At 44.0% G+C, this 288,358-nt stretch overlaps 4 protein-coding genes and 2 pseudogenes across 4 annotated transcripts in view; 3 read left to right on the top strand and 3 right to left on the bottom strand.

The window, feature by feature from the left end:
- Positions 1–78,492, top strand: part of MARCHF4 (membrane associated ring-CH-type finger 4) — a 109,241-nt gene extending 30,749 nt beyond the window's left edge. Inside the window, exons 2-4 of the mRNA XM_041737579.1 lie at positions 51,725–51,880; positions 57,283–57,475; positions 78,085–78,492. Coding sequence (XP_041593513.1) covers positions 51,725–51,880; positions 57,283–57,475; positions 78,085–78,452 — 717 coding nt within the window. The 3' untranslated portion in view covers positions 78,453–78,492. The remainder of the gene's footprint in view (positions 1–51,724; positions 51,881–57,282; positions 57,476–78,084) is intronic.
- A 35,638-nt stretch (positions 78,493–114,130) lies between these two features.
- Positions 114,131–202,633, bottom strand: XRCC5 (X-ray repair cross complementing 5). The gene is made up of 21 exons (XM_041737474.1): positions 202,544–202,633; positions 198,897–199,010; positions 195,239–195,422; positions 194,294–194,342; positions 193,157–193,279; positions 189,487–189,678; positions 186,413–186,527; positions 185,036–185,174; positions 182,984–183,096; positions 178,430–178,492; positions 173,058–173,195; positions 172,149–172,239; positions 169,494–169,627; positions 163,212–163,408; positions 155,333–155,426; positions 153,319–153,388; positions 127,789–127,898; positions 125,779–125,875; positions 124,001–124,068; positions 115,120–115,194; positions 114,131–114,361 (listed from the first exon to the last, which is right to left on the bottom strand). The coding sequence occupies exons 1-21, from the start codon at positions 202,562–202,564 to the stop codon at positions 114,347–114,349; spliced, it is 2,202 nt and encodes a 733-aa protein (XP_041593408.1). The 5' UTR covers positions 202,565–202,633; the 3' UTR covers positions 114,131–114,346.
- Positions 202,634–210,439: 7,806 nt separating this feature from the next.
- TMEM169 (transmembrane protein 169) lies at positions 210,440–240,237 on the bottom strand. The gene is given in 5 exon segments (XM_041737625.1): positions 210,440–212,822; positions 214,954–214,998; positions 215,001–215,317; positions 239,513–239,572; positions 240,206–240,237. Coding segments are annotated over 3 exon segments (891 nt in total). The 5' UTR covers positions 215,224–215,317; positions 239,513–239,572; positions 240,206–240,237; the 3' UTR covers positions 210,440–212,199.
- LOC121480563 lies at positions 216,416–219,825 on the bottom strand (annotated as a pseudogene).
- LOC121480751 lies at positions 224,755–226,142 on the top strand (annotated as a pseudogene).
- Positions 240,238–240,492: 255 nt separating the features above from the next.
- Positions 240,493–272,261, top strand: PECR (peroxisomal trans-2-enoyl-CoA reductase). Its single transcript, XM_041737340.1, has 8 exons — positions 240,493–240,682; positions 245,357–245,490; positions 246,401–246,566; positions 252,847–252,928; positions 257,988–258,084; positions 260,845–260,955; positions 268,233–268,344; positions 271,431–272,261. Exons 1-8 carry the CDS (start codon positions 240,559–240,561, stop codon positions 271,514–271,516), a joined length of 912 nt encoding a protein of 303 aa, XP_041593274.1. The 5' UTR covers positions 240,493–240,558; the 3' UTR covers positions 271,517–272,261.
- Positions 272,262–288,358: the final 16,097 nt, after the last annotated feature.

Below are 288,358 nucleotides of genomic sequence, written 5' to 3'. Positions count from 1 at the left end.
TTTCCTTTATAAACAAATAACACATGTTAATGGTAGAAAATTTGGAGAAGTCAGGTAAGCAAAACAAAGAAAATAAAAATTATGTGTAATGCCAAGCCCCAAAATAACCACAGTAAATAGTTTGGAGTTTATCCACTCAGTCATACACATATGGCTTTTTTTTTTTTCTTACTGAGAGTAATATCAATCTGTTTTGCAACCTATTTTTTTTTAAAGATTTTATTTATTTATTTGAGAGAGAGAGAGAGTATGCATGCAGAAGGACGGGCAGAGGGACAGGGAGAGAGACTCCTGAAGCAGACTTCCTGATGAGCATGGACCCTGACACAGGGGGTGGGGTGGGGGGTGGGGGTTCCATCCCAGGACCCCGAGATCGTGGCCTGGGCCAAAATCCAGAATTAGAGGCTTAACTGACTGAGCCCTGAGGTGCCTCTGTTTTGCAACCTGTTTTTTTTTTTTTTTTTTAGAACTTAACAATAATGTTTGAACCACTTCCCAAGACTTTAAAGAGCATTATACCAGTCTGCTGTAGATATTCACTTGGTTTATTTAACCCACCCCCTCTTATTGAAATTTTTCCTTGTCTTTAATGTCTTACTGTACTGGAAAATCATATGAGTAAATCCAGATAGCCTAATCCTTTTGCACATTGTCATTTCTTTAGGATAATTTCCTAGAAGTGGAATTACTGGTCAAAGCACATGCACATTTTTACAGCTTTTAAGAAGGATCACCAAATTGCTTTCTAGAAAGGTTTTTCCCCCCTTTTAATTATTTGCATTCCCATTTGCTGTAGAGGAAATGGTTCTGGGTAAACTTACCAACACTGAATTGATCTGATGTTATTTTGCCAAAAATCAATTAATCAAATGACCCATTCATAAAATGGCCAGTTAGGTAGATGATAGGTAGGTAGATAAATGGATAGGGCAAGCCAAAGCCAACTCATTAAATGACCTATTAACAGAATAAATAATTTAACAAATATACTGATTAACATTGTCATAAAGCAATTTATATTGCATGAGAATATTTTCCTTTGCCTGTGGAGTTGGGCATCATGTGTGAGTGGACTGGTCCCAATTTGTCCTCACAGCAGCAGTTTAAGAACTTCTCAGTTTGTTGAAATGATGGAGTTTTGTGTTTGAGAGTGTTTTTAACTTTTTGTTTATTTCTTTTTAAGTAAACTCTACACCTCACAAGGGGCTAGAGCTCACGACCAAGGGACATCAAGGGTCACAGGCTCTACCGACTGAGCCAGCCAGGCACCCTTGAGAGTATCTAATAATCAAAAAAGCGTATTTCCTCATTAGACACTAGCTTGTTGGCATCGTGACTAGGAATCCTCCTGTTTTTACTGGTTTCTGCTGAGATCCCTTTTACATCACTTTCTGTTGCTACACTTTTAACATTTTTATGAGACTTCAGCTCATTTCTCAATTGATCCTTTGGTTGATTTCAGCAACCAGTAAACAAAATTTCATAAGTAATAGGGGTATGACTGTCCCTTTTTGTTCCCCTGTTAGCTTAAAATTACCTATATAATTTATAGGACTGGTCACTTCTTATCCATCCTCAATAATTGTATATTGATGGCTAATGTCCATCATATTCGAGGCATTCATCACACTGTTCATTCTCTTCTGAATTCTTGTTCTCTTTCCGCTGCTTGCCCTTTCATGTCTAGCCTTCCACAAACTTCTAACCAAGCCATCACATTCCAGTCACTCCATGTTAGAAACCCACATCCCAAGATTTCTTGCTAGGTGAGACTGTGTCCTCTGATTTCTTTGGGATGCTGGGGACTCTCTTTCAAACTTTTTCAATGGTATCCACTTTCAGCACTCATTTGCCAATCCCCCAAACTGCATATCAGCCTTAATACATTCCTAGCAGTTAAACTTTTACATTTTAGCTCTTCCCCTGTGATGAGTTTGTTTTGGACCCTTGCGCATGTCATGTTCTATTTTTCCAACCTTTCATCATTTGGGGGCCTTCTTTCATCAGCCCCTCAAATGGCACATCAGCTTTGATTTTGAATTTCTGGAATTAATGGTTGCAGTTGTTTCTGCCTTTTTCTTGCTTAGCCCATCTTCTGGTGTTCATAAGACTTGGGGCCGATGACCGTTTGTTTTTTGTTTTTTTTTTGTTTTGTTTTGTTTTGTTTTGTTTTTTGTTTTTTGTTTTTTTTTCCGATGACCGTTTGGCTCTGTTGTCAGCAATTCCAGATTTATGGCATATGTATAGCAGATTTTGTGGTTCTGCTCTATCACTGATATCTTCTTTTATGTGTTTTGACCAATTTTGTCTTGAATTGTGAACAATATAGATTTTCTGCAAATTGCTACCAAGCCGATAGATATTCCTGTTTATTTTTTCCGATATAAATCATACATCATTACTAGGAATAACACATAGCCATTCGAACGGTGGGAGCAGCTCCGAAGCTTCCATCCCCAAGCCAATCCTCACAATACTCCAGGATCCACAGGTTACTTTATGGTGAATCTGGTCAATTTGTTGATTTATTGGGCTCACTGGCTATCTAGAAAGTCCATGTTTTAGCGAATTCTTTTCTGACAAAACAGCCTGTTTCCTTGCGAAAGGCCTATTTCCTTGCATCCTTGCCAACTATATTAGTTTTCTATTGCTGCTGTAACAAATTGCTACAAACGTCTTAGCTATAAATAGCACACATTTATTTTCTTACAGTTCTGTGGTTTCCAGGTCCAGTATGGGTCTGTCTCATCAGACTAAAATGAAGATGTTGGCACATTGCGTTCCCTCCTGGAGGCCTGAGGAGGCAATTTGTTTCTGTTCATTTGGGTTGTTGGCAGAAGTCAATTCCTTGTGATTATAGGACTGAGGGCCCAGTTCTCTTGCTGGCTGTAAACTGAGGGTCCTCTCAGGAACTAGAAGCCACTACCTTCCTGAGCTCATGGGCCACCTTCCTCATCTTCAGCAGCGGTAGTTAGTGCTCCTGTTGACCCTCTATGACCCTGGTTGGGCCCTCCTCTTCCGCTTTGAGGGCGGGTAGGATTAGACCCAGCCCAGCAGAGTGATCTAGGATAATCTCTTTAATTTTATGTCGGCTGACTAGGAACCCCGCCTCCATTCCGTCATGTGATATAACAAATTCTCAGGTGCCTTAGTTTAGTATATGGATATCTTTGGGGGGCTGTAATCTGCCTGCCATGCCAACATTAGCTATTATTGTTAACAAAGAAAATCACCTCAGCTTGGCTTATTCCAAGCCTAGATTTAGGGGAATGGGACAGAGGACCAAGGGTTGCTCTGGCGCTGTGTCACAAAAACATTTCCCCCCAAGTCCTGGGTGGAAGTGATTTCAGGTGTGGTCTGTTCCTAAGCCCAACGAGGGCTCTGCTTGCAGTATGCAGGAGGGATGGCCTAGGGACCATCTAGGTGTCTCCAGAGGCCAGGCAAGCTAAATATAGCAGAATATGGAGGGAGGAGAACAGGTGAGAAGAAAGCTGGAGCATTTTAAAGAAAATGGGGTCAAAAGAAATCATCTTAGAGCTCAGAGAAATGTGTAAGGTAGGAGGAACTGAGGAACTGAATTTATGATTCATGTCCCTGGCAACTGCTGGGACAAATGGTATGCACGCTCCTCTGGGTAGAGACGACCAGGCAGTGTCCATAGTTGTTGTACCGATTCACACTCCCTCCCCGGTGAGGAAGATGCAGCACACCTCCAGCGCTCGGACTTGTATGTTGTCTTAAATTTGGCTAATCCAGTGGGATCACACGGTATGTCATGTGGCCTTAAACTATTTTTTCCATGATCATTGAAGCTGAGCACTTTTTCATAAATTTATTGGCCCTTAGGCCGTCTTCTTTTGCAAAATACCCATTCAAGCCTTTCCACCCCCTCCCCTTGTTCTACTGAGTTATCAGTGTCTCCCTCCCTCTCTCTCTCTTTCTCTCTCTCTCTTGATTTGTCAGATTTCTTTACAGGTTCTGGATTTAAGCCCTTTGTCATATATGTATTTTGTGTTTGTCATATATGTGTTTGGAAATATCATCACCTGTTCTGAGAGTTGCTTTTTTACTCTCTAAATTAAGTCTTTGGATAAACTGATTTATCCAAAGTTCTTAATTTTACCATATCCTACCCCCACCATGGTTAATGCTATTGACGTGCTGTATAAGAAAACTTCACCCATCCCCCAAATCATGAAAATATTCTTCCTTGTTTTCTTCTAGAAGGTTTATAGATTTTATTTCCACACTTAGAACTGCAATCCATCTAGACCTAATGTCTGTGTGTGAGATGAGTTCAAGATTCCCTTTGTTTTTTCAAGTGGATATGCAACTGGTGTCACACCATTTATTGAGTAGAACCATCTGCCCCCCGCCCTCCTGCCCTATGGCCCTACAATTTTAAATTTGTCATAAATCAAGCAATCATGGATTTGTCCTGTTTGTGGACACCTTTCCACTAGTCTCTTTGAATCAGTTCAATACCACATTGAATTAATTCCAGTGGCTCCATCATTAGTCTTGATGCCTGCTGTTGCAAACAACTTTGTTCTTCAAGATCGTATTGGTTATTCTTGGCCCTTTGCATCTCCGCATACATTTTAGAACCCACATATCAATTTCCACAGAAAAGACAGAATTTTGATTGGTATTGTGTTGAATACGTAGATGTTCTTAGGAGGATGAACATCCTTATATTTTATTAAGTTTTTCTTGGCAAAATTTCATAGTTATCAGTATAAAGTTCTTGCATGTCTTTCACAAGATTTCTTTTTAAATATCCAATATCCTCGATGCTGTGTTAAATAAGATCATTCTAAATGTTTTACTTTCTGTTTACCACTGATGTACGAATTGATTTCTATTAGCCCTAAAAACCAAGAAATTTTGCCAGATCATTTTAAAATATAATAACTTATAGATTACTTTTTCTTATGAGTGTGATCATACTGACTACAAATAATGGCAACTTGTTTTTTTTCTAATTCTTATGCAAATTTATATCTTTTCTTCATTTATTGAAGTGGTTAAGACTTCCAGGAGAGAAGAAATAGAAATAAAGGTAGCGAGCATTTTTGTCTCATTTCTGACTTCAGAAGAAAATCTTTTAATAGTTCTCCATTAAGTACTATTTTTGCATTTGAGTTTTTGTAGATATTCTCTAAAAGATGTGGAAATTCTCTTCTCATTCTAGTTCTCTAGGAACTCTAATCATTAATGGATGTTAAGGCCTATTAAATCTTTTCTTCTTTATCTAGTGAGATGACCAGATGATTTTTCTTCTTTATGAATAAAAAAACATGCTTATTATGTTTATGAAATGAGTTACATTGCCTGGCTTTCATTTGTTGAACAGTTTCTGAATAAATCTACTTGGTCCTAGTGTGTTGTTCTTTTTAGCAATCACTGGATGCCTGGATGTATTTTGTTGGGATTTTTGTGTCATGTTCATGAAAGAGATTGGCCAGAAATTTTTTTTTCTTTTAATGTCAGATTTTAGTATCAAACCTACTTCATGAATGTAGTACTTTTTTTTCTTCTTTGTTTCTTTGTTTATGTATTATTGGTATTATTTCTTTCTTAAATATTTGAGCTAATTCCAATAAAACCATTTAGGCCTAGAGTTTTCTTTGTATGAAGATTTTTAGCCATTTATTTAGTAGATATAGAGATACTAGATTTTTTCTTTTATGTTAGTTTTATAAGTTGTACTTTTCTGAAAAGTTGTGTATTCCACCTGAATTTTCTAAAACTTTTAGTCCTGGGATTTTTAATATTCTGTTACTAACTTTTTAATGTTTTAAAGGTCTGTGGTGAACTTAACCTATTAGGGATAGTTTGTGCTTTGCCTCTTTTTGTCTTGATGGGTCTTGCCAGAGGTCTATCCATTTTATTATTCTTTTCAAAGACCCAATTTTTGGCTTTGTTGGTCTTCTATAATGTGCATTTGTTTTCTGCTTCATTAACCTCTGATCTTATTTTTATGATTCTCTTCCTTTTACTTACTTTGGGTTTAATTTGCTGTTCTATTTCTAAATTATTCAGTTGAATGCTTAGATTACTGATTTTTTTTTTAGCCTTTCTGTTTTCCAATATAAATGTATAAGGCTCTAAGTAAAGCTGTGATTATATCACATCTTTTTGATATGTCACACTTCTATCAATAAGAATGGAAATTTCCATGTGATTTCTTCTTTGACCCATGGGTTAGTTAGAAGTTATTACTTAATCTTTAAACATTTGGTGATATTCTAGTCATTTTTTTGTTCTTGATTTCTGGTTTAATTGGACATGCTCAGAGAAAATGGAATGATTTTAGTTCTTCGAATCTTCTTAGAATTTGTCTTTTAGCACAATATTTGTTCAAACTTGGAAAATTTCATGTGCATTTGATAAGAATGTACATGTTGTCATAAGTATGGGCAGTGTTTTACCTCGATCTGTAGTTCAAATTTGTCATTTTGTTTTTCCAGATCTTTCATATTCTTTTTTTTTTTTTTTTTTTTTTTTAAATTTTTATTTATTTATGATAGTCACACAGAGAGAGAGAGAGAGAGAGAGGCAGAGACATAGGCAGAGGGAGAAGCAGGCTCCATGCACCAGGAGCCCGACATGGGATTCGATCCCAGGTCTCCAGGATCGCGCCCTGGGCCAAAGGTAGGCACCAAACCACTGCGCCACCCAGGGATCCCGATCTTTCATATTCTTATTGATTTTTTTGGTCTGCTTATTCTATCTGTTATTAAGAGAGGTGTGTTATGGTTTCCCCTTGTGACTTTATTTCTCCTTTTAGTTCTGTCCATTTTTGCTTTATACATTTTAAGTTACACATAAGTCATACATAAATTAAGAATTGTTATATATTCCTGATTGGTTGGTCTTTTTATCATTATAAAATGTCTCTAGTAGTGCTTCATGCTGTAAAATCTACTGTGGCTGGTATCGGCATAGCTACCTACCGTTTTCTTTTGGCTAGTGTTGACATCCTATTACTTTTCATCCTTTGCTTTCAATCTTTTATGTCATTATATTTAAGGAACATATAATTAGGTTTTTATTTTTAAGTCCACTCTGATAATGTTTGTATACATTTCAAAAGATTTTCTTTTTAAGCAATCTCTATACCCCACACGGGACTCAGACTTACAACCTCGAGATCAAGAGTTGCATACTCTACGACTGAGCCAGCCAGATGCCCCTGATAACATTTATATTTTAACTAAAGTATGTCTTCTAGTTATATTTAATATAATTACTTATATAAGCTGGATTTCTATCTACTATATTCCCATTGTTTTCTGTTTGTCCTACCTGATTTATGTTTTTTCCCCCTCTCCTTTCTTGTCTTCATTTGTATTAATCCAGTATTTCCCCCGTCTTTCAGCCTTTTAGTTCTATACCCTATTATTTTCCTAGTGGTCAACTTTACTTACTGTAGTCTTATATGAACTGGTACTTTTCCTGTTTTTGAGACAATGCCAATAAGACTTGTCAGATCTTAGAACATTTAAACCTCTTAACCACTATCTTAGTCAGTTTGGGCTGCTAGAACAAGATATTACAGACAAGATATCATAGACTGGGTAGCTTACATGCAACAGAAACTTATTTCTCAAATTTTTGGAGGCTGAGAGTCTGAGATAGGGCGCCAGTGTGGATGGCTTCTGGTGAGAACCCTCTTGCAGGTTGCAGATGGCTGTGTTCTTGTTGTACCCTACATGGCAGATAGAGGGCAAGAGGACCCCCCCGGGACGGGGGTCCCTTTCCTAAAGCACTAAATCCAGTCATAAGGGCTGCACACTCATCACCTGATTATCATCTTCTAACACCATCGCATTGGGGGTTAGAATTTCAATATATGAGTTTGGGTGGGGGATAAACATCCATTGGAAGTATTTGGGGCCATTTTTATTTTTATCACGGATTTAAATCCTACAAATATTTTAAACCCCATAAAATATCATTGTTACTGTTTTGTGCAGTCAATATTCAGTTTTCTTTATCCGCATATTTACTCTTTGAATGGTCCCTCATCTCTTCCTGCATTTTTCCATCAACGACTGAGAAACTGTGGGTGGCCACCTAGCCACTGAGACGTGGCCAAGGGCTCTTGCTGCCCCTGGAATCAAAGCTGGGACATAGGAGGGGACCAGTGAAACAGGACCATCTCCCTACTGCGTAGACTGAACTACTCATTTAATATTTCTGAGCCTCAGTTTCTTCATCTCATAAAACCCAAATATGTCAGGGCATCAGGGTGGCTCAGTGGTTAAGCGTTTGCCTTTGGGTCAGGTCATGATCCTGGGGTCCTGGGATCGAGTGCCATATTGGGCTTCCTGCGGGGAGCCTGCTTCTCCCTCTGCCTATGTCTCTGCCTCTCTCTCTCTGTCTCTCATGAATAAATAAATAAAATCTTAAAAAAAAACAACCAAATATGTCTTACAGGTATATTCAAGGTTAAATGAAATAGTAAACGTAGAAACACTGTATAAATTCTAAAGCAGAGACTGTAAACTGACCCATGACCTGCGGGCTGGAGCTGAGCAGTACTCCTCTGTGTACCTACCTTCCGCCCCCAATTCTCAAGACATACCCATGTGCCCTCATGTTGCTGAGTTTACACATCTCTGCCCATGTCTCGCTCTACAGCCCTTGCTAAGGCATTATCAATATTAGTTATTACTACTTATTTAAAAGTCAGAGATGCACAAGGACAGTATTTTCTGGTGTTAAGTGTTGCCAAATGCTGCAACAGGTGACTGAGGGCGGTTGTAGAAACACTTTCCTTTGAGACCTAAAAATAAGACAGATTTATGCACAGCCTCTCCTGGCTGCAGGGGAAGGGGCAAAATGACTGCACTAAGTTCCTTCCAGGTTTTAAATTGGTCTGGGGGTGGGGAGGAGCTATTTTAGAAACAGTATGTTGGAGGGAGAGAGGGTGGAGATTTTTTATAGATGAATTATATATTGTAATATAAGTCAACGTTTGGGAAGCAAAACGTTTCACTAAATAGACAACAGAAAGAGCACGTCCACTTTGTCAAAAAGATGCATGGGTTTGTCAAGACTCATTGAACTGTCTACTTAAAATCTGTGATTTCCAGTGTATGTGAATTATATTCAATTTTAAAAGGCACACAGTAAAAAGAGAATTTTAAAGGGGAGGCATGGGGTATATTATAATTCTAACTTGTATGAGGCCCTTACACCATAGTAAGTACATTATGTGGATTAATTGGATTATTTTATCCTCAGGAAAACTATTTATTTATTTATTTATTTATTTATTTATTTATTCTCAGAAAACCTCCTAAGGTAGGTCTTGTCAATGTCCCCATTTGGCCAGGTTTTGACACTGACGTTTAGGGTGAGGAAACAACCTACCAACTTCTCCAGCTGGTAACTGGAAGAGTCAAGTCTTGGACTCCACATCGAAGGACTAGAGTGACCAGATTCCCGTCTGCTTGATTCTATGTTCTAATCATTTGGATGATTGCAAAGAAGGAGAAAATTAATTACTGTAAGCTTGAGGAGACAGAAACGATGTGATTGTAACTTACTGAAGTACCAATTTCAACATCTGTTGATGAACACACTTTACTTGTTCAATTTTAGGTACAATCATTTAGAAAACCCAGGCTGCTCAAGAGTTACCATTGGGAAAGGGCACCCTGAAGCATTGGTAGCTGTTTGCCAAGGAAAATTATGACTTCTTTGGCTCTAATAGTAAATAGCTTTGTTTTCTGACAGGACATCTCATGACAAGACGTTTTACCCTTACAGAAAATACTCTGACCTACCCAGGAAGGTCATCTGCATATCCCAGGACCAGGGGTTCTTCATTTGAGCATCTGTCGCTAAGAACCCTCCTTGTAGAAAACGTGTTCATGTACACCTATGTGTAAAATAATTCTGCAGTTTCAGGAAGCTCAGAGATCCCTGACGCTCATTCACGGACCCCCCCCCCCCAAATTAAAAACCTTTGCTCTAAACCAGAATGGAGCCAGGTTCCTGGGACCAAACCCCGACCTTCAACTTCTCTGATTATTCCAGGCACCTCATTGCCAATCACCTGGTGTTCATTTTCTTCTTTCCTAATGGTTTGAGGCCCACCTCTTGGTTTCTCCTTGTCTACTATAAACACATTTCTCCTTGTTACTAGTTCTGGTAAACACATTCCAAGGACAAGCTGGTTTTGCTGGTTCTCATTCTTGTTACTCCCTTTAGACTTCTCTAGTCATCTTTGGTGATTTATTTACCTTTATTCACCAAGACACACACACACACACACACACACACACACACACACAACCTCTGAGTATGCATCATTGTGCACAACACTTTTATCCTCCAGTCCCTCCTTGTTTCACAGCTGTCTCAGTTTCAGAGACTTATAGAGCAGAGGTCTGGCCACAGGTCTACTGTGTACAGATGTGACAGTTGTTCACTGGTCAAGGGTGTCTGGTTTGAGTTCAGGGGAGCTGATCCTCAAATAGAAATTTAGCCAATGCTGTACTCCTCAAGTCAGGTGTCTTGGCCTGAGTTGGCTCTTCCTGGAGGAATGGGTGTCTTTTTCTGGATCAAACAAATGCAGTATATAAGATAACGGCAGTCCTGCCTGATTAGCAGTGTCCCCAAGGAGTCCAGAAGCCTGATATACCAGAGAATAAAATACCAACGTCTCCATTCTGGTTTTGTATCACCAAGTCACCTTGTCTCTTCTTTCTCCTCAATGAATAAAACTCTCAGTGTTCCCAGGGCTCCATTCGCTTGGAAAAATGAGACCTGAAGGATCCATTTCCTGTATTGTCCCATCTCCATTTCATGGGATTCAGGTTTCTGTCATGGCAAGCTAAGAGGGAGAGAGGATAGGAATGGCTGGATAATTCTATTAACATTTTCCCTCTTTTTCTGCCTACTTGCTCCCTAGTCATCATTCATATCTTGGCTCAAGTATCACTTTTTCAAGGACAGACCAGACCTCTCTTTTAGGCTTTTCTAGCACCACATAGCTCTCTTGCATTGGACTTGCCACGCTTGCAATGTCATATTATTTTGGATATTATTGTAGATAGACATAAGCGTCATGAGAATGGGGATCGTTCTGTTTGTGTTTACTATTTGTTGCCTGGCACGTGGTAGGTATTTAATTAAATATTTGTTCGAAGGGCTGAATGAATGGGAAGTACTTGGTCCAGGTTGTGAGAAGACTTGGGGTTTTGATTGGGGAGTTAAGGCCCTCATACCAACACCAGGAAGGCCATTTCCTATATTAAATGACCCTCTTGTCTCACCCCAGCTTTCTATTTGGAACTTCTAGTGTATTACAGCTCTAACATCTTAACATCTTTGTTTCTCTGCACTCTTAGCCAACTTCAGAGAAATTTTCAAAATCTTACTTAAAGGAAAGGAGGCTATACTATACACCCTTAGCTGCTCAAAAAGTCTATTTAGTGCGGTGGCTAAAATCACGGGCTTTGGAATCTGATAGAGGTAGGTTTTCAACCTGGGTTCTCCACTTGCTGGCTGTGTGATTTTGAACAAAAATGGTTTAATGTCTCTTAGCCTAAGTTACTTCGATCTGCAATATGAGATAACGCTGTCTTCCTTGTAGGATTAAATCAGTTATGGAATATGTGTATCAGAGAACTTGACCCATAGTAGATGTTCAATCAGTAGATACTTTTATTACTAAGTAAATTGGATGCTTATAAGAGAAGTAGAGAATTAAGCAATTAAGCTCCCATAGGAACTGGCCATAAAAAGCTAAAATGTGATATGTGCCTTTCTTATTTTTTTCCCAGAAAACATCACAGGAACAATACCATAAGTTGATATAATTTATGGATTTGTTTAATGTTGAGTCCTTTGTGTTCTCAGAATCTACTTTTATGTTTTACAATGGTCTGAGGTTCTAAGCAGATTTTTCATTCTCTCCCTAATATAGCCCAGCCTACTAGGGAGATGAAGAAGAACTTAAGGAAGACATTGACAACTTGTGCATTCAAAGGGGCTTCCAGATTGGATGAGCATGTTGGTGGTACCAGGCAGCCAACTTGTGTTTCCCAAAAGGCCAGTAGAAGGTCTTTAGGCCTCATAGTACTTCTCTAGCTGTTGAGTTCTCTACAGGCATGGCTAATTTGAAACCCTGAGGATGGAGTATAGAAACTAGGATTATACTGACCTGGATTCAGCAAGGGCCTGGGGAGTTTCTTATTCTCCTGCTCCAGGAGAAACGTGTAACCCATCTCAAGAGGTCCACTGAGTCCATGAGCATCTATGAGAGTCCAACATGCATTTGTGTGCAACTCCAAGTACTAGAGATGCAGGAGCACCATCCTGCCCCTGAGGTGGTGGATTCATTTCAAGGAAAACTCATAATATACTCTGTAGGCATTGCAGCAATCACAAATTCGTTGTTTGAAAAGAAAATAAGTTCCATCGTTCCATCTCTCTAATGTGATTACTTGTATTTTTGTATGTTCCTTTTCTAATGCCTTTGTTTTTAACAATCACTAAAGAAGAATCACTGTTTTAATACTTTTTCTTAGTCACATCAAGAAAGTTTTGGGAAGAAAAATCCCTTAAGTTGAAGTGCTTCCTACTAGCTAATTCAAAGTTCCACCCATGACCAACAGGGCCCTGAGGGATGAAGCCCCTGACCCACTCTCTGATGTCATTTTCTGCCATTCTCCTATTCACGGAGGCCTTCATAAGGCTTTTTGCTCACCCCAGACTGCTCCTACCTCAGCACTTGTGAACTTGCACCCCTCTGTTCCTCCCGATATTCACACAGTTCATTCCCTTACTTCATTCTGTCACTGCTCACATTTCATCTCCTTAGAGAGGCCTTCCTTGATTTCCCACTATTAGCTTCTATTACTCTCTGTCCCTTTATCCAGACGTAATTATCTTCACAGCACTTATGACCACTGACATACGTATCTTAAAGTACCTGTTTATGGTCTATCTCTTCCCATTGGATTGAATCACCTGAGAGCAATGGTACTGCCTGGCTTTTTCACTGCTGTGTCTCCAGCACCTAGAGCCATGCGTGGCCTGACAGGCACACATCTGACTCCTGATTGAAGCATCTGGATTTTGCTCAATGCAGGTGGTGGGGAACTACCTGTCTCCCTTGGTATAACATTCTTCTAGGGATGAGCTGCTCAGATGTAAGCACTAACTTGCAGAGTCTGGAGATTAAAAACATAGAGACTACTCTGCTTTCTCTGGGTAGTTGTAGTGACTTTCCTGCTGTGAGGAGGGAAGACGTTCTGATGAACAACACCTTACCATTTCTGCAGCTTGCATCCCAAGTCAGCTGGCAAGGGCTGGTTGCTTTTGCTTAGCAAAATCTTTTCTTTCGCCTGGTAATATCTATTACTGCTACTGCTACTACTACTACTACTAGTGTTCTAGTAAGAACACTAGACATGAGAGCATCCCTTTAAAATTTGAAGTGCACCATACAGTATTTTAACCATACGTGCTGTGTTGTACAACAGATCTCTAGGACGTACAGTCTTGCATTCCTGAAACTATACCCATTGAATAGTAACTTTCCATTTCCCCCTTCTCTCAGCCCCTGACCACCTCCATTCTACTCTCTGTCCCTATGAGTTTGACTATTTTAGATACCTCATATAAGTGGAATCATGTCGTATTTGTCTTTCTGTGAGTGGCTTATTTCACCTAGCTTAATGTCCTCTAGGTTCACCCAGTTGTCATATATGTCAGGATGTTCTTTTTTTTTTAAGGTTGAATAGTATTTCACCATATGTATATACCACATTTTCTTAATAGGGTTAACTATTGATAGGCATTTATGTTGTTTCCATGTCTCAACTATTGTGAATAATGCTGCAGTGAACATGCAAATATAGATATCTCTTTGAGTTCCTGATATTAATTCTTTTGGATATACACCCCAAAGTGGGATTGCTGGATCTATGGTAGTTCTATTTTTAATTTCTTGAGGAACCCCCAAACTGGTTTCCATAAGAGCCGCACCATTTTACATTCCCACCAACAGCATACAAAGATTACAATTTTTCTAAAATTGCTTTGATTTGCATTTCCCTAATGATTAGAGATTTTGGGCATCTTCTTATATTCCAGTTGGCCATTTGTATGTCTTCTTTGGAAAAATGTCTATTCAAGTCCTTTGCCCATTTTTCAGTCAGATTATTAGGGGTTTTTTTTCTCTACTGCACTACAAGAGTTTTCACATGCTTTGGATATTAACCCCTTCTAAGACATTTGGTTTGCAAGTATTTTTTCCCATACTGTAGGTGGCCTTTCCACTCTGTCGATTATTTGCTGTGCAGAGCTTTTCAGTTTGATGTAATCCCACTTGTCTAATTTTGCTTCTCTTGCCTGTGCTTTTAGTGTCATACCCAAGAAATCATTGCCAAGCCCAATATCATGTTTTCTCTCTATGTTTTCTTCTAGATGTTTTATAGTTTCTGGTCTTACATTTAAATCTTCAATCCATTTTGAACAGATTTTTGTCTGTGGTATAAGATGAGGTTCAGTCATTCTTTTACATTGTGGCCAACCAGTTTTCCCAGTATACTACTTGTCAAAACACTATCCTTCCCTCATTGTGTGTTCTTGTTATCTCTTTTGAAGATGACCATATATACATGAGTTTATTTCTGGACTCTATTCTGATCCATTGGTCTGTATATCTGATTTTATGCTGGTGCCATATTGTTTTAATTACTGTAGCTTTGCAATATATTTTGAGATCAGGAAGTTGATGGCTCCATCAGAAGGAGTTGTTCTTTTTTCTCAAGATTGTTTTGGATTTGCAGGATCTTTTGTGGTTCTCTATGAATTTTAAGATTGTCTTTTCTATTTCTGTAAAAACATGCCATCAGGATTTTGATAGAGATTGCAGTGAATCTGTAGATTGCTTTGAGTACTATGGACATTGAAACACTATCAAGTCTTCTCATCTATTAGCAGTAATCTTTCCACTTGTTTGCATCTTCTTTAATTTCTTTCACAGTAGTTTTTAGGTTTTTCTGGAGTTTGTTTGTTTGTTTGTTTGTTTGTTTTGGCAATTTTAACACGTGCTTCCTTTACCTACTCAGTGTCACTGCTGGAGCGATGGCTGAGATTTTTCCTGTGTCTTCCATCATCACCAACTGCCCCGCAATTGCAGAATTCGCTGGAGAGTCAACGTATCCATTGTTCCCTCTTCCATTCGTATCCTTCAGCCATCACCACACGACCTGGTCATATCCTTTCTCTCCTTTCTTTGCCTGTGGAGAATCGTAAAAAGAATTTGCTTTAAAAGGAACAGAAAGCTGATATACATCAGAGCCCAAACTGGCTCCTCATTGGAGGGGGAAAGGTGTTTGGTGACCACAGGAAATGGATTTGATGTTTTAGGGCCCAACATCCCTGCTGCACTTCCTTGACAAGACATGATGAAAGCTAACTACACACAAAACATTCCCATTACCCTAGAAACTCCTATGGAGATGAGAAAATAACACTGCCCACCAATGGGGCAAAGATAGAGATTCTAAAACCCATAGATAATCTCTAAAACTTCATCCTGGCTGATGTTCTCACGTTTTTACTCTATCCAACCCCTCTTTCATCTTTCTGCAGAGCCATGAGCAAAGTGTGGCATGGTCCCCTCTGCCCTGTCCATGCTCTGGGAGCGACTACAATAAGGAAGGAGTAGCCAGTAGGGGGAAACCGGAAAATATCCGCCATACATCATACCTACACCCCCAGGCCATTATTAACATGGATAATTTAGATCTAATCACATAGTAAAAATGTCCACTCCCTAAAATAACGGTTTAGTACTGGTGATACATTTCTCCTGTACTTCTAGGGTAGTAGTTCTCAGCTGAAGTATAAAAACCATCAGGGAGTGGGATGGGAGAGCAGTCAATGAAAATGCAGGTTCCTGATTCTACCCCTTGAATACCCGATTCAGGAGGTCTGGGGGTGGGGTCAGGTGATTTCAATGGAGGTGGCTTTCTACAGGCCACATTTTGCGAAAAACTGAGCTAAATGCTCTGAAACAGGGGCACCTGGGTGGCTCAGTTGGTTAAGTGTCTGCCTTCAGCTCAGGCCATGATCCCAGAGTCCTGGGATGGAACTCCACATCGGACTCCCTGCTCTGCTCAGTGGGGAGCCTGCTTCTCCCTCTCCCTCTCTCTGACACCCCCACCCCCGCTTGTGCTCTCTCTCTCTCTCTGTCAAGCAAATAAATAAAATCTTTAAAAAAATGCTCTCAAACATTATCTCCTAATTCAGACATCATTCTGAGGCTCTCTAAGGATAATTAGACAATATTAACAAAAGCTAAGACTGCATTAAAAAAAAAAGACCTTCAGGAGACCTAAGAGCATTTGCTTTAACCCTTCAGGAGCCAGCCAGAGATTGGAGGCAGGTATTGGGCAGTGTTTGTCCAATGCTAAGATGCTAATGTGCACATGAATCACCTTGTTCAAGGATCTTTGTTAAATGCAGATTCTGATTCAGTGGGCTTGAGGTGGAACCTGTACCTAATTCTCAGTGTTCTAGTTAACCTCAGTTTTATCTCCTATGAAATGTGTATAATATATCTCACCTCACAGAGGAGTTATGATGGGAAAGAACTCTGCAAGTTGTAAAGTGTTATTTGCAACAATGATCATGATAGTTGTTCAAATTTAAAATATAGGTGAAGCCATATCTAAGCCCAGGGATCTGAGTTTACTTCCCGATGTTCATCAAATCTCCATATTCATCTGCCTAATTAGTACTTCTTGAAGAAGAGGGAATATGGCCTGACAGCCCCTTAGTCCTCTCTCTAACCCTCCTTGGGATGCCCTGAGCACTGAGTGGATGCCAGCCTTAGTGGAGAGCTCTAAATGTCCCCATGCCTCAGACCATCCAAATCTCTGGCGGCGAGACTCAGACATTGCATTTCCCGAAGCTCCTCAGGTGATTGCATTAGGCAGCCTGAATTGAGAACCGCTGTCTGGGAACTTGCTGGAAATCAGAATCTCAGGCCCCGCTCCAGACCTACGGAGCCAAATCTGCATTCGAATGGGATCCCCCTGCAAGTTGTCCACACATTGGAGACTCTGCTACAGGGCAAGTGTCCAGCCAGTGCTTTACCAGAGTGCAGGTCCTATATAAAGACACCAATTACAGATTATGGCTTGGTGGGGAACACTCACATCCGGCATGTATTGAACAGAGTCAGAAGCCACTCCTGCCTGGGTTAGCTGGGGCTCCAGTAGCTAGAGTGAGACAGCTCTCATCCCCATCCTTCCTTCCAGGCAGGCGTCCTCCCCACCCCACCCCATCCCATCCCTCACTCTCTACCCCTCTTGGATGCTTCCCATGTGCTCAGCAACTAGTCTCTCAAACATGTCCATCCTATCGTCTGCACTGGGATCCTCAAAGTGGTGCACAGAACACTGGCTCTGAACCACCCTTGGTGCTTTTCTAAAATGCAGATTTCTGAGCGGCACCCATGACCTGCAAGGGGTGGGACCAGCAGCACGGAGCTCTAGGAGAGCTTCCGCCTCAGTTTTCAGAGCTTGTGTCACGTGCTTTTCTTCCTTGCTCTAAGGATATGCCTTTGGGGTGTGTCTCTCCTCTGTTCCTCCGACCGTTGCCCCCTAGCTCCCCAACATTCTCCAGGGCTGCATATTTCTTTCCTCCAAGAATGCGGTTTCCTTCTTCCACCATGCAACACTTTTTCTGAGAAAAAGTATCTTGAGTCAGAGAACCGCTCTGTTGTGCAAGGTTTTGCAATCCTTGGCATTTTTGTTTTTCATGTTTGAGAAGGATTTGGGGGAGACTAGGGCCTCCTTTACAAGGGAGTGAGCAGACAGGGAGCCCACAACGGGAAGCACAATTAAGAGTGTTCCCAGCAGGAAGGCTGCTCTCCGGGAAGCACAGAGAGCTGTCAGGACAAGTGACCTTTCTAATCACGCCTGACATTTCACAGCCTCGAAGGCGGAAGGGCTGCCCTTATTCCGGAGGCGTTGTTTCGCACTGTGTCACCCCAGACACCTGCGTCTGAGGCTCTGGTGACTTAGCTTCCAACCGGGCAATGAATCAGAGCACGCAAAGGGCTTTGTTTCCCAGGAAAAGAGAAAACATTGAGCAGGGGGCTTAGCGGATGGGGTGACTGTGTCTAAACTGGGGATACAACGGGATTGGAGAAGGATATTGCCTCCCCGAGGGCTTAGCCCTGCTCAGGTGATGCTGATCAAACAGACCCGAAGAAGCGAAACAGACAGGATCATCTTCCAGCCCTTTCTGGCCCAAGGGGACCGCAGTGACTCACTTCTCACCCACCCCAAATCAAAGCTTTATTTCTTTCTTATGAAAAAGAGTAACGCATGCTGGTTCTAAAATGACCATACGACATATCACATCACAAAGAAAGTCAAAATTACATGGAGTCCCGTCAGTCAGAGATAACAGTAGTTAATGCTTTAAAGACATTTCTATGCACATATAATTTTTAAAACAAAATACAATGCTGTCATAAGTATTGTTTTGTAACCTAGATCTTTCACTGAGCATCTTGAACACAATTCCATGACAACCAAACATACATTCTGAAATCATGACCAAGATCATTCTTAATGATTTCCCTGTATTCCATTGTATCAACGAATCTCTGCAGGTTGCCTCTGGCTTTTAAGCATGAAGAATACACTATAATGAAGAGCCTCATTGTTAACCCTTCCGAAGGAACTGAGGATATTTCCTTATGACAAATTTCTAGGCCAAGAATTGCTGATTGGAAACCTATGCAAATCTTTAGAACTTTTGCTCCCTCTCCTCTAGAAGGGTTAGAGCAACGTACATCTCCCCCAGCAGGAGACTAAATGCTTCTCTTTATTCCTCTCAATTGTGCTCACCCATCTTTCCCAATTTCATAAGTGAAAACTGGTATCCAGATCATTGTTTTTATGTGCATTTCTCTATGTAATAGAGGGGTTTTTAACAGTTTTTCCTCTGCCTATCAACCATTTGTGTTTCTCTGTTTTGTGAATTCCCTTGACCTTCCCTGCCCCCCCTCTTTGGGAGCATTAAGCTTTCTGATACTTGGTTTTGAGGACTTTCTAGACAGTAAAGATAGTAACCGTCATATAGGTTATAATCATTTTCCTTCATTGATCATCGGTCGTTAGGTGCTTTCTGCCCTAAAGAAGTTAAACATTCTGATGCTGAACTCCTGTGTTTCTAGCTTTTCTGAAAAGGGTGTCTGTATTCCACGGTTATAAAAATATTTATCTGCATTTTCTTCTTGTGTGTTTTAGCTCTCTCAACTCTCATGGTCTTTTGACAGCTGTCTCCTGCCCGGAGTGACCTTCCCTAGCTCTGCAACTGGGTGGCGCCTTCCCATTCCTCAAGAGTAGACATCTCAGAGAAAAGCTTTTCCTTGTTTGGTTATGGAACCTGAAGAAGGTTCTCCTAGGGCCTGCTTTTCTTTCTCTTAGCACCCCCTTGTTCTCTTTCATGAGCTTTATCAAGAGTCGCCGTTACATTTTTGACTTGTCTACTTACTCAATATTTGCAACTAGAGTGTAGACTCTGTGGAGGACAGAAACGTCTGTTTTGTATTCCCAGCACCTGACCTGATGTCTAACCTAGATACACGGGGAGACATTCGTTAGAAGTTATTGAATGTTAAATTCATCTAGATTTGGCCGTGCATTGCTTTTAAACTGCTTTACTAGGATAGGATATTGTCAGAAATGAGAACTAATGTGGTGGTCAGGTGACTTGTCTTTTTTCATGCACATGTTTCCAAACTTTGGTGTATAAAAACAGAAGGTGCTCCAAAAACTTTTTTTTTTAAAATTTTAGTACAAAGTTTTGAATGCTGAATCATGTCTCAGACCTAAAGGAATAAAACACGTTTGTATATTGATATTCATCATCAGAAAGTATTATGATGGAGGGCTGCACTGCCAATGTGTATGTGTTTATTAAAATAAAATTTTGGCCAAAAAAGAAAAAAAAATTCATCTAGAATTTATTTTGGCATAAGGTTTGAACTAGAGCTCTAATTTAAGTGTTCCTAAATAGTATTTTGTGTGATTACAACACACAACTATAATGCAGATTGGTTTTCTTATAATACCCATTTCGCATGGAAACCAGAAGTAAAACCTAGGAAGCAGGAGGGGGGAAGGATCCGTGGCTCTCATTATCGTGCCTCTCCAGCCCCACCGGCTCCTCTCTCTGCAATGACTTCCATTTCTCCGTTATTGCGTCGGCCCTAAGTGCTTCCCATCATGCTTATTTCAGGGCTCAGCCCAGAGTGGGTCCTTAATTAATGGTATTTACTGACTGACTCAAATCATCTAAAATGGCAGGGGCATCATTTGATGTGTTTCATACAATATTCACATCAGCCTCTGGGAGCCCAGAACAATCTCCGCCCCCTCCACGCCCTCAGGAACTGGATTTCTCGACACCCTTTCCACATCTAGGGATCACATCGAACAGTTGTGAATGAAGACGAAAGAGATGGGTAGATAGTCAGAGACAGCCAGTGAGAGGGAAATGAAAACCACCACCCTCCTCCCTGCTTACATGTGCTTTTAGTTTTTCAGTGTTATCTCATGCCACATGTCATTCATTGCTCCTTCAAAACTGACCTGTGCACTTTTCAAGGAGCAAATGGCATGCAATAAGAAGAAAGAAAGAAAGAAAGAAAGAAAGAAAGAAAGAAAGAAAGAAAGAAAGAAAGAAAGAAAGAAAGAAATCAGGCCTAAGGAGGCCATAGCTTTTAGTATTTAAAGTCTGGTATCAGGAAAGTTTTCCGAATTTATGAAAGTAATACACCGGGTGTAAAACAATGAAAGCAGTCACCAAAGAATTGGTTTTACTTTAAAACTGTTGTAATGAACCTAAGAGTGTTCAACATTACCGATAATCATGGAAAAGCAACCTAAAGGAGCAATTAGATACCATTTACCTCTGAAAAAAAATAGAAGTCACAAGACAGGAACTAATTTTACTCCATTTAAAAATTGTTTTATTAAACCTAAGAAATTTTCTACTTTACAAATAATCAAAGGATACAGCTTGGAACCACAGTTAGATATCATTTGTTCCTAATAAATTGATTGCCATATAAGAAATTTTAGGTAATGCTGAGCAGATTGTGGTAAGAGGAGTGTTCATAAACTGTGGATGGAGAATAAATGGATACAAGGTTTCTGAAGTGCAATTTGCCAAAAAGAAGCAAGAGCCTTACAAATAAATGTCTCTATTGCTTTCTAATCTTACTTCTACAATGGCATCTTCTAGTAAAATGCTCATATCGTGGTTATTTATTGAAGTAAAAGTGTGAGAAAACCAATGTTTGACAATAAGGACATGACTCAGGCACAGTATGGACTATTCCGGAATCATTACCAATAATGTTGATTAATGACACTGGATATGTTCCTAAATCTAATAAGTACCCCAACTTTGATTCCAGAGTTCATTTTTAAATTATATTTATATTTTTATAGGAGGATGATTAGAAGAGAAATAATAAAGTAGTAAGAGTGTTCATCTCTAGGAGGTAGGATTAAAGGAAAGCTTTTGTTTTCTTCTTACTATTTCCCCAATTCTTTATAATCCATTATATTACCTTTTCTATTTAAAAGTAGTCTTCCCACCTCTTCCCCCTTCCCCTTCCTTGGTGATGATAATGTGGCCTTTTTTTTGTTTTTGTTTTTTTTAATTGGAATTCAATTTGCCAACAAATTGCCAACATGTAGCATATCACCCAGTGCTCATCCCGTCAAGTGCCCCCCTCAGTGCCCATCACCCAGTCACCCCATCCCCCTCACCTCCCTTTCCACCCTCCCTTGTTCATTTCCCAGAGTTAGGAGTCTCTCGTGTTCTGTCTCCCTCACTGATATTTTCACTCATTTTCTCTCCTTTCCCCTTTATTCCCTTTCACTATTTTTTATATTCCCCAAATGAATGAGACCATACAATGTCCTTCTCCAATTGACTTATTTCACTCAGCATAATACCCTCCAGTTCCATCCACATTGAAGAAAATGGTGGGGTATTTGTCGTTTCTAATGGCTGAGGAATATTGCAGATAACGTGGCCTTTGACTACATTCATCGAAGTATGGAATCCAGAAAAGAGAAGTAAGAGCTCTCCTATGTGCCTTTCTTGTCACTCTTAAGAGCATATACCTACAGAAGTGGGTTAATAAAAGGGCGACATGATGAAGGGACTTGAAACCACGTGACATGAAAGAGGGCTGGGTACAGGGGCAGTGTCAGGAAGCCAGCCTGGGTGTCTATATGTACCTGAAGGTTATGATGAAGCAAAGAGAATAAATGCCTCTGTGTCTCGCCAGAAAGCAAGACCAATGCCTGGAAATGACAACCAGCTGTGGGTTCACTATAAGACAGAACTTTGTAATGATTGGAACTGTCTCAAAGTCAAAGAGGAGTCTTGGTGAGGAGGGATATTCACTGCAAGGTCAAGGCTGGGTGACCACCTGATGGTAAAGTTGAGAGGGGTTTGGAATCACTTGAGTGCTTGAATGGTGGTACTGGTTAGGTACCCTGCAAGGTCCTATCTAGGCCAATGATTCTGGGCTTTGCCCATCATAAAATGGGGAGAAGAGTCCTGGAGATGTGTCATTCCCCTTTCTCTCTGCTGGTTCCTCAACTCAATTCCAAGCAGGGAGGCACCAAAGCCATTTGAGATGCATGGGGATTGGATGGAGAGGGGCTTGAGGATCTGGGAAATGGAGCTATAGCAGCACTCTCGGGTGTAAGTGACAGAAGACCAACTAAAACTGTATTAAGCAAAATAGAAAATACATTAACCGAAAAACCAGGGAAGCCGACGTGAATGGAACAGGGTACAGCATGCTTGGAACCAAGGGGTTTTATCTAGCAATTTTGATTTCAATTAGTTTTTAAAATTTAATACCAGTAAAGTTTTTTTTTCTAATTTCCATAGTACTTACAGGCTAACTCAAATTATATAAATGGCAGGAGAATTAGATTTCAATTTCTATACTTTGGTCCATGTAGTGGAATCTGTCTGCATCATGACATCAGCCTCTTCATGGGGTCGGGGCTGGGGAGGGCAGGATGGTCTCTGACATCTTGGAGTTTGTGTTGTACTCAGAACTCATGATCTCTAAGATCCTTCTTCAAAACTTAAGTAAAATCCTTAGGAAGGCCTCCTTAGATGGTTTGGGTCATGTGACTCATTCCCAAAACAATCACTGTGTCCCAGACTAGATGTCCCCTGATTGGCTGGCCTGGGTTACATGCACATGCCTGGAACCTGGGTGTGGTGGAGGCAAGTTAGCCTTACGTGGACCATGTGGGTTGAGCAGGAAATGGAAAGGAGAGTGTCCTGTGTCCACCATAGGGAGTTCTCTCTTATTTTAAAAATATTTTGGAAAAGGAGACCTACCAGCTGCCACAGAAATCTATTTCCTGTCCAAACCATCTGGTAATTCTTACCTCTCTTCTAGCTTGAATTCCTTCTGCTATAATTTCCACCCATCTTGCTCTGTTCCATCTTCAGGGTAGATTTAGATCAAAACCTCTTTCCTCACAGACACACCGTGAGGATTAATTAGGTTTTCCAGAAACCATCTGTAAAGTGCCATGGGATCTTCAGAACCAGATGCTTTGTAAAGATATGTTGCCATTAGAATCAACTCTTCATTTTTTGTGCTTATGGGGGATGGAGGTGAGGATGGATCAAAAGGCAAGGAAACTGGAAGTTTACAAATAGTGTTGAGACTTCACTTTGCCATGATAACTATCCTTTTCCTTCTCCAAATACTATGCCTCTGGCATTCATCGGGAGTAAACACAAGGAACAGCCATGAGAGATTTGAATGCCCATACCCTTCTCTGAAAGGAATAGGAGAAGGTGAGAACAGGGGGGCAGAAGTGGCTGAGCAGGTTGTATAATCCAAACCCAACAGGATCAGCGCCCCGAGGATTAGCACCTGGCTATGTTGAGTGGTTTTCCTTTTTTTGGCTCGGCTTAATGAGCTATGAATGATATATCACTGTCTGGGCAGCATGCAGACATCATAGTCTGGGCTCCACCATCAACCTGCAAAGTCCCTTTCTGAGGACTGTTAGGGACAAATGCTGGGAAGCACAGTGCTTAGTGGGGGTCATAACACAAAGTTCAGGGAGCAAAGTGCAGGCTTGGCTCACAAGTCACACTTCAGATAGGCCTGGGCACACGGTAGGGCTCTCCCATCCAGTCTGCTTATGGGGTTACACGGCCCATCATCACCCCGCAGGATGGCTGACACTGTTCCCACAGTGTCCAAGGCTGTTGAGGGTAGCAAGGTCTGGAGTCCAGGACAGGAGGTCCATGTGCCTGGCTTTATTTCTTTAAAAAAAAAATACCCACCCCAACTTTTAATCTTAAAAGCATTGAAACACATAGAAAATTTGAAAGAATGGTACAATGAACACTCATATATCCTTTATCCAAATTCATCATTTTGACACATTGTACTCTCTCTACGTGGATAGATGGATAGATATCTAGATAAGGAGATGGACATTGAGACACTGAGGTGATAGATAACCTACAGAGAGCTTTAGCTAGATAAGCCATATATATGTAGGAGATACATAATGTACATAGAGGGTGTGTGTTTGTGTACATGTGTGTGCATTTTACACACACATATATATGTATGTATGTCTATCAAAAACTTTCCCCTAAACCGCTTGAGAGTAAGTTGCAGACTCCAAAGTACTTTACCCCTAAATATGTCTTCATGAATCTCCTAAGAGCATACTCTCCTATAAAAGCAGTTATTACACCCGAGAATTTAGAATCAATACAATGCCAAGAGCTAATATACAATCTCTATTCAAATACCCCCAACAGTCCCCATAATGTCGTTTAAGCTGACATTTTTTTCTATCTAGCTCCCTACCTTTGTCTATTGTCACCACACTGACACTTTTGGAGAGTGAGGGGTCCAGACCCATTGTTTTGCAGACTGTTTCTGAATTTGGATCTGTGTGATCATTTCCATATGATTAGAGTCGAGTTAAATGCGTGAATTCTGCAGTGTGACCTTTAGCAAGTTACTCAGTGACGCAGAGCCTCAATTTACTGATAACGTTACATACTTTGTAGGGTCGTTATGAGAACCAAGAGAGATAATATCTAAAGTTCTTAGCACAGGAACTGACAAAAATAAGCACCTAAAAATTGTTTGCTCTATGATTAGCATCATCATTGACATCACCATCCCGAGCTTGATAGACCTTGTTCCCAAACAGGTTTTCATCTCCCTGGGAAACTTCTGGAGCCCCTAGCCCCCTTCTTCTCATCTGCAAATGAGGAAGATGCTCTGAATAACTGACTGAGCCATTGTGAGAGTCAAATAAGAAATATGATCGCACAGTGCAAGCTGGACTATGATATAAGAATGTAAGGAAGCAGTATTATTATTTTCTTCATTTGCTTACTTGAAAATCACCCTCTTTTGTAGCAGAAAAACCCAAAGTGTGGGCTAAGATGAAATAAGCATCTTTTAAAAACCTAGCTCCTGTGTTTAGCTAGTGCAATAGTTCTTAAGGTTTTTTATCAGCAGAACTTTTATAAATTAATTAAATTTTTAAATTAAATTCATGAAAACCCAGTATGTAAAGTAGATGAAGATAAAGCTACCCTGAGTGAAGTTGGGTTGGAGATGGAGTACTCAGGAGCCTTGGTCACCTCTGCAGAGACCCCAGGCTCCGGACCCCAGCCACCATGATAGTAGGGCCTTCTCAGGTGGACTTGCTCATAGTCATTTCATCCTTTGTCACCTCCTTCTTCATCCTGGCCCATATCTGCCCAGGAATGGTATTAACTATCCACCCCAATGGCAATTTACTCAGTTCAGTATTAGTCATTATTAATTGCTTATAAATATCTTTCCTTGGAAATAGTACTCAAGGCCTTGCTCTCAGGAGACAAACAGGGACAGGTCACATGATGAGGCGCCCGAGATGTCTGTGGGCAGAGTGGCTCCCAGCCTAAGTGTCACTGGCATCTGCATGCTTCCCATCTGAGCCCAAGGCTGAATGTTCCTCTAGTCCTGTTTTGTCTGCAAACCAACAAACCTCATTCCTAGTGAGCAGGACTCCTCCATCAGATAACATGCTCATGCACTTGCTGCTCATGTCAGAGCAGCGTCATATGGTGGGACAGAAAACTGACTTCAACTCAGCTCCTACCGCATGCTGGCCAGGCCACCTATTTCTCTACTAATTTTCTTTTTTTTTTTTTTAAGGTTTTTTTTTTTTTAAGATTTTATTTATTCATGATAGTCACACAGAGAGACAGAGAGAGAGGCAGAGACACAGGCAGAGGGAGAAGCAGGCTCCATGCAGGGAGCCTGACGTGGGAGTCGATCCCGGGTCTCCAGGATCGGGCCCCAGGCCAAAGGCAAGCGCGAAACTGCTGCGCCACCCAGGGACCCCTCTCTACTAATTTTCACAAGGAACTTGTTCAGGGGCTCCCAGCCATGGCAGAGTAGAATTCAAACCAAGGTCCTTTAGACCCCAAAGACTATGCATTTCCATCCTGAGGGTCATGGGCCAATGTATTTTCTCAGGACTTGTAGAAATAGTCTGTGCCACGTGGTTTGGATGGATTACGGCAACAGGCCTCTCCTTCCCGCCTTTTAACATCGCGTGAGACAAAGTATTAATGATATTAGCTAATGCTTATTTGCAGCCTATGTACCAAGGGCTGTTAGTGCTTTCTGTGTATTAACTCATGTAATTCTCCCCACAACTACATGAGGTAAGTACTATTCATTTGGCAGCTAAGGACACTGAGAGTTTCAGCGACTTGTACAGAGCAATGTCACACTGCTAGTGCAATCAAGTGAATGGTTGTGTTCCCCCCGCAAATCCATATGTTGGAAGTCCTAACCCCAAGGTGATGGTATGAGAAGGGGGGGCCTTGGGAGGTAATTAGGTCATGAGGGTAGAGTCCTCATGAATGGGATTAGAGCTCTTAAAAGAGAGTATAGGAGTTTGCTCATCTCTTCCATCATGTGAGGACCACTGAGAAGATAGCCAGCTATAAACCAGGGACAAGACTCTCACCAGACACTGAATCTGCTTGGTGCCTTAATCTTAGGCTTCTCAGCTTTCCAGAACTATGAGAAATAGGTTTTTGCTGTAGGCAAGCCACCCAATCTAGGACATTCTGTTATAGCAGCCTGAAAGGACTAAGACAGCTAGCAAGTGGCAGAGCTGAGATTTGCACCCTGGGTAGCCTACCTCTAAGAGCTAGGCTTTTAACAATTACGTGAAAGCCGAACAAGGGTTAATTGCTAGCTCCAATTTACTGACAAGGAAGCTGGGAGGTTTACAGGGGTTGGATGACCGGCCCAGGATCACATGGCATTCACTACAGGACAATGTGCTGGGTTCCCAGGACAATGTGGAAAAGAGGCCAAAACTTGGCCTATGAAATAAAAGTAGACTTCCACTGGTTGGAGTCAGGGCAAGACTAGCAAAACATGAGCTGCAAAAATAGACTGGGTATACCCAAGGGTAGAAGTCTGGAGACAAATTTAAAGTCAAGACCAAAAATAAAATAAAATAAAGTCAAGACCAGGAATAGTCGACAAGAAGACAAAGCATGGTATCTAGGGCCAGCATATTTATTCCTGGTAAATTCCTAGGGTAGTGAGGGTGAAATCCTGGTGGGGACTCTTTTAAGGGCCTGTGATCATCCCACCTTTTGGTTAGTCTAAAATTTCCAAGACTTGCAAGGTGCAGAATTACAGTTAACCATTAACAGTTGGGGCCATATTTGGAAGTCAGTCCTCTGACTCCGATCAAGCCTGAAGCCACATTGGGAAGACTGCATGTGGGACACTGTGGGGTGGGGATGCTCCTGGAGCAGGATGGTCAGCTGGGCTGACAGTATGGCTGCTGGGGAGTCTGGAACTTTCATCGGGCCAATGAGGGAGACCTTGCTTCCTTTGCTGCCCCTTCCTCACGTGACCGTCTTTCTTACCGAGATGTATATAAGAATGTTCATAGTAATTCCAAACGAGAAATAATCCCAAATTGTGTCACTGTTGTGATGTGTTCATACAGTGCAACATTCCACTGCAATGAAATGCTCGAATTACTGCTTTGGGAGGTAAGGCTATATTAACAGCCATAACCCACTGATAACCATGTTCTGCTAAGTCCCCATCCAGCCCTGGCTCGGGTAGGAGTGCACCGGGTCAAGCTGAGCCTCGCTGGACTTGGGCAAGAACACAGGGTGTCAGGAATGCAATTGCTGAGCCAGCAAGGGAAGGCTGGCCAGGCAGGGCCTAGTTAGGGCCAGAGAGCTGGTGTGAAAGGGCCTGTCCATTGGACAAATTGAGACAGACAAGGAAGGACTGGGTGCCTGGAGGGCACAGTGAATTAGGCAGAGCAGGATGCCCTTGCCATTGGCCAGAAAGGGTGGTTTGGAAAAGACAAGCCCTTTGCCCACAGTGCGTGAGGTGAGCTCAGAGTGAGGGGGAGCAGGGGGCGGGCATGGCTGCTTTTAAAAGGGAACTGCTGTGACCATTAACAGTAAATCTAGGTAAGACTTCTGTCTTAGTCATGCTGCTATAGGAGAATGCTCTCGACTGGGTATCCTATAAACAATAAATATTTATTTTTCATGGTTCTGGAGCCTGGCAAGTCGGTGATCAAGGGGCCAGCAGATGCAGTGTCTAGTGAGGAACTGCCTTCTGGTGCATAGATATATCCTCAAATGGTGGAAGGGGTTAAAGACCTCTCTGTGGTCTTTTCTAAAATGGCATCAGTCCCATTCATGAGGAATCCCACTCTCATGACCAATGGCACCACCAGCTAAACACCATCACATTGAGGGTTAGGCTGCAACATACGAATTTGGAGGTGGGACCCAAACATTCCGTCTATAGCAGCCTCCGCGTTGCAAAGACCCAAATTCTAAATTTTAAACCAACTATTGTTTAAGTTGCAGGCTGCCTGGGTACTGTCTCTGTGAGTCAAGAAGAGCTCTGAGAGCCAATCGGCAAAATCTTTCAGTAGTGTCACATGGTCCCCGGAGTCAGCGCGGCCACGTAGATTGTGCACTGCATGACCCCGAGAGCCCCACTCACATAGTCTAGGAGGGGAGTAGTGCCTTCTGGAATTGCGCTGTGTCTCTGACCTACACAACGATGTGCTGCAGCCCTGCCCGTAAGGTCTGGTCCCTCCCTCCCTCTCCCCTGCCCTACATGGTTCTCCTTCACTCTGTGTTCTGGCTAACCTGACTCTTTTAATCCCTTCTGTTTGCTGTGGTGGATTAAAGATGGCCACAAACTCTTTGACACTCTCATTGAGGGACAGGGCCCAGGTTCCCACTCCTTGAAGTGGCTTTACAACTGCTTTGTCTAATAGAATACAATAGAAGTGATATGACGCTGGTTTCCAGTGGAGGCCTTAAGGAACTAGGAGCTTCCACTTTTGGCCAGTTGGAGCACTCTCTTTGGGAGCATGGGGCTGCCATAGACGAAGTCCAACTACTCTGAGGCTGGCATGTTGGAATGGCCACATGTGGGCCAATGGTCTCCACCATGGCCAGCTTCCGGTCATCCTCGCCAAAGCTCCAGATGTGTGAGGGAAGCTATCGTGGGCCTTCCAGATCAGCTCATTTGCCAACTCAGCACCACGAGTGGCCTCCATCAATGCCACATGGAGCAGAAGAAGTGCCCAGCCAAGCAAGCATGGACCACATTTCTGACCCACACAATTGTGAGATTGGTTAAAAAAAAAAAATGGTGGTTATTTTAAGCCACTGTGTTTTGGGATGGGTTGCTAGGTAGGAATTAATAACAGGAACCCTTGCTGTGTTCTCTCCTGCCACCAGACCCCAGAACTTGCTGTCCCTTTCCTCTCATCTTCATATAGTTAGTGCCTGTCTTTCATCCCTCAGCCTGCATATGGCTCCGTTGGGGTGGCCTCCCGTTGGGGGACACCAAGTCCCCTTCTTCACAGTGCTCGTCAGAGCGGCAGCTTTATTTATTTTAATAATCATGCTTGCATGATTATTTCATGAGTGTTTGTCTCTCGTGCTAGGCCATAGGCAGGGGCCGGGTCTGTTTCACCCGCTTACCATATCCCCTAGAACTTCGCATGGCACTTGGCACATAATGGGCACCAACAAGTATTTCATGAATGGATGGGGGAGCGGATACATGAAAAGGTGATCCTCTTCCTCCATCATGTTGAGTGAAGCCTGTTTTCAGTCGAGCTACCACAGACCACGTGTGCTCAGGAGAAAGACCAGGTGGGTGGGGATCTGGAATCTCCTCCTATTGTGTCACCGAAGACAGTCCAGTCCCCCTTTTACTTATTTTACATACTGGCCCTCCTCACAGGATACATTCGAAGAAAAGTTTCTGGCTACTTAGAAAATAAAAAAGTATGTTTGGGAAAAAAATTATGTTTGGAAACCACTATCCTAGACCCGTCCCTTCCATTCAGCTCTTCCTTGCTCCTTTCCATCTCTTCTTCTCTTCTTTTTTCCTCACAGGAAACTTCCACAGAGCTAATGCCTGGCAAGGGTATAAAAATAGAAACTCCCCTCCCTCCATTTCCTTTCCTTCCCATCCCCCTGTAATTTGTTATAAAAAAGGAAACTGTCTGGATGTGCTCCGCTGAAAAGACATGCTCTTCCTCACTAAGTAAAACAACATGCAGATGTACTCCCCCAGCCCAGGGGTCAGGGCCCTGGGTGTCACTGCGAGTGGCAGGCTGACGGGCCCGGGCTCCTGTGCAGGTGGGACCCGTTCACTCACACACACACACTCACCACCACCATCACCACCAGTACCACCACCAGTACCACCAGTACCACCTGGCCACCTCATCCAGGTTTCCGGCTGGAATCGGGTGGCTCTCTTGGATGTGACCGTGTCGGGGCCCACCTAAGGTGCTGCCAACCGGAGCTCCTCCCAGGTGCTTCCCAGGATGGCTGTGGGATGCACCTGCGGGAGAGGGAGGAAAGGATGAGTGATGTTGCTCCTGGGGGGTGAGGCCTGCAGTCCAACACAGTCTGGTGTGCTTCATTAGAAGCGCGAAGGGTACGTGTAAGCGTGTGAGAGACAGACAGACATGTATACACTCAGAGATGTATGTGCAACCAGGAGACTCAATATAATTATAAATGAAGGGACAGCTACTGTGATACAATAGAAACAACGAAGACTTTTAATACCCAAAAGCTGAGTTTTCAATTTCCAGGTTCATCATAGAGCTGCGGTACAACGGTGGGCCGAGGACCTCACTCCTTTAGCTTCAGTTCACTGATGTATAAACGAGGATCATAATACTCACCGCTCAGCCGCTGTTGTAACTTCAATGAGGTCATATTTATTCGATGCCTGTATGCACTCGGCAGTTAGCAAAGTACCCTTGCTCTTGTGTGGGAGGGCATCTTCCCTCTGATAATGTCTACGAACGCTCAGTACAAGAAGACTGATAGCGGCCGAAACTGCCCTCAGTAAAAATGATAATTTATTAAAATCTGGCGGAAGATCACAGCTTGAGAAAATTCAGATTGGCAAATTTTGATCCAGGAAAAATTAAATTTGGAAGGAATTTAAAGGCCACAAAATAAAACTTTCAATGACGGAAGCTATAATTAGCGAATTCTAACATGGACCCAAAACCAACTAATCGAATGGTTACCACACATTTTACTTATAAAATGAATTATCCCAGTGAGAAGTTTCGAAAACATTAAATGACAGATAGAAAAAAACGGGTAACAGTTTAACTGCTGCGTATTAAAAAAGATCGATTGAAAAGTAAATTGGTTCAATGGAATGTTCTTTGGAAAATACATTCTCAAGGAGTGTGTATCAATGCATATATAATTCCCATGAAAACTTTGCACGTGTAAACACGGAATCAAAATGTGTTTGGGGCCCAAATGGTGAAACTGAAATAATCTCGACCCCAATCATGATGATGATGACCATCACGAAAAATGTTCAGGTGAGGGGCACCTGGGTGGCTCAGTGGTTGAGCGTCTGCCTTTGGCTCAGGGTGTAATCCTGGGTCCTGGGATCGAGTCCCACATCGGGCTCCCCATAGGCAGCCTGGTTCTCCCTCTGCCTGTGTCTCTGCCTCTCTCTGTGTCCCTCATGAATAAATACATAAAATCTTTAAAAAATAATGTTTAGATGAGGGTGGGTGTGGTGTGGTTAGGTAGATGTGTTAGGATGTCCTGATAAGAAGGAAGTGCTTACATAGAGGACATGCTAGGATACGGTTTGCATGGCCCCTTGCCTCTTTCTTCTTTAGGGTTATGCTGTGGCATTACTCTGAGGGGCTCGGACTAAATGGAAAGGATGGGTACAGGAGACGGCTGGCAACAACCAGCCCTTAATTCCCTTCTATGTGACCAAACCACCCAGAACAGCCCCCAGCAGAAGTTCCTCAATCCCCACATGGGCTCATGATAACTGGGCTGAGAGGTGGGAAGCCAAAATTCACAGAATTGGAGCTCTTTGCCATAGAGTCTGAACGTTTATACGTGGATGCCTGTCAGCTTGGCTGGGGCCATGAGGGGCCTGCCCATCCATTCCACTACTTTTCACTATTTTTCTTGGTGAGTCTTTTGGTAGCTCCTAGGCACCCTATGTTGGCTTTTTTGGGGGGATACAGAGAGGAGGTGGGGGGGTGCAGGGGCAGAGGGAGAGAGAGAGAATCGTAAGTAGGTTGCACATCCAGCATGGAGACCGATGCGGGGCTCTAGCACACAACCCCGAGATCACGACCTAAGCCAAAATCAAGAGTCGGATGTTTGACTGACTGAGCCACCCAGGCTCCTCCCACGTTGGCTTTTTAAACTCATGTTCCCCTCCTGTTCTCTGCCCCTGTTTATTGTTCTTGCCTCTGGTGCTGTTGTCTGAGGGTTAGAGTCAGGACAAGAAAAGTGATGCTGATGGTGAGTTGAGATAGATATTTATCCCCGAAGGGGCAGGCGGGACCTGGGATGAGGGAAATTGCAGAGGTGGTAGGCAAGGGCACGCAGGCCAGGTACCATCACCACGTGAACATTCAGATACAGAGTACACAGCCTTGAGCTTACATCTGCCTTGCTCCTTTCCCTCTCTGCACACTGATACAGATGCACGTGTCGTACAATATCATCGTCCAATCCCTTGCAATGCCTCTTCACCATGCCTTGCACAAAGCCCTGTTCTCCTGCAGCTTGCAATCTATTATTTATCATTTCTCTAGCAAGCAAACACTGGTTGAAACTATTACAAAATACAATGGGTAGCCTTTAAGGTAGTGAGCTCCCTGTCACTGAGAGGCTGGTGAATCATAAGGAATAACACAGGGGATGCTTGCATGCCGAGTTGAATGGCTCCCATGGAGTTTGTGAGTGTTTTCCACTCATTGAGGGGCAAAGACGGACTCGATCGGTGGGTATTTAAAGAGCAAAGACAAAACAACAGAACAAAAACATAAATAGGTGGTATTGACCTTCCATCATGTACCTGTCCGGAGTAATCCATGCCCTTTGTCGGATGGGGGTGCAGGGAGCAGTAGGAGTGGGAGGGAAAGGGCAACCACCTTAGGAGGAATTTTGCCCCGACTTCCCTGCAAGGTTGTGCTGAGGGAAGTCCGGAACCTTGATTTAATGACCTTTTTTAGTCTGGGTGGCCCTCTTTTGAAAAGGTAAAACTTTTGGGCCAAGAAAACTTGTGAGAAACCAAGATAGAGACCAGAAAGCTGATCTATGTTTACAGTGGAAGACCCTGCACCTAGAGCGCTTATGTGCCCACGTCCAAGGAGCTCGTTCTAGGATCTCACGTAGCTGAGCAGCCAAACCAAAGATAAGCTTGTTACGTGGTAATGCAGGCATGAGGAAGGAATCGGATGCTCTGTAAAAATAATTTGGGGCAAGCAGTAGGAATCTATCCTTCTCCACTCTAGGGATGAGCCCTTCTCATTACTCTGAGGACTCCCATGGGTACATGCTTCTCCCTCTGCTGTACAGCCCTAAACTCTCTCTGGATCCTCTGCTCCAAGGTTCTGGGATGGGCAGGGAGGCGGTTGCCAGCAGTTGGTGGCACCACTCCAGGGGGCCTCCTCATCTGCCCATGCAGTGTGCTTACCTCAGTCACAAAGAGCTCCAGCTACCCTACCTTTGGCCTAGTTCACCTTCAAGCAACTCCTGGAGCCTCACACTGTTTTGCATCTCTAGAGCCTCTGTATAAATTGTAGAATCTTAAAAAAATCAGAAACTATCAGAGACTGGTAGAGATTATTTAACCCGACATCCCCATTTAAATAATGAGAGAACAGAGGCCTAGGGAAAAAAAGAAAAAAAAAAAAGGAAACAGACATGTCCAAGGAGCAAAAGGAGTGGCCAGGACTCAAAGCCAGACTTTCCTCTAACTTACCCCCAGAGCTCCGTCATCTCTTACCCCATCAGGGATGCACCCCCGTGGGCATCTGCATGCTCTGAGGCACTAGCTTTGCCACCTGTAGCCTTCCCCCCAGTCATGTGGCCCAGCCATGTTGTTCAATCCCTTGGGCAGCAGAGAAAGCCCTCCACTGGCTTGGTCAGTCTCTTACAGACGCAGGAAATGCGAGAACGATCTTCCTTTGAAAGGGTGATCTGATTTGTGCAACCAATTACTTCTCTAAAAGGCTGTCCTGATCATTTCCCCAACGTTCATGGTCCAATTGGGAGAAGTTAGGTTCAGGAGCTTACGTACCCAGCTGTGATCTAGGGACCAGGTTTGGAGCGGGGAAGGACCATTTCCAACAACGGGAGGCCTATTTTGTCTTCTAAAGGCAGGAATTCATGCGACCTTACTTGGGCCCTTTTCCCCAAAGGTCCAGGACTTCTGTCTGCTGTTTTTAGGAAATGAAGTTCTCACCATTTCAAAGAAGATGCTGTGTATTGGCCATTTCTTTTATCCTGGCTATTTTCATTTCTATGTTCTGAGCTTCCACCATAAAGATGTCGTATTCCCCGGTAAGGAGATGGGAAGCAGGAATGAGAGGAGCACAGTGAGGACAGAAGTGGAATTGAGGTTTTGGGCTTGCTTTGGTTTTAGGAGCTTGTCTTCACATCTCTGTAAAATTATAAAATTCCAGTTTTAATGGTCTCCTTCAATGCATCTCTCCTATCCTAACTGAATTTTTGATAAACTTCTAATAAAAAATTGATAATAAAAATCAAAATACACAATGAAAATAAAACTGTTCAGTAGTTATAAATGATGTCTAATTGCTTTAAGTTTTAAAGATTCATGAAGTAGCCTCCTTGAGAATTCGGGATTTTTATCAAGCTCTCATCTCACAAAACACTTTTCTGAAAACATTAACTCTGCTTGTAATATTTTTTTGGTTTTCTGCTTTACTTTTTGCCTGCAGGTTCATTATGCCACTAGGTTAACAGAGCACGATGGTGGGTCACTGACCCTCCCTTTTACTAGAAGTCATCACGAAACCACATTTATTGAGTCTCTGCATTATTTTAAGCGCTTTAAGTTTTATTATTCTTTTCAACAGTCCTATTAAATAATCCCTGCTATGTCCTCATTTTATTGGCAAGGAAACTAAGCTATGAGGAGGTTAAATAACTCGCCCGAGAGTCTCCGAAAGCCACAACATGCATCACTGTATGTTTATGCTAACAAGTTGACATTGTCTTGTTTTCATAGACACATCCGCTGACCTACACATCATCCTGTCATCCCACGATCCATGTGTATCCCAGCTAGCACCATGGCAGAAAATGCACACGTTGCCACGAGGACATATTTTTCTCAAACATTATCACATTAATTTATTTGAGTGCAAAAAAAATGTTAACATCGCTCTGAAACAACAGCACAGGAATGCTGTGCCATTGGTTCAAACTACACGAATGGACCAATGGACACACACACGAATGGACCAATGGACCCATGTGCGCACACACACACCCACACACACACACACACACTGGGGGATTGAGCTTATAGGGACAGCTCTCTGAGGGAGAGGGTCCTGGTTTTCTTGGCCATGCAAGTGACACTAACCATGTAGTACATGAAAGTCAGTGGGAGGGCACAGGGATGGACAGGTTTACAGGCCTGATGCTCCTGTGCTGACCACACCAAGTATAGTGTGTGCGAGAGTCCTTGACCCTGGCGGGAGTCCAGCCCTGGAACTGGACCAGTGGTGTGGCTGCTGGGTTGAGCCCTGAATGTGGCTGGTCTTTCCTGCCATGTACCTCTTCAGGGCTTTTCCCCCCGAAGCTTCTCTCACCTGCTGCAGGGGAGAGGACCAACTCTTTCATGCACCTCCTGCCATGATGCTTTCACAGCCAATTAAAATTCTATTCCATTCCCAGCAAGGGAGCTGGCAGCCTTGGGTCTCCCCAGCAGGATGGACTGGCTGCAATTAATGTCTCTTCTGGAGCCTGATTAGCTAAGGAGAGGCCAGGATACTTATGCTACCCCCAAGGCCACCTATAAATTAGGAAATGGTGGTTCCCCATCTTGTTGCCTCTCTCCTGAGTCGTCAGTTAATGTAAATATGTTAACCCTTTCTTTTCCACGTTTGATTTTGGAGCCTGGTGAGGAAGCCAAGAGGTCATCTCTCCATTGGGCAGTCCCACGAACAAAGGAGGAGATACCCCCTGACTCCTCAACTATCCAGGTTCCAGATGATTGGAATGAATTGAGGGCCTATGTATTGTGTTAGCCACAGGCTGGGAGCTGGGGATTCAACAGAAAACACCGGCATAATATTTAGTGTTATTATGTTGAAGCTTTGGACGTAGAAGCTAATGCATAGAAATAATGCATTTAAGGGAAAAAAGAGAAAGTCCAAGTGATGGAAAAGGAGAAGAGAAGGAAATGAACACATATGGAGGGTTTATAGTGTGCCAGACATTATACATATATTACAGCAAGGAATCCTACAAAAGCTCTACATTTTTACAGATGACGGAAGTAAGGCCCAGCGAAGTTAAGGAAATTGTCCAAGGCCATAGGGCTAATGGGATAGATTGATTCTACTAATGGCTCTAGATCCTTATGCTTCCCTATGGTCACTTCCTGTTGGTAATGCCCGCTCACATCGAGTCTGGAGCAGGCTACGTGACGTGGCCAACGGGACAGTAGCAAACTCGATATGTGCAAAGGCTTGAAAAGTGCCTGCACATCTGGGCCTACCCTCTCTTGCTTCCGGCATTATGTGACAAGCCCAGGCAGTCCTACTGGATGATAAAAGACATGTAAGCAGAGGGGCACCTGTCCTAGATCACCCAGCCTCTGGCCAACTCATATATGTAGGAGCAAGCCCAGCCAAGCTCGGCCAAACCAGATCAGCAGACCTACTCTACCAACCTGTAGACTTGCGATAAATAATAAAAGGTTGTTATTTTATGCCACTGATTTCGGGGTACGTAGTCAGGAGCATAGATAGCAGCTGGGACTAACTGACCCAGCTAGTAAACGGCAGAGCTAGAAGTGGTTTGATCTTAAAGCAAGCCTGTGCATTGTCCATTCATTGTGAATAGGTAGGAAAAGGCTGCAACTGTAGCAGGGAAAATAAGGGCAGATGACACCTTAAACAGCAAAGCCACCAGTCACACAAGTATCACTATATCCGGTGAGTGTATGTGCTCATACTTAGCTACCTAAAGGGGCAATCATCCGGGTGAGGGGTCTTAACTGTGGGACCCGTTAGCCCCAGCTATCTTAGCCTTGTAGCTCGCCATCCCAGAGACGAAGCTATAACTGAGACTCTTGACAAGAATACTCAGAGTCATCCCTGTCATTATCCATCAGGTCCTTGGAGAAGGAAAAGCACCCCCTACCCAGCACCCAGGCTAAGATTCTGTATCCTCCAGCAGGCTAGTGCCCACTGTTCTCCTTCATGGCTGATACTCTCCTCCGAGATTGCCTCAGTTATCTTGCTGCAAATTCTGGACTTGACTCTACCCCAGTCCTGCAGTCACCACCTGCTCGCCCTCCATAGAGGAAATAAGGGACCAGGCCACATGTGTTTTCTGAGCCTCTTTTCTCAGGGTCACAGCCATGTTGACCATACTGACCATTGCCCATGAGAATGTCTTGACCTTGAATATGAGGCAGTGACAGGAGGTCCTGACACGCTATAATGATACGGGTGGAAAATAGGTCATCTTGTGGAAGACCAGTTTGGCGACAGGACCAATAGCCTTAAAAATACCCATGCCCTTTGAGTTAGAAATCCATTCCAGAACTGTCTTTTTTTTTTTTTTAAGTTTAAGAGTTATTTATTTATTTATTTGAGAGAGAGAGAGAGAGAGAGAGAGAGAGCATGAGTTGGGGGAGAGGCTGAGGGAGAGAATATCCAACAGACTCCCCACCAAGTGCAAAGCCCAACACGGGGCTTGATCTCACAACCCTGAGATCACAATCTGAGCCAAAATCAAAATCTGGATGCTTAACCCACTGAGCCACCTAGGAGCCCCTCCAGGACTATCTTTTAAGGAAATAATCATGAATGTGAACCATGAAATCATGGATCACTGTAAGAAATTTTTCATGACATAGTGTAAATAGAAAGATTTAAGTTAGGTAATAGGTGTATGTTACGTTCCTAATTTGGAGGAAACTATGTCTATGTGTGTGGGGGGCATAGTTATGAGGAAAATTTTAGAAGACATATAATAAATCTTTTTTTTTTTCTACATATTTTTTTCTACATATACATATTTTTTTTCTACATATTTTTATGTGACCTTTTCTCCCCCAGCTTCTGGACATGAGGATCCTTGGCTGTCTGGGACATAGCAGGAAAACTTACCTTAAGAACTTCAGCAATTGATGAAGGTCTAGCAAAAAGTGGCCGAAATGATTCCCGACATGAGAATAGGATTAAAAATAGGATGTTTCACTGATGGACGACTGCTGAGGGGAAGATGAATATGGTTTTAAACAATCACTAAATCTAAGGGGAGGAGCAACATGGATTTGGATCACCAAATCCCAGAAAATGACTGAAATCCCAGAAGAGCCTTGACTGTTTGCCTAACCACCTTGTCATCTGAAAAAGGTTAAAGGCAAATAAGAGGAAGTGGTATTTTACATACCAGGCACTAATTAAATGAAATGCAGGCAAAAAAATTAAAGAATAACCCCATGGCAAAAGCTGAGAGTCTAGATGGGTTTGAGGAAGCATGTCCTGGTGCGTGTGTATCACGGGCAGGTGGTATCTTGGGGTCTCAGCACCAGAGCCCAGAGCCGCTGCTCTCAACCAGGGCCACTGAACGGCTCCTAAATGAAGGAGACTATGGGCTCTAGAGCCTCAATCTTTTGGAGGGAAACACCGCTGGTGTCTAAATATGCCCCCAATCCTGAGTGCAGAAGTCTGGGCTGTCCTATGAACTTTGGACTTGTTCTTTACTGGTTTTCTTGTTCTTTCTTTCTTTCTTTCTTTCTTTCTTTCTTTCTTTCTTTCTTTCTTCTTTCTTTCTTTCTTTCTTTTTCTTTTTTCTGTGATTTCTTTCTATTTATTTGAGAGAAACAGAGAGAAAGAGAGAGCACAAGTTGGGGGGGGAGCAGAGGAAGAGGGAGAAAGGGGCTCCCTGCTGAACATGGAGCCAGACCCCAGGACCCTGGGATCATGACCTGAGCCAAAGGCAGATGCTTAACCAACTAAGTCACCCAAGTGCCCCTATACTGGTTGTCATACATGGATCTGAAAGGGCCCTGGTAAGCTTTGGGGTCCCCTTTCCTGGCATTATCTCTGTACAGAAGCACCCTCATATGTCAGGGTGGGGAACAGGCCCTCTGACCGGAGGCTGGGGGACAAAGCGAAGGGCCATTGAAGACCACCCCCTTCCCCAGCCCCAGAAATAAGGAATATAGAATTCTTTCAAACAAAAAGTAAAATTGCCAAGATGACAGAAGCTACAACTACTTGGAGCAGCTTAGCAGAAGCTTGGAGTCAACAGACCGGAGTCTATTCACACGCCATAGTAATTCAAATTCTACTTAGCGTGCTTATTCCTGACGGGGAAGCGGAGCCAAGACTTCAGGAATAGTATGCTTCCTTGAGAGGTGTGAAGAGAACTGGGCTGAGCTTTCAGCAGACTCTGGAATGGGTATCGCCCTGTGAGAGGCATCGGTCCGGCAGGGGTAGAGGCCCTGAACCTTTCCCAGTGAGAGGGTGCCCCACCGCACCCTCCTAGGGAAGTCCACTGCCCTCCCTGGGCTTTAGGCTTTTCAGTCTGCAGGGAGGATAATCGGAATGAAGCTTGTCACAAAGAAAGAGTGCAAGTCCCATACAGAGAAAGAGCTGAAAAGGATGTCAGTGTTTACTCTTTATAAAGCCAGCAGAGGAAATTATAGGGCAGGAATCTCTTTTCCCTGTCTTACTTCCCTTCTCTTGCTAAGCTCTTCGTGACACAGATCATTCTAGCCTCTCTGCTTCCACTTCCCCTCGTTTCTGTGCCTCCAAGGGCATCACAAAGCCCTCGGTTGGCCCTGTGAACACACCTTCGCGGCCTTGCCTGAAAGGGGTGGGTGGTGGAGAGGAGGGATGGCTGCAAACCCCCGGTGACTCAATGCCTTGCCATTTACCCCATCACAGGAGGTAGGAGCACAGACAAGTGACAAAGAAGGCGTGAGAGGGCTCCTAAGAGATGCTGAGGCCAGCAGGTGGAGGTGAGCCGGGGTATCTATGTCTCTCTTCCCTCCTCCGAAATAGTAGGGCAGTTAGCAGCACCTGGGGGCTCCTGGCCTTCATCACTCTGGTATCACCTTGCAGCCATTATCCAGGCTCCCAGGCAGCCAGAGTACCCACAAGTTGCAGACTGATGAGCTTCATTCACAAGGTGGTAAAGAGGTGCTCAGTAAGGTAGCCAACCGCAGGGTCCCCACAATCGTCCGCAGTGGGCAAGAGGGGCATCCGCCCCCTGCCACCTTTGCTTAGGATGTGGAGGCCCTGCAAGGCTGGGTGGATTCAGGAGCGACAATAAGTAGTGACCTACAGAGGGCACCCACTGTGTGTCGGGGTTCTAGATACTTCTTGTTGTGCGCTATTTCACTGAATCTTGAGGAGACCCTGGGGAGGCAGGAAGGGTCTTTTGGTCTGCTTTACCTCCCAGCAAGGATTCAAACCAGCCCGTCTGTGCCCCTGGCCCTGGGAGCACGCTAGCCCGCCTCGTGCGTGGTAAGTGGATGCTGACGACGGGACTGGGGCTCAGAGTGGGTAGTAACTAGCACAATGTCCTTCACCCACTGAGTGGAAGACCTGGGATTCGGACCCAGCAGTCAAAGCCAGCAGATGGGGCTCAGCACACTGTAAGAGTTCGATATGCGTTAGCTATTGGTATTTGTTTTTATCTCTGTATACATAAGAGTCTCAGACTGATGCAGAAGACAGAAGGCTTGCTAAAAAGTATCTGGTCCAGGGCTTTGCAACACGAGTCTTAGCCAACCTTGCTTCAAGAGAGGAAGAGAGGGTCCACATGGAATCAGAATGTCTGGAGCAAAGCCTGGGTATCCTCATAAAGAGCTTCTAGATGGTTCTGATGTATGCTGAAATTCTGAGAACCAAGGAATCAAGGCCTGGATGGCTTATAGCCAAGGTCACCACCCAGAGGGTGGCAGAGCTGGGTTTGGCACCCAGGAAAGACTCAGCTTTTTTGCTTTGTAGGAGCCAGCCCCACAGAAGGTTCTAAGAGCCTAGAGTTGTGATTCCAAACGTCCGTGAAGTACAACACATCGTCATAGTTCATTTGCACTTGTGACATCTGCTGTATCCGCTCAACGCAGAGTGATATATTAATTACTGTGATGGAAGATTAATTTCTGTAGAATTTCACCACAACCCCTTCCAGGAACTCAAAGGTTTTGCACAACTGGAGCTGGAGGCGTCTGTCTGCCTGCATGCAGGGAGTTAGGAGGGCTGACCCCAGGGGACAACTGGTACTTGCCCTTTAACTTGCCATTGACTTGTCCCCTTGGCTTGGCCTGACTTGCGGGGAAGAAAGAGGACACGGTGACCTGGAATCTACACTTTCAACCTGGCGGCCTGGAACCCTGGAACCGGGCCCAGCAGGCTGCCGTATGCAAATTGCCCAGGTCTGGCCATCGAAATTACATTTTTCTATTGAGTCAGGCAGAGGACTGAGGGCAGATGAGCCTTTCATTTTAGCTCTTTGGTAACGATGGTGATGGCCATGATGAGTTACACAGAAAGACAAACGGACAGTATATTGCGCATTTAGGTCATTAGACACACAGATATGATTATGAATATACACATAAGATATGACCTTCTTTCTCTCCGCCAGCCCTCGTGTAGCACGGCTTGTTTATTATGCAGACCATGTTTGACTTTATGGAATTGGATGTTATTTAAATTCAATTATTGTGAGGTTAAGTTCTTCTTTCTAGTACCAGTTGAGTAAATTTAGAGGCAGTTAGAGGAAATAGGTACATTTGTCTTGTACCAGTTAAATTATAAAGGGAAAAAGCATTGCAGGAATAAAATAATTGTTATGAAAATGAAAAACCATGGTTTGAAGGGTTGGGTTTGGGTTTGGTGTTTGTTTTCCTTGTCTCTGTGTATCCCTTTGATTGAACTGATGAATAGGCAGGCTGGAGATTTTTTCATGAAGAGGGAGGCAGATATGTGTGTGTGTGTGTGTGTGTGTGTGTGTGTGTGTGTGTGTGTTAAGTAAGCTGCTGGTATGAGAGCAGAACTAGAAATAATTATGTGGTTAATTAGATTTAGTGTAGATAACTATAGCTCATTAAGGCCTTAAATCTTTATTCTTTTCTTCTACTTAGTAATAGAGTTCTTTCTTTTTAAAATCAGATTATCCTGCAACAATTCCTTATTTCCTTGCGCAAGTGGTGACAAGGTTTAGCCCTGGTGCCCCTGAGAGGGGAAGTGAGAAGCTGGCCCAGCATGGCTGGGAAGGGGACATGGCAAATTCCCTGGATGAGGGACAGAGCGAAAAGACTGGCCTCAAAGGGCTCCAAGCAGAAAACAAAGAACTGCCCATACACCTGATGCAATATGCAGAGAATTCAGAATTGCCTGTATTCTGGGGCTGTGGGCTCTCTGAAGTCATCTTGCCCATCAGCCTGCCTCCATAGATAAGGGGAAACTTGCTTTATCACCCTCCAGGGCAGCGGGAGTCACACCCTCTCCTATTTATCTCTCTACCACAACCTTTGCAGGTAAGAAGGTCTTCATGATAGGTCATTTCTCTTGATCTAATACCAGGATACGTTGGGTCTCTGGAAACAAGAAATCATTGCCTGGCCTCCTGCAGGAAGAAGACGCCTGGAATCTTCTAGGTTTTCCTTCAAGGCACTGGCCCCATCCGTGCTCCTGCTTTGTCTCCTTCCTCCTCAGCCCTCCCCCCACCAATCCAGATCACAGCTACACAAATAGTTGGTCCGTATCATGGACCAGGTTGGTTCAGTCTATAAGTCTATAGAGTTGGAAGGATGTGTTACTGATGAGCCTTACTGTTAGTTGATCCCCCAAATCTGTGAAGTGCAGGGAGTGGTACAAAAAAGTTCTTTACTTTCTCTGTCAAGTCAACTATCCATTCTCAGACTACCCAGGATGGATACTGGGGAGTCCCCACTTTCTTTGGTACCCCTCCCTTTTCCTACCCACGCTCACTTCTTATTCTTCGCCACAGTCCAACGAACTATTTCTACTCCTATGTCCATTCTTTCCCACCCGAGGACACACGGGGTCTGGGTCTACCCTGGAGGGGAAATTCTGATTTTAAGGCTTTAGGTCCTCTGTGTCTTCATGTAGAACATCTGTAAGGCAACTGTAGGGACGCCTGGGTGGCTCAGCGGTTGAGCATCTGCTTTCGGCCCAGGGCGTGATCCCAGGGTCCAGGGATGAGTCCCACATCGGGCTCCCCGCAGGGAGCCTGCTTCTCCCTCTGCCCGTGTCTCTGCCTCTCTCTGTGTGTGTCTTTCATGAATAAATAAAGTCTTTAAAAAAATAATAAGGCAACTGTAACTTTCCTTATTAATCCAGACTGCATTTCGGAGAAAACTTTAATGCGTTACCTAGCTTACAAAAATCTCTGTCTCTTAATTTTGACTTAACAAATAGCAGATGGGAGGGATCTGCCAAAGGTTGGAGTGTGAGGAGGAGGTGAGGGGGAAGTTAGCCTGTCCTCCAGCAAGACCACAGCAGTGAATTCCCAATGAACCCTGCCTGCAATTGGCTTCAAAGGAGAGGGGCAAAGGGAGAGAAAATAATGTTTCTGCCTTTGTGTTTGTGTGTTCCTACGGGAGCCAGCAAGGTCAGCTCTCTACTGGGAGCTGGAAAGGTCAAGGTCTGCTGAACAGGCTGCCGGGGCAGGAGAAGAGGGGAAGGGCCGGTGACACTAGAGCACCCAGAGATGCTGTGGGGATAGCCTGATGGACAGAACTGGCTTCAGAGCCTTGCTTGGCCTTTCTCTTGAGGAAGTAACAGCCTCTTTGAGTGGGTTTCTGTATATGTAAAACAGGAGAAGTAATTATTAGCCTCATTTGGTTATTGAGGCAGTAGGTGGGAGAATGTCAATGAAAGCATTTTGTTAGAATTGTGAAATGTTTGTAACATTAGGATTATTAACAGGAGAGTGTTATATAAAGGGTGAAGGGAGGAGGGAAACCAATCAACGTTTGAAGTAGATGAGAAGGTGAGCTCTGCTAACACCCCTCTTATCACCCCTTACCTGTGAGCCAGCATTTGCCAAGCGCCTACTGTGTGCCGGGCATGGTGCTAAATATATTCCCTGACTACCCTCCTCCCCTCGTCTCACAGATGAGCTCTTTCGTTTAAGAGAAAGGACCCTCAGTGCTCCCAGCAACCATACCTTATTTCTCTAGTCTAATCACTCATGAACTCTCCCACAGGACTATTTCACACCGGTTCTCAGAACTCCACCACCCCTTCCCTCACCTCCATTCTCAGCCCGTGACTTTGCTTCTTATTTCACGTAGAAAATGAAGAAATGAAGAACAACTCCTCAAATCCAAGGTTAGTTCTCACCCAACCTGACCCATCACCAGCATTTGACAAGGCTGATGGCTCCTCCCTTGTGAAACCCTTTGTCTTCATGTTTGGCCATTGGAGCATCGTGTTCCTTTCTTATCTCACTGACCATCCCTCTCGGCCTCTTCACCGGGTGCTTTCCCATCTCCCACGCTCCAACATGCCGGTGTCCTCCAGGGAGCAGCCCTCGTGTCCCTCCCTTTTCCTACCCACACTTGCTCCTTTGGTGATTTCACCAAGCTCATAGCTTTAAACACCATCTGTGTATCAGTGACTCTCAAATATATGTCTTGAACTGGGACCTCTCCCCGGAACTCCAGACTAGTACCTATTGCAGTCTATTTAGTAGGCATCTCGAAGTTGACATGTCCAAAACTGGACCCCCAGTCTGCTGTCCAAAACTTGCTCTTCCCTCGGACTTTCCCATCTCAGGTGAGAGCAAGTCTCCATCCTTCTTATGGCTCAGGACAGAATCAGCAGCATCCTTGATTTTTTTTTTTCTCACTCTCATCCACCCATCTAATCCATCAGCAAATCTTATTATCTGTATTATCTTATTATCTGCTTTCTTTTTAAAAGATTTTATTTATTTATTCATGAGAGACACACAGGCAGAGGGAGAAGCAGGCTCCCTGTGGGGAGCCCGATGTGGGACTTGATCCTGGGACTCCAGGGTCATGCCCTGGGCCGAAGGGAGGTGCTCAACCGTTGAGCCACCCAGGCGTCCCATGTCTAGTCTGTTTTCAAGACAGCAGGTGAAGTGATTCTGTCAAACATGGTCTGATCATGCCACTCTCCTCTCAAAACTCTCATGACTCCCCATCTCATTCACAGTAAGTGCCAATTCCTTAAAATGGCCCATGGGCAAGCCTCTCTTGATTTGTCCCTCATCCTTCATCCTTATTCTATCTTTGACCTCATCTCCTAATCCCCTTTCCCTCACTCACTAGAACCCCAGACCCACCAGCCTCTTTGGTGTCCCTACACCATGCCAGGCATGCTTCTGTCTCTGGGCCTTTGCATGGAAACGTCCAGCGCCCAGAGAGATATCTGCATGGTTTGCTCCTTGACCTTCGTCAAGTTTTCGCTCAACTGTCCCCATTGGGTGAAGCCATTCATAGCCATCCTGTTTAGAATCTCACCCTGCCCTTTCCTGGTATTCTATTTTCCTTTTTCCTGCTCATGTTTTCTCCATAGCACATGATAGTACCTTAGGTACTTCTAGTTTGTTTATATTCTTTATTGTCTGTGTCTCTCTACTAGCGAATTTGGTCAGTTCCATTCACTGCTGTATATCCTTATCGCCTAGAACAGAACCTGGAACATACTAGATGAATACTTGATGAACAAAGGAATGACTGAATGAGGCGCAGAGAAGTTAAGCCACTTTTCCCAAGGTCACACAGATTATAAGAGCCTGGATACACCCCACACTTCCTAAGGTTAGAGTCCAAGCCCTTAACCACCACATTGGTGTCAATAAAGGAAGATGCCCCCAAAGTGCTCCCCAAGGCGAGGGTTTCTATCATTTCCTTTGTTCTGATCTTCTGGAACTGCAAACCGCAGCACGGCTGGAGTCTTTGCGTCACTAGACTGTATTTGTTTCTCTCTGCTCAGTGGCAGGGATGCCTGGGGCCGGTGTGGGTGGAAGGGGAAGTCTTGGCTTACCTGCCACTGCCATGGCAACCAGGTAACCTAAGGACTCCAGAAGCGAGTCCTTTCAGATTGAGAGGGGGAAGAATTGAAGCAAGTTGGAAATAAACAGAAAGAAATCTGTGAATGGAGACATCACTGGAGTCTTGCACCTGCAGCTTGCTGTGTCATTGGCAGTGAGGAGAATCCATCCTGTTCTCTTCCCCACCCACCCGCTCAGCCACCGCCAAGGACTACAGATCAACTTGTCCTGCCTCCTGCCTCTAGAACGACCCCACTTGACCCCTCCGAGAGACCTGTGCTCTTCTGCTCAGCATCCCCAGGGGAGAAGAGCCCCTAGTGCTCTCAGCATCCCCCTGGTAACACAGAGGACAGTCCTGGGCCACAAGTCAGCAGATCTATAGTTCTGAGCCCTTATCCACTTCACAAGGGCAGACTCACCTCTCTCAGAGGCTCAGTTTACCTTTTACCTAAGACATGGCTTCTTCCTTCCTTATTTGCTACTAGGAGAATAAAACAGAGCTGTAGTAGGAAAAAACTATGAAATTAAAGTCCTCATGGAAACGTGAGTTAGGATTATAATACTTACGCAAGAGGATTTACTTGTGCTGGGCACTGTATCCAGCACTTGTGTGTGGGCATGATATCACTCAATCCTCACAGACACCCTTGGAGGAGGCAAGACTTGCCTAAAACAGAGAGATAAAGAAGCCTCAGAGAGGTTGAGAGATTTGCCCAAGTTTGCACAACTGATTAGTGTGAAGAGACACGCAAACCTCAGGAGTCCTGAAAACCACTCTCTTCATCCCTCCCCCTCACCATGCCCCTTGGAGGCCAGGGGATTAGAGAAGACCCGAGTTTTCTTGCCTTAGCCATTCCCTGGGCCCCAAAGCTCCAAGCAGATCATTGAGGAGTGTCTGGTGCCTTTTGCATTTAATGAGCCCCTTTGATCTGTGGGGTTTGCTGAGCTCTGCAGACAAGATGGTAATAATCCCCCTGCCCAAGGGCTGGAGCTTCAGGAGCTGGGCTGGAGGGGCTCATCCTCTGCCACCCCTGGGTGCCCCTCCAGTTGGCAGCCTCACCTTACTGCACACCTGTGATGTGCTGAGCTCCACGGGACACGCCGGAGCAGCTCAAACCCCGGAAGACACGGAGAACCAGTGCCCAACTCTAGGTGGTGGTGCAAGGGGAAGAGACAGCCCTGCAGCTGGCAGGCGCGAGAGACTCAGCGGAGGGGCCAGGAGGGTGGCGGGCACAGGCATGGGTGTGGGAGGGACAGCTGGGACTGAGTTCATAGGAGGGATGAACAGAGAGGGGGTGGGGGTGAGAAGCTTGGGGTCTGCTGTCAGAAAGACCAGGCTTTCCATTCGGGCCATGCCACCCCCTGGCTGAGTGACTTTGAGCTGGTCATTGAACCTTTCTTTCTTTCTGCTTTCTTTCTTTCTTTCTTTCTTTCTTTCTTTCTTTCTTTCTTTCTTTCTTTCTAAATAGAATTTATTTATTTGACACAGAGAGAGAGACAGCACATGCGAGCATGGGAAGGGGCAGAGGGAGAAGCAGACTCCCTGTTGAGCAGGGGGCCCGATGTGGGGCTCGATCCCAGGACCCCAGGATCATGACCTGAGCTGAAGGCAGACGCTCAACCACTGAGCCACCCGGGGGCCTGAGCCTTTCTCTTCTTACACTCAGAGATGTTCACCACTTCAGTTTCCCTGCTCCGACACTTCAGCCTTTAACAGAGTTGACTGCAAAGCTCATCTTCATTAAGTCTAACCCACCCGCCTGGCCGCTGGCTCTTTTCCACTTCTGCTCTTGAAGAAGCATAGGTCTGACCAAAGATGGTAAAACGTCCACAGTGAGGCCTCCTAGAAGCCTTAAACATAAAGAAGATTATAGCCCTTCTCCCAAATGTACATAAAAATATACCAAATCATAAAATACAAAACTTATGTAAATGCCAAGGTTAAAATAACATCTTTCCAGATTTACTTTTTTTTTTTTTTTTTTTTGCTAAAATCCTGGATTGCTTCCTTCATCAACGTTAAACTTTTCCAACGCTTTTGGTGTCCTTGCTTTCTAATCTTTGTAGCACCTGCAGTGAGTTCCTATTCTGCTTTTTGGGGTGTCTGGTTCCGGGGGAAAGTGGGGGACGAGGAGCCCCCGGGGAGACAGCACATCTTAGGCACGGGGACCAGGCCAGGTCATGCTCTCCCCTTCCCCAGGTAAGTATGGGGAGATCTGGGGCTCCTGTGAGTGCTGGTGGTCACACATCCAGAGCCACTCTGGAGAGCCTGGGTCTTATCAACTGTGCCCAGCCTACAGCTCTTGCTACCCTGTCTCCTGGCTGCTGCTTGGAAGCAAGGGGTGCAGCCTTCTCTGTCACTTGGCAGCGTTGCCAGGGACCGGAAGTAATGTCTCTTACTTCATTGGCAATTTGACATGGCTGCTTAACAACCCGATTAATCAAACCCAGCTCATCCTGTTAGAATTAATGAGCCTAGGAAATGCTGCCATGAATAATGAGGACTTGTGCCCCTCCCCCAGCACCTCTCCCTGCCTCACCCCCTCCTATTTCTTTCTCTGAGCCACATAGCAACTACTCACTACCAAGGGCCCTTAGACCTGGAAGGGTGTGGCGAGTGCCCAGCAACGTGGGCATCTCCTGCCTCTTCTACTCTCCCAGGCATCACAGCTGCTCACCCGGAGCCATGTCCTCGGGGGGCAAAACTTCTTGTTCATCAAACAGATATGAGTGCATTTTGCCGTCTATGTTGCAAGCAGGGTCTGTTTCAGGCACTGTACTAGGTGCTAAGGATGCAAAGATGGATAAGATACTGCCCCTGTGAAGGGTCATGATGCAATAACCCAGAGACAAATGGGGGAAGTGCTACAACAGTGGGTATGGAAGGGAGGGAGCTACAGTGAAGGGGACCTGTCAATACTGGAAGAGCGGAGCGGGGAACTGGGAAGGGTTATATGGGGATGAGGCACTCTCAGCATTTCTGCCACCAAGTTCCTTCATGACACGTATATACATGGGACGGGCACTGAGCAGGGTGCTGGGGTCTGGAGGCTCACAAATGGACATGGTTCCCATTCTCATGCAGTGGGCATCTCACCCCTGTTCCTCAAGACAGTGCAGGGAACCTCAGCAGACACTTGATTAATTTTTTCATTTATTTATTCAAACACAGATGTTGTGGAGGGCCTTCAGGGAGTAGGGCTAGGTACTGAGGGGGACAGGGTCCAATGATCAGCAGCCCCTCATCCCTGCCTTTCAGGGATTTTCTGACCGGTAGACAGATCCTTATATGGATGCACTCAGTACTCTAACAGGAGTATGACCAAGGTGCTCAGCACAAGGCGCTTGCAGGCGTGCTTATCAAAGCACGGAGCTCAAACTGGAGAAGTCTGGGGTGACTCCCTGTAGGAGGTGGCACTGGAACTATGATGGAGATGAAAAGCAGTTTGACAGGCAGACCAGGTACCAAAGAGTATTCTAGACCTCATTCAGGCCAAGGTGTGGTCTTTGAGTGATAGGGGTTAAATTGGAAGGGAAAGAGGATTCTGTGCATCTTTGGAGGAAACAGCTGGTTCTACGGTCTACGGTGAAGAGCATGATTAAGTATGTGTTGTATATGTCAGGTGCTCCTGCGCTTGCTTACCCAAAATTGGAAGCAAGATGTGGTTTCCTGAATGGTGGAGTCTCCAGATTAGCAGAGTCCCGGTATAAGTGGCCAAATCGCAAACACACCAGCCTGGGGCTCAGGGACATCTTCTGGGTCCTTTGACAGGAGAGAGATGGAAGGGCCAGATCCACAAGAAATGAGTTGGGGGTGGGGAGTGAAGGCATAGGGAGTAAGGAGAATGGGAACCCTGGGGTGGTCAGAAGAGAGCACAGGTCGGGGAGGTGGGTCGGTGGGATTCAGCAAGCAGAAACCCTGGACTCTGAGCTGGGAGAGAGAAGACAACACAGAGGGAGAAGGAGGAGAAAGGGAGGGAGAGAAAGGAAAGGGGTTGTGGAGGCTCACAGAGGCCCATGTCAGGCCTGGTGGGAAGCTGAAGCAGACCGGCCTCAGTCATGGTCACTGACATGTGGTCACAGAGTGTTCTGGAAGCTAAGCCCATTTCTGCAGTCCACTCACTCACAAGGAGCTTCAGATCCCACCATCTAGCTGGGCCAGGTCCTCTGCCTCCCTGCTTCCAGACCTGCCCCAGACTAGGCTTCATAGCCTCTCCCAGCCAGGCCCAAAGGACATGCCTGGAGGGATACGTGTCCCACCTCCTAGGTGCCCAGGATTCAGGCCTGCCCCTACCTGCCAAGCTCTTGTCACTCAGGGACCCGGGGCAGGAGGCTTCACAGAGGGACGTAGGACCCCATCCGTGTGCTGGCCTGCAGGTGTGTACAAAGTCTCTAGAGCAGAGCTCCAAACTCAGGCAGAACGACCTCACAACATATTTAAAAGACCTGCCTTTGTTATTGATATTTCACTATTGGGACATTTTACATAAAAACTGCCACCTAGATTCCCACATGTACAGTGGGATGGAGCCAGTGGTGGCTGTGCCTTTAACTTGGGGTCTGGGCCTTAGATTGGCCCCAGGCCCTACTAGCTGCTTTGTGTCACTCGCATCGTCTGCCTGGCTCTGAGAGCATCTGAAGTTGAGACGCCTTCACAGAGAAGTCCGTCAGGCTGACAGAGGGCTTTGGATGGCAGAGGACTTCCATGAAAATCAACACACTCATTTTCACTGGCACCCTAGGACGTGGGCAGCACCCAGTGGGAGCAGAGGCTCTGAAATGTTAGTTGAGTCCACTGAAGCTGCCTGGCTCCCCTGTCCCCTGTGGATTCTGGTGCTTCCCAACAAAGACAGTGACTGGTTTAAGTGGTGTGGTCTGTCCTACCTGGGTGGCCCAAACCATCACTCCAGTGGCCACCTATCCACGAGACTCCAGACCAGGAACTCATCACCCTCTGTCTCTCTCGCTGTAGGGGGAGCTGCTGAGCCCGTGCCGCTGTGATGGCTCGGTCAAGTGCACGCACCAGCCTTGCCTCATCAAGTGGATCAGCGAGCGGGGCTGCTGGAGCTGCGAGCTGTGCTACTACAAGTACCACGTTATCGCCATAAGCACAAAAAACCCTCTGCAGGTATGACCGGCACAGGAGAATGGTTGCCCCTTAGAGTCTGGGGCAATCTGGAGAAAAGGAGCAAGATGGCTAGGGGGCACGATCACAGTGGCAGGAGGGCAGACGGGATGAGAGGACTCTTGTGTGTTCTCCTCAGCAAGAAGAGAAAGGGATGGGGACAAAGAGGAAAGATTTAGAAGGAAATCTCTGTGGAAAATTAGATGGTAGACAGGATCAGTGAGCTAAGGGATGGATGGATGGATGGATGGATGGATGGATGGATGGATGGATTGATGTGTGGATGGATGTGTGGATGGATGGACGGATGGATGGATGGATGCATTGATGTGTGGATGGATGTGTGGATGGGTGGATGGATGGATGGATGGATGGATGGATGTGTGAATGGATGGATGTGTGGATGGATGTGTGGATGGATGGATGGATGGATGGATGGATGGATGGATGGATGGATGGATGTGTGGATGGATGTGTGGATGGATGGATGGATGGATGGATGGATGGATGTGTGGATGGATGGATGTGTTGATGGTTGGATGGGTGAGTGGGTGGGTGGGTAGAGGGATGGATGGGTGGATGGAAGCAGAAAGGAAAGAAAGAAAGGAGGAAGAGGAGGAAGGAAGGAAAAGAAAAGAAAGAGGGACAGGCCAAAGGGCAGATGAAAGCAGGATGAAAAAACCTCCGAGGGTAGGAGGTGTGGGGGAAGACCTGAGGGAAAGTTAAGGGTGGGAAAAGAAGAACTAAGGAGGAGGAAAGTCAGCGGCCCATCCCATACTTTAAGGTGCATTCAGTTCACCTGGATCTTGCTAAAATGAAGACTGAGACTCAGGAGTCTGGGGCAAGGCCTGAGATGCTGCATTTCCAACAACCTGCGGTGCTACTGATGCTGCTGGTCCATGGACCACACTCCTCGTGATAAGGGACCAGAGCAAAATGGAGACGAGACAGGAGAGGGAGGCTGTGAGAAACAGAGCGGAAGGAAGAAGGAAAGGGAGGGACAAGAAGGCCGAGGGCAGAGCGGCCAGGCTGAGGTGGGGCCCGCTGCGTGGACTCCCCGGACTCGGATGGGGCTGCACCCCGTCCTGCCCTGGCCACCAGCCCTGCCCTGACGCATCCCGCACCCACAGCCCTGCCCCACCTCGTAAATCCTCCAAGCCCAGCAGCTCTCCCTGCGAGGCGCACCCACACGCGGAGAGCACTAAGCTTCTCAAAATACCTCCACACACGCACGGCCAGCCAGTGAAGCTGCGCATAACCAGTGAGCCAGCAGGCCAGTGGCCTGGCACAGTTGCCTCGCGCCTCCCTGCCCGGGGTGGGGGAGAGGGGGGCCCCAGGAGGGGCGGTGGTGTGTGTGTGACTGTGGGGATGGGGTTGGGGCCTTCGCACCGAGGGGCAGCTGGAATCCCGGAGCTGCAGGGTCCAGGGCATCTTATGTTAAACACTGTGGAGGTTTACATGAGGCGCTGCCAGGAGTGAGTGTGCGTGTGCACGTGTGTGTGTGAGTGTGTGTGTGGTGCATGTGTGAGTGTGCACGTGTGTGCGTGTGTGAGGGCCGGCACATGCATGTGGGCCAGCAGGGGGCAGCATTTCTGGAAGGAGGCACCAGAACTCGCAGGCACCCCAGCCACCCCGATGTCCATGAAGGGCTCAGAGTACGAGGCGCCTCTCCCTGTGCTGGTTCCATGTTTAGTCATTCATTGCAAATCTTAAAATAGTGGTGTCACGAGACTGCTGACTCCACGCCCTTTGGGGTGCATTAACTCTCTTCTCAGCTCATTCAAGCCTTGGAAACAGTCAGAGTCCAGATGCGCAGGCCCATCCTGAAATACCCCCTTGGCTCATAAACAGGCGCCGGACCTCGAGCTCATAAGATGAAAAACCATTTAGGGACAATTCTTTTCCTGGGAGAGAGAGAGAGGAGAAAGAGAGAAAGCAAGAAAGCAAGAAAGAAAGCAAGAAAGAAAGAAAGAAAGAAAGAAAGAAAGAAAAAGAAAGAGAGAAGAAAGAAAAGAAAAGAAGAGAGAAAGAAAGAGAGAGAAAGAGAAACAGCAAAAGAGAAAGAAAGGAAAGGAAAGGAAAGGAAAGGAAAGGAAAGGAAAGGAAAGGAAAGGAAAGGAAAGGAAAGGAAGGGAAGGGAAGGGAAGGGAAGGGAAGGAAAGGGAAAGGGAAAGAGAGAAAGAAAAAGAAAGAAAAAGAAAAAGAAAAAAAGAAAAAGAAAAAGAAAAAGAAAAAGAAAAAGAAAGAAAAAGAAAAAGAAAAAAAGAAAAAGAAAAAAAAAGAGAAAAAGAAAAAGAAAAAGAAAAAGAAAAAGAAAAAGAAAAAGAAAAAGAAAAAGAAAAAGAAAAAGAAGGTCATTCTGGTCTCTTAAGGACACCGAGCAACTGGCCGCGTGGACAATATTGGTCTATTGGCGTCGCCACTAACCAGTGTTCCGCGCGGGGTCCTAGGCCCGGCCCTCCCGTGGCCCCCAGTGCCCGCAGCCTCTGGTAGGTGGCGGCCGCCTGTCCCCGCCGCTCCCGGGCCTCGAGGCCACAGCCCAGGGCGGCCGCCTGCAGTGTCCCCCGCACCCCGCAAGCAGGTGGGCGGCGGCTGAGCGCGGGCTCCCTCCGCTGTCAGGGCCAGGAGGTGCGGCCCAGGCCTGGGGTCCCCCCACCCCGGGGCCAAGCCGCACACACAGCGAGCGGGCCGGTCTGTTGCTAGAAGAGCCGTCCAGGAAGGGATGTCGGGGTGGCGGCTGCAGGCTGCTCCTCACCTCCTCTGCCACCGCCGAGTCGCAGTCCTAGGTGTTTCCTAGGGGACCGTCGCTCTGCATGTCACTGAACCCTGAAGGCAGCGCCATGCGGCGGGCATGGTCCTGATGCCCAGGCTACAGACGAAACAGGGGGCACAGGCTGCCCATGGGCACCCTGGCGGGTGGCCTGGCACACCGGGCCTGGGTGCTCCCACCTATGGGCATGGGCGCCGCTGGGACACCCCACCCAGTGCTCAGACACCCTGAAGAGTGGACGTGAGGGCAGCTGGTCCCCTGCAGAGTTCTTTCATCCCACCGCTGCAGTCCTCTAGGGAGGGGAGAAGGACCAGCCGCTTCCAGTTTAGGAGAGGCAGCAGTGACAGTCCTCGTGGCCCACGGACGTCTCCCAGGTGATACTGCACCAGCAGGAGCAGCACCGCCCGGTCGGGATGCTGGCGCCGTCCTGGCTCAGTGGCCCTTCCTGACGTCAGAGGAAACACCCAGGGCTGGTGCTGCAGTGCAGGAGGCCAGGACATGGGGTGCGGGCCGGGGTCCTCACTGTGCTGCAGCCAGGACCTCATCTGGAATGAAGCCTGGCTGGAGGTGAACGCTTCCCCTCCTGGCCCCCCTTTGAGATTTGAGGGCTCCCTGGTTCTCCGCAGCTCTGTCCCCCGCACCTTTCCCAGAGGCTCGGGGGGGACAGGCAGGACGGGAGTCGCCTACAGCAGCCCAGCCTGCTTCATTGCATCATGCTTCACACTGTAGTCCGGCCCGCTCTCGTCCTGCAGCTGGCTTGGGGGCCTCGGGACTAGGGTGGCTTTAGGGATTGCGGACGCGGGCCTTCCTGGGCCTTCGGATTTGAGGGTTTTGAAGCCTGGAGCAGGAGAAAGGGAAGGTTACTGATGACCCAGGGGTGAAAACAAAAAGCGCAGGGGGGTCTAGGTGGCTCAGTGGTGGAGCTTCTGCCTTTGGCTCAGGTGCCGGGATCGAGTCCCACGTCGGGCTCCCTGCAGGGAGCCTGCTTCTCCCTCTGCCTGTGTCTCTGTCTCTCTCAAGAATAAATAAATAAAATCTTTAAAAACCAAAAATCAAGAAGCTCAGCCAGGAACCCTCTTCGCAGACTGAGGGGCAGGCTCTGGAGAAAGCACGTGTGGTACAGTATTGGGTGGGAGTCTGTCGAGCCAGGCCACCTTCTAGAAAATTCCTTCGTGTGCAACCCCAGGCTGGGGGAGGCAGTGCCAATTGCCTGCAATGGGACACTCTGTGTACAGGGAAAGGTAAAGGCTTGTGTCTCACATCTGGACCAGCGAGTGAGACGGTGCCAGTTCCTTCGGAGCCGCTGGCCAGTCCTCCAGGACCCGGAATCACTGCTCCCCTCCACGCCGTTTCGTGCAGAATAAGGACTCGCTATTGGCAGATGGAAAGTTGTCTGCTTTTCCCGGGGAGTTCAGGCTGAAACACCCGCCGGGGCTTTCCTCTGCAGGGTTTTACATGGAGTCCTTAGAATCACAAGAATGTCCTGCCCTCCACCTTCCCAGATCAGATCCTGTCACTTCCCTGCTACAAACTATTCCAGAGCATCACGGTTACTCTTAGGACACAGCCAAAATTCTTCAAGTTTGCACATGTTCTTCTTATTTTCCCAGCTGCCTCACCCACGCTCCCATGTGCTCTCTTTGCTCCACCCATTCTGGTCTTCTCCCAGGTTTTTATACTCCCTACACTCTTCTTCTGCCACAGGACCTTTGCACATGCTTTCTCCTATGCCTCGAGCACTCTTCCCTCCTCTCTTGGCCTAAACTCTTACTCAACTCAAGCATTGCTTCTGACCAGTTGAATCCTCCCGTCAAAGGCTCTCATAGTTCCATGTACCTCCCTCACCAACACCTGATGAACTGCAGTTGTAAATAATTATTTGATCACCTGTGTTCCCTAGATTATAAATTCCGTGAGGACAGAAATCTTCTGTTTTTGTTTACTAGCAGAGGACATATTTGTTGAGTGAGGACATAAATAAATCCCAAACTAAAAATCCAACTCCTGGCTCTTTTTGGCCTGTGCTTCTGAGAATCATAGAATTGCAGAATTGAAACCTACCCACACCCCAGCCTTTAATCCATCCATTGATACTGCTGTGAGCATGATGCTTTTTCTGTTAAAAAAAAAAAAGAAATCTCAGTGTCCGTATATAATCAGTAAATTATACTGTGTTTCTTATCTCTCCCCCACATCCCGTGTCCTCTCCTTGTCTGTTGAATTCATAATCTCTAGCATTTATATTAAGTAACATGCCAGGTGTTGTAGAAAATAAGCAAAAGAGGGACCCCTGGGTGGTGCAGCGGTTTGGCACCTGCCTTTGGCCCAGGGTGCGATCCTGGAGACCCGGGATCGAATCCCGCGTCGGGCTCCCGGTGCATGGAGCCTGCTTCTCCCTCTGCCTGTGTCTCTGCCTCTCTCTCTCTCTTTCTGTGACTATCATAAATAAATAAAAAATTAAAAAAAAAAAAAGAAAGTACAAAATAAAATTCGGAAACTTGTGAGGATAGCCACGTAATGCAAGTTAAAAAGCCTTGTATTAAATCCCGAGCCCGAAGGAAGAGGAATGGGGATGGGGTGGAAATGGGGTCAGGGCACCCGAGCCACCGCTAACCTGTCCTTCTCTTCTTTGCAGTGGCAGGCCATCTCTCTGACAGTCATTGAGAAGGTTCAGATTGCAGCTGCCATCTTGGGTTCCCTCTTCCTCATCGCCAGTATCTCTTGGCTTATCTGGTCAACCTTCAGCCCCTCAGCAAAATGGCAGCGCCAAGACCTCCTCTTCCAGATCTGCTATGGGATGTATGGATTCATGGATGTGGTGTGCATAGGTGGGTCTGGGGGCTTGTTTCTGTGGGAAGTGGGGAGCCACGAGCTGGCGAGTTAGACAAACCTACAGGGTCCCTCCTTCTGGAAGGGCAGGTCCCAGGCTTGGACTTGTAGGCTCGAGAGGAGCCAGCGCCTTCGACACAAGGGGAGAGCGGAGCGGGGGAGGAGACAGGCCAAGGAAGGAAGACCCCCATCTTTCCCAAGCAAATCTAGTCTTGCCCAGTTGAGGCTGAGGCTGAGGAGGCTTGCCTCCCAGAAGACTTGAGGAAGGTCAGTCCGTCTGCCTCGAGTGGGGGGTGGAGGCCCTCTCCTCTGCTGTGTTGCCAACTCCAGGGTTGCCAAGCCATGACAAGGGGTGGCTACGCCTCTGGCTCCATTGTCTTCCCTGCAGAAAGCCCAGAAACAGCCATGACGACAGCTGCCCCCCCCACGCCCCCACCTCTTTCGGCTTCCACGAGCCTATTACAATGCCCCAGATCTCCCTAGTCTAGTGGTTTGCCGACCGTGTGTAGTCCTGGAGTTCCATACGCAGCTTCGGGAACCGATTTTGGGAGCGGGCCCTGGGATGCAGCACAGACAGGCTCCGGATCCTCGCCCTTGCTTCACCTTGACTTTCTGTACTTTTGCCCATTTACCTATGTTTCTGCTCTAGGTAAGATTTTGGTTTAAAGTCTTTGGTGTCTTAGAGAAAAAAAAAAATTGGAAACCCGCCCCTTTCAATGCCTGCCTGTTCCCTTACACCATTCCCAAATCTGTGTTCTTTCCTCTTCTTTTATGTTAAGTCGATTGGGGAAGGGCCGGGTCTTCTCGTTTTTTTTTTTTTTTTTCCAACCAATGCTTATGGTTTTCAAGTCTGGAGTTGTCACTGGGGGGACCGAGGTCGTGGTTTTCTCGCAATGACATGAAGCCTGTCTAAGCGCTGGTCAGACATCCTCACCTGGAACTCTCGGGTTATCCCCTGGGCCATGACGCTGACCGCACCGAAGCGCCACAGTTGTCATCTCTGGGCTTTCGTTTGTATGTCATATCAACTACGTGCACTGCTCCTTTTGGCAGGAAAACATCTCTTAGCTAGAGTTTGGCTGGGAGGATGCTACATGAATTTCCTTGGGACTCTTTAATATTAGGAGTCAGAGAGGCCTGGGGACTTGCATGCTGATCACAGCAGCCAGAGAGCAGAGATGCTGGCACTTGGATACTTGTGTAAGCCTCTTGCAGCCTCTCCCTGTAGCTAAACCGACACATCAACCCGGAGTTCCAGAGCCTTTTTTTAAATTTATTAATTTATGTATTTATTTATGTATTTATTTATGTATTTATTTATTTTTTCAGAGCCTTTTTAAAGGCAGCCTTTTGTGGCACCTAGACAAGACTGCCCAGGTTTGGAGAACTGTGAATGGGGAGGAATTTGACTTTGAGCATTCTAATTTAGTTCTCCCTCCACCAGTATTCCTTCCTACCCCGCTGAGGCCGGGGTTCTTGCTGCCAGGACCCAGGTGTGTCTCCATATGGAGGTGTGCGGCTCTGGCATGGAGGGGGGCAGCAGCGGACGGCCTGTAGGAACCTCTCCAGCTGCCCTTCATTCTCCTTCAGGCAGGCTTTGGCTTGGTCTCTGATGTGTGCTTCTGTGAGACTTGCTTTCCCGTCACGTGGTGTATTAGTCAGCTTTGGCTGCGGTAACAGGCACCTCCAGAACTGCAGTGCCTCACAACAACAAGCATTTATTTCCCACTGATGGGTCTGCATGACAGCTGTGGCTCAGCGGGGCTTGGCTCGGCTTAGCTTCTGAGTGTGCAGTTGGGTTCCAGCCTGCTCTGAGTGTCTCCTCGTGCTGGGGCCCAGGCCAAAAGGGCAGGGGCTGCTGGGGTATACTCTTCTAGCCAGTTACAGAGGCACAAGAGAACTGGGGGAAACTTGCAGAGCCTCTGGAAGCTTCTGCTCAGTACTGACACACTGTCCCTTCTGCCCCCAGCCCGTGGGCCAATGCAAGTCATCAATGAGCCCAACATCAACGTGGGGGTGGGCCAGGAAAGCGTACTCCTCCTCCTCTGGATGGAGCATGGGAGGGAAAGAGGAGCGTAAATACCACCTACCATTCAGGGCCCCATAGATTTGAAGACTGAGGGAAGTGAACATAAAAGAGACCATGTGATCAACCTGTTGATCAACCTACAACTCCTGTTCTGAAAGTTGAGAAAATTGGTGCCCCGAGAAGGGGAGTAAGTGATCTGCTCGAGATTGCTTAGCTGGGATTAGAAGCAAGGTTTCCTGATGGCAGCCCAGTGCTCTTTCCAATGTCCTCTTGCATCAGACAACAGGCGTCTTCAGTGTCACTTATGGGATATCTGCAGATGCCACCTGCAACTTTGAGTGCTCCTGGGCCCACTTGGAGGAAAAGCCCTTAAATAGGCCTGCTCCCCGCGGCTCTGAGCCACCCAGCACCCCTGCTTGGGCCTTCCTGGTGCCCTGGTCTTTCCTGCTTATAGAGTCTCCCTCGGAGTCGGGCTCCACAGAACCATCCCATCCTCTCTGTCTCTTTCTTGGCTCCTCTCCATCTGCCTCCCTCCAACCCACTTCTATCTCTTGAATTCTTTCTCTGCTTACTCTTCAAATATATATGGCACTCGGTCACCCAAGTTCTGGGAAGAAGCACAGTGAGCCAAATATTAAGTTTCCGAATTGCTTTCTTTCCTTCCAAGTTTTTAGGAAAACATAATTTCCCAGGATGCAAAGCCACACCATGATCTATCCAATCTGCTCGACAAGCCAGTGACGGCCTGGAGACTGCCACTGGACAGGAGGGGGATGTACAGGGACCATAAGTGCTTTTGGTGCTGCCCAAAAGTACTCAGATATATTTATATTTAGACTAGCTCACCCTTAAAGAATTTAGACTGCTCTATCATTTTGTTGATTATAACTGGAGCTAATTCAGTGTCTGAGTATTTCTCAGGGGCAATGATTTTCTTCCCATTTTTCAGATGGTGAAACTGATACTGAAAGATTTGTCTTAGGCCGCCTCAGGCAGCAGAGCAGGACTCTCGGTCCAGGGTTTCCTAGGAGAGGTTGCCCCTAGGAGAAAATTCTGGGAGACAAAATTAAAAAAAAAAAAAAGAGTAATATGTGATCTAAAGAAGAGAACGGAAGATGGTGGACAATAGTTGAAATGCATAAAAAAGTTCGTGTGATGGTTGGTTGCATTGATGGTGATTTTGATATTGGTGATAATAATCAGTAGTGATGATGGTGGCTTTAAGGGTGAAGTTCAGGTATTAGTCACTTCTCTTCTGCAGTGTCCTGGACAGTTGAGGGGAAGATACCCAGGACTGCAGACGTGGTTATAAAGTATCAGCCTTTGAGGGGCTCTCTGGTAGGGACAATAAGGTGGAGCCTGGAATGTCTACCCGCAGTGTGTTTACTTTTAGGCTCAACTGGACATTTAGAGTCACAGAACTACCAGAGAGTACACTTGTCACTAGATTCACTTTGAGGAATTTAGAACAGGAACCACACACGGCCTCCGCAAGGCAGGTCCAGGTGAGTCCTTGCTGCACTCCATATCCTAGTTCAGGGATAGTCCCTCAGCCCCCAGATGAGACAGGATCTTTGTGGGTACAGGATCCACCTTGACGTAGTTTCCCCACAGAAGTCATGCACAGTTAGAAGTGTCACTGCACTCAGGGAAGCTCAAAGCTACTGCCTCCCATCAGGCATTCACAGTAAAGCACCCGCCAATCAGGGTTACCTCCAACCGAGGGGATGTTGTAACACAGCTGACACTCCACCTTTGTCAGAATTCCAGGGAAACAAGTCGGGATGCCAGCCCAGGGTCTAGTTTGTTTTGAGAGAAGGAGCAAGCAAGTCATGTAAGTGTACCATCACCTCTATCCTACTACCTCCTGTCCATGAATCTCAATTTCTGGCCACACAACTCTGTTTCACTGAACCAATGAGAGGCAGAGGAGCTGGAACAGGGAAAGAGACCTCGCTGGGTGGGCCAGAAGGAAACATATGTGATCTTCTTCCTGCAAGAAAATGAATAACGTAGACAAGAGAGTCACAGGGTGGCACCTATATTGCTGTTGAGGTGGTCATCAGTTTTAAAACTCAGTCAGTTAGCTTATTCCTATAGGAAAAGGGAAGTTTCCCTTCCAGAAGTGCTAAGAGAGTGGAAGAACATGCTGTGAAAGAGTGGGCAGGGGAAGGTAGAAAGTAGGTAGAGCTGATAATGGGAGAGGTGAGTATTCTTAAGAAATGTTGATTGAAAAAAAAAATGTTAAATGAAAGAAATCCATATCCATAGTCCCAAGCTCCTTGGGTGGTTGGAGCAATTCAGTACCTGGGTAGAAATTTGTCACCAGAAGAAGGAAAATGAGTCTAGCCCTGTGTTAGCTCAAAAGGCTGAAGAAGAAAGGAATAAGACCATCTGTTAAAATGAATCTTTGGACTTACTCTGTTTTTCAGACACCAGGAACAATCTGTCTACTCCCTAAGACTATTAAATAGCCTCAGATAGTAAAGACTCTGAGTAAATGTGAAATATATATCTTCAAAGGGCACCTAAGTGGCTCAGTGGTTGAGCGTTTGCCTTTGGCCCGGGTTGTCATCCTGGGGTCCTGGGATCAAGTCCCGCATTGGGCTCCCTGCAGGGAGCTTACTTCTCCCTCTGCCTGTGTCTCTGCCTCTCTCTCTCTCTCTCTCTCTCTCTCTGTGTGTGTGTGTCTCTCATGAATGAATGAGTGAATGAATGAATGAATGAATGAATAAAGCTTTAAGTAATCCTTAAAACTAGACTTGGCTTTTATCAGAATAGTGTTCTAAGGGAAAACTCATGACGGTGAGAAGGATACAAAGGGACACTCCACTGGGTGCCAGCATCAGCCCAGCAGATATTCTCTTCCATGAAGCCAAGACAATACAGAGTCTGGGACATGGTCACCTTGCTGCCCATGCAGCCACATCACCTCCATCCACGGCTATGTCTGCCTGGCTGACGTCCAGGAAAAGGCCTTTGGTTCTCACCAAAGAATTTTGCCTGAAGTGGGTCCCAGGAGGGTCTGGGTTCTCTGTTGGATGCAGCATGGGTCCAGGGTTGTGGACAACGGCTCTAGACTTTGCTACATCAGAAGGTTGTACATTTTGGGATACCAGCTGCCCCTATAGATTAAACATCTTTTGGGTAGAGTCCTAACTTCCTAGGTCAATCCGTGCCACTGTGAAAACCAAAACTAGGTTGCTGTGGGCAGAACAAACCACCAAACTCCTGCAAGGGCAGAGAAGAATTGAGAAAGGGTGCAATAATCCTAAAAGATGAGCAGGGTAAGTATTATGATCCATATTTAACAGGTGAGGAAAGGCCTAAAGTAACTGTGCTCCAGGTCATGTAGCTAAGCAAATGGCAGAGCTGAGAATTAGACCAAAAACCTTGGACTTCAATTCCAGGGCACGTTCTACTGCTTATTTTATCTCTGATTGCTCTGTGAAATTGCAAAAGCAGAGCCTGGATGGGGAGGCTGGTTGAAGGGAAATTGGTCCCCTAATACCTTGACCCATAGGGTAATGGCTGAGCAATAAGAAATTTAGCAAGGCTTAGCTGCTCCTGTCCTGTATTCAGGGTCTTGGAGGTTAGCCATGGTTGTACCCCCCCTTTTGATCAGTGCTATTCTGACACCAGCTGAGAGGGAGGCTCAAGAAATTGGGGTGCAAACTTGGGTGTTTTGTCTCCCTGTGAGACACTCTGGTGGGAGGAACTTAGGGTAGGGGACGCTACATCTCCTGGTTAACATGAACTCAGGGAATTCATTCAGTCACTAAAAAATGTTTGTTGAAAGGCCACTCCCAATAAGAGTCACTTGCTCTTAAGGATCTCATATTTTACCTAGGAGGCAGACAAATTGATCATTTATCTCAGTGATAAGAGCTGGACACAGAGATGAGTGAGCACAGGAAAAGACTGAGGGGGAAGGGGCTCAGGATGGTCTTATCCATTCCTTCAGTAGCATTTCCTGGCTGTCTGGTTTTGTTCTTGAAACTAGAGAACTTTAATAAAGTAATGAATGAAACGAAGTCCTTGCCCTCAAGGAGCTCCCAGACCACAAATAAATCACAGCACAGTGGGGGCCAGTATAAGATTCAGAGAAAGGTGGAACAGAACAGAGAGCAGTCAACTCCCTCTTGGAGGAGTCCAGGAGGGCTTTTTGAAGGAAGGAGCTCTATCCTTCAGCTATTTTCAAAAGACAGGTCAAAGTTTGTCCAGAAAAAAAAGGAAAAGAACATTTCAGGCAGAGAGACTAGCATATGTAGAGGCACAGAAATTTGAGAGAACCAGGTACACTTGGGAACCTTGGAGCGGGTTTGTGTGGCTCAGTGTCAAGAGCCAGAGGGAAGGTGGGTGATGGGCCACAGGGAAGTGGCAGTTGGCAGGAGCCAAATCCCACAGTATCATGAATCATGTGCTGGGCAGTTCAGACTTCGTCCTGTTGGTGATGGGGAGGCATTGATAAGATTTTATATCGGAAAGAAGTGTGGTCAGATGTATGTGTGCTTTATTTTTTTTTAAGATTTTATTTATTTAGTCATGAGAGACACAGAAAGAGAGGCAGAGACACAGGTAGAGGGAGAAGCAGGCCCCACACAGGGAGCCTGATAATAGGACTCAATCCCGGGACCCCGGGATGATGCCCTGGGCCGAAGGCAGACACTCAACCGCTGAGTCACCCAGGGATCCCTGTATGTGTGCTTTAAACAGGTAACTCTGGGGACACCTGGGTGGCCCAGTGGTTGAGCATTTGCCTTCAGCTCAAGGCATGGTCCCGGAGTCCTGGGATTGAGTCTGACATCGGGTTCCCCGCATGGAGCCTGCTTCTCCTCCCTCTTGCCTGTGTCTCTGCGTCTCTCTGTCTGTGTCTCTTGTGAATAAATAAATTAAAATCTTTAAGAAAATAATAAAATAAAGAGATAACTCTGGCACCTGTGGGGAGGATGGACCAGAGCTGGAAAGACTAGAGGCGGGGGGTGTGGGGCAGTTGGGAAATGCTCACAATAGTCTGAACCAAAGGAAAAGAAATGCAAAACAGTGCAGTGGGGAAGAAGTATATCGGATGACCTTGAGAAGCGCTTAGGATGTGCATGGGATAGGACTGGATGAACTTCTTTGAAGCAAGTAGGAACACCAGGGTCTGGCTTGAGTGGGGATACCAGAGCCAAGCATGAGACTAGGGTTGGCCATAGGAGAAGCAAAGGGGAACCAATGGTAAGTCTTTGGCAAAAGCACCAAACAAAAGGACCATCCCAAGCCTAAAATCCGGGCAGTGAGGTAAGAGTTCCCACGCAAAGAGTTTGCAGTAGAAGAGAAGTAAGAGACAAGGAGTACATTATGGGCTGCAAAGACGAGAAGGCGCTGCCAGGAAAGAATCTCTTTGTGGGGGTAGAAGGAAGGAAAGGACCTTTTATGGCCTCCCATTCAGACAGGAAGATTTTGAGGGCACTGGACCAGTTCTGATGAGGATCGGTGACTAATGAGAAGGAGGGGAGGTAAGGAAAGGTTTCTGTAGGCAGCTGGATAATGAAACTTGAACACAGGTTTGGAGGTCAACAACAAGAGGTGGGTAAAGCCGTGGGTTTTGACAAGGGAACTTAGGAGGAGCATTCAAAGAGTAGGTGGCTAAGGATGGAAACCTGGGAAACATACATTTGAAAGATGGATGAAGACAGAGAATGAGAAAAACAGGAGGGAATGAGTCACAAAATCCAGGATTTGGGATTTTGTGGATTTATGGGGTGGCAGGAGTGTGCTACGTAAGGGTCTGGACCACATATTGCTCAGTTTCTTACTAACGTTGGGACCTCGAGTGATTTGCACAGCCGCTCTCTGCTTCCCTTTTCTCATCCAGGAAATGGGATAATAATACCATCTCCAGAGTGTTGTTGAGAGGCTTGAATGAGGTGGCATGTGTAAAGGAGCGGGCCATTCATAATTACCAGGGACCGGGCTGGGAGGCGCTTGATGGGGGAAGATTCCCCTTATTCCCCAATAAAGGTTTGCTGACACTGTTAAAACCAGAAGCCAGTCACGGCCTAGAGAGCCTGACCCCAGGTCCTCACATAACTGAGACTCTGCCCCTATATGGAGCAGTGCCTCTTCTTGAAGGCTTTTAGTTCCCTCACCCGTGTCCCCTCCATGAGAAGATTTGATTACATAGAATGTCCTCACGCCACCTCTTCCGTCATCTCTAATGACGCTGTCTGCCCCAGCTCAGAAGCTGACAGAGCTTCCCAGCAAACAAATGGGACAGTCTCTGCTCCAGTGGGTCAAGTTATTAGGATTTAACAAGAGCAAATTAATTAAGGTCTTTGGCACCAAAAACATTTTTTTTTCCACTCCGCAGACCAGAGAGACTGGCCACCAAAAAGTCAAATCTGCAAAAATGAGGACCTCATCCTTATCATGTTTGGTTTTTTACTTACGAGTGGGATGTGGTCAGGGAAAGGAAGGAGAGTGTTTCCGAGATTGTTCCAAATCTCTAAAACAGTGGAGTATGGTAATTCACGGAGTTATAGAAAATCTTGTGTGAAAGCTTCCTCTGTGTGCTGTTCATTGAGGTTCTTTCCTATAATTTAGAGATACCTGGTGCCTGCCCTCGGAGATAAAGGAATTCAAATTCTAATTTATAGTAAGTGGGCAAAGGGGGGGGAGAGCAGCAGCAGGACTACAAAAACATCATTTTTCAAACTTCATTTTAATTCACGTTAACTAAAAAACACTTAGATGGCACAAAGATGCCATGAAAGAAAGATCCTTCCTTTCTTCCTCCCCTTGGGCTAGAAATGACCTCATCTGTCAAATCTTTTAATTCCCTGACTAATAAACTGAAAATATGGAGGAGGAGCCTGGTACCGTAGAAGAGACTAGGGAGTAGAAAATGTAGGTCTGAAGACTGGATTAGCCACTTCTTCTCTGACCTTGGGCAAGATACTTCTTCTTTGTATAGTTCAGTTAAGTCATCTATAGAGTGAGACAGTTGAACCTGATAACTTGCAAGGTACTTCTAGGTCTGACATTCTAGGATTTTGAAGTCATTTCTATTGTGAGAAGATGTCATAATTCTCAGGGGTTGGTCACTGCGGCCATGCGGGGGATTCTCAAGAAGGTTCGGCTAGACCGAACAGCTGATGAGGGTCAGCCACGTAGATGGACAAGGTGATGCTCAGGCTGTGTTCCATTAAGTGCATATGGATTATCCAACTTTCCAGATTAACTGTTAACTCATGCTCCACCTACCCCCTGCCTCCGCCAACAGGGGCTTCCTATGCAAGGCCACCTCTGTCCACCGCTGAGCTGCTAGGTGCTCGGTAAGTGCAGATGACTGATTTGGAAGCGGACACACCAAGTGAGCACTGTCCCCCTCAATGGAGACCCTTTGGGAGGCAATTCACTTACTCCGGTGTGTGACAGGCCTCAAAATAGTTTAGGAGCACCTCTTGGGAACTGTCTTTAGTGCCTACAGCATGGTCTTTGGGACACTAGTAGTGGCAAATCACGGTCTTCAGGAGTGGCATGTCTGTCTGTTGACAGTGGGTCTAGGGCTAGAAAAAGCCCCAATCTGGTAAATAAGGTGGATACTTGAGCCAAGTAAAATATTTTGGTGAGGACATGAGACATTTCATTGAACCCAAAGCTGCTTTTGTCTTGTGGCCTCTACCCTAGCACTGCAGGTATTTAGTTAGGGTAACTTTAGCAGATATATATATATATATAATATCTCACTGATTTAATGAAGCAGAGGCTGCTGGTCATTGGGTGGTTCTCCTCCATGCAGAGATTCAGGGATCTAGGCTCCCGTTTTGTGGCCACAGTTCTCTGGGCTTTTGAATCTTTTATCTCCAGCTAATAGAAAATAAAAGCAAGCGTGGACAAAGCACGTGCACGCGAGCACACACACACACACACACACACACACACACACACACACACTTTCCCCCTCAATACCTGTTCTTAAACTTTGGCCCGACTCATCTCACATGCAGCGCTGGTCACCTGGCTCCCCGTGGGTGCAAAGAGCTGGAACGTCATTCCTTCTCTGGCAACTCTGTAATAAGGAAGAAAAGAATGGGGTTTTGGTGGACAGTTAGTCGTATCTGTCACTGGCTATGTCATTGAGAAATTTCCACAAGTGCTCTGCACTAGAATACTCTAAGAAAGAATACCCTAGTTCCCAAGGGCACTCTTTAAAAAAAAATTATTTATTTATTTATTTATTTATTTATTTATTTATTTATTTGACACAGAGAGAGGAGAGAGCGCAAGCAGGGGAACAGGAGAGGGAGAAGCAGGGTCCCTGAGGAGCAGGGAGCCCGATGCCAGGCTCGATCCCTGGGATCATGACCTGAGCCAATCACAGATGCTTAACCAACTGAGCCACCCAGGCGTCCCCAAGGGTAGTTTTTTAAAATCCTGGGATTTTAAACTCTTTTAGATATAGAATTTTGGCACATTTATTTAAATAAGCTAATTTGTAATTTTAACGTAACTCCTTTAAGATGAAGTCATGTGAAACTTATTTCGTAATAATGATAATAAAATAATAACAAAAATTTATTATTTGTTACGTACCAAACGCTGTAAAAAGTGCTTTATGTGCAGTATCTTATTTACTCCCTACAACCTTAGGATGTGGAAACTATTAAATGCCCATTTTCCTGATTAAAAAAAAAATTGAGGCTAAAAGGTAAATCACCCAGTCACACAGCTAGAACCCAGTTTCATCTGATTTCAAAGCCACTCTGTTGTAACACCGTAACACATATGTTAAAATGCATAACACAAAAGACATCTTATTTGCGAATTGAAATAGAAATTGTAGGGATGCCTGGATGGCTCAGTGGTTTAGCTCTGCTTGCAGCTCAGGGCATGATCCTGGAGTTCAGGGATCCAGTCCTGCATCGGGTTCCCTGAGGTGAGCCTGCTTCTTCCTTTGCTTGTGTCTCTACCTCTCTCTGTGTGTCTCTCATGAATAAATAAATACTACCTTTTAAAAAAAAAAAAAAAGAAATTGTATACTCATACATACAGACTATAAAAAAATTATCTCCTCCATAGCTTTTCTCTCTGGGGGAGCACACGACCTGGAGCACGAATGAGGAAAGAGCTCAGGCACATGGCACATGTTCTGTTTCAGATGAACCTAAATTTATGTCCCACTACATGTGCAAGTTGTGTGTCTTTGGGTAAGACAGTAAGTCTCTCTGAGCTCAGTTTTCTCTTGTCAAGTGGAGATCGATAATACGACCTACCTCATGGGATTTCTGTGAGATGTAGACTACATTTGCAAAGGCCTTTTAGAGTGACCGAAACATAGCAAGCATTCAGCAGGTCCTGGCTACCATCAACATGACCATCATCACCATGACCTTCATCGCCATCAGCCAGAGTGGCTGAGAGATGCAATTCTGTCTTTGTCTGTCCAGATGGTGAGAGCTCTGAGCTTTGTAGAGAACCCGTACAGAAAACATCCACAGCATCTTGGGGCATAGCTTCACCCACACACGTCCAGGAACGGACCCCTCACTTAGACCAATGCAGGGATATTTGGGGCTCCAGGAATACTTCTCTTCTCTACTTCTCTGTCCTACTGAGTTAAGCTCGTTCATTCCAAGGAGTCTTCATGCTCTTAATGATTTTCTAGCCCAGGTCTTTTCACGGGTCCCCGAGATGCCTTGAGTGAGCAGAGTGACTGGGATGGCTCTGATGGGCTTGACCAAGGTCAACCAGTCCAGCAAGGACCCTGCTGGGAAGGGAATTCTAATTGAAGTCACCTCCAAGGGGACAGACATCAACGGGACCAAAACACAAAGGGGAGGTGGCCTTGCCTCACCTACATTGAAAGCTTTCTGTGTCCCCTGCTCTTGGGTCTTTATTGCTGAAAGAGTAACCCAAACCAAGACCCAAAGCAATTGAGTCAAGGTGAGCCTGCTCAAAGGAGGTGATGGATCCACATCTCACCACTCCTCAGCAGGTGCCCCCAGAAGTGTGGCCTGGCTCTACTTGCAAGGGGCAGGAGGCTGTAACCGTGGAGAACACTGGGTAGCTGGGTGGCACTGCCAATGCCATCTCACGACAGCACCTCTAACCGACCTCCCCACCTCAAAGTAGCTGGGTAGATTGATTTCTTTCCAACACTTGCCTGCTAAGTTCTTTAGTGCAGGTTCTGAGAGGGCCGGGCCTTAGCACCTGGAAGATGAGCTTGGCAGTGGTGGGGCTTCAGGGTTAAGTCTGACCTCGGGGGATGCTGCAAGCGGGGAGCATCCCTCCACGGGCACTTGCTGAAGGCCCTTGGTGATGGGAGAGGAGGCGGGATTGGGGGCTTGTCACCACATCTGCAGAATCAGCTGGCCCCTAGAGCTCCTTTCAGCCCCAGCATCTTATTCATCTATAAACAATGACTCAGATTGAGGACTGGGAAGGACAGTGAGGAGTCAGAAGAACAGGTGCTTGCACTGGGAATGGGGTTGGCCCTAAAGAAGGAGGAAAAGATGTGCGTGGGCTTTTTCTGTCCTGTAATTTCCACCCTAGCCCCCACAATAATCAATATCATGTGGCTTTGAGTGTTAAAATGTGTCCCAGGCATAGCACAGGGAGCAGCATGCAGGACTCGTTACCTCCTTCAATCTCATAACAACCCTATAAGGAAGGAGGTATGAGTCCCAATTTCCTGAAGAAAATACTGAGGCTCAGGACGAGGAAGTGACTTGCCTGACTCCACGGGCCTATAAGGGGCAGACACTCGGAATGGTCAGTGAGTGCTCATTGGTGAGGTGCCTCTGAACTGTGGGACCCAAAGTCCTCTGGGTCTAGCAGAAGAAGTATCCATTTCTTTAGTTGCCTTACATATTCACGCCTGTCACATCTGGAACTAGAGTATCTTTTTAAATTACCTCATAGCTCTTGGGGCACCTGGGGGGCTCAGTCGGTTGAGTGTCTGACTCTTGGTTTTAGCTCAGGTCATGAGCTCAGGGTGGTGAGATGGAGCCCCATGTTGGGCTCTGTGCTTAGTGGGGAGTCTGCTTGTTCTATCTCTCTCTCCTTCTCTAAAAAAATAAATAAACACATCTTTTAAAAATTACCTTTCTTTCTTTGACCAAAATTTAGAGCCTTCCATGAGGCAGTAGGCCAGGATAAGGACCATGTTCTAGGCAGTGCTACTCAGGTGTGGTCCCCACACAGGCAGCATCAGCATCATCCCAGAGCGGCTTAGAAATGCAAACCCATAGGCCTCATCCAAGACCTACTGATTCAGACTCTTTGGAGGTAGAGCCCGGGGATGATCTGCATTAACCAGCTCCTTGGCTGGTTGTGACGTGTGCTAAACTGCTGTAGAGTTGTCTGTAACTTTTTTTTGCCACTTAAATCAGGATGCCAGCAGGTGATGAGGGGTGGAAAGGAGGATTTGGGCATTCCTGAGGGGGCCAGAGGCCTCTCTGCAGACTTCTCAGTTAGCCTTGGCCTCTTAAGAACCAGCTTTTTTTGGTCTCACAGGTACTCAGAGAAGCACATAGTAGGTACTCAGGAAATACGACCTACGTAGAATTAAGTCATATCTCATTGCTTTGGACACAGCAAGAGCCAATGGCCAAAATGGGACAGGTGAAAATAGGCAAGTTGAAGAGGTGGGCAGGATTGGGATGCTAATCCCAACCCAGGACTGAGGCCTCCCTGACAGCGCTGGGTCAGTGGTGAGTTAGGGGAGGCAGAGCCAAGCAGGCAGGACCACCCACTCCCAGTGGCCACCTTCCCCCCTCCTCCTGGGCTGACCAAAGGGCCACTCCAACTGGAGGCCAGTGGGGAGAGACACGATGACAAGCAAAGTGTTCTGACCCTTACAGAACCTCCAGCGATGTGGGGAAGAGTTGCCCCCAGAGCTGGAGAGACGTCAGGGAGCTGAAGGTGGCAAATCTTCTGGAACTGGATTTCCCACAAATACAGCCCAGGCTTGGGCTTTTTGTAAGTGGTTATGAGGTCACTGTGAAATGAAACAGGAAACCCCAGACAAGAACTCAATCAAAACGTACCGGGTTTCCCATATTGCCATGCGTCCCAGTGGCCAATCTTCTATTGCTTCTCTGCCTCCCTTTGCCAAGAGCTTTTTTCCCTCCTAACTTCAGCCTCTCATTCCATCTCCTGCCATGTCCAACCCTCTTCCTTCTCTCCCATCTCTTCAACTTGCCTATTTTCACCTGTCCCATTTGGAAGAGCCCCGTGCATCTTCCTCCACTTTTGTTTTTTTGTTTTGTTTTGTTTTTATGCTGCCACCCGAGGAGTCAATAAGTCATTTGTCGAGCGGGAAGCAGTGGGGCAGCTAAGGGGAGTGGATGCGAATGAGGCAGTTTGTGCTTTTCCCATTTTTGCTAAACAAGCATTATCTACACACACAGGTGCACCTTTCCCCCTTCAGCCATCTATCCATTAAAGTGGTTTAATTACTTCCTGAACACTAGACAGATAATTAGAAGGCGGTGTTCAGACCAAAAATTTAAGCCACCCTCTTCAATCAGGGTAAAATTGCCTGATCAAGAAGCTAATTAAGAATCAAGTGTAGTGGCTCTTATTGGAAAGAGTTAGTTTGGGGCTTCAAAAGATCCTACTTCTCTCTCCCTGAGGCCCCCCGATCTCCTCCAGCATCACCAAGGCCTCGTTAAATTCCTGCTACTGTGTCGGCTGCCCAACCCTCAACCATACCTGGGCCTCTGTCCCCGAGGGGCTTACGGTCCAGGGAAAGAGCAGTGCGGTGTTCAAATAGGCTTGTGGAAGTAATGGACCCAGGACACGTATTCACAAGGTGGACGGAAGTGACTGGGGGAGGGTGACAAGACAGGGGGCAGAGAGAGGAGGTCTCCTTGTCCAGGATGAGGCAAGTCATACAAGGGGTCCAGGGGTGGGCTCCTGGAGATTTATGAGCCTCTAAATTCATCCGTGTGGTCTTTGTTCTGGGTAGATGGTCCTTAGCCCTCATCAAGTCCTCAAAGGGGCACATGACCCAGAAGATTAGGAACACATGGGCCACAGGGAGACTGTCTCTCGACCAAATCCTTGCAAACTTGTTGCCAGAGCACCGTCTCAGGAGCTGTTGTCACACTAGAGCAAGAGTGGCAGTGGGTGGCTATCTTGTCTCCTACAGTCACAGTGTGTTCAAGGTTGGAGAAGCTTTGAGATGTTTCCATCCCGTGTCTTTTGCTTGACATTGAGGAGGCTGGAGTGACTCATCGCTGTTTGCTCCTGTGAGTCAGCTCGTCCCCCGCCCCACCCCCCAGAGGCCAGGCCAGCAGCCACCCCTCTCCACTGGCAGTTGCTGCAGGGTGAATGCCCAGTCTTCGCACCCCCCATCACAGGGCCCAGCCTCCCAGACCACCCTCACGACATGGACAGTCACCACTTTCCTATTTCGCGTTTCCCTTCACTGGCCCCATCTTCCCAGCCCTTCGTCTGGACCTCATGGTCCATCACTAGCAACTTCTTCTGTGAGTGTTCCTTTCGCTGTCTTCCGAGGACACTGTTTCTTGCTGACTCAAGTGGCAGCTGCTCTTTCTCCTGGATTCTACGAGGCCTGGCGTTGAGGTCTACATCTTCCTTGTCCCCATTACCACTTCCAAACCGCCTCTCTTCCTTCATCCTTCAGAAGCCCCAGCCCCTTTGAAGTGCATGCCATCATATGTGACCGCACCCCCTTTCCTCTTCTTGATGCTCTTGGCTGCTGGCTGCCCACTCCCTCCTCTCATTCCGGGGGGCACCTGGTTCATGCACTGGCTCCCACATTCCTGTCTTCAGCGTCTCTATGATCAGTGGCTCTCAGTAGGGGTGTTACCATCCCCTACACTCCTCTATGCACTTTGGAAATCTTTGAGGGTTTTGTTTTGTTTTCTAATGTACTTGTGCCCCAGAATTTGTATTGAAATTTATATTGTCTGGTCATCAATGACTTCCCCTGTGTTTTGCTTTACATTATCTGTTTAGGGCATTATATTCATTTAGTTTTTTTTAAAAAAGAAACCACAGTAGCTTATATTATCTTAGGAATTTCACTTCAGGATATGAAAGGGGATATTAAAGTATATTTATGATACAAGGAGTCTGATGGCATTGAGGATGGTTGATGCAGATAATCTGTCCAACTCCTTGGCTACCACCTCATCACTCCACAGGTCTTTTCCTTAACCCACCCCCGCCTCTTCTCAAGGGGACGTTCCCTAGACCTCATCATCACCAAGAACCACACCACTTCCAGAGTCTGGATTTAAACATCTTACTCTCTGAGCATCACCCCCCAGCTCCATCCTTGTAGTTCACAGACTCCAGCAATTCTGTAACTTCTAAGAGACCCACTGGCATTGACCCTATCACTTTCCATTTTTCCTTATCCCTTTTGTGTATTGCTTGCCTCCTCCCCAGCCGAGTCTCCGTGGGCCAGTGTGATAACCACTCCCTTGGAAGCATCCGTAATTCTCATGCCCTCTCTTGCCCATCTCACTTGCCTGGAATAAGTCTATACTGATTAAACTCAACTTTCTCACTCCATAGGTGCATCTGGCAAGCAGGTGAAGGTATGGATTGAAACCACACAACTCATGTCAAATTTGTGGCCACAAATCCCAAATGGACGCTGAACACTGTCAGACAATTTTTTTAAAAGATTTTATTTATTTATTCATGACAGACACACAGAGAGAGCCAGAGACCCAGGCAGAGGGAGAAGCAGGTTCCATGCAGGGAAACTGATGTGGGACTCGATCCCGAGACTCCGGGACCCCACCCTGAGCCAAAGGCAGATGTTCAACCGCTGAGCCACCCAAGAGTCCCACTGTCAGACAATTCTTCGCTGATTTGTAAATTCAGTCTCCCACTTTCCAAGATAATCACTTCCCACTTTTTCTTCTCTCCACAAATCTTTAACACTTCCTCCCATATCCCTTCCATCTTAGCTGATGACATCATGGAGGAGAAAGAGGCTCTTGGAGGAGAACTAGTTGATTTTCACATCATCCTCCCTCCGCCTGTGCCTATTAAGCCAATGGCCACTCCTCATTCCACCTGACCCACCTTAGCACACCTTGTTTCTTGAAACGCTTTCTTCTCCAGACTTCTGGGTCTACACACGTGGCTGGTCTTGCTCCTATACTACTCACTGCTCCTTCAGAGCCTCATTTACTGGCTCTACCTCCACCAAACCTCTATATATGAGAAGGCCCAGAAATCTGTCATTGGCCTTCTTCTCCTGTCTACCTTCTCTTCCCAGGAGACCTGGAACATTCTTAAGGCTTCAGATTCTACCTCTACACTGATGGCTCCTACCTCCAGGCCAGACTCCTCCTTAACCTCAGACTCATATGTCCAGCTGCCTAACTGGACCTTCCAGTGAGATCTCTATCAGATACCTTAAATCACCATAACCAAAATATAACTATTAACCACTGTGATAGGCTGAATAATGGCACCCAAAGACATCTAGGTCCTAATCCCTAGAGATTTTTAATATTATCTTGTGTGGCAAAAGGGACTTGCAGATGTGACTAATTTAAGAATGTTGAAATAGGAAGAGAATCCTGGATTATTTGGGTGGGCTCAATGCAACCACAAAAGCAAAGCGTTCTTTTTTTTTTTTTTTAAAATTTTATTTATTTATTTTTTATTTATTTTCATTTATTTATTTATTTTTTATTTATTTTTTAATTTTAATTTTTATTTATTTATGATAGGCACACAGTGAGAGAGAGAGAAAGAGAGGCAGAGACACAGGCAGAGGGAGAAGCAGGCTCCATGCACCGGGAGCCCGACGTGGGATTCGATCCCGGGTCTCCAGGATCGCGCCCTGGGCCAAAGGCAGGCGCTAAACCGCTGCGCCACCCAGGGATCCCCACAAGCGTTCTTATAAGAAAGAGGCAGAGAGAGACACTGACAGAAGAGTAGGGGATGTGACATTGGAACAAAGAGGTTGGAGTGATGTAGGCAAGAGACAGGGACCGCAGGTGACTTCTAGAAGCTTAAAGGCAAGGAGATGGATTCTCCTCTCAAAGCCACCAGAAAGAACCAGCCCTCTGACACCTTCAATTTAGACTCCTGTCTCCAAAACTGTAATTCAGGTGTGTTGTTGTTTTAAGCCACCAAATGTGTGGTCATTTGTTGTAGCAGCAATAGGAAGCTAATGCAGTCATGACCACTGCCACACAAGTCCATACCATTAGTAAATGGCAGCAGCACCCAAAGCTCATAAGTTGTCCAGATTTTTCTCTTGACTCATGCCTTACCTGTCAGCAAGCCTGTGAGCTACCTCTACATATGTCCCGACCACACGATTTCTCATGTAACCCGCTACAACCCTAGTCTAGGCCACCAGGCCTTCCTGCTCGAATCACTACATCACTTCCTGCTTAGTCGCCTGCTCCTATTTTTTTCCCTCATCGGTTTAGTGTTCCACAGGAGCCAGAAGGAACGTTCTGAAGGGTGAAGCAGATCACAACACCCCCCACCCAACTAAAACCCTTCAGTGGCTTCCCATTACAATCAGGATAAAATAAATATCCGTTGCCATGGCCTATAAGGCCTCATCATATTGGCCTCCCCCCGCCCCATCTCTCTTTGTACTTGCCACTCATCACCACACCCTGGCCGCACTGACACGCTTTCTGACCCGTGTGCATTCTGTGCCCACCCCCTGGCCTTCGCACTTGCAGCTCCTATCACTGACATGCTCTCTCTCTAGATCTTTGCAGGGTCCCCTCCTTCTCATCATCTGTATATCAATGTAAATATCTCCCCCAAAGGGCCTTTCCCGCCACCCTCAGTGTCTGCCGCCAGTGCCTATTTAACCCTACTTTCTCTTCCTCGTAGCATGTGTCAGCACCTGAGATAGTCTATGGGTTTGGTTATGTGTCTACTGTGTTATGTTATTTATTATGCCCTACAATGCCCTACAATGGGTAAATAGCTGCACAAACTGTGGTACATAAATACCATGGAATGTGACACAGTAATAAAAAGGAATTCCTAGGGGATCCCTGGATGGCGCAGCGGTTTGGCGCCTGCCTTTGGCCCAGGGCGCGATCCTGGAGACCGGGATCGAATCCCACATCGGGCTCCCGGTGCATGGAGCCTGCTTCTCCCTCTGCCTGTGTCTCTGCCTCTCTCTCTCTCTCTCTCTCTTTGACTATCATAAATAAATAAAAATAAAAAAAAAAAGGAATTCCTACATGCAAAAACATGAATGCATCTCAAGGAAGTTATAAGGGGGTGGTGGGAAAGGGGGGATAAATCCCCCAAAGTCATAACCTGTATGATTCCATTAAAAAATGATAAAATTATAGAGATGGAGAAAAGATTAGTGATTGCCAAGGTTTAGGGATTGGAGGGGAGGTGGGGGGGTCAGTGTCCATAGAAGGCTAAGCGTTAATTTTAAAAGGACAGCACGATGGAGAACTTAGTGGTGATGAAATAGTTCTGTTATCTTGACTATAGTTGTGATTACACAAATCTATACGTGATAAAATTACACCCACACTCTGCTAATATCAAATTCCTGGTTTTGGGTATTATAACTATTTAAGATGTAACCATCGGGGAATAAAAATAACTATCAGATACGAAATAAACTTCTAAAGGATTCCTTAGGGGAAATGAAACAGCCGTCTATTAAACTTACTTAAAATAAGTCCGTTTGCTCTGTTATGTTTTTAACATAACACATTATGTTAATTAACATATTTAACAATATTACTAACATATTTACCAATGCCTAGTTCTCCACTAGAACCTAAGCTGTCGGCGGGCAGGACTCAGGCCGTCCTGCTCCCTGCACGTGCCCTGGCGCCAGGCGCACCCACAGCAGGTGCACGGTTAACCTTTATCTCCCTGGTTGTCTGCCTTCTTTCTGACTCGACCCTGCTTCTGGGGAGTATAACCCCGTCGAAATTCTCTCTCCCAGGGGTGTATTTCAGTAGCCCTGGGCTATTTGTAGGGTAGCAAAGGGTTAACCAGTCAAATTCCAGACATTGTTTGGCAAGTATAGGGTGCCCACGGGTATCGCTCGTGGAGCCTTGAAAGCACACGCTTCATTCACCCTCTGCTAAGGGCCAGGCACCCTGGCTGCATGGTAGAGGGAGGAGAGTCTATTATGCCTCAGTGGATGAGGATTTGGGGTTTTGTCAAGAAATGGGAGGGGCGGAGGAGAGGTAGGCACTCAACCATTTCATGGACTAGGTATGGAGGCCTTCCACCTCCTACTTCTTTTTTTTTTTTTTTTTTTAAGATTTTGTTTATTTATTCATGAGAGAGAGAGAGACAGAGACATGGGCAGAGGGAGAAGCAGGCTCCATGCAGGGAGCCCAATGCGGGACTCGATCCTGGGCCCTGGGATCAGGCCTTGAGTCAAAGGCAGACGCTCAAGGAATACAGGGCTGGGGACCTGGGGCTCGGGGCTCAAAGGGAGGCTTGCAAGGAGCAAAGCAACCACCACACGTCCACGGTGCCCCAGCGGCGACCTCAGCGTGTCGGGACAGGGAGACTGGTTTCCGGCAGTGGCTTCCTGCTCTCACTGGGCCTCTGCTTTTCTGTCTCCCTGCTGCCCAGGCCTCATCGTGCACGAGGGACCCTCCGTGTACCGCATCTTTAAGCGGTGGCAGGCCGTCAACCAGCAGTGGAAAGTGCTGAACTATGACAAGACGAAAGACCTGGAGGATCAAAAGTCGGGAGGCAGGACAAACCCCCGGACGTCCTCGTCCACCCAGGCCAACGCCCCGGCGTCAGGAGAGGAGGCCGTGGGCACCCCCGGCGCCGAGGAAGGCCCTGCCCGGGCGGCCAGCCACCCCCCAGGCCCCCTGTCCGACCACCACTGTGCTTACACCATCCTGCACATCTTGAGTCACCTACGGCCTCATGAACAGCGGAGCCCCCAGGGCGGGAGCCGGGAGCTCGTCATGAGGGTCACGACGGTGTGAGACGAGCCACCGGCAGCGAGGCCGTGACCGTGCACGGGGGGAGGCCGGGCCGGGAAGGGGCGCCGCCTGGGGCGCAGGTGTGGGGAGGCCAGCGGCCCCCGGGGGGGCCCCGGAGTGGAGGGCAGGCGGGGGGGTGGTGGGCCTGGAGGGGGCCTGGAGGGGGCCTGGAGGGGGCCTGGAGGCAGGGTCAGAGCTGGAGCCAGCGAGGCGGGTGTCCAGAGCGGTTTCAGGATTCCCATCGGCGACCCCAGTCCTCGACGAGAGCGACCAACCCCGGTGCAAACTCGACAAGGAAGCGCAGCGCAGCCGGAACCTAACGAATCGGCGGGGACAAACATCCCAGAGGGGCCCAGCACCCAACACCCCCCGGGAGACGTGGGGGACAAACATCCCAGAGGGGCCCAGCACCCAACACCCCCCGGGAGATGTGGGGGCACAAGCATCCCAGAAAGACCCAGCACCCAGCACCCCCCAGGGAGATGTGGGGGCACAAACATCCTAGAGGGTCCCAGCACCCAGCACCCCCCGGGGAGACGTGGGGGACAAACATCCCAGAGGGACCCAGCACCCAACACCCCCCGGGGAGACGTGGGGGGCTCGGGGGCGGGCGAAGCCAGCCAGCTGGTGGTGGTGGTGCCGGCGTGTGCACGGGAGCTGGGAGGAAAAGTGCAAAGGGTGTGCGAAGGGAAAGCCCCGTGGCCTGCCTGGTTTCCCCTCCAGTTTGGGTTCCTTTCTCCTTGGGCTGTGTTGGGCAGTGGTGGGGAGGGAAGGGATGGGTGGGGGCCCGGCGAGGATGACCGGCGGCACCTGCGTGGGCCCCCGGGCTCATCCGGGTGGGCAGGCTTCCTGGCTCTGGTGGCCTTAGGGACTCCGGGCCGCGTGCGGGGGGCAGGGGCGGTGTTGGGGCGAGCCCCCCGGACGCAGGGTGACTTCGGCTTCTTTTCAGAACTCCCAATTTTGGAGGGGCTCCGAGGGGGCTTAGGTTTGGAGATGGGTGTCTTTGTGTGCCCTTGTTACTTTATTTTATGGTGGTTTGGCTGGAAGATGTTTACAAGAAACACAAACGCAACTGGAGAAAAGTACGGATTTCGGGGGGTGGGTGTGTATCCCAAGCAGGGCCGCGGGCTGCGGGGGGTGCAGCCTTCAGAGCTGTCCATCCACAAGTGACCTCCCAGCGCCCCAACCCTCCCCGAGGCCAGGGCGCGCTCAGTGTCAGGCCTTCTCCCGCTTTGGTGCAAGCAGAGACCCAAGGACCCCCCTCCCACCCAAGGGTCTCCCGGGAGAGCTGCCGCAGTGGACAGACAGACAGACGGAGGCAGTGGGCGGGGTGTCCCCCAGGGAGTGGAGCGAGACCAATCTAAGTATTGGGCAGTCATCCCTCCGTGCTACACGCCCCGGTCCCTCCCGTGCAGCGAGGCAGGGCGCGGGGACCCTGGGGACCCTGGCAGGGAGGCCACGGCGGGTGGGCACCTGCAGAGTTTCTCATTGTCAATGCACAACGGCCGCGCCATCCATGGGTGTGAAAGGGACACTGTCAAGTACTTTTTTAAACTAGTTTTTAGGGTTTTTTAAAACTCTCTGTTGTTTGTATTATTCTCTTAAAAGCTTGAAAATAAAATTTCTTTCCCTATCATTCGTGTCCTCTTCCATATGTGAGTTTGCCCTTCCGGTGTCCAGCTCGGCCTCCGCAGCATACCCTGGACTTGCCCCTCTTCTTCATGTGCTCCGCCCCTAGTGTCTTCTGTGCAAGAAATCCTTTCTCCCTGAGGGTACAGATGGGGCAGGTGTGTGTGTGTGTGTGTGTGTGTGTGTGTGTGTGTGTGAACTGGTGGCAAAGCATGGGCCCTCCTGGCCTCTCCCCGGCTCCCTAGCAGATAGATTCCTTCAAGTCAAAGAAAGGGGAACAACCCCCAAACCCTAAGTTTCTGCCCAGGACTCCCAGAAGCAGAGACCATTAGTGCTTGAGTTGAAATTGGGAGAGATTTTTACCCCATCGGGTCATTTCAGAGAAGCTGAGAGAACCACAGGCGAGAGCTGTGTTAGGACGTCGTCCTCCTGACAGTTTTCTGTTGAATATCAGAAAAACAAACCCAGGTGGGGGTGGGGGGCCCTGAGAGAGGGCTCGCACGTATCACCAGGCACCAGACCCTTCCTCCCTTGAACCTGCCCTGGCCCTCGGCCTCAGGCCAGCAGTCGGTCAGGCAATGTCCTCAGTGGGATGTGCGTGTGCTTAGGAAGGTTCCTCCCCTAATGAAGGTCCCAACGCAGCAGGTCAGGAAAGAAATAATTGGTGAGAGACCAAAAAACACATGCAAGGAAAACCTACAAGCAAGGTAAAACCATCAGAAAGTGCAAGTAACCTATGTAGGGTAAAGGTGTCTATTTCTCCAGGCCTTCTAGGAACGGGCCATTCGGTTTAATTCAATATTTATGGAAAATACACATGTGTTAGTTAGACTACGTATTTCCGAGAAAAAAAAATCAGAATACAACAAAATATGCATGTCACCAAAACTACAGGGGCCAGCCATCATGCCATCTTTTTCAGTGATTCACAGGACACTTCAGAATCTTATGGTCATTTAGGGTCATTCAGAATGTGCTTTACTGGGATCCCTGGGTGGCGCAGCGGTTTGGCGCCTGCCTTTGGCCCAGGGCGCGATCCTGGAAACCTGGGATCGAATCCCACGTCGGGCTCCCGGTGCATGGAGCCTGCTTCTCCCTCTGCCTATGTCTCTGCCTCTCTCTCTCTCTCTCTCTCTCTCTCTGTGACTATCATAAATAATAAAATAAAAATTTAAAAAAAAAGAAAAAAGAATGTGCTTTACTGAATGAGAGGTGATTGTGAGAACTTCTGACGGCAACTGGAGTTTACTGGGGCTCGTTTACTGCCAGGACCCTCAGCAGTCCCTGGCACACAGTTGGTGCTTAATAAATATTCTGAATGAGGGGCACCTGGGTGGCTCAGTCAGTTGAGCATCTGATTCTTGGTTTCAACTCAGGACATGATCTCAGGGTCATGAGATTGAGCCCCACACTGGGCTCCACGCTCAGCAAGGCGTCTACTTGAGACTCTTCTTCTTCCTCTGCCCCTCCCCCCTTCAAATAAATAAATAAATCTTAAAAAAAAACATCTGAATGAGTAAAACACTCCCAGAAGAGCACGGGAGTACCTTCGGCATGCTGGGAAATGCCTCCTCCTCTGTCAACTCACACTCTAGCTCCCAAGAGCAATCACAGAGTAGAAAAGAAATGTCAACTTTCAGTTTCTCTACCCAATAGGATGGTCAGTTCCCTGTGTCTTGGGAAATGGAACTTATGGGTACAAAAATGAATGAATTGGGTTTTTATATTTTATAGGCATCTCTCGGGAGCGAGAAGAAGGGCACCCTGACAACCAGAGGCCATTGCCCCTTCTGAATGTGCAAATCGCCCTTCAAACCAGCAGACAAATGTCTAGATTTCAGAGAATTCGCTGCATATCATCTGTAAGTATGGCCCCAGGCCTGGGACAAAGGACTAGCTAAGACCCGGTGCTCTCAGTGTGTGCCAGGCTCCGAATTAACTACTGTACATGTATCGACACACTTGGTACTCCGACAACTGATGAAGCAGATATCATTATTATTATCTTCGTTTTACAGATGTGGACACTGAGGCAAAAGGGTGAAGTAACCAGGCCATAAACATATGGAATTCAATCCCAGGCAATCCACCGCAGGACAACTGACACCAATTTAAGGGAAATCTGGGTCAGCCCAATGTGGGGAGGTCATCACGGTGGAGGTCTACAGAAAAATTTTGGAAGTTGGGGAAATAGGGAGTAAATAATTATAAACTATTTCCCTACCAAAAAAAACCCCAAACCAACCAACCAACCAACCAACCAACCAAAAACCCATAAACCTAAGTGTAGCTAACAATTTTTGATGCTGTCCAGATAATATGCTGGCTGAATGGATGTCTGTATAATAGAAAGTTGGCTATATCTGAGTCCTGGGGAATTCTGAGAGGACAATGGGCACAGTTTAACCACATTTTTATGGACAAAGGCCCATAAAACATTACAGAGTATTCTCTTTCTACGGGAAAAAAAAAGTAAAAAAAAAATCCTATTTGGAAATTAGGCTTTTGGTCCTGGATCCAAGGGAATGGTGCAGAGTGATGGACTGGGGGCTCTGGTCATAGCCATGAAATTTTGAGCCTTGTTCCTATCTGTCAAATATCAAATCTGTCACCATCTTACAGCATAGAAAATCATAGAATTTTTTTAGTCTCTATGAAATAATCTGCTGCTTTGTTATTTTGCACACTGGATCCAAGGGCTCATAGCGGAGGGTAGGGGCATGGCTTGCATACAACAATAACCGATTCCTCCACATGTACTTTATAAACAGAATTCATGATGTTGGGGAGGTAAGAAAGCCAGGGGGCAGGGGAAAAACACATTTTGCATTATTCTTCCTCACCTTGTCTCAATTACCCTGTTCCCTAGTAACAAGCAATTGAGTGATTTTCACCTGCAAGGGTCTGAGGCTATAGCAGTGATGCAATGGCCCTAAGACCATCCCCCGCTACACACCTCCACCCACCCTATTGGCAGAAGGACAGGTGGGAACTGGGAGGGGCTTGGGGAGCCAAGGACAATTAGATGACTCTCCAGGATGACTCTTAGTGATCTGAGTCCAGGGTCTGGGCTGCGTTGGGTTGGTGGCCAGCTGGTTAGCTAAGAACCCACTTGTGGCACCAGAGGGAACCCCAAGTCCTTCTTCATGCTGCCTCTTGCCCTAGGCATCTCCTATCTACTCCTCAGCCAGCCCAATGTGGGAACAGGAATCCAGAGCAAAGGCTTTCTTCCTGCCCAGGCCCCAGCCCGATGCGAACAGCTGTCCTCAGTACCCTCTTGACCTCTGGCTGCCAGGGAGAGCGCCTCCTCTTTATATAGGCCACCCATAACCAGGTGCTAACCACCTCACAATCACACTCAATTTTGACCCAAAGCCTCAGTAGATAATCAGGGAAGAAGAGGAGCCATGATCAGGGGTGATTTGGGGAAGAAAGGAGACTCAGGCTTACCCCGTGCCTGTGCCCTCTTAATTTGAGAGGGAAAAGTCCTGGAAGCAGAGTGACCTCAATGCCCCTGGTGCTGGTCCAGGTCTCATGCTCTGTATGCCCCAGAGGTCTTGCCGGTGAGGAAAGGCGAGGTACACAGCACCGCCAGGGCATTCTCATTCCGGGGGGGAGGGGGTCCCCTCTGATGGAGGGGCAGTCATCTGCTTCTGAATCTGTTAGATAAAGAAGCAGATACTCAGGTTCTGCTTCTGACAATACAGCCCTTTCCCCCAATCACTTTTGGGGGGAATAATAAAAAGAGCTAAGTGCATAGCATGTTCCATATGTCAAGACTCACCTCAAGCTTTTTATGTATAACTCGTTTAATTCCCTCAAAACCACCCTACAGGTTGAGAACTACTACAATATCTATTTTTCAGGTGAGAAAACTGAGGCCCAGAGAAGTTCGGTGCATGGCCCGAGGTCATGCAGCCATACACGGCCCTGCTGGAATTTATACCTCAGCAGCCTGGTGCCACATGTTGGGCTATAAATGGGTACATCATACGGCCTCTCAGGAAAGTGGGACTGTGTGTAAAAGGTTTGCCTCGAATTGAGGGGCATTGGAGGGAAATGAATGAGCCCTGTGCCATCTGGGCCACCTGCCCCTCAAAGTCAGCTAATGTCTGCTCGAACGTCCCCAACCCCCACCCTACAGGAAGCCTGATGCCCTCAGCAGGACTCATCAATTTGGATCTTAAAATTTGTTCCAGTTGCTTCCTATTCCAATTTTCAGTCTCCTGAATTCAGGGTTTCTGTTCTGTCTTACGGTGATTCCTCCACTGTAACCGTAGGTTAAACTCAGCCCAAATGTCGGACAGGGTTCCCCCTCCTAGGTTCTTCCTCCCACCCAATGCATTATCACTGACACTTGTGTGTATTATAGCTTTACTGGGAATTTGATGGTAATTTGAAGATTATTCATATAAAAAACCAGTAGTGAGAAACTGCTACATGGAAGGTTCTAACCAGGTGGACGTGTCCAATGCCAACCAGATACAACTGTCTTCAAGGATCTCACCGTCTGGTTACGGGACTCTGGTAAGAGGCTCCGCATTTCTCATCAAAAGCTTTGCTCATGAAAGAGCCTGACAAGCTTACTCTTACTAACTATGAAAAGGTAAATTAGCAATATTCCCTCTCCTGGGGAACTGGCATTTTTAAGAGGAGATCATTTTTAAGCCAGAGGAATAACTCCGTAAGTAGTGGAAGGAGGCCTATTGACTGAGCTGCTCTTTGGATTTCCTCAGGAAGACTGACGCTCTGATAATAGGTGGAGACGAGCAGAAGAGGAGGGTCTGTCTCAGGCCCTCTGAGCTCTGTAATGTCGCTTGGTTTGAGCAGCCCTTTTTATGTAGAAGCTGGATTTGGGGTATCACGACTCTGTCCCAGCCAGTGGCCATTCCAAGGGGTGACTTGTTCAGAGGGGGACCCTCTACCCCTCCAACACAGGCTGCTGTGTCTTTTCAAAAAAAGAGATGTCTCAGGGCACCTGGGTGGCTCAGTCAGTTAAGTGTCCGACTCTTGATTTCGACTCGGGTCAGGATCTCAGGGTCATGGGCTTGAACCCTGAATTGGGCTTCGCGCTCAGCATGGAGTCTGCTTGGGATTCTGTCTCTACCTCTCCCTTTGCCCCTCCCCCAGGTCCCTGTCATGCACAATAAATAAATAGATAGATAGATAGATAAATAAATAAATAAATAAATAAATAAATAAATAAATAAATATTCTTAAAAAGAGAGAGAGAGATGTGGACGTTCTGGAGTTGCTGCTTTGCCGAGCAGTGGAGAGCCCACACCTGCCTAGTGAATCATGGTGACATTATTGTAAGAACCAGTCCCCCTCTTCAAAACCTCAAGGTTGAGGCATTATTAGCTCATGTTGTCCATTATTCCTCAAGTCATTTTGGTGGACACATGTTGCTTTTTCAGCCAGTGCACCCAAACCCCCTTTCCCCAATACCTATAGTTTTGGTAGGGCTGAACCCCTAAACCCACTCTAACCATAGCAGTGGGACTGTGACTCGGGGCTTGGTAACCAATGTATCTTATGTGTCAGTCCACAGGGGTTAGGTCAGAAATGGGCATGTGCCCAAAGCCAAGCCAAGTCTTCCAAGGGATTTTTCCATCAGAGCCAGTGGGAGACGCTGTTTCTCTCCACGATGGTTGTTAAGAACTTGGGAGTCTGGGAAAATGAAAGACCCCACTTTCTGCAGGGGAAGCCCCTGTCTTCAGAGCAAGGTCAAACAAAGATACGCAGCACAAAGAGCAGGAGAGAACCACCCTGACTCCTGGATCCATGACTGAGCCCATTCCTTCACTAGATTTCCCAGGACATTTACTGATAAATTGGATTTTTGTTTACATTAATCTAAGCTACATTTATGTCATTTGCAACTAAAAAAAATAGATGAATACAAAGATTTCCATGCATCCCATGACAAAGCTTAGGCTTAAATCTATGGCACGTTGGTTGAGGGGCCAAAGGAATTAGAAAGAGCTGCTTCCCTCTCCTATTGCTTAGGGTCCCAAGTTTGCATTACGACAGCGTTTACAACCATTATTCTCCCTTAATTATCTGTATGAATCTGTTCAGGAGCATCCAATGATTAAGTAAGAAGATAATATGCACAGACATGCATGCAGAGTGTCCTTTTAAATAGTATCATTTGAAAAATTTGTTAAGATTGCTTTGGTGGACAGGCACCTGGAAGGCTCAGTGGTTGAGCATCTGCCTTGGGCTCAGGGCTTAATCCCGGGGTCCTGGGATCGAGTCCTACATCTGGCTTCCCTCAGGGAGCCTGCTTCTCCCTCTGTCTGTGTCTCTGCCCCTCGCTGTGTGTCTCTCATGAATAAATAAATAAAATCTTTAAAAAAAAAACAAACAAAGATTGCTTTGGGGGAGACAATGAAAGGACCTAAAGAGAAAAGCAAGCGGCCTTTAATTAAGCTCTGACTTCAGGCCTTAGGAATGGGAAGGACCCAGTTATGAGGCTACAGAACAGAGCCAGGGTACCAGGATTCATGGCAGAAGGTGGGAGGCAAAGCTGGGAGCAAGATCTCGACCCAGTGGCCAAAGCCAAAGGGGCTCCCATTATCCTTGGCATTGACCATGCAGATGGTATGGATGCCCACATGTGCCTCCTCATTGCTGGCACTATTGCTCTTACTGGATTAAGAACACCCTAATTCTGGACTTTATGGGGACCTACAGAAGCAGCCAGAACCAAGTCAGAATCTCTTCCCTCATGCACAAATAACTTAGCTTTTCTGGGCTCTGGTTTCTTCACTTTTAAAATAGAGAGAGAGAGATAATTTGTCTCTCAGGATCTTTATAATATCAAAGATAATGCATGTAAAATTGGCAGTGAATGAATTACTGCATCCTCATTTTATTGTTTAACAGAATAATAGGAAAGTTGGAGCATTACCATAATGTATAAAAAGCAAGGTTAGATCAAAGCAAATATGGGTACCTGTCACCAATACTGTGTCTCATTTCGGTTTTCACTCAACTCCGTGTAAGAGATAGATACCCGACTAGCAGGAGCTTAAAGAATTAAAGGTTGATTTATTTATTTTCTGTAATGAGATGTCCGGAGTAGGTGGCTGCTGCTCAGTGATGCCACAAGTGGCCCGGGCTCGCTCTTTCTGCTCTGGCATCCTTAGCATGTTTGTCGCTCGTGGCTGTACCCTCACAATCTCAAGTGGCCAACTGTAGCTCAAAGCAAGAGAGAAAGGAGAAGGGGCGGCCCTGGTCACATCCGTCCTTCATATCGGGAAAGCAAAAGCTCTCCCAGAACCATGTATCTACTCCTGGAGGCTTCCGTGTGCGTGTGTGCATGTGTGTGTGTGTGGCCAGAAATGTGTCACTAGTTAGTCTTGGCTGCAGGAGGAGCTGGGAAAGTGGTCACTTGTCCTTTTCAGCTCCTGCTGTGGACGGCACCAAGGGAAAAGTAGAGGAGGATGGATGGTGTGTAGGGTGACCAGGTCGTCGGCCCTACCCTGTGCGTAAGCAGATAAATTAGCTTGCTGCTTTGGCGGGCCATTGGTAGTATTCTGTTGAATTCAACATGCACATACCCTTCAAACCCAGGGATTCTATTTCTTTGGAATTCTCCGACAGAGAGAGAGAGAGAGAGAAGCAGATGTTGCCTTCTCAAGGAGCTTGGGAAAGGAGGATCAGGGTGGTATCGTTGTAATAATGAAACAAATTGGAAAAAAACTAAGTGTCTGTCAACACGGGAGTGATGAAGTGTGAGATGCTGAAACCGTGGGCTATCATCCAAGCGGAGAGAATGTCATAGGCCCTGAAGGACTGACAAGGACGGAGCTCAAAGTCATGCTGTCGACCAGAAAACATAAGCTGCAAAGCGACAGGCGCGGTGACGACAAAAGTGTAGGAGAACCAAAAAAGGAACCCCACCCTCACTTCAGTTTAAAAATGCCATGTCCCAAAAGAATGTGGAAGGGACACCACCCGGCTGATGGGGCTTGTTTCTGGGAGAAGACGAGGTTGGGAATGTGAAGAATAAACCTTCCCTCTGCATTGGTTGCATTTTAACGGTAAGGATGAATTCTTGTAATATTTGTGTAGTTTTTAAAATTATTGAATATTATATAGAATTGAATTTCAAATAACCTTCAAAAACAAAGATTAGAAGCTTTCTAGAGGGACCCCTGGGTGGCTCAGTGGTTGAGTGTCTGCCTTCAGCTCAGGCCCTGACCCTGGGGTCCTGGGATCGAGTCCTGCATCAGGCTCCCTGCATGGAGCCTGCTTCTCCCTCTGCCTCTCTCTCTCTCTGTCTCTCTCATGAATAAATAAATAAAATCTTAAAAAAAAAAAAAAAAAGAAGAAGCTTTCTAGAAAACAGCTGCCTTGTGGTTGGAGGAAATCCTTGTTCCTCTCTTTTGAGAACTTTGCTTTGGAGGAGCTGTGCCCCCCAGGGGCGTGGGGAGAGGATCCCAAGGGCCTTCCAAGCTTCTGTGTCTCGGTGGTTCCATAAGGGAAGTCGGAGAGTGAGGAGATTTGTAATTCCAAGTTTATCTGCTGACCCGGTGGAGGGCGAAGGCAGGGAGGAGGACCTCAAGTTGGATTCGGGAGTAGCCTCCCCCACTCTCACTTTGGCCAGGGGCCTCCAGACCAGAGGTTTCCTGGAGAAGCCTCTGCAGCAGCCAGAGACCTTGGCTTTTTGGTGCCACACACACAGGACAGAAGAGCCTGGCTGGCTGAGAGGCGGAGCAGCCGGGCATCGGCGAGAGCGGCCTCCTGCCTTGGCCCAGCGCTGCCCAGACGAAGCTGCAGCAGCACCAGCAGCATCCAGGCTGCTGGCAGTTGGTTCTTGCCCCTTCTCTCTGCCGCTTCTCTTCTCCCCTCTCCCAGATCTCCCCCGGCCAGAGTTTTCCAGAAGCAGCCAGACTCTGCCTTCTACTAACAGATGATGGTGGACCGAGTGTCTGAAGCCAGCGCCCCCCACCCCCAGCCCCAGTGCCCATGCCAGGCCGCAGCCCTCGGAGCCCATGGGCTCTGCTCCCCCAGCCAGTCCCCCCCACCCCACCCCGGGGACGGTGAGCTGGCCACAGTCGCTGAAGGCACCGCGCCCGGCCACGTGCTGCGAGCCTCCCAGGCGTCGGGCCTGCCACATGTGACTTGGGAAAGTCACTCAAGGAGACTTACGTGGAGCGAAGCTGGCAGTGAAGCAGGGAGGGCTGCCCCGGCCCGGCCCGAGAGGATGGAGAGCAGAGAGCAGCAGGCACACGCGACACCCGCAGCGCCGCCCCCGGGGGAAGGCACCTGTCCGGCCTGTTCTTTCCGGGCGGGTTTGGACATTGTCACTGCAAAATCGTGAACCGCTCATAATCGAGTTAGCAAACGAGCCCCCATCACAGCCCACCCTCGGCGGCCTCGGTGCCCCTCGGTGCCCCTGGGTGCGCCGCCTCGCTGGCTGGAAGGAAGGCGCTCCTGGTGCGCTGGGGCCTGAACCGTCTGGAGGGCGCGTGGCCGGCTCGGAGCGCGGCTTTCCCCGGGAAGCCTCCCCCGCTGCCTCTCCGTCCTCCCCCAGCCTTGGGGACCAATCGTGGGTTTCCCCGGGTCCTCACCTCCTTTTGCTCCTACCATCCTGAGAGCGGTGATTCCACCCATTTATAAAACAGCGATCCGATCCGCAGGCTGATCCCATGGGCCGCCCTGAGGGCGCCTTTAAGGGCAGAGACCCCGATCCGCTCAGCTCTACCTTCCGCTGGGAAGTGCTCACTGAAGACACGGAGCAATCACTTATTCGCTGCATAACTTTGTCGGGGCCTGAATGTAACGGGCGTTGTACTGGGCGGTGATGTCAACAAGGTAAAGACCCTGAGCTCACTGGCCTCCCGGAGTCTCATGGCCCGGGAGGGGAAGTCGGCCTTACAGACAGATCACCCTAGTGAAGAGTTACAGGTGCAACTATGCCAGGTATGTGCAAGGTAGCAGGGAGCGTGTGAAGGAGAGGAGGCTCATATCTACGTGAGCAGGTTAGGGACGTCTCCAAAAAAAGAGGTGATGCTAACCTGGTGCATTAGTTCGGGCCCACGCAAGGAGAGGGTTAGACAGTCGCAGATTGGCTGGTGCAGGGAGCAGAAGGTCTGAGGCAAGGGCCCTCAGACCACAGTGTGCAGGCCCCACACCAGTGAAGAAAGGAGGATGGGGAGGAAGGGTCTCAGGTGTGGGTAGTTCCCAGAAAGGTTTGGCCAGACCAGTGAGGAGTCCTTAAGCCCAAACTGCCTGCTGGAGGAATCTCAGACCTCGTCGGACTGGGCTGCCTCGGCCACCCACTGTGCCCAGCTGCCGGCTTGGAGCAGCTTGTGGGAGTCGCTGCCTGGGCAGGGACGTCGTGGCACACCTAGTGGGGCAGCTTCTGGGGGCCCCGTCAGTTATGCTCTGTGCCGCAGGGGATGTGACTGGCACATTTTCTTTGCATTTGAGTATCAACGGGCATATAGGCAAAGCTGTGTGGGAGGGGACGCAAGGGAAAATGCTCCAGGGTGATGCACCTGCATAAGCAAAGACCCCAAAGCACGGAACCCTGTGGCTCACTCGTGGCCCGTAGGAGTTGGGCACAAAGGCCCTGTCGGCCAGGGGTGGGGAGGGATGATGAAGCAAGAGATGGGGTGGGCTGGGTGGCAGCAGATGCAGCATGGGGGGGTCACTAAATGTGGGTGGTGGGGAGTCACTGAAGATCAGGGGGTATCAGAGCAGATGGGGGGCTTGCCAAGAGGCTCTGGTAGCCACGTGGAGGAGAGCTCAGGGGAGGCAGGCGGGTAGGAGGCCCAGGCAAACATTTGGGAGCCCTGGACTAAGCGGGGTGGGGAAGGAGAGGGAGAGGGGGTGAAGTCCCTGCCTTCTGCTCTGTGGGGAGATGGAAATGAAGCAGCTACTATAACTCCTTGCAACTCAACAGTTTCCATTAGGTGAAAAGATGCCCTGGGGGCACCTGGGCAGCTCAGTGGCTGAGCATCTGCCACCAGCTCAGGGCGTGATCCTGGGGTCCTGGGATCGAGTCCGCATCGGGCTCCCTAAGGGGAGCCTGCTTCTCCCTCTGCCTGTGTCTCTGCCTCTCTCTGTGCATCTCTCAGGAATAAATAAATAAAATATTTTTTAAAAAAGATTTCTTGATATATTATTACCAAGGAGAAAAAGTCTCTCCCCAGCATCCCGGTCTGTGCAAACACGGGAACACTTGCCCCAACACCGGCTGGTGTAAGCAGGCGTGAATGCAACTCGGCTCCCAGTGGGAGCGCGAATCCCCAGGGGGCGAGGCCATCCCTTCTCGCTCCACTCATTTTCAGGGCCAGATGGTGTTTGCCTCGTTGACTTTCACCACCGATGTCATCTTGTGTGCTGGGTTTTCACAGGTCGCTACATTTCGTTTATTGCAATCCATTCCGCCACTTGCCCCACTTTTGCTCTCCGTGTCACGCTCATCATGATGGCAGGGAGAGGCCTGGAGCTCTCCGCTGGTAGACATTTTCAGGGAACAGAGCAAATCGAGTTTCCATAGCTCAGCACCCCAGCCTCCACTGCACCTGAGCCCACCGCCTGGCTCTGGGGAAACGTGGTGGTGGCAGCCCTGACACCAGTAAGCTCAGGTTTGTTTTATTTTTGTTTGTTCTTTTAAAAACACAGCAAATATAATTCTCAATGGGGAAGCACTGGGAGCCTTTCCCCTAAGATCAGGAACAAGACAGGGATGTCCACTCTCACCACTGCTATTCAACATAGTATTAGAAGTCCTTGCCTCAGCAATCAGACAACAAAAAGACATTAAAGGCATTCAAATTGGCAGAGAAGAAGTCAAACTCTCCCTCTTCACCGATAACATGATGCTGTACATAGAAAACCCAAAAGCCTCCACCCCAAGATTGCTAGAACTCATACAGCAATTCAGCAATGCGGCAGGATACAAAATCAATGCCCAGAAATCAGTGGCATTTCTATACACTAACAATGAGACTGAAGAAAGAGAAATTAAGGAGTCAATCCCATTTACAATTGCACCCAAAAGCATAAGATACCTAGGAATAAACCTAACCAAAGAGGTAAAGGATCTATACCCTAAAAACTATAGAACACTTCTGAAAGAAATTGAGGAAGACACAAAGAGATGGAAAAATATTCCATGCTCATGGATTGGCAGAATTAATATTGTGAAAATGTCAATGTTACCCAGGGCAATGTACACGTTTAATGCAATCCCTATCAAAATACCATGGACTTTCTTCAGAGAGTTAGAACCAATTATTTTAAGATTTGTGTGGAATCAGAAAAGACCCCGAATAGCCAGGGGAATTTTAACAAAGAAAACCATAGCTGGGGGCATCACAATGCCAGATTTCAGGTTGTACTACAAAGCTGTGGTCATCAAGACAGTGTGGTACTGGCACAAAAACAGACACAGAGATCAATGGAACAGAACAGAGAACCCAGAAGTGGACCCTGAACTTTATGGTCAACAAATATTTGATAAAGCAGGAAAGACTATCCACTGGAAGAAAGACAGTCTCTTCAATAAATGGTGCTGGGAAAATTGGACATCCACATGCAGAAGAATGAAACTGGACCACTCTCTTTCACCAGACACAAAGATAATCTCAAAATGGATGAAAGATCTAAATGTGAGACAAGAGTCCATAAAAATCCTAGAGGAGAACACAGGCAACACCCTTTTGAACTCGGCCACAGCAACTTCTTGCAAGATACATCCACGAAGGCAAGGGAAGCAAAAACAAAAATGAACTATTGGGGCGTCATCAAGAGAAGAAACTTTTGCACAGCAAAGGATACAGTCAACAAAACTAAAAGACAACCTACAGAATGGGAGAGGATATTTGCAAATGACGTATCAGATAAAGGTCTAGTTTCCCAGATCTGTAAAGAACTGATTAAACTCAACACCAAAGAAACAAACAATCCAATCATGAAATGGGCAAAAGACATGAAGAGAAATCTCACAGAGGAAGACATAGACATGGCCAACACGCACATGAGACAATGCTCCGCATCACTGGCCATCAGGGAAATACAAATCAAAACCACAATGAGATCCCACCTCACACCAGTGAGAATGGGGAAAATTAACAAGGCAGGAAGCCACAAATGTTGGAGAGGATGCGGAGAAAGGGAACCCTCTTACACTGTTGGTGGGAATGTGACCTGGTGCAGCCACTCTGGGAAACTGTGTGGAGGTTCCTCAGAGAGTTAAAAATAGACCTGCCCTACGACCCAGCAATTGCACTGTTGGGATTTGCCCCAAAGATTCAGATGCAATGAAACGCCGGGACACCTGCACCCCGATGTTTCTAGCAGCAATGGCCACAATAGCCAAACTGTGGAAGGAGCCTCAGTGCCCATCGAAAGATGATGGATAAAGAAGATGTGGTCTATGTATACAGTGGAATATTCTTCAGCCATTAGAAATGATGAATACCCACCATTTGCTTCGATGTGGATGGAACTGGAGGGTATTATGCTGAGTGCAGTAAGTCAATCGGAGAAGGACAAACATTATACGGTCTCATTCATTTGGGGAATATAAATAATAGTGAAAGGGAGTAGAAGGGAAGGGAGAAGAAATGTGTGGGAAATATCAGAAAGGAAGACAGAACAAAGACTCCTAACCCTGGGAAACGAAGTAGGGGTGGTGGAAGGGGAGGAGGGCGGGGCATGGGGGTGACTGGGTGACGGGCACTGAGGGGGGCACTTGACAGGATGAGCACTGGGTGTTATTCTGTATGTTGGCAAAATGAACACCGATAAAAAATAAATTTATTATAAAAAAATAAATAAAATAAAAATAAAAACACTGCTGCTGAAGCAAGAGGGCCAGGCTGCCAAGAACAGCCACGACCCCAAGGATGCCCTTGGGCCCAACCTACTTCCTCTGTCCAAGCTCTCTGTTACCATCTTGTATAAAGCTAAGTCTTAAAAGCAACTTCAAGGACGTGCCCCATCCAGGTGCTCTGTTTGGTCCCCAGCAAAGACAATCAGCATATCCACCTGCTTTCCACGGGGCCCCCAGGCCTCAAGTGCCTACCCCCAAATCAAAAGGCTCCATCCTCTTTCTAGTCAACCAACATCCTCTCCCACTCTTCAAATTCAGTTCTACTTTCTGCTAGAAGCCACGTTTCCAGCAGTCCCTGTTACCTGCACCTACTCTCTGTGGCTGGTTATTAACTTGATTTGGTCTGAGTTCCCTTGAATAGTAGGTGCTTCTGTTGTGTCATTTTCACCATTCTCAGACCCTCAAGAGTGGGAATGAAGCTTCCTTGCTCCTTTGTGTCTCCAAACGTCTGGCGAGTGGTGGGTTGTCAGCACGTGGCTGCACGGACTTGCAAGGCCTGGCTTCTAGGTCTCCTCTAGCTCTGGTCTGAGTTCTCAGGCCAGCGCTTGGCCCTGTCCACTCAAGGGAAGGACCAGCTTCTGCTCGCCCATGTGCCTTCTCAGGGCTGGGGTACAATACGCGTGACCAGTGAAGTGCTCTGAGAGCTTAAGAAGAAATAGGACAGAGACTCATGGCCATTTTCAGAAAGTGATCTACACTAGGGAAAAAAAAAAAAATCCTGTCTTACATGTTTCTTATATTTTCATCATTTTTTAAAAAAAGATTTTATTTATTCATGAGAGACACAGAGAGAGAGGCAGAGACACAGGCAGAGGGAGAAGCAGGCTTCTTGCAGGGAGCCTGACGTGGGACTCGATCCTAGGACTCTGGGATCACACCCTGAGCCGAAGGCAGATGCTCAACCGCTGAGCCACCCAGCCGTCCCATTTTCATCATTTTTGTATACATTGGTCCTTCTTATTTGGCTCCGCCGCTTGCCTTTGTCAGCCCTCCTCCCTATGAGTATTTATGACATTATGTAACTATCTCACATTTGAATTTAATTGACTCTAAGCGTGTTGTTCAAAATATTTTACTGACTAGCACATGGTTCCCTGGGCTTTGACTCTACACTTGAGTAGCGGTGGTGGTGGCGGTGATTACGTGTGCGTATGTTAGTGGAACTGAAAGAAACAATCCAGCAAATGCCAACTGGCAGCCTCTCTGGATCAATAATATTAACGATTTCAGAGACTTCCAAAGAGCTATTGCCAACTCTTTTGGCTTTTTTCAATACCATTATCACTATTACAAGGACACCCCAAGGCCCTTTTACTTAAAGACATGACAAAATGCCCTGAGTGAGAGTACAGATGATTTTTGTCTTCAAGGGCTTCAACTTCAATGCTTCTTTGAGGGGTGAGTGGCTGAGGCCAGGCTTGACCTTAACGTGAGGTCAAGGTTTCAGAGAGAGCGATGGCAGCGTCTTCTGAGAGCTCATTTTTTTGATAGTTGCCATGTGACCACTCACTCTGCCTCACCCTGAGAATTTCCACTTGTCTGTACAAACACGTGCTTTAAAAAAAAACCTAGGGGTTCACTGGCAAAATGAGGTAGGGTTTAAATGCCCAGGCTGGCACAGACATTCTGGTTCAACACTCCGCTCTGCCATTTATTGGGTGTGTGTTCTCCTGGGCCCTCCATTCCTTGGGGCCTTGTCCCCTGTTCCATGGGGTGTGGGAGTGGGAGGGCCTAATGATGAATGACAGCTGAGAATCTGTGCGGGTCATTCACTGTAGGGGCAGGGGAGCCACAGGGAGGGCATATGGCCCAAGTGAGAAGATAAAGGGCCGAGAAATCTATGGAAATCATTTATTCATTCGTCCATGTGACCCACATTTCTTGAGGGCCTACTCTGGGTCAGGCATTACTCTAGATTCCAGACCAAGGCTATGCAACAGAAATTTAATGTGAGCCACATATGTAATTCCAAATTTTCCGGTAGCCACATGAAAAAAGTAAGGGGCAACACGTGAAATTAATTTTAATATGTTTTCATTGACCCGCTATATCCCAGGTATTATCATTTCAACATGTAATCAATAATATAGAGTATGAATGCAATATTTTTTTTAAAAAAATTTTTATTTATTTATTTGATAGAGAGAGAGACAGAGAACACAAACAAGGGGAGCATGAGAAGGAGAAGTAGGCTCCCTGGGAGCCCAACACGGGGCTCAATCCCAGGACCCTGAGACCAGGACCTGAGCTGAAGGCAGATGCTTAACCGACTGAGCCACCCAGGCGCCCCTGAATGAGATACCCTACGTGCTCACTTTCATCCTGACGCTTGGAAATCTAGGGCATGTCTTACTCTTACGGCACGTCTCAGGGGATGGCTACACAGACTTTGACAGCTGAGGACCTGCCCTTGGACACAGGGAGGACTAACATTCATGGAGTTCCCACTGGGAGAGACATCGGGCTAAGCACTTTCCAAACATTAAATAACGCGTCCTCCGAAGCACCTAGTAGGTATGGCTTCCCCCAGAATGACCAAATGGAGGCCCAGCAACTAGAAGTTGCTACAGACCACGTGGCTCCTGAGTGCTGAGCCGAGGAACCTGGTGTGTCTGACTCCAGGTACTTGGGCTGCACTTACCACCCCATTTACCCCGTCCCTCTGGGCCACTTAGCCCACGTGAATCCGTGAACAGCACGCGGTGGCTTCTAGCTCTCGGGGCTGTTGGAGGGATAAAAGAGAACTGTTGAAGGTGGCAGGGATCACTTGCTCTCCCTCACCCAGGACACGAGAACAGTCAGAGCCCTTTCATTCCCCCAATTTAGATTAAAGCCTCCCATAAGCTAATAGGCAGAAATCCGGCATCAGCCTTTTGGGGTCCTCTTGGGCCCTGGGACTTACGGAGTTCTAAAAGGACATCTTCCCGGCCCCACGGCCACCTGCTGCCGTCCTGTGTGCCATGCAGGGCCGCGGGGAGCTCCGGGCCCCCCCCAGCAGTTGGCTCACGCTGAAGTTGACCTGAGCCAACACCACGGGACACCAGCCTCCACGGTGGGGCGTTCAAGCCCCAGCTCAGGGGCAGCCTCTGAACTTAAAATTTCCAGCTTTTGAGCCCACATTAAAAAAAAAAAAAAAGACATTACAAATCTTTTGACATAAAAATCTAGATTTATGGCTTCTCTCTCTGTCAAAAAAAAAATATGATGACACTCAGCCCCTGCTCCCCCATGACCACCACTGAGCAGCTGCTGCCCCTTTTGGGGGGGCGTGCGCCGCACGGGCCACCAAGCTCTCCACTCCCTGTTGATTCCCAGCACCGAAGAGGATTAGAGTTTCCCTCGATCATCACACCTGTGCCGTCCCTTTGTGGAGACCCAGCCGTCCGTGTCCGCGTCGGGCAAGCCGGCCCACGCGGGCCAAGCTGCGGTCCCGAAAGCCCGGCCCTCCAGCGCGCCCACAGCCACCCTCCTCCCCAGAGGCCCGCGCCGGGGTCGACTCAGGTGCAAGCTGCCAAATCGAAGCTTCCTTCTGGTTCTGAAGGGCCTGTGAAGGGCAGCCCGGGGGGCCCAGCAGTTTAGCGCCACCTTCAGCCCAGGTCTTGACCCCAAGGTCCTGGGATCGAGTCCCACGTCGGGCTCCCTGCATGGGGCCTGCTTCTTCCTCTGCCTGTGTGTGTGTGTGTGTGTGTCTCACGAATAAATAAATTTTAAAAATCTTTTTTTTTTTTAAAAATGAAGGGCCTGTGAGGCCAGGCCAGCCCCCGACTCGAGTGAGCTCGGCCAGTGACTCGGCCTCCCTGAGCCTCGCCCGTGGGTTCCACCTGTGGGGGGGGGCAGGGCAGGCCCGTTTCCGGGGTCACCCCGCCACCACTTATTCCGCCGGGCACCTCGGAGGCCTAGGAGAACGGCTACGGGCTCCTCAGCACCCTCGCCGCAGGGTGCCAGCCCGGGAGGGACGTTGCATGGGCGGCCGAGGGCACTGCCTCGCGTTTCCACACCAGTAAATGTTCATGACGATGAGCAAGGAAGTGCGGGGCTCGGCAGAGGGCGGGGTGCACCCCAGGGTGCGGACGCTCAGACCCTTTCCGCCAGCAAAGAGGCCCGTGCCCACGTGTGGACGCACATAAGGAGGCGGCCTGGCTGGGCGCGGGGCTCCCCTCGGAGTCCAGGCGGCAGCGGGGAAGGGGGCGCTGGGCAGCCGTGAGTCTCCCACCCACGAACTCTGGAAGGACAGAGGGATGCCGCCTGCAGACTACACACAGATGCCAAGACCAAGGGCAGGATGAGCCCAGGAAGGGACCAAGGTCAAGGGGAGGCGGGCGAGCCGGGCGCAGAGGGGGGTCAGGAAGCGGAGGCCCGGGGCCTAGGCACACCAGTGCCACCGACTAGAGGAGGGGGCCTGACGTGGGCAAACCCTCCACTCCGCTCAGCCCCTCAGCCACGTTGGGGACGGACCAGGTGTCCTCTCCTGTCCCTTCCAGCTGTGGCACTCTGTGTCCCTTCCCTGGCCTCTCATACTTGAGGGGCCAAGCTTGTCGTGTGTTCTGACCACCTCAGTCCTGTCATCCCCAAAGCGCGAATTACGTCTATAAGGGTCAGGCTCCAGGGTTGCCTGGGCGGCTCAGGTCATGATCCTGGGAGTCCCAGGGTGGGCCCCACGTCGGGCTCCCTGCTCAGCGGGGAGCCTGCTTCTCTCCCTCTGCCGCTGCCCCTGCTCCTGCTCTCGCTCAAATAAATAAAATTCTTAAAAAAAAAAAAAAAAAAAAGATTCAGATTCTCTATCAGACGCTTCTTCAAATCTCAGGCCTAAAATGGGCTCCGGAGAAGCTTTTGTCCATCGCGGCGGCTCCCACCTGGGCCTGCACACTCAGGAATTCACGAATCCACCCCCCCCCTTGACTCACCAACATTAAACCCTTGTCACGCGTGACAAATGTGGTCCCGGCTCTAGGGAGAGCGAGTGGAACAACCCCGAACATTGACCTGGCAGCTCGCCTGTAGGCCCCGGGCCCGGATCTCTGGGACCGGGTGTGTCAAGCAGCCTGTCCCGCTGCCGCCCAAGAACACCTGTCGTGGCTACCCGGGCCACGCTGACCTCATGGGTCGGGTGGGGGCCCGAGGGCCGGGTGGCCTAGCGCCACCTAAAGCACCGTGGTCTCCAGGGCTCTTCCTCCCGCCTGAGCCGCCATCCCCGTCCATGCTCCCTTTTTAAGGGCCAGTGGATGGCCTGTCACCAAAGCATTTCCAGAGGTTTCCTCTCAACTGCACGTGTTGGGCTCCGGCGTCGGGGGCCTCTCTTCCGCTCCCAGGAGCCGGGACGGCCTCCCGCTGACGGAGCCGCTAATAGATGAGCTCATTACCCCGGCTGCTGGGGCCCACGACAGCCCATCTGCTGGCGACATTAATTAAAACTTGGACCGGCGAAGGAGGTGCCATCTCAGGGCAGAAGGCAATTAATGGGAGCATCCTCCGGCCCGTCGTTTCTGACCGATGCCTGCAAGAGAGCGGGGTCTTCGTGGGTCAGTCCCATTGCGTTCCTGTCCTTTATGTGCCCTGCGGGGTCTCCTTCTCCAGAAGCCTCCTCTAATTAAGAGGAGGCAGGGCCTCCAATCCCCCAAGTGGGGCAGGAAGTCCATTTGCTGAGAAGTGGATTTTTCCACTCCTCCCAGGAGGGAAAGTGTTGGGGTTTGAAAGAGGGTTTCGCCCTCTCTCCTCTTGACCCCTGTGCTCAGGGACAGGGAGCCCCCCCTTCTCCATCTGCATGCAGAGACGTTCTCCTCACTCTCTCTGTCGGGCCAGCTAGGTGTGAAGCCAGGCTGCGAGCGAAGACCTCAGGCCCCAGCAGAGCTCTTCAGCCCGGGGCCCCAGAAGCCCTGCATTCGGGGGGTGTTGGTGCTTTCCTGGTCACAAACGACGCTGCTACTTTGGTCTCCAATGACCTGTGATAACGGTCTGCCGACCTTTGTGTCAGAGCCCAGAGGAGAAGGCAAGTCTCAGACTGGGATCCAACTTGGGCGTCTCACTTGAATGAAGCCACAGTAGGTGCCAATTTGCACCCTCGCAATCTAGAGCGACGTGTTGCCTTCGGTCTGCCAAGCCCCATATCACTTCTTGCCCCCACATCTGAGCCTCTCCCACTACCCCTGAGACAGAATTGACCTGGGATCTACCATTCACACCCAGGTAGAAATAGCTGATAATAGTTCAAACTATCATTTTTATTAGCAGCATCTCCATCTTCACAAGGACCAAAGCTTCGAGCCGTGGGGATGGAAGGGGTGCGCTTTCAGAAGAGGAACCAGAGGATGGAGGAGGGAGGCACCTTGGAGTCTTTTGAACCTCCTAGGAATGAACTTGCATTCTCGAAAACAATGAGAAGGGCGAAAACCCGCCCCCTTGCTTTTCTATACCCTCAACACTGGCCTCCTGGGAGTGAGCATCCTTTCACCAGGTATTACCAGGAGCGAGCGGGGTTGCTGGGTCGCTCCTCTGGACGGCCTCCGTGTGACTCACCTGCTCTCAGGGAAGATGGAGATATCCTAGAAATGACCTTGAATTATATACTCAGGGGCTTCCAGTAGGTGTCTGTGCTTTTTTGCTCCTACAGAGTGAAGAGGACACGGCTGAGAGACGGGGGTGGGTGCGGGCTGAGGACTCCACTGTGGGTATAGTTAGGAGAGGGTGGGCAGGAAGGCGGGGTGGTCCTAGGACTCGCCCGGGGAATGGCTTCAGAGCCCCAGTTCTGCTTTCCCTGCAGGCTCACTGTGGGATTGTAAGGAAAAGTCTCCATCTCTCTGCATCTGCATCTTTACGTGTTCGTTTGCCTCTTTGTTGTACAGAAATGGGGTGACCATCAGGAAAGTGGCATGCGGTCCAAATGCTGTTTTAACGGGGGGGGCTTGTTCCTTTGTTCCTTTGCCCCCTGAGAATGGCGGATGTGCTCAGTCTTGGGTATTTGCCAGTTTTATTGATTGATATGTCTACAGCAGTGCCTGGCACACAGTAAGGACGCCATCAATATTTGGGGAAGAAATTAGTAAAAATCAACTAGGGAGTGCCTCTCAAGCCTTCAGGTGGTCCAAGGTTTTTTTTTTTTTTAATTTTAAATATTTTTATTTATTTAGTCATGAGAGACACACAGAGAGAGAGGCAGAGACACAGGCAGAGGGAGAAGCAGGCTCCATGCAGGGAGCTCGACGTGGGACTCGATCCTGGGACTCCAGGATCATGCCCTGAGTTGGAGGCAGGCGCTCAACCTCTGAGCCACCAGGGATCCCCGGTCCAAGGGTTTTGAACTTCTTCTTCTTCTTCTTCTTCTTCTTTCTTCTTCTTCTTCTTCTTTCTTCTTCTTCTTCTTCTTCTTTCTTCTTCTTCTTCTTCTTCTTTCTTCTTCTTCTTTCTTCTTCTTTCTTCTTCTTCTTCTTCTTTCTTCTTCTTCTTCTTCTTCTTCTTCTTCTTCTTCTTCTTCTTGCTTCTTCTTCTTCTTTCTTCTTCTTCTTTCTTCTTCTTCTTCTTCTTCTTTCTTCTTCTTCTTCTTTCTTCTTCTTCTTCTTTCTTCTTCTTCTTCTTTCTTCTTCTTCTTCTTCTTCTTCTTTCTTCTTCTTCTTCTTCTTCTTCTTCTTCTTCTTCTTCTTTCTTCTTCTTTCTTCTTCTTCTTCTTCTTCTTCTTCTTCTTCTTTCTTCTTCTTCTTCTTCTTTCTTCTTCTTCTTCTTCTTCTTCTTCTTTCTTCTTCTTCTTCTTCTTCTTCTTCTTCTTCTTTCTTCTTCTTCTTCTTCTTCTTTCTTCTTCTTCTTCTTCTTTCTTCTTCTTCTTCTTTCTTCTTCTTCTTCTTTCTTCTTCTTCTTCTTTCTTCTTCTTCTTCTTCTTTCTTCTTCTTCTTCTTTCTTCTTCTTCTTCTTCTTTCTTCTTCTTCTTCTTCTTTCTTCTTCTTCTTCTTCTTTTTTTAGAGATTTCATTTATTTGTATGAAAGAGAGAGAGAGAAAGCATGAGCAGGGGGAGGGAGGCAGAGGGAGAAGCAGGCGCACTGCTGAGCAGGGAGCCTGATGTGGGGCTTGATCCCAGGACCCTGAGATCATGACCTGAGCCAAAGGCAGATGCTTAACTCGCTGAGCCACCCAGGGGCCCCGGGTTTTGAACTTCTTAAAAATCATGGTGCCCTATGATCAATAAGTGCTTTACACGTCCTCCCAGTAAAGGAAACAGAGAAGGAGCTGCTCTGGTCCAAGTGCGTGTGGGTGGACGAGTTCCCTGTCTCGCCTCCCATTCTGGGTTTGCAGATAAGGAACCTGGGGCCAACAGACTGTGTGACCCTGCCTGGCCACCACCCCCTTGACTCTGCTCAGCTGGAACAGCTCCACTGCCATCTGTCATATATGTTAAATTTCTGCATAGGCTCTCATTTGGGGGGAAGGGTTATAATGCTTCAAAAAGAAAACCGTTCCTGGGGAGGGGGAAGAGAGTATCAATTTCCCTTTATGATTTGCCCTAAAGAAGTCAGAACAGACACACATGAGGCAGGGACTAGACATACTTCCTCCCTCCCTCCCCACCCCCCACTTTCTTTAGGGGGTTGTTGTTATAATCTGTGTGGGGAGGAGAACACACTTACGTCCCACACCAGGGTTTAATTTGGTAGGAGAAGGGGAAGAGAAAAGGATACGTGAGGAGGGAGGGAGACAAAGGAAGGACCCCTACCTTGTGCCCTCCAGCTCTGAGATACACAAGACCAAAGGCCTCCAAGCTGCCCAGACAGCCTTGCTGCCAGTGTCCTTTCCAAACATCTAGAACAAATACTGCCAAGAGGGGGAGGGAGATGCCCGGGGTGGGGCCCAGACGCGGCCACATGTGCAGCCAGTTGGCGATCTTTACACACTATGAGGCCTGGCTCCTGGGTTCTGAGCCGGTCAGCAGGCCATGATCTGGCCATGGGAGGTCTAAAAGCCCCTCGGGTGGGGATGCCTGGGAGGCTCAGTGGTTGGGCATCTGCCCAGGTGGTGATCCTGGGATCCGGGATCGAGTCCCACATCAGGCTCCCCGCAGGGAGCCTGCTTTTCCCTCTGCCCATGTCTCTGCCTCTCTCTCTCTGTGTGTCTTGTAAATAAATAAATAAATAGTCTTTTAAAAAAAAAAGCCATTAGGGTGTGGTCCTAATGTAGAGCAAAGTTTGGGGACCACTGCAGGGGGAGCGGGGATGCGGCGTCCTGCCTGAGGCTTCCCCCTGAGCAGCCTCTATGCCTCCTACCCCTGCAGCGGGCCCCAGGCTGGCAGCCCTGTGCTTACTGTGCTCCGTAGGCCTCCGGTAAAGGTGGGCAAAGGGGACACGCAGACGAGAGCTTTGCAGGAGGCTGCGGAGAACAGGAGGCGGCAGATGGGGGGCACTTCCCTGAAAGGGGAGCAAAGGTGGGAGAAGGTTGTGGCTGAGGCAGGAGGGAGAGGACAGGTGCATCAAGGTGGAATAGTGAGCAGCCAGGTGGCTCCCTGAGAGGAGGAGAGGAGGAGAGGGAAGAGGCTGGCGGACAAGCCAACGGCCTGGCGAGTGCACAGAGCCGGGCAGATAGTTGCCATGTGACCAACTTGACACCGGCCTTGGTTTCCCCAGAATGTCAGGACCCAAGGCGGGGAGACACCAGCTCCTCCACCAGATGGCTGTTGGTGGCGGCTGGTGGGATGGTCTCTTGGCCACAGGCTCCCCCTCAGGGGCAGGTTAGGACCCTCCCGCTCTCTCCCCAGGTTTCAGTGGCTTCCCAACAGCTCTCCGTGCAGCATCTCCATCCTTGCCAGCACATCCTTGCTGAAGAGCCCATCTGACGGCGCTTCTCTCTCCAAACACAGGATTGTCCCACAACTGCCCATCATCATCCATCATGCACCTCACCCTCCAGCCAAACCAAACCTTCCGGAACCTGGTCTGAACCCTGCCCCGCTCCCTGCCTCTTTACTATTCTGTTCTACATCGTCTCCCTGAAACGCCACCAACTCCAGAAGGTGTCCCCGCTCACCGAGACTGAAATTCATGTCGATGTCGATGCCCTTAGAGCTCTTCTTGGGTCCCCTTTGCGGCCGTTCTCACCCTGCAGCTTCCGGCTATTTGTGAACTTCTTCAGGACCAGCAACGTGCTGTCCCAGTCGAACCTTCTGCAGTGCCCCGTGGTGTTCTGGATACAGTGGGTGCTCAGTGCATGTTCACTAAACTGAATTTCAGGCATTAGGAGCCCAGGACACAGGTCTGGGAGTGGGTGTGCATGTGGACCCGCTTGTAGGGTCGCTGGAATACCAAGCCAAGCACCCCCTCCTGCCAGACATGGTCCTGGATAAGATCCCTGTGTCCCACACAACACTCGGAAGAGCAAACGTGCAAGGACAGGGCCACGGGGCTGGGACTAGATGCGGGCCACGGGGTCTCCCTCATGTGAGACTTCCTGGATAAAAGGACACAGAGACACACAGCAGCAACCGCCACCGTTTGTAGACTACTTTACACTTTGCTTCACGTTCACATTCTCAACAGACACGTCACAACCGCAGACACTTCACAATTCAGCAGTCTGACCCCTTCTGCTCACACAAGAGGCACACAGTTCCTCCCCGTTGAGTGAGAACATCTAACACGCAAGTGTGTGCACACTTTTTTTTTTAATGTACAGAGACAAATTATTGAGTCCCTTCTGTATCTCAGGTGCTGTCTAGATACCTGATGGACACAAAAACACACTCCCCAAAGGCCCGCTCACACATGCCTGTGTGTGTCTGACTCAACCCACCTCCTCTCGCCACACCACCCTGGCTTGTAACTCCACACTGGTTCCCTACAGACCTCATACCCGATCTTGGTGGCTGTTTCAGGCTGAATTGTGTCCCCCCCTAAAGCTGGGTTAGAGTCTAACTCCTGGTACTTCACGACGTGACCTCATTTGGGAATCGGGTTGTTGCTGGAGCAGTTAGGTCCTCCTGAAGGACGGGAGGCTCCTAATCCAGTGGCTGGCTCCTTATAAAGAGATGCTCTCGGGATCCCTGGGTGGCGCAACGGTTTGGCGCCTGCCTTTGGCCCAGGGCGCGATCCTGGAGACCCAGGATCGAATCCCACATCAGGCTCCCGGTGCATGGAGCCTGCTTCTTCCTCAGCCTGTGTCTCTGCCTCTCTCTCTCTCTGTGACTATCATAAAAAAAAAAAAAAAAAAAAGAGATGCTCTCAGAAATGCATACAGCGGCCCGGCATGGGAAGGTGTGCAAGACGTGTGCCTGCTGGGCACAGGGACAGACTTGCGTGCGTAGTGAGTGTGCGTGTGTGTGGGTGTGTGCACGCATGTGCTGCGCCTGTAACGTCAAGGAACCGTTTTGCCCTTCTTCCTACACACACACACACTCTATACCTTTCAGTTCTGAAACTTCCAAGCGTCTTCTTGGCCTAAACGATAAATACAAGTCCTGTCCTCTCTTGCCTCCCCTTGCCTGTGGGCCCGTAGCCATTTAAGGGTGGTGATTAAATCCCTGTGAGGACACTAACCAAAATAAAAGGCACCTAACCCTGAAGGTGTTGAAGGATCCAGGGCCCACAGAGCTGGAAACGGGAGGAACGTATTTAAACCAAGGAGCCAAGTGACACATTGTGATGTGGCCAACCTGCTGAGGTTCCAAGACTTGAGACACGTAACGCGCACACGTCTCTCTGCCCATCTAGAACTCAGCTGCCTTTCACTAAGGGAGCTTCCTATTCCTTGTCTTCCCCAACACTCCTCAAGAGGCGGCTGTGCCTTCTGGGGGAGGAAGCAGATGGCGTGCTGGGTGACCCCCCCGGGTCACAGAGCAAGGTAAGGACAGAGATGGAGGTGTTCCTCCGAATGTCATCACTGATCCATGTAGGGCTGGGGTGTGCATTTGTAGGACAGGGTATTTTAAAACCAGAAAGATGCTGGTGTAAAGGAAGAAGAGAAAATTGGGGAGGCTGGTAATAGGGACTATTTACTGTGCACTTATGTGCCAAGCATTTGTGCGGGTCGCCCTCCTTCATCCTGGCAGTGCTGGAAGCTGCACGCTATTAACACGAACCCCCGCTGGCACTTGCAGAAACCAGGGCTAAGAAGGGGTGAGGAACTTGGACGTGGTTGTAAGATCAGGAAATGGAAGTGGCAAGACCTGAAACATAGGCTGATTCTGGGCTCAGCTCTTATTCGTGATGTTCAGTGGAAATTAAATTCTAGGGGGTACAAAGGATTGCGGAAAGGAAGGTGGGTGCGGGACGGGGTAACTGGGTGACAGGCAGAGGAGGCACCTGATGGGATGAGCACTGGGTGTGATACTATATGTTGACACATTGAATTTAAATTTAGGGGCGGCCCTGGTGGCTCAGTAGTTTAGCGCCACCTTCAGCCCAGGGTGTGATCCTGGAGACCCGGATCAAGTCCCATGTCGGGCTTCCTGCAGGGAGCCTACTTCTCCCTCTGCCTGTGTCTCTGCCTCTCTCTGTGTCGCTCATGAATAAATAAAATCTTTAAGTAAAAAAAAAAGAATTTAAATTTTTAAAAATGTAAAAAAAAAATTCTAGGGGGAAGAGGGATGGAAAAGGAGTTGTGAAATCACCAAATGCCCGGACTCTGCAGACGTGTGAAGCCCTTGATTACACAACTGAAGTCCCAGGCCTGTACGTTTTCCTCCCCGCCTCTCCAGCTCCCACGAGCGCCCACCTGGGGCCAGTGGTTGACACAGGCAGGACAGCAGCACCCTTTGCCGGGACTCACCCACGTCCTGGTGCAGGGACAGCGTGGGGTGGCGAGGGGCATGGGGCGCACCTCCCCAGTAGGCCCTGGGGATGGGGATCCAGGAGAGGCCCGGGCGTACGGTGGATGGTAGGAGTGGCTGCAGCTCTGGGCAGAGACGTGTGCACAATCTGTCTCTGATCATGACACAGGATGGGGGCAGTGGTGAGTGACCTGGAGGAAGACCTGGGGGACCGGAAGTGACTGTCACCCGCTTACCCCGTAGGAAGTGTTACTTCAATGCATGCACTTTAAATCTCAAAGCCACCAATTGCCATGCACCCAGCAAAATGGAAGTCTAGAAGGTGCGGCAACTTCCCTGAGTTTGAAGGGCTAGTAAGTGAAGGAGCCGGGGGACAGAAACTTCTGGCTGGCTAACCCTGCCCTTCCGGGTCTCCAATAGGACGGCTTGAAACAATGGAAGATGGGCAACCCGAGCGGCGAGCGAGGTCACTGCTGGAGTTGCACATGCAACAAATTTCTAGAACCACCCGTTTTCCTTGAGAAAGAGGAAGCCAGGGCCGGGGCTGCACCTGCAACCTTCTTCCCTGCTTTGAATGAGCAGAAGAGGAGGGAAGGGCATCAAGACCCGTGGTCCTCCCGAGATGTTCCTGAGCCACAGAACCACCGGCCGCTGCCGGTGCCCGACTTCTCTTTGGCAGAGAAAATAAAGCCTGATCTTAAGCCACTGTTTGCTGCTCTGCCCGTTATTTACAGCCCGAAGTTCTCCGGACTGTTCTATGAAGCTCACATCGGTGCTTCGACATCAGCGAGGAGAGCGAGGGACAGGTACTTTATTCACCCCGCCCAGGAAAAGATCCTGTAACATTTTAATTGTAAAAATTGGGAGATATAGACTGAAAAGTCCACTGGGTTTTTTTCCCCCTCCTTTTCTTAACACAATTAATGGTATTTTGGATTTGAAGAAATACTGTAGTTGAAAAGATTCTATGAAATGGACTGCTGGACCCATCAGATTTCTGGGTCCTCCGAAGATCTTGTCGCTCCCATTGCTTCTTATTTGTCCAAACTGAATGGAGAGGAGGATGGGGGGGTGTCTTTAGTTCCAGGGCAAGAGTCCACACATCCCGCTAAACAATCACAGGCCATAGTAACTCTCCGGCTACTCTGAGAACAAGGTTCCTTTGAAATGAAAACTTAAGCCATTTATGCCAAATATTTATGCTGCTGGTGATAAAACTTTTTCTCAAATTGTCCTTGAACCTATGATACATCCTTCTGGATACCTGCAGGGGTCTCCAACTCTTGAGAGAATAATTGATGTTTGAAGACAGTGGAAGGTCACCTCAGCCAAACCCTGGGACTAATGATCAAAACAACGCAGATGGTTTGCAAGGACTATGCCAAGCCTGTTGACTCCCCAGATTACTTTGAAGAACACCAGGACTCTAGCCCTTTCCTTCCTTTTTAAGCTCCACACCCACCACCATTGGCTGTGGGCAACCTGCAAGCGGAGTGTTCCGAGTGATCTCCTGTCTCCTGCTGCCCATGACCCACAGCCCCCGGGCAGAGGCAGACAATTTCTCCCAAGTGTCTCAGCTCTGTCCACTGGTGACATCTGGGAGCCACAGATAGCTTGGTTTGGAATTATTTTTTAATGATTTAAATTCAACTTAGCTAACATACAGCGTATTGTTAGTTTCAGGGGTAGAATTTAGTGGCTCAATCACATAACACCCAGTGCTCATTACATCACGTGCCTCCTTCATGCCCGTCACCCAGGTACCCCATCCTCCTACCTACCTCCTCTCTAGCAACCCTCAGCTTGAGTCTGTTTATGGTTTGCTTCCTTGTTTTTATCTTCATTTTCCTTCCCTTCCCCTATGCTCATCTTTTGTTTCTTGAATTCCACGAGTGAGATCATACAGTAGTTGTCTGACTTATTCCACTTAGCATAATACCCTCTAGTTCCCTCCACCTCATTGCAAATGGCAAGATTTTCCCTTTCCAATGGCTGAGAAATATTCCATTGTGGGTATTTACCACATCTTCTTTATCCATTCATCTGTTGATGAACATCTGGGCTCTTTCCATGGTTTGGCTACTGTGGACGCTGCTGCTGTAAACATTGGGGAGCAGGTGGCCCTTTGAATCGCTGTTTCTATCCTTTGGGTAAATACCCAGTAGTGCAATTGTTGGGTCATAGGGTAGCTCTGTTTGTAACCTTCTGAGGAATCTCCATATGGTTCTCCAGAGTGGCTGCACCAGCCTGCATTCCCACCAACAGTGTAAGAGGGTTCCCCTTTCTCCGCATCCTCGCCAACATCTGTCCTTTCCTGACTTGTTAATGTTTGGTATTATTCTTCCACTTTTAGTTAAAAAAAAAAAAAAAAAAGCCAGAAGTAGACTGGGATTTTCTTTACTTCTCACAGGTCTCATCTCATCTCATCTCACCTTCTGTTCCATTCATCCCATCCAGCAAACTCCGTGACACAGGGACAGGGTTGACAAAGATGGTTCTTGGGTGTTGCTAAAGCTGCAGAAATGATGGGTCACGTTCAGGGCAACTTCTGCTGGCTTTTTCCAACCCTTAGCAGACATTCCCAGGTGGGGCTGGGGCTTTATCCACCTGGAAGCAGAAATGCCCTACGACTCCCTACGTCTGCCAACCGCTGTCAATGCAAACTGGTAAGAAATGGAACATACTTTCCAACCTTTTATTTTTACTAGGATTGAGATAGAGAACAGTCAAAAAGGTGAATGTTTATGTTCCATAAAATTGTCTAGATTTGCCAGGAATTTACCACGCCTTTCCCTCTGCTTCTGCGCAAGACTGTTTCTAATCCCAGCAGGCTGACCAGCAGGGAAGGGAAAGCGATGTCTTTCCTGCCCTCAGAATCCCTGGAGACCCCCCTCCCACCCCACACACACAGGGCGCAGTCTTCACACGAGAACAGACACAGCATCCTGCGAAGTACACAAAAGCCACGTGATCACATGGAATGTGTATGCATCTTTGATGAGGTGTAGGATCTTGCCCCCACTTCCCCCAGTTTAGTAAATTCAAACCCAACAGCTTGGCACACAACTTTAAGATTATGAACAACAACAAATGTGTCACACATGCTACCCTTTTGTGCTTTCCTTGCCAAGCTGTTCTGCACAGAGTTCATTTTTGTTCTTACTTCTGAACGGGGAGGTACAGATGTTTGATTTTGGCCCTAAAAATCAAGGCATGGAGGCACGGGGCCGTATTGTTACCTACGGAAGAGCCGGGTCCACAGTCACCTACATGCGATTGATGTCAGGTCTGAACCTTAAGGAATTCATGTCATCCAGAGATGACTGGACACCCCTTGGTCAGCCCGTTTCACCCTGCCTCCCCTGAAGCAGGCCAGAGTTCATGGCACATGTGCAACCCCTAAAATAACCAACTCCAAACACATTAGTGATGAGTGGGTATTTCGCTGACCGGAGTGGGGAGACACAAGACTCACACCCCCACCCAGGACAGAACTGAGAATATCATGGCCTACAGGCGTCTGTGCTTTCTAATCCCTGAAGTCCCCCTTCCCTGCTTCCCTTCCAACCTCTCTTCCTTCCCTTCCCCTACTTCTGCCTCTCGGACTCCCCCCAAGACATAATGTTCATCAAAAAAAAGGGTGGCAATTAGCCAGAACGCTATGCTACCCTACCAGGTCTGTGGTTCCGCAAGCTTCCCCAGCAGGGTCGTCGTCCTCCTACAGGCCTCTCCCCACCCCACCATCCCGCAGTGTACTCACGGATCTTCACACTAGCCCTGCATGGGCTACCACCATTCAGAGAAAACCAGAGGCTCGCCCAAACTGAGACCGGATACCTTTACCCACCTGTGACGCTGCAGAGCAGATGGGTGGACCTGGAAATGTAAACTATAAGGCTGGGAACAAGGCATGCGTCTCGTTGCCTCCTCTCTACCCTGGGCAGCGTCTGTTCCCATTGTTCAAGCAGCCCCTGCAAAGCCACAGACATGAACCCCCTGACTGGAAAGGTCCTGTCTTCTCCCAGGCCATCCTGCCCACAGATGAAACCCAAGTGACTTCGCTATTCCGTTGCTTACAGAGGTGAAGGGACTTGTCAGGCCACAGAGCTGTCAAGCGTTACTGACATTAGGAGTATTGAACATCCAGCACTATCGAAGCACGACAGCATTGTGTGTCTCTAAAGAACAGAAGGCCACTCCGAGCCGAGAGTTAGGTTCAGATGGAGAAAAGGAGTGTTCCCTTCCCTTCCCGGGTGACCACAGGAAGCCAACACTACCTAAGCAGGATTATAACTGATTAGGTGGACTGACCTATCCATATAGGGTCAGTGTAAGCTGGAGGAAGCCCCTGTCCCCAGCACCCTCCCCGTGCCCTCCTGTTAGAGGGAGGAGGACTTACAAACGTGACTGGCGACTGGGCCGTGTTTATTAGGGTCACTGAACCCCAAAGAGGTTATATGTACACTAACCTCCACAGGCATTTCTACTTCTGCTCCACGCTGCCAGCCAGGTAAGAGAGCCGAGGCCTACCCTTTGTGAGTGGGCCCCACACGATGTTCTTGCTCTGTCCCAAGCTGGGCAGCCAGCTGGTGGCAAGATCTGGATGTAGGAAGCAGACTTTAAACCGAAGCCCTGTTTCTCCTGTGCTGGTTTCCACTTTGCTGTTTGCTCCTGGTATTGAATTCCAGCAGGGCGCTAACCAAAAAGGGCTGTTTGCAAGGCAGGAGGCATATGACCATTCCTTGGGCCCTGGTTGGATACTTACTATGGTCAAAATCTAGGGGGACAATATAAAATCTATAATTCCTACTAGGAAGCCACTTTTGAGAGTCAAAGAGGATTAATCATACGAGGACAGTTAACACCCAAGTAAACTGGGATGCATGGTCACCTTATCAAAACCATCAGCACTTAACCTGGGTCCTAACCCCCTCGCTTGATCACATAGAAACCTTCATTTTCATGTAATAACTAGAAAGAAAGCCTAAGTCCAATAGCAATAGATAATTATGAAAGTTAGCACTGGTATATTCAAGGTTCTGAAAGCAGACAGAAATAAAGACAGGAAGGTGGGCCTATTCAAAGTTCTGCCCGTGCCCTCTATTTTGGGTTTCCGTAATACCATAACACTTTATTTGCAGAAGGCATTTTGCAGCTTACGAAGTACGCTCACAGGCATGCTCCTCCTTAACAAGCCTGGAAGGCAGGTAATAGGTTGGGCACATTGACAAGGCCACACAATTTCAGGATCTGGGCTAGCAGTGTCCCTCCCACTCTGGGCAGTGACTCCAAATGAGCAACTGGCTTATGCTCTGGACCTAGGATACTGCAAGGAAGGGGGTCAACGGGAGACAGTGGACCCAAGAGATCACCTGTTGCTTGAATCAAATCACCTGCAAAGACAGGCATTACCACTGCACATTTTCAAAACAGAAACATGTATGTGTGCATTTATTTTTAAAGCCATCAGGGACTAGGTAAAAAAAAAAAACAAACCCAAAACTGGCTATTCTCAACATGGTTTTCTAAACAATTTTCCAAGATTCTAATGTTACATGTAAATTAATTGGCAAAGCCTCAAACTCATTTAAAAGTGGTTCTTAACGGGGCCAGCATGTACCCAAGGGGGCAGCATTTGGGCTGTGACGGAGGGGCAGAGGGGAGTCCCCTCCTTGATCTCCACCTCCTAAGGCAATACCCACCTTAGTGGCACAGAAGACCGAAGGTGACGGATGTCAGTCTGTGACTTCTGATTCACTCACAAACCTATCATTTGTGGGACTAACAGGCTTCTGAGGCCTGGCTGTGGCCGGCGGATGATCACGTATTGCTTGCTCCTCTCCCAAGTCACAGCTGGTGGAACACCTGGGCGTTATTTACAGATCCACAAAACTCATTTCAGGGAAATGGGACTTTGGTGTGTTCACCCAAAACATCACGCAGGTCTTTACTCAAAAGAGTATGCTGTGCGCATGTCTATACAGCATGTACACTGTGCCTACAGGAAATGGATTTAGAAACTGCATGGCTAATTTAGTCCTTTCTCTCCTTAGCCTGTTAAACCTATTTCTTTCTTCAGGTGTTCAGATAAATTTAGGTACAAATGGGGTTAGAGAAGCACAAATAATCCCACAATGCAACACACATCAGAAAGTATCAGGAGATCTAAAGGACTAAGCCGATTCCACCTTTTCCCGGTGTGACAGAAGGATGGTTGCCGAGAGGGAACTCTGCAAACTGCTGAAGATGAGGAATGCTTCTCAGGCCACCGAACTCATTCATCTGCCAGGAGGAGCTGATGAGCATAAGGAAGAAGAGTCCAAAGCTTTCCCACTTGATAGGAAATGTCTGTCATCCCTTGGCTTCGACATCCAACAAGACAGTGAGATACAGGTGGCAGCCCTCATGGCGGTTGCTTCAAACAGGCACCTGGATGTCAGGACTGGCTACAGCGTGCACAGCACTGAGCGGATGTCCTAGGGGCCCCAGGGAGCCACTCCTCTTCTCCACTCAGCTGACTGAATGATGTACTCACGGAAGGCCGTTTTCAAGCAATGCACAGAGTGTCTCTCATTCTCAGCACAGCAACGAAGATTTCTTTTGCAGAGAATTCATGAGTGGCAATCCACAGGAAGGGCAAGGCAGTCACGCCTTTAATATTACCTTTGCAAAATGAAGTGAAGCGGTGGCTGTTTACGGGGGTGCTGAGGACATACAGGAGACTGGGCACCACGGAGTCTGGGACACCAAGGAAGGAGGAGTTAGAACTCGGGGAAAGAATGAGGTCTAGAACAAAATAAGGGTTTTGCTATTTTCTTATTTTAAGAAAGGGAACATCACCCAGAGAGAAAAGGAGAGACTCTGGTAGAAATGGAAAAGAATGTGAAATTAAGGAAGAAGTGTTTGAACACAACCCACACCTTCTCTTGGTGAGACCTCTAAGTTGGCAGTAATGAAATTATAAAATCTGAACTGAGGGGTGAATCTCTCCATTTGGTTTTCTTTTTTTTTAGGTTTGCAGATCAGTCAGAGGCTGGGCGTCTTTTCTTCATGACAGCACCACATAGCTCAGTACACACCCTCCCACCCTGCTTAAGGAAAACCCCCTCTACACACAGCTGACCTAATGTAGGGACTAAAAGGCTTCCATAAAGAGGAAGAGTCAGCCCTTAGCCATGATTTCCCAAACCCATCTTTTTGCTGGTAAGAAACTAATGCTGCTGTTTGATCGACAGAAGCTGTGATTGCTGCTCAAGGATCTGACCGTGGACTCTATCTCACAGGGAGGACTGAGAAACTCGCCTACAACATGTCGTAGTTCTGGACGAGCCTACTTCACAAGGCCCATGATCTCACCAACATATCAGGTCACAAAACCCATTTTCCAGAAACTTCAAAGTACATGCATAATATACTGAGATTGATAAAGACCACAGAAAAAATAACACATCGGATCAGAAAATAACAAGGATTCTTTATAAACGTGTATGGGACCTAAATTATCCCTTACATATGTATATATTCATTCCAGAGAATTAGGAGCTTCACTTCCACATAACCGACAGGGACCATCTCCAGAGCTTCCAGTTTCCCCCAAATGGCTTCCTCTGGATAGAACTCCCAGCACAACAGCGATGGCAACTCTCGTAGATTCCCCACACAGCCACGACCTATATCAAGTCCAGCTGTGAACAAGAAGAACATTTTTAGAAAAGAACCAGACCGACCCCAGACCACTTCTCTGGGAGGAAGGAGGCAGTTTAATGACAGTGGCTCTCTTCACTGGTGGCATGCCTGGACTTCACACGTACTGCTATCTTAGGAGTTAAATACCAAGGATCTCACTACAACACTACGAACTCCACAAGAAAAGTTTTTCCTGGAATTAGCTGTCATGTGAGGCTTAAGGCAGGAAGTCTCTACACACGACAGGTGGATACAAAGCCAACACTTCCACAGCCTGCCAGGCACCCCAACGTGGTGTGAGGAGGTCCTGAACCCCCCATATGCCCCCATCGATTTTGTTGATATTAAGTTAATTGGGAACGTTCAAGAATTAGACCTCTGAAAGGCTGTTTTTATTTGTGAACCCACACAAATTGCACCTTGTATTGCTTATTTTGGTTGAGAGCAATTTCAGTAAATGAGGACGTTGTGCTGCTAGGGAGAAATGGCCTTGCCAGTTCTTCTCAGTCCTTTACGGGAGAGGATTAAACTGAAAGAACAATGTAAGTGAAACCAGAGAGCACAGGAATTTCCATTATGAAATTACCTATCTGATTAAATTTATAATGGCAATAAATAATAGTGGAGGGAGCTTCTGGTGTGTCAGCAGTTAAAACTCACGTAAGAAACAAGTCTACGATAAGCAGCGTTGTGGCTGTATTTACAGCTCGGGTGATTTCCATCTGGAGAACACCTGATATATATTAAAAGCACTTACTAAATCATCCACATCACCACCTTCTGCAAATACGGCTGCTGTATCTTCATTTGGATGTTCTTTAGGGGCCAGAAACTGTGAACAAAAGTCGGGGACACCAAAATGACATACATGTTAGCCTCTCTGGATGGAGAGCAGAGTCTGTAGCAGTGCCACAGGCAGACCTAAGAAGGCTTGCTTAGCAAAGTCTCATTGCAATGGCCTCAAAGAAACACCACCTTGACTCATACTCCTCCGTATGGCCCCAGATGAGAGGACTGATTTTGAAGTTAAATAGCCCACATTAACTAGTCACCAAGAGAACGTTCTTGTGAAGATGGAGGAAATGACATGGCTCGCCAAGGCAGTGACTCCATGGAGGGTCCCATGTCAGGTGCAGAGGACACCTGATGCTACCATTTGTGCTTCTGCAGGATATATGTGCTCATTAGGGTTAAGAAAAGAACCAAACTCCCCAAGCCAGAATGTCTTGGTCTCTTCTGAAAGGAGCACAAGAATCAAGTGTTTGAACTCAACAATTAGAATCGCATTCCTCAACAATATGGAGGACACAAGGAAAGACTTCCTGTAAATGATGTGAAACACAAAAATTGGTGAGCTTGGGAGACTGGGCAATTCCTTTTCTGGAAATCCTCCAACAGTGTTAGAAAGCATTGAAAAAGGACGTGGATGAGAAAAGCTTCTAGTGCATGCTTCTGATCAGCATTAGTATTCTAGACCTGGAGCTTAAAAAAGGCAGATGTGCAGAAAAGCCCTTGAATTGAAGTCTGCAAGGATCTAGGGATGAAATTCAGATTTTAAAAGGGTACTGGGTGCCCTTGAAAATCATCTGAAAACTCTTGCTCTCCATCCTGTCACTCCAGGAAATAGCAGGGGGACTTCTTTCCTCAAGGCCATGTGGTAACTGCACCTAGGAGCTAGGTTTTATCAACCACTTATCTAACCATCAGAGGTGATCCATCTTCTGGTATCATAAGTACTTGAAATGGCAGCAAACCTAGAGAAGTCAATGTTTTTAAAGGGGGAAGCGGAAGGCTGGGTATTCCTCAGGGTCAATGTGCGTGGAGCATGCACGCACTGAGTGAGCCTTCCGGCCCCCGTCTGCTCTCCCGTGGCAGCCTCCATCCAGGATGGAAAGGTGTAGTTCCACCTTCCTCACCATCTCAACATGAAAACATGGCAAGAATTGCTTTCCTTATACATTACCGTTTTGGGATAATGGACACCATTGAGGCCTCTGAAACCTAAGATTTACAAATAGGCTAAAATATATCACTTTAGCAAACCACAAACTAAAGTCACCTTTAAACATTAGGCTGCCAGGTTCTTTCACCGCTCGTGTCCAGAAACTCACGCACACAGGTAACAGGACGGCAACACTGGAGGCTGTATCTGCAGAACTGGTACCCTCGACGTGCCCATGACCGTTTGCTCTTGACTCAACCTCCCTCCTGGACTTTGTTTTCTCTCAGTCAAAACCACCTCATCATTCATTAACTTCAGTTTTGACTGAGAGAGTAAGGAATTTATCTTCTTCTCAGGACATTTATGAATCTTTCCATAGCCCCTTGTTGACCTTAAGCTGGACCACATTCAACGCTGGAATCAATGGTATGAGAGACAGGAAACGCTAGCAAGGGGTGGGGGTGGGGTAATAGTCCGCAACAGAACTGTAACAGAGCTTCCATATCATTAAGTCTATTTACTTACTCTGGTTGATTATTAAAAAAGATATCTGAGGGCCTAGTACAGATAAATTATTCACACACCTATTTGCATATGGTGTATGTCTAAAAGATTAAACTCTGCTCTATCCTGGATTCCAAGATATCTAGGATACCCTAGATTATGATTCTAATTATCATTATTAAAAGTGGTTTCCACTTTGTTCTGCTCTCCTACTCATTACCATTAACCCACATGATTTTTCCTACACTTAGAAATGCACGGCAAAAAGAAAAGATTTATCCAGTTTGAGTGGAGAGAATTAAAAGTAGAGCTGTGTCTTGCCACATACCTCAGTGAGGCCACAAATGATGAGCACCTTCCAAGTACAAACCTCCTGGGCTCAGCAGGTCGGACTATAGAGTCCGACCACATCCTTGATCACCCCTAGTAAGCAGGTGCGGGGTAAGCACTTATGAATCTAGAAAACCCCTAAGGTTTTCTGGCACACGGCCTCTATAAGCTCCAAACTCCATCCTCTCCTCACCTGCACAGCCCCTTTCACAGTGCGATTACCAGATAAATGAGGGCAGGACTGTCTGCACAGTGTGACCATGCTACATACAATTAAACACGAATGGCACATCTTGGAGACTAGGCCAAGTTCCTAGGAAGAGAGGAGCAGCAGCAAGCAAACTCTCACTTCTATCAAGTGCTAAACATCTGCAAGTGATTTTCCTGACAGATCTGCTTCATACTTCTGCGTAAGCAAATGATAGCTATGAGCTGGGCTGCCATCCATTATCTCCCCAAAGCCCCAGGCAAGGCTGATCCCTTACACATATCACTCTTCTTCATCAGAGTTTTAACAGCAAGTAATTTGCAGGCTGTGCGGTGTGACGGGAAGCTAGAGATACAGCAGAGAATTCAATGATTGGCCTGCTTTCTCAATAAAAGCAACGGACTCTGAACGCAGCAGGAAGGGGCAGGAGCCAACTCTCATCTTTTCTTGTGTTCTTTCCATCTGCAATGCTCAGAAGTCGAGAACAAACAGAAAGCACAGTTGTGTGACACATTCCTCCTTCCTCAAACCACCAGGATTTACTTGGGGTTACCAAGAAAGAGTGTCCTTGCTTGGAGAGCCTTATGAAATGGATAAACTATTACTTTGCAAGCACACTGAGGTGCAACCCTGGCCATAAGCAGAGAAATGGAGTCAATAACGCCTGCATAGAAACTTCCACTCTAATTCCTCCATAAGACTAAAAACTAATAATCGGCTTGTGCTCAGACCCTTACCAATCCCCAAAATAAAATCACATGGCTTCCACTGGGCTGACTCCAACATTATCAGGTGATTCCAAAGACTCACCCATAATCCAGATGTATAAAAGCATCAGGAAGAACAGGTCTGTTTGCATGTATCTTGTCTAAAAGGGCGTAGATCTGAGCTTTATATGCCCCTGTATCTTCTATTGTGCTACAGAGGCAATACCGCAGAGCAGAGAAATCCTGCAACCTAATGTGGGAGAGCAGAACCCCACCCTTAGCTCTGTTAGTTCCTCAGTAACCCTGGGCAAGCCGCTTGATCTTTCTATATTTAACAAAATGAGAATACTGCTACTACTCACTCTATCTCATGAGGCTGTGGTGGGTCTCAGATAAAGTATGCAAACTTGCTTTGTCATATTGTAGGTTTTATGTTCCAATATATGTTCACCAAATGATATGTACAAGAATATCCATAGCATTTTTAGGGGGGCCTGGGTGGCTCAGTCGGTTAAGTGTCTGTCTCTTGATTATGGCTCAGGTCATGATCTCAGTGTCATGGATCAAGCCCCGTATCAGGCTCCATGCTCAGTGGGGAGTGCTTGAGATTCTCTATCCCTTTTCCTCTGCCCCTATCCCTGCTCTATTTCTCCCCCTCTCTAAAATAAGTGTATTTTTAAAAAAAGAGAGAAAGAGAGCATCCATAGCATTTTTATTCACAATTGCCAAAGTTTGGAAACAATCAAACGCCCATCATCAGGAGAATGGATAAATACATTGTGGTATAATAAAAGGGAGTACTATATAGCTATAATAAAGAACAGCTCTAACATCACAGATGAATCAAAAGGTCAAGGACAGGCAAAACTACTCTCAAGTGCCAGATGTCAGAATTAGCAATAAGCTCGGGGGCCAGGGATTTCTACTGGGAAAGGTACATGGAGACTTCTGGAGTGATGTACATGTTCTGTATTTTGATCTGCATGGTGGGTGCCCAGATATGTGAACATGTAAGAATTTATCGGGTCGCACATTTAAGATCTGTGCATTTATTGTATGTATGTTCCACCTCAATATAAATTTTAAAACTGTATATTAAAAGTATCAACCTCTAAAGAAATATGAGGTAAAATTGTAGTGCTTTTCTTTGAATTAGCACAGAGAACACCTCCACCAGAGATTTAAGGCAGAGGAGGAAAGTGGAAAAGAGCAAAGGAAAATATCATGGGGTCAAGAGTGGACAGTCGTTAAAGAAAACGGTTCTCAAGAAATGAGTTTTAAACTTTATCTTATAACCCTTCACAAGGCTTTGGAGATCTCTTACAAACTCACACACAGAAGACTGACTGGGTGCACTCTTGCCAACAGGGAAATTGAGCATCTTTCTTGTATATGATGTGGCTGGTGGAGAGGTGGCGCCATGGTGTGGCAGGAAGAGGACCATACCAGGACCGCAGGGGTCTTGATTCTAGTCAGTTCTGCTAACCATGAACTTGCCAGGAGACAATGAGCAAAACCATGTCACCTCTGTAGACTGAGTCTATAAAATGACCAGATTGTTAACTTGTATCTATGAGGCTAAGGTGGAAAATCAATGTTTTTTTTATTTTAATTTTTTTTGAAAATCAATGTTATCAACAATAAAGGAGGCTAGATTATGCAGCTACCAGGAAAACAAGTGCTAAAAAGATGATGATATCCACTTCCAACCCTGAGTTGGTATCAAATGAGTATTTAAATAATCTTTTTTCCCCTCTGTGTTCCTACTATGGAGTAAAATGAAAGGAGGAACAGGGATCAGTCCTAGACTGGACTCCTGGTCAGGGACTTACTAAGAGATCTCAGCCATTTTATTTTACTTCTCTGGGCCCTAAATTTCTTCATCTATAAAATAAGAAGTTTAGACCAGATCAGTATTTTTCAGCGTCTGTTCCTGGAGGTCATCCTGAGGGCTCTTCCAAGTCCCCTGTGCAGGTAATCCCAACCTGCCGCACCCACTGCCCACCAACTGAGGAACACTACCTCTCTCTGGGTTATAGATGAGGCTTCCCCTGGAAGCTTTAGTTTTAAAAATAAAAACTGTTAGATCATTAGAATTCTTTTCAGCTGGATAAAATTATATACAACTTAAGCCAACTGTCTCTGCCATAGTTAAGGATCTGGCTTGTTTTAACTCTTCTAACCCAGGGCTTCCCAATGTCATTATCAACATTTTGGGTCAGAAAATTCTTAATGTGGGAGCTGTCCTGTGCACCAGAGGATGTTTCCCAACATCCTTGGTCTCTAGACACTAGGAGTCAGTAGTAGCAGCAGCCCCCTCCTCCATTATAACCACCAAAATGACTCCAGACAATGCCAATAATCTACTGGGGAGCAGAATCACTCCTTGTTGAGAATCCCTGTTCTAACCCTAATATGGGTGAGAAAGAAGAAACTTACTTAAAAAAGAGAGAAAGTCTTTGATAAAGAAGATAAACTTTATATGAAGAATCAGCCTATTCTAACCTTCTACAAGTCCAGGTGTTTTACTGATGGTGGCCTGGAGCAAACAACTTCCCAGCTGCTTCTGGAATATGTCATGATAAGCAGCATGCCACCCAACCACCACAGAACCATGCCCTGAGAAGAGAACGCAATTACCCCAAAACTCAAGCAAACACCAAGGGCAAATGGTCTATCAGTAACAAACAGAAAAAGTTAAGTGAAAGAACTGACAGGTTATAGGGACAATACAAATAAATGTGAAAGAGGGATACTTATGTTTCGGCTTCAAAATGAAATGAGAGCTGTCAGTGAATTTAAAGGAAAGTAGCTATTTAAACATACGTCATGGAAGAACTTTCTATTTCTGTAGCAGAACTGACTTAGATTTCTCAAAGAGTCATAAAATCTACACTTTTTGAGAATACACCAAAGAGAAATGGCTCTCCTTAAAATGTCCAAGTGTAAAGTTAAGATTTAATATTCATTTAAAATGGACATCCCTGGATAATTATTTCCTTTCAAATTGTCAACACTTAATAGCAATAATTTGACAGTTTGCTAACTTTAAATGACTTATATAAGTATCTTAGAAGACTTGAAATGGACTGTGAGTACTGCTCTTCAACTTCTGATTATAGTCAGGTTTCTTTAATTGATTATTTGGGGAGTGACCAAAGTCAACACTTTTTTTGAAGGTAATATAAATACTGTGGTGTAGTCAGAAGAGACTATCCTCCCTGGCCTGGCTGCAGCGTGTCTCTCTCCTGGAAACCACAAGGGGCCAGCTTCCCCAAGCCAGACTCACACTCTTGTGATTCTCCCCATTATCCTATGTGTGTGTGCTCTCCTTCCTCTATACTTTTCTCTCCAAAAAGCTACAGTTGCCATTTAAAAACACTTTTAACACAAAGGATTACATTTTCCCCCTGAAAAACAAAATGAATGTTTCAGGAACCAAAAAAAAAAAAAAAAAAAAAAAAGGCCAAGTTCTCAGAGCGGGCTTCAATTACAACCAACTAGAATCAGTTCTGCTGACCCTGGAACCACACGAGGACACTGCCCATACCTAGTCGTTAGCTCAAAGCCCTCCCTGCAGCTTAACAAACAGATGTTAAGATTCCCCACAGCTGGGCTCTGTGCTCCTAAGTTCCAGACACTGCATTTATAGCACAGAACAAGCCTCAGTTAGTTTGCAAGAAGCACGTCATCCCTTCTCAGATTTCTTTCCTCTCTACTATTCTGGACTCAGCTATGGGACACCTTTGGTTAAGATGCACGGCTGAGAAGAAAAATACTACCTTTATAGATCAGTGCCCTCCTCTTTCCTCAGTAACACATACTCAACTCTCACTTGGGTGACAGATTTCTTTAAAATGCAATAATGACTGGGGCACCCGGGAGGCTCAGTCAGTTGAGTGTCTGCCTTCAGCTCAGGTCCTGATCCTGATGGAGCCCCACATGGGGCTCTGCATTCAGAGGGGAGTCGGCTTGTCCCTCTGCCCCTCTTCCCTGCTCAAACTCTCTCTCTCTTCCTCAAATAAATAAAATCTTAAAAAAAAAAAAAAAGCAATAATGGACTAAAGTTAAATTATTTGCCTTATTATACTTGTTTAGCAAAAGCTGATAAACCTTCAGGCAAAGTGATGGTTAATTTTATGTGTCAACCCGGCCAGGCCAAGTGCCCAGCTGTGGTGCTAAACACTGGTCTGGATATTGCTGTGAAGGTATTCTGCAGATGTGACTAACATTTACAATCAGCTGACTTGAAGTAAGGATCACCCTTGGTCATATTTGTAGACCTCGTCCAATCAGATGAAGGAATCTTGCCTCAGCACTGTGATACAGAAATCTTGCCTGAGTTTCCAGCCTGCTGGCCTGCCTTGCAAATTCCAGGTATGCCGGTCCCCACAATTTCATGAGCCAATTCTTTAAAAGAAATAAATTTTTCCCCAACTCTCATACACACACATCCATATATATATTCTATTGGTTCTCTCTGGAGAGCACTGAATGATATATTTAGTTCAAGGGGGAAATATTATCATGCCACTATATAAAGTAACAAACAAAATCAAGCAGTTAAATGACATCCTCTAGAGGACTGACATATTCACAGTATTGACTGTGGTGGAAGAGGGTACAGACACAGTGGAGCCCCTTCTGAGACAATAATCAGCATGTCAGAGTACTTCTAAAATGTCAGGATTTTACTTCCTGCAAGCCGGGACCATACACGTTCTTTAGCAAAATGTTTTTGCCAGGCAAAGCATATTTAATACAAATTCTTGTATATTCTAACTTCTTTCCCAAAAAACACTATGGTTTTTGCCAAATGCCTTTACTGAGTTGAAACTGTAAGGCATTTTAAAATCTGGCCTGAATTTAGCCATAAGATGAATACTTCCAGCCTTGTTCCTGCCACTTCCTTAACAGATTCCTGTCTGCCAGCCCAGACCAAGCTCTCCATGAGGGTGTGTAGTTATGTTTCTGAATCTCCACTACCTTCTTCTGCAAGCCTGTAGCTGATTAAGTTTCTAGAGGGCAGGGATGCTGTCTTTGTTATATGAATCACATTATTTTTTTTTTTTTTTAAGGTTTTGTTTATTTATTTGAGAGAGAGAGAGAGCATGAACAGGGTGAGGAACAGAGGGAGAAGCAGGCTCCCCACTGAGCAGAGAGCCTGACTTGGGGCTTGATCCTGGGACTCCAGGATTATGACTGAAGCTGAAGGCAGACACTTTAACCAACTGAGGCACCCAGGTGCCCCTGAACCATATACTTCTGAGGTACTCTATTTAATTTTATTAAGCTTTCATCACAAACCTGAGGTCTGATGAAAGATCACCGCACTCAATAGCCACACATACTTGACTCATAGCTGAATCAGATTAAAACAGGGACCTCGGTCTGCTTGTGTCAATACATGAGGTCTTTTACTAAAAACACCTCTGGATGGTGCCTCACTCTGGAACACTAGGTTTCTCTACTTTGCTACCTACCACAATCACCTGAAGGGCTTTAAGAACTCAAACCCTGTCTGGGACCCCATTTCAGATTACCAGAATCTTTGAAGGTGGAGCTTGATCATCATATTTCTTAAATAATAGCTCCCCAGGTGACTGAAGTGTGACCATGGTGGGAATCACTGGGCTGCCTGGATTTTACAGCCTTTACCAGGGTCTTGGATAAACTTGGAAGGCGCTATGGACTTCAAGAGCTCTAGAGCTAATGACAGTTCCAGGTGAGTTCTAGAAACGGGACTAGAGTCTATGGAAGACTGAAGGAGTTTACAATTTCTCCTATAAAAATGCTGCAGTGGAAGGAATTAGCCAATTGGTCAAAAAAAGAATGGGTACACTAATTTAGTTACCTTTAAAAGTTAAATTTTTCAAGGAAGAATGGGCATCAAGAAAATAATATCCATTACAATAATTTATCTAAAGATGGCATTATTCCTTAGTACCTGTTTGGCTTCCTCAGCTGTGACGGAACTTCCAGGAGCTTCATCTTTGGTGATCAGAGTAATTCCATCTAAAAAGTAATTCAGAGTGAAACCCAAGTTCAAAGAAACAATCCCAATCGTACCTTCCTCTCTACCACACCCCCTCTTACCTTTGCACTGGAGATTTTTTAAGACTCTACAGGGGCTTTCTCTATAAGAAATGGAAGACTGTAAAGGCACTTAACTCACACTGTTCTTCCCTCTTATCCTGTTTCCCACTTAGCTTGAGTAAAATAAAGGCCACATCTCAAATGATATTTGCTGCATGAAGTCTTCCCTGATTAAATCTCTCCTTCAGTTTTCAGATGCCTTTGTTGATGCCTTTGAAAAGGCTATCATCATATCTTGCCTTGTATAACTATGTGTACGAATTTTCTCTCTTCTAATGGACCATACTTTTCTCCAGGGCAGGGAATGGGTTTTATTCATCTTTCTATTCCCCTCAATGTAGTGCATGGCACGAGCTCAGTAAATAAATAACTGAATGACTATATAGTTTGGCCCAGACCCATTAGATACCCAATATAGGAATGTGCAGGCATTCTGACTTCTAGTAATGTTACTGGCTACTGATGGAATGGTCAGAAGCCCAAGGCTGGGAGGAAACATGCTCTCACAATGGTTGTATCTATCATTTAGCACATACATCAATTTTAGCTTAGTGAGTGAGAGCAAATGAAGGATAGGAAATCCACCCGTCAGTTTTCACTTCTTCCTAAGATTTTCTTTTGCCTCAAATGGCCGATGCACGATACACTTTCAGAAAAGCACATATATTTAACATCCATTTGCACCTAGAAATGGCACAGGTCATGTGTATTCTCTAAATAGGATATAAGCTTTCAGAAAATATGTACCTGTGTATGTCCTGTAAGTTTCTTTTCAGCAAACAATATGCTGGAGGCAATCAATAAATACCAAAACCAATCTCCTTCATCTACTAGGTCGACAGCAGAGACACCAAAGTGATTTGAGTAAGCCCCATTCACCACCTATTCTAATTGCTTTTGCTCCCCAGTGTAGAAGTTAAAGGGCTGAAAAATTAACTGTCAGGAAAATAGTTGCCTGAGTGATGAAAAGCTGCCCTTAGAAGCTGGATAGCTAGATATGCAACTCCTTTTTTACAGAATTTGCACAGAAAGATAGGTCGAAACTAATCTGAGGGCCCCACTTCAAGTGAAAAGTTTCATAATTTTCAACATCACTGTTTTCATAAGAGGTATTTTTAATAGGTAATATCTTATACCTGGTTCTGAAGGAAAATCAAGTCAGGTGAAAAAAAAAAATGGAGGCGATCCAACGTCAAGCCTAACACTGAAAGACTGTGTGTCGCTTTCTTTCTAGGCTGAGTTTGCACTGGTCACTGTGAATACATGATGTAGTAGCTTTGGTGATGAAAATGCTGGTCTGCTGCTATGGAAAGCCTAAGAACATGCTAATGAGAAGTAGCAGGAGGGCAAAATGTGGGTGAGGTCAGGGACAGTACTGTGGGTCCAGGAGAATGGAAGAGTCCAAGAATCTGAGAAAGGGGGCAATGTTTGCCCATACAGGTTCTTCCAACAGATTGAGAGGTACCATCTTGGAACTGGGTCATGCTACCCAGAATTTCAAGATGGGACTTTTATGTTTACTTATTTATTACTTATTTTTTTGCACTTACTAATAAGCAAGATTTTCACTCACTGGATTTCGAAAAAATGGCATAAGATATTTGGAGAAAATGATAAAAGACACCTTACCCTGAATGACAATTTCCCAGAAATGATTTAACTGTTTCATTTCCACTTTCTCTCGAAGAGCTCTCAGGAAATCATTAAAGCGTTGCTCTTCTGAAAACTGTGGTGGCATGCAGGGACAGAGAGGCTTCAGGTCAGAGCAAATACTGAAACAAGTCATTCCTAGGAAAAAGGGCTATATACACTGAATCCACTGTTATTTATAAGAAAAGTATATAGGGGCACCTGGGTGGCTCAGTAGTTGAGCGTCTGCTTTTGGCTCAGGTCATGATCCTGGGGTCCTGGGATCGAGTCTCACATCACACTGCCCTCAGGGAGCCAGCTTCTCTCTCTATGTCTGTGCCTCTTTCTATATATCTCCCATGAATAAATAAAGTCTTAAATATATACATATTTTAATATTTAATACATATACATATTTTCATTACATAATATATGTAATATATATTTTTTTATTACATACATACATATATATATTATATGTAATATCCTTCTCTGGTAAACGAAGAGATTTGGTCTGGCATTCCAATTTCAGCTTTGTTTGCTGGGAACCTCCCATCTGTGAAAGGTACATGACTGCTCAGAGCCACACCAGTTTTTCAGTGGCCTGGTGCTGTGCTTTTTAACCTTCTTCCATATAGACAAAGTCAAACAAAAATAGAAGAGTTTCATGAATGCTCATATACCCATCACCCAGCTTCAGTAACTGTCACCTCAGCTAGTCTTGCCCTACCTATTCCCCTACCATCTCCCACAGCCCTCGGATTGTTTGGAAGCAAACGTCAAGCACATTATGTCATTTATAAATATTTTGGTATGCAGTATCTAAAATATAGAGAGGGACTCTTTTTTTAAAAAATACCAAAAAGTTAGTAATAACTCCTTAACAGTAGTAAATAACCAGTCAGTATTCACATTTTCCCAATTATAAAGCCCTTTTCCTTTCTCGTGTGTATTACAGATTTTGCAGTTAGAAAAGGTCTCCATGTTAAGAGTGTCTGAAATGTCTCTAGAGTCTCCTGATGCTCTTCCATCTCTCCCTGGCTTTTTAAAAATTTTTATTTTTTTAAGAAATCGAGTGACCGGGTAATTTCAAGGACACGTGGTGACAACAGTGCAGAGAGGTGTTACTGGGTGCTCTATCTAGCTCGGGGTAGTGCTAAAAAAGCAAGACATTTTCACTACCTTTTCCCACTTACACCAGATCATTCTCCACTCGGGACATCCTTGTCTTACACTGACTCTCTTTGCCCATATCTATAGGGCATTTGGATCATCTACTCCTGAATCTTCTAATTTTAACAATTTTCTCATTTTCTTTTCATTCTTTGTAAGAACCTAAACAATGCAAGAATAAACTCACACAGCCAATACTTAATAAGCACCCACACGAGAACATACACTACAACTGCACCTGCTTTAAAAATATACTTTCTAATTTAAATTTGCTCACTCTTGCCTAGAGTTTACATATAAAAGCCTAGAATAATTTGGAAGATTTTCACAGTTTTTTCAAAATTCCTAATAAAACAAACAGAAAACCCACACAAAAAGTGAGGTGTGGCTCTGAGTAATTAATTTTCAGCGTTCTTAATATTTCCTGGCATTCCAGATCCCCACACCCCTCTTCATAAAATCCTTCTCAAAAATCACACCAATATATATTTTTATCAATTTCTTTAAAATAGCCAGTCCTTTAATGAATGGGTCACCAGAGGTTACAATGGAAATTTCCCTGGTTCCATAAATAGAAGTCATGCAGTCATGGCTATGATGTAATAAGCAGCTAACTCCCAGGGATGAAGCATCCCATTTACCCCACCCAGCTTTATGCCCCCTCAGAAACGACAGTGATAGTAAAAAGATAGTCATTTCGGCATTTCTTGGCAAACACTGCTATTCACCATAAGAACAATTATTTCCAAAGCCCGTGCTTACTTGTGCGGTGCTGTATGTCTCCCCTGTGATGGTGGCTGTTTAGGAAGAGGATAACAGCATATAGGATTGTGTTACCTGAATGGCTTCTTGCCGGAAGACTGTGATGCAGTCCATGCTCTTCATAAAATATGGTGTCTCATTAGTATCCAGAAACTGTTCTATGCGATTTATCAGCTGGCGACTTGCTAGAACACAAGACAACAAACTTATTGTCCTCATTTTGAGCGACACTGGTTATAGAGAGAGTATATGCTTTGTGTGCCTGTAATTATGTATTATGGTTCAGAAGCCTCATGGTCAGTATGCACAAAAGCTATTCTTCTTTTGGTGGGGGGGGATGGGAAGGGCAGATGAGATGCAAAATGCTGATTCTGAAAGTCTGTATTTGAAAAGTTTGGGTAATACTTACTGATATCTGCCAAGAAATAAGATGTAATTTCTAAAGTGTTTAGACTTACAGCTAAATGTTCCTTATGGGACTAATACTAAATGGTGTTTTAAAAAATTGTGGTTGCTTTTTATTCTCCCCTCGGAATTTAGGGGCCATCTGGATAATTTGGAACTGTCTTTCCTGGTATAGTCATAGAAAACAGATACCCTAGTCCTTCACCTAATCTCACTCATGATAAATGTCAAACAGTGCCAGACGGAGAAGGGTAATGAGCCAGGGACACCCCATCTTCTACCAATCATAGGTCAAATTAGAAAAGACCAGCCCTTAATTTAATACTATTCCTTTAGAATGAGGAATCATTGCTACATTATCTTCTGCCCTTGGCTGAACCTGATATTCTCTCTGTTGTTCCGCACTCTACAAGCCATGAATACTTAATAAACAATAACTGTTAGCAAGCAATGTCATAAATTCTACAGAAGGAGGAAATGCATTAATAATGTTATTGTTTTTAAGATGGGTTGCAACTTGAGGCTGCCTCACAAACAAATATTTTTCAGGATGAAAAAAAGCAGAGGAAAATAGCAACATAAAGTCTTCAGGGAATGTAAGTTGCTAAGCAGACTGAAACTGCCCCTTACGACTGGTAGAGAACAAACCAAGGAGATGTACACATTCATGGCATAAAGGCTCACTCTCACTCGTGCTCTGAAACCACTCATTTGCTGGGTGGCCGGGCAATTTATGCTGAACGGTCAAGGTGTGACCACAACCACAGCCTCGTCTGAGCATCCTAAGAGTTAGGAATGGGTACATGCACAATACTAATGAAACTACTTTCAAGGCTTGCCTATAAAGGCTTGAGGCTACTAACTGAATCACAGTGACCTGAGACTGTTCAATGTTTTAGGAAAGACATGAAACTCAGTACCATCAACTTACTTCCAAAGGACCCTACAGCCTATATGGAAAGGATTAAACATATTGGACAAAGTGGGGCACCTGGATGGCTCAGTTGGCTGAGCATCAGGCTCTTGATTTTGGCTTAGGCATGGTCTCAGGATCATGAGATAAAGCTCCACCTTGGGCTTGGGATTCTCTCTCCCTCTACCCCTCCTCCAACTCACATGAGCTTTCTAAATAAATAAAATCTTAAGAACCAAAACAAAACCAAAACAAAACCAAAAACCTGGACAGGGGTGCCTGGGTGGCTCAGTCGGTTAAGTGTCTGCCTTCAGCTCAGGTCATGATCCTCGGTCTTGGGATCAAGCCCAGCATCAGGGTCCCTGCTCAGCAGGGAGCCCGCTTCTCCCCCTGCCTCTGCCTGCTGCTCTGCTTGCTTGTGCTCTCTGTGTCAAATACTAAATAGATAAAATCTTAAAAACAAAACAAAACACACCTGGACAAAGTATTTCCTAATATAATAACTTTGCAGCAAGAGAAAAATATCCCCATCTCTTCCACCAACTAGGAGACTATGATCTCCATTATAATAAAGTACTTAGCAAACTTGAGGGATTAAAGAAACAATTTCTTCCTTTCAATTCTGAAATCTTTACCAATGTATCCCGCAGTGGTGAATTAATACTCAACATTCAAAGGAGAGAAAGGATGTTCGGATGGGTCTTTTTAAGCAAGGTAAATAACACAGCCCTGATAGGTAGGCAGAGAGGAAAGCCAACAAGAATCTCAAGGCAACAGAAGCTACCTCCTTCTTCAGCTTGGAGAACGGAAGTGACAGAAGGGTCTGACCAGGGCCCTACACCACTTAGAGCAGCCTGCTGGCTCTGAGAGGCGGACGTGAAACCACTCGGAGTTATGGATCTAGGCACAAGAGCCTTCACAGGCCATGGGTAGTAATCCCAGACACTAATGTTCCTCATTTCTTTTGAAATGAGAATGAGGGACCTAAGTGAGCTACAATGTAAATGTTTCTCTTGATGTAGTGATTATTTTCAGTAACTTTACCTAGTATTTATTTCCTGTGTAACTGTCACAGGGTAGACCCTGGAGTGTATTCTGTGGAAGACATGATTAAGGTGAAGATGAAGCCCTTGCCTTTAAGGATTTTACAGTCTAAGAGGGAACATAACATGTATACAAAAGTAATAACAGGGGGTAAATGTGAAGAGGACTATGACCTGTATGGAAACATATCCGCTGATGTGAATTTTTTAAAATCTTTGGGGACTGATTATAAGAAACTTTCATAAATGAACGTGGCTTTTTTTTTTTTTTTTTTTTTCTGGGCAATGAAAACCAGCAGTTGACCATCATATAGCAGAAAACAGAATGAACAAAGGAGAAGAGGAGAGGTGGGAAAGCACAGGTATGTCTGAAGAGAAGCAAATAGTCTAGCACATGGAGTCCAAATAGGAGGGAAGGAGGAGGAGGAACAATCAGCTAGGGGAAGGCTGGAGGGGTGTGGTCCCAGAGTACAACAGTCTGTGTGAGGGTCCTGAGGCAGGATGGAGCTTGGATCCAGAGCAACTGCATGGGAGGAGGGCTAAAGACCAAGCTCATAGAGAGGGAAAGGAACTGACAAGGGAGCTAAGAATGAGTGGTAGGCAAAAACCAGGAGGGTACAGCATCACAGATGCTAAGAGATTAAAGAGGAGAGCTGTCTGTGTGTGTCCAAACTGTGACATAAAGACTGCAAGAGAAAGTATAAAAAGTACAAAGGATTAGGTACTGAAGCTTAGGGAGTCCTTAAATCCGGAAACCATAGATCAACTAAATAGGGACTGAACTGCTTTGGAAAAAAGTTTCCTGACCCATTTTGTCTCGACATATGATGGTGTGTGCACACACACGCATGCACACACACACACACACACACACACGGTTACCATCTTACAGAGGAAAGTATTTAGGAGACTGAAATAAAGCAAAAGCAAAAGCCAATAATCCATTTGCAGTGATGATATAGGAAAGAGGGGATATAAGAAAAAGGATGTAGGAGTCTCAACATCTACTTTCTTTTTAAGAATGAACTGCCGGGGGACACCTGGGTGGCTCAGTGGTTGAGCGTCTGCCTTTGGGTCAGGTCATGATCTCAAGGTTCTGGAATCGAGCCATAAGTTGGGCTCCCTTCTCAGTTGAGAATCTGCTTCTCTCCCCTGCTCGTACTCTCTCTCGCTATCTCTCTCTAAAAAATAAATCTTAAAAAAAAAAAAAAAGAATCAAGTTCTTATGTATTTGTGGGCCTAACTGAATTGAGTTTTCTTATTTACATGTTAGACCATCTTTTTCTCTAGAAGTTCAAAACACAGGGAGATAAACATCTCCAAACTTGCAATAAATCCAGTGAATACAAAGAACCAGATTTTGCCCTTTCAGGAATCATCAGTTACATGGCCTGTGCAACTGGCCCATGATTCCAAATTCTGTTGGTCTATCCAGACTATTTTGTGGTTCACTGACTATCATGAACCATTTAACACCAGCAAATAGCTGTGATGGATGATGTTGTAACATACTGAGTATCACAGTGGGTTGTAGACAAGACTTCTCTTCCAAAGTTTGGTGGCACTTCACATTTTCCTGCCATTTTAAATAAAAGTAAAATGCAGAAATGGTTGACAAAAGTAACATTCTACTTTAGCTAGATGATGCTTTTGAAGCTCCCATCCGCCCCACGCCACAGAAGGGAAATGCTGATCATCACAGTGCTCATCACTGCTTCTACATCAATTATAGGGTATGGAATGGCCTGTCCGTCTTCATACTCAGTAAATCACAGCCCCAACTACAATTCACCAAAATGCTTTTCAGAATTAGTCAGAGGCTCAATAATACTCATTGTAGCTAATATAAAAGATGGCCACTGAAAGGACCATTCATCTTAGGCAAGGGACATCATTTATTTCAAGGAGCATTCAAAATCAAACAGTCAGTAAAGCGTCTGATTCTTGATTTTGGCTCGGGTCATGAGATCGAGCCCCAGCGTGAAGCCTGCTTAAGATTCTCTTTCTCCTTTTCCCTCTGCCCCTCCTTCTCTAAAAAGAATTTTAAAAATAAAATAAAAGCAAATTACCCTGAAAAATAAAATAATTCTTTTGGGTCACTTGGGTGACTCAGTCGGTTAAGCACCTGCCTTCAGCTCAAGTCACGATCCTGGGGCCCTGATATACAACTCCATATAGGGCTCTCTGCTCAGTGGGGAGCCTGCTTCTCCCTCTCTCCACCCCCTGCTCATGCTCTCTCTCAAATAAATCTTTAAAAAAAAAAAAAAAGGTCTAGACTTTGAGGTTTTAAATATGAGCATTATATATTAACCCAGCATCTTACACATGTACAGATTGTTGATACACAAAATTAGTCTCAATAATACTTCAGTGTTATATTAAAAAAGCAACCCAGATAGAAAACTGTCATGTATGGGGAAAATGGCAGAGTATTTTTTGTTTAATCTGAAATGTATATTCTCCCTCTCTAGAGAAAATATTCAAAACCACTGAAAATCCCTGAAAATGAATCACCTCTCTTAATGTACAGTCTCAAAGGGCCTAAAGACTTGGGGCCATGTGCTTGTCAGCCTCTGACTTGACATTTGCTTACTACCTGTTCTCTGCAAAGATGTTTCCAACAGAATGAAAGAAAGTCAGTTATTGTGGGTTTTTCCCCCTTCACTGGACAGAGCCAAAGCAGCAGTGGGTTTGCTCATCTGTCACACAATATATATAAAGGGCTGTAAAACCATCTCAAATGATTTTACTCAACCCAGGCATCATTCAGGATGTTTCCCAATTTAATCCTTCTCACTATCTCAATGCCTCACGTGAACTGTACTTATTGAAGGGGTTCACATTTTGCAGAAGTTGGCAGTTAAATTATTTTTGAATGTTAAGAACAGACTTACACAACGACAGAGGTATCTTCATAAAACAAAGTGATGGTATAATTTAAGCACTTAAATAAATATATGGTCAGGTCAGTAATTAAGAGAATAAAAGAATAATATCTATCGGCAAATAAAACCCAAAAACAAGTAGTCCAGTCTGCCACCGATTAAATGCTCACGTAAGTACAATCACCGTTTTAAGCCAGAAACTTATATAAGAAACATTTGCCTGATAAGAAAATGAGCCTGTATTTTAATACAGGCAACTAGAACAGAAATGGATAGCCAACAGGCTTATGTCTCTTTACTACATGATATAAATTGGTCATCGTGGGTAGGCACTGTGCATCTATCAGTCAGGGTCCAACCAGAAAAACAGAAATCACTCTGAATACTTAACAAAGGAAATTTAATGCAGACAATTTGTTACCCAGGTGATGAAGAGCTGTAAAACCGACTGAGAATGGTGCTGTAACCCAGAGATTAGAAACAGCAAGAAGCCCTTAGCATCCCGTGGCAGTGCAGGGTAGGGGTAGAAAACAGAAGAGGGAGGTATAATGACTAGAGCTCAGGGGCCTGTCCGAGGGGAGCTGAAGCCATGGAGGAGATGTTGGAGATGTTGCCTGACACAGAGGAAGAAAGAAATACTCTGGCTTCTCCCCCCTGCCTCACCTCCCACCAGTTTCCCACCAGGGTTTCCTGTTGGTTGAACCCTGGAGGAGGCTAGAAAATGGAACCTGCAGGGGCTAGTTCTGTCCCCCTGGCCTCCACCCCTCAGATCTGGTGCACAAAGGGGAAGGGTGAGGAGTGGATCTAGGGGCCACTCAAGACAGTTGGTACTATGAGCCCATACACAGGGACGCCCCATTTTCTGCACTGGATATATCTTGCAAATGCAAAGTTAACAAAGTATTCTTTAAACAATAAGGGAAGATAAAATGTATAGGTTTTTTTGTCCTTTCTAGTGAAACAGGATACAATGACATTCAACAGAAAGTTACTGAAAAGGTTCACAGTCGTTTATTTAAGGCGCTTCCAAGCCCAGTACATATATATATGTAAAATTATATATACACATGCAGGACTCCTGGGTGGCTCAGTTGTTTAAGCATCTGCCTTCAGCTCAGGTCATGATCCCAGGGTCCTGGAATGGAGCCCCACACTGGGCTCCCTACTCAGCAGGGGGTCTGCTTCTCCCTCTCCCTCTGCCCACCAACCCCCCCCCACCCCCCAATGCCCTCACTTGTACTCTCATCTCTTTCTCAAATAAAAATTAAAAAAAAATATATATATATGTATATACAAAGCATACTTCTATAAAACCAGAACTATGTTAAAAAAAAAAAAAAAAGAGATTTTCCTGTTACTTGAAACATCTTTCCAGCTACATACATCTCCCTTTCCCTCAGGTTTAACAGCGTGAAACCCAGGGAACAGCGGCCACACAACTGTGTGGATTATGACAAACCAGAAGCACTGAAGTGACTGAACCCTTCCCATGGTGTTTCTCTTTTCACAGAAGTCAATGATCTTCTGAAAATTTAAGTACAAAAAAAGAGATCCTAAATATTTTCCTCTCCATGACAAAAGATATGCTGACTTATTTCTTAAAGGTCCTTTTCTGCTGCTCTTTCCAGAAGAGGCTGATCTGGATCCAAGACCCCAGGCGGAACCTGCCCTCAATGTTTGTGCTCCTTGGTCTGGTATTCCTCGTTTTAGTTTTGTGGTCTTTAATGAAATATTTTTGTTGGGGAAAAAAGAAATCAATGGGTGGAACAAAATAATCTTGAGAATTAGGAAAAAAGCATAAGCTTTATGAACCTGTAAATGGTGTTCGAAATGTCTCATCTTTCAGCAGGCAGACCGTGAAGTAGATGCAGCGCTGTCCTGCTCTCTGCCTCTTCCCTCATCTTCCCCCTTTTAGAAACTGCTCTGCAAGCCTACTGGCCCCAGAATTCCTCACTGAGCATAGAAAGAAGCTGCCTGCCTCCCTTTTGGGATCTGAAACAGGCCGTAATCCCACAGCACAGCACCACAGCCACGGGATCACACATAACCAGTGGCACAGGAGACTGAACGAAGGTATATAAAACGTTGACCACCTCAATAGTGGGGATACAGCTTTGGTGGGGTTTGTATTATTATTTTTTCTTACCAATAACTAAAAAAACTCAATTAAAACCTCACCATTTAAGCTCCACAAGTTCAGTCACAGCCCATTTTTTTCATGCTTAACGATTTTCTCATTAAATGCAGTAATTTCTTACAAATTGCACTAATAAAAGTAGGTCCTGCTGGGTGTTTCCCCCCCTTTTAAATGCTGCCTTTTCATTGATGTGTTAAATTAAAACCCCAGGCACAAGGAGCAGAGTAAATGCAAAGTCTTTATTGTCAGAATCCATTCCTGCAGACTCTGAGATCCCTCTCATTTTATTTTTGTGTTTATTTGAGCTAACTGTGAGTCTTGCTTTTTAGCCACAGGAAGAATGACACTGAAAGTCTCTTGGTCTTAGGTCTCTAGAGAAAAGGTGATAGTATGAGCTAATGAGAAACTAGAAAAATGGCATCCAGCAAGCCCACTGGTGGTAAGCTCACTTTATGTAATGTTCTCTCCACAAGAGAACATTATAACAAATATTTTTCTTTCTGGATGAATACTATTTATCATCTTAAATAATTTTGGTGTAAAACCAGGTCTGTTCCTGAGTTAGCTGTAAAATTTCAAGTTTCCTGGTCAAAGGGTGGGTTCCATGGCATTCTATGCTCTTTGTTTTTTTTATTAACAACGCTCAATTTAACCATTAAAGGCCCAGGCCCAGTTAACATGTCCCATAAAACCTGAAGGTTATCAATGAATATTTATGGATATACAGGGCATACAGCAGTTTGCTAACAATCAAAGAATGTCCTTTTTTTTTTTCTCTTTTTTTTTTTTTAAGTGTAACTAATTTCCCCAATTCCAGAACGGAGTTCATTTAAAACCCCAAATCGGGTGGCTCAGTGGTTTAGCGCTACCTTCAGCCCAGGGCCTGATCCTGGAGACTCGGGATCCAGTCCCACACCAGGCTCCCTGCATGGAGCCTGCTTCTCCCTCTGCCTGTGTCTCTGCCTCTCTCTCTGTGTCTCTCATGAATAAGTAAAATCTTAAAAAAAAAAAAAAAAAAGAGGAAGCTAAAGGAAGACTTTTTCATCAAATGAAGGGACTTCTATGGCTCCTTTCTATAATGTATAACCCATATGTTTGGAAGTATGTATTATTAGGGTGGGGCTAGGGAGTAGAGAAGGCAGAGAAAGAGCGTCTCCACAATTTTCTGACTCTAAAACTTGGTGAAGCTTCCTAAAATAAAAGTAATATAGAAGAATTACTAACCTTACCATCTAGACTTGATCCCATTCCAGATGGGCAGTAGGAGGAAGGCAGGATGCAAGATGACAGTGTTTGGTACTGTAGCAATTTTACAGTTATCTGTCTAGCTTCATACCACAGTAGATGTCATCAACCTAATGCAGGAAGTAAGTAGAAGGAACCAAGTAGCCATAGTAACAGTGCAGCCAAGAGGAAACACTCTGGAACAGGAGACCAATCTGGCAATGGGATCCAATTAAAAGTTGGTAATTGAATGGAATTGAAATTCATGTTATCAGTTGAAGAGATACAGTGAGCGGTGAGTCAGGCTCCACAGAAAGGAGAGAGGCAGGCAGCACTGCTTGAATGTGCTTTTGTGGACGATGGAGGTGGGGGGTGGCACACAGTGTCTTATGATGCCTGGAGAATCCGAGTCACTCTTAAAAGGACATATCAAGTACCAGGAAATTTAAAATAATATTTCATGTAGTGAATCTTTCTGAACATTGATAAATAATGATGCCCTGTGTTTATATGGTATCTTTGCTTCAGATCCTTCCTTTTTCATTTTCCCCCCTCTTTTTTGATTTTGTGAAGAAAGTTGCATAATATTATAGAGCTCAAAATATTGAGATATTATTTTTTTCCACTTCTCCTTCAGTGGGGCTAGGATTTATGAATTGATCCAAGCAACTTGAAAATGAATTCTGCTGTCAAAAATTCAAAGTGTTATTATTCCCAAGCACTGCTTCATTAAAGTTAACAATGGAAACAGAAAACTTACTAGTCAGCAATCATCAGAGAACATAAAAACAGATGAAGGTTATCTGTTCCTGTAGGGCAGACAACAGCAACATCTTTGACAATGTTTCACAGTACCAGAGAACTACTAGGCACAGGTGTCCCAGGATATACAGGCTCTTAAATTACAAGCGTCTCTTTAGAGTGGGATTTGGGGGTGAGAAAAAAGAATGAGCCTTCTTTGTGGAAGGAATATCATGAGCAGATATACAGAGGCAGGAAAGCCAATGCCACAAGTGTGTCAGCAAGAATACTGCTTGGTCTGAGTAAAGTTCATAGAGGAGGCCTGTAGAAGATGGGTCTGCAATGGCAGAGAGGAACCAGGTTGTGGAAAGCCTTCAAAGGGGGGACTAACTTTAAAGACATAGGGAGTGATTAAGAAGGGCTGACCCTTAATCAAATCTGTGCTTTAAGGAACTAATTCTGGGGGCACCTGGTTGGCTCAGTCAGTGAAGTGTGCAACTCCTGATCTCAGGGTTGGAAGTTTGTTGGGTATAGATTACTTAAAAAAAAATTTTTTTTTTTTAAAAAAAGGAACCTAAATCTGTACCAACATATGGGATGAGTTGAACAAGAACTTTGAGGATAATTGATACAGGATGCTCTAACTGTCTAATGGTGAAGTAACGAAAGCCTGAATTAGGATACTGGTAGTTAGGATGGAAAGAAAGAGATCCAGAAAATGTTTAGAAATTAGAAGAGAATTACAAAAGGGCACAGAGTGGCCAGAAATGCTCATCAATAGTCAACTCAGAAGACAAAACAGCAGCAGCATCAAAAAACCTTACTTCTGGGGAAAGTTCTATTTCCAACTGAAAGCACCAGGACACCCTTAGGCTGTTGCATTATTTGAGATACATTTCTTTGGGCTCTCTCTGTCCAACTCTGTAGAGCTCAGGTTATGCCAACTAGTCCATGAATTCCTCCTCAAATTGATTACCCACCTGCATCTGCACCCACATTGTCTTGTGTCCTTCTGCCTTGGATGAACTATTTGTGCATCTAAGAGACCCCTTCTACCTGTGCCCTAGACACCACACCTCTCCCCCTCTCAAAGACCTCCTTCATCCAGTCTCATGCCTTCAGAGAACATCTGTAGGTGACTTCTCCCAGATTTGTATTTAGAACCCAGACCTCTCCTGAAGTCCAGACCTGCATAATCAACTTAGCAGGTCTCTCCCTTCTCAGTAAATAGCAATTCCCTCTGGTTGCTCAGGCCAAAAAACTTGGGGGAGTCATCCTTAACTTGTTTCTTTCCCTCAACACCTTACATTCAAACAGTCAGTAAAACCTACGGATTCTACTTTTAAAGTGTATCAAAAGTCTGGCTTCTTCTCACTTTCTCTCACTTGCATTACTACAGTAGCCTTCTAACTCATCTGTCTACTGCAACCCTGCCCATTTTCAACATGGCAGTCAGGGCACTTTTATTTTATTTTATTTTTTTAAATTTTATTTATTTATTCATGAGAGACACACACACACAGAGAAAGGCAGAGACACAGGCAGATGGAGAAGCAGGCTCCATGCAAGGAGCCTGATGTGGGACTCCATCCTGGGTCTCCAGGATCACACCCTGGGCTGCAGGCGGCGCTAAACCGCTGCACCACCGGGGCCGGTCAGGGCACTTTTAAAACATAAGTCAGTCAGACCAACCTCTACCTAGAACTCCTCAGTTGTTTCCCATTTTACTCAGAGTTAAAAGCAGGAGGCCCTGTGTGATATGTACCCCAGCTACCCCTTGTTCTCATCTCTACTCTTTCCTTCAACCGCACTAGCCTCCCTGATGCTCCTACATGAAGCCAAACACATCGTTTCTGGAGCATACTGCTCCCTCTTGTCTGCAAAGTTCTTCCCAGAGATATCCACCAGGTTCTCTCCTCCAACTTCAATTCTCTGTTCAAATGATACCGCCAAAGTGAGCCTTCCTTGATCCTCTAAATCAAGTCACAAGCCCATCTCACCGCAGCACTCGCTATCCCACTATCCAGTTTTAACTTTTTCTGTAGAGCTGTCATGAGTTGAATACCGTTCTCTGAAAATTTATGCCCTTTCCAAAACCTTAGAATATGACCTTGTTTGGAAATAGGGTCCTTGCAGATATAATCAATGGGCCCTAATCCAATATGACTGGTATCCTTTTAAGAGGGCAATCTGGACACACACACAGTGAGAGAGCTCCATGTGAAGAGGAGAAAGCAGAAACTGGAGTGGCGTGTCTACAAGGCAAGGACCACCAAGGACAGCCAGCTGTCACCACGAGTTAGGAGGGGGGCATGGAACAGATTCTTCTCAGAGTCCTCAGATGGAACCAATCTTCCTGACACCTCCACTTTGGAATTCTAGCCTCCCCAACTGTGAGAAAATAAATTTCCGTAGTTTTAAGCCAGCCAGTTTGTGGCACTTGCTATAGAGCCCTTGGAAACGAACACAAGTCCTTATCACCATTTGACATTTATTTTCTTATTTGTTTACTGTCTGTGTTTTGCCACAATGACTAGCACACAGTAGGATGTTGGTCATTTGCTAAATGGATGAACGCATGGCCTAAGCCTCACTGGTTTACTCCTCTAATGCCTCTAAAGAATGAAGATGTCTTTCTGAATTCCTTCAACTTAAACCCACACACTGCATTTTTAGAACTGGTTATCACTAGGGGGAAAGGACAGTCTAGAACTTTTTTCTTACCTCCCTTCACTTTAATTTTACAGAGACAGAAATGGTAAAAATAAATATCTATGGAAGGGGGAAATACATATACAAAGAGTAACAGTCTGTGAAAGAGATGTGTGTAGGTGTGTGTGGAGACAATACCACTTCTTTTCTGGGGGGGAGGGGCAAAGGGAGAGGGAGACTCTTAAAGCAGGCTCCACACCCAGCATGGAGCCTGATGTGGGGCTCAAGCTTACAACCCTGAGATCATGAGCTCAGCTGAGATCTTGAGTCAGATCCTTAACTATCCTGACTATAACACAGAACATTGACAGGGATTAACAGGGTTACTCCCATGAGGAGAAAATGAGAAAGCAAGACAGAATGTGAGTTTGGGGAGGTATTAGAGCAGAGGTGGGGACAATGAAGGAGACTTCTTAACTTTTAGGTACTACTCTATTACTATTTGATTTTTCCAATCAATATGTCCTTATTTTTTAACGAGAAGTCATCTAGGGAGCAATAAACAATTGTTTCTATTTCTAATGAGTCTTAAATGGATAGAGATTTTTCACAGGTTGGCATTTACTGATGGTGAAACTCAGAATACTTCTATTTCATGACCCCTTTATTTCTTATTTTTTGCACCATCTATTTTTTTTCTTTGTTTATTACTCATATACTTAAAGGGCTGCCTCAAATTACTTAGTTTCACCCACTGTACTCAGGAAAGACTACCAATGGGAACCAGATTTGCTATAGGCAAATCTTATCTCTGGTTTTTACATTCAATCCTCTCTCTCAACCTATACATTTAAAATTTAAATGTATAAGTCTCGTTGGCTTCATTACAGTCCATCTAAGAGTAATTAGAAATGGAGATGATTACAGGATAATCCAACCTTAGTTATTCCATATATTTTCTTCTCACTGTATGAGACAAATAATGAATCAAACAAAATAAAATCATGTTTGAGAAAAATGGCACAAAAGAAGAAACAAATGAAAGCAAGGAATAATGAACCTATATACTTTCCAAATCTATAATTACTGACCTAAACTCATATACTAAAATCCCTATTGTCAGGGCACCTGGGTGGCACAGTTGGTTAGGTGCCTGACTCTTGGTTTTGTCTGAGGTTGTGATCTCAGGGTTGCAAGAGTTTTAACCCTGAATCAAGCTCTGTGCTCAGTGGGGAGTTTGCTGGAGATTTTCTCTCTCCCTCTCCCCTCCACTAGTGCTTGCTCCCCACCAAATAAATAAATCTTAAAAAAAAAAAAAATCTAGGGATCCCTGGGTGGCGCAGCGGTTTAGCGCCTGCCTTTGGCCCAGGGCGCGATCCTGGAGACCCCGGATCGAATCCCACGTCGGGCTCCCGGTGCATGGAGTCTGCTTCTCCCTCTGCCTATGTCTCTGCCTCTTTCTCTCTGTGTGACTATCTTAAATAAATAAAAAAATTAAAAATCTATTGTCACTAAAATGTAAATTGACTTTCATTACTTACAATTAATCATCTCTGTCCTCCAACAAGTTCCTCCAACATAATTTTTCCTATACTAAATTGGTCACTTGCTTAAGTAAATTAATTCCTTTCATGAAGCAGAGAATTATGAAACACAAACATAATACTGTGGGACACCTGGGTGGCTCAGCGGCTGAGTCTCTGCCTTTGGCTCAGACCATGATCCTGGAGTCCAGGGATCGAGTCCCATGTCAGGCTCCCTGCATGGAGCCTGCTTCTCCCTCTGCCTATGTCTCTGCCTCTCTCTCTCTCTCTCTCTCTCTCTGGGTCTCTCATGAATAAATAAAATCTTTAAATAAACAAAAACAAACATAATACTATGATACACATATCTAAGTTAATTTTTTCTAAAAACTCCAGTACCTGAAGACTTTTATTTAAAATACACTCTATTACTTGAATTGATGTTTTCTTTACTGGTACTCTGCAAAGATTCACTTGGGTCTCCAGATTTTTGTTTAGCTAGGTAAGGCAAAAATTATACAGGTGTCACCAGTCCACAAGGTCTCACAGGGAATAACTTTCAATACTCCAAACATTATGGAGAATGACTAGACAAAAAAAATCAACAAGGATACAGAGCTAAACAAACTACTATCCAAATTGACCTGACATTTGCAGAACCCTCGACCTGGCAACAGCAGAGTAGACAACATTATAAAGGATATATGGAACATCTGTCAGAACAGAGTACAGGCTAAGTCATGAAACAAATCTCTAAGTTCAAAAAGGGTTGAAACCATTTAAACTATGTTCTACAACAGAATTAAGATAAAAATTAACAACAGGAAGAAATCTGAGTATCTCCAATATCTGCAAATTAAACTTTTAGAATCTTTTTTAGAAGATTTATCTTCTAAATAATCCAAGGGTCAAAGTGGTAATCACAAAAGAAATTAGAAAGCATTTCAACCAAATGACGATAAAAATACAATATATCACAATTTATGGTGCACAGCTAAAGAACTGGCTAGAGGGAAATGTATAGCTTTCAATGCCTGTATTAGAAAAGAAATGAGATTTCAAATCAATAATCTAAGCTTCTACTTTAAGACACTAGAAAAGAGGACCAAATTAAATCCAAAGTGAGCAAAAGGAAGGGAATAATAAAGAAATCAATGAAATAAAAACAAAATAATGGGAAAAAAAATCAATAAAAGCATAAGGAAGGATCTTCTATAAAAGATAAGCAAAACCATAAACCTTTAGTTACACTGACCACAAAAAAAAAAAAAAAAAAAAAAAGAAGAAGAAGAAGAAGATACAAGATACCAAAATCAGGAATAAAAGAGGGGACACATCACTATCAACCCACAGAACCTAAGAGAAAAAGAATATAAATAATGTTAGGCCAATAAATTAAAGAACTTAGATGAAATGGACAAATTCTTAAAAGGACAGAAATTACTACAACTAACTCAAGCAGAAATGGAAAATCTGACCAAACCTATGATATATAAAATAGCCAAGTATTAGAAAGCTTCCCACAAAGAAAGGTAGCCTAGGTTTCATTGGCAAGTTCTACCAAATATTTTAAAAAGAAATAGTATTAATATTGAGAGGGAAGAAAGAATACTTTCTTTAACTCATTCAATTAGGCCTGTATTTCCGATATCAAAGCCATACATGTCACAAGACAGGAAAACTACAGAAAAGTATCCTTTGTGGGCATATACACAAAAATCCTAACAAAGTATCAGAAAAATGAATTCAGGAACACACAAAAAGACTTACACACCATGATTAACTTGAATTTATCTCTTCGTGCAAGGCTGGTTTAACAACTGAAAATCAATAAATATAACAGTGTTATTAACAGAAGAACCAAACCCACATAATCATCTCCATATAGCAAATGCATCAAAAAGAAAGAAGATGCACCTGATAAAATTCAACATACATTCATAATAAAAACTCTTAACTAAGTAGAAATGAGAAAAGAAAATCTTCAAGTTGATAAAGGGAATCTGAAAAAAACCAGAACATCACACTAATGGTAAAAGACTGAAACCTATCCCCTTAAGATCAGGAACAAGGATATTCACTTTTATCATTCTATGACTGTCGGATGTTCAGCCAGTACAATCAAGGAAAAAAATTTAAGGCACACAAATTAGAAAGGAAAAAATAAAACTGTCTTTATTTGCAGACAGCATCATCCTGCATAGGTAGAAAATTCAGAATATATAAAAACAATTAGAACTAATCAACAAGTCGGGCAGCCCCGGTGGCACAGTGGCTTAGCGCCACCTGCAGCCCGGGGTTAGATCCTGGGGACCCTGGATCGGGTCCCACATCGGGCTCCCTGCATGGAGCTTGCTTCTCCCTCTGCCTGTGCCTCTGCCTCTCTCTTTCTCTCTCTCTCTCTCTCTGAATAAATAAAATCATTAAAAAAAAAAAGAACTAATCAAGTCTAATAAGGTTGGAAGATATAAGATCAATACACAAAATCAATTATTTCTATAACCGGCAATAATCCAAAAAATAAAAAATTCCATTCCCAGTAGCATCAGAAAGAAGACAAAAATTTCACAAAAGAAATTTTTGTACACTACATACTACAAAACACTAGGGAGAGAAAGTAAAAGCCTAAATAAATGGAAAAATACACTATGTTGATGGATTTAAAAATTCAATAGTTTAGAGGTAAATTCTCCCCTTCATTTTTCTATATGCTCAATGCAATCCTTATCAACGTCCCAGTAGGCTTTTTTATGTTAATTGAAAAGCCCTTTCTAAAATTTATATGGAGATGCAAAGGACCTAGATTAGCCAAAACAATTTTAGGAAAAAACAAGTTTGAAAGACGTATTACATTATTTCAAAAATTACTATAAAGCCAAAGTAATTATAATCATGTATCAATGAAGCACATAGATCAATGCAAGAGAACTGAAGAATATAGAAATAAACCCTTACATGTATGATCAGTTGATTTTCAACATGGTTTCAAAGCAACTAGATAGGAAAAGGATGGTCTTTCCAATAAATGATGCTGGACAACTGGTTACCTTATGAAAAACAATGAATCTAGGATACTCACCTCATAACCATTTACAAAAATTAACTCAAAATGGATTACAGAGCAAAAACTTTCAGAAGAAAATATCTGTGACTTAGCTACACAAAGATTTCTTATGTAAAACTACAAAATGATAATCCATAAAAAATAATAGTCTAGAAAATCAAAATGAAGAACTTTATACTTCAAAAGCCACCTTTGAAAAGATAAACCACAGACTATAGAAAATAGCTGCAAATCACATATCTGACAAAGATATGTGATAAGACAATTAAGAAATAGCGAAGAGATTCAGATAGACATTTTATCAAAGAAAATAAAATATATGAATGGCCAACTGCCATGTGAAAAAAAGGTCAGCAATCATTAGTATTTAAGGAACTGTAAATTAAAAGCACAGAGGGAAGGCAACACATCACTACTAGAATAGCTATAATTGAAAAGACAACAGAAGTGTCACCAAAGATATGTAGAAAGTGCAACCCTCATTCACTGCTGGTGAGATGGTAAATGGTAAAGCTGCTTTGGCTATTTCTTAAAAAGTCAAATATAAATTTCTCAGCAATTCCACTCTCACCCAAGAAAAATGAAACAAATAGACTTGTACACAAATGTTCATGGCATTATGTACAACAGCTAAAAACTGGAAACAATCCAAGTATACTTATTAATTGGTGAATGGATAAACATAACATGGCATATCCATAAAACAGAGTATTATTCAGCAATAAGAAGAAATCAATTACTTGGGGTGTGTGGGTGGCTCAGTTAGTTAAGCTTCTGCTTTTGGCCCAGGTCAAAATACCAGGTAGGGTCCTGGGGAGCCTGATTATCCTTCTCCCTCTGCCACTTCCCTGCTTGTGGTCTCTCAAATAAAATATTAAGAAGAAATCAATTACTGATACATGCTACAACATAAACTTCAAAAACATTACACTAAGTAAAAGAAGCCACATGCAAAAGACTGCATATTGACTCACTCCACTTATGTGAAATTTCTAGAAAAGGTGAATCTATAGAAACAGAAAGTGATTATTTGGGGTGGTGGCAGGATAAAAGAATTATCTACAAACAGTCAGGGGGACCTTTCTGAAGTGAGGGGAAAAGTTTTCAATGGGACAGTGATGATCATACAACTCTATAAATTTCCACCACAGGATAACAGCTAAAGCTCAGATAGTGAATTTTATCCTGAGTGCCTTAAGGAAACACCAGTAGATACCAAGGACAAGGGAACTATCCAAAAGATCGCTCTCCTGAGAAAAGGCTCTTGACTCCAATGGCCTACCCTGGCTCTCCTGAGTGTTTCAGTTGCATCTCATTACCACTGAAAGACACAAAGAAATAAACTACAGGATTTCAGCACTGACAAAGGAAACGAAAAGAGGGGCCCTGTCTCAGTCAGCTCAGGCTGCCATAACAAAACACCATGGCCTAGGGTGACTTCAACAACGGGAATTTATCTTCTCACAGTTCTGGGGGCCAGTGCTAACAGGTTTTGTTGAGGGCTCTCTTTCTGGCTTGCCGTCAGTCACCTTCTCACTTTATTTTCAGATGGCAAAGAGAGAAGAAAAAGCACAAACCTGAGGTCTCTTCTTATGAGGGCACCAATCCCTTGATGAGGGCTCTACCCTCATGACCTCATCGGAACCTAATGACCTCTAATAAAGGCCCCATATCCAAAATCGTGGCGTTAAGGGGCAGGGTTTTAACATAAGAATTTGGGGAAGACACAGTTCAGTCTGTAGCAGGGCCTTTAATCACTACTTACTAAAGACTTTTCTCCAATTGTCCATAAGAAACTGCAAAAAACAAAAAAACACAAAAGAAACAAAAAAAACTATATTCTTTGTCTAAAGACATCCAGGCCAACAATATTCTCAAGCCCTGCTGAACCTGTGCTCCATATCTGAACAAACTCCCTTCCCTTTTCTAGCCTAAAAAACAAGCGTGCCATTTTTTAAAGTTTTATGTAGATATGTATAACAGACAGGACTAACTGTATCAAATTATACTTGCCACTTCTTTCTGTGTCAGCATATTTTTTGCCTCGGGCTTGCAATTTGAAAGGGGAGGGCCCAAAACACTTTTATTGCATTTAAGTGGGACTCCAAGCTGTTTCTAGGCTCCTCTTAACACATTTCAGCTGATTAGTGACTATTTTAACAAAAGCCTAACATCCTTTCCTAAACATCTTAATTGGTTAAGAGCTTCTGTTGTTTGCCATGAGCAGTCACTTTAAGTCATTGATTAAAGCAGTTTGCACATCAGCACAATCTGAAATCAGTTTCCTTCTTCAACCAGCTGGGCTTAGGAAGCAATCTTGAGGACAGCCCAATTCAAGGAGAACCAAGTGCAATGCCCTGCGTGATGATCGCGCACCATGCAAAGAAAGAAGCGCAGAATTTATAGGAGGTTGAGGGAAACAACGGAAAAAGTGCTTTAAGTCCTTCAACTGATCTGTGTCTCCTGAATCGGTCTCATTAGCACTTACCACAAGGGTGAACTCCAAGAGCAAGTTGGAGAACATCCTCTTTCTCCAAAGCAACGTCACTAATTCTGCAATTCCAGCAGAGCCCACTTGCAGCACTGCTGGCGTGGGTCATCAAGGCAAGCCCATGGGCTACTATGTTAAATGCGGGCTTCAGACTAGACTGTTCTTCTAGTTGTTCTGACGTGGGGAAAGTGCTCACATGAGTTCCATATTTCCAGCCAGAGGGAAAAATACCCTTTCCATGTTTAAAATAAAAAAAAAAAAATACTCAGCAGGTTTAAGGCAAGCAACTTCTGCCTGCCAAGAGAGAACAAAACACTGAAAGTGGGAACACTGTGGTACGGTGCATCTAGGCTTCCTTTAAAATGCTCTCAGGAAGAAATCTTAGTGCTCACTGAGAACATACACACAGCAAACAGCCTTTTATTTTTATGCTAGAGAGTTGGCTCTCTTTCTTAACGGATAGCCAGGCTACATTTTACAAGAACCATACCCTGTAATTAGACATCTTCTGATCCACAGATTGACAGGAACTCGAAAGTTAAAAAGCTGAGTAAGAATGGATAGAAGCCGTTTACGAGAGTTGATGAAAACCAAAAACACTTTCAAAGTGGTTATGGGTATCTTTGCTTCCTGTCATGTCTTTTTTCTTCTTTTGTCTTCATTTGAAGAATTTCATTTTAATTATATGGTTGACGAGTTTTATTATATTAAAATGTAAACTGCAGGGCAGTGCTATGCCATTTAATGAAAGATACGCAACCCATGAAGAAGTTCAAGCCACAAGATCCAGTGTCTTCCACACATTTGCAATCATCATTGGAAAGTCAACTGCTCCCAACCCCATTCCACCCACAGGAAGATCTATCAGTGAGACACTCGGGGTCACAGATACGTAATTACCATGTCAAATACTAACACACCCTTGTAGTGGGTCTCCTTTACAATTTCCAAATAAACAGATTTGTTTCCAAACAAGACTTCCTGTTATCAATAAATGAAACTTTATGTAACCCTTTATATAACCCTGACAGTCAAGTTCTGGGGTTTAACAATTTAAAACTAAAAAGTCAAAGGGAATTCAGTGAAGAACGAGTGGCATAATTAAAAAAAAAACAGAAAGTATGGACTAAGCCTCTAGAACCCATAATCCTGTGTTTCCTCTCTTCTGACTAGATGTGCCACTGCTGTTTTGGGAAAGGACTAAGCAAGTACGTCACACTGAAAAAATAAAGACAGACAGAAAATAAATAAAATAATAAGACAGAACTTTTGTAAGACTGATGATGTTTACAATTTTAGTTACTGTTTGTATTTAGTATCCTTCCTTCAAGGTATTCAAGGTATCCAACAGAACTTATTTTTCTTAAATCTACCAGCTGTGTGTGAAACAACAGAAAATGGCCATATTCTTATCTTCCTGTTTATCTGGAAAGAGCTATGGTAAGTTACATAAATCATCACCTAGATTACATAAATAGGGGTGTTATTTGGGTTCAGACTCGGGTTCTTCCAATAACCCACAAGTGCAGATAACAGACACCACGGATGAGGGTGCTGATGCACTTATGAATATAGGGCTTGCTTCATGGCAGAGTCCTATAATGCATGTAAGTAAGCTGCCATATACTGGGGACAGTGCTATCCCATACCAAAATGGAACTGAAAAAATGTCTATTTGGCTTTTATGAAAGATGTATTTTATCATAAACTGTTACCACATTCTACCCAGTATTGGTAAAATTAAGACACACCCTTTAAAACTGAAAGGATATGGCTTGATAATCAATGAGAACGAGGTAGATGAGAGAATAAAGGCAAAAAGGCTTGAAGATGAAAAGTGTTCAGAGAGATGAAACAGACACAAGAAAAACGAAAAGGCCTTCACAGCCAGAAAATAAAATGATCATCATCTGATCAAATGGGTATGTGCAGTATGTGCACATTGCTCCCCGTACTTAAATCTAACGGTAAACATCCCTACCATTACTGCTTAGGATGGCTCTTCCTGACAGGTTTGTTTTTTAAACCAACCATGCTCCTGTGAGCTCAATTGGGTGGAATGGAGCTCCACCACCCTGTCACTACACAGAAGCCTAACATGGAGCCTACAATCTAAGTGGCAAAAACAAGGTCCATGGAACAAAGTTACATTTCACTCTTTTATCTGTCTTCACAGTCCATCTTTTCTGACTCATAGGGTCCTCAGAAAACTTGTTTTTGGCACACCAGAGACATTCAAGCTCCTTGACATATTATCTCATGCTTAGTGGGAACCTCTCAATTCAGACCTATCTCCATCACAGAGGAATTACTTAGAGAGTTGAAACAATGTGGTTTTCCCTCCTCCTCTAATTTTCTTTCTTTTGACCATTTTAGCATTCTTTCTCCCTAAGTAAAAGCAGGGAAGGGACAAGGAATTTGAAATCAATGGTGTTCCTCCAACAGCTGGTGGAGGAAGGGTGTTCACATCAAGGGATAATCTGGATTCAAGGAATCTCTGTGAACACTGTGGACTTGGGTTCTTCCAATAACCCACAAGTGCAGATAACAGACACCACGGATGAGGGTGCTGATGCACTTATGAGTACCGTGTGAAGGAAATAAGTCTACTTTCACCACTGAGAAATGATTATCAAGCATACAGCTGAGGTCAAGAATTTTTCTCTTGTAAAATTACAGTAACCGAATGCTGGGCTGGGCTGGGCTGGGTAGGGAGGGCAAAGGAAAGGGACCAGTAAAAGAAGGGCATCAGAGACTCAAGAGTTTACAGAAGCATCAGCAGCCAGAAAGAACACGCTCTCGGGGTGCAGTGTCATCTCCTCTATGCCAATAAGCTTAGGACAAGAACTATCCCTCACAGTGAAAACCAGAAGACAAGACAATGTGTAGAGGCCTACTGTAGGCTGCTAGCGTCAAGGTGATAGGACCATAATACTCTTGGTAGGACTACATTACTAGGCCAGATGGGAAGAAATTATACGCATATTTAGTTTATGGTAATAGGCGAACGGGTCAACTTCTAAGGGTAAAGCAATCTTACCATCTATTGCTGATCATGCTTTTGGCAACTGAATTTAAAAAGCAGATCTAGTGGAGAAAAGAGAAGAGCTTCTCCCTCCTCCCTGGCACAGATCCCTGGGAGGGATGGAAAAGACCAATATGAGAAAGTAGCTTCAAGTTTGGAGGATAACTTTGGGCTTCAGGGAAAGGGAGTCTTCTCTCACAAAGGGCCTTAGGAGAGATGCCTGTGCAGAACAAAGGTAGGAAAAGTAGTGAACAAAATTTCTGAAGCCTGAAGCAAGGAAAGAAAGGATAAAAGGGAAGCCAGGTTAGGACAACAAAACAGAATTGGCTGCTCACACACGGGCAGTCCCATTTTCCCACAGCTCTGCAGAAAGTCCACCTTTGTGAGGTCACTGTAGAGCTCTCACTGACCCCATCCCAGACAGAGGAACAGAGGGACCCCACTGTCACACCAGGAGCAGTGCAACAGGGCTCAGTCACATTCAACATCAAAGGATGGTCCACTCCTCAGAAGTCCTACCTACAGGCACAAGGTTGAAAATACATGACCTTATTATGTCTGAACAACAAAAATGTGTAGGAAAGGAGGGCATTAGGAATCAAGAGAAGTTAAGTAGAAAAATCCAGTATTTTGGGGCAGCCTGGGTGGCTCAGCGGTTTAGCGCCACCTCCGGCCCAGGGCGTGATCCTGGGCACCTGGGATCAAGTCCTGCATCGGGCTCCCAGCATAGAGCCTGCTTCTCCCTCTGCCTGTGTCTCTGTCTCTGTGTCTCTCATGAGTAATAAAATCTTAAAAAGAAAAATCCAGTATTTGAAAAAGACATGGATTGGAATCCCTGTGTGATTCTGGGGGAGGTTCATCTCTCCCAGTTTTACAGTTTTTCAATCTGTAAAATGGGAAGGATGGGACCTACTGTAACTTAGATGCCATGTAGGGGTCACCTACCCTTGTTACTTTCACAAGACTGCTTCAAATCCCCAATCCCATAGCTTGGGGAAACAATGATTTCTGGAGATATGAGCAAATTCCTTCATGATCTCTGCAGACTCTGGTCTCCTGTGCTTTCAGGTCCTTTCTCTGCTCTGCCTGAAGTAATTCGAGACCAAAAACTCTTGCTCCTTCACCAGTTTCCCCAAATAGAGCTCTCAAACCAAGGAGTCCAGAATTTTATTGACACGGAATATCTGTGGTTATGAGTTAGGAACACACTGTAGAACACTGTGTCCTTACATAAATGCATTTATTTCCTGTCTTACCTTTTCTACTCACCCCTTCCTGTCCTGAACTAGCTCCAGTTTTTCTATTTCTGTGATGTCAGTAGATTGCCTCTTCTCTGAACTCTAACTGGCCAACCACCAAGACTGGAGACAGAGGCTCAATTATCAACAGATTTTCAAAAAAAAAAAAAAAAAAAATCTCTCAGAAAATTCTGGCACCAACTGTAAAGCTCTACTGTCTTCTCCATTCGCTCACATTACTGCAAGATTGCTATGTGGGGTAACTGAAACAAAGAATATAATAGCTCAGCATATGCTATTATATATAGAATATGCTAGCACAATGAGTTGAACATAGTAGGTACTAGTGGCTGCCTTTACAATCGTGATCATGTCACAGTTAGCCCCTAAGAGACATACCTACACCAACCAGAAAGACTCTGATGACCTGCCTTTGGCCAAGGTAATCAATAATGTATAACCAAAAGCTAAGGGCTCTATCTTTCTCCAAACACATGATAATCATGATAGACAATAGCAGGCTGACTTGCCACGGTAACGTCTCTGCATTCTTCCAAACACAGTCACAATATGCAGCCAAGCAGAAAACAGCACAGGTACGATGCTGTGAAAGCTTCCTTTGATCAACCCCACACATGAGGGACAGAAATTCTGAAGTACTGTTTCCATCAATCCTTCTGGAAAGCTGTCACTTTAATTTTAGATCTCCTTCATCTACTTAAATGTAGTTTTGTTTTGTGTTAAACTCAAGCTTTTTTCCCATATGGCAGCTCTTCACAGGGCAAAAAGCTCTTTCTCCACCTTCAAATACAAAACATATACAGAGTATCAGGGTAACAAAGTTCGTTTCCTCAGGAGATTCTCATGAGCTGGCCTTTAGTATTCCTGCCAACAGGAATGGTCCAGGAGACTGTGTGGGGCTCAAGTGGTCATGACTGCCTTTGGACAACAGCACAGCAAGCCCAGGCATCTTGCTAGGATTCTCAGACTCTCAAGAAGTAACCTACACTTATGTTAGGCACTGTAGATGATCAAACTAGAACTGTAGGGGTTTTTTTTTTTTTTAAAGGTTTTATTTATTTATTCATGAGAGACACAGAGACAGAGGGAGGCAGAGACACAGGCAGATGGAGAAGCAGGCTCCATGCAGGAAGCCCGATGTGGGACTCGATCCCAGGTCTCCAGGATCACAACCTGGGCTGAAAGCGGTGCCAAACCGCCGAGCCACCTGGGCTGCCCTGTAGGGGTTTTTACAGACACTTAGGAATCATCCCCACCCCCCCGCCACCAACCTGCCAAGAAGTTGGGAGAGAAGTTCTGTGTACACATTCACATAGATAAACAGAAGGCAGCTCACAGATAAGTCTGACCCTGGGTGGCAATAATGAACACATGCTCTCTTATGCACAAACCTGCAGGATTAGATCTGCCAGCTGCCACTCCTTAAAGGGTAAACAAACAGAAACTTGAACACAATCAAGTGAATGAATGTTGGTCCCAGACTGTCCATCCTAGGAAACTAGTATTAGCCCAATTCTAAATGTAATTCTAGGTTATAATTCATAGAAACAAAATGAGAAGATGTAAATCAATTTCAGAAAGATCAAATCTAGGGGCAGCAACATGGTGTTCTTGGACTTCTGCAAAGAGGCACAAATCCTTAGGCCTAGAACAAAAATTATGGGTCACTGAAAATAGGAAGTCATGACACAAAAATGTTTTATTCCAGGGGCACCTGGGGGGGCTCAGTCGGTCAAGTGCCCAACTCTTGATTTCAGCCCAGGTCATGGTCTCAGGTCATGGGTTCAAGCCCTGCATTGGGCTCTGTGCTCAGCCCAGAGCCCGTCTGTCCCTCTCCCTCTGCTCCTCCCCAAGCTGACGTGCGTGCGCATGCGTGCTCTCTCTCAAATTAATATGTTTAAGAAAAGGTTTTATTCCAAGCTCACTCACAAGACCCCAAAGAACCTTAATGAAGTGGAATCAAAAGCTCTAAGGGTCTGGCCTATGGTTTCTTAACAAAAAGACCTACAAATCAGTTCTTTTCCTGCTTGGGCAGACCTGTGTTGAGTTTACCCTCATGTGCTCACAGCGCTGCTTCGGTGAGCTCACCAATAATAGACAATCACAAAGGTCCACCAACCAGGAAAGAAACCTGCTATATAAGGATACCAACAAAGGGCTACACTTCTTAATCTATATTATAAATCCATTACCCTAATTATCTTATCTTCCCTTACATGCAGAGGCAACAGCATACCACTCACCTTCCTCAAAGGTGGTTTTCTTCTGCCTCACTAGAACACGGAAGTTTTCAACAGGATTCACACTTCCAACCTAGAATACATGCACAGACAATAAACCTGCAGATCGCTTCTCTCTTTGGCAGCACCCCAGGCAATATGAGATGCCTTAATGCAGCAAGTGTGCTCTTTTTATAAAACAAAACCAAAGACAAAGGGAAGGTCCTTTCTGTTCATTTCCACTTCTGGGGTTGTGTTTAAAAGCAAGCAGATTCCTGTGGCCAAAGAACTGCCATCTGTAGTTTCACTTACCTCTCTTTACGGAAGCTGACTTCTTTCCAGGGAGGTCAGAAGTATTACAACCCAAGCCACCAAGTTGCTCAGCCAGAAGGCTTTATGTGACAAGATGCCGGTTCATCCCGACACCCAACCAATTAGGAAGGGGAGGATTCTGCAGTGCAGGGTCAGTTCAGAATATACTCGCCCCACTGAAGATGACATGAGAAATAACTGCCTGATGCTTGGTTTGCTGAACTGCCTTTGTGGGGGACTGCTGAGATCTCTTTGGCATTGAAGTTTTGGAAGAACATACCAACATGCCCAGGCTGCACATGTCCCCTCAAAATAAAAGCAGATACTGTGTAAAGATTTACTATAGTGCTAGGTGGGAAAGTTTCTAAGACAAAACTCCGCCACATTATACAGCTTTTCCTGAGCATATGTGGGCCTTAGTCTTCCAGTCACAACCTAGAGGCGCCTGGGTGGCTCAGTCAGGTAAGCGTCCAACTCATGATTTCAGCTCAGATCACATTCTCTGGGTTGTGAGATCGAGCCCTATGTCGGGCTCCACACTGGGTGTGGTTAAGATTCTCTCCCCAGCTCTTCTCTCACCCTCCCCGCCCTTCCTTCTCTTAAAGAGAAAAAAAAAAAAAAACCAAAAACCCTTTCAGTCCCAACCTTAATAGGCCTGAAGTATCACTCAGTTCATAGGGGAAAAGACAACAGCAGGCTTCTAATGTGGCTGGTAAACTTTGGTACAAAATGTACTAAAGTTTCCATTTTGCTCTGGGATAGCAGTCAGAAAAGCTCTCAGAACAAAAAAAGGTCATGATTTTTTTTTCCTTTCCTATAAAACACTGAAATAAAAATCCAAATCATTCTCAGATGTTCAGTTTTCCTGAGAGCACTTCTTTTAAAGGTTGGAAAAAAGGCATGCCCTAATGCTAACTACCCTTCCTAGTGCATCTGGCTATTAAGGGACAATTTTTAAGATTCAAGGATTCAAAATAATGCCACTTAACAGAAGGCAATACGTTCAAGTTCCAGAACCTTCTCATTAAATAAAAAAGATCTCAAGTGTCAAAGGATACTTGGTTTGGGAGAATCTTAAGCTTGTAAAGCCTGTTCTGAACTTATATATTAGAAAAGAAATAGGGAAGTCATGCTCTTAAATTTTATATATTCGGAGACTAAGACTTGTGTCATCAACCTCCACTTATCCTACAGTTTTAACTGAATAGAAAGCTGCAAAATAAAGCCAATCAAAAAATCTCTACCCAAAGTGCTACCACTGAGCTGTTTCATGCACTACATATTATACAGTGATCCATGCACATAGTCACAGAGATATTTCTGTGGGTAATTCCCTGACAATAAAGGAAGAAGTGTGGGAAGGATGTACATGGTTCATTTATTAAAAGGACCAGAGAAAATGATTAAAGGACTAACAGGGACACCTGGGTGGCTCAGTGGTTGAGCATTTGCCTTGAGCTCAGGACCTGATTCTGGAGTCCTGGGATCAAGTCCTGCATCAGGCTCCTCACAGGGAGCCTGCTTCTCCCTCTGCCTGTGTCTTTGCCTCTCTCTTTCTGTGTCTCTCATGAATAAATAAAATCTTAAATAAATAAACAAACAAACATATATGCACTACACACACACATCGTATATATATGACTAACAAAAACTGATGCAATTCCCTCGCTCCTCAAATCCCAATCTTCCAGAAAGGCGGGGAGCACCCTGGGAAAGTTCTGCTTACACTGGTGACACTGCCTTCAGCCAAGCTGGAGACGCTAAAGCAGGGCTCCCCTTCCTCAGTCTTCAATTTTTTAGAGTCGGGTCCCTCTTCGTGGCTGGAAAAGAAATAATGGATTTTTTCCCCCTTAAAACAGAATAAACAATACAAAAGCCAGACTTGGTTAACCTGTAAAATATACATTTATTTTTCAAATGGCAAAAATAAACAGCCACACTTAGTCCTTGTTAACGAAGAGCCTGCCTCCCTCTCACGGCCCCAGAATTCCTGATGGTCCAAAGGAAGCAGCCCTGGCTCCACTGCACAGCACCAAAGAAGTCACAATCAGCAGCTGCATCACAGAGCCCCCTCTAAATATGAAATTGCAAGCAAAGGTACAGGAAACCTGGCATTTCAGGAAGACACCCATTTACCCTTCAGATACCATTTGCTAGTTTCTGTCTCACACTCAATAGTTATTAGCTTTCCATGGACACAGATGACTTTTGAGTCTAACACCCCATCTTCTCCATCATGTATGTGAGAGCTTTATAAGCTTCTACTTACAGCTGTCAAAACTTACTAGACAATCCTTAATTAAATATGCAAAGCCTTGTTCTCAGAGAAGTCCTTAAACTATAAAAAACCACTTTCAAAAAAGCCTTTTAATTTGTTCTTTTATAAACCTAATTCTGTTTGGGGCAATATGCTAACCGTCCAACAGCATCTGTGTTAGGAGGGAAAGATGATTCCAAGGAACTGTATCAAACATCTTGTCTCAAGTAACGTGCTGGCTTCAACAGCCTGCCTTAAAGTCAAGAGGAGGACAAATTAATTGCAAAGGAGAAGAAAATCAAATCCAAAAACTCTGCCCATAATCTCCCTTAAGTTGCTGAACACAGAGATATGAGAATTTTTCTCCCAAATAATCAATCTGGGGCAAAAGCAGCTGTCAAGAAATGGCTGAATGAGAAGGGAAGTTAATAGCTAAGATCTAGTATTTCTAAATGTGATGTGTTTTTGTTCAAAAGCCCAACCTTCAGAGAATGAGTCCTAAAGAAGAGGTTACCCTAAAAACAAAGAAAAATGAAGTTTATTCAATGGTATTTCAATAATGAATCTCTTACCATTAGATAAAAGGACTAAAGTAATTATTACAGCCTCACAAACATGAATTAAAACTTTTATTGCTTGACATATTTCCATTCACCACTTGCCTTTTTCTCTTTGAGAAGTAAAGAGAAGTAGAAGACAGGAGGATGGAGACCAGGAAACATTAAAAGGGGTGAGTCATCCAGAGCTCTTCAAGTAGAATAAGAAACAAACATACAAAGCCTTGATGACAAAAACAGAGGAAAAATGCGCAAATCCAAGGAGGCATGAAATTCTATCAGAATTTGAGTGCTATGAGAAAAGTCACAGCCATCTCAGTGAATCTTTGCCAGTTCTTCCCAAGAGACAGACAATGTAGTGCCCTGGATTCAAGTCTCACTTTTTCCACTAACTCTGGACCCTTATGCCTTCTTAAATGTACTGATTGTGTTTTAATTTTTGCATATCTAGAGTTTAAAGTCTAGTTAAATGACTCCTCTCTCTGGATTTCAGTTTGCTCCTCAGAAAAACACTATGATGAAAAGCACCATGAGCACATCACTACTCATCTACTGTCTTCCAAAATTGCAAATCACCTCATATGGCGCTGTTACGAAGCATTAAACATACAACGTACTACGCTAAGTGCTATAAGAACACAAGGTAGATTGCATGAAGAATCTCTTACACTCTCCAAAATAAGGTTCTAAGGAAGGAAGGACAAAGAGACATAAATACATATCAATCCTCCAGGACCAGGCAGGGTAAAAGTAATAAGCAGAAAGTAGCAAAAATTTGAATATGGTTAATATGCTCTAGATTGAACCATTTTTAAAGCATTATTAGGAATTTTACATATATTAAGCTCAAAATGTCTCTCTGTAGTGGGAAAAGGCAATGACTCTCCTCCCAAAATTATCTGAGGAAGCTAGCTCTGGAAGATAGAAATTACCCATGCAAGACCCTAGCAGACATACAAATGACAACAGCTGCTACATTTGGATGTCAGAACCATAGATCATTTACTGTTCTTTCTCATTTTCTTTCTGTCTTTTATAAATACATATACATTTTGTGATTTATCTATTTGGTCAAACATTTACCTAATACTATGTGCTGACCACTATGCTAGGCTCTAGATTCTTAAAGTACACAACCAACACTTTCAGGAAATTCAGCCAAATCAAAGAGGTAAATACATAAACAAGTGATTAACAAACTACTGTGGTAAGCAACATGTCCCTCTGAGAGGGTAGCCACTAGCTAAACCAGGCTGAGCCATGGAAGGCAGGCTGGGAAGTAGTGAGAAAATAGGATGGAAATATAGTAGTCCCCCTCATCTATGGTTCTGCTTTACAGTTTCAGTTACCCGTAGTCAACTGCGGTCTGAAAGCAGATGAGCCTATGACTTACGGTCAGAAGGTCAACAGTAGCCTTATGCTACATCACAATGCCCCCATATCATTCACCTCACTTCATCCACCACACAGGCATCTTATTACCTCTCATCATCACAAGAAAGGTGAGTAGAGTGCAGCAAGACATTTTGAGAGAGGGACCCACACATGCATAGAAGTTTTACTGCAGTATACTGATAAAACTGTTCTCTGTGATTATTAGTTATCTAATGTTGTTAATCCCTTATACCTTAAACTTTATCATAGCTATGTAATGTGCATATACGAAAAAAACCATCTCATGGATAGGATTCGGTACTCCCAAGGTTTCACGCATCTGCTGGGGGTCCTGAAACATAACCCCTGTGGACAAGGAGGTACTACTGTATCTAAATCACGGACATAGAAGCTGTGAGGAAAGAAAGTAGTTCTCTAAGGAGCTGGATTATGAAGAAGTATTTTCTGCTTATCTAGGTTTTCTCAATTATGTTACAAAGTTTAATCTTAAACTGATACTAATAGCCACTAAAGCAAAGGTTTTTAATCGGGGGTCCAAGGATACTGACAAGGAATTTGTGAACTACTTAAAATTATATACAAAATTTAGTATGTTAGGGCATTTTCCTGGGGAGAGGGTTCACAGTTTGTATCACATTATTGAAAGAGTCCATCACCTGCACACACATACACACAAAGATTAAGAATCGCTGCATTGATGTGATCGGATTTGTTTTTTTAAAAATCACTCAGGTAGCAGCAAACGCACGATGGATTGCAAACAGATAAGACCTGAAAGGGAAATCAGATAAGGCCTTACCTCAGTAAAGCAGGCTAAATTGAGGCCTACAGAAGAGCAATGGCAGTAGGAGACCCTAATAAGACCTAACACTTTTTTTTAACATTAACCACATACTAGTCACTATACCAAGCATATTTAAAATACCTCAGGTTAAACTTCACAAGCACCTTAGGCATTAGCTACCATTATTGACCTTTCACAAATGAGCAAGGTTCAAGAGGGCCTGATCTTGTCTAAAGCACACAGTAAGGGGGCTCACAGTGAATTCTGTACTCTCAGCCACTCTCCCATATGGCCTCCTGAAAGGTACGTATAGATTACTGCAAATAGTGCAGTGCAACTTGCCAATTTTAACCAGTGGTGGAGGAAATGCCTCGATTTTGATCCAACTCTACCTGACTGCAGAATCAATGCTATTAGCCACTATGCTAACCTGAAGCGAAAGGAGGAGATTTGGGGTAAAGCTAACACAACCTGGTAAAGCAACTAGACATGGAAAAGTAAAGGAAAGGTAATGACTCCCTGGAAACTGTCATTCACTGAAACAGAGAATAACAGCAGGAAGAGGGTTTGAAGGGAGCATGAAAGAAGATAGAGACTATGATGTCATTTCTGAACACAATGACTTTGAGGGATCTATAGACACTTCAGATGTCCAGAGCACAGGATAGAAGTATATTAGAATGGACAGATATTTAGTAGTTTTTGAAGACCTGTATGTGAAATAGTAAAAGGTCTCAGGACATTCTTTACTAAGGTGATACAGCATAATTGTTGGGAAGGCAGGCTCTGGAGTCAGATTATGTGCATGTAAACTCTTTCTCCAACACTTAACCCACTGTGATCTTGGGCAAGTCGTCTAGTTTCTCGAAGCCTCAGTGCCCACCACCCTGCTCCCAGACTTAAGAGGGAATTAACAAAAGAATCTACTCCCCAGGATGGCCAAGATAGTCCACACAGGTAACACAGGTAGAGCACTCAGCATGCACCTGTGTTTAAAACGGGTCAGCTCTTTCTGAGGAGGAAGCCTACAGGACAGAACGTCAACACTTAAAGCTGGTGGGGAGAAAAAAGCTGGCCCCAAAGGAATCTGAGAGGAAACTGCAAAGGTTTAGAAAGAACAATCTGGAGAAGCCGGAGTTAAGGAAGATATAGCAGTCCCAAGGGGAAGATAATTGACAATGCCAAGCGCTACCAGGAGGTCAAGAAAGGGAAGGACTACCTGGCTCAAGAAAATATCGCAGTTAATGTCTTATGGAAGACGGTTGCAGGGAATTAGCAGAGGCTGGGGGAAAAGTGGCAGTATGGACTGTTCTTCCAATAAGCCTATCTCATGGAAGGAACGAAGATGGTAACAGGCAGCAATCTGAGAGAGAAAGTGGAGGGCATGACTGTATTTTCATTTAGAGGAAAGAAATACAACACAATGCTGATGTGTGAAGGCAAAGGAGCTGGTCAGGAGGGAAAGGATGAAAATACAGCAAGAGGGAAGAAATTACTACTGGACTAAGGTACTAGATGGGACAGAAAATGGCATCCCAGGACAGAGGTGAAAGGACTGACTGTGAACAGGATGAAGTACCCCCTCCACTGGGACTAGAAAGAAGGAAATGAAGGCAGATGCAGCAGAGGTATATTTTTAGAGATGGGCCACAGAAGCAACGAGTTCCCACCTACGGGCCTCTCTCTCTTCTCTCTTCCCTGTGATACCGTTATCACCATCAGAGTCCTCAATGTGCCAGGGACATCCTGAAGACTTTGTAAACTGTTTCCTCACCACTACAGTATGCTTGCTATGTGTTAGCTGCTATACTGGGGTCTAGACATGCAACAGTCAACAGCATATATTACTCAATCAACCCTCATTACAACTCCGTATGAGTTATTCTCATTACCCCTATTTTTCCATGAGGGAACTGAAGCTTAGGGTGGATAAACAACTTGCACCTCAGGTCACACTGCAGAGCAAGGAGACTGACTCACATAGTCTGACTCTGGAGTCTGAGGTCCATACCAGTAAGTAACCAGGTGAGAATGGCCACTGAAGGTAAGTGGGGAGGATTTTAAGGGACATGAGAGAGAAAAGTTTAGACTAGACCTGCCCAGAGACAAAAAGAAATCAAGATCACATACGACTTAGTTGCACAAACAGAATTAGACCTTCAATGTCCCAATTCTTGTGTTGAAGTTCCCTGACCAAGAGATGACATTCTTGTTTCAAGGCTGTGCAGCAACTCTGAGGGAAGCAAGGCTTTTACACGGGAAGGGTAACTGTACATTTCTGGACTACTCTGTCAGATGGTGCTCTTACCTTCTTGAAATGAAGAAATCATTCCTAACCCTCAGGATTCAACCAGTCCAGCATGAATACTAGGTCTTCTCAAATATTAGTATTTTAATGGATGATACTACTATTGCTTCGGGTTCTGACTCTTGCCTTCCTTCTAAATAGTTCAAACTGCTTCAGTATGTGAGTTCACTGTTAAAATATCTCTTGAGATGAGGCTGTTTTTAGATGGAGAAACTCTTATAAAAGTAAATTAACCAAAATCAGACTGAGAGTGGCAAAGCTGGAATAAAAACTGGGGATTCCCAGCTCAGGATTCTTATCTTGGTCTGACAATCCTGAACAGACACCTGCCCACTCCTCAATCTCAGCGCCTCACCTCTACAATGGAAATATGCACCGTGAATATGGAGATGCTGAATAAACACAAAAACATAGCCAGTTGTTCGTAATTTTTCCCCAGTAGGGAGACCACCTCTAAAGCTGACTGAAGCCTCATCATTAAAATTGAGGGGTTTAAGAACTTTAAAGAAGCAACTGAGTCATTCTTCTTAAAAATACAGGAGCTACTCAATAAATATTTAAGTGAGTCATTTCTGCAGTTCTTAAAAACCTGTACGATTTCTGAGAAGAAAGGGTCGAGAATAAGAATGTGAGTAGGTGTGTGTGAGCGAGATAATTCCCAGGCCCCAGGCGGATAACTTGGCAATGTCACAAACCACTAGGGGAGCAAAGCAAAGGCCACAAGCTCAGGCTTCCCAAGAAAGAGTGAGCAGAAAAAAAAAAAAAGAAAGAATGAGCAGGAGAGGAGGAACAGAGCTGAAGGTGTAACCGCTGCAGGGATCAAATCACAGAACAACAGTCTTCTGGGCCTTCGTGGTGTGTTTTTTAACCAGCTAATTTACATTTTAATCAACGGGAGGAGGGTGAAAACAGCCCATTTCTTTCCCACAACACCAGAAGGTAATCAAGATCATGAACTGGAGCTTTAATACCTAGAGAGAGAACAGCCACATGACTGCAGTGAGACCAGAGCAAACCTGTCTCAATATTGTATGGTGCTGTTCTGAAATCCTATTCCAGAGGAATACAGTAGATGAGGATAGCAGAGGGGAAGTGGATTTTTAGTGACAGTCTTTCTAGCTAGAAGAAGGCATGACAGAAAAAAAAAAGAAAAAGAAAAAGAAGAAAAGAAAAAGAAAAAGAAAAAGAAACCTACAACTCTCCAGGATGTGTTCTGAATGCACATGATAGACAGACTGACTATACTAATCCTGTGATTTTTTTTTTTTCAATTCTGAAAAAGTTTGGGGTATTAACTTCTAAAAAGTCACAGAACACACAAAGCTTTCAGTTTGGAAAATAAGTCACTAAACTAGTAACTTACAGAACCCTGTGATGGCTTCTGAAACTTATTCGATACTCCTCCAATGAGGTATTTACAAATAATACACTTTGTCAATGAAGATACAGGTGTGGGAAGGAAATCAAAGAAAAAAAAATTATGGTCTAAAACTGAATCTTAGAACACATCCTAAAGAAATGAATAGATTAATTCTGATTTGGGGAGAAAAGCCACCAATAACTGAACGCACACCTGGTAAAATCCATGTTGTACACCCAAATGATTCTGGATAATCAAAACAACTTCTTAACGGTTTTTGTTTCACTTTGAATGGAAACTGATACAGATTGTGAACAGAATCTGATGAGGGGGGAAAAAACTTATTTGGCTACCTGAAAGCTTGATTTGGTTTAAGCTTGATCACAGGAAAAGCATTTTGTAGTCCTCAAACTACAAATCCCTCACTCCCGGTATACCAAAGTACATCACTGATACAGTAAGAGCACAGCTAAAGAAGAACCAGGTTTTCATCCTTACACTTTTCCTCCCAAAATCTCACTACTATTCTCTGATAACAGCCTCCCACCTGAAAAAACCTTATGACCTTGACCCTTATCTTTTCATTCCAAGCACCCTACTTTAAAAACAGTAAAAGTTAGTCTTAGATATTCAGAAACTGTTTAGCTTTCCTATTAAACGTAAATCACTAAGAATGTGATGCTGATCAAAACAACAACCCGGAAGATAGCTCTAAATTCCAGGTAGGAAAAAAAAAAGTTATAAAATAAACTGCAGATGAATTTGTAAGGATAATATATCTACAATGGACAGGGAGGAGCATTTTCAACGCAAGGGTCAAACATCAAAAGGTTTCTTCCTTCAACCACAGACCCGTTTGCAACCCTTAATTCCAGAGCTCCTCTTAAGACTGCCCAGTCTTATGTACTCCAACGTCAAGTGCAGCAACTACATCGAGTACTTACTTGTCTTGGAAAATGTCCTGAGCAGTCACCTGATCCTTTTTCTTGATGACTTCAGTCAGAGGGAAAATGGTCTTTATTTTAGAGAGAGGAACCTGACATTTAGTTGTCACCTCAGTGGGGGGGTCCAGCATACTCAAAATGTGCGGCTGAATTGGGGGCAGAGGCTCCTGGGGATGCAGAGCACGGTGCAGCAGACACTGTGGGAGAGGAAGAAGGGTTTTAAAATGTAGATGTAGACATCATACACGACTTCACTATACTTTCCTGATCAGAGATCCTCCACGTTAGCTTGGGAGGGCTATAGGATTCCTACCACATGTAACAGGGAACAGAGGTGGCCTTGGAAGTACTTTGGTCAGCCAGACGTCAGCAACATCTACAAGCAACTGTAAACCAGGTCCAAGCCTAGCAGTGCCTTCAGCTGGAGGCCTCCTAGAGAAGAGGCTCCTCTTACAGACCGAGGCTGCTGCTTCCACCGCCCAGATAATACTCGCCCAGACAATACTCGAGGCTCTCTAAGACCTCATTCCAAGAGCCTCCAATCCTATTAGCTCCCCTCAGCAGACTGCTTTCTCCCTTGTGTAATCTTAGATGACGGTGTGTGGTGGGTGAAAAGGGGCTCAGTGAGTCCCGGGAAAACAGGAAGAAGTCTGTAGGAGAGCTCAGAATACTGGTCTGTCCCAAACCTCCCAGGGTGCTAAGTTTGGGCTCTTCTCCACTACCTGACCCACTTCTGTCCATGTGCTCTCCCAGCACCCTTCTCTAGGGAACATCCCCTCTCATGGGGGCTACCACCATCATCTTCCAACTGGTCTCCCTGAATCTACTTTCATTGTTCTGTATAGCCAAAGCTATCTTAAAACCAGCCCTTCCCATACCCCAAGTCCCGCATACCACAGCTCCAATATGCCTCCTCCATCTGCCACTGTCCTCCCTCACTCTCACACCCCAGCTAGGCTGGGCTCTCCCTGTTTTACTCCCATACCAAGTGAGGTCCAGTCTTTGGGACCTTATGTTTATCGCTCTCTCTCTGCCTCATTGGCCTTCTCGGAAATCTCCACAGAGTTGGCCCGTTTTCATCCTTCTGTTCTTTGCCCAAACATCACCTCCTCAGAAGAGGTTTACCCTGACACCCTGTGAAGGAGCCCCTCCACTCTCATCCTGCCACCTAGCTACTCTTGCTATCACTCCTGTTTTATAGTTTGTAAACCATTTGTTACTACCTAAAATTATCTTATCAATCTTCCAGTTTGTTTATTAACCTTCCCTCTAAAAAGGAGAGCTCTTGTCTTGTTTACTGCTGGATGTCAAGTACCAAAAACAGTGTATGGCACGTAATAAGCACCTACAGGGATCAGTTGAAGCACAACGTAGTCTTTCCTAGGACTCTATTTGTTGACACAGGTGTCAGGAAGTGGCCCCAAGAGCAGGGCCAAGGTCAAGACCAGGGCAGGTTCTGTGTTGCTCACAGGAGTGAAAATCTGGACCACAAGCCACTTCCATTCAACTACCTGTACTGCTTTCCATCTACGAAGCTAGGTTTTGGCAATGCTGTTATCTGTCCAGAAAAGTAAACACTCTAAAAGGAGTATAGGAAGGTAAGCAAGAATGAAACTATCAATTCACTGACCTTTTCTTTCCTTTGCTAGAGAATCATTCCAAAATTCAGTTGGAGAATAAGGAAGACTCCTACTATTCCCTCCTTTAAACGACTTATACCTTGGTCATTTTATTTTATTTTATTTTATTTTTTAATTATTTATTTATGATAGTCACAGAGAGAGCGAGAGAGGCAGAGACACAGGCAGAGGGAGAGGCAGGCTCCATGCACCGGGAGCCCGATGCGGGATTCGATCCCGGGTCTCCAGCATCGTGCCCTGGGCCAAAGGCAGGCGCCGAACCGCTGCGCCACCCAGGGATCCCCCACCTTGGTCATTTTAAAGAGAAAAACCCAGGGAGCTGAAAAGTTCTAATTCAAAACACTGTTTCGTATCACAAAGGTACCTGATGTATACCACCCCGTGGGCGGTTTTCCTACCCTGTAGAAAATGTAAGCTAGAGTCTCCATTCTAAAAAAACAAAAAACTTCAGCTTAAATAGTAAATGTCATCTGAGTTGACATCCTCTAGAACTTTCACGTGCTGCCCCCTCATCTCAATACACCAAACCACACTCTTCCTTCTCCATAGTATATTCACTTGTCTCAGAATCTGATTCCAGCTTTCCTCTTTCTTAATTACTCGACATTCCCTTGAGCATCGGTAATACCAGCTCATTTAATGTGAGGCAAAAGGAGAAACCAAAGTGATCCCAAACCCTGTGCATCTACCCCCAACCTTCTTCTGCATAATTCTTAATTCACAGTGCTCTTCCTCTGGTCATTAAATTATCTACATAGTGTAGAAAGCCCCTCAAGGTGTAAGGAGTAATCCAGCATACACATAGCAGACTTCTCACATAGTCTGGAAGATTCTGTGATATTCAATGAACACTTCGGGGAAAAGAACTAGAACGAACAATGGACAAATATTCTACTCAACCTCCCTACTGAAAAAATATTTCATATCTTCAGTATGAATTCCAGGCAATTCCTTCAAACGGTGTCATCAGCCTACAGGAGATGTTCTGAAGCATCAACCACTAATATTTTTTCAAAAGTCACATTTTACATAAAATTAAGCAGGATATTTATCAAATGCATTCAATCCAAAAAACCTTAATTCATTTAAAATTTGAATTTATGAGAAAGTAACACTTTTTAACAGTAGAAGAGCTGAGATTACAACCCTAACTTATTTCTTTTAAGCAACTGTTACTCCTTGATGTGATTTTTAGTTTGAAAAAGACTAGAAAAAAAAATTCACAGGCCACATGGTTAGCTCATAAGTTACCAATATGTTGACTTGAGCAACACCGTATCAGTGATTTAAGAGGCAGTTGCTATACCATGCTTCCCCAAAAATGTAGTTTTCAGCATTTCTTTCCAAAATTAGAATTAAATTAACCTGTTGTTAACAAATTGATGGTTAACCTCTCCCTCCTTCTGCCCCCCACTCCCAGGCCATTTACTCTCAGCTACGAATGCTTCATGTATAAAGAAGTCTTCCTGGACCCCAACATCCTCCTCAGCTTCCTGCCTCCTCCTCCATCAGGAGAGCTTTCTTCTCCAGCACGGTACTACTACTCCACTACTGGCCCCCACCCCCACTACTCCACCGCCCCTGGGCCCTCAAAGTCAGCAAAGACTTCATAACAGACCCCAAAGGTCCTCAGCTGTGCTCGCCCTCACTCACCAGAGTGTAGTGTCTGACTTGTGGTTTTGTCCTTCCAGACACACTTCACTCCCTGTGTTTCCCAAGGCACCAGCTTTTCCTAGTTCTTTCTACGGCTCTGATCTGGGGAGGCTGAGGGGGTGGGCGGGGCTGGACGGGGTGGTGGTGGTAAAAGGAAAATTTCATTTTGTCTTTCAACAACCCTTCTTTTTCTCTCTATCCGTAATTATTCACTCATACGATAGTGTTCAGGACTCTGTTCTCCCTTCTTCTCATGAACATACTCTCCCCAGGTCATCTCGTACACTTCTACTTCTACCCAAATGAAGAGGACTCTCAAGTCCTGAATTCTCTCCTGGGGTCTGCATCCCTATTTCCAACTTCCCACTGGGTGTGTCTGTACTGGGATGACCGACAGACAGCTGCCATCTAACACCTGCAAAAACACATGAATTGCCTTTTCTCTCTGTTCATTCTGTATTCCTCATTATCGCTTACAGGACGCCATCCTTCCATGCACCCAAGCTAGGATCCCATTACCTCCAATTTCTCTTTCTCTTCAAATACATCCAGTCCTTTAGGTCCTGTCTCTTCTGCCTTTACATGTTCCCTCTCCGTTCTCCCTGTCACTGCTGTAATTCAGGACTTCATGGGGGCCACTGCAGCTTTCCTAAGTGGTCTCCTTGCCGTCCCCACATCACCATCAGAGCTGGTTTCTACAAATCTGTCACCCGCCCACTGACAAAACCTTATAGTAACTTCCTGCTGCTGACAGGGTAACATCCAAGTGATTAGCTCCTCACAATTCACCTGAGATTTACCTTGCCTGCCACCTTTCCCATCATTTCCCCACACAGCCTATTGCGTGGCCACGTGGACCTATATCTAGGGGCCCTCAAATCCAGCACCCTCCTCCAGGTTCCCATTTTTGCACATGCTACTTCTTCTGCCTGGCATGTTCCCGTCACATCCCCTTTCTTGTTTAGCGAAGCCTACCTTCAGTCACCCACTTGTGAGAATCTTTCTTCTACAGTGTTTTGTACCCTTCACTGTTGTACCTATTGGTTTCACATCTCCACTCCTCTCGCTCCTCTGGGAGAGTCCTTTCAAGCAGTGAGCTTATTGTATCTTTAGCTCATAGCACAATGTTAGTACTCAATATTTGTTTAGGGAAAAAAAAAGAGAGAGAGAGAATTCAATTTATAAATGCCATAGCAGTAATACTTCTATGTACAGATAAACCATATTAAAAACTCTCCCCCATAAAAGAAAGCAAAGTGGGTAAGATATAAAAATCAAAGTTGCCAGTGCCTGCAGCTTTGAAAGGTAACAAATACCTATGTCTGTGGCTTGTTATCTGTTCATCTAAACATTTATTGAAGTCAGACAGAACCCAACCTAGATACATCTGTCAAGTATGAGAAGTTTCCGTTTTTCACCACAGTGACCAAGTATTTTTGCAAGCTTTCCACACCAACTGGTCTGTTCCTCCCTTTCCTACAAATGACAAAGAGCTTTAGGTCTTAAAGTCCACTTGTCAAAAACACCAAAGAAGTTTATACAAGTGGCGCACACTTGACTACACTTAGAATATTGAAGCATTCACTGAGTCAGCCCTTTACATGTTAAGCTTTATATTCTAATTTTAGAAGAAAAGATTTGTTTTCACTACTTAAGGGAACTGTAAGCATCAAAACACCAGGCAGTTTCAGTAGGAGATCCCTTGAACTATAACAGGCCCTGATATGGACTTGAGTCAGTTAAGGATGCTTTGAGAAAGGGATGATCAGTGGTATCTCCTTCATCTCCCCCTGCACCCCCCTTCGCCCCTGCAAGAGGAGGACTTCCACTCCTCTGTGGTGAAGACCATGCCTGATAAAGCTGCTTGTGATGTTCGCCAGCTCTGTGGGATTCAGAAAGGCTCTGTCTTGCTGCCACCAACTTCATCTGGGCCTAGAATATTCCTTCAGCCCATCCCTCTCCTGTTTTAGCACAAGTCAGCTCCCCTATCAGCCTTCCCAGTTTCCCTTAATCTAATCTCCACTTTTCCAATTCCTCTGGCCCAAGATTCAGAAATACCTATTTAATAGTTTTCTGTATTTTAGTTACTCTTTAATAATTTCATACTATAACCTTTTCATCTGACTTTCATGCTACCTTTAGTTATGAAATTTTTGACAGATGTGGTACTGGAATATTCTCTAATTTTTTTTCTTAAGATTTTTAATTTATTTATTCATGAGAGACACACAGAGAGAGGCAGAGACAGGCAGAGAGAGAGGCAGGCTCCATGCAGGGACCTGATACAGGATTCGATCCCAGGACCCTGGGATTGTGCCCTGAGCCAAAGGCAGGCACTCAACTGCTGAGCCACCCAGGCGTCCCAGTTCTTTTCTTTCTTTTTTTTTTTTTTTAAGATTTATTCATTCATGAGACACACACACACACACACACACACACACAGAGAAAGAGGCAGAGACACAGATACAGGCAGAAGAAGAAGCAGGCTCCATGCAGGGAGCCCGATGCGGGACTCAATCCTGGGTCTCCAGGATCAGGCCCTAGGCTGAAAGCAGCGCTAAACGGCTGAGCCCTCCAGGCTGCTCCAATCCTAGTTCTTCTCTATTGTTATTATACAGTTCACAAAAATTCTCCTACTATTTGAATATAAAAAACAAAATCTCATTCATATAGAGGAGAACAGCCTAGAAAAGGCATAAAAGAATCATGTTTGATTAAAAAACTAGTCCTTTAAAAAAAAAAAAAACTAGCCTTCCCCCAGAAAAATAATTTTTTATGTATCTTAACTTTACTTCTTTCTTTCTAACAGCTCAGAGTATTTTTTTTTAGTAGTAAGAGGAAGGTATTATTCTTCCATTAAATAAAGCAACTGAAACCTTCAGAGGACAAAGACGCTTGTTTGGAACTGGCCAATTATGCTAACTTTTCACTCAGGTCTCTTTCATTAAAAAAAAAAAAAAAAAAGACTGGTTCATCTTTCCTCTTTTACCTGAAATAATCTCTGAAATTGAGGATTTGGGATTTTGCTGGTTGGAAATAAGTCTTCAATGGTGTCCTCCTTTTCATCTTTCTTTATCAAGCTCATGGAGTCAATCAGAGCATCAACAGCACTCAGCTGAGCCTCTAAAACAAGGATAAACAGAGTGCACAAAGGAAAAATGATTATCTCCATCGGTCTCCACTAAAATAAGTGCTTTCTTTTTTTTTATTTTTTTTTTATTTTTTTTTTTATTTTTTTTTTTTTATTTTTTTAATTTATGATAGTCACAGAGAGAGAGAGAGAGAGAGAGAGAGAGAGAGAGAGAGGCAGAGACACAGGCAGAGGGAGAAGCAGGCTCCATGCACCAGGAGCCTGATGTGGGATTCGATCCCGGGTCTCCAGGATCGCACCCTGGGCCAAAGGCAGGCGCCAAACCGCTGCGCCACCCAGGGATCCCAAGTGCTTTCCATTCAGATACTCATAGCATTACCAGCAGGTTGTGCAGTCTGGGCTTGGCCAAAAAACAGTCTATAGTTATGCAAGTCATTTAATCTGAGTCTTCATGTTCTCTTTTGTAAAAAGAGCTATTTAGAATGTCTGCTCTTCTAGGTCCATTCAGTGAACTTTTGCAGTGTTACAGCACAAGCAAGAGTTTTACTCCAGAGGAAGCACCACAGCCATACAAAACCCAACTTCCATATGGAGACTCGAAATATTCAGTAAGCAATGAGTTGGTATATTCAAAAAATTAGTATTAGCTAAAGCTGAAAACCATGAAAAAGAAAAAGAAAATATCTTTGGTGATGAGGTATAAGTTTTACAAGGATTTCCTATAACTTATCAAGGTAACTTAACAGGCAGACAGAGGAACCTAACAGGCAGATACCAGCAGAAAAGAGGGAGTGGACTCATTCCCAAGTCTCCCCAAGTCGTAGGATGAGCTCTCACAAACCTCACAGCCTGGGTGCACACCTGCGCATGTGTTCAAACGGTAAGAACCTTGTAAGCAGAAACATGACATCTTCATTACCTCCCTCCTAATACCTAACAGAAATCAAGAGTTCCTCAGTAAAAATCTACCAATTCAACAAAAATGGCACAGTCCAAAACAACATGGATGAAAAGCAACACTTTTCCAAAAACACTCCTACCTCAACTATCATGTGTAACTTCCATTCTGCTGATTCATACAGCAGCTCAGCTGTTAAAAGCTCAAGTGCTGTTTTTGGATCATTCACAGCCGTTAGGCAAAAGGTGGAAAAGAGTAAGCAATTCTTAAAAAACCCATTGTGCTTCTATTCTTTACCTTTTCAAATGTCTCTTTTACGACAAAATGAAAGAGCTTACAGACTTTTGTCATGATATATTGCTATCCCATTTTTGGACTTTCCAGGGGAGGTTTCAGACACTGGGAGAGCCATCACCATCTTAAACTGACTACTGCAGGGTCCACCCAGGAACAGGTAGAGGTTGCACTTGTGTGTGAACATTCAGTGGTTTTCATCTGCTACGTCAGGCTAGTATCAGGCCAGATCACTCTGCAATTGCACATCTCTACATAAGTATCTACTGACATATGCCAAACGGTTTTAATGATCCACTTTCCAAAGGAATAAATGCAAATAAAAATAGGCTAACTCCCAGAAAATAAATCAAGAGGCTAAAAAGATACTTAACATTTTAGATCCTGAGTGAATGATGTATGTCCATATGATAATTCCTCAAAAAAGTTTTTTTAAATGTCTATGCATTTAAAGTCTAAAATTATCAAGACGTAGAGAAATAATACTGTAACACAGTAGAGGCTTCTATACATTCAAGTCCATGCCTGACTCCACCATGATGCAGACTGACTTGTTTCTTGAAGGTGAAGATATAAGCCCAGGGCCTATGTGATTCTTGGCTTTTCTATAGCACACTCTTCCTAAGGGATTTAACCAAAAAAAACCCCAGAGTGAACCCCCTTCTGAGACTCACCTCACGACTTCCTAATCCTACAATGACACAAATTTAAACTTTCAAGCTTTTTGGTATGCATTCTCTACAATTGGCCCACTATATTTCATTGCAGGTGTCTTAAACCAAGAGCCCTGAGATAGGATCTGTTGTTGGTGTGAATCATCCCATGCAGCACCCTGGCATTTGTAGCCAGATACATGATAAAGGCCTTTTCTCATAATGCTCAGAGTAACTCTTAGAAATAAGGGACAAGGAGGCTTGGATGATTACTGTAAAGTACAAAGAAAGGGCAAAGAGAAAAGTTAATCGTCACCACTTACTTTTCAGTTCTAAGTTAGTTACATCATATCTTATGTAGGACACTAAAGTCATAGCTTTGACCCTGCACATCAATTCACTTCAGCAGAGGGCAAACTGGTTCACAACTAGACAATGTACATCCATTTCCAACAAGCTGCTCCCTAGATACAAGCTCTAAGTCAGATGGGGAGAAACCAGTGTTCGGAGAGTTCAGGGCAAACCTATCCCTACTATGAAAAAAGATGATGCACCACCTCCATCATCACTGTGGATGAGCATGTTTGGAATCCAAGTAATTCCACCCTGTGAAGTCCCCTGGCCCCAATCAATGACTGCAGGCAGGTAACTTCCCAAGGACAGTCTGTGTTTAGAGCCAATTAATGGGCAAAAGGGAAATAAACTCACCCGTGGGAGTGCATTTCTTATTATTTTTGAAAGATGAAAACATGTATTGTCGCAAGTCTTCCATAAAAGGCAGCTGCACATATATTAAACACTAATGAGAAAGAAAAGAGGTAAAAGCAAAAACCAAATTAATGGAAAAAATATAAAGCTGTCCCAAATGCCATGCAAGTGGCACAACAAAAGTATTTCAAAAATCAGACAAGTCAAGTCTGGGACTTGGTAAGTAAAGCATTTTGAGTTCTGTTATTTGCTGTACACAACTGTTGAACAGTACAAAGAATATTACACATAAGAGAAAAACTATCAAAGAATACTTGCAAAACGTGTGACCAATACAACAGATGGGAAGAGTCACAGTGACTGGAAAGTTGATTGGGAAGTCAAGATATTTGCTTTCTCCTTTCTACTACCACAGAAAGTTCTCTGAGAAACAGGAGATGGTCAAGAATCTAGGCCTGGATTTAACAGGAGAACCCTAAGTAAACTGAATTTTTCAAGGACCACAACAAAATCATACCCTCAACCTTTCTCCATAGTCTTCATTTGTGAAAACAGGCACGCCCTATCCCCATTAAGTTCCGCGAAGTCAAGAAGGGTGAGAACCGAGAAGTCACTGGACTGGGCAAACAAAAGGCTACGGTTAACCTTCAGTGATTTGATTTAATAAGCTCCTTACACACATTTATAATTTATGCTCCTTCGCTGCAACTGAAAGTACAGTTCATAGACCAAAAGCATTAGCATTACCTGAGAACTTGTGAGAAACGCACAACCTCAGGCAGTGCTCCAGATCTCCAGAATCTGATCCCCAAGTAATTCCCATGCCCATGACCAGTGGAGAAGCACTGTTGGAAGTAGAGGAACTGACATAAAAAGAAAAAATTAACACAAAACACCTGTGGGATTTACCTCATAGACATCCTTGATAAAAGGAAAAGCCACGCCAACTTGAGGATGAGATCTTCTGTCATAAGCATATCGAACCACGGCCACCATGTCTAATTCATCCAAAGCATGAATCAGGGAGGAAAGTGCCACTGCTGCTGCCTAGTAAGAAAGCCACTGCATTAACACATAGTCAATGTGTGTCAACTTCCCCAACACAATTCAGTACAGCTGACCCTTGAACATATGGGTATGAAAAGACGGGTCCATATGCACACAGATTTTCACAGTACTGTAAATGTATTTTCTCTTCCTTATAATTTTCCTAACCTTTTCTTTTTTCTACCTTACTTTATTGTAAAATATATAATACATGTAACATATAAAATATGTATTAAGTGACTGTTGTTATTGGTAAGACTACTGGTCAAGAGTAGGCTATTACTAATTTAACTTTTGGAGGAGTCAAAAGTTACACTATTTTTGACTGCATGGGGTGTCAGGCCCCCTAATTCTCTACCCTCTTCCATTGTTGAAAGGTCAACTGTACTTATAAGATTGCTTTCCACTTAGAAAAAGAAAGTCTGGGGATCTCTGGGTGGCTCAGCGGTTTAGTGCTTGCCTTCGGCCTGGGGCATGGTCCTGGAGACCCGGGATTGAGTCCCACATCGGGCTCCCTGCATGGAGCCTGCTTCTCCCTCTGCCTGTGTCTCTGCCTCTCTCTCTGTGTCTCTCATGAATAAATAAAATCTTAAAAAAAAAAAAAAAGAAAGAAAATGGGTCTTTTTGCCTTTACATTGTTTCTACCATGCTTACAACCTGCATTATTAGCTGGTAAAACAGCATAGCTTTATTAGCGATGCTATTTAAAATGAAATGTTTATTGGCAGTTACAGGCTATCAGTACAGCAAACTTCTGAGCTCTAGTGCTGTAACATTTTTATTTAGAGTTTGAGTTTTGAGTAAGTTTTGTGCTTATCAAAATTACTCTTGGACCTTCTTGTTGACAACAAGATCAAATATATAGACCCAAAGGGAAAAATATTGAGTACTTTCACTGTTTTCAAAGCCTCAGTTGGAGTTACAATCATTGTAATTTGGAATTGATGTAATAGAAAACATTAACCGCTTTCTTTATGCTAGACATTAAAGAGGTTCTACTCTCTTTTCTTGGTTGTCATCAGAATGAAAATATTCAGAACAGGGGTCCGAAAATGCCATTTGGAGCTGGTTCACATTGATTTTTAAGTCTCTCCAATACATATTGACCACACATTGATTAATCTATCTTTTTTCATATTCTGGTCAGGTAAATTCAGATGTACATAATGGAATACCTTTTCTTGATTGAACTACACTATGGTATCTACATGATTATAAAGAAAAATAACTGGGCAGCCCGGGTGGCTCAGCGGTTTAGCGCCGCCTTCAGCCCAGGGTGTGATCCTGGAGACCCAGGACTGAGTCCCACATCAGGTTCCCTGCATGGAGCCTGCTTCTTCCTCTGCCTGTGTCTGTGCCTCTCTCTGTGCCCCTCTCTCTCTCTCTCTCTCTCTCTGAGTCTCTCTCATGAATAAATAAAATCTTAAAAAAAAAAAAAAAAGAATAACAGCCATATTCGGCCTAAAAAAAGATTAGTATCTACTTTATTCCCATTTCAGATTTTTTTTAAAGTGTCCCTCTATCCACTTCAAGGCCATATTGTACATTTCAGCATTTGATCACACTTACTATAACCTCTTCTGGATCCTCTCTCTTAACTGTTCAGTCTTCCTTCTCAGTTCATACCTTCATCCTCCAAATAAACTCCAGTCTCAGCCTTTCTAAACAAAATTTTTCTTTGTCCCCTCTCTCCATAAATTACTATCTATATCTTTCCCTTCACCTCTAAATTTCATGAAAATTTAATTTTTCTTGGTGTTTTCATGGCTTAGAACACAATTATTCTTCAATCTAAGCCAGCTCTTGCCCTCACCTTCTTTACTGAAATTACTCTCCAAAGTCATCTATGACCTCCTAATTGCCAATCCTTGGTTCCCATTCTATTCGTTTGACCTTTCAGCAGCATCTGACCATCCTCCTTTCTCTTTACTTTCTCCCTCTTTGGCTTCAGAAACAATACTCTCTTCTCTGATTATTCATTTTGTGGGTCACTCCTCCCCTAACTCTCCTCTTCCTCCACTAATCTTGAAATTCTGTTCTTGGCCTTCCCCTCCTCGTTTTACTCTGACACTCTGCTTGTGAATTATTTTATCTAGTCCCATCAGCTGATGAATCAAAAATCTGTATATTCAGCTTTAAACTCTCCTAACATCCAGACTAATATTGCCTACAAGCTGGTAGATACCTCACATGGTTATACTGCAGGTATCTCAAACTGTTCATGATGAAAACTAAAGTACTATCTGTCCCCCCACTCTCCTACAGTACTCCCTACTTCATGAATTCCACCTCCCAAACAAACGAGAAGCCCCAAAGTCTTCAGTAATGCCATCGGACTCATCCCTCACCTTCAAGTGTTCACCAACTTTTGCTAATTCTACCTCTATGCTATCTCTCTAATCTGTCTCTGCCACAAATGCCTCTCCAGTTCACAGAGCTGATCATGTCATTCCCTCCATAAGAATCTCTAATTGTTCAGGGGTGCCTGGGTGTCTCAGTCAGTTAAGCATCCAACTCTTGACTTCAGCTCAGGTCAAGATCTCAGGATGGTGACACTGAGCCCCATGTTGGGATCTTGCTCAGTTGGGATCTTGTTCAGCACGGAGTCTGTTTGTCTCTCTTTTTCTTCGTCTCCTTCCCCCTGCTCAAGGGCATATACGTGCATTCGCTCTCTGTCTTTCAAATAAATGATATTTAAAAGACTCTCCAATGGTTCCCCTATTCCAGCCTCAGTGAGCTGTTATTCCTGGACAAGTCTTGTACTTTCCCTCCTCTGTAGCTTTCTGCTCTTACAATTTCCTCCTAGCTAGAATGCCCTCTCCACATCTCTGTCTCTTGAGCTTCTAACCTATTTGCAAGGCCCAGTAAATTGAGACCCTCTCCATTTTAGATCTGCTTTAGTCTTTCCCTCTTCATAAATCCCCATTGTCTGTACCTTTTCTTGGTAATATAGAAAGATAGCCTTTATCAAAGTTTAGCTACGTATATTTTCATTTCCTCCACTAAAAACCTATGACCTCAATATCTTGTCTTTGAAATCATCTATAGGTTTCCTGACAGATTCATTACCTTTTTAGTTCAATTCAAGGAATATTTACTTAGTTTCTACTCTTTGCTACTATCTTAGGCCCCGTCAGAAAACAAAGATGAGTCCCTGATCTCACTGCACTAACACAGTCTTTACTAGCAGAAGTGAGATATGTACCAAATACAGAACACGTACAGTCTAACAAGTCCCATTAGAGAGACCAGAGAAACAGTGGGAGTCTGAGGATGAGATTACTTCCAATTTGTTTGGAAGTATCTATCTGGATGTCTTTGATAGAGCTAATTGGGATATGAAAGGAAGGAAGGATGGGGTCAAGGATGACTGTGACATTGTAAACACAATGCTACATGTGTGGAAAACTCAACTAAAGCTCCACTTCCTTCCCTTCCTCTTCTCCTCCACACAGTATAAATCACATACAAGTATAGATCCTCTCTACATAAAAATAATTATATACTAATAACAAGAGAAAACATATTCTTAAAAGGAATTATTCACAGAATCATAGAATATTTGAGTTGAAAAACAACAGTATTCGTCTAACCACCTACACGATGACAAAATTCTCTCCCCAAAATCTGGCTGGTGCAAATGCAAATAAAGACTCTGCTGGGAAACATTCAGGAATGGAGATCTGACCATCTCACAAGAAATCAATCCACCTGGAGGCAGTAATCCTTGTTGACAAAAATAATTCCTCATTTTGAACAAAACTACCACTTATTGGTAGGGAACCTCGTTTAATTTCTATTTCACATGAAAATCCTCTAATGTATGGAGGGGGCTTTCATGTCTGACATCCCTCCTATTTCCCTACTACCTCTGAAATTTTCTCCACACAACCTTTTATTGGAAATCATCACGTGACATAGTTTCCTTACTCCTCTGCTTATCTCAGAAGCTCCAGTTACTAATATGATCGTTTGACGAGGACATCGGGAGTGATACCAAAGAGTAGCCCTTTGCCATTAGTAGATGAATTTTTTTTTCCTTGAGTGACTTCAAAGTAACCCAATGATCTCTAGGGTCTGTTTGAGGTTGGATTGGAATCATGTATGCCATAAAACTGCCCTTAGCTAGCAAGTCTAGATAATTATATAGGCCATAACACAAAGCTGTTGACAATAGTCTTCACAACATGCTGGCAATCACATGAAGTGATCAGAATTTCCTGTGTGAAGGAACAGTAAACTGGAGTTAAAATTCAGTTAAACCGCCGTTAAGCTGTGCTGACAATATATACTACAGATGTCTAATTCCCAAGAGGATCTGACTCGAAAAATCCATGAAGTAGGATTCTCATGTAAACTAGGATTCACATAAGCCTACTGTGCTCTGACGAATCCATTCAGTACCGACTGGAAACCAAGTAATTCTAATTTAACTGTTCCAATAAGACAGTACCCCCATTCACTAGATTGGCAGCCAGATACCCCACAGAAGTGAGGAGAAAAGAGGACTTATGGGACTAGATCACTTACACCATCGCCCTCCCGCACCCCAAACAATCTTTCTACATCCAGTTTACTAATTTCAAACGCAAATACTTCTGGAACTTGGATACCTGCTTAGGCAGTCTTAAGTAAAATGAGATTGAAATATTCGAGTTAAGATCAACACCTCCACATGCCAAGTTCCAACTTGGAGGCTGAATAGGAAACATTTATACAGACAGCAAGTGTGACTATAGAGGCAATGGTTATAGGTTGCTAGCCAGGCAGAAACCAGCCCCAAAACAATCTCCTGGGGAGGCGGGGAAAGAGTACAGAGAGAAGGAAGGGGGCAAAGACGAATTTCTCAATGAGGTCCAGTGAATCACTAAAGCTCATTTCCAGGATGCTAAAGAGAGCGCTAAATGTTCAGTGCTTATGACAAATGAAAATGTCAACTTGACCTCAAGCCTCCTCAATATTCGACCATGAGATTCCCACACCTAAGTGCATATGTTCAAATGGTTTTGTTTTTAATACATACCTCCAGTGGCAAGACTATGTCCTCAGGCCTTGTGATCATGCTATGACAAATTCATTTATCATTTCTCCATTTTCAGAGTTAAAGCTCAGTGAACTTTCCCACTGATGTTGCAAGAATTAACGTCATTTTAAACCATAAAAGCCCCAAACAACTCACTTAAAATCACAATTCAATTCTGTGGCACTACCTCAAAGGCCCACTGTCAACTCACCTCATCATCTTTAGCTGCAAAGACCTTTAGGACTTGATTTCCCATAAAATCTCTCCTGTGGACCTACAAGAGTTAAGTGAAGAAAATAATCAGTTCTGATCCAAAATAAGCAAGCAACACATACAGCCATAATGCCACAGTTACTAAGAAATTCAATTCAAAATGCTCTTAGTATGAAAACATTCACAGGGACTAGAAAAAACTTATTACTTGAGGTTCAATTCAATTAAATACAGTATGTATCTGAATTCCAGGTATATGTCAAATATGCTGAGCACTGTAAACACAATAATAAACAGGATATAGTCTTGTCCTAAGGAGCCCAGACAAGTATAAAATTAACTTGGCTGCAGTATTACAGTCCAGCACTACAAAAGCACAAGAATGCAGTAGTGTAGCTCAGGACTACAAGAGCACACAAACAGGGCACCTAGCTGGGTCAGGAAGGGTCAGGGCAGGCTTCTGCAAATGGTGACATCTGGATCAAGACTTAAAGGATGAGCAGGAACTAAGAGAAAAGTCCAGCACAAGTGTCCAGGGCAGATACTAGTGTGAATTAAGTCTGGAATGACATAAAAACATAGTACCCTTGGGGAACTGCTCTGGGAGCAGGTGCAATGCTCTAGTATGAAGGGGGAGAGGTGAAAAATTAGATTAGCAAGATTAGCAAAGATCAAATCGTTCAGTCCCTTATAAGCAAAGGATAAATGGTTTAGACTTCAACCCAAGAGCAATGACGAGGCACTGATAAACTGCAAAGACACCAAAGTGAAGAACTAATTAGAGGGGCAGGGCTATACTGGAGGGGAGAAGAGTGAAACCAAAAATAAGTACTGCATGTCCTTCTGGCCCCCTTTGACTTCGATTTCTTCTCTGGCAGAGTTTCAGAGGGGTCAAAGAAGCTCCACCAACAGCTTATTAGAAATGAAGACTGAAGAGTTCCTAGTATCATAACTAACCACCTGCAGCGACTGACCAAGACCAACATCTCTCTGCTCCATGTAATTTTGAGTGTGGAGCTTATCTGTAAGAAAATGCCACGTGCTGTACAGGGCAATGATCGTCAAGTGTTCTCCTGTCCTCCCACCTCTGAAGCCGAGAAACTGAGCACTTTCAGAGTAACAGTGGCTCCAGAAGAGAGCCTCAAAGACAGAGCCTCACACCTCAAAGGTGTGAGGGTTTGGCTCACATACTTCAGATACCCTCCATCACCACTGCCAGTCCCATTTGAAGCTATTACTTAAAGAAATACAGGAATAATCCTATATTAAAACTAAAAATGTTGCTACATTCATATAGATTGCCCTCCTCCTATTATAATCTGTAATGGTTCTTGACTGATTTAATTTTTTTTAAAGATTCTATTTATTTATTCATGAGAAGACACAGAGATAGGCAGAGACAGGCAGAGGGAGAAGCAGGCTCCATGCAGGGACCCTGATGTGGGACTTAATCCCAGGACTCCAGGATCATGCCCTGGGCCGAAGGCAGGCACTCAACAGCTAAGCCACCCAGGTATCCGCCCCCATACAAACTAAATTCTTACTCATTCTACAGTTACGTACCCAGAACACTGATAACTTGGAGAAAGACAAATTGAAAATTTAAAACAAGAGTAATTTTACAATTTCCTAATTAAAAAACAAAACAAAAACACCAAGACCAAAAAACCTATTTTATATAATAAAAATGCTCATATTAATTCAATCTAGAAATGTTAGTTTCCCTCACTTTGAGGGAAAATGGGAAAATATGTGATATCATTAAAGATAATTACTAGTCTATTAAAAGGTGTGGGTCTATACTTAGTCGCTATGGAAAATGCCTTGCTCTTAAAAGGATGGGTATGCATTTCTTAATACATGAAAGTAGGGATGAAAACTAAACCATTTCAAAAATCAGCTTGTCTATCTGGTGGGCAGATTATAAATGATTAATAGCATAGGCCTTAAAGTCAGAGAGACCTGGTTCAAAACCAGTCTCTAAGGACGCCTCGGTGGCTCAGCGGTTGAGTGGCTGCCTTCGGCTCAGGTCATGATCCTGGGGCCCTGGGATCGAGTCCCTGAGTTGGGCTCCCTGCAGGGAGTCTGCTTCTCCCTCTGCCTGTATCTCTGCCTCTCTGTGTGTCTCTCATGAATAAATAAAATCTCAAATTAAAAAAAAAAAAAACCCAAAAAGCAGTCTCTACTACCTTCTCGCTGTGACCCTGGACCAATTACATATTCAATTTTTGATTGTGTAAGATACATGATCATGGCACCTATCTAGGAGGGTTGTATTAAAAATTAAATGGGGGGCAGCCCCGGTGGCCCAGCGGTTTAGCGCTGCCTTACACCGGGGGTGTGATCCTGGAGACCTGGACCGAGTCCCATGTCGGGCTCCCTGCATGGAGCCTGCCCCTCTCTCTCTCTCTCTGTGCCTGTCATTCATAAATAAATAAATAAATAAATGAAATCTTTAAAAAAAATTAAAATTAAATGGGAATCCACATAAAATGCCTAGTATATTGAATGGAATATTATAATCACTTAAAAAGTGGTGGCTATTACAATTACTGTACCTGAGATTGTACTTGAGATAAATATAGAGCTTAAAAACAACACAAGCTGATTTACAGAACATATCATGACTTACAAGTTAGTTTTAATTTAAGAAGTCCTTTTAAAATGGAAAAATGTACTTTTTGTTCAGCTCACTCTTTTTTGCTTTGTCATTTAACTAAATAGGCCCCTCCCACTACCACCCTGACACAGGTGACTTCAGTTACTTGGGTCATGAAGTTTGAATCAGCTGTTTTGGATAGATCTTTTCTAGCTAACTGGAATTAGGCAGACCCACTTCCGAACAGGTCAATTTTTACACACAGGTCTGAATGAAGGTTCTACTTCACTGGAAGACTTAGAGGGACTGCCGTTAACAACCTAAGTTTTAAGTCTGTAGAAGTCCCAAAGTGAATACTTTTATTTTTAAGAAATGCAGTGGTTTAGCGCTGCCTTCAGCCCGGGGCGTGATCCTGGAGACCTGGGATCGAGTCCCACGTCAGGCTCCCTGCATGGAGCCCGCTTCTCCCTCTGCCTGTGTCTCTGCCTCTCTCTTTCTCTCTCTCTCTGTGCTTCTATAAATAAATAAATAAAATTAAAAAAATAAAAGAAATGCATTACTTAGTAGAATTTGTCAGAGAATTGTTAGAAACTCTCAAGTGTCAAAAAGTATTTATTTTCACCATTAAAATCTTGGCAACTTTCAGTAAGTACTCCCAATTTTCAGCTTAAGAAGTTTAAAAACCTATCTAACAGTTTGGGGATATAAAAATAAATAAATAAATAAAATAACAGTGTGGGCATATCATGGCAAACATCTCCCCACCCTCGCTGAATTATTCTAACACTGAAGCACACAGGGACTATATCCCAGAGTAACATGGATTAGTTCAAATCCAGTATACTGGGTAATATTTATTTTCATTACAATTCTTACTTGAATTCTCTAGAACCAACAAACATTGCTTTTTCCCTATAGAGTCTGAAAGGATAGGCTCTAAGATCTGCTTATTCATTTTCTCTGGTTGCCTACCTTAAGAAAATTTAATCTAAGACCTCCAGGAATCTTTAATAACCCTTTCTAGGATAGTATATGCTGTCCCACAGCCCTCAGTGAATCACTGCTTTCCTGCCACATGTTCTGTGTATCTCTGTATCAGTGTCTAAAGAACGTAGACTTAAGAACAGGTTTCAGATCCTAGACCTCTTTCTGAAAAAGGGTGACTGGCATAAACCACTGATATTTTAAGGGGCCTAGAGTCATTTAAACACTAGTACAGCGGTGCCTGGGTGGTTCAGTTGGTTGAGTGTCTGCCTTCAGCTCAGGTCATAATCTTGGGATCCTGGGATTGAGCTCCCTGTTCAGCGGAGAGTCTGCTTCTCCCTCTTCCTCTGCTTGTGTTTTTTCTCTCCATGTCTCTCTCTCAAATGAAAAAAATTAAAAATCTTAAAACCCAAGTAGACCTTCATTCCTTCAAAACACTTTATTATACATAACAGTCTAGAGAAAGCAACACAATAGCAAAGAACCCAATGATGTTTCTTTCAGGCTACTGTGAGCAATGACCCACAGTCAAGCTTAGAGTGACTCTCAATGGCATATATTCTCATTCATGCTAAGACTTCTAAACTTTTCTACATCTTGGTTTCTGTGTTCAAAAACTGAAGATAGTTATAATACTTATCCCCAGACAACATTCAAAAAAATCAGAAGTGAAATATACATTGTAAATAAAAGAATCAAAATACCCTCTCAAATATTTTTTTTTTTAATTTTTATTTATTTATGATAGTCACAGAGAGAGCGAGAGAGAGAGAGAGGCAGAGACACAGGCAGAGGGAGAAGCAGGCCCCATGCACCGGGAGCCTGACGTGGGATTCGATCCCGGGTCTCCAGGATCGCGTCCTGGGCCAAAGGCAGGCACCAAACCGCTGCGCCACCCAGGGATCCCCAATACCCTCTCAAATATTAAGAAAAAAGTTCATTTCTTTTGTGTACGAGTAAGTGCCATACCTGAGAAGATCTACAAAATCCCAAAACGGAGAAGCACTTCCCCTCCAATTTATATTTCATGTGTTCTTCATCAACTTTAGAGAAAGGAACAATATCACTTCCATAGCGGAACCCTAGAGAACAAGAGAAGAGCATCTGTTAAGCATATGGGACCTCATTTTCGACAAGCTGAAATTAGCCCTACGCATATATTAACAATACACGCACACTCCAGATCAAGCCTCCTTATACCGTTCCTGGGAATCAAATTACTGCCCCTTGTGATCAGTGGGGAAAAAGCAGCAGCAGATACACAAAACAACATATACAGTATACAGACAATTAAAATCTAATTACATTTTTTAAGTAGTATCTTCTGCAATCTAGTTACCTTAATGATTATCCAACCTGGAAGAAAGAATGTAGCGGATGTAATGTACTAGTTATACTCCAAAGATAAACTACGGTTGACTAGAGTATAAGTATGATTTGTAAACATAAAAGAACACATTCATTCAGAAACCTGGAGACCTGCAGAGAAAAACGCCCAAAGGAAATTTTCAGAATAAAATGTTCTCCAAAATGCATGCTGGAGACAAACAAATGCCTAATGGAGAAGCCAAAACTCTTCTATTTAGGAACATTCAATTCATAAGTTGGCTATTTTTCTGCATTTAAATCTACTTCATTTCTGAGATTATCTATTTTTTTTCTTTTTAATTACTTTGGTTATTCATACAAATACAGACTCTCAGTTTCTTAAAAATAACTCCAATCCTGCATTAAGTCTTCAGCCTGTCATTCAAAGCCCTTCCTGAGTCAGAACGCAGGCTCTGAAGCAAGGCAGTCCTGGGTGCAAATTCTGTTGCTGAAAGCTCCATGACTTTGAATATGTGAATGAATGTCTTTCAGCCTTAATTCTCTCATCCGTAAAATGGTAACAAGAGTCGGGTGTCTGTTTTCTGAGGCTACTATGATGATTAAAAGGGAAAATTCAGGTAGTCCATGGGATAACACCCACAAGTACTCAACTGTGTATGCCTGACCCACAAGCCCAACTACCTGCTGTCACTGAGAAGCCCTCTACTTTCCTGGTCTTATGCCTTTAATCATGTTGTTCTTTCTTTCAATAATTATATAAGGATCATATGATTAGAAAGTGATGGAGCCATGATTCTCAGGTCTCACTCCAAAACTCACGCTCTTAACTACACTACAATATGAACTAAATAAACAGGAATTGCAGGATACTAACTACATTTTCTACTCATAATTGATCAGAAGAAAGGAAGTGCAACCACCATCACCTTAACCAATCCACCATGCCACATATAAATATGTACAAACACTGAGATTTAGTGCCACAGACAAAAGGCTTTTTGTTTTTGAAGACTTGCAAATTAAAACTATACTGGGTAGCACAGAGCCTGGCAATGAATTTATCTAAAGACTCTAGTTTCTATCTTAGCCATCACTTGGTATCTTGTAATTTTAGCTCTTGAAAATCCAGACACTCTCAGCTAGTTTGTAAGCCCTCTGGAGAGAAGTGCCCTGTGGACACATGATATAGATCAAATGGGTATCATACAGGAAGTACAACTGTAAACACCCTAGTGAACATAAAGCCATATAATGAACAAAAACGTTTCTGATCCCCTAAATTACCTGAAGGGAGCAGAGCTGGCTAGATTCAGAAGACCTGAAATTGACACTCAAAGGAACAATCACCATGGAAGTAATGTGAAACAGAGTAAACAAAGAAACTTGCTTCAGCTACATGAACAGAAATACTTTCCTGGCTAGTATGTTTCAAACTTTAAAATAATTAAGTCGTGTCCCCTAAGGACCTTTCCAACCCAGATGGAGTACCCAAGTGCATCCTGGGAGCCATTTTACCTCGGACCTGACAAATGAGCCCAATTTAGGACCTAGCGTCTCATGCTCCCTCCCATGGTCGTGTCTCTAGAACTCAGAAAAACATCTGTCAAGACCACCAGCACAAAGTCAAGGCTGTCTCCCACCGCCCTGAAGCAACTCTCTCCTGGAAGAGAGTGGAAGCTCTCACCAGCGCACCTTGAATAGTCTCCTCCTTCGGGACCTCTGTTTCATTGTCGTCATTTAAGCAATAAACGGTTTCTTTCTGTAGATCTTCTTTCTTGAGGGTTCTAGCATCCACAACTGTCCAACTTTTTTTAACTTTCTCCTGTATAATCTTATTTCCAAAAAGAAAAATAAATGGAAAACAAGGAAAGCCAGGATTCCAATCAACAAATAATGAAAACCCCGTATACTCTCTGCTTTACAGGAAAAAATTCAGATCAACTACTCTAGCTTAACTGTTCTGTTTATTCTTGCCCATTGTGGAAGTTTTCATTTATTTTCTAACTCTTGATAATGTCATTTTCCCCCCAAGGTAATTCACAAATATTAATATTCATATATACACAAACACTTTCTATACAAAATCATCAGACTCTAAAATGGGACCATACGATTTGTTACTACATTGTTCCAAAAGAATAGGAAGAGATGTCTATTAGGAGCCAGAACTCAATAAGGAAATCTGAAAAGGAAACTAGAAAAAAGAACAGAAGACTGTGTTCTATTCCAGGCCTTGATGGCAGCCAAAATAAAGAAGTACCTCCAAGGTTTTCATGGATGTGGCATGTGTCTTGGAATTAAGTCCCTAAATATATAAAAAAACACTTGAATACACAAATACAAGTTTTTGTATATATTTTTATATTTAAATGTTTGTATATATTTACTTCGTTCATTTAAAGAAAATAGGCAAGGAGGGTCATAGGGAGGCATGGATCACAGACTCCTACTCAAACTAGAATTTCATCAAGTAATTACCAAAATCAACTTATTTTTGAAAGTGTGCTATTATGTACAAACAGATGGAGATTACAAAAGGTAATTTCAATAGTTTTTGATGGTTCACAGATGCTGTTACTTCTAGATCATTAAAATGGAGACTGAGTTTTCAAAACTCTGTATTCTTTAGTGTATATCTATATTTCTGCTATGATACTTACAGTGACATGACTTAATGCATCCCATTTTCTTTCTTTCAAAAAAAAAAAAAAAAGAGGAGGGAATCAACCTGGATTATAGACGATTCTTAAAACTTCCTCTCCTAGTATGCTTTTTACATAAAAGCTAAATAGATGAGATGAACAGGGAGAGGAGTTACAGAAGCAGTAATTATGATGCTGAATAACCCACACATGAATTTGTCAGTTCCTTATATAAGCATATTTGCTTGCCTGGTGCATTGCTTTAAAAAATGTGTATGGGGGCGCCTGTCTGGCTCAGTTGATGGGAGCATGCAACTCTTGATCTCAGAGCTTTGAGTTTGAGCCCATGTTAGATGTAGAGATTACTCAGAAACAAAAATTTTAAAAATCAAAAAATTAAAAATTAAAAAGGTTTATGTATACTTACCGATTTATAAGCCACAATCTTTATAGACAAACTGGAGCCAATGGTCAGTGTGCAGGGCCAAGGGATGGAACGCTTCTCAATTTTCTTAAAGACACACAGTTGTCTCAGACTCTCACTTAATAGTAAAAAAAAAAAGAAAAAGAAAAAGAAAAGTGTGTATATATACACATATATAGATACATGTTATTATGTATTATGTTATATTATTGTAGATATAATAAAAGATATATTGTAGATATAATAAAACATTACTTCTGTTGGGTGATGCAGTTAATTTTCTAGATTGAGAAGTGAGTTGTTGATCATAAACAGAAAACCAGCAAGGGATGGTAGGAAAATGACGACCACGAATTGGGAGAGAGCCAGAATACAACTGACTTGGCTTTAGGAGGAAGAAGCTGAACTACATTACCAACAGGTGAAAAAAAAAACATCTCTATCTTCCCCTGCTCGATCTTTTCTTTCAAGTTGGCCTGTGGTTCTTAACATTTTTTCAGTGCCAAGGACATTTTGAGGATATGATAAAAGCACACTCATAAGAGTTTGCCCACAATTGAAAGGGTTCACCAACTCCCTGAGAACCATGGACCTGGGGATAAGAACCCCTGGCTCCAGGATATCTAAGGGTGAGTTCCATCCTATAATATCACTGCTTATAACTCTACAATTTATTATTTAATTCCAATCACCTTAAATACAAAGCATGTATATGTATACAATGGAGAGAGTCAAAGACTCTCCAGGGGATAAAGAAATTTAGCCCATAGTTTGTCTTAAGATAAAGCAGTGAAGTCTAGATTGTTTTACTGATGGGAAGTAGCAAACACAATGTATAGTGCTATTTCATTTGAACATATATGAAGATCAATTCTATTTTTATCTGGTCCCTAATCAAATACAACAGAGAAGATTATAGGAGGTAGTTGGAATTTGTGGTGTTCACTAAGAAAGGAAATCAATGACCAAACACATTCAAAGCATATATTATGATCAATCCCCTTGGTAGAGATGAATAACAGATCTTAAAGAGGTAAAGAAAATTACCTGACATTATCCAGAGTTATGGACAAAGAAGTCTCAAAAGACTCCAAGTTTCAGAAATAATCTATAATAAACAGTAGATACTCTACCTGACGCTCTACTTCCAAAGTCTATGGTAATTAATAAGTAAATGAATGAATAATTGAGTAAATAAATAAATTAAAAAAAAAAAAACAAGTTTACAGTATTCCTTGGCTTTGGATTTGTTGGGGAATGAAGGGGTCTGAAGCAGATCTAACCTATCTACAGGACATCACTAGTTTGAGTCACATCTAAAACCACCATGAGGTTTGAACTCTGTTCCAGGGGAAGTTCTAAACACTAGCGATGTAATATGTAACATCTAAGAACAAATGGATCATTTCTGCAGAGACTTGCAGAAGTCTAGATGAGGACAAATCTAGCCCAGTGCTGTCCAGTACAACTTTCTGCAATGATAGAAATATTCTATTTCTAACCATGCCTGTCCAATAGGCTATTGAGCAAATGAAATGTGGCTAGTGTGACCAAGGGACTAAATTTTTTATTTTATTTAATTTTAATGAAATTAAATTTAAATAGCCACATGTGGATAATGGCAATTGCAGCAGATAGCAAAGTTCCTGTCCATACCTTCATGACCCACCTAAAATCAAAGTATCTTCAAATTGTGAGGACAATACATAGTAATTTCCCTCCTGGCTATGATACAGGAAAATAAACTTTTTAAACATTAATCTGTTTTGGCCTACAATTTTTATTTATGATACCATGGTGAATTTGTGAGTTTAAGACCTATATTCTCACATTAGAGCAAGCCATGTTCAAATTTGAAAGAAATATGTTAGAAATGCATATTTGTACATATCACAGTAAGAACACATATTATGACAAGAAATATCACGTTACAGGATTCCTCATAGATTCCTTTGCCAATCCCTAGGGAAACTACCATTCAACTTCCAAAATTCCCATTACCTACAATTTTTCAAGGGTGTCTGTGTTTAGAAAATCAGGATGTACTATTTGTCAATATTTCTTGTAATGTATCTGTAATGCGTTACAAGAAATATTTCCTAATTGTGGTTGAGAAAAAAATTAGAGCACATATACACTTAACCACTCAAAAATATCTGAATTGTTGACCTTTTAATTATGAAGAACTTTGCTCAAATGCCTGTATTTTGTGTGTTTATTGATAAATAGGAATTAATTCATGGTATTATCCCTCAGAATATGAAATTTCACATACCACACTGCACAGTATTCTATTACCACTTTTAAGAAATAAGGCCCCTCAAATACATACTGTTGTAGTTGCTTCTGACTCCTCTCAGGTTCTTTGCACAGATTAAAAGTGCATGTCCAATTTCAACCAAGAACACTAACACAGTGAAAGGAGACAGTCTCTCCCGTGGTCTCTAACTGAATGGTTGAAAAGGTAGTTTGCTTTAATGTTATAGGGTACTTCAAGGATTTCACATTTCTAAAATCACCTTGCCTTTACAAAAGCCACATAAAAGTAGATTATAAATTCTTTGTATTTTGGGTGTTTTGTTTTATCTGAACCAACTATGTTGTGACCAAAAGTTAAGAAAAAGTCTTTCTATTACAGTTTAAGTATACTGCCTCCTAAAACCTAAATCAGATGATAAGAGGATATCGAGTATTTCAGACCTGACACCACTTTTCATAATTAGGAATGTATTTTATAGGTGAATGATAAAAAAAAGCCCATGAACTGTGCCCCAAACTTGGCATAGAGTAAAATCTACCCTCTCATTTTTTTATGTTTTGACTTGTTAAACCTTTCGCTATCTATACATTTCCAAACCTTACACACACAGGTCTGGAAACAAACCAGGAGTCTTGTGCCAACCACAAAAACTTTAAAAAGGGGATCAGGAGTTGGCATGTCATTTCTTCAGTGAAAACTGGAACATTTATTTAAGAATGATGGCTAACTCAGGAGTTGGCTAGTTAGGGAATCCTCTGATCAAGGGAGAAAATTAGAGTCATGTCTGAAAGTTGCCAGCAATGTTTTCACTTCTTACCTGAAGGAATAAATTTCATCCAGCCCATCTTCACCTTCTAAAGACCTCATCACCTTTTTCACCATCCGAATACCTTCTTTTTGCTGCTCAGTAATTCCTTTTAGAGGAAACGAGGATCCCTGGTGGTCTGAGCGTGAGTTACCATCTCCCGGGTCCCCAGTGCCATCCTCCTTGCCAATGGGGAAAGGCAAACTACCCAGAAAAGATGAGCAGTGGTTAAGAAGACAAGCTCTGAAGCCAAATAATAAACTGGGCTCTAATCCTGTAACTGTGGCTCACAGACTATGAGAAAATGAGCTTCAAATTCCTGTCAGTGGTGCTAATCTACTTATTCTATCAGCTTCTAGTGACCGAAGCCTTTTTTGGTTTAGTAAAGGGAGGAATTTATTGGTTTATAGAACCAAATAATTGAGAGTGCAGGGTTGTATACGGCCTGAGGATGACTGGGCCCGGTCTCAAACACCTCAAGGACTACCTGCCCCTTGCACTGTCTCCATGTTGTTTCCCTGTGCCCTCGTGCTGGCTTCACTCTGACTGGCTTCTGCCGCATCGCCTCTGAGCACACTAGAGCACACACTGCCCAGGTGCACAACCAATGAGGAATGGACTGAATGTTTAATGCTCTGGTCTCAAGTTCAAAACACCAGGTATCAGTAGTAGGCTGGGGACTAGAAACTGTCATGAGGTTAAAGTGTAGGAAGGATTGCTTCCTAGAAAAATGTGGGTTGGGGATCCCTGGGTGGCTCAGCGGTTTAGCGCCACCTTCAGCCCAGAGCATGATCTGGAGACCTGGAATCAAGCCTCAGGTCGGGCTCCCTGCATGGAAGCCTCTCCCTCTCTCTCTCTCTGTGTGTCTCTCATGAATAAATAAATATAATCTTAAAAAAATAATAATAAAAAATGTGGGTAATATTCTAGGGAGCCAAAAGTAATAAAAAAATAAATAAAATATCCTTTAATGATTCATCGATGTTATTATAAAGATTAAATGACAGAATGTGTACAAAAGACTTAAAACTCAAATAATGTGACCTTTATTACTGTAGATATAGAATTCCTGTAGATATCACTTAATTGCTAGAAATAGAGAAAACCAATTCTGTACTTATGTTTCATTCTAGCTTGAAATGAGATTGAGATTACCAGTCATTGAGATATTCAATCATCAATATACAAACTGAAAAATCAGCCAACCAAACACATTTTATGGCAATATACTATACGGCACCTTATAAATGCTTTCATTTAAACAATCACATTTAGGGACGCCTGGGTGGCTCAGTGGTTGGGCATCTACCTTTGGCTTAGGGTGTGATCCCTAGAGTCCTGGGATCGAGTCCCATATTGAGCTCCCTCCATGGAGCCTGCTTCTCTCTCTGCCTGTGTCTTTGCCTTTCTGTGTCTCTCATGAATAAATAAAATCTTAAAAAAGTAAAAAAAAAAAATAAATAAACAACCACATTTAATACTATTAGATGGATAGATTTCTATCTCCATTTCCTAAAAAGCAACTGAAGCTACAGAGATGAACTAATCTGGCCAAGTCACACAGCCAGTGAGTGACACAGCAAAGACTCTGTCACCTGACCAAAGGACAAAGTTCTCACGACCACTGAAACGCAACCGATAAACTTTTCACTTCACGCAACATCACCTATTGGTCACCATTATGTGGATGGTTATTTTTAAGGTGATTTCTATACCATTTTATTTGCTATACTTAAGATAGCATTTCCTGTTTAAATGTTTTCTGCATGTACTCCACATGACAGAAAACATGCCTCGCATGACCCATAGGATAAAGAGGTTCCAGGGAGCAGGGTAAGGAACAGAGGGTTTGCATCAGGCCATTGCTGTTTCCACTACAGCCAACTGGAAGAAGGGGAGAATGACACAAAAGTGAAGAGTCAGGAAGTTATCCTGGAAAAAGAAGTTACAGTAACAGTTCTTTCTATCCTGCTTTTGACCAGATAGAAACTTTCTCAACAGTCAACAGAAGACACTAAAAACCAGGTCCAAGGAATGAGCCTGCTCAGAGCACAGTGCCTATTGGGCCTGTTCCAACTGGAACAATCAGTCATACCTGGGATACATCAAACAATAAAACCAGAAACTCTACTTGGTATGCTGGAGAGTGATAGCACAGGAATAAAGCATATTGCCTAAGAAAAAATACAACGGATCAAATCAGGAGTTTGATAACAAGGCTATGTTGTCTCTTCAACAGACTTTACAGTATCACTCAGACAAGAAAGCCCTTTCCAATGACACTGACTAAAGTGCAGTATGCTTCAACCATGTAAAGGCATCCTGGAATTATGAACAGGAAGAGGAGCCAGGCAGGGCTTCTGAAGCACTGAGAAAACCTCAACTCAATAAGAAAAGAAGTGTCATTCAAAAAGCACTTAATTTCTCTGAAGTGCTATCTTAACAAGTATCAGTTTGATGAGTTATTCTCAACTATTTTTCTACAGTTCTACAGAAAGGAGATGCCCCTCAGCCATCTTAAGAGGTACATACATGCAAGAGAGGTTCTTAATTCCCCATGGCTGGCATTTCAAAGTAGCCAAAGGCTTACTACTCTGAACTGGAAGCTTCCTGGTATAGCTCTCAATGTGAAAAAGGAGTGTCCCCCAAAGACTAGTAAGTCAACGTCCTATACCATCACTCTGCTTTTGCCAAAAACAGGACAAGATAAAACTGGTTTCATATGCAGCAAGAAGCATTAGTGTGGTAAAAAAGAATTTTCTTGTTAGGGACAGAAGATAAAGTAAATGCCTGGGGTGGGAAGGGGAGCATTCAAGTTACTGGGGAAGGAGGGACTTTATCTTGCAACAAATTGTGAAGTATTTTGTGAACATTATTTTTTTTAAAAGAGAGAGAGAGAGAGAGAGAGAGAGAGTGTGTGTGTGTGTGTGTGTGTGTGTGTGAGTGAATGGAGTGGGGGGAAGGGGCAGAGGGGGGAGGAGACAGAGAATCTTAAGCAGGCTCCATGCTCAGCACTGACACAGATGCAGAGCTAGATCTCACAACCCTGAGATCATGACCTGAGCTGAAATCAAGAGATAGACGCTTAACCAACTGAGCCACCCAGGCAACCCTTTTGCCAACATTTTCACCTAGAATCTGTATACCACATTTCTAAATACACACTAGGAAATTACATTTTACATACATGTGTGTGTCCTTTAGATTTGAAAAAGACTTAAAAAAAATAAGCATTCTATGTGTTTAAAATAATTCTCAGGTTGACATTTCTCTCTACCCTCAAAGCATCTACTGCCTGCAAAACACTACTCTAGAGCTGTTTAACAAAAGGAACCATCAATCTGGTAATTGTTTGGATAAAGTCCTCTTTGTGGGCAGGAGATAAACTGAATATCCTCAAAAGATTCCTCAATTCTTTGAATCCAAGAAGAGCCAATAAACATCTGCAATTGAGCTAAATTCCTCTGTTTCACTGTGACTTTCATCCCTTTATCACTAAAACTCAGAGTTCCTAGAACAGTGGGTGCTTCCGCAAATGTCTGCTGAAGTCAGTCACCTGACATATTTCGACTCTGAGCACATAGAGAAGACTTGTGGGAACCAAGCACTCTAGAAAGGGGCCCCACTCCTTGCATTATAAGAATGCAGGATTGGTGTTCAGACACTATTCACATGGTCTTACAAGAACTGCAGAGAGATGCCAAATTTCTTCAAGTTATGGATTATAACATCCAACTGGTCTTTGCTGAATGGGCTGCTGAGATCAGTGAACACTTCAATATGTCTCTTCTCAAACTTCTTTCCTCTAAAAGAGAGAGTTATTACAGTAAGAAATCATTTTCCTGAATTACTGCCTACAAACTCAAATCTACTTGGTCACTGAACCTCAGAAAGAGGCTAAGAAATGAATCTAGATATAGTTAACAAATGTGATTATATTCTAGAATCCCCATGTATCACTGATGCTCAGTTAAGTTCCTAATAACATATAATTAAATATCTATAATCTACTAAACATATAATCAAAATTTTTGAGTATTATAGAAATATTAAATCCCTGATTTTCCAATTCTAATTTCAGTTAAAGATGTGGTCACTGTCATTAAAAGATTCCTTTCCAGCCTCCACTTAGGCAGAATGTAAACAAGGAACTCTCCCAGGACTACAACTTCAGACTTGCAAGGGTTCACTTTCCAAACACCCTTGTCTGATTCTACTCACAGGGCTAGTAGCAGGATTTTACACAAAATGTAGAGATTGAGAAATGATAATCAAATCTAGGCCTCAGATTTTGTGCAAATGTTCTTCCTAATAGTCAAGGGGTGAGTAGGTATGTATACATCCAAAGACCCACATTTCAAAGACACAGCAATTAAATAAGTAATAAATTAGGAAGCTGTGGCCAGAGTTATGCAATTTTTTGTAACACTACAATTCTATTTTTTTTCATGTTTTTGTTTTTATTTTAATTTCAGTTAGTTAATATATGGTGTTATATTAGTTTCATGCATTTAATTTCAGTGAGATTAGGAACAATAACATTTTTTAAAGTTTCTGGTAATTAACTTAAGTCCAATAGGAAGGAACTTGAAATAAGCTAAACATTTATTTCTCCCAGAGAAATTCCCATCAATATAGCCCTTCCTCTTTTTAAATTTAAAAAAAGAAAGGGTGAACTGGACCACTGAATTCTATCAAATATTCCTTTAGCCACACAAACATGCAGCTCAATTAACAATGAATCACAGTGCATGGAATACATCAACATGCAATTTTTGTCAAGAGACTCATTCCATCTCTCTTCAATTGAGACACTTACACAGTTTCTTGTTGAATCACATCCATGCATACAATGAGTGCATCCAGGACTCGGCTAGTTAAGGGCAGATGATACCACTAAACTGTCCCTTTATCCCAAGAACGTATAACTTTTTTCCAGTGAGGTCGACAGGGCTTGAAACTTTGGACTCAGGGATGACTCTGAGGATTTAAAAGTACTTGCCAAATTGCCTTTCTTCTAAAGTTTATTTCACCAACATATACTCAATTTTGCTATGTATTACAGTATGTATCCTGAAACACATAATCAGAAAAAATAAACCCAAAGGTAATCTAACATATTCCCACTCAATAAAAGAAAAACTATGATGCCATTTTACAATACCTAGAATCCATTTTTGGTGATTAGTCCATTCTTAAAGTGAGCTATAATTTAGCATTTCCAAGTCACTCAGCACAACAACTGCACCTCCCAGTAATCAGGGATAGCACCACTGTTTAGAAAAGTAAGAGTAACCCCTTAAAATCATAGCATCTTTGGAAGAAATTGGAAATTTCAGTTTAGGTCAGTCTGACTTTTGGCTTTCCCTCTGTCCAGGAAAGCACAGGGAAAGCTAGTGCTATATTCTACAAATATCTTCTCTACATCTCTACATTTTGAATCTACATTCAAACATCTCTAACCATCTCTGCCATGAATCCCTCTGCACATATCAATACACAAATATACCCACTGGTATCTTCCCCTTTTGGTGCTCCCAACCCCTCAGTATCACTGGTACAGAGAAAGAGCAAGTGACTGGAGGGCCTGACCCAACCCAGTTAATTTCACATTAAATCCTAACACACACCACCTCCATGTCCCCAGAGCCAAAAGCATCATATAACTCAGAGCTGGGACTCTGGGGAGCCTCATCAAACTAGATTATGATTCCCAAGATTAAAGGAAATTTCTTAAGAATCTTCTCTGGTTGAAAAAGGATACAGTCAGCTTGTTGAGAACCTGGTTGGATTTTTCTTTCAATGTCCTCCAGCAAGTCAAAATCTGGTAGCATCAGGTGTCTGTGCACTGTGATGTTCTGATACTGATCCTTACCAGCAAGGGCATTCTCAGTACCATCTGTACCAAAAAGGACTAATGCAATTTCATCCCTGCTCTCAGCAAACACCTGAAGAGGAAAATCAGAGGGTTAAGAATCATTGAGTACCACCTGGAAGCCATTAGATACCTAATCTTCAGGGAGTAAAACGAACATACCTCCTGATGGCATGTCCCTCCAGCCACTGTCAACAACAGAACACGAGGCTAGATAGCCCACTGGTCAATGACAATTCCTAGGCTCTAAGAAGACTTTCACTGAGTTCATTTCTTTTTTTTTTTTTTTTTTTTATATTTTATTTATTTATTTATGAGAGACACAGAGGCAGAGACCCAGGCAGAGAGAGAGGCAGGCTCCCCATGGACAGCCCAATGTGGGACTGGATCCAGGAACTCCTCCAGGCACTCCGTCTGAAGGCAGACGCCCAACTGCTGAGCCACCCAGGCGTCCCACAATGAGTTCATTTCAACAGAACGTAGGAGTAGGAGAGTGGTAATTGCTCTTGCTGACTTCCAATCAAATCAGACTCTAATTCTCAATGAAAACTAAGTATGGATAATTAGTTTTTAATCAATTTTATAGTCTATCTTTCCGGAATGACTTTTCAAAGTTTCAATTTTCCATAGGATTAAAAAAATAATTGCTGGTTCATGTCCTCCTTCCCAGCAATTTCACTTACAGGTATGGATACCATAGAGAAATTCTTACACACGTACTTAAGAAGACAAGGACAAGAACATTCACTTCAAGAGAGTTCATTGGGACACTGTTCATAACAGGGGAGAACTGGAAACAAATTATCCATCCACAGAATGCAAAAACACACTGCAGATTATTTACACAGCAAAATATTACACCTCAATAATGAAATGTTATATAAAATAAATTTGTGAATAAAATAATTAAAAATAATAAAACGAATTTGTGCATGTTTATCAGTATGAATAAATCGTAAAAACACAAGGTTGAGAAAAAATAAGTTGCAGAATTATATGTACCAAATAACAACGTTACACACTTTTAGAAAGCTTCACGTGATACTAAATATTACTTAGGAATATATTTATGTCCAAAAGTATAAAATATGCATGATACTGACTGAAAATCCTGAGGAAAAGAGGAAAGAGAATTAGGAACAGATACACTGGGGGTTTCAAGTTTATCTGGAACTATTTTTTAAGAAAAAAGAAAAAGAAATCAACTACGGCAGAACTCGAGGACTGTATAGTGGTAGGCAATGGGAAAACAGCTTTTCACTATATTATACTCTGTACTTGCCTCTTTTATGAAACACTTCATAGTAAAATGTAAGAACAAAAAACAGTATCTGACACAAAAAGTGGTCCTGTTGCCACCTACTTAACCTAAGCCTTTCCATCAGTGGAAGAATGTTGCATGGGGAAGAGGATGGAATTCCGCCATTCCTCATTTCTGTTTGGTCTATTACATTGTCCAGTGTGCTAACAATTCAGATACAATTCCCAATTGCACATGGAGAAAAAACTCCAGCTGTTGAGGTTCAAACCTGTCCAGCACACCATGAGGCCGGCCAGTTAGAATTTTATCTGTGTCCTGGACAAGACTTCATCTTCAAGCAAGGTAATCTTGCTCAACAACAAAACGTCAACCAGGAGAGGGAAGGAAAGTTTGAGTGCAGCATGAGACTGGCACAAGCTCCTATTTCCTAGTCATCCAGATTCAGACTCCCGTGGAGGAGCTAGAGCCAAAAATAAAAACCGAAAGCACAGTTTCTCTTTAAAAAAAGAACAAAAACAAAAACTCGAGGGGCATCTGGCTGGCTCAGTGAGTAGAGCACGCAACTCTCAATCCGGAGGTTGAGTTCAAACCCCCTATCGAGCAAGGAGACTACTTAAAAAAACAAAACAAAACAAAAAACAAAAACTACACATGGGGCATAGCAGCATTACTTAAACACGATTAACACAAATTACCGTAACTAGGAATGGGGTTAGAGGCCTTCTCTTCTTGACACATCAAGGACTCCAGCTCATCAGAATTTGTTAAAATCTAAGATGACAGGTGAGATGTCATAGTGCCTAATGAAAAGGGCAATATCCAGAAGAAACAACAGAGGTATCCGGGAGGAGCAGCAGTTGCCAATGAAATGAGGCAGAACTTTGTGGGCTTAGCAAAAGTAGCAGTCATACCAGGTACAAGGGACAGAAATCAACAGGGGGGTCTAATTCACCCCCCACCTCCCATCCCCACCCCCCCCAGATATGAGCTGGTTTTAGTTACTTGCTTGACTCCTAAAAGCGGAAATGATTTGGGGGGATTTCTTTCTTTCTTTCTTTTCTTCTTTTCTTTCTTTTCTTTCCTTTCTTCCTTTCTTTCTTTTCTTTCCTTTCTCTCTTTCTCTTTCTTTTCTTTTTTCTTTTCTTTCTCTCTTTCTCTTTCTCTCTTTCTTTTTTTTTTTTTCATAGAGACACAGAGAGGCAGAGACACAGGCAGAGGGAGAAGCGGGCATGCAGGGAGCCCGATGTGGAACTTGATCCCGGGTCTCCAGGATCACACCCCGGGCTGCAGGCGGCGCTAAACCGCTATGCCACTGGGGCTGCCCATTTTTGGGGATTTCTAAAGTTAGGTCATAAAAAGTCACATAGGCAGGTCTCTTAGAATACCCACTCTTAGGACCCCCCTTCCTAGAACCGGATGCCACACTGTGGGAATCCCAAGTTAATGGAGAGACCACACGTAAGGGTTCTGGAGGACAGCCCCAAATAAGCCCATAGCCACCAAAGAACATTAACTACTAGCCATGGGAAAGAGCCATCTTAGATGTCTGGCTCAGATCAGCCTTCCAATGATTCAGCCCAGCCAACACCTGAGTGTACCTGCAGAAGAGGCCACGAGATGCCCAACTGAGCTACCCCATCATCTCCTAAAACCATGAGAGAGGATGATTTTTTTTTTAAATGTAATTTAAGACATCAAGTTTTGGGATAATACGTTATCAACAAAAGGTAAGTGGAATAGGCACAAAGTAGTTGAAGGTTTGTTCAACATTACCAGGTTAGTAAATGACATGACAGAGCAAAGATCAAACCCAGGCCACCTGGCTCTAGAGACTTGTAAACATTTCTACATTGCCATATATCTGATAAAAATTATAGTATCTACTGGAGGGGCCAAAACAAAGGGAAAAAAATGTCAAGCTCTAGTAGTATAGTTGGACTTGCACAGAAGTATATGTAAAGCCCAAAAATATTGAGGCTGGGGGCACCTGGGTGGTTCAGCTACTTAAGCATCTGACTCCTGTTCCACTCAGGTCCTGATCTCAGGGTTGTGGGATCAAACCCCATGTTGGGCTCCACGCTCAGCATGGAGTCAGCTTGGGATTCTGCTACTGCCGCTGCCTCTCTCCCCACTTGTGTTTTCTCTCTAAATTTTTTTTTTAAATAAATAAAGTACCAAAAGTACTAAAGCTGGACATCATAAGCAGGCTAGTATATTACATTACTAAATGGAGACAACAAGCAACTAAAACACAAATTATAAGCTCAAGGCCAGTCTGAAACTTACCTGTCGCTGCACAAACATGGTTATCACCTTCTTTGCTAGTTCAAATGGGGATTCTTCACCAGGAAAGGAATTACCCATGGCAGAGCCCACATCCATACACAGAACAACAGCTGCCTAGAAACAAAGTCCCAAAGAGTGAGAAAATGTTAATAATGGTCATAAAAAAAGAAAACAGGTATGGCCTTTGCTTATTTCACCCACAGAACCTGTACTCTAGTAGATTTAGGGGATGCAGGACAGAGGGAGGGGGAGTGTTCTACTTAGAGAACATACATAAGATATATAAATATTTACTACAAAGAAACTTTAAATAGTCCTAATACTTTCTGAAAGACAGAAGCCAGGATAGGAGCAAGCTCCAGGAAGCTATTGTTCCTCTGGCCTGAGCCCAAGAATAAACCTATGGGGACCAGACCTGAAAACAACCTATAGGCCAGAGCCAAGGCCAGCACAGCTGAGCCCAAAATACATCAAACTGCAACTGATTTGCAGAACCACAGGCATGAGAATAGATATATTTTTGGTAAGCCTCTGATTTGGGGGTAGCTTGTAGCATTTTTGTGGCAACAGGTGACTGCTACAATCTATGTGTACTAAAACTATATCCCCAACAATTTATATCAGTTTGTGAACTGGGATCTAAAATGAAGACTAAGAAAAAAAAAAAAAAAACTAAAAAATAAAATAAAATAAAGACTAAGACATCTATCCTAGTAGGGGACAAAGACACATAAATAATAACAGCACAATATTCCATGACAGACGTGTGCAGTGGACACCAAGAGAGTACACAGGAGGGGCATCCAGCCAAGGCTGGTGGAGGGGATAAAGGAAGGGTAAGGAAGCAGAAAAGCCTTCTGAATGTGATCTCTGGGTGAGTGTTAAAAAGTGAAGAGTCAATCACGTGAATAAGGGGAGTCACAGGTAGAGGAAACCACATAGGCACTTAGTGATTAGACAGCAATCACATTTGTAGGGACTAAGGAAATAGGGGAAACTAAAACAGTTACAAAGTTCTATATCTGGCATCCAGAATTCAACTGAATGAGTTGGAGGAGACCTGAACAAACAGCAACTCAGGATTTCAGTGGATTATGAGTCACCAATATGACACGGCTACAGCACTACATTCGCCACACCTACTTCATATGTTTTTAGGCTGTATCAACAGTGCATGGAATTCAAGGAAGGAAAACAATGGTGAAAAAAGGCTAGATTAGCAATCTGAAGACCTGCGATCCAGTCCCACCTTTATTACCAATTAGCTCCGAGTCCTTGGGAATGTCACTTAACCTCGCTGTTAGTTCACAAAGGTAGGAAGCAGTTGTTGGACTAGATGAGATCTAAGGTCTTTTCCAGAGTTCATGCTTTTTGACAGTAAGTCTCACCTGTACTTTGTACTTATAAGACCTTATCGACAAACTGTGGGCAGTTCTGAGCACATCTTAAGAGAAAGACTAATTACAAAAGAATATGATATAAGCAGGTTAGAGAAAGATCTATAGAACATGGGATGTGAGGAATAGTTTGGAAAAACTAGATATTTGAACCAAATGAAAAGATTTAGGGGAACATGATATTCCCTCCCAAATATTTGGCAGCTGTGTTATAAAAGGACTGGTCAGAGAATGAGAGAGAATGGATTAACAGAAGTTACAAGAAGATTGGTTTGACTCCACATAAAGGAGAAAAATAACAGTAAGAAGTGATCAATAAAAGAACCACTGTTTTCTGAGGCAGTGATCTCCCGATCCTAGAAGTGTTTGAAAAATCTGGGGCAACTAGGTGGCTCAGTCAGTGAAGCATCCAACTCTTGAGCCCAGGTCAGGTCTTGGTCTCAAGGTCATGTGTTCAAACCCCACACTGGGCTCCATGCTGGGCATGGAGCCTACTCAGGAGGGGGAAAAAAAAAAAGGTGTTTGAAAAATCTGGATGAGTTTCTATGAGAGAAGCTATAATGATTTCTAAATTCGGTTATGTCTCAGACAATACATAGAAAAGAGTAAGTTTTTCCTAGTTTACAAAGCAATAAACATAATGCACTAATATTAAGAAATGTCAGGAGTAAAGACAGTACATTTGAAGAAAGGGTGATAATAAACTACAAAATTCCTTTGAGAACAGTAAGATTTATACCCCCTGGTGTCAATGCCCTGAGCATAAGAATCTTAAAAAAAAATGTAAGGATCCCAAAATATGTTGCTGCACTTATCTAATACACCAGAAAATGGTTTTAACCAGAAAACTCTAAGTTAGGGGAATAAAAGCCTTTTATTAGGAATCAAGTATCCAAAAAACAGCATCGAAGGATTTCACAATATGGAACTTCTTTCCGGAATCAGAAGAGTAGTCGGTGTGACACTTCAAGTTCTTTTCTGGCAGCAGTAAGAAAACCAGGAAAGGGATCCCTGGGGGGCCCAGCGGTTTGGCGCCTGCCTTGGGCCCAGGGCTGATCCTGGAGTCCTGCGTTGGGATCGAGTCCTGCGTTGGGCTCCCTGCATGGAGCCTGCTTCTCCCTCTGCCTGTGTCTCTGCCTCTCATGAATAAATAAATAAAATCTTAATAAGATAAAACAAAACCAGGAAAGGCAAACTGAGCAGCGTGGCAACTCTTCACTTACACACGGAAACAATACAGGCTGCTAGAGTTTTGAGGCAAGTGCACCTCCTCTAAACAGCTCCTGCACCAGCGCCGCAAGGTTTTCAGCAGCTGGGAGGGGAGGACGAAAGAGCTAAGGGGCACCAAATGTTCACAGCTGCTTTAATCAACATTTCCCAACGAGGAGCTGGGGGGGACTAGGGGTCAGTTGCTGAAACCCCCAGCTTGCCTACCTGTGCACACAACGCCCGCTCAAGGGCCTGGGCTTCGGGTGTGCGGATGAACAAGTAACACCCTGGGACGCACCTGCCTCTAGTGATCATTCAGATCACCACCACTCTCTTGCCTCTATGGAACAAAAAAATCCATTTATGCACATTCCCCCTAACGTGGATCATTCGCCTGGGACACGGAGGCTCACACAGACAGGGCTCCGGAGCAGGCGGCGGGGGTTCGGGCGTGAGCCCCACCTGTGCTGCGCCCCATACCCGGGGGCTAACCACTCCCCTTCCTCCGCCTCTTGGTTTCTGGGCTGCGAACCGAGCAGAGCGACAGCTCTCGGCTGCCGGGCTGGCTGCGAAGGTTCCACGAGCGGGGTAGAAAGCGCTTAGGTCAGCGCCCCCCACACCAGGCTTCCCATAGACGTGACAGCCCAGACCGCTGGAGGAGCGACAAGGCTGACATGACGCGTCCTCCATGCCAAGACGCCTGATTCACTCACGGGCCTCTCTCAGGCTTTTCGCGTCTGCGGGTGAGGTCCTACCAAGGCTACTACACACGTTGCATTTCCCTACAGGTGCTAAAAACCCAGGCTCAAAGAAGTGAGGAGGTGGAGGAGGTAACGAAGAAGGGGGGACCCGGGTAACTAAGAAAGGAGGCGCGCGGCTCAGGGCCCCGAGATCGAGCCCCGCGTCGGGCTCCCTGCATGGAGCCTGCTTCTCCCTCCGCCTGTGTCTCTGCCTCTCTCTCTCTGTGTGTGTGTGTGTTTCTCATGAATGAATAAATAAAATCTTTAAAACAAAACAAAACAAAAGCCACGCTCTGCCTACCTTGCTCCTGGACGCCGCCATGTTGCCGAGGCCTCCGCCGCCCCTTCCGGGCGGGAACGTAGAGCGCGGCGGCCGCCAAGGTCCGGCGGAGTCGCGGTCAGGGCCGGAGCGTCGTAAAAAGGAGCCCGCTTTCCGCGGAGCCCGGAAGGGGCGGGGAGCCTGGGCGCTGAGGCTCCGCGCGTGCGCAGTCGCGGCGTCCGGCCCCGGCGAGGAGATGCTCGCTGCTGGGGTCTCCGCGACCTTACCGCGTTGTGCAGCTCGGCTTCCTTGCGTAGCATGAACCCAAGAAGCCTCAGCTTCTTTTTCCGAGAGTTCGTGTTGCATAGGGAAGCTGGACAGAGCGCGATGGCGTTGGAATCACCTGCTCGAAGAACGGTTTTCCGAGCGCTCAATAGCGGGAGGGATTCCTGCATTTGCAGAGGAGCTGGGAGGTGCGCGGGCCGGGGCGGGCCGGGGGTGGGGGGAGCGGGGCGCAAAGCACCTGCTGAGCCCCCCCGTGCGGAGAGGTGCCGCCAGCCTGGACGGCAGGAGGGGACACTTCATTTGGAGGCTGAACCTAGGGAGATGCTTGGGGGGCGGGGGGGGGGGGGCATGCAAGCCCGACGAGCTCACCCATGTAGGAAACGGCTCGGGGTGTTGGAATGAGGTCCAAGAGCTGAAGCCAAGAAAGAATTCTTGAGATGTCTTTGGTGCAAAAAAAAGCTTTTTTTTTTTTTTTTTAATTTTATTTATTCCTAAGACAGGTGGAAACCTAGGCGGAGGGAGAAGCAGGCTCCCTGCGGGGGCACCGTGCGGTGCTTGATCCCCGACCCGAGGACCACGCCCTGCCCTAGCCGGAGGCGGACGCCCATCCGCTGAGCCACCAGGTGACCCCTGCAATGCAGTCAATGGCCTTACAGAGGCAAGGTCGAGAGCCAAGAGCAGCAAAGAGTTCTAGAGACGTCGTTGGTGCAAAAAAAAAAGGTGATGTTATTAAAGCAAGGGGACAGGACCCATGAGCAGAAAGAGCTGCTGCTCAGGGATTGTGAGGGTGACTGATGGTGACCAAGCCCCAGCCGGGGCAGCACACTGACAAGTCCTGGACAGGCAGAGGGACATTCCTCTACCGACTCAGCTGCCTCGATGTTCATACTTCCCAAAGGGCAAAAGGCAGTCTTAGCCCGACCCCCGAGGTCCTGTGAGCCTACTTTAACATATAAAAATTCCTTTAGAAATTTCCTTTATCTCTAAAACCCCCACTCCCAAGATATGTGTTGGCAATCATCCCCCAAACGTATGGCCCAGGGATGTACATCCAAAGGGTCTCTTGAATAAGGTTTTATTAGACGGTAATGATGAAGTTTTGGAATATAGGTGAAGTCCAGAGCTGACGACCGAGAAAAAATTTTGGGGACGTCTTTAGTGCAAAATGACAGTTTCATCAGAGCACGAATAGGACCCTCCTATCCTCCTAGTGGCTGATTATGTACCCTGGAGTTGGAGGAGATAAGGAAAATGGAGATTTCAAAAGGATTTTTTTTTTTTATTTATGTATTCATGAGAGACCCACACAGAGAGAGGGAGACAGAGACACAGGCAGAGGGAGAAGCAGGCCCCATGCAGGGAGCCCGACATGGGACTCAGTCCCAGGTCTCCAGGATCATACCCTGGGCTGAAGGCAGCGCTAAACCATGGAGCCACCCGGGCTTCCCTTAAAAGGACTTTGATCCGCTAAGGAGGACCTACAGGATACTGGAGGCTTTGCCATTGCCAAGTTAAAGATTGCTTTTGGGGGATCCCTGGGTGACTCAGTGGTTTAGCACCTGCCTTTGGCCCAGGGCGTGATCCTGGAGTCCCGGGATCGAGTCCCACATCAGGCTCCTGGCATGGAGCCTGCTTCTCCCTCTGCCTGTGTCTCTGCCTCTCTCTCTCTCTATGTCTATCATGAATAAATAAATAAAATCTTTAAAAAAAAGAAAATCTAAAAATAAAATAAAGATTGCTTTTCCCTCTAGCAAGGCATTAACATTACAACAACTGGAAGCTTCCTGAGGAATGTCGCACATCCCACCCTGGGCAGGGGTCCTTTGTGGGATATCACCTGTGCTTTGTCCTCAGCTAGCCCTCTGTTCCCCGTCAATAAGACCCAGAAACTTCATGCCCTCTCTTAATTCTTATCTTTATGCAAAGTTGTCTTCCTTTGGCATGGGACAGCCACCTAAGTCACCAGGATGCCTGCCAATCTTAGGACTCCCGTGTGAGGTTTCCTCCTCATCGGTCTAATGAGATCCCCTCCACATCCCTGGTCTAGCCACTTCTGGCCATGAGACCTCCACTGCGAGGCGGCTAAAACCAGTACCTGATAGAATTAAACCCAACCAGGGACCATTTCCTAGGGAAGTTGGCTGTAAGGACTACATGTGTTGGAATGTCACTTAGACCATGATGGGTTTCTATCTTTATTGTTTTCCGTCAATGTCCTCTACTAACTACTTAAGCTACAAAATTGGGTAAACTTTTTGTAAAACTTTTCTATTCTTCATGGTTTAAAAATGGCAGATTTGCCTTCCAGGCAAGGTATTTTGATCCATCCCTCATAGTCTAGAATGCGATGGGGAAGGGCAGGTCTTCCTCCTACAGGGCCTTTAAGGACTGCGGTTGTCCTTGTGATTTTGTTGTGGGGGTGCCTCGGGGTGCTTTGACACCAGGAACCTCTTGACATCATCCTGCACCATGTGGAGCACCACCCAGGGAGTAGAGTGGGATTTTCTTTGGTAATGGACCTCCTCTCTTCAGTCCCCAAGGACTCTCCCTTGAGGTGCCTTTATACCCTTGGAGACAGTTTGTATTGCAAAACTTAGGGAAGGACTGAATTCCTCTAACATTTCATGGCCTCAGTGGAGTCTGTCCACTAGATCTCTGCAGGCGATAGGGCAAATCGCCCAAATGTGTCTGCTAGAAAACTCCCTCCTGATGTTGGATAATAATGATCTAAATTGGCCTCCTCTGAGTAAACCCAGGGTATTGGAGGAAATACAGGCCATCCCAGATGAAGGAGACTCTTGACTCTTACTCTCACTGTTCCTCCTAATAGATATGGGGGTTCCTCCCTCAATCATTTCCCTGGCTAATGGCTATAATTGGAGCCAACTGTTGTTTGTCTACCTCAAAACGGGGACTTCAAGGAATATTCCCAAGCAGCTGCCAAAATTCTCTTTGTTTCAGGGGAATTCCCTATCTTCTTCTACCGACTTGGACTGCCTGTTCCCCTTGTTGGTGGGAAAACGGCGGCTGCTCCTCTGTTGAACTGATGAGCTCTAGAACTGGGAACGCTTTCTCTGCCTCCTGGTAGCGCTTCACCTCTTCTGCCTCACCCTGTTTCCGCACCACCTTGGCTGCAGCCTACAAAACTGGCTTCTATACTATCCTTGGTGCCTCTGGCACCATTGGCTCCTACCCTCACTCTCAAGGAGCAAAGAAGAACACTCTGTGGACTTAACACCGTCCACTCCAGATTTCCCCACCAATGTCTCAGGTAAAAAATTGGCAACGGGGAACAAAGTGACTTTTAAGAATGGGCCCAGGTGAAGTATATTCAGTATTTAAAGTTTGTGGGCAGCCCCGGGTAGCTCAGCGGTTTAGTGCCACCGTCAGCCCAGGGCCAGAGATTTGACTATCTCTGGAAATGAGGGTTATTTTAAAGAGAAAAAACTATATTTTCAAGAACACACCTTTGTGATTGTAAAATTCTAGTTCTGATTGTCTTTAAGTGTTGTTTACCTAACCTAGTCAACTTGAGGTAAACCAAGAGAAATTGCCTCAATAGCTCATATATAGACAGTCTTTTTCTTATTCTGTGGGGATAATAGGGCCCCATGAGCATATGATTATTTCAACAGCTTTAAAAAAAAATGGGATTGATCCCCTAACAAGTGTATAATCCAGCTAGCACTCTAACCAATTCTCTGTGGCTGGGATGACAATCAGTTCCCTAAAATCCAGAATATACCCTACTCTAGGGTAAACTATGGACTTAACAGAGATAATGGATGACCTTTCTTGATGACTGGATTAGATGACACATTGGATGCCCCAAATTGTATGATGGTCTTCTAATGTGACCCAATGGCTATGCCACTCTAATTTGTGGCCAAGGCTTCAATAGGCCTACAATAGGCTTCAACAGGCCTGTGGGCTTTCCCTGGATACACAGATGCATTATTACCATTACCAACCCAGCCAAACTTCCAAATTTAAAACAGTGGACATGGGGTGATTGAGCGCCTGCCTTCAGCCCAGGGCCTGATCCTGGAGACCCGGGATCGAGTCCCACGTCGGGCTCCCTGCATGGAGCCTGCTTCTCCCTCTGCCTGTGTCTCTGCCTCTCTCTCTCTCATGAATAAATAAATAAAATTAAAAAAAAAAAAAAAAGTGGACATGTTACATGTTTCATTGTTACAACCACCTAGCATCCATCTTTGTTCCCTCTTCCAGACTAGAGAATGTTGTTTGGAATGTGGAACCTCTTAATAAGTACACGGTCAAAGCCCTAAATAACACTCAGTGTAGAATTTCTCTATTAAATACTAAAGTAATAAAACTGTGTGAAGCATTTTTACAAAATAGAATGGCATTAGTCATTTTAACTGTTGAACAAGGTAGACCTTACACCATCTTAAACGATTCTGTGTATACATTCCAAATGACCACAGAAATATTTCTGGGTTTCTATCTGACATGAATACTCAAATTGGTGCTTTAAACAATCTCTCTTTAGTGATTGCTTTAAACTCCTGGACTAGAGGAAAATTATCAAAGGTTGATGTCAAAGGTCTTTACTTTCTCATTATAATATTAACCTTATTTTGTTGTTTCTGGTGTCTCCCTGCCTACTGCGAATACTCCACTGCCATAACTTCCAGCTGACAGATGATCCTTTCTACCCAAGGAGGTTCATGTGTTGTCCTTGTTGGATTCAGCCGTCTCCACCTTTCATAACTCCCCCATACCTTCCCCAACTGACCAATATTAGCCCATGGGTAGGGACCTCTCTACACCCCTACTCAGTAGGAAAACGTTACAGAAGATGAGGCCTTCCACCTTCAACAACCTTAAAGATTTAAGGGTCAAAATTGTTCAGGGGGCAAATGATGGGGGAACAGGGCTAACAGGACAAAGCACAAGGCTGGGGCAGTACATTGACAAGTGTTTGAAATAGGGAGAGGGACATTCCTCCGCTGGCTGACTCGACTGCCTCTGCCTCAAGGTTCATACTTTGCTAAGGGCAAAAGGCAATCTTAGCCCAACCCCCAGGATCCTGTGAGTCTATTTGAACATATAAAAATTCCTTTAGGGCACCTGGGTGGCTCAGTGGTGGAGCATCTTCCTTTGGCCCAGGTTGTGATCCCGGAGTCCTGGGATCTAGTCCCACATTGGGTTCCCTGGGGGTAGGGAGCCTGCTTCTCCCTCTGCCTGTGTTTCTGCCTCTGTGTCTCTCATGAATAAATATATAAAATCTTAAAAAAAAATTCCATTAGAAATTATTTATCTCTAAACCCCCAAGATACGAGTTGGCCCATGGGTATACATCTGAAAGGTCTCATGATTAAGGTTTTATTAGATGGTAATAAGTGACCTTTTCCCAACAATAACTAGCCACCTCAAGGTCCTGGAAACCTTGCTTCCAGAATTCCTTAGAGAGTGGGCTATCCCCAAACCCTTCCCAACTCCCAGGTGTATATATATATATATATATATGTATATATATATATATATATATATAACCACTCCTCACAGGCCCAGGGCAGCAGCTGTTTCTGCCCATGGGTCCTGTCCTCATGCTTCAATAAAACCACCATTTTGCACCAAAGACCTCTCAAGAATTCTTTCTTGGTCTTGGCTCCGGACCACACGCCACCAAATTTCACTTATATTCTAAAATTTCATCAGTTATATACTTGGGAGGGACACCTGGGTGGCCCAGCGGTTGAGCCTCTGCCTGCAGCTCAGGGCATGATCCCAGAGTCCCGGGATCGAGTCCTGCATCAGGCTCCCTGCATGGAGCCTCCTTCTCCCTCTGCTTATGTCTCTGCCTCTCTGTCTCTCATGAATGAATAAATAAAATCTTAAAAAATATATATATATATATACTTGAGAGTTGGGGGACATTGGAAAAGGGAGGTTTTCTAAAGAACATTCTTATGCTAAAGAGGACCTATAAAATATTGGAGGCCTTGCCATTGTCAAGTTGATTGTTTTTCCCTTTAGTAAAGCAAAACAGTAGGACAGTTGAGTTTCCTGGAGGAATGTTTGTCTGCCTATCACAAGTCCTGGTTAATGGGCTGCAGGTTATAAGGAAATTTCATTTACATTCCTTTCTATCTTTGTTTCCCACATCAATGTGGATGTATGGGTGATGTTAGGGCTCCAGGAAATTAAGTCTATGGGTCCCTGGAAGCTAGGCTCTTGCTTTTTTCTAGTAAATCAAGAGATTTGTAAACTGAGGGAGACTCCCATCCCACTAGACTGTGAACTCTATTAACCGTTTGTTTTTCCTTTCCCTTAGTTTTGGGGCAGCCTGAGGAGTGCCTGAGGAAGGTCACACATATCCCACCTCGGAGTGGGGTGTCAGCTTGTGCTTTGTCCTCAGCTGGCCTCCTGCTCCCTCATCAACTGTATGTAACCCTCATTCAGACCCAAAGCTTGGTTATGGGCTGCCACACGGGCATTGCACATCTTTGTGAATGACCAAAGAAAACTATCTTGTCCTTCCTGGAGTTACTGATCAATAATCCTATTCCTCACATCCCTTTATGCTAAAACTCAGGATTCCTGCCTATATGCTAGTGTATAATCTCAGTGAAAAAGGTACCAGCCCTATAACTGTTCATTTTCCAGATCATTTTCTGCCCTGTGAAGAGTGCATTTCCCTGGCAGCTGTCCTAACTTTGGCTTGAATAAAAAAACTCTTTCTTACTTTTAGAGATTCTGAAAGGTTTGTTCAGATTTAATCAGAATCTCTTTTAGAGATTCTGAAATGGTTTGTCAACCATTTCAGTGCTTTTATCTTGTATGCATTTCTCTTTTTTCCCCCCCTCTCTCTCCTTTATCCCTCTTGTCTCTCCCTCTTCCCCACTCTCTCACACTCACCTCCTACAGGACAGGTTTATTTCCTGGGAGAAATAGAAGAGATTCTAGTACCTCTGCTTGTTTGCGTCTCAAGGGCAGAGGGTGGGGGCAGGGGAAATGATGTTAGCCACTAAGCATTTGGAACACTGCAAAACTGAAGTTTGGGGTGGCCATCGAGGCCACAGTGAAACTTTCAGGTTATCTGAACTTTTTAAGATTTAGCTTCTTGTTTTACTCAAATTCCTGGAGAATAAGGGGTTTATTCCCCCTTGGACTTGAATCACTATGAAGGTGTTGCTCAATGTCAGTAGGTAAGTGGTTAAGTTTTCCTGCTTCTGGGCTTTTACATACCTTCTTAGAGCCCTTCTGAAATGATTTCAGTTTCTTCCTCTAGGTTGTGAGCCTAACTAGGATGAGGGCCATGTCCACTTCATTTCAATATCCCTTGGGCCCCACCCTCACCCCATCTTCCTCCATTCTACCACGGGCCCCGTTTTTCTATCTTAATTATGATTATTTTTGGCCTTGACCATTGGTTTCCCTAATTCCAGGAAAAAATGTGACATGCAGTTGCAACATCACATTAGGTTTTAGGTAAATATGTGGTCTGTGGGAACAGTCCACCTAAAAGGAATCTCCATAAATAAGTTGTACATGGAAAGAGTCAAGACCTAAGGATCCATATTAAGATCGTTATACGTACATAGGTCAGCCACCACACTCACCTTTTTCTGCAAATTGTAGCACTCAAAGCAACTTTGGAGAAATTCAAAGACCATGCGAACAACGTTAATTCAATTTTATTTTTATTTTCTTTGTCTTCATTTCAATTGTTTACATTTTTGCAAAAGCACCAGAGAGCACCAAGGTTACTTTCAAAAATGCTGGGCAGTTTTGTTTTGTGTGAAACTAATAATAGTTGTTGTTGCCGTTGTTTTTAAAGGGCGTTCTTCTGAAAATGGTGTTCAACATACTTTAGGCAAATGTCCCTGTCCTTCTGTGGGAGAGCACTACTGCTGACCCATCTGGTTTGATTCACAGTTCTTAACACAGCTTCTTCCTGAGACATGAACAAGAAATGGGCATCAGCTGTTCTTGTAAAGACCCAAACCTCAAAAAAAAAAAAAAAAAAATCTTCATCTCTTGGGATTTGATTTTTTTTTTGAAATTAGCCTCTGGAATAAATTTAAATAGAAAAAAAAAAAGTTCAGAATCTATGAATCTAGATTCATCTGGTGTACACCCGTTAGTGGCCAGGAGGACACAAGCTTCACAGCACAGCCAAGATATTCCAGCAGGGTCTGAGTGAGTGAGGCTGTGAGGTCTTGCCAAACAACAGAAGGCTAATCCTGTCTTTGAGCACTTAGGGCTACTGAAACCTGTCGGGCAAAGTTTGCAAGCCCTCCCTCCACAGTCTTTAATATGTAGATTATATTAACTATCATTCCCCAGTCCTGCCTTCACTACCAGGGAAAAAGTTATGCTACTAATTATATTCAACACTTCACTCTTCCTTTCTAAAAACCCTGAAACCACATGACGTTACAGACTAATTGCAAAGTACAAGAGCTGCTAACATCTATTGGTAGCATATACACAGTATATGTAGCTAGTGTCTATGTATAAATTCTCTATGTAACAGTCAGTCCTAAATAAATAAATAAATAAATACAACTATATTAGCAGTTTGGGATCTGAATATATTTAAATAATTACCAGGAGGCAGAGACTCTTTTATGCCTACCAAAATAGCCATATTTTCCTTTTTTGCTTAAATTAGCAGAACCCAAATATTTTGCGTAGACTATAGCTGCCCAACTAAAAGACTACATTTCCCAGCCTCTTTCACCTGTGAGGTCATGTGACCAAGGCCCGGCCAATGAAAGATAGGAAGTGTTGAGTGAGACTTCCCCCGAAGTCTCCTTACAAGGACAAAGGGCTACATCCTAATGGTAGGGGAATAAAGCCTGGGATTTGGATGACTTGGTCAGGTACCCTGATGGTCGGCCTCCAGACTTCTGCACAAGAAAGAATGAAACTTCTATCCTGTTTAAACCACTGATATTTTAGGATTTGCATTACATATGCCACTATATTAAAATCTAAGTAATGCACAAAAATCTTCACATCCTGCTGCACTGCGGTAGCCCTGTCCTAAGTGTTTCTCTCCATCCTACTTATCTTTTTGGTGAACTTGGTCTTCCTGGAGTCTCCCTTTTCCCCTGTCACATTTAGTCACATACTCCCCTGGTTTCCAGGCACCAGTAACATCTTCAAACTCCTGAACTTAGAACTGAGCTCCTTGTCCCAGATCAATGGTCATTTTAGGGCAGGAAATGAGAATTCATCCATGGATAGACAGCTTTGGCATAAACTGCTTTTCTGTTCCCTGCACTCCTGGAACCACCAAGATGGTAGAACAGAACAATGTGGGCTACAATTTTCCAGAACTGTGAGAGGTAGGGGGCTAATTTAAAGAAAGAATCTTCTGCAATTGGAAGACAGCATATAGACTACTGGACGAGAGAAGAACATACGATGTTGGAAGTTTAGACAGTGGAAGTTTCTACTTCCTGGATGGGGTCCTTGTTGGAGAGATTGCCTGAAATATTGTCAGATTCAAGCAACTCTACAATGCTGTAGGGAGAACAGTCCTCCAGACCTAGCTTGCTGCAGAGCCAACCGCAGAAGCCTTTCTCCATGTCCCGGGCAGCTTGCCACCATGCTCCCCAGGACCATGAGAGCTGGACCACAGCAGCATAGAGGCCCAGGGAAGAGGCCATGGCCATGATGAGCACTGGATAGAAGAGAATGAGGCAAGGGCAACACGAGATCTTGTGCCAGAAGGTCCTCTCCTCATTGTACACAAGGAAGATGTTGTACCAGGTGATAGTGCCATAGTAGAAGGAGACAACAAAAGAGAGGATAAAGACCACAGGCAGACAGACCAGTGTCCAGAGGACCACATGGGGCCCACGGTCTGCTCCCATTTGGCAGGCCTTTCTGTCTTCAGGTGTTATCTCCCTCGATGACCCTTGAGGCTTGGTCAATTCTTGCAGCTCCTTCTCCGTCAGTGTGACATGGATGTCCACCATCTGGCCCTTTTTCTTTCCTCGTGTGATGGTCCCAGTTAATGTGACATAGCGGCTGTCCGTAGGCATGTTCCACATACCTGCAGAAGATCAAGGAGGTGAAGTCAAGGTCAGAATGTGGACATTTAAAAATAAATTAAATTAAATTAAATTAAATTAAATAAATAAATAAATAAATAAATAAATAAATAAATAAATAAAAAAAGAATGTGGACATTTCACCACAGTGTCATCACTTGAGCTGGGGGCTGAATACAACAATTCCTAGGGCTTTTTGTTTTTATTTATTTTTGCAAGCAGAGGGAGAGGGAAAGGCAGACTCCCTGTTGAGCAAGGAGCCTGACTCAGGACTTAGGACTCGATCCTAGGACCTGAGCCAAAGGCAGATGCTTAACCAACTGAACCACCCAGCCCCGCCCCCCCAACAGTTCCTGTTTTTATAGCACCTGGCACAGTCCTAGAGTCAATTACTCAGGCACGGATGGAGTGGAACTCCCTCAGGAAGGTGATTATTGGAATTATTACTTCCCCCAGGGAACTCTCACTCCACACACATGGACTCTGAAAAAACTGTAAAGAAAGTTGTTGCTTTGTAATTTCTCTCTCCATTTTCTGGGCCTCAATCTTGGCATGATCTCTGTGATATGGAAGGGTATGAGGAATTTTGCCACAGACACCACTTCATAATAATCTTATTTCTAGTTTATAGGTACATGAATATCCACTAGTGTGTGTGAAGATTGTGCTGTGTGCATATCCTAGTGCTGGACAGTGAACTCCTCTTCCCTGCTTATCCCTGTACTTATGCTTCCATGAGAGGAGGCTTCCTCATGCCTGTGGACATCTCAGACCTCATGTCCAAGCTCTGGACACACGTATCACACATACCACACGTGTACACCCTCCATATACACACACCCACACACCACCACCACCATCACCATCAAATGGCCATCCTGGAGTGAGATTGGAGATATTAAAACACAGAAGTCTGTGGCCCTTGGTATGTGAAATGTAGTCTAGAAGTGGAGGTGGGAGAGATTATAGATAGGCTTGGTTCCTTGCTCCATGACTGGAAGAGGAATAGAATGGACCCACCTAAAGAGCAGGGCTCAGGAGAGTGGCAGAGATTTTGACTACACAGGTAGAAGGGTTGTACAATTTTCCCAACACCTTCCATCTTAGGATCTTTGCCCCTGCTGCTCCCTCTCCGCTAAAAGCTCTGCCCAAGAGCATTTCATGGCTGGTCCTTCATTTCATCTGGATGAGCTCAAGCGTCACTTCCCAGAGGTCTTCATATGGCCATGCAGTCTCTTCCCCCACACCCTTCACCAGTTCTCTTCCCATCACCATGGTTTATTGTCTTTGCAACTCATACCACTACCTGAAATTACCTTGTATTTACTGCCTTGTTCACTGTCTTCCCTTGACTAGAAGGTAAACTGCACAAGAGCAGGGACGTTGCTTGTCTTCTCCACTGTGGGCCTATGTCTTGCCTATGCCTAATGTAGACATCAATTAATCTACACAAATAGATCTACCCCATCCATCTATTGCTGCACGGTGATGCTTAATCCGGACACTCCATGGCTTCATTAGCAACAGATGTTTTTATACATGCATCCTTATGCCCATGAGCATAAGTTTCATGGGGTAGATTCTGAGAATTTCTAGAACACAAGATACACATAGTTTGAATTTAATAAATATCAATAAATTTCCCTACAAAGTGGGTAAACAGATCCCATTTCACTTGAGTTATATTTTCTCACATTGATGTTATCCTAAGTTTACCCAATTTTTGGTCAGCCTACATGTGGAGGAATATTATAACCCACGGCTGTTATAATTCACATTTTCCTGATTATTATAAAAGCCCACTATTAGCTTCTTTATCTTATATGTATTAAATAATTAGATAGTCTTAAAAATCAATAAATAATTAGCATAGTCTGCTTGAATTACTAATTTTTGTGTATGAATCGGTCTGTTCTATTACACTAAGAGTTCAGGAAGGACAGAGATCTCCACATCACTGAGAAGAGAACATTATAAATGCCTAATAAATACTGCCGATTTGTTGAACGAAGACTGTAACATCGCAAGAAGAAATGTATCAACAAGACAAAAGAGGTGAGTGAGCAAATCCCTGTCTTCTGGAGAATCCTCATTCCTTCCCGTGGTTTAAAGTAAGTGGCCCCAGAGACTTACCATCATCCGCAGGATAGTCTAGGAAATCATCTCCCTCCTCTTCTTAGGCTGGTCTCCACCTTCTAGTTCCCCGGGCTCCTCCTCCAGTTTGTCATTTTCTGACCGGTAGATGATGATAGATTCTGGGCGGGACTCTTTCCTCTTCTTTTTCCTGCGACCCATCGTGGATTCCCCATCCAAGGCCAGGGCAGCAGCCACGGCCTTCCTGAGAGAGCCCTGGTGGGGGCTTGGGAGCTGGCCATGGCCTTCTACTGGTGCCAGCTCTTCCATCCTAGTCCTCAGGTCTAGTTATTCCGTGGAAAGGGTCTGACTTGCTTGAGCAAACTCACGATTCACACATCACAGAGCTTCTTCCTGGACGGGGCTGTGCAAAGATGTTGCATCAATGAGTTCCACAGGAGAGATAAGAAAAGCAAAGCTATCAATGGGAAGGAAATAGGATGAGAGGGGAAGGGGGCTGGGAAATGATTCTCAACTTGGCATGAAGGCTTCTCCTCCCTTCACTTATCTTAACTCTGTGTTTTGGGAGTTCTATGGAGTTACTCTCTAAAGATTAGACTGTGGTGAATAAAATTTTATTTGTGTGGCAATAATATTTTTGTCATTTATGTAAACTTATAATATTATGCAAAACCCATCAGTTTAGCTGGGAGATGTTGAGTATAAGGAATTCGGGTGAGGAAGCTTTATAGATAAATGGGATTTAAGAACTATTCTCACTCCCACCAAACATGATGATTTGGATGGCTGGGGCCAGTACTGCAGGCTTCTGGCTGTCGAATACATCAATAAGATCTTTTTCTCTTTTTTTTGAATTTTGAGATTTTTTTTTCATTTGAAGGCAAATCTTAATGCTATTAAATTCACAAATATGCTAATTTAAATACCCAATTCCATTTATCTAAAACACACATTGCAAACATACAAATATCTATTCTCTCCACATGTCAGAACCCATTTATTTCATGGTTTGGAAATGCAGATAATAGGGCAGCCCCGGTGGTGCAGCGGTTTAGCGCCACCTGCAGCCCGGGGCGTGATCCTGGAGACCCTGGATCGAGTCCCACGTCAGGCTCTCTGCATGGAGCCTGCTTCTCCCTCTGCCTGTGTCTCTGCCTCTCTCTCTCTCTCTCTCTCTGCGTCTCTGTGAATAAATAAAAAATCTTAAAAAAAAAATTAATGGAAATGCAGAGAATAGATTTCCCTTAAATTGCAAGTCAACAGGTATTTCTTTACAGTTAACTTTAGCAAAATTAACAATGACCTTGTTAACTCACAAGGAAACACCTTCAAAACTGCATTCTGTTAAAGCTTCTGCTAAAATGTAGAAAAACTGAACTACACAAACATTGAAAAGTTAAAAATTCCTTAATTTTTTATTCCTGGTACCACCACCACAATTTACAGGGCAATGTACCTGATGTAATGAAAAGAAAAAGAAAAAGCTACAACAGATGAAAGACCTCAGGAATGTTCATCTAATTGGCACTACATTGCATTAATTAATAGCTGCACGTTTTGCAAACTGTAGCTATGACAAGGTTTCCTGTTTAAGCTGCAGTAACTTTTCTGACCATGGATCATCATTCCTCCCGTGGCAGATTTTTACAGTTCTTCTAATGTATTTGGGACGACTGTCTTAAAGTAACCTGCAGCTTTCCTGACAACTCTTCTCTCTCTCTCCTGCTCAGAACTGTAGCCCTTTTCTTGAAATTTTTTAGAAACTTCTGCTACCATATCCACCACTTTCACCCCCAGATCCATAACCACCACCATAGGGACTGCCTGAGCTTCTTCCACCAAAACTGCCCCCCTTGGTGGGTCTATAATCTGATTGCTGTTGATCACTATAATTTCCAAAAGCATTATACCTCCCACCCCCACCATAGTTACCACCTCCAAAATCTCCTCCTCCATTGTAACCATGATATCTTCCACCACCACCACCATATCCACCTCCTCGGCTTCCATATCCTGGTCCACCACCACCTACTACCACAACCAGGACCACCACCATAGTCGCCACCATCACCTCCAAATCCATTATATCCACCATCACTTCTTCCATAACTACCTCTGCTGCCACCACCTCCACCATCATAAGCCTCCGCTTCCACCAAAGTTTCCACCACAGCCAACATTACCACCACCTCCAAAGTTTCCTCCACGACCCATGAAGTTGCCAGATCCACCTCCATGACCTCTTTGTGATCCAGCAGACTGCATCTCGTGTTTAGAAAGGGCCTTTTTCACTTCACAATTATGCCCATTAATAGTGTGCTATTTCTGAACAACAATTTTATTAACTGTATCATGATCATCAAAAGTTACAAAAGCAAATCCTCTCTTTTTTCCACTCTGCCTGTCTTCCATAACTTCTATGGTTTCAATTTTGCCATACTTTTCAAAGTGGTCTCTCAAATTATATTCTTTTGTATCTTCCTTAATACCACCAACAAGAATTTTCTTCACTGTTAGATGGGCACCAGGCTCTACAGAATCCTCTCTAGAAACAGCTCTCTTTGGTTCCTCTGCACGCCCATCAACCTTGTGTGGTCGGGCACACATTGCTGCATCCAGCATCCACCTCCTCAACACAAGAGTAAGTCACAAAACCGAAACCTCTGGAACGTCTTGTTTGAGGGTCTCTCATTACCACACAATCTGTAAGTGTGCCCCATTTTTCAAAATGTTCTCTTAAACTATCATCTGTAGTTTCAAAGCTCAAACCACCAATAAACAGTTTTCTTAACTGCTCTGGTTCCTTTGGATCATGGCCCTCTTCCCCCTGGTGGCGGCAGTGACGGCCAGAGTCAGGCTGGGGGCGACCGGGCGGTGGTTTTTTCCCTATAAATTGGTAGCTAAATGGGCTTGATCAGATTTATGTTGGAATGTTTTTGCTTGGTTATTATGGCCAGACAGCATTATAGAGGCCTTTATTTTATTTTTTATTTTTTTTTTGGTGAAATTAGTAGCCATTGATAATATTGGCTAGACCTATTAATTCATTAGAAGTTAGAAAATGGTGATATTCCCATTCTCTCATTTCTTCATTATTAGCCAAAATACTCTCGTGAACTTTTAACAAACCCAGTTTTAAACTTGGTAAAGGAGGCAAGGGGCCGTGTTGTTATCCATTATTATTGGTAATTATACTGAGAAAACATCTTTCTTTAATGACTACAGTGACAGCTTTTATTAAATTGAAAAATTCTGACCTATTTACCAAATAAGCTTCTCCATTCACAAATAGCTATATTTACAATTGAGAATTGCCAGATTCTACTCACAATCCTGCCACCCCAGGATTCTGGAGACTGGCCACTCTCTAGTGATTCCAGGCTGCTGGCTTTCTGTTACTTTTATTCTCAATTTCCAAATCCTCATTTTCTTTCAGTGGTCTTTGCGTATTTCCTTTCTTTCAACCCCACATGCATATTCCTTGATTTCTCTCTATCCCCAATAACGAGGCTTCTCCTCTCATTTGTATTAAATGGCCCTTATAGCTAGTGGGCTGGCCCAACCAGGAGGGGAGGACAAAAATAAACAAATTAAAAAATCTAGCTAGGCACGAAATGCCACTCAGTTTGAAGCAAATCTCATGTCTTAAAATTATGCATCTTTGATATTATCATATAAGAGTGCCAACTTCAAATGCCAAACACAAATCTTTTTTATCTCAGTGTTTCTAAAATTTGGATGCATCTTCAGACCAATGGAATGACTTTTCACTCCAAAGGCTGAGCTACCTTCTCAGTGAGTAACTTCTGCCCTACTGCACTTTGCCCATGTTCTCCTTTCCCCTTTAATTGTTAATTTTCATATCTGTCTTGCCACTAGATTATAAATACTTACTCTCAATCATCTTTGTGTCCTGGGAACATAGTCCAGGGACTGGAACAAAGAAGGTACTGAGTGACAGAAGTAAAAATGCCCACAGGTAGAACTGGAAGGTAATAAGACATCCTCACAGCCTAACTTTGCCTGGAGCAGGAGGGCTGTTTGAACAGAAGTGTCATTACCTTCATAATCTTATGCATACAACTTGCTGGACTTCAAACTTAGGTGACGGGTCCAAGAACAGAAAGATCCAGAACACAAACGCTTCCCAAGATAAACTGATCAGAAAACAAGGAACCCAACCAAAGATTTAAGTGGTCTGAAGAGAAGCTGGCTTATGGAACCCAACTATTAGAATCTTGAGTTTGCCTTAATATTGAGTGCCTAGTAAACACTTAATTGGGTGTTGAGGTTTGCCTTAATGGTATCAAAAAGCTCAAACAATGCTCTCCTACCGAAGTAGCCCCAGTACAGAATAGTGGACATCCAGCCAGAAAGGACAGAAAGGATAGGCTGTGTGTGGATCTCCCTAAGGTTAGGGGTTTGTTGTTAAACATGGATGTGAATTTTGAATTCTACTTTCTAAGAGTCTGTATTTAATATAAAAATGTTCCCCGCCCGCAAAAAAAAAAAAAAAAAATGTTTTCCCTAGTACAAATCCTCTCGTAAAACCAATACTGTGTAAGCATACCAAGGTAATTCTGTGATGCAGGTGACCTATGAACGCACCACTTTATATCTACTCTGAGGGTATAAATATCAGAGCTTGAGAGTATGAAAATAAATAAAAGAAATTTCATTTAAAATAGAGTTGGGAAGCCCTGACAGGGGAGCTCTCATACACGTACCACTCTTTGCAGCCTGCACAACCAGCAGAAAGAGGAAGTTAAGAATTAGATTGATAATTATCTTTTTTTTAAAGTTTTATTTTTAAGTAATCTCTCCACCCATCGTGGGGCTTGAACTCGCACCCGTGACATCAAGAGTCGCACGCTCCTCCAACTGAGCCAGCCCTCTTGACATGTAGGCCATTTTCACATAGGAATTTCATCTCCTGCTTTGCTGAAAAGGAAGAATGATTCCTCCCTCCCTCAACAACAATGCACTAAACACTGCTTGCAGCCAATGAGAAACAGCCACAACCTTAAACCCTTTTCTTTTCTTTTTTTAAAGTGTTTTATTTATTTATTCATGAGACACATAGGGAGAGAAGCAGAGATATAGGCAGAGGGAGAAGCAGGCTCCCTATCGGGAGCCTGATTGGGACTCGATCCCAGACACCCAGAATCATGACCCGAGCCTAAGGCAGATGCTCAACCACTGAGCCACCCACGCATCCCTCAAACTCTTGTTTTTCAATGTATTTTTGTTTAAAACCACCTTCCCCAATTTCCTCCCAAAACCTAATAAAAACATCTTCTCTTTGTCTCTTTGGACTTCTCTATGCATCAGGCATGCATGTGATTAGTGATTAATAATCACTATTAATGGGCTTTTGCAAACAGGTAACATGTGTAGTGTTCTAACTCTTCTGATTTGGGTGGCCACAATGAGAGAGACCAGTGTTAGGTAACAGGAAGTTTCTGGAGCCGTAGGACAGAATAATACAGAAAACAGGAGTCAAGAGAAGCACTAGTGTCTCTTGAGGATGTAAAGACAAACTTGACTATCTTGTCAGGTGATGGAGTGGTGGGAGGAACAATTCTATCTATAAGCAAAAGAGGAAATGACCCTTAGAGACCCCATTGAAATCCTTTAGAGAAAGCATGAAATACAAAGAAATGGTGAGCTCCTGGTAATTCACCTTAGGGATCTAGGCCCTGCTTCGGGCACAGCTATTTTTAGACAGGTACCCAGCCAGGGTCTACTTGCAAAACAGGTAACTGTCCCCGATTCACTTCAAAACAAAAACCAAAAAACAGACAAAAAATACCCAAAGAAAAAACCCCATGATCTGAGAGTACAAAATGGCCCGACAAACTTAAAAATGCTTTGTTTGGTAGCTGTGGTAAAAGATAGCCATCAGAACAAGTTCTGAACCTGTTCAGTTGATTAACAAAAACTTCCCTCAGTGGACATCGTTTTAGAAACCAGCCCACTGGGACGCCTCCCTCCCTCTCAGCGGTTGAGCGTCTGCCTTCGGCTCAGGGCATGATCCCAGAGTCCCGGGATTGAGTCCCCTATTGGGCTCCTTGCTTGGAGTCTGCTTCTCCTGTCTCTGCCTCTCTCTGGGGCTCTTGTGAAAAAGAGGAAAGAAAAGAAAGAAAAGAAAAGAAAAGAAAGAAAAGAAAAGAAAAGAAAAGAAAAGAAAAGAAAAGAAAAGAAAAGAAGAAAAGAGAAAAAAAAAGAAAAGAAAAAAGAAAAGAAAGAAAGGAAAAGAAAAGAAAGAAAAGAAGAAATGAAAAGAAAAGAAAAAGAAAAAGAAAAAGAAAAAGAAACCAGCCCATTAGAGTCCACCCTTCCTTTCTTTTTTTTTTTTTTTTTTAATGATATTTTATTTTCTTCTTTTTGGCCTTATAACTTTATTCTTTTTTCTTGCCTTATTGCACTGACTATGACCTTTTAATACAATGTGGATAGAAGTGATGGTGGGCTTTCTTTTCTCATTGCTGATCTTAGAGGGACAACTTTAAAATTTTTTTTTAAAATTTATTTATGACAGTCACACACACAGAGAGAGAGAGAGAGAAGCAGAGACACAGGCAGAGGGAGAAGCAAGCTCCATGCACCGGGAGCCTGACGTGGGATTCGATCCCGGGTCTCCAGGATCGCGCCCTGGGCCAAAGGCAGGCGCCAAACCGCTGCGCCACCCAGGGATCCCCCACCCTTCATTTCTAAAAGTCAGTCAGGTCAGTGAATTTGCTGCTGACTAGCTGGAAGCAAGGGATTCCACTAACGAGTGGACATTCTAAATCATATTCACACAGAGAGCTGTTGAGCAAACAGGTTTAAAACTTCTTCTGGTGACTACTTGTTAGGCCCATAGAACAGTCTTTTCCTAAATTTGTGGGAACTTTGTAACTCCATTCGCTGTGAGGCTGAAATACCAGATGTGTCTCAGAACAAGGTGTATCAGTTATCTACTGTCTGGTAACAAATTACCCCAAGTTTAGAGATCTAAAATAATAAGCATGTGTTATCCTACACAGTTCTCTGTGTCAGTAATTCGAGAGTGTCTCAGCTGGGTGGGGAGGAGACTTCTTAGTCTGCTTCCCACCTACAGAATTTTGGGCTCCAAAGGCCTTTTTTGTTTTGGACAGTCTCTGAACTCTTTTAAGTATTCTGCCAATAGAATTCTCTTAAAATCTTTGTGGTTCTCCCGTGAATAGATTTTCTGGGTCAGAAATGTGAGAGTGCCTTAGTTGGATAGGCCTGTCTCTAGGTCTCTGAAGATGGCAGGGCAGCACTCATTTGAAGGCTTGGAAGGGCTCAGAGGATCTGCTTCCAAGATGGCACACTTGCGTGGTGCTGACTCAGTTCCTCTATGTGGGCCTCTCCATGGGTTGTTTGAGTATCCTCTCAACAGTGTCTGGTTTCCCTCAGGGTAAGTGATCTGGTGTATATTCTTCTTGACCACTTCAACAGTACTTTTTTTTTTTTTTTAAAGTTTATTTATTGAGTAATCTCTACCACCAAGGTGGAGCTCAAACTCATGATCCCAAGATTAAGAGTCATGTGCTCTTCTGATTGAGCCAGTCAGGTGCCCCCTCAACTGTATTCTTGATCCTATCTCTTTCTTATTCTTGATTTCCTCCCTCTCTAATAGCTCCAACTTCTCCCCTTTGCTGGTTCCTTTTTGCCTGCAAACAAACCCAGAATTCCCTATGCGGAAAAATCAGCTTTACTTTGCTACTAACTCTACCTATGTCTTGTTTCTCTCTTTCGCAACTAAGCTTCTCCATCAAATAGTCTACAGTCATTATCTATTCGTCCTCTCAAAGAAAGAAAGAAAGAAAAGATCAATAGCTCTTAGGCATTAAAAAAACCCAAAGGCTCGCAACACCACAAAATGAGCATATTGGGCCTTTGTTAGGCTGTCATAACAAAGGACTCTCCTCCTTGCTTCCCAATCACTCAGTTACTAACTGAGGTTTCAATTTTGCCATACTTTTCAAAGTGGTCTCTCAAATTATATTCTTTTCTATCTTCTTTAATACCACCAACAAGAATTTTCTTCACTGTTAGATGGGCACCAGGCTCTACAGAATCCTCTCTAGAAACAGCTCTCTTTGGTTCCTCTGCACGCCCATCAACCTTGTGTGGTTGGACACACATTGCTGCATCCACCTCTTCAACACAAGTAAGTCACAAAACCGAAACCTCTGGAATGTTTTGTTTGGGGGTCTCTCATTACCACACAATCTGTAAGTGTGCCCCATTTTTCAAAATGTTCTCTTAAACTATCATCTGTAGTTTCAAAGCTCAAACCACCAATAAACAGTTTTCTCAACTGCTCTGGTTCCTTTGGATCATGGCCCTCTTCCCCCTGGTGGCGGCAGTGACGGCCAGAGTCAGGCTGGGGGCGACCGGGCGGTGGTTTTTTCCCTATAAATTGGTAGCTAAATGGGCTTGATCAGATTTATGTTGGAATGTTTTTGGTTGGTTATTATGACCAGACAGCATTATAGAGGCCTTTATTTTATTTATTTATTTATTTATTTTTTTGGTGAAATTAGTAGCCATTGATAATATTGGCTAGACCTATTAATTCATTAGAAGTTAGAAAATGGTGATATTCCCATTCTTTCATTTCTTCATTATTAGCCAAAATACTCTCGTGAACTTTTAACAAACCCAGTTTTAAACTTGGTAAAGGAGGCAAGGGGCCGTGTTGTTATCCATTATTATTGGTAGTTATACTGAGAAAACATCTTTCTTTAATGACTACAGTGACAGCTTTTATTAAATTGAAAAATTCTGACCTATTTACCAAATAAGCTTCTCCATTCACAAATAGCTATATTTACAATTGAGAATTGCCAGATTCTACTCACAATCCTGCCACCCCAGGATTCTGGAGACTGGCCACTCTCTAGTGATTCCAGGCTGCTGGCTTTCTGTTACTTTTATTCTCAATTTCCAAATCCTCATTTTCTTTCAGTGGTCTTTGCGTATTTCCTTTCTTTCAACCCCACATGCATATTCCTTGATTTCTCTCTATCCCCAATAACGAGGCTTCTCCTCTCATTTGTATTAAATGGCCCTTATAGCTAGTGGGCTGGCCCAACCAGGAGGGGAGGACAAAAATAAACAAATTAAAAAATCTAGCTAGGCACCAAATGCCACTCAGTTTGAAGCAAATCTCATGTCTTAAAATTATGCATCTTTGATATTATCATATAAGAGTGCCAACTTCAAATGCCAAACACAAATCTTTTTTATCTCAGTGTTTCTAAAATTTGGATGCATCTTCAGACCAATGGAATGACTTTTCACTCCAAAGGCTGAGCTACCTTCTCAGTGAGTAACTTCTGCCCTACTGCACTTTGCCCATGTTCTCCTTTCCCCTTTAATTGTTAATTTTCATATCTGTCTTGCCACTAGATTATAAATACTTACTCTCAATCATCTTTGTGTCCTGGGAACATAGTCCAGGGACTGGAACAAAGAAGGTACTGAGTGACAGAAGTAAAAATGCCCACAGGTAGAACTGGAAGGTAATAAGACATCCTCACAGCCTAACTTTGCCTGGAGCAGGAGGGCTGTTTGAACAGAAGTGTCATTACCTTCATAATCTTATGCATACAACTTGCTGGACTTCAAACTTAGGTGACGGGTCCAAGAACAGAAAGATCCAGAACACAAACGCTTCCCAAGATAAACTGATCAGAAAACAAGGAACCCAACCAAAGATTTAAGTGGTCTGAAGAGAAGCTGGCTTATGGAACCCAACTATTAGAATCTTGAGTTTGGGCGGAACTTTCCAGAACGCTCGGTGAGACGCGGAGGAGCGGCGGCTGCCCGAGCTGTGCCCAGCAACGCGCTCCTTCCCGCTCCCCCACACCGGCTTCGGTCCTCTCACCGGCTGTAGAAAATGGTGAAAGAAACCACTTACTATGATGTTTTGGGGGTCCAACCCAGTGCCACCCAGGAGGAACTGAAAAAGGCTTACAGAAAACTGGCCTTGAAGTACCACCCTGATAAGAATCCAAATGAAGGAGAGAAGTTTAAACAGATTTCTCAAGCTTATGAAGTGCTCTCTGATGCAAAGAAAAGGGAATTATATGACAAAGGAGGAGAACAGGCAATTAAAGAAGGTGGAGCTGGTGGTGGTTTTGGCTCCCCCATGGACATCTTTGATATGTTTTTTGGAGGAGGAGGCAGGATGCAGAGAGAACGGAGAGGTAAAAATGTTGTACATCAGCTCTCAGTAACCTTAGAAGATCTATATAATGGCGCAACAAGAAAACTAGCTCTGCAAAAGAATGTGATTTGCGATAAATGTGAAGGCCGAGGTGGTAAGAAAGGAGCAGTCGAATGTTGTCCCAATTGCCGAGGTACTGGAATGCAAATAAGAATTCATCAGATAGGACCTGGAATGGTTCAGCAAATTCAGTCTGTGTGCATGGAGTGCCAGGGCCATGGGGAACGGATCAGTCCTAAAGATAGATGTAAAAGCTGCAACGGAAGGAAGATAGTTCGAGAGAAGAAGATTCTAGAAGTGCATATTGACAAAGGCATGAAAGATGGCCAGAAGATAACATTCCATGGTGAGGGAGACCAAGAACCAGGACTTGAACCAGGAGATATTATCATTGTTTTAGATCAGAAGGACCATGCTGTTTTTACTCGACGAGGAGAAGATCTTTTCATGTGTATGGATATGCAGCTGGTTGAAGCCCTGTGTGGCTTTCAAAAGCCAATATCTACTCTTGACAACCGAACCATCGTCATCACCTCTCATCCAGGTCAGATTGTCAAGCATGGGGATATCAAGTGTGTGTTAAATGAAGGCATGCCAATTTATCGTAGACCATGAGAAGGGTCGCCTAATCATCGAATTTAAGGTAAACTTCCCCGAGAACGGCTTTCTCTCTCCTGATAAACTTTCTTTGCTGGAAAAACTCCTACCTGAGAGGAAGGAAGTAGAAGAGACTGATGAAATGGACCAGGTAGAACTTGTGGACTTTGATCCCAATCAGGAAAGACGGCGCCATTACAATGGGGAAGCATATGAGGATGATGAACATCATCCTAGGGATGGTGTTCAGTGTCAGACTTCTTAATGGGGCTGGTGAATAACACTGCTGCTGGCATTTTATATGCAGTAGTGGATGAGTGAAGGACTATAATCATAGCTCACTACTTGCTATTGTTTTTGTTTTAATATTCAACTATAGTGTTTTAGAAGTTAAATGAAGAATAAACTCAAATATAAAAGCTCAAAAAAAAAAAAAAAGAATCTTGAGTTTGCCTTAATATTGAGTGCCTAGTAAACAATTAATTGGGTGTTGAGGTTTGCCTTAATGGTATCAACCCTTTTCTTTTTTTTTTTTTTTAAGATTTATTTATTTATTCATGAGACACATAGGGAGAGAAGCAGAGATACAGGCAGAGGGAGAAGCAGGCTCCCGATCGGGAGCCTGATTGGGGCTCCATCCCAGACACTCAGAATCATGACCTGAGCCTAAGGCAGATGCTCAACCACTGAGCCACCCACGCATCCCTCAAACTCTTGTTTTTCAATGTATTTTTGTTTAAAACAACCTTCTCCAATTTCCTCCCAAAACCTAATAAAAACATCTTCTCTTTGTCTCTTTGGACTTCTCTATGCATCAGGCATGCATGTGATTAGTGATTAATAATCACTATTAATGGGCTTTTGCAAACTAACTGTTTTGGGTGGCCACAATGAGAGAGACCAGTGCTCTCAAACAATGCTCTCCTACCGAAGTAGCCCCAGTACAGAATAGTGGACATCCAACCAGAAAGGACAGAAAGGATAGGCTGTGTGTGGATCTCCCTAAGGTTAGGGGTTTGTTGTTAAAAATGGATGTGAATTTTGAATTCTACTTTCTAAGAGTCTGTATTTAATATAAAAATGTTCCCCGCCCGCAAAAAAAAAAAAAAAAAAAAAAAAAAAAAATGTTTTCCCTAGTACAAATCCTCTCGTAAGACCAATACTGTGTAAGCATACCAAGGTAATTCTGTGATGCAGGTGACCTATGAACACACCACTTTATATCTACTCTGAGGGTATAAATATCAGAGCTTGAGAGTATGAAAATAAATAAAAGAAATTTCATTTAAAATAGAGTTGGGAAGCCCTGACAGGGGAGCTCTCATACACGTACCACTCCTTGCAGCCTGCACAACCAGCAGAAAGAGGAAGTTAAGAATTAGATTGATAATTATCTTTTTTTTTTAAGTTTTATTTATTTAAGTAATCTCTACACCCATCGTGGGGCTTGATCTCGCACCCCTGAGATCAAGAGTCACATGCTCCTCCAACTGAGCCAGCCCTCTTGACATGTAGGCCATTTTCACATAGGAATTTCATCTCCTGCTTTGCTGAAAAGGAAGAATGATTCCTCCCTCCCTCAACAACAATGCACTAAACACTGCTTGCAGCCAATGAGAAACAGCCACAACCTCAAACCCTTTTCTTTTTTTTTTTTTTTAAGATTTATTTATTTATTCATGAGACACATAGGGAGAGAAGCAGAGATACAGGCAGAGGGAGAAGCAGGCTCCCGATCGGGAGCCTGATTGGGGCTCCATCCCAGACACTCAGAATCATGACCTGAGCCACCCACGCATCCCTCAAACTCTTGTTTTTCAATGTATTTTTGTTTAAAACCACCTTCCCCAATTTCCTCCCAAAACCTAATAAAAACATCTTCTCTTTGTCTCTTTGGACTTCTCTATGCATCAGGCATGCATGTGATTAGTGATTAATAATCACTATTAATGGGCTTTTGCAAACTAACTGTTTCGGGTGGCCACAATGAGAGAGACCAGTGTTAGGTAACAGGAAGTTTCTGGAGCCGTAGGACAGAATAATACAGAAAACAGGAGTCAAGAGAAGCACTAGTGTCTCTTGAGGATGTAAAGACAAACTTGACTATCTTGTCAGGTGATGGAGTGGTGGGAGGAACAATTCTATCTATAAGCAAAAGAGGAAATGACCCTTAGAGACCCCATTGAAATCCTTTAGAGAAAGCATGAAATACAAAGAAATGGTGAGCTCCTGGTAATTCACCTTAGGGATCTAGGCCCTGCTTCGGGCACAGCTATTTTTAGACAGGTACCCAGCCAGGGTCTACTTGCAAAACAGGTAACTGTCCCCGATTCACTTCAAAACAAAAACCAAAAAACAGACAAAAAATACCAAAACAAAAAACCCCCATGATCTGAGAGTCCAAAATGGCCCGACAAACTTAAAAGTGCTTTGTTTGGTAGCTGTGGTAAAAGATAGCCATCAGAACAAGTTCTGAACCTGTTCAGTTGATTAACAACAACTTCCCTCAGTGGACATGGTTTTAGAAACCAGCCCACTGGGACGCCTCCCTCCCTCTCAGCGGTTGAGCGTCTGCCTTCGGCTCAGGGCATGATCCCAGAGTCCCGGGATTGAGTCCCCTATTGGGCTCCTTGCTTGGAGTCTGCTTCTCCTGTCTCTGCCTCTCTCTGGGTCTCTTGTGAAAAAGAGGAAAGAAAAGAAAAGAAAGGAAAGGAAAGGAAAGGAAAGGAAAGGAAAGGAAGAAGAAAGAAAAGAAAAGAAAAGAAAAGAAAAGAAAAGAAAAGAAAAGAAAAAAAAGAAAAGAAAAGAAAAGAAAGAAAGAAAGAAAAGAAAGAAAGAAAAGAAAAGAAAAGAAAGGAAAAGAAAAAGAAAACAAAGAAAGAAAAAGAAAAGAAAAGAAAAGAAAAGAAAGAAGAAAAGAAAGGAAAGAAAAGAAGAAAAGAAAAGAAAAGAAAAGAAAAAGAAAAAGAAAAAGAAACCAGCCCATTAGAGTCTACCCTTCATTTCTAAAAGTCAGTCAGGTCAGTGAATTTGCTGCTGACTAGCTGGAAGCCAGGGACTTCCACTAACGAGTGGACATTCTAAATCATATTCACACAGAGAGCTGTTGAGCAAACAGGTTTAAAACTTCTTCTGGTGACTACTTGTTAGGCCCATAGAACAGTCTTTTCCTAAATTTGTGGGAACTTTGTAACTCCATTCGCTGTGAGGCTGAAATACCAGATGTGTCTCAGAACAAGGTGTATCAGTTATCTACTGTCTGGTAACAAATTACCCCAAGTTTAGAGATCTAAAATAATAAGCATGTGTTATCCTACACAGTTCTCTGTGTCAGTAATTCGAGAGTGTCTCAGCTGGGTGGGGAGGAGACTTCTTAGTCTGCTTCCCACCTACAGAATTTTGGGCTCCAAAGGCCTTTTTTGTTTTGGACAGTCTCTGAACTCTTTTAAGTGTTCTGCCAATAGAATTCTCTTAAAATCTTTGTGGTTCTCCCGTGAATAGATTTTCTGGGTCAGAAATGTGAGAGTGCCTTAGTTGGATAGGCCTGTCTCTAGGTCTCTGAAGATGGCAGGGCAGCACTCATTTGAAGGCTTGGAAGGGCTCAGAGGATCTGCTTCCAAGATGGCACACTTGCGTGGTGCTGACTCAGTTCCTCTATGTGGGCCTCTCCATGGGTTGTTGGAGTATCCTCTCAACAGTGTCTGGTTTCCCTCAGGGTAAGTGATCTGGTGTATATTCTTCTTGACCACTTCAACTGTACTTTTTTTTTTTTTTAAAGTTTATTTATTGAGTAATCTCTACCACCAAGGTGGAGCTCAAACTCATGATCCCAAGATTAAGAGTCATGTGCTCTTCTGATTGAGCCAGTCAGGTGCCCCCTCAACTGTATTCTTGATCCTATCTCTTTCTTATTCTTGATTTCCTCCCTCTCTAATAGCTCCAACTTCTCCCCTTTGCTGGTTCCTTTTTGCCTGCAAACAAACCCAGAATTCCCTATGCGGAAAAATCAGCTTTACTTTGCTACTAACTCTACCTATGTCTTGTTTCTCTCTTTCATAACTAAGCTTCTCCATCAAATAGTCTATAGTCATTATCTATTCGTCCTCTCAATATCCCGTTCCCTTTACCATCTTATCCTCCCTTCTCCCAAGCCTCTTTCTAACACACACACACCCTGTATGCACACAGGTAAATCATTTGGAAATATAAAAAATTGGCCAGGAAATGAGCATGTATCAAGCCTTATAGGACAGGCTGTAAGTTATATGTTTTTAGCTTACATCTCAACGCACATCTCAACGACTCACTGTTACCTAAAGAAGTAAGAGAACCTGGATTTAAGTCTAAGTTGCATAACTTCAAAAGCCCAGAATTTTCCCACCAAAATTTAGACGAAGGAAGTTTTAGTGGTGGCTTCAGTAGACAACTGAAGGGTTTTTGTTTTATTTGGTGGTTTTTGTGTATGCTTTGGGTTTTTTGTTTGTTTGGTTGTTTTGGCTTTTGCTGCCCGAACCTCATTCCTCTTTCCTATGGTGATAGAGCCACTCTTTTCTGTGTGGAATACAGCCTTAAAAGTCAGCAATGTGACTACAGTGATGATTTTACCTTTCTTATTCTCCTTGTCCATACCAGAGCCCTAATTCTGCTTACTTCCAGGTCTTTCTTGAACCTTCCCTTACTTCCTTTGACTTTCTACCTTCATTCTCTTGCTACCTCTCCAATCTTCCTTTTGCCTCTTTTGTACCCTTGTCTGTCTCCTCCACCCATAATTGCCAATGCTTTTGAGACTCAATTCTCAACTGACTGCCCTCTATTCTCAATAGTACATTGTCTTCCTCCTGGTGGAATATGCAGTCTTCCTGCCTACCTCTACAAGACACCTCTATGCCAAGCACGCCCAAATATAGATGTCAAGAGTTAATGAATCATTCAGATGTATTTCCAGCAGCCTAGTGGATATTCTCCACTTAAATATCTCATCATTTCTGCCTATGCATGTTCAAACCAAATTCATCATCTTTATTTCTAGAAGACTTAATCTCAGCGTTACTAAGAGGATAGATAAAGGGGGAAGGAAAGGAAAAGGGATGAAGAAGGAAACCCTACAAGATTTATGTTGTGCCTTTTCTCACAAAACACAACATTTGCTGACTCTATGATTCGTTAGTCTCTGTGTTAATTGCTCAGACATGGTTCTCCCATTTAATTCCATTCTAACATTTTTTTTTTTGGACAATACTATGTGCCAGATATTATACAACGTCCTAGGCATCTTAAGAAACAAATAGCATTTTATGAATGAGGACATTTGGACTTAAAATTAGTAACAACTAAAACTTCTTGGATGTTTACTGTGTGTCAGGTGCTGTTCTAGGTGTTTTACAGTGATCATATTATTTGTCTCAGCAAACTAATGAAGTAGACACTATTTTTTCTAAGTAGGAACTATTATTCCCATTTAGAGAAGTAATTTGCCCCAGGTTACATAGTAGTGGGGGCAGAGACTTACACCCAGGTTTGCTATTTTTAAGGCCCATGTTTTATTCATGGTACCATGCTATCTGCCAGCATTTACCCAAGATTCTATACTTAGCATTGTCTAAGAATTGTCTAGAGTTGTCTTTGATGAATTTGATGAATTCATTTCCCATGTTAGGGATAGATTCTTATGTCTTTAATAGTAATCAGTCTCTAAGTCCTGCCACTCATTCCTATGAAATCTCTTTGTTAATGTCTTCATTTGAATTTCTACTCCCCCCAAATGCTGGAATAGTTTTTTTTTAAGATTTTATTTATTTATTCATGAGAGACACACAGAGAGAGAGGCAGACACACAGGCAGAGGGAGAAGCAGGCTCCATGCAGGGAGCCCGATGCGGGACTCGATCCCAGATCTCCAGGATCACGCCCTGGGCTGAAGGCAGGCGCTCAACTGCTGAGCCACCCAGGGATCCCTGGAATACAGCTCTACTACTACTTCCTCAAGTTGGTTTCTAGCCTTCCATCTCAGATTCTTCCTTAACCATTTTAAATGGTGAGTAACAACAACAAAAAACCATCATTTTTATGTTGTCCAGTCATCATCACTATCTTGCCATCACTGACTCAACTATATCTAAAGGGTCTGCCTGGTGTGTGAGGCTCTGCACATTTATGCCCCATGCTAGGGCTTAGTATCAATTTTTCCCCTTCCTCACAACATGACTAGTCAACACATGCATTTATGTTGGTTACATCACCAGCTTCACTCTTCTCTACCTGTTTCAAGCCTTACTCAAGACAGCCTCACTCACATCCCCTTCTGTGACTACTCTAGCCCACCTGTCTGTCCCCACCCCTATCCTATTATTGTAGAAGAGTGGGGAGAATGGAATGAGTGCTCAAGTATAAAATACCTTAGATGGATTGATACTTCCATAAATGTTAGCTTCCGGTCCCTTCTATTGCCGCCTTCTACTCTGTATTTCAGTAGCATTTGTCATCTGTACTACACCCTCTCAGTGCTTAATTATGCAGCCTTTCATATCATCTTGTATTGAGTATGAATGGCTTCATTATTTTTCATTTACCTTCCCAGGGAGATTATAAAATTTTAGAAATCAAGACCTGTCTTATACTTCTTCACCTCCAACGGGGAGACCCTATGGCTAGACGTGTAGCAGACATTCAATATATCCTTATTGACCTGATAGGACAGAGGGGAAGGAAAAATGCCTATTCAGAAATAGGATATAACTGGGGGCACCTGGGTGGCTCAGTCAGTTAAGCATCTGACTCTTGATTTCGGCCCAGGTCATGATCTTGGTTGTGAAACTGAGTGGTGGGTTGAGTTCCCCGCCTGGTTTGAAATTGGTTTGTCCCTCTCCCTCTGCTCCTCCCTCCCCCACCCCCTCCTGTTCTCTCTTTGTCTTTCTCTCTCTCAAATAAAAAAAATAAAATATTTTAAAAAATAGGTTATAACTGTTAAGAAAGGAATGTCTGATTATCTTCCCTGTTTTTGTACACTTTATTATACTGTTAATATATTTTTTATCTGTTAATATGATCTGAGAAGCTAAACATTTCTTTTTCCTTTTATTTTTTTTTATTTTTTTTTTAAATTTTTATTTATTTATGATAGTCACAGAGAGAGAGAGAGAGAGAGAGAGAGAGAGAGAGAGAGAGGCAGAGACATAGGCAGAGGGAGAAGCAGGCTCCATGCACCGGGAGCCTGATGTGGGATTCGATCCCGGGTCTCCAGGATCGCGCCCTGGGCCAAAGGCAAGCGCCAAACCACTGCGCCACCCAGGGATCCCTCTTTTTCCTTTTAAACTCCATAAAAGACGGAGCAAAACAAATTTTCTCAGTCCAAGGCTTTAATCAATAGAATTAAGAGATAGGACTTTGCTCTTTGGAAGTTAACCCTCACCCATCCTCCACTTCTACTGTGGTACAAGGATTATTAATGATTATGATATAACAGGACACTAATCTCAATCAACCATTAACTCTAAATTCTTGGTAATCCTAAGGGGAAAAATAGGGTTTAAAGAACATGCTTAGGCTCTCATGCATAAAATAACTGGTTTTAAGCCACTCTTGAAAATTCTCCAGACAATTTGTAAATTCATCCACCGCTTTTTCCAATCTCTATTGCTGCCATTCTTGTCTAAGAGGCCATCTTTGTTCGTTCTTTCTTTCTTTCTTTCTTTTTTTCTTTTATGCATTTATTTGAGCGCGTGAACTCAGCCTGCACATGCAGAGCCCAGCATGGAGTTGCACACGGAGCTTGATCCCAGGGCCTTGACACATGACCTGAGCCAAAATCAAAGAGTCAGATGCTTAGCCAACTGAGCCAACCAGGAGCCCCAAGGCCATCTTTTCTTATGTGTGGTTCTAAAAAATGCTCCTTATCTTCTGACTTCTACTCCCACTGTCTTCCAATCAATTCTCCACTCAGCAGTAAGAAAGATCTTTTGACAACATAAATAAAACCCTGCCATTTTCTGCTTAAAACCTCCACTGACTTCTCATTGGTGTAAAACATAATCCAAACCTTTTCATGTGGCCTAAAGGACCTGAGTGATGTGGCACCTCCCCATCCTGCCAATATACCACCTCCTTCATCTATACCTCCTATGTTCCAATCATATTGGCTGCCTATGCTTTCCTCAGGAACACTAAATGTTTTCCCACTTGAGGCCTTACATACTGTCTGCCTTCCTGGTATCTGCTTCAATCTTGCCCTGTCACATGGCCATCATCTTTGTATTTCCCAAGTCTCTGTTTACTTGTCAGCTCCTCCAAAGCTGTCCTGACACCAAATCTAAAATAGGTTCCCTGCCTTGCCTTTTATGATTCTTTATCACAACAGTCTGTTTCCTGTACAACACTTATTGACATCTGTAATTAAGTTCTATTTTGTTATTTTGCTTATTTTCTATCTCCTCTCCTAGACTACAAGCTCTAGGAAATGGTACCATAGTGGTAGAGGTAGGCCAACACATAGGTGTTCAATAAGCAAATTTTAAGTGACTGGATTGATTTTGGGTTGGGGGGCCAATTTGAATTGGTAGCAATTAAAGATTACCCTGATCGTGTCAAAGACTAAGACTGAAGGAAAGTTTAATAAAGAGACATTAAAGGGCGCCTGGCTGGCTCAGTGGATGGTGTGTGACTCTTGATCTTTTGAGGCTGTAAGTTCAAGGCCCACATTGGGGGTAGAGATTACTTAAAAATAGTTTTGTTTTTTAATTTAAAAAAAAAAGACATAAAAAAGTTCCTCTATGCGAATAAGCCATGTTATGGTGCAACTGATAGGTACTCCTCCTGTATCTATTTTCTCCTCCAATAATGGAGGGTTCTGCAGGTCACATGACTTCCCTCCTACAGATAAAATTTCTCAGCATCCTTTGTGGCAGGTGTGATCATATGACTAGTCTCTGACCAAAGGGACATGAGTAGATGTGATGTGTGCAACTTCCTGGCTTGGCCCTCTCCTTCCTCTTTTCACTTTCTTGAGAGCTGGAATGTAAACTTGATGAGGCATCCTTGGCCATGCAGACAAAGGCAACCCTGCAGAGATGACAGTGGACTGAGACAAAAAGAATAAAAGCCACTGGGAAAGCCATAAACCCTCTTCCTCTGGATTGTATTTTGAAAGAAAAATGTTTAACTTTTTTTTTTTTTTTAAGATTTATTTATTTTAGAGAGAGAGTGAGAGAGTACAAGCAGTAGAGCCAGAGGGGGAGAGAATCTCAAGCAGACTCTCCACTGAGTGTGGAGCCTGACCTGGGGCATGATTTCACAACCCTGAGATCACGACCTGAGCTGAAATTAAGAGTTGGCCACTTAACTGACTGCACCACCCAGGCACCCCATTATTTATCTTCTTTTAACCCAGGATTATTTTGGTCTTCTAAGGCAACCACACAGAAATCTCATCTAATATACTAGATAGGATTGTCCAGAAAGCTATTTTATGTCTCACCCTCTTTACTGTGTTCTAATTTGTCAGCCTTGATGCATAGGCAGATCTCGATACACATTTCAAAGTTGGAGCATAAAATGGTACCCTGGTAATGGGTGGTTTAAGCAGTTTTTATCTTCTAGAGTGGGCTAGGAATTCTAAAACTCAGGTGTCCAGTACAAAAGATATCATATTGATGCTGGCTCAGCCCTACCAGAAACCCACTGGAGAGCTCAATACACTATGTACTACTATGGCCTGAATGTTGGTGGCCCTCTCAAATTCTTATGTTGAAATCATAACCCCAAGTGACAGTAGGAGGAGGCAGAGTCTTTGGGAGGTGATTAGGTTATGAGGGTGAAGCCCTCACACATGAGATTAGTGTCCTTATAAAAGAGATCCCAGAGGACTTTCTTGCAATTTCGGCCATGTGAGGACACAGCAACCAAATGGCCACCTAGGAATCATGCTCTCATCAGACACTGAATCTGCCGGTACCTTGATCTTGGACTTTCTAGCATCCAGAACTATGAGGAAAAAAAATGTATATTATTTAAGCCACCCAGTATGTGGTATTTTTATTATAGCAGCCTGGGAAGACTAAGACAGCGAGTATTCTCTGCTCATAGTGGGCTAGACAGTGTCCAGTGAGAATTTTTATTAAAAGAAGATCAATAAAAAAAAAAAAAAAGAAGATGATGATTAATACGGGAGTCTGAGTGGCTCACTCGGTTAAGCGTCTGCCTTCAGCTCAGGTCATGATCCCAGATTCTGGGATCAAGCCCCATGTCAGGCTCCCTGTTCAGTGGGGAGCCTACTTTTTCCTCTCCTCCTGCAGCTCCCCCTGTTTCTGCTTTCTTTCTCTCCACCAAATAAGTAAGTAAAATCTTAAAAAAAAAAAAAAAGGAGGAAAGAAAGAAAGAAAGAAAGAAAGAAAGAAAGAAAGAAAGAAAGAAAGAAAGAATCAATAGCTCTTAGGCATTAAGTAAAAATCCAAAGACTCACAACACCACAAAATGAGCATATTGGGCCTTTGTTAGGCTGTCATAACAAAGGACTCTCCTCCTTGCTTCCCAATCACTCAGTCACTAACTGACACCCCCCGCCCCGCCCACACCCCAGCCCTGCCCAAAACACACACCTCAGCAGCGGTAGTCCACTGCCACCGTTCAAAGACCTCTCACTATCAGGCATGATTTCCCCGGAGGCTGCTCACAGTTCTCTGGTCCCAGGTGGTCATAGGAGCAAATGTGTTCCAGTGTCTTCTCCAAACCCATCCAGATACCCAGCAGAACTTGGGGATTTGGTGGGTGGAGGAACCAGAAAGCTTTGAAGCCTCTGCCCTAAGGTACACTACAGGAAAGAATGTAACCTACATGGATGAATTATGGCTGGAAAAAGCTAATAAATGGCAATGACACAAGGCTTACCTTCTGGCTACAATAAGGAGTCGGGGGGTTGGGGGTGGCTATGGTAAACACAAGAGCATAGGCCTCTTCCAAAAAGAGGAAATTATCAATAGGAAGTTGTTGTTTCCCTCTCTCCCACCCACCAAGCCCACTATCCAGCCAACTGCTTTCATAGAGAAATGCAGACCCATTTGGTATGGGTTGTTAGGAATTTCATGTTAAAGTTCCTGGCTTTAATTGTTGTGATTAGTCCAAATTTAAATAAGTTACCATGTAGACAAACCACCAAGTGGTCCGTTATTTTGCCCCCTCTAGTTTATAAAGCTTCCAGATCAGTGTGGCCTGCGCCATTGATTTAAGAACAATCGGGAGCTGTGTTTTTGTTTTTTTTTTTATTCTCCACTCCTCCAGGGTTGCTTTTTCTACCTTTACCCAGATGGTCACATCCCCCTCTTCCAAGGAACCCGACCCGGGGCTGGAAGGGTGAAGTATGATCGTTCTCAAGCCAATTTACTACTCTTACTACAGTGAACTTGCCTTACTCCAACCTTATTGCTCTTTCTGTTCTCTCGTTTCTGTATGGCACCCAAAGGGCACATAGCACCTGTCTGGGGGTAGCCTTACTCTTCCAATATAGCATTGTTGGTTTACCACCACAAGATGCACTATGCCAGCTCGGAAATGAGACGCTTACCATTTTACCACTAAAAATTACCAATAGCTTCCCTCAGGAAGACAGTCTCACCGATGTAAAGGTGGAAGATATTTAGCTCAAACTGATGTTAAATGATTGGAACAATGATGGAACAGCAACTTTAAACCCTAACCTCCTGCCAGTTGCTGTGAATTGGCTATGAGTTAGACTGCATCCCGTTCCTTCATGGTCCTGGTAGGGTGAGCAGTATCTTCCTGGTCAATGCTCTCCCACCTGGACTGGTTCATCATCTGGAGGCACCTGGCCGTCTACTCAGGAAATGGTTCCTGGTAGTGAGGGTAGTGGCTTACAAAGAGCTTGAGCATCTTCATATTGTTAAGAGCTGTAAAATCGGATCTTCACTAGCTGACCTCAGGCACATGTACACCTTCCACCCCCTATTCTCTCTCCCATCATACCTCCATGCTGGAATCAAAACACTACAAAAGCAAGGGCAGCTAACTGTCCTGGCCACTCTTCTGTATCCACCGTGCCTAGAGCAGTCCCTGCCACATGGTAAGTACTCAGTAGATATTAGCAGAATACTGGGAACTAGCTTAGCGTCTTATTTGTGGGAGCTGGTTCAGTTCAGGACAGCTCTTGCTTCAAGGCGGGGGTGGAGGGGTGATTGGATGCCTCACCGACATTCTGTTAGCACTGAGATTCTGTGAGTCTCAATGTGGAGGATCTCACTGGCCCCTGTCGGTGTGAGCCAGCAGCTGCTTTGAGGCAGGAAGAAAATGAAGCTAGCAGGCAGATGGGGTGGGGGAGGGGTGGGAAGATGGGTGAGGGCCAGAGCATCTCAGAAGATGAAGGGAGTCGGTGCTAATAGGGTGTGACAGAGTGGGAGTGTGGAACGATCGTGGCCCAGGAGACGTCTTTTTCCCTGGGACAAAGGGGGCAGTGATGCAGAGCCCAGGGTAGCACTTGATTCCGCCAAAGGAGCATCCTTTGGGATGCTGTGGATGCTGTGGGAAGAGATGGCTCAACCTGGAGCCAGAATTAAAATGATGGAGCCAAAGATGCCTTTTCATTTGAACAGATCTCTCAGAGGGACTCCAACATCTCTGTCAATCACAGACTCTCTCTGGACTGTGAAAGAGAGCTTTCTAATCAGATTGCAACTTCCTTGAGCCAAGGAATGGCTCCTTGTCATCCTTAGCGGGCATAAGTGGCTTAAAGCCAGGCCAGTCACCTTTTCGCTGGAGGACTGCAGAACCCCTCAGTCCCCTCAGCTGTCCATACGAGGCTGCAGTAGAGCCAGGCCCACACTGACCCACGCTGGCCGAGCTCCGTGAATCCACAGGTCCAGACCAGATAGCAAACCATGTTATGTGACATCTGTGCTAAAAGCATCTTTAAAAGAAATTTAAAGTGTTCTTTGCTCTTAAGAAAGAAGGTTATGGAATTTTCTGGAATAAGAAATCCCTTAAAACTGAGTCACTATTTCTCTTGCTGTTAAAAAAAAAAAAACAAAAAACTTTGTCATTGGAATCAAAGCACACTCTAGCAACTGGGAAGCAGAAGGCAAAAGAGATTGATTTCTCCCTTTCATTAATGAGTGTAGATTGGAATCTGTCATCAACAAAGAGAGAAGGGCAAGTACTTCTCTTAATTTTCTTTTTTCTTAGAGAGAGAAAAAAACCCCAGGGATTAGGGGGTGGGGTGGTTAGGGGCAGAGGGAGAGGAAGAGAAAGAATGTCAAGCGGGTGCCCAGTGCAGAGCCCAATGTGGGCCTCGATCTCACAACGCAGAGATCATGACCTGAGCCAAAATCAAGAGTCAGATGCTTCACTGACTGAGCCACCCAGGTGCCCCTGGGCAAGTATTTCTTAAAGAAGGTCAGAGAAGGGCACGGGGATACAGGATCAGAGAGGAAGTGATGTCTGCTTCCACCTTTAACAAGACCCATTTCTAATTCACTTTGTGAACAATTAGCTGGTCGGTGGGCCCAACAAAAGAATGATGGCATTTGTTGCTTTTACATCACTTTAATACCTCGTCGGGGGAAAATACTGTACTCTCACAGCAGACAGAAATAGCATCTTCCCTGGATTGTTAAGACCACAGCACCACACGCATTCCCTAGATCTGCCAAATTCTTAGGCCAAGTCTCACTAGGCCAGTCCAGGTATAAGCTAACTCTGGGGGGGCTGACAGCATGAAGCAAGGTGAACAATACGGAGGAGGATCTGAATAATAACTCACCATTACTGGGCATTAAACCGTGGATGAGAAACTGCCCCCAGGCTCAGGCTGCTGGCCTCCCTGCACAGGGAATGAATTAGAAGAGAGGATCTCACACACACCTGGAGCCGCATGCGTCCTTGCAGGAAGCACACACCCCTGGACTCATCAGTTTATGCAGCAGCCGGGCTGAAATGGATTAGGTCTCCAATCTGGTAAAGGTTGCCTCTTCCCTTCATTCCTGAGCTGGGGAGGGGGAAGGGGAGGGGAAGGGGAGGGGGGGAGGTGGAAGTGGGCTCCAGTTTATTTTTAAAACCATGTATTATCTGGGTGCTGTGGATAACTGCCACTGCATCCCCACCCCCCCCCGAACCCCAGCATCCCTTCCGGAGGGTGAAAGGATCCGGAGGCCAGATCTCCTCCCCTCCCTCGGCCAAGCTGCCGCTCCCCCTCCCGCCCCAGGTCCGGAGCCAGGGCAGCCGGCGCATCTCTCCCGGGCGGGCGCAGCACGGCTCCCGAGCTGCAGCCTCCTGCCCCAGGTGCCCCCGGAGACTTCATCTTAATTAACCGTGAGGGCTACAGGGAGCACCGGGGATTTTTGGAAATCGAGCACGCGCCCGCTTTTTGTCCGCTTCCCATCCTCCAGCCACCGCAATGGCACCGAAATGTAAACACAAAAGCAGAAACGAACGGCAAGGAACAGCGACGTCTCACCTGCACGTGCCGGGGCCAAAGTCCGGCGCAGGACCCAGACCCGGGCAAGCAGGCACCGCCGCCCGGGAGCAGCCGCGCGCGGGGAGGCTGCGGAGCCAAGGCGGGGGCGGGGCCTGCGCGGCGGGGGGCGGGGCCGGGGCCTGCGCGGCGGGGGCGGAGCCAAGGCGGGGCGGGGCCTGCGCGGCGGGGGCGGGGCCGAGCCGGGGCCTGCGCGGCGGGGGCGGAGCCAAGGCGGGGCGGGGCCTGCGCGGCGGGGGGCGGGGCCTGCGGTCACGTGCGCGCGGCGGCCTCTAGCCCCGCCCACCCGCGGTCCTGGGAGCCCCGCGCTGCAGCGAGCCAGGTCCTCCGCCGACATGAGGCCGTGGGTCGAGCGCAGGAGCTTCCTGGCTCCCGGCTTGCTGCTGCACCAGGTGGCCATCGTCACCGGCGGGGCCACGGGCATCGGGAAGGCCATCGCCACCGAGCTCCTGCATCTGGGTACGTGCGCAGGCCCCGCGGGTCGGGCTGCCCAGATCGAGGACCCGCGTTCCCTGGGGTCGGGAGCCAGGGGGCTGCGGGGCAGGCCTGGGCGACCGCGACTTGCAAAGCCCCGAGGCTGCGCAGGTGCGCGAAGTGGAAACCGCGGGGGGACCCGGACCGCAGTTGCCTAGAAAGTGTGCGGAAGCGTTGAATGGTGAGGCCCCTATTTGTAAAGTCACGGGAACAGTTAGCATCAGAGATGATCATGCTCGAGGTAGGGAAGGTCGTTCTCCGTAGACCTGCGGAAACATGCCCTGGAGTTATTCGTAGATGTGTCTGCAAGGAATCCATCCCATGTGTCACCTAATGAGGAAGCACAAGACGACTTCATGTCACTCCCTTAAGTGTCAAAGGTTGTAACACCGAGAGACTCCTATCGTATATGATCTTCGTGGCCTCCTTTTTTGTTTTGTTTTTTTTTAAAGATTTTATTTATTTATTCCTGAGAGACACAGAGAGAGAGAGAGAGAGGCAGACACAAGGCAGAGGCTCCCTGCAGGGACTCCGGGGTCATGCCCTGGGCCAAAGGGCAGCGCTAAACCGCTGTGCCATGCAGGTGCCCCTTCTCCTGTAATACTACCTTCACTTGGGAGAAGGGAGGACTTTGTAAGCACTTGAACAAGAAATTGCAAAAGGGAAAATAGACTAAGTTTACCTCTATGAAGATGTAAATCCTTATTGAATTTAAAAGTCATGTAAATAAAGTTTAAAGGCATAAGGAGAAAAACATGTACAATGTACAACAAATGTATAGAGAGCTCCCACAAATAGGGAAAAGATCTAACACAAATAAATAGGGAAAAGAGCTAACACAGAGAAATGCAGGCTAATGATATGGACCAAGTGTTCCAAATGGAGCACTAAAAATAAGTCATAAGTGTATGAGAAAATAATCAACTCTCCTGGAATAAAATGCAAAATAAAACAGTAATACGATGCCACGGTTTTGCAAACAATCTTTTAAGACATTGGGGGAAATGTAAATGTTGAGAGAGTGAGAAGGCAGGCAAGACTGTAAACTTGCAAGTTTTCTAAAGGACAATTTGGGAAAAAAAAAAGATTTAAAAAAGTATTAATGTTCTGGCTCTGTGACTAGTAATTCTTCTCTTGGGGTTTTACTCGAAGGAAACAGAGACAAACACAGATTTGTATAAAAGGCTATAGTGTTGAATAGTGAAACATTGGAAATGACTAAGTATCCATTAAAAGGCAATCATTAAATCAGTAAGAATGAAAAATACTACTATTGAAACATCTTACTATTGAAGACTATGGTGGGAAAAGGTATAATGTATAATCAAAGCAGGATTCCAAACAAAATATTCCAATGCAAAATTGGTTGTTAATGAAAAATACATAGAAAAAGAGTGGAAGGCAGTTTGTAACATTGTTAACAGGAACAACTTTTTCTGTAAGTGATTTGGTTAAACTGTCTTCATTTAAAAATATTTTTCAGGAACACATAAATCGCCTTTACTCACCGTTGTGTTTCTAATGATTCGCATGTAGTATGAACTAAAAAAAGTATGTTAAAAAATATATCTTCTTAAAAAAAGATTTTATTTTTAAGTAATCTCTACCCATGGTGGTGTTCCAACTAACAACCCTGAGATCAAGAGTCATGTACTCTACCAGCTGAGGCAGCCAGGAGACCTGAAAAAAAAAAAAAAATGGAAATGAACATTTTTTATTCTGGCTCTAGCATGGCTTCATCACCCAACATTCCACTCCCAACACCAAATTCTATCCCATTCCAGAAAAACTGTAAAAATAGCAGAATCAATGATCATTTTATGTGAAGGTCAGAATGACCTTCCCAACACAGTTGTCAGATCCTGGCTCCACTTTACAGAACCTTTTGTGCATTTTCATATAATTGAACTTTGTTCTTATTGATAAGTTTGCATTGTCAGGACACCTAGGTGGCTCACCAGTTGAGTGTCTGCCTTCTGCTCAGGGCATGATCCCAGGGTCCTGGGATAGAGTCTGTTTCTCCCTCTGCCTATGTCTCTGCCTCTCTCTGTGTCTCTCATGAATAAATAAATAAGATCTTAAAAATTTTTTTTTTTGCATTGTCAAGCTTTATCCTTTTTTTTTTTTTTTTTAAGATGATTCATGAGAAACACAGAGAGAGAGAGAGGGGCAGAGACACAGGTAGAAGGAGAAGCAGGCTCCATGCAGGGAGCCTGACATGGGACTCGATCCCAGGTCTCCAGGATGACGCCCTGGGCTGAAGGCAGGTGCTAAATCGCTGAGCCACCCAGGGATCCTGTCAAGCTTTATCCTGTGGCAGATTGTTTTTATTAGTTTTATGAGCTGAATATTGAGGCATGCTTTTTAAAATGATGATTGTTGTTTCATCTTTCACAAATGGTTTTGATCCTTCTTTTTTTTCTGAGAGGATGCCAAAAGCCCTTACCTAGGTAAGAAAGAGTGAACACAACTGGAACCCTCTGGAATCTATTGGACAGATTCTGTTAGACAAAGGGAGTCCTGATTCCATCAAGGAAGACCATTCAAATTGAACTCAAACCAGATCCTTGTCTTTGCTCTCAAGTTTATCATTCTTTTTCTGTGACAGAAAGGGACTACCAGCCTCAGCTTGGTGGAAGAGAGGGAGGAAAATTATCAATATAATCCAATTTAAATCTACTGTATACCTCTGGGAAGTCCAGAAGTTGCAAGGCTCCTCCTTCTATCTGAGGCTGCCTTGACCAGTATTTCTGATTTATTTGTATATGAAAAGAAGGAAAGGTTCCCTTTAGGATGAGCTAAGATGTTGTGTACAACGAGGAGAGGACCTTCTGGCAGCAATGAACAGTAAGGTTCAGGATCCCACCACAGGGTGAATGGATATTTTAGGATGTCATAGCTTAGTATTTTTACTTAAGGAAAACAGTGGTGGTGGTGTCAACACTCACAAGGGCCACTATGCCTTTTATAATTCCATTTACATTCAATTCTGATTTCACTTCCAGTGTTACCAATTTTTATTTTTTTGTTGTATTTTCATCTTTTCTGACCAGGCCTCCTTCAATCATAGATTTATTACTTGGAGACATGGAGGCAATGCAATTGTATTCTTTGCTGTCTGCGAGAATTGAAGACCCAGTGCCCAACCATGCACAGACATAGAAAGAAGTGACATGATCAGTCACTGATCATCTGTTGTTCAGTAGTAATCTGTGGACTCAAGAGCTATAGGTGAAGTTTATATTTTATGCAGCTGCTTGGAAACAGTTTCATACTTTAAGAGAGGCTTGTTATATGTTAAGTGTTGACCTGAATGGCCTTTAATCTAGGGTTAATTTTGCTTCACTTCTGAGGCCATACTCTTCTATTTGACTCAATGTCCCTTGAAAGATTTTGCCTGGGTGGAAACACTGACTATTCCCAGTGCTGTGTTGGCCTCCCTGGACACTCAACTTTGTCCCTTCCTGGGGTCTGAATGGGTTCCTCCTCCTTCATGTGCTGCACCTGGGAAACTCTCCAGGCAGCAAGATGGAAGGATCCTAGGGCTCGCATTATTTGCTTCTACTCTAGAGATCACTGTGTCTTCCTACCCAATGCCCAGTGCCTGAAAACCATTCTGCATTATACTTTGTCCAGTTTTTTAGTTGTTTAGGTTTGGAGAGTAAGTTCACTTATTGATGTTCCATTTTAACCAGAACCAGAAGTCTCGATTCATCTTTTTTTTTTTTTTAAGATTTATTTATTTATTTATTTATTTATTTATTTATTTATTTATTTATTTATTTATGGGAGACACAGAGAGAAACAGAGAGGCAGAGACACAGGCAGAGGGAGAAGCAGGCTCCATGCAGGGAGCCCAACGTGGGACCTGATCCCAGGTCTCCAGGATCAGGCCCTGGGCTGAAGACAGACGCTAAACCGCTGAGCCACCCAGGGATCCCTCGATTCATCTTTTTTATGGGCACACATGAAACACTTTCTGAACATTTTTTTAAAGATTTTATTTATTTATTTGAGAGAGAAAGAGTGAGTGAGAGAGAGGGAGAGATAGAAAGGGAGCAGGGGAAAGAGAAGAGGGAGAAGGAGAAGCAGACTCCCCACTGAGCAGGGAGTCCCATGCAGGGCTCAATTCCAGGACTCTAGGATCATGACCTGAGCTGAAGGCAGGAGGCAGTTACTTATCAAACCGATTGAGCCACCCAGATCGCCCCCCCCAGCTCTTTTTAAAAAGATTTTATTTATTTGAGAGAGAAAGAGCAGGGGGAGGGACTTTTTTTTTTTAGTTTGGACAACCAGTGAAAGCATATTTACTTTATAAACATATTTTTCAGAAGAATGAAACTGATGAAGTATATGAACTTATTCCTGGGAGTTGGCTGGTGTGGGAAGAGTAGATGTGCTGGCAAGGAGGAATGCAAGTCAACACAAGATGGAGAAGACTTTCTGGGAATAATGCACTCTGGATAATTAAAATAACTTCTGTTGCTGGCTTGTAAATCTCCTAGGCCAAAAGTGCTTATATTTTAATGGATAGCAGAATCACCTGGAGGACTAACTGAAACTGCTGGGCCCTACCCCCAGAATTCCTAATTCAATTGATTTAAAAAAAAAAAAAAAAAGAAAGTATATTTACTTACTCTTTGATTGTTTTCTTTTCAGGATGTAATGTGGTCATTGCATCTCGTAATTTTGATCGATTAAAATCTACTGCAGAAGAACTGAGGGCCAGCCTACCCCCGACCAACCAGTCTCAGGTCACTCCCATAAAATGCAACATTCGCAAAGAAGAAGAGGTAATGTGAATATGTCCATATTGTCTGTTCATTCATTTTATTTACAATAGTGGTTCCTATCCCTGTGGTTCAGGTGTTCCTATGGTAGCTGTCTTAGATGAGGTGGACTGGAAGCAGAGCCTGTGAAAGAGATTCTTTTGTTAATGATATATTGAGCAAATTACCTCCAGAGGAAGAGATGGAAAGAAACAAGATAAGGAACCTAAGCAAGGATGTGGTCTCAGCGAGATTATTTTTTGTGCCTTTTGCCCTTTAAGTCATTTCTTTATTTTATTTTTTTAAAGATTTTATTTATTTAATTTTTTTAAAAAGATTGATTTTATTTATTTATTTATTTATTTATTTATTTATTTATTTATTTATTTATTTATAACACAGAGAGAGAGAAAGAGAGGCAGAGACACAGGCAGAGGGAGAAGCAGGCTCCAGACACAGGAGGGAGGGACTCCAGGATCACACCCTGGGCCAGAGGCAGGTGCTAAGCCACTGGGCCACCCAGAGATCCCAAGGTTTTTTATTTAAGTAATCAGGCATCTCTACACCCATCGTGGGGCTCAAACTCACAACTCCAAGATCAAGAGTCACAGGTTCTACCAACTGAGCCAGACAGGCGCCGCTTTTCATTCATTTCTTAATGTTAATTTTAACCTGATTTCAGTACTATTCATTATTCTAGGTTTACAGCTTACAAACTCATACAGGTAGGCTTGGATTTAGGAGTGATCCCGGCTCTTGGATAAATCTTGTCATCTAAATGACCAACTTAGCTTTATGATCTGTAGATATTGTGGCATTTAGAGTTACCATTGACTGCAACAGACTGCAAGTTCTTTTCCTCTCCTGGAGCAAGCTATCAGTCCAAGTAGCAAGTTAGGTTATTAACCAGTTTCCTTTTAACATTTTTCTTTAGGTGAACAATTTGGTCAGATCCACCTTAGAGATTTATGGTAAAATCAATTTTTTGGTAAACAATGGAGGAGGCCAGTTCTTGGCTTCTACGGAACACATTAATGCAAAGGGATGGCATGCTGTGATTGAAACCAACCTGACAGGCACCTTCTACATGTGCAAAGCAGGCAAGTATGATCAATAACCCAAAAAGTCAAGGTGTCTTTATTTAAAGATCATAGATAATCTTGAAAGAGAATTGTCAGGGGCTCAGAAACTCCATGTCATTAGCATTTACTGCCCTCATGTACTCACATACAACACAGGAATGTAACTTGTTGCATTTTTTGGGTAGTAATTTGACAGTATTTGTAAAATATGGATATGCTTTAATCTTATAATTTTATTTCTAGGACTTTATCATGAGAAAATCATTAAGAATCCGTACAAAGATATAGCTACAAAGTTGTTCCTGAAGTTAAAAAAAATTCTCACACTCTGTTTTAAAGAAACGAATCTTTTTTCTTGTCTTTCTTTTTTAAGATTTTATTTATTTATTCATGAGAGACACGGAGAGAGAAGCAGAGACATAGGCAGAGGGAGAAGCAGGCTCCTCGCAGGGAGCTCGATCCCAGGGGATGTGGGACTCGATCCTAGGACCCCAGGATCATGTCCTGAGCTGAAGGCAGACACTCAACCACCGAGCCACCCAGGTTCCCCAAGAAACAAATCTTTTAAATCCATTGTAAGGGCTTGTTCAGATCTTCAGAGAGTATGCCAGAGTCCACATTCTTTCCGACTAAAACTAATTAGCAGGCATTCAGCTTTTGGATTGAAAGTTATGTTTCATAGGTGGTGATATCCAATTCCTGAAGTGGAGTAACTCAAGGGTTTTGTTACAAGCTATTGAAGACATTTTTATGATGAAAACCACAGAGGAAGTATAATTCCAACCCAAAGGGTCTTCACCCCACTATAGATTAGGCTTTATATTCTTAATATCTCTAAGTCAAAATCTTGCAGACATTGCCAGCTTTCAACTTTATCTCACTAGCAGTATAAAGTTTCCTATTGGTTGTGGCTGGCTGTTCCAGTGTCGAGACCATCACAAAAACAGAAAATTAAATAAGACAGTTTGTTTCTCCCTCACATAAGAAGTCCATAATCATTAGGGACTGATGTGTTGTGATTAGTAATGAGTATATGTTTTAGTTTGTCTGTGGTTCCTCATTCATGTTCCCATGGCCCTTGGAATTTCCTGAGCAATAAGGGCGATGGGAGAATCTTTTTTTTTTTTTTTTTTTAAGATTTTTATTTATTCATGAGAGACAGAGAGAGAGGCAGAGACACAAGCAGAGGGAGAAGCAGGCTCCATGCAGGGAGCCCGATGTGGGACTCGATCCTAGGTCTCCAGGATCACGCCCTGGGCTGAAGGTGGTGCCAAACCGCTGAGCCACCTGGGCTGCCCAGTCTTTTGTTATCATTTGATCTCTTGTCATAATTCCTGAAATGACTTCAGAGCCACTTAGGCGAAATGGGTGTCTGTTATTCCTAAATCCTGTTCACCACAACTGAGTTTATGTTAATGAGGTGAAATCCCCTAAATGTTAATTTTGGAAATCCCTTAAAGATGGCAGCAGGCTGGTTGGTGGGAACCAACCTCGATTAGAGTTGGAACTTCCAGTCTCGCCTCCTGATTTCTGGCAGGAGGAGAAGGGGCTGAAGGTTGAATCAGTCACCAGTGCCAATGATTTAATCAATCAATACAGTGAATGAAGCCTCCATAAAGCCACAAAAGGGCTTTATGGTAAAGGAGAACACTTTCACGTGATACTCTGCCAGAGTCAGACTCCACAGAGACAGCGGCTTCTTTGTTCAAGACATTGCCCTGTGTATTTCATCATCTGCCTGTTGATTCATATCACTCTATATCCATTCTAATAAGTTGTAATATAGTGTGTAAACTAGTTTCATGAGTTCTATGAGCCACAATGGTAAATTAATGAAATCCAAGAAAGGGTTCATGGAAACCACTGATTTATAGCCAGTTGTCCAGAAGCACATGGACTTGTGATCAGCATCTGATGACTATCTCACATATCTTGAAGAAGTATTCCCATGAAAGCCCCGGAGGAATCAGGGCAAAAATACAAAGTTGATTTCAGAGTTCTGACATATAGTACTTTTTAACCAGAAGCCAGAAAGTCTGTGTAGAGTAATTTATTTATTTATTTATTTATTTATTTATTTATTTATTTATTTATTTTTGTGTGTAGAGTAATTTAAATAAACTTATTCCCCTTTCTTTTTTTTAAGTAAGTTTTTAGATATTTGATATGGCACATAGTACTTTATTTATTTTAATTTCCAAACTATTCTTGGCTATTCATGACCTTTTCTTCTTCCAGATGAATTTTATATTAAGGTTTTTTCCTCAAAAATCCTGGTGGGGAATTTGATTGGATTGTGTTCAACCTATCAACAATTTGAAAGATTGTTAATCTTTAATTTAATAGTTAATTTAATTTAATTTAATTAAAATTTAATTTAATAGTTAATGTGTTGAAATACCATCTCTCCATCATGGCACATCTTTCTTTTTTTTTTTTAAGATTTTATTTATTCATGATAGTCACACAGAGAGACAGAGAGAGAGGCAGAGACACAGGCAGAGAGAGAAGCAGGCTCCATGCAGGGAGCCTGACGTGGGAGTCGATCCCAGGTCTCCAGGATCGGGCCCCGGGCCAAAGGCAGGCGCCAAACTGCTGCGCCACCCAGGGATCCCATGGCACATCTTTCTATTAATGGATTCTTATTTTATAATTTTTGGCAAAGGTTTATGTTTACATCACATTTAAATCCCTTTTTATTTTTATTTTTTAAGTAGGCTTCATGCTGGGCATAGAGCCCAACACAGGGCTTGGACTCATGATCCTGAGCTCATTGACCCAAGCCAAAAATCAAGGGTCAGATGCTTAACCCACTGAATCACCCAGGTGCCTCTCTTGTATTTTTTTTATTAAGGTTACATCAGATATTTTTGATAACTTCTGCACTTTTGAGTGGGCTTTTTTTTTTTAATTATTTATTCATGAGAAACACAGAGAGAGGCAGAGACACAGGCAGATGGAGAAGCAGGCTCCCTGTGGGGAGCTCGATGAGGGACTCGATCCCAGGACCCAGGGGTCACAACCTGAGCTGAAGGCAGACACTCAACCACTGAGCCACCTAGGTGCCCCTTGAATGGGCTTTTTTCCCCAATTATTTTTCAACTGGATTACTGTTGGTTTCTGGAAGAATTATTTTCTCAAGTTGATCTTGTAGCTATATCTAGTAATTTGTGGTTTTATCTAATAGTTTTTAAAATTAGTCTTTTGAGTGTTTTAGATACACAACCATGTTGTCCAAAAATAAATGCTGTGTTTCATTGTCAAAGATACAGTCAATTGTAAAGTGCACGATCATTTTATATAACCCTAAGAAAGTACAGTATATCCCTAAGTATATCCCTAAGAACGTACATTTGAATCTTAAGAAGCCACCAACTATGAGATATATCCCCGTTTCAACAATGTGAAAATAATAAGAAAGAATTCTCATAGAGTTCAGAAATACTATACTTTATGTCTTCTTTTCTAGTGGCTTTACCTCCTTTTTTTTTGGTCATATATTATGTATTGGTAAGAATTCACTGGAAAGGAATAACTAATAATAGGAAAGCATTCTTATTTTTGCCCAAGCCTTTAATAGGAATGGGTCTTACATTGTTCTCTGGCCTTTATATTCTAAAAATTAGATTTCTATTGAATGGAGTCTTGAGGGTACATATCTGGCATTGCCTTGATTCGTATGAATAGAGTTGATGACTAAATATCAAGTATCCTATTTGAAAAAGGATAAAATACTTAAAGAATGAGGGATGCCTGGGTAACTCAGTTCAGCATCCGACTCTCAATTTCAGCTCAGGTCATGAGCTCAGGGTTGTGACATCGAGTCTTGTGTGGGTGTGGGGCTCTGTGCTGGGCATGGAGCCTGCTTAAGATTCTCTCTCTCCCCCTCTCCCTCCCACTCCCACTCTCTCTCTCCCCAAAGAAAAAGAAAAGAAAATACCTAAAGAATTAAGTTAACAAAAGAAGGATAAGACCCATATCTAAACTACAAGACATTGCTGACAGAAAGATTGAAATGAATAGAAACACATTTGATATTTATGAATTGGAAGGCTTGATATGGTTAAGATGGTAGTTCTTTCCAAATTGATCTGTAGTTTCAGTGCAGTTCCTATTACTTTTGCAGAAATTGACAAGCAGATCCCAAATATATGTGCAAATGCAGTGGACTCACAATAGCCAAAACAGTTTTGCAAAAGAGGAAAGTTGGAGGACTTAATACTTCTTGATTTCAAGACAGTATGGTATTGTCATAAGGGTAGATGTATAGATCATTGGCACAAATTTGTCAGTCCAGAAATAAAAGTCAGACTCTTTTATTTATGATTTTTGCCAAAGGGACCAGGCCACTTCTATGGGGAAATGATAGTGTTTTCAGCAGATGGTTCTGGGACATTGGCTATCCACGTGCAAAAAGACCCTTACCTCACACCATAAATAAAAGTTAACCAAAAGTACAAAATGGACCATGGACCTAAATGCAAAAAGTAAAATTGTATAACTTTTAGAAGCAAACAAAGGACAAAATCTTTACGACCTTGGCTCAGGCAAAGAGTCCTGAGATACACCACAAAATACCAAAGTAAAGAAAAAAATTGATAAATTGGACTTAATCAAAATTAAATATGTTTGTGCTTCAAAAGACAACATTAAGAAAATGAAAAGATAAGCCATAGACTGGGAGAAAGGATTCCCAAATCACATATCTGATAAAGGACTCAAATCCAGAGTATAAAAAGAACTCTTATAATTCAATATTAAGAAAACAAATCAATTAAGAAATGGGCAAAAGATTTGGATTTTTTAAAAGATTTTATTTATTTATTCATGAGAGACAGAGAGAGAGAGAGGCAGAGACATAGGCAGTGGGAGGAGAAGCAGGCTTCATGCAGGGAGCCTGATGTGGGACTCAATCCCAGGACCACAAGATCATGCCCTGAGCCAAAGGTAGACGCTCAACCGCTGAGCCACCCAGGGGTCCCTGAATAGATATTTTACCAAAGTATATATATGAATGGCTAATAAGTACATCAGAAGATTCTCTACACTGTTAGTCATGAGGGAAATGCAAATCAAAACCTCAGTGGGGGGTGCCTGGATGGCTCAGTCAGTTAAGTGTCTACCTCTAGCTCAGGTCATGATCCCTGGGTCTTGGGATTGAGCCCGGTGTAGGGCTCCCTGCTCAGCGGGGACCGTGCTTCTCCCTCTCCCTGTATCCCTTTTGCTCTTGCACACATGGCTCTCTCTCTCTCTCTCTCTCTCTCTCTCTCTCAAATAAAATCTTTTAAGAAAAAGTCTCAGTGAAATATCACTTCAAGCCATTAGAGTGACTATAATCAAGAAGTCAGACAATAATAGTATGGAGAACCCGGAACCTTCTTGCATTTCTGGTAGGAATAGAAAATAGTAGAAACACCGAAAAATAGCTCAGCAGTTTCTTAAAAGTTAAACATACAGTTACCATATGCCCTAGCGGTTCCACCCTTAAGTGTCTACGAAAGAGCAATAAAAACATGTCCTCACAAAGATTTGTATTTATAATCACCCAACAGTGGAAACCAAATGTTCATCAGCTGAGGAATGGATAAATGAAATATGGCATATCTATTCACTGGAACACTATTTACAATAAAAAGTTAACTATGGATACATGTTACCACATGGATGAACTTCACAAACATTATTCTTCTTTAAAATTTTTTCACAAACATTAAGTGAAAGAAACCAGACACAGAAGACCACATATTGTGTGATTTCATTTATATGAAATGTTCAGAAAAGCCAAATTTATGTAAACAGAAGGTATACGAAGGTTTGCTTAGGGATGGCTTGGGCTGCAGATAGACACAAAGGAACTTTTTGGGGGTGATGGAAATGTTCTAAAACTGGATTGTAATGGTGGTTGCATGACTCTATTAAAAGTGATTAAATTATACACATAAAATGAATGAATTTTGTGATATATAAATTATTTTCAATCGGGCTTTTTATAAAAAAAGGGAAATGTAGGGGCACCTGGGTGGCTCAGTGGTTGAGTGTCTGTCTTTGGCCCAGGGCGTGATCCTGAGGTCCTGGGTAAGTCCTGCTTTGGGCTCCCAGCCTGGAGCCTGTTTTTCCTTCTGCCTGTGTCTCCGCCTCTCTCTCTCTCTGTCCCTCATGAATAAATAAATAAAATCCTTTTTTTTTTTTTAAAGGAAATTTAAATTAAAAATATTAAAATACCAAGCAATGTGCTGGGATAGTGGATGAGAAAAGAGGACACTATTTCATGTGATTGTCATTGTTCTGTTTCCTGCAGTTTACAACTCCTGGATGAAAGAGCATGGAGGATCTATTGTCAATATTATTATCCTTATTAGAAATGGATATCCAGGATTTACGTAAGCATACTTAATGTATATTTATTTTTTCCTATGTCTTTGGGTTTTGTCCTGTGAATGAGGAGGAGGAGGGTGGAGAAAATTTCTTAAGTCATAATCCTTAATTCTTTAATGAGTTTTGATCTTAATACTTAGCATTGCCCTTTATTTGAACTTTAAAAATATACTTCCAAGGTATTCCCATCCTTATTAGACTTCCCAGGTCTACCATGAAAAGAAAATCAGGACACCCCATTAAATTTTTTATTTTAAGTCTACCCCAAATATTACATGGAGCATACTTATGTTAAAATTTTTTTTGTTTTTATTTGAAATTCAAATTTAATGGAATGTCCTATATTTTATCCAGTAATCCTAATCCAGATGTCACTAAATTGGTCATCATTGCCTGGAGATATCTTTTTTGTTAATGTGTGGAAATGAAACTAATTTCGATTGATTTAGATTTGAATACTGTGAATATACCTATTCAGTTTTAGACAGAACTGCTAAATTGTTACTCCATAATGGAATTTGACATATTTGACTCTTATTCTGATGTGGAATTTGGAAATGGATTAAAAAAGGAAAAAAAAGTCAATCAGTGAACTAATTTAGCCTACTGGCTCAGTCGATTCTTTCATAATAACCTAAAAGGGCATCCACCTAGACCACAGAGAAAAACAGTGTGCCAGGAAGCTACTTGAACACCACACATTTAGTAGTTAAAAAGTCTGGTTTACAAATAAATCGTTTTGCTGATTTCTTTCATATCTTTAGTAAATTCTGATTCCTTCCATTTTTTTTAATTAAGGATTTTTTTTATTTTCCAACATAGAATATTTCTTTTTATGAAATAGGCCTATTTTAGTATTATAAAATCAAAGCATGCTAGTTTTTATATATATATATATAACTCTGTAAGATACAAAGTTGAATACTTTACCTTCTTATCCCAGAAATAACTTGTTTAACCAAGTAAGACAGTGACCTGAATTTCTTTATTAGTAGTATATAATCCATGATCTGCAGGGTGATGAATATTCTGTTTGCCATCATGATTTTTGCAACCATTGTTGATTCTTACCTGAATCACTTACATTAGGGGTGAGAAAATGTTGATTTTTCTGATGTCATGATTATTTCTATATTTATTAGCTGATATTCTTTCATAAAAAAGACTTTTCTGAAATAGCCCTTCTCCCTTTCTCTCTGTATTTATTATTATCATTATTATTATTATTAAATTTTTTGGTATAGCACTATTACAGGTCTACAGATTTCTTTTCAATTTTTCTTTTCAAATGGCATGTAAGATCTCAAACTTAATAGAAATCTTGTATTGTTTCTACATTTTGCATTACGAGTAATTCTGCAGTGAATAACACTGTACATATTTGTTTCATATTGGTGGAGTTATATCTTCAGGGTACATCCTGGAAGTTGGATTGCTGGGTGCAGGTGAAAGATAAATGCATACTTTTAGGTATTTCCAAATTTCTTTCCATCTTGCTCCCCCACCAGCACAGTATGAGTGTGTGTGTTCCCCACAGCCTGACCCAAAGTGTGTGTCATCAACTTCTAGACAACTCTGATGGGCAAGAAATGGGATTCTCATGGAGCATCTTTTGATTTATTGAAAAGCTATCTGGATGTCTTCTGTATGTGTTTGAATCGTATTGGTGGTTCTGGCATATTTTTCTTAATGTTGTCTGAGGCTGGTCTTATTTTCCATTACATTGACACAGGGGAGTTTTTTTTTTTTTTAATGTTAGGGAGTATCCCCCTTTATTTATTTATTTATTTTTATTTATGATAGTCACACACAGAGAGAGAGAGAGGCAGAGACACAGGCAGAGGGAGAAGCAGGCTCCATGCACTGGGAGCCCGACTTGGGATTCGATCCCGGGTCTCCAGGATTGTGCCCTGGGCCAAAGGCACGCGCTAAACCGCTGCGCCACCCAGGGATCCTGACACAGGGGAGTTTAGTCTGCTATTGATCTTTTGGGTCATTGTCAATAATTACAAGGGCAAAAGATAAGCCAAAAAAAAGCAACTCACATCTCCCATGGACAGAGAGTGTGTAAACCAAACGCCCATCACTCGGCGCATGACTAAGCTCTGTAGTATGTCTACATAACAGACTACACTTGGCAGTAAGAGGGAATGAGCTATTAACTCATGCAACAACCTGGATGGATCTCAAAATAATTATTCTGAGTGAAAGAAGCCAGATGAAAAAGAGCGTATACTGTATGGTTTTATGTGTTTAAGTAGTAGAAGCGTTGAAAACATTCGTTAGTGCTATATTCACTGAGAGTTGTACATCCCTCTGCCTCCTATTTATAAATTAGAGGAAGAAAATGAAGCAGTGTGACAGACTTCAAGACAGTTTATCACTTATAATATGTTCCCACACAGATTGTAAGAGGTTTTAAATCATATCTGATACAGAAATAAGACCTTCGTACTTCAGAAAATTGGTCATTGAAAGAATGGATGTGAGACCTGTCGTGGAAATGGTAACATATAATCTCACTCAACTCATAGTTCAAATAAATGTCAGTCCCTCTGGGCTTTTCCTTTAGAAGAAGAGTGACTGGGCCAGCAGCACTTCATGTGACATGTCACTGCCAAGCTGAATTTGCCCTGATAGGGACCACTCTCCCTTCCTGGAAAGGGAGTCTTTACAAAACCCCCATGGTCCATTCAGGCTTCTCATCCACCTGGACCTCCCAGGGATGCCACCAGTATCAAGTCCTTCAGAACACAGTACTGGATGAGCTGTAAGTCTCTCTGGATTTGAATGAACTCTTCACTTTTTTCTTCACAAATGTCATAGGTTTTTGTTGTTGTTGTTTTGTTCTTTGGGTTTTTGGGTTTTGCTTGTTTGTTTGTTTGTTTGTTTGTTTGTTTTATCCCCAGAGATAAGTAGATTAGGATGTGCTGTTTTGGGATCCAGAGTAACTTCTTCGAGTTCTCAGGATAACTCTCTGCGGAACTGAATACCATGGAGGAAGACTGCATCCTTCTTTCCTTAACTGGAACGGGTATAGAGTGGGGGGCCTCAGGTTTTCACACCTGTTGCACATGCTTTTGACATCATCAGTCACTTCACTTCCGACATCACCCCCTTCTCTGCTACCTTCTCTGGTAGATCTTTGAGTATGGAAACAGAGTCTGAAAATGCTGTTATGTTTGTGTTCAGTTTCTACTGAGTGCCTTCTCTTCATCTGTGAAGCTTGAGAACACTGTGTAGGGGAAGAAAAGGAATTACCCCTCTACCATTCTGAGTTCTTATTGAGACCCCTGTAATAAAAAAACAAATTAACAAGACAAAAACAACTTTGATCACACACACACACACACACACACACACACACACACACACACACACATCATGTATATGTGATGGGAGATACCCAGGGGAAAACAAGTAGCCTCCCTGAGTAGCTTAGACTACAGACTGAACCATTATCTTAGAAGGAAAGGGAATGGGAAATGGGGGCCTTGTAGAGAAAAAAAAAAGTAATTTTTAGGAAAGATGCCTGGGCCCTTGGAAGAATAGATGGGAAGTCTGGTAATTTGTGACAGACTGTGTGTGGGTGTGGAGTCGACTGCTAGTCTTTATACCTGTGACCAGAGACCATCTTCCCTGGTTGATGAAACTCTTAGGGAGGGGATTTATGGCAACGAGGTTGCTTTTGAAGGAACCCAGTCTATCTTTAGGGAGATAAGGGGAGTTCGGAGAAAGTGTCTCCCTGCATTTGCTGTTTTTCAAATGCCTACAGTCAACATGATGTATCAAAGCAGCATATTTTGAGTGGCATGTCCTGAGCTCCTGTCATATTTTGGAGAGGCTTATTCTGTTGCCCTTCAACTGCCTCTTGCTCATGTGCTACAAACTAATTCAGATGCTGAAATTCAATAATTCCAGTCTCTGGTTTTCCAGCTCTGTCTCAGTTCTAGTGGCTTTCTCTCTTGGGCAGCTACCAGTTTCGGAACATCTGCCACTTGCTTCTTCAGCCTCATGTGACTGTTTAGCCTTTTCCTATGATGAGAGGCAGGACTTCATGTGGTGGCCCTGGTGATCAGGGGCCTGAGTGCAAGGGGACAAATGACTCTAGGTCTTCCTCCCAGAAAAGGGTCAGGACTTGATTGTACTTCTACATAAGCATGTCTGGTCCTGCCCCTGCCTCTTGCTCCTGGTATTATGGAGAAGCCTGGCAATTTCAATTATTCTACCCAGCTGAGTGTTGTGTTAGGGCCCCTCTTAGTATTGGTGGCGGTAGGCAGGGCAAGGGAGCATATCCTGTAGATTGACCCAGGACTGCTTAATGGCAATAGCAACAGAAGTTGTGGCCACATCTGATGGTGGTGGGATTGCTTGGAGAATTCTGACAAAGTAATTGGCTTCTGCCTGGAGCCCCACGAGGGTTGTTGCAGCTAACACTGGGACAGCGATGGGTTTCTTCAGGAAGGTTGGGCTCTCTAAGTCTTCTCTAGTGAGAAGTGGATACACCCCTAGATCTCGCATACTTGCTTCTAAGGACCTCGTAATAAGTTCTAAGCCACGGTGTATCTGTACCTTATGCATAAGACCCCATAGAGATGAAAACTTAAATATTTTGAACTTCCTATCTGGAAGTATATTAAAATTTAATTAAATGTTAGGGTGTCTAGAAATTCTATCAATACTGTTTTTAGCCTCATATGCAAATTTATCCCTATCGTCTAAATAATTCATTTTAAAAATAACCACACTTGTAACCCTCAAGATTACCAATTTGATAGTTTCTCTACATCATAAAAAGGTTTTCGGAATATTTCTTATGCTCATAGTATTTTGGAGGATCTTATGTGTGCCTGTAATGTAAGATTTGTTCAACTGTCGGATAGCTGTGTTTTGGCTTTAGCATCGAAGCATCCACTTCTTTCCCATTGTTCAAGAGTCCAAAAGACAGACTCAACAAGAATATATTGGTGGGGCTCTGGTAGGTCACTGACAAACCTGTTCATTTAGTTAACGAGAAAAACATTTGATGGAAGCCGATTGTAATTTTATGTTTTGTCTTTTAAGGCATAGTGGAGCTGCCAGAGCAGGGGTTTACAGCCTCACCAAATCCTTAGCTGTGGAATGGGCCAGCAGTGGAATAAGGATCAACTGTGTTGCCCCTGTAGGTAAACTTCCATACAAAAGCCGTTGACAAATTGTGCTCTTCTGAGGATTCCCTTTGTGTTGTCAATGGGGGTATTTGTTAATACACGTGTATAATAGAAAAGATTGGCTTTTAAAAATAGATAAAATTAGGGCAGCCCCTGTGGCGCAGCGGTTTGGCGCCGCCTGCAGCCCGGGGCGTGAACCTGGAGACCCGGGATCGAGTCCCATGTCGGGCTCCCTGCAGGGAGCCTGCTTCTCCCTCTGCCTGTGTCTCTGCCTCTCTCTCTGTCTCTCTCTCTCTCTGTTGCTCATGAATAAATAAATAAAATCTTTTTTAAAAATTTAAAAAATAAAATAAAAATAGATAAAATTGGAAAGAGGTATTCTGTGATTTCTGTGATTTACAACCAGACTGTCAAGTTTACATTTAGCCGATGATTCTTTTTTTTTTTTTTAGTATATGTGCTGCTGAAGTGAGCACTAAGCCAATGATTCTAGATCTTGTCAATATATTAGAATTATCTATGAAATGCTTAAAAAATATTGATATGTAAGCCTGACTCCAAACTATGGAATCTAGGCATTGGTATTTTTATTTTTTAGTATTTTTTATTTTTTTAAAAGATTATTTATTTATTCATTCATTCATTCATTCATTCATTCATTCATTCGAGACAGAGAGAGGTAGAGACACAGGCAAAGAAAGAAGCAGGTTCTTTGCAAGGAGCCGGATGTGGGACTTGATCCCGGAACCCCAGGATCATGGCCAGAGCCAAAGGCAGACACTCAACCGCTGAGGCACCCAGGTGTCCCTACACATTGGTATTTTTAAAAGCCACCTAGGAAATTTAAATGTACAGTGAAGATTGAGAACCACTGTTTTAAAGAACGAATTTTGACAGATTATTTTGTTATTTCTCAGTATATCATTAGTGCTTCATTAGGGGAGAGAGAAAAAAACCAAAGTCTAGTTCAAGTTAAAGATTGATTAGAAGTCAAGAGAAAATGTCTCGGCGACATACTGTAAATTGTAGAGGAAAAAATCATAATACGTTCAAATCATGATATGTTCAATTTCATTTTTTGTGAAACAAGATATAGCTTAAGCCTCCTTGGGTATTGCATATTGGCCATGTACTCCAGGAGAGAGGTCACGTGAAACATCTCATTCATCCTGCAAAACTCAGCTCATATCCACTTCTCTGTGATGTTTTTTGGTTATTGCTAAGATAGTAGTCATCCCTGTATCTGAAACTATAATAACATCTGTGGGTATTATCTACAGGTCTCTCTATATAGTATCTGCGGATATTGTTACCCATGCTACTCGGTGTGAACTAAGCAAGTCACTGGAGAAATCTCATCTCTAACAGATTGCAGACTTGCCACCAGAAACTTCATTTCCCTTCAGTACCTCACAGCTGACCTGACCTTACCCACACTACACTCATGTATTTCTAGGGAAAAAAAATTATTACAGTTCCATTCTTTGTGTTATATCTTGGAATACTGGCCCCCAAAAGTGCATTTCTTGAAAACGTTTAATGGTATGTTAGTGTTACTAAAGTCACGTTTGTTCTCTAGAGGCATTTTGTCTAAACCTCAATATTTCTAGAAGATTTCATCCTCTTTATTTTATTTTATTTTTATTTTGAGGGGTGGGAGGGGCAGAGGGAGAAGAAGGGAGGGGGAGAGACCGAGGGAGAGGGACAAGCAGACTCCCTGCTGAGTGTAGACCCTTATGTGGGGCTCAATCTCACCCCCTGAGATCATGACCTGAGATGAAATCAAAAGTCAGATGCTTAACTGACTGAACCACCTGGGCGCCCCTCATACTCTTTAAATAGAAAGTTCCAAATTGTTTGATTGGAAACCAGTATATTACCCATTATTATTTGGAATAATTCATGCCACCAAATTCTCCCATCTTCCTTTCATTCCTTCTGTTCCCTCTCTTCCACCCCATAACCTCTGCTGTACTTATGAGTCAGTAACAAATAGCTTTATCATGTGTTACACAGTTGTAATTTTCTTGACTTTATAAACCCTAGAAAACTAGTAAAAGCTAAATAAAAGAATTCCCCCCAAATTTAAATTTTAGTTCCTTTATATTGGATTCAGATGTTTTCTCTGTGATTTCACCATAGTGAAAAACCCATGAAAACACTGACTTTTCTAAGTCTCCCATAACAACAGCCCAGGCTTCTGTTATAAAACAGAGAAGCCTGGTGGAAGATAGAATACTCCCCTATCTCCCTAACCCCACCGGAGTGCCTCTCTGATCTATTCATTTAATTATGTTTTTAGAAAACCTGTCTTTTCAGGAAAAATCTAGGGCTTGGCTGGTCATTAAGGGAGAGGAAGTCACAAAATGAGTTCATCAGATAATCCATTTATAATTATGGTTAATGGTACTTCGATGATACTGAGAAAAATTAATATTAGAAATGTTGATTTTTCTATTAAACTTAAGCCACTTACTTTCTGGCATTGGTCAATGACCTCCTTGATGTCTTTGTGACTTTAAAATTTAGTTTTATGGGGGCACCACCTGGGTGGCTCAGTGGTTGAGCATCCACCTTAGGCTCAGGTCGTGATCCTGGGGTCCTGGGATCAAGTTCCACATTGTGCTCCCTGTGGGGAGACTGCTTATCCCTCTGCTTGTGTCTCTCCCTCTATCTCTGTGTCTCTCATGAATAAATAAAATCTTTAAAAAAATAAAATAAAATTTAGTTTTATGTACTTTATTCTGTTCTTGTTTTATTCTCAAACATAGGGAACCATTTATTCCCCGAGTGCTGTTGACAACTATGGTCCTTTGGCAGAAAACGTGTTTGCAGGGTACTTTGAGAAAATCCCAGCTAAGCGAATTGGAGTGCCTGAGGAGGTAATGTATATTTCTAACATCGATTCCAATTGCTTTCTTTTATACTTTGGAAAATTGTAACACTTGGTGTCCTTTTCACACAGTCTGGTTGGCTGATGGAGATGAGTGCTCCCATTGCCACCAGCCCATTTTCCCTGCGCTTTCTGGCTCTGTGACTTGCACACTCACGGCAGTCTTTATCCGGGATTGACTGCAGTGTGAATCAAGAACAGCATGGTTTTATTGTTTCATTGCACTTTTCAGTCGTGTTATTTAATCACATGGCCTTTGTTGGTACACAGGACCCTAAACCAAATCAGGTGATTATGGCTAGGGTGGAGTTCCATACTCGATTTCTGTAAGGTGGCCAGATTTAAGTATGTAGAAATCAGAAGTTTTCTTAAAGGCCAGCAATATTAGTCTTAAAATACAATGAAAAAAAGGCTATCTTTTCTACAACAATAATAAAAATGGAAATACTTGACATAAGCTTAGCTCTCACTGACATGAAATTTATTCCTGAAGAACAGGAAAACAAGAATACATAGAGAGACATGGCATATTCCTCAATGGAGAGAATCAATTTTATTTAAATCAAGTTTCCCTTTGGTGACGGAGGGTAGCTACCCTTGTGCTGAGGGTAGCATCACAGAGTTGTGAAATACTATGTTGTACACCTGGAACTAACGTAACATCGTGTGTTAACTGTGCTTCAATTAAATAATAATAAAAAATAAAAATAAATAAAATCTAGTTTCCCTAAATTAATGCACACATTTAGTATTGTACTGGAATTAAACACACAGATTCTAAAGTTGGTCTAGAAAAATATTAATGCAAAAACCAAAAAAATGTTTTGAAAAAGAATAATGGGATTTGAGCCTTTGCAATATTAGAACATATTATAATGCTGTACTTACTTAGGATATCTGGTGCTGGCACTAGAATAGATTTTAGTGGAACAGAATGCACACCTATATCAGTACCATGTATATATGAGTTTATACAGCAAAAGTAGCATTTCAAATCTGTGAAGTTAGGATAGCATACGACTTACGGCAATTGGCTGTTTAATTAGAAATAAATTAGGCCTCCTATTTCATATCACATACAAAACAATTTTCAAATATATTAACGTGCTAAATGTAAAAGCAAAACCGTAAAACTCTTAAAAGAAAATGTTTTCTAATTTCTAAACGAGCTTTCATTGTTATTTTGATGTATTTCTTCCCATAAATTTACTATGCATACCCCAAAATACCTGTGTTTATTGACTTTGTTACAAAATGGGATTCTACTGCATGTACTTTTCCAACTTGCTACGGATATACCATGTTACGTTTAATTAGACTCCATTGTTGCACATTTAGATTCCATATTTTCAATATTGTAGTATATCTGCAGTGAACATCCTTGAACACAGATATGCACTCTTGTGTGAGGGGTAACTTCTAGAATTCCTAAAGTAAAATAGTTTTGCAAAATATGTTTTTAGAAGATATAGTTAAATCAGACATTTGATGGGCCATTTTAAGCAAGATGCTTAGATTTCTATTCTGAAAACCGAGAGGGGTTTTAAAGGATTTTAATCAAGGGGATGATATGATCAAATTTTTATTTTGGACAGAACACTCCTTTTGTGTACGTGAACTATATTATCTCTATTTACTGTTCAGAAATCAAAACTGAGAAGTAAGAAATATTTATCTGTTCATTTAAGATCATAGTAATAAAGGCATTACATGTTAAAATAAATAATATTTTTTTATTTTTTTAATTTTAAAAAATACTTTATTCATTTATTCATGAGAGACACAGAGATAGAGGCAGACACATAGGCAGAGGGAAAAGCAGGCTCCCCATGGGGAGCCTGATGTGGGACTGTCCAAGTGAGCCAAAGGCAGACACTCAACCACTGAACCACCCAGGCAGCCCCTGTTTTTTTATTTTTTAAGATTTATTTATTTAAATTTTTTTTTGAAGATTTTATTTATTTATTCATGAGAGACACAGAGAGAGAGCCAGAGACACAGGCAGAGAGAGAAGCAGGCTCCATGCAGGGAGCCCAATGTAGGACTTGATCCCAGGACCCCAGGATCACACCCTGGGCTGAACGCAGACACTCAACTGCTGAGCCACACAAGGCATCCCTAAATTTTTTTTTAAAGAATAAATATTTTTAATTAAAAATGGCTGTATTTTGAAAAGCAAAAGAAAGCCATCTTTTTGCATTTGCTTTACACTTTTTAAGTCACTTTAATGTATGGCTTAACAGAATAAAACTGGACTCGCACATCTGAGTCTGCATTTCATATATTGCTATATGTTGTTCTGTTTAAAGCATATGAAGAAAATCCAGCTTCATGTAAATGTACAATTGGAAAAGGGAGGAGTGTTTTAGCAATCTTTTTAGATGATTGTGGATATTCTTTGATGTTTGACAAGTGGCTGTTTCTTTTTTTTTTTTTAATCTGTGTTTTGTTATTTTTTTTTTTAATTTTTATTTATTTATGATAGTCAGAGAGAGAGAGAGAAGCAGAGACAGAGGCAGAGGGAGAAGCAGGCTCCATGCACCGGGAGCCCAACGTGGGATTAGATCCCTGGTCTCCAGGATTGCGCCCTGGGCCAAAGGCAGGCGCCAAACCGCTGCGCCACCCAGGGATCCCAAGTGGCTGTTTCTTAAAGATAAGGTTGCAATGTAGGAGGATATCAAACCATGTCAGTGAACCTTTTGTAATCAGTTACATTAAAATCCATTGGGCTTTCTTTGCACTTTGATTAGATCTCTCACCCACAGATGATTTTGTGATATCAGTTATTGCTCTTTTTTTGGGAAACACTGGTCCACCAAGTTATGGAAATCTTCTAGATGTTGACACACAATCCATTATACAATATCAAAAGATCACATTTGGGAGGAGTCCAAGATGGCAGAGGAGTTCGTTTTGTCTGGTCCCAGGAATTCAGCTAGATAACTATCAAATCGTCCTGAACACCTGTGAACTCAGCTGGAGATCTAAAAGAGAACTGCTGCAATTCTACAAATAGAAAAGCAACCGGTTTCTACAAGAATGACAAAATGGAAAAACTCACCTAAAAAAAGAGAACAAGAGGGAGTACTGACTGCCAGGGACCTAATCAATATAGATATAAGTAGGATGTCAGAGTTAGAGTTCAGAATAATCGTCATAAAGATACTATGTGGGGACGCCTGGATGGCTCAGTGGTTGAGCATCTGCCTTTGGCTCAGGGCATGATCCCGGGGTCTGGGAATTGAGTCCTGCATCAGGCTCCCTATGGGGAGCCTGCTTCTCCCTATGCCCATGTCTCTGCCTCTCTCTGTGTGTCTCTCATAAACAAATAAATAAAATCTTAAAAAAAAATACTATCTGTGCTTGAAAAAAGCATAGAAGGCACTAGAGAATCCCTTTATGGAGAAATAAAAGAATTAAAATCTAATCAAGTCAAAATATAAAAGGCTATTAATGAGATGCAATAAGTGGAGGCTCTAACTGCTAGGATAAATAAGAAGAAAGAATTGGATATAGAAGATATCATGAACTAGTGATATTGAATGATAGAGAATAAAGAAGCTGAGAAAAAGATAAACAACTACTGGATCACAAAGGGAGAATTCAAGAGATAAGTGATACCATAAAGCAAAATAATATTAGAATAATTGAGATCTCAGAGGAAGAGGAAAGAAAAAGAGGGGCAGAAGGTATATTTGAGCAAATTATAGTTGAGAATTTCCCTAATCTGGGGAAGGAAACGGGCATTCAAGTCCAGGAGGCACAGAGAACCTACCTCAAAATCAATAAAAATAGGTCAGCACCTTGACCTATAGTAGTGAATCTTGCAAATCTCAGAGACAAAGAGAAAATCCTGAAAGCCCCTTGCAACAAGAGGTCCGTAACCTACAAGGGTAGAAACATAAGGCTGGCAGCAGCCTTATGTATATGAATTTAGTGCCATTGTATTACCTGCAAGGTCACTATTTCTGTATATTGTCTCTGTTCCTTTCTGGTCTATATTACTTTTGGGCTCTCTTTTTGTTTAAAGGATCCTCTTTAATATTTCTTGCAGGGCTGGTTCAGTAACCACAAATTCTTTTAGTTTCTGTTTCTCCTGGAACTCTTTATCTCTCCTATTTTGAATGACAAGCCTTGCTGGATAAATCATTCTTGGCTGCATGTTTTTCTCCTTTAGCACCCTGAATATATCATGGCAGTCCTTTCTGGCCTACCAGGTCTCTGCGGATAGGTCTGCTGCCAGCCTATCTGGGCTTAGGTTTTATTTGCTGTTTTTCTCCAGCTCCTTTAGGTATAAGGTTAGGAAGTGTATTTAAGACCTTTCTTGTCCTTGAGAAAGGTTTGTATTGCTATATCCTTCCCTCTTAGGACTGCCTTTGCTGCATCCCAAAGGTTTTGAACAGTTGTGTTTTTATTTCCATTTGTTACCATGAATTTTTAAAATTCTTCTTTAATTTCCTGCTTGACCCATTCATTTTCCAGTAGGATGCTTTTTAGCCTCCATGTCTATAAGCCTAAACCCAGCAGGAGAAGAAAGTTGATAAAGATTAGAGTAGAAATCAATGAAATGGAAACCAAAAGAACAGTAGAACAGATCAATGAAACTAGGAGATGGTTCTTTGAAAGAATTAATAAGATTGATTAACCCCTGGCCAGACTTACCAAAAGGAAAGAGAAAGAACTCAAATAAATAAAATCACGAATAAAAGAGGACAGATCATGACCAACAGTGAAAAAATACAATTTTAAGAACATATAATGAGCAACGATATGCTAACAAATCAGGCAATCTGGAAGAAATGGATGCATTCCTAGAGATGTATAAACTACCAAAACTAAAAAACTAAAAAAATAAAATAAACTACCAAAACTGAAACAGGAAAAATAGAAAACCTGAACAGACCCATAACCAGCAAGAAAATTGAAGCAGTCATCAAAAACCTCCCAACAACAAGGGTCCAGGGCCAGATGGCTTCCAAGGAGAATTTGACCAAATATTTAAAGGAGAATTAATACCTATTCTTCTGAAGCTGTTTCAAAAAATAGAAATGGAAGGAAAACTTCCAAATTCTTTCTATGTGGCCAGCAATACCTTGATCCCAAAACCAAAGACCCCATCAAAAAAGAGAATTAGGGACCAACATCCCTGATGAACACGGATGTCAAAATTCTCACCAAGATACTAGCCAATAGGATCCAATAGTACTTTAAAAGGATTATTCACCATGACCAAGTGGGATTTATTCCTGGGCTGCAAGGGTGGTTCAAGTATCCCGGTGTGAATAACCATAGTATGATAGTCATTCTTTCAAGTTAAAAATGGTATTTCATGAAGAGAGTGACTAGTTCAACTGTTAGACTTCGCTATGGAGCAGAAAAGCTAATGTGTAGTTCCCACTTGGTAACACAGGATATTAAAAAGGATACTGCTAGCCTTTAATCATGTTTACTGATTGATACAACTCTTGTGAATGGCTTGGTGCCTCAAATCCATCCATCAAATGGATTTTGTTAAAATGAAAGTTAAGGAGAACCTATCTGAAGATAGTACGATAGTGCCTAGTTAATTTGGTAGTTATAAAAATTGTATTAGTTCAGTTTAGCTCCGCGTTGAGCTCCCAAAGTAAATCAGGCATCGTGAATATTTATCTTTTACCTAGCACATGGTTTCGGTTCAGTTCAGTATCATTTAATGGTGCCTGGTCTGTGGGCAAAACGCTGTAGCAGGAGCTGGGTGATGCAACATCCCTTCATTTTAAGGGAGGAGATGGATGAAGATCCTTCATTTTATGAACATGTATTAAGTACTTATTTTTATCCTAAATACAGGAGGCCATCAGTCAATCTTTCAAACAAAATTCAGCACAAAGCCACATTTATTGCAGGTCAGGTACAGTCTCTTGAACAGAGCAAACTAGAACTCTTTCTCTTTTGGTGGGGGCAAGTGTGGTTTTAGGGGTCTGGAAGTCATGGTTATGGGGATGAGAGGGTTCTTGTTTGGCTGGCATCAGAAAGGAGCTTTTTGGGGTGAGTTGTCATTGATTGATTATACATACAGGCTAATACAAATCAGTCCTGGTGGTTAGTTTTTATCATAGCTCAGAACTATCTGCCCCTTCTCAGGGGTGGGGGAAGTTTTCAATGATTAATTCCCTGCACTAGGGATGCATGGGTGGCCCAGCAGTTGAGCATCTACCTTTGGCTCAGGGCCTGATTCTGGAGTCCCGGGATCGAGTCCCACATCGGGCTCTTTGCATGGAGCCTGCTTCTTCCTCTGCCTGTGTCACTGCCTCTATCTGTGTGTCTCTCATGAATAAATACATAAAATCTTTTTTAAAAAATTATCTGCACTACTGCTGTCCAGTAGAAATACTGTAGTAGTTTTTTTTTTTTTTTAATTTTATTTATTTATGATAGTCATACAGAGAGAAAGAGAGAGAGGCAGAGACACAGGCAGAGGGAGAAGCAGGCTCCATGCGCCGGGAGCCTGATGTGGGATTCGATCCCGGGTCTCCAGGATCGCGCCCTGGGCCAAAGGCAGGCGCCAAACCGCTGCGCCACCCAGGGACCCCTACTGTAGTAGTTATATCGGTAATTCTAAGGTAACTAGTATCCGCATTAAGAAAAGTAAAAAGAAATGAAATGAAGATTGTGATAGTAATTTAATATACAATAGATAATAATATAAATAATTATATATTATTATTAATAAGGTTTTACTCAATCCAGTATATCTAAAACATCATTTTATGTTCTTCTGTAGACTTTGTGTTCTTCTCTCCATACCAAGTCTTCCAAACCTAGTGTGTATTTTGTGTTTACAGCACATCTCAATTCAGAGTAACCACGCAGACTATTTCAGGGACAAGAACAGAGAAGGCACAGGATGGTGTGGACAAGTGGGTTATGGTGGGCAACAATAGATGGGAGGAGCTGGGCTGTCGGGAAGAAGCAAGCCATGTGTTCACCTGGCTTATTCACATTGTGTGGCTTATTTGACCCTCTATAATAATATATTATTATTAATATATTAATATATTATATATTATAATGTTCCTTCACCTCCTGCCATGCTAGTCACGTTTTTTAATGGTTCTCAGATAGAAAAAGGCATTTATTTGTCCATGTGCTGTCAGGTTGTGGTGCACACCGACTTCAGGACTCATGTTACAGTTGTGTTTCCAGATGTGTTTCCTTGGGTGGGGAGGCAGCCCCCGGTGGGGAGCCTCTGCTTTTCTGTACGCACATGTGTGCTTCTGTTTCCAGATCTCCTCGATGGTCTGCTTCCTGCTGTCCCCTGCAGCTTCCTTCATCACTGGACAGTTGGTGAACGTGGACGGGGGCCAGTCTCTGTATACGCACATGTTCGACGTACCAGGTGAGCCCTCAAGAGATGCGCCGTCACTAACTGCCCTTGCAGGTGCAGGTTTTCAAAATTTCTTAAGCAGTTACGTGTAAAGGATTAGGGTTGGCTCTCATGGCACATCAAAAGTGTACAAAATGTTTATCTTCCTGATAGGATCTTTAAAGGAAATGTTCCCAGTCGAAGAAAACATCTAAGTATTTTTTATCGTAGCACATCGCTTTATATATTTTAAAATTGCCTGTGTGTGCATAGGTTGGTGGAATTTTAACCTTGAAAAATATACTCGATATGATATATGTATAAGGAGGAGATAGAAAAGGCAAAAGGTTGTATGTAGATTTAATCTAGACCTAAACGTTGCCTCTTTCCCGTGATCTGAACCCGTGATCGAATCAGTGGCTCTGTGATGAGCCGCTTTCCCTCTGTGCCGTGTCTCATGTTTCATGATCTCTTTCATGTGGGTGGGGTCCACGGTACTATTTTACGTGATCTTTGGGATACATATATTGAGTGAGACCATATGATTTTGCTGTATTCAACCATATTTAATATACAAAAGCAGTAGTTTTAGAAGGCTCAACCAGGGACACCTGGGTGGCTTAGTGGTTGAGCACCTGCCTTGGGCTCAGGGCATGATCCCGGGGTCCTGGGGTCGAGTCCCACATCGGGCTCCCCGCAGGGAGCCTGCTTCTCCCTCTGCCTGTGTCTCTGCCTCCCTCTCTCTGTGTCTCTTATGAATAAATAAATGAAAGCTTAAAAAAAAAAAGGTTCGACCAGATATAGATGTTGCATACAAATATAAAATTCAAAAGTATTTTCACTGTTGCTAAAGAGTGTTAAGTGGCTACTAGCAAATTAAAATGTAGCTGATGTAATGCATGTGTATTTTTTTTTTAAGATTTATTTATTTCGGTGAGAGAGAGAGAGTACATGCACATGCAGGGGAGAGGGGCAGAGGGAGAGGGAGAGAAAGTCTCCAGCAGACTCTGTACTGAGTGTGGAGTCCGACAAGGGGCTCGATCTCACTATCCTGACATCAGACCTGAACTGAAACCAAGGGCCTAGTCGGACACTGAACTGACTGTGCCACCCAGGTACCCCACATGTGTATTTTAATTTCATAGCAGGGACCTAGGTTCCTCTTCCACAGAAGAGTACTAACAATCTACTCAAGGCTTCAGACCTTCTTTGCATTAATAAATGATTAGTATGGGACTTCAACATTATTTATTATTTCCCCCTCCCATCTATATTTCTTTACTAATAACATCAGTGTGGTAATGTGCATAAGATATCGTGGTTTTAAGGCTCATGTTTTGAAAAACAGAAATGCCGACCTGTTATGCAGTAGTTTTCAGATAGTATTTAAAGTGGCCAGGGCGGGAGGGTATTTGTCACTTTTCTTTTAGAAAGGGAAAGTAACCCCAGGTGGCTGCTTCTCCAGGCCTCCAGTGAAATAATTTTCTTTTGTAATCCCAACACTTTTGTTTTTTAAGATTTTATTTAGTTGAGAGAGTGAGCGCAGGAGGAGGGGCAGGAGAGAGGATCTCAAGCAGACTCCATGCTGAGCTCAGAGCTGGATGTGGGGTCTCCCTCTCACCACCTTGTGATCATGACCTGAGCTGAAACCAAGAGCCAGAAGCTTAACAGACTGCACCTCCTAGATGTCCAAAACACTGTATTTATTAGCTGTAAAATTATTTTTTAAGTTTTTGGCAAAATCAGCTGCAGCAATTTTTCTTTTTTTTAAAGTTATTTCTACCTCTTTTTTTTTTTTTTTTAAGATTTTATATTTATTTGCTCATGAGAGACACAGAGAGAGAGAGAGGCAGAGACATAGGCAGAGGGAGAAGCAGGCTCCATGCAGGGAGCCCGATGTGGGACTCAATCCCGGGACTCCAGGATCACGCCCTGGGCTGAAGGCAGGCACTAAAACACTGCGCCACCCAGGGATCCCTACAGCAATTTTTCAAGAATATATTTCCCCGAAACAACGAGTGGAAATAGGGAGCCTTTCTGTCCTGTGTTTTCTTTAAGATTGCCAGCTCTGGAGTGACAAGGCCTGGGGTGGAAGCCCCACTCGACCCTTACTAGCTGTGTGATCTTGGGAAAATTAATTTCTGTAGGCTTCCGATTTCTTTTCTGCAAAGTGTGGTCACTTACAGCATTTTCTGAGTAAACAGTTGGGAGTATTTAATTAGATAATGTAATGCACATTTAAAGCCCTGTATCAGATACGATGCTTTTAGCTGCAGCTCACACTGGCCTAAGCAGGAAAGGCATTTATTGGCCCACAGCACTGAACAGCAAACAGAATCATCTGCTCATTGAGCTCATCAGGACAATTTTTCTTTTCTGTAGTGTTGGCTTTATCTTAAGACGGACTCTGCTGGTTGCAGGATGGCTGCCTGCCACCCTGAAAGCCCCATGCTTCTTTGTTCACAGGCAGCTGGACAGAGAGAGGGGAGGGGAATGACTTTGTTACAGCATTTCTAGCAGAGTTCTGAGACCTACTCTGTTTTGGACCAGCTTATGTGAGTGGCCACCCTCACCCAGTAACCACAGCCAGGGGGATGGCGTGCCCTGATTGACTTAGCTCAGTTGGTGATCTAAGTGGGGCCACTTTCCAGAACCTCATGGATTCCCAAGTAGAAGTGGAAGCTTACTTGGAAAGAGAGGATGAGGGACTAGATGCTGGGCAGGCAACTATGTGTGCCTGGTACAAAGTACACACGTGGTTTTCAAGTCATCCTGGTTACTAAGGACGTGGTATGTATTGAGTGGCTGACTGCAGCCAAGTGCTCTACATAGGCTGTCACGTTTAATCTTCACAACTTTAGAAGACAAGTGTCTGCAATCGATGAGGAAACAGGCTCAGGAAGAGGAACGTCTCCAAATTTGAAAAAGCCAGTGCATGGCAGGGCTGGGACTCAAAACCGGGATTTTCTCAAGACCTTTGCCAGTTGTCCTAATGATTTATTTTTTCTTGCTGAGAAAAGGGGTAAGCCAGGGAATATAAGGGGGTTTGTTGGAAACTAAGGGGACTAAGGAGGGTTATAGGTTTGCGCTTGACATGAAGTTTTCCACTTCCTTAACAGATCATGACAACTGGCCTGATGGAGCAGGGGACATTTCCTATGTCAAACATTTGAAGAATACTTTCAAGAGTAAAAGCAAGCTCTAAGCTAAGGGAACTATAGAGGTATCTCTTGTCTCCAAATGCCTTAATATATCAAGAATGCACCTTGGTACTTTACAGGAGCTAATAATTTGTATGCAGCAATCACTATCTGCCTTTTTAACGTTATCAAATTGTGCTTATGCAAAAACTATTCCCAAAATAAGTGCATTTTTAAGCCCCAACCAACACCATGTGATTAAAGATTTCTTTTTTAGGAATGGTGCTTAGCATACATTGTGATTGTGCCTTTTATTTCTAAGAAAGATATTTGAAAAATGAAACAATTTCAAATTGATAATAGAGGTATCATGATCTCCCAAAAGGTTTTAGTATTTAATTGTAGAGGTGGGAAGTAAATCTAAATTGTGGCATCATGATGATTCTTCAAACTAAAGATATACAGTGACTCATATTTCATAGTAGATATCATGCTTTTGGATCCATAAAACTTTATGGTAATTATCAATGTGTGATTTATTTTGTTCATGAAATCAACTTCGTATGAAGCCTCTTAATTCAAAAGAAAAATGAAGTTATATGTAGTATTTCTTGGTAGTACTTGATTTGTGTCTTAAGTTCCAAGTTTTCTTCATGTTTCTTTTTTGTATGCAAAACAATTATTAAATGTCATGCTTCATGTATTAGGCTTCAGTATTCTGCTTTCAACTGATTTTTTTGGGCAATGATTCTGACTTCTGAAATGCCATTTATAAATTATGTACATTTTTATTAAACCTCTTTCAATTGACTTATTCCCTCTTGACATCGAGTAGATATTTTCTTTTCTTTATCAATAATTCTCAGTGCAACGTAGAGATCTCCCTTGACTTCTAAAGGGTTATCTCCTGATAAACCCATTGTTAGTTGATAATATTGTCAAGTCAAAAATGCATTAATACACCCAACTTAGTGAACATCAGTGGCTTAGCCTAGTCTCCCTTAAACATGCCCAGAACACTCGGGCGAGATCATCTCACGCAGACTATGTGGTATTCAAGTGTTGACTGTTGCATGTAATTTATTGAGTTCTGTGCTGAAAGTGAAAACCAGAACAGCGTATGGGTGCAGAGGGGTTGTCAGTGTCTTGGTTATTTTCCCCCTTGAGTGTGTGGCTGACTGGGAGCTACGGCTGTCTGCCATTGCCCAACATCGGGAGAGAGAGACTGTGTCCTGCTTATCACCAGCCTGGGATAAATTCAAAATTTGAAATACAGTTTCTACTGAAAACCTACCACTTTCACACCATAGTAAAGTTGAAATATCATGAAGCAAACCATCATTAAGTTGACAACAGCTGTATCTAATTCCCTATTCTCTGGGAAGGGACCCACAAATCTGCCATTTTACCAGGCTCCCACCTAGGCCCAGGACCAGGGTGAGGCAAAGGAGATGCCTACGGAGCAGCATTAAAGAGACGCTCGCTCTTGGATTTGCCCAAGTGCAGCGTCACAGTACACACTCAGCTGTACATTTGGTGTCCGTGCTATTAGTGGAGGAGGATCAGAAATCTTTTCCTTCTAGACAACACGTTACAATGGCCTCTGGACATGATATTACCATAGTTGTTAAGAATCACAAGCCACGTTAGAGAGCAGACGAGCCCCAATGCAGGTTGGTGTGGAAGATGGAAGAGACAGGGCAGGGCTTGCTTTTCAGATTACCTCACGCTGATGACTGCAGGCAGCCCTATAAATCTCCAGTGTTGTCACTTGTTTATTTCTACCAAAGGCATGGAGGCCACCCCTCGTAGCATGAGACTTAGCTGCATCTTATTAGATCTTCCCGTTAGACCAATTATTGGACAGCTGATCATCATCTGTATTCTAGAGTCATAAGTCTACTCCCCAGGACTTCTGCACATTTCATGATAGTGTCCTGTCGGGAATGTTCTTTTGCTACTACATGTACTAAGTTTTGTTGTGGACTAAATATTTCTGAATAAATTTAATCACTCGATAATTTTGAGGCCCTGTGTGCTCAGCATTATGGTAGGAATTGGGTGTGCGGTACTGGGAAGAAAAAAAAAAAAACCACGGACCTTGCCCCCACAGAGCTTACAAGAGCAAGAGAGAGAAACATGAATCAAGCCACACACAAATTTAAACCTCCCAAATCTTCTAGGTGCCCTAAAGGGGTGCACCCCTTTAGATCATGGTGCAAAAGGCGCATAACAGAAAGAAAAAAACATCTAGAGGAAAAAAACAATTCTAATCATCAATCGTGTTAAAAGAGTTCGTTGAGAAGACGACCTTTGTGGATGTTCTCTCTCCCCCGCACACACTGCTCTTTTCATTCATGGCCTGTGCTAGTTGAGGTCCTCTGGGAAGCAGGTGGCAAGATGGCATGAGGTGTGCATGAGACTTGGGGAATGTGCCTGCAGAAGGTGGAGGGCAGGGAGCCCAGGAAGTCAGCAGCAGCCTTCAGACTGTGGAGCCAGGCTGACGGTTGTAAAAGAGAGAAAAGGACAGGAGTAGGCAGGAAGCATCTCAGCTTGCAGCAAAGAGATCTCTTCTTAGGCCAGATTTGTTGCATGTGAGCCTTCACAGTGGGGGGCAGAGGGGTCCCAGGAGACACCTGGAAGGTTCTCTGGGTTCCACATGTGCACTCCTTGTCCTCACTGTACAAAAGTGGCTCTGCTCCTCCTGCTGGTGAGGGCAACTCCTTTTTTTTCACCAGCTAGTGCCTGAATACAGCAGGCCAATGTGCCCTGGGATCGACCACAGTTCGTAGCACAGTGGGACCTTACTGTGTCCCCTGGCGAGGGTTGCCTCCTTTGGGACCATGACTTCCAGTGCTGCAGAATCCAGAAACGGATGGGAAGTGGTAAGTAGAACCACTCCCTCTGCCACTCATTGGTTCCCAGAAATGGTCCCAAAGCCTTTGGGGAAATGCCTCCTGAAAGACGGTACTCCATCCTTTCAGAAGCTTGCTGGCACGTCATGTGTGCATTGGTTGTCCTAGTCCTTTGTGAGGCTGGCTGCTTCTAGAAGCACAGTGTGTGAGATACAATCAATGGTTTCACAGTCAGGGACCCACTCTCCCACCTTTAACTGGGAAGTGAGTCACCTGATTGGATGCTGTTGTGTGGGATTCTGTGCCTATGGATCAGACTTTGTTTCTTTTTTTTTTTTTTAAGATTTTATTTATTTATTCATGAGAGACACAGAGAGATAGAGGCAGAGACACAGGCAGAAGGAGAAGCAGGCTCCATGCAGGGAGCCCGACGTGGGACTTGATCCCGGGGCTCCAGGATCACACCCTGGGCTGAAGGCAGATGCTCAACCGCTGAGCCCCCCAGGCATCCCAAGAATGGCCAATTCTTACCTGGAATAGGTATCTGTGAGCTAGCTAGCACAGGGGATGGGAGTAATGAGAGACTGGCTAGTGAGAAGTAAGGAGAACTATAAAGAATATGGGAACAGGGGCACCTGGCCGGCTTAGTTGATAGAGCATGCAAGTCTTGATCTCAGAGTGGTGAGTTTGAGCCCCACATTGGGCATAGAGATTACTTTAAAAAAGAGAGAGAGAGAGAGAGAATATGGGAATAGCAGATAAAGGGCAGCTCCTGAGCTGAGACGGCAATTAATAATTACGTTCCCCAAGGCCCAAGCGGTGCATTTCCGGGCTGCCACATGCCTATATCCCACGACTGTAAGACAGTTACCGTTGGCCCCTTTTATTTCCAGTGCTACCCCAAGGCTTGGCTCAAAGAAGGGGCTAACTGTGGGCTAACTGTGGAACACCAGCCTACCTGGACACTGCCTTCTTGGGAAGCCGAGACCTGGCTGCAGAGTTTCCACTTGGGCTTTAGTTTCTCTCCTCCATCTCTTCTGCACTCCTCGCTTGCACGGGTTTCACTTTAACGAGAAGAAAGAAAAAAGTCGTGTAAATGAAACCTTACAGCCTGCAGCCCACCCATCGACCCCTGAGACGTGCAGGGCGTGACGCTCCTTGAGGAGTTCACAGCTGCCTTCCCAGCTTCATGTGGATATTTCATCAAAGGCTAAAAGCGACGTCACCTTGACAATCGTTAAATCTTGAAGGTCCTAGAAGACCCTGCCTCCAGCCTCCAGCACAGGGAAATTCCTTGGAGACCTACGTTATCTCCCCCGCCGCTCCCTCCACAGGCCTCAAATGTCTAAGAGCCACCTCTCAGGCTGCCAGGTGCAGCTCTTCTGCCCAAGGCTCCTGCCCTGAGTTACTATAAAATCACCTTTTTGCACCAAGAAGCTCTCACGAGTCGTTTCTTGGCCGTTCACTATTGAGCCCAGACTTCAAGTCACAACCTCTTCACTGAAGTGGCTGCCGGTTGAAATCTGCTCAACTCGTGGGAAGATTTGAAACCATATTCCAGGAACGTGTATTAGATCGTGAGACTAGGGAGCATCTGGTTTTGTTTTGTTTTTTTTTAAGATTTTATTTATTTATTCATGAGAGACACAGAGAGAGTGGCAGAGGCATATAGGCAGAGGGAGAAGCAGGCTCCATGCAGGGAGCCCGATGTGGGACTCGATCCCGGGTCTCCAGGGTCAGGCCCTGGGCCCAAGGCGGCGCTCAAACCGCGGAGCCACCGGGGTTGCCCCAAGGCTCTTGTTTTATGACAGCTATCCAAAGGGATATTTAAATCTCCGGTTATCCGGTTATCCAAAGGGACGTGCTCAAGCTTGTGGACAATGCGATTTATGATTTGCCTGGTCCCCAGCACCCCCTGTTGGCTAGTGTCCGCATCCACGCAGCTGTGTCCGGGCCCGCTTTCTCAGCTCTTCCAGGGCACGTCCTGCCCTAGTGGGAGTCGGATGGTGGGGACCCGCAAGGCCTAGGCCGGCAGCATCCACGCTGCATTCCCGGGGGCTCCTTGCTCGGCTCATCGAGCCAGGCCCTCCTCCCTGTTTCCATGTGCAGCCTCCAAACTTGCTCCCCTAGAGCCTGTCAGTTCCCTAAAAGGAAACTTCTTGAAAACCTCTCCTGGGGACGCCTGGGTGGCTCAGCGTTTGAGCATCTGTCTTCAGCTCAGGGCGTGATCCTGGGGTCCTGGGATCGAGTCCCACATCAGGCTCCCTGCACGGAGCCTGCTTCTCCCTCTGCCTGTGTCTCTGCCTCTCTCTCTGTGTCTCTCATGAATAAATGAATAAAACCTTTAAAAAAAGAAAGAAAACCTCCCTGATTGAGGCCACTTTGCTGAGGTTATGAACAACCTGTGTGCTCACTGCACTCTTACATCCTATCCATCTGCTTCCTTTGCCCTTTCCCATCTGTTCCAGCAGGGCTCTGGGTGGACTCTCTGCTTCCAGGAGTTATGGCTTTTAGAGTCGGCTGGAGTCCAACCCCCTGGTTTCAAGCCCCAGCTTCGACCACTTACTCTTGTCACAGCTTTGAGACAACTGAGACATTTGGATATGGATTGGGCATTAGTAGATAACTATTAAATAATTACTTGTCATTAGATGTGATAATAGCAGGGCGGTTACTTTTTTTTTTTTTTTAATGTCCTTCCCTATTAGGGAAGAAATTATAGTTGGGATTTGCTTTTAAATACTCTAGTTTAGGGGCACCTGCGTGGCTCGGTGGGTCATGATTCCAGGGTCCTGGGATCCAGCCCTGTATTGGGCTCTCTGCTCAGTGGGGAGCCTGCTTCTCCTCCCTCTGCCTGCTGCTCTGCCTACCTGTGCACACTGTCTTGCTCTGTCAGATAAATAAATAAAATCTTAAAAAAAAAATACTCAAGTTTAAAGAAAAGTGGGGGAGGGGAAGGGATCAGGTGACAGGAGTGACAGATGGTTAATTCTCTTCTCTCTACCTTTGGGTAAGTATGGAAATTCCTAAAATAAAAAAAATTGCAAAATAAAAATGGTCTCCTTAATTACTTGTGTAGAGGGTAACATGGGGAAGAAGTAGTTGGCTTTATAAATAAAGGTTATTTGGGAGAAACAGGAGAGGGCCTGCACGTGACATCCAGTGGTTCATGGGGATACACGGGTATGGCAGGAGTGAAAGACCAGGTTCTAAATGGAACATGTATTCGGTGGTACAAAGCTGTTGCCTCTTAACCTGAACTCTGTGCTGCAGGCACTGGGCATAATCCAAGTTTCTTGGTCAGCCTCCCACCCTGGTTGGCCAGCATTCCCAGTTAGTCAGCCCCAGCACAAGCCAGTTGGGTAAACGTGTAGAGTTGCAAGAAGTGAACAGTCATCCAATTATTCCGGTGACATCAATATATTGAATTCATATGCTCGAATGGGGAAATTGATATCCAATTGGTAAATTTAGAAAAACTCAAACAAATAAGTAATGTAAAAGCGATAGTCCTTGATTCTCTTGACTATTTGGACCATAAGCTTTTGTTTTCATCTGCAGAGACTGAGTCACAAATTTAGTTAGTCTGAGTATGGACTCAACAGAATTACCTCTTTTTTTTTTTTTTAATTTTATTTATTTATGATAGGCACACAGTGAGAGAGAGAGAAGCAGAGACATAGGCAGAGGGAGAAGCAGGCTCCATGCACCGGGAGCCCGACGTGGGATTCGATCCCGGGTCTCCAGGATCGCGCCCTGGGGCCAAAGACAGGCGCCAAACCGCTGCGCCACCCAGGGATCCCGAATTACCTCTTTTTAAAAATGTTTTTAAGGTTTTATTTTATTTTTTTTAAGAACTTAATCTTTTTTTTTATTTTTATTTATTTATTTATGATAGTCACACACACAGAGAGAGAGGCAGAGATATAGGCAGAGGGAGAAGCAGGCTCCATGCACCGGGAGCCCGACGTGGGATTCGATCCTGGGTCTCCAGGATCGCGCCCTGGGCCAAAGGCAGGCGCTAAACTGCTGCGCCACCCAGGGATCCCTTTTTTAAGGTTTTAAATGTATTTATTCATGAGAGACACAGAGAAGAGACAGAGAGAGGCAGAGACATAGGCAGAGGGAGAAGCGGGCTTCCAGAAAGGAGCCCAATGTGGGACTGGATCCTGGACTCCAGGATCACGCCCTGAGCCCAAGACAGATGCTCAACCGCTGAGCAATGCCCCCCTCCCCAGTCCCTACAGAATTACCTTTTTTCAAATGGTGATAATTACCATAAACTTAAGTAGTAAAGATTTTTTTTCAAAGGAGTCATTTCTATGGGTGATGCAGAGTAATTGTCGTTTGGAATTGCTTACCCAATTGAAATAAAGGCTGTATGTCCCAAAGCCGATTTTGTTGAATTTCTTTGGCTCCTTGTTTTCAGATGAACCAAAAGAGGGGACTGGTCTATTTCTCCCTTGGGAAAGATTGACATGTGAGGCACTGAGTCTAGATTTGGGGTTGGTGGGATTGACTGTGACGGGGAGGGAGAAGGAGCCACCCTTCTCTATTGTTAGGATGAAGATTAGGGAAATCAGGGAGGATGGGTGCCTTTATGGGATGCTCAGTAGTCCTTGGAGGAATGAAACTGAGGGGATTTCACTAAGATACAGAAGAGAACATTTTGTTGAGCAAGCAAAGGGGGTGTGTGTATAGACATGGGCCTTGTGGTTGCCTTCTTCAAATTGGAGAACAGAAATATATTGCCCACAGGGGGGCCTGGGTGGAGCCTCTGCCTTCGATTCAGGTTGTGATCCTGGGGTCCTGGGATCCAGTCCCTCGTCAGGCTCCCTGCAGGGAACCTGCTTCTCCCTCTGCCTATGTCTCTGCCTCTCTGTCTGTCTCTCATTAATAAATAAATCTTAAAAATCTTTAAAGGAAGTAATCTTTAAAATAAATTACTTCCTTTATATAAGATAGTAAATCAAGCTGATAAAGCAAGTAGCAATAATCAGATCGGACGAAATAGAAAAACAATAATCAACGACGGGTGGCACATGCTGGTCGGGAAGCGAGGACTTGCTGCCCAGCTGAGCGGTACCGTGGCAGGTTTAGAGTTAGGCTGGAGCCATTTGAAGCCTCGCAGCTGAATACTGCGATGGTCCTTCAAGACCTCGGTCTACACTGGTGGTGTAGCTGTAGCAGCTTCCCATCTGTTGAGCAAAAGAAGGCTCTCGAACCCATTTCAGATCCTTAGCCCATCTCCCAAGAGACTGTGAGGCATTTACAGTGGACAACCACGAGGAGACAGCATGGAGAACTACAGAAGCAGGTTGCACGAAATCTTTTTGGGGAGCTGTACCCGGTACATTTGCTTGTACAACTGGCAGGGTTCTGGCCTGCTCATGTATCTCTGTTGAGTGTTATGGAGAAATGTGATAAAACTGAATGGAAAACTTAAAAACCCACTGTCATAAACTTGATTGTCTATTAACACTCAGATTGGTAGGATTCAGGCCTAAAGTTGAGGCAAACTTTTGGGGGCCTCTCACAGCCAAGGACGGGGCTCCCTTCTCCAACATTACAGTTATGACACATGGCTTCTCTCATTTTGTAACTTCGTGTCACCTTGCACGTAGGAAGTGCTTAATAAATGTTTATTGAGTAGAATTTAATCACATTAGGAACAAGTGTGGTATAATTGATGGACCCAGGCTTATGTTTAATTTTACTTGGCTCTAATATGGGGAGATTTGGCAGGCAGGAGAACACTTGGGATTACAGGGGGTGGTAGTACTTCTAGAGGTGTGGAACGGTCTTGCCCCCACCACATCTGAAAACGTGAGGATTGAGACCAGGTATCGGAGCGGTGTAGGTCACGGCAGCATAGTCACTCATGACAGTAGAGTTAGAGAGGGGGACATGGTTAGAACAGGAATATGGTGAGAGCAGTATAATTAGCTCGGGGAGTCTGGTTAAGATAGTTGAACATGGGGCAGCCCGGGTGGCTCAGTGGTTTAGTGCTGCCTCCAGCCCAGGGCCTGATCCTGGAGACCTGAGATCGAGCCCCACGTCTGGCTCCCTGCAATGGAGCCTGCTTCTCCCTCTGCCTGTGTCTTTGCCTCTCTCTCTCTCTCTGTGTGTCCCTCATGAATAAATAAATAAAATCTTAAAAAAAAAAAAAGATAGTTGAACATGGAAAAGATGAGGATGAGGGAAGGAAGGGACACACTGTAGGAATCAAAAGGTTGAGCACCTTGGGGCGCAGGTGAATATGGAAGATGTCAGTGTCATAATTTTGCAAATTTTGTTCTGGGTGGATTTGCTCTGCGTAATATTCTGAGGATGAGCACTGCTTATTTCTCATCTTTGCACTCCACAAGAGGCTTGGCCCGGCGCCATGCTTATAAAGTTGGCATTCAGTACATATTTGTGAGATTGAATACTTTGGCTATGTAAGGAGATGGCGCAGAATCTGGTTAAAGCTCATATATTTTATTAACAACAGTAATTGTAGCTAACGTTTGCCGAGTGCTTCCTATTTTCCTGGGACACTGTACTGGGTATTATTTCACCTCATCCCGAATGCAGCCACATGGGGGCATTGTGATGCCAGAGCCCAGATGCTCTTAACTGCCTCACCAGTGGTTCTCGAATGTCCTCTGTGTGTCAGTTTGCAGGAGCTGCCCTGACGAATACCATACACTTGGTTGAGTTAAGCAACTTTCTACTTTCTCATGGTTCTGGAAGCTGTGAGATCAAGGTATCAGCAGGGCTGCTTTCAGTCTGAGGCCTCCCCTGGGCTTGTAGATGTGCTCCTCTTTCTTTGTCTTCACCTGGTCTTCCCTCCATGTCTGCATCCCAATTTCTTCTTTTTTTTTATTAAAGATTTTATTTATTTATTCATAAGAGACAGAGAGAGAGAGAGAGAGGCAGAGACACAGGCAGAGGGAGAAGCAGGCTCCATGCAGGGAGCCTGATGTGGGACTCGATCCTGGGCCCCAGGATCATGACCTGAGCCAAAGGCAGACGCTCAACCGCTGAGCCACCCAGGCGTCCCCCAATCTCCTCTTATAAGGAGGCCAGTCATGTTGGATTAATGACCTCATTGAACCTTAATTACCCCTTTAAAGGCTCTGTCTTGAAATACAGTCACATTCTGAGGTATGAGAGATCAGGACTCCGACACAGGAATTTTGGAAGTGACACAGTTCAACGTGTCACCAATGTGCCTCAGAATTCCAAAGTCTTGGAAGTAGGGCCGGGCCTAGGGTCCGGGAAGTGAGGGGCATGGGGCGCAACACAGGGGCCATGCTCACCCTCTGGGTTGTTTGTACGAGTTCAGGGTCGTGCCATAAGCACCTCATTAGCCTCCGCCTAGTACCATCCGTGCTGGGGAGCCTGGTAAAATAGAATCTGGGTCCCCACCTCAGAGCTTACCATTCAGAAGGAGTCGGGCAGGGCCTAGGAATCTGGAGTTTCAATAAGCATCACCAGGGATTCTTCTATTGCAGGGGTTTAGGATCATCGCAGCCTAGACAGTTCCTTCACATACAGCACAATAGTTCCTCTCTTCCTCTTTGGTTTGGGAGTACATGTTGCTGAACTCAACAAATACTCCTCCGAATTTTCAGGGGGTGGGGTGGGATTCGGAAGTCCCTCCTGCAGAAAGCTCCTGTAGTCCGAGTTGCTGGGCACTGACCTTGACAGAACCACGGACTGGCTCTTTTTTGGTGGGATCCTTTCTGTCCATTCTGGATGGCACAAGCCCCTTGGACACACACAAGCATGTGTGAGCAACTGCCGTTACTGAGTGCAGGTCACACTTATTCCTGAGTCTGAAGCTTACAAGCTTCTCTACTGGGTGCCTGGGTGGCTCAGAGAGTTGGGCGTCTGCCTTCGGCTCGGGTCATGATCCCGGGGTCCCGGGATCGAGTCCTGCATCAGGCTCCCTGCTCAACAGAGAATCTGCTTCTCCCTCTGCCCTTGATGTCTTCTCACTCTCTCTCTTTCTCTCAAATAAATAAAAAAGTCTCTACTAAATTTTGAGGAGGGCCAAGATATTTATTCTTGAAACTGAAGGAGGAAAAACTGATAATTTTTTTAAGATTATTTATTTATTTATTCATGAGAGACACAGAGAGAGAGGCAGTGACACAGGCAAAGGGAAAAGCAGGCTCCCTGTGGGGAGCCCGATGGGGGATTTGATCCCAACCCCCTGGGATCAGGCCCTGAGCTGAAGGCAGATGCTTAACTGCCGAGCCACCCAGGTGTCCCCTGGGAGCAAAGACTGATTATTTAAGTTTTCTGAGTACACATTTTGGGGGAGGGAAGGAAGTGAAATCGATCCGCAGACTGTACCAAATAAAAAGAGTGTGAAAATATGGAAAGTATTTTGCATTATGGAAAACCACGGAGTGATAAGACTGACGGATTCTCGGATGGCGGATCTTATCTATTTCTCTTCAAGAAGGAGGAATCAAGCAAAGAAACAGACAAAAATCTCACCTGACCTCATCCAACTTCGAACTGTTGTGTACAGCCTCCATAACAGTTGTTCTTAAATGATTTTCTCTCTGAGCACAATCATCCCTTTTCTTCTTTCTTAACCCTCTTCAGTGGGACTGTATGGGTTGAGCTCTGAAAGCAACAGAATCTGACCCTTGTTAACTTTAAGCAAAATAAATAAATAAATAAATAAATAAATAAATAAATAAATAAGAAAAAATGATTGATTCAACAAGTGGTGGAGTAACCCACAGAATGATGGGCAAGCTAAACAGAACAACTGGGTTTTGGAAAATACAGGAACGGGAAAGCTCCAGACATCTAGATAGCAACTGCTGTTGGGCCTCTTCTTGGGAATGCTGTTTTGAAAATAATTCATGTCTCAACTCCAGCCATGCTTTCATCTTTGGCTCCTTATCCTTCAGATGCAAATTTCAGGAAGAGTGTCTCCTCGGCCCGTCTCCTCCAATCCCTCATTGGAGGTCAGGGTCTGAGGGATGGGGGGAGTACATTCATCGTCATCCCCCACCCATGGGACTGGAGGAGGGTGTTCCTCAAAGGAAAACAAAGTTACCAGAAGGAGACGTGAGGCATACTGCAGAGGCAGAGACCAGAGACCCAATGGGGACCCTTGGCTGGCTTTTACCTTGCTGACATCCAGTCATTTCACTCCCTGATGTGACCTCTCCAGAGTCAGGAGGCATGTTAGCTGTCCACCTTGGGCCACTTAGGGTGAGTGATGATGCTCAGGTCGGCTCGGGATACTGGCTTGTTTCAGAAGATAATCTGTTTCCTATAAGGAAGAGTGTCCTGTGGCTCTCTACTGGGTTCAAGTAGCTCTTCAGAAATTAAACATAACTTCATGCAAACTCTGCGTTCACTAAATAGCTCCTTTTCTGTTTACACACATTTCTTTTTGTTTTCTTTTTAAAGATTTTATTTATTTATTTGACAGAGAGGGAGAGAACAAGTAGGTGGAGCGGCAGAGGGAGAGGGAGAAGCAGGCTCCCCACTGAGCGGGGAGCCTGATGTGGGGCTCGAACCCAGGACCCTAGGATCATGACCTGAGCTGAAGGCAGATGCTTGACCGACTGAGCCACCCAGGTGCCCCTGTTTTCACACATTTATTCAACACAATTTCTTTTTTTTTTTTTAGGTTTTTTTTTTTTTCTCAACACAGTTTCTTAAGTGTTTACCACGTGCCTGCACTGTTCTAGATGCTGTGATGCCGAACACCCTTCTGTTTAGTGAGTCCCTATCCCACACTGTTCCAAGTGCTGGGGATACTTCGAGGACAAAACGAAGTCCTTGTTTACATGGATGGAGTCCACATTCTAGTTCACCATGGGCTCCTCAGTGCCTGGCTCGATAAATATTTGTTGAATGAATATATGAACGACAGTGGCTTAAACTACGTTGCTGCAAGCAGAGCTTCCTGCGGAGTGCACGCCTGATGTGCTGTTGGGAGCTCAGGGATTTGATTTCCTAATTTTTCCTGCCCCGTGTCTGTCTTTCCCTCCAACTCTCACGAGTCATCAATAAATTCTTAGAGCTTACTAGCTGTTTTCAAAGCAGGCTCTAGGGTCTCTCCTACCCTGGAGAAATCTGCCAACATGGGCCAGCAGTGCTGCCCTGAAAACAAGCGGCTGATGGGTCTGTGAGTCACCACCTGCCCCGGGGGGCTGCTTACTCCCCCAACATCGGGTGCCCAGGGGCTGTTGCTTAATGTCATTGTCACCCTCTGCGGTGGATGGTGCTGGCATCAACCCGGGCAGTAGGAACAATCTAGCATCACTCTAAAAAAAGGAACGTTGCTGCTCTCCTGCGAGTGAGGTCTGGAACAGGAAATAGGATCACCAAAAACGTGGTCTCAGCTACCTGGCAGCTACGGCTGGAGGGCTGGGTAACATTGTTATTCCCATCCAAGGTGCAATTTACCTAAAAAAAAAAAAAACCAACAACAAACAAACAAACAAACAAACCAAAAAAAAAAAAAAAAGCCAGGGAAATCCCAAATTTAACTTCTGGGAAGACGAGCCAAGCAGAGACAGATCTAACAACCCTTGGAAAGCTGATAAACAGAATACTCATAGCAGTTAAAATGAATGAGGTAGTCTAACATGTGCTAATAAAGAGAGACATCCAAGACAGATTATTAGGTGGAGAGGGTTGGCAGCTTCTTGCACCTTTTATACTAACACAAAACACTGCCAAAAATAACGACACACATGACAATGCTCTATGAACATCTCACAGGCCCACAGGTGATGTGTGTCTGGAAAAAGGTTGGAATTGTAGTGCTAACCAGCTTATTCTGGAGAGGGGAGAAAATGAACAGGAGTGTGGGTCGTGGTCAGAAGAAACCAGCTGTACTGTTTCAACTTTTTTAGGGGAACATTGCATTTATAAGTTTTAAAACCTAAAATTAATTAAATTAAATTTTAAAATTTTAAAACAGTTTTAAAGATTTTTATTTATTTATTCATGAGAGGCACAGAGACAGGTGGAGAGACAGGCAAAGGTGCCCGATGTGGGTCTCGATCCCAGGACCCTGGGATCATGCCCTGAGCCAAAGGCAGACGTTCAACCACTGAGCCACCCAGGCATCCCTAAAATTAATTTTAAAAGAAAAATATTAATAATTGTTAGAGCAGGCAAACAGTATACGTGATTCTTGGTAAGTCAGGGCATTAACTTCCTGATGACGTTAAGTAGATGCGGTTCCATGGTTTTCTAGAAATGTCTCATCTGAAACAGACCACGTAAAAGATGCCCACACACTGCAGAGGTACAAACGTGGAAAGAAATACTGTCATGAGTAAGCCAAGTAGTATTGGAACCGACATTCGCCCCACAGGCCTATACTGGATTTGATCAATAGTGTTGAACTTTGACATTTCTCAGGAACTTTATGGTTTTCAAACTATCTCATTTGAATCTCAGGACTGTGTCAAGTTAAGCTGGGCCCGGTTCATCATCTCCATTTCACAGATAAGAAAATCGAAGTTCCGAAAGATTTAGTGACTTGTCTAAGAGCAAAGCTAGCAAAGGAGCAGAGCGCCTATAGTTTCCAAGGGCTGAAAACCTTCTCTGATGTATCCACTCAATAAATCCAACTCCGGTTGTTAACAGTAGCAGCCAGGCCCTAGCCTGCATCATCTTGCTGGCTGAGTTCACATCTTGGCAGCCCTCTTTACCCACTTTAACTTAACCTAGGTGGATTGACTCACATTCAAAATCCAATTTTAGGAACTAGCGCATTCTCCTGAGGGGTTTTCCAGCCGGGGCAAGTTTACTGTCAAGAGCAACATTTAGGGACGCCTGGGTGGCTCAGCGGTTGAGCATCTGCCTTTGGTTCAGGTTGTGATCCCGGGGTCCTGGCATGGAGTTCATCGGGCTCCCCACAGGGAGCCTGCTTCTCCCTCTGCACATGGCTCTGCTTCTCTCAGTGTCCTCATGAATAAATAAATAAAATCTAAAAAAAAAAAAAAAGAGAGAGAGAGAGAGATCCCCAGGTGGCTCAGTGGTTTGGCGCCTGCCTTTGGCCCAGGGTGTGATCCTGGAGACCCAGGATCGAGTCCCACATCAGGCTCCCTGCATGGAGCCTGTTTGTCCTTCTGCCTGTGTCTCCACCTCTCTCTCTCTCTCTCTCTCTGTCTCTAATGAATAAATAAATAAAATATTAAAAAAAAAAAAGAACAACACTTAGCCTTCATCCTGCCATGGTTGCAAGTGATAAATGATGTGGAGCTGGGATTGAGCCCACAGCCCTGTGCTGCCTGGCAACAGCTGGTACCCTGTAATGTTGGCTTTTCATCATGGGTCTTTATCCCATCTCCCCAACTAAGTCAAGGTGTTAGGAACCTCCTCTTACTCTCTATCCTTCCATAGCCATTTTTTTTTTTTTTGGCTGGCCTACCAGGTCCTTTATGCAGTTGAATTTATAAGGGGACACCAAGGTAAGACAAGTAAAGTTCCAGTTTGAGGGCCTCCATCTCCCTCCCCTGAATCCTGATCCACTGGCTGCCAAAGCCGGAAGGGGTTTGGGATAGGGTGCTTGGTCACGGGAAAAGCTGCTATGGTTGGCCCAGCAGATGGGCAGAAGGGAAGGTTTCACTTCTTCACAATTTGAATGACATCCTCGTCCTCCAACGTATGGTCTTTACCCACTTTTTGAGGATTATGTTTCACAGACAGACCCTCAAACCAATCAATTTTTTTTTAACCCATATTAAAATTTAAAAAATAAGTCCAGAACACCCCGAGAAATGAACCTAAAAGCTTCAGTGGGCTGGGGCCCAGCGGACCCCGCAGCGAAGGCAAGCAGAGGTGGGTGGGCAGCCCTAGGACACGTTGGCCATGGGCTTGTATTTCTTGAAGCGCGTCCACTGGCCTGTGGCATAGTTCATCTCGAACACGGTGTCCACCAGCATGGTGGTGCTGCCCTGGCCATCGGACTTGGGCAGGTCTTCCGTGTGCTCGCTGAGTTTGATCTGGATCACGTCGCCCTGCTCCTGGCAGCCTGTCAATGAGCACGTACTGATAAGTTCCTTCCGCTTCATAACGTAGCCAGAATAGGACACACTTAGGTGTCGCAACACATTTAAAAAATTAATATACTTTGGGCAGCCTAGGTGGCTCAGCGGTTTAGTGCCAACTTCAGCCCAGGGCGTGATCCTGGAGACCCGGGATCGAGTCCTGCATCGGGCTCCCTGCAGGGAGCCGGCTTCTCCCTCTGCCTGTGTCTCTGCCTCTCTCTCTCTCTTTGTGTCTCTCATGAATAAATAAAATCTAAAAAAAAAAAAAAAAAAAGAATGCCCATGAGAATGGACACTTGAGAAAATAAACTCTTGCTCTTCCTCCTCACCCCTGCAAACCTGCTCCCCCCACACTCCTCTCTATCTCCATCAATGGCAAGTGAACCTTCGTAGCTTGTCAACCTGAAACCTTAGAGTCGCTCCTTCCTTTTTTTTCCACACCCTATTTCCAATCCTTTGGCAAATCTCGTTGGTTCTACCTTCGAATTCCATCCAGAGTCCATACCACCTCTACTGCGACCTCCCTGGTCTATCCCCTGAATCTTTAGAATAGCCTCTGTTCGCATCCCTTGAACAACCTCTGCACTCAGTTTCTTCTCAAGATAGCAGCTAATGGAGCCCTTTGCCATCTAGATAGATCATATCACTCCCTCCACTAAAAAAACTTCCAAATCTGAGCTTAACTCAGAGCAAAGTCCAGCATCCTTGCAAAGTCCTACCAGGTCTCATGTTCCATCATTTCCTATGACTTTCTCCTGGCCCCCTTTCTCTCCAGGGTCCCTAGAATTCTCCTTTTCATGGGATTTTGCACAGTCTCACTCTCCCTGAAATGCTCTTCCCTTGCGATATCATAGCTAAGCTTGCTCATCTCCTTCAAGTATTGGCTTAAATGTCACCATATTAGGAGGCTTCCTGTGACCACTCCACTTAAAAGTGTAGGCACCATCCCTCTCCCCAGGACACACTCACATGCGTGCGCACACACACACACACACACACACACCCCTCTCTGGCACTTCTT

Source organism: Vulpes lagopus, chromosome 22 (genome assembly GCF_018345385.1).
Source record: "Vulpes lagopus strain Blue_001 chromosome 22, ASM1834538v1, whole genome shotgun sequence".
Taxonomy (NCBI): Eukaryota; Metazoa; Chordata; class Mammalia; order Carnivora; family Canidae; genus Vulpes; species Vulpes lagopus.
Note: the sequence above shows the minus strand (reverse complement) of the source record. Positions and strands in the feature narration are given on the sequence as shown.

What these genes read in the sequence shown, in the direction of transcription:
- XRCC5 (XM_041737474.1), bottom strand. Translation starts at nt 202,564, where the DNA reads ATGGCGGCGTCCAGGAGCAAG. An exon ending in GGCATCTCTCTGCAGTTCTT is followed by an intron (nt 189,679 to 193,156) that starts GTAAGACCATGT and finishes TTTTCTGGGTAG; the next exon opens with TTTGCCTTTCCCCATTGGCA. An exon ending in GATGAAATTTATTCCTTCAG is followed by an intron (nt 186,528 to 189,486) that starts GTAAGAAGTGAA and finishes TTTACTATTAAG; the next exon opens with TGAGAGTCTGAGACAACTGT.
- PECR (XM_041737340.1), top strand. Translation starts at nt 240,559, where the DNA reads ATGAGGCCGTGGGTCGAGCGCAGGAGCTTCCTGGCTCCCGGCTTGCTG. An exon ending in ACATTCGCAAAGAAGAAGAG is followed by an intron (nt 245,491 to 246,400) that starts GTAATGTGAATA and finishes ATTTTTCTTTAG; the next exon opens with GTGAACAATTTGGTCAGATC. An exon ending in GAATTGGAGTGCCTGAGGAG is followed by an intron (nt 260,956 to 268,232) that starts GTAATGTATATT and finishes TTCTGTTTCCAG; the next exon opens with ATCTCCTCGATGGTCTGCTT.